The 259,926-nt window shown below is 38.7% G+C and overlaps 1 protein-coding gene across 2 annotated transcripts; it reads right to left on the reverse strand.

Moving 5' to 3' along the window:
* Nucleotides 1-18,374: 18,374 nt before the first annotated feature.
* Nucleotides 18,375-240,755, reverse strand: slit3 (slit homolog 3 (Drosophila)). Of its 2 annotated transcripts, XM_067366461.1 has the most exons (36): nt 240,117-240,755; nt 230,099-230,170; nt 225,462-225,533; nt 221,906-221,977; nt 130,435-130,506; nt 116,040-116,111; nt 106,776-106,847; nt 103,846-104,009; nt 100,427-100,571; nt 98,150-98,221; nt 91,105-91,176; nt 89,954-90,025; nt 84,847-84,990; nt 84,336-84,499; nt 78,507-78,657; nt 75,230-75,304; nt 74,567-74,710; nt 69,142-69,285; nt 63,448-63,611; nt 60,538-60,673; nt 57,793-57,861; nt 57,095-57,166; nt 56,861-56,932; nt 54,876-54,947; nt 52,800-52,963; nt 51,577-51,701; nt 48,431-48,528; nt 44,067-44,206; nt 41,149-41,242; nt 40,812-40,949; nt 38,647-38,890; nt 36,572-36,702; nt 23,884-24,038; nt 21,792-22,080; nt 21,508-21,713; nt 18,375-19,767 (listed from the first exon to the last, which is right to left on the reverse strand). In XM_067366461.1, the coding sequence occupies exons 1-36, from the start codon at nt 240,284-240,286 to the stop codon at nt 19,526-19,528; spliced, it is 4,560 nt and encodes a 1,519-aa protein (XP_067222562.1). In that variant the 5' UTR covers nt 240,287-240,755; the 3' UTR covers nt 18,375-19,525. The 2 variants fall into 2 exon arrangements, with proteins under 2 accessions (XP_067222562.1, XP_067222571.1); XM_067366470.1 differs by lacking the exon at nt 116,040-116,111.
* Nucleotides 240,756-259,926: the final 19,171 nt, after the last annotated feature.

Genomic DNA, 259,926 nt, shown 5'->3' on the forward strand with positions numbered 1-259,926 from the left:
CAATTCAGTGGGTTAAAACAGCCCAATTCGCTGGGTTAAAACAGCCCAATTCGCTGGGTTGAAACAACCCAATTCGCGGGGTTAAAACAACCCATCACTGGGTTAAAACAACCCAATTCGCTGGGTTAAAATAGCCCAATCCTCTGGGTTAAAACAACCCAATTCGCTGGGTTAAAACTACCCAATTTGCTGGGTTAAAACAGCCAGTTCGCTGGGTTAAAACAACCCAATCTGCTGGGTTAAAACAACCCAATTCTCTGGGTTAAAACAACCCAATCCTCTGGGTTAAAACAACCCAATTCGCTGGGTTAAAACTACCCAATCCTCTGGGTTAAAACAACCCAATTCGCTGGGTTAAAACTACCCAATTTGCTGGGTTAAAACAGCCAGTTCGCTGGGTTAAAACAACCCAATCTGCTGGGTTAAAACAACCCAATTCTCTGGGTTAAAACAACCCAATCCGCTGGGTTAAAACGACCCAATTCGCTGGGTTAAAACTACCCAGTTCGCTGGGTTAAAACAACCCAATTGCGGTGGGTTAAAATGACCCAATTCGCTGGGTTAAAACTACCCAATTCGCTGGGTTAAAACAGCCCATCACTGGGTTAAAACTACCCAATTGCGGTGGGTTAAAATGACCTAATTCACTGGGTTAAAACTATATGTTACTTTATTCAGGTGCGACTTTTGTTCCTGAGTGTCAGTTTGGCGCCAGGTACAATGCATGCTTTTAGAACTTACAATTAACATTTGTGGTTACTTAGTTGTTATTTTTCAGCAAAATGCAGAATTAGACAATTTTATAACCTTTTAATTATAACTTAATTATAACTTTCTATAACAGAAGTTCACTGAAGACGAGTTGAACTGAACCCATGTGCAGTTTACTGAAAATGTGAACAGACACAAAATACACAGAAGACTTGACAAAACAGTTCAGTTTGAATAAGCTTATTCACAAGGTTATTGGCAAGATCACATGAGGAGCAAGGGAGTCACATGACAACAGGAAGCACATGGCAAACAAACAAACATAGCAATGAAACATGAAGTATTAACATCAAAATAAAACATGAACCAAAACAACCAAGACATGACACTTACATAATTAAATTCCTTCAACCAACAGTGACGCTCCCATTTTCAAGTTACTCCACCTACATGCCTACAAACATCAATCAAATTATTAATGCCACACTCAGGTGTGAACAGAGGTCGGAAACAACTTGCCAAGAATCATGCCAACATAAAGAGAAATTAAAGAATAGCTCACTCAAAAATGACAATTCTGTCATCATTTACTAACCATCATATTATGACAAAAAAACAAAAAAAAAAACAAGTTGGGTTTCCATATGCATTTTTATATATTCAAAAAAACACCACTTAGTATGATTTATAAGCTGTTTTCCTCATAGGACCAAAAGATGTCCTCACAAGTACTGTACAAGGATTTCAGACATTGCTCCACAAAGATGGAGACATTTTTTGGTATACCTGAACCACAATTCTTCAGAATGCCTTTTTTTCCACAGAAGAAAGAAAGTGATGCATTCTGGAATGACAAGCGTGAGTAAATGATGACATAACTTTTGGGTGAACTATCCCTTTAAGAGACTTCTTTCGGGCAGGGCAGACAATCTTCAAGCTTATGTCACATACAGGTTACAAAAATCTGTTGGAAAGAATCTGGGTAGAATTTTCTTAAGCAATATTCTTGGAGAGCTGGTTATAAAGCAGGGATCCTGAGGGCAGAATGACAAGTCTGGTTTTGTCAGTTATAAATGCTTGAACACGGGTATTGTAAGGTTAATGTTCGTGCATTAATTTCCTCAAATATTTTTCCATAACTGACATTTACAACTGTATTTTAGAAAGCATGCAACTGTCATATGAGAACTGACAGCTTAGTCCTCAGATTGATTTATCATACTGTGAGTGGCTCATGATCATCAAATGTAAATGCACACAAAACTACAAGCATCTGTACAAGCAACAGATTACCCTGCTGTTAGTCTATGCTTCATATTGCACACTTGATAGGTGTTAAAACAGGTCTCCTCTCTCTGCCAAGTACCTGAGAGAAAAAAATGGAAGCAGGTCAACAAATCAAACCGAGCAGAGCCCTGCGGAGGTCACGTGATCCTGACAGACCAAATTGTGTTTCAGATGTTCAGACTGTCTGGTAATGCTTTGCATAGAAAAGTCAATCACTTAATGGCAGTCCTAAGATTTCTAATAAATCTATTAGATAATAAATAATCTATTTGATAGTAAATCATCATATTAGAATGATTTCTGAAGGATAATGTGACACTGAAGACTGGAGTAATTCAGCTTTGATCACAGGAATAAATTATATTTTAAAGTATATTAAAATAGAAAACCATTATTTTAAATTGTAATAATATTTCACCTTTTTTTCTGTATTTTTGACCAAATTAATGCAGGCTTGATGAGCAGAAGAGACTTCTGTCAAAAACATTAAAAATAGTATTCCAAACTTTTGACTGGTACTGTATATTTGAATATTAATGTATATGCATTCATATTTAAAGTATACATATACATTAATATATATGACAGCATTGGTTAAAGTTATTCAATCAGTTATGTATGTTTAAAATTGATTTGAATATAAATCTCAAATAAAATAGCTTAATTTAATTTTTTTTTTTTTGGTCACATAACATGCACAAATATGTTGATGTGTCCTGAAGAAAAACGTCTGAACCAAAGTTTAGCTTCAAGTGAAAATCAAGGAAGTGTGTGAGCAATTCTGCTTCTCTCTCCACTGAGAAAAATGTCTTTATTTGCCTACAATGATCCGTGACAAGCTCTTTCCTCGCTCTTTGAGAGCAGCTGGATGGAAGGCAGGCGGCCAGCTGAAGGGATTAGATGATCAATCAGGAAGACGATGAGCGGTAACAGATCATCAGCGAAGGGGATATGTACCTATAGGTCATGCACAAAGAGAGGGCATTGTGTCCTTGAGGAAGGGTCGAACCTGTTGCCCAACTCTCACACAGCATCAGATCTCCTCCTCATGCTGACAGCCAGCACCCCGTGGTTCAGGCGAGATGAAAATGTCAGTAAAAGGTCACAAAGGGTTGAAGAACTCTCATTAGAGGAAATGAGACACCCTTTTTTCCACACAAACATGTTTCAAAAATACATTTTTAAGCAGAAAAACAGGTTCTTACACTTGTACAGTCTGTCCAAGACTAAGGACCAAAACAAAATCCTTTATATGAGGTATTCAGAGCCAGTCATCGGTGGAAAAAACAAACGTGTGATGAATGAGAAGAGACAGAAGAGGAAGATGAAAGGGAGAGGTATGATGTGGAGGGACCCTGGGAGCAATATTAGAACTTCAATTATAGTTAAAAGTCATAAAATCATCTAGAATTGCCTGCTGACGCCCATGAGTGGTGAACTGTGGCGATATTGATAGGAATGAGTCAGATCTCCACTGTGCAGTTGCCATTGAGACAAACGTATATAATCAAGAACCTCAACTCCTGTAATTGGACGCTTTATGACATGAGTCATGTGACATGACTCTAAGCGCTCCGTGACTTTATAGGGGACCTCTTATGCTCCTTTTCCAACATGTCCTCCAACCAATACGCCCATATAGGTCGTTTGTCACTTCCCTGAAATACGACCCATAGGAGCGTTTACTAAAGTTGCACCACTGTCGACAACAGGACACTTTCATTTTAATGCATTCTACCCTTTTATCTGTCATATTTCGGGTTTCGTGTGGCTCAATTGGTGAAGCATTGCAGTATACAACAATATGCAATCATGCGATCGTGGGTTTGATCCCAGGGAACGCATGTGCTCATAAAGAGTACATGCACAATAAATCACTAAGGGTAGGTTTAGGGTTGGGGTAGGTTTAGTTTAGTCATTAATAAAAAAAAAATGAGTTTTGGAAATAGGACAAATGGTGGGTAAGGGACCGTGTAAAAAGTCCACACATTGCATTTAAATGAACACGCATTTTGATTGGTAACGATGGTTATACGTCATTTCATGACGTTACAGACATAACACGACACTTTCATTATTTTTACGCCAGCTAGAGGGTGCATGACTTTAAAATGTAAATATAGCTCTTAATAAGGTGCTTGAAGGAGGACAGTCTCCCCTCTTCACAAGATGTAATATAAGTCTCTGGTGTCCCCAGAATGTGTCTGTGAAGTTTCAGCTCAAAATCCCCCACAGATCATTTATTATAGCTCAAATTTGCCCCTATTTGGGTGTGAGCAAAAACACACTGTTTTTGTGATTGTCCCTTTAAATGCAAATGAGCTGCCACTTTCCAGAAGAGGGCGGAGCTTTGACAGCTCAACAACAACAAAGCTGGAGAATCTCACGCAGCCAAAATCACGAAAGTGTTCAGCCTTACATTGTTCAAACCGGAGTCGACACTGATGGAGAGACTCAGGAAGAAGTCTGAATGCAATGATATGATGTCCTACCTGCCTATGAACATATCTCCACACACCCTGCTTTCACAGACATCACACGTCATCAGCGCGTTTCATGAGGCTATGCAGAGTTGTAGACAGACAGTCACTGAGCGCCACAAACAAACAGCAGCCGCATTTTACAGTTCCAAAACAACAGGCTTATGTTGCGTTCACACTACGAGATGGAAACCCATGACGTTCTACCCGGAGCTGTTAACATCCTCAGACTTGTATTTATGTGTTTCTGTATCAACACTATCAACTCCGAAATGAATCTGCAGCAGTCAGGTGGTACAACTAGAGCTCTGTAAGTTGTTTACGTTCATTATAATTGTAATGTTATGTGCTTTATGAAGTTACACCGTCTCTGGAGATGCTTTGCAGACTCTGCTCTTTTTTTCAAAAGCCTCGCAACTTCTTGGATAAACCTGGGGCAGTATTCACAAAACATTTTATCTTACCATTAAGAGTTCTCCTAAATAGCAGTAAAAGTTCTTAGCTAAGAGTTTTCTCTTAAAACATATTCATAAAGCTGCTGAGACAAACTTTTACTAAGGAATAGACTGAAGTCTTAAGCTAAGAATAAGGGCGGGGTTGACCTCGTTGCTATGGAGTATCCACACAGTGATTGGCTGATGGGGGAGGAGTCAGCGATTTAATCATAGAAATATTGTAGAATGGTGTCATGTTTCCACATTAAAATAAAGGTTTTAAAATACAAATGTCGCCCTATTCAAACAAATATTTTTTTATAAAAATGTTGCCATATTCAAAATAAAATGTTGCCATATTGTTGCCATAAAGGTTTTAAAATGTAGACTGTCACTAATTAAACTAGTATATACAGTTACTAAATAAATAAATAAATATATAAAAAAATGTGAACTCATAAAAATCACTGGCACAGGTCATCAGACAATATATATTATATGTATACATTTTATATTTTATATTATATATATATATACATATACATATACATATACATATACATATACATATATATATATATATATATATAATTTTATTTTATTTTTTTATTTTTTTATTCTGTCACAGATAATCAGACAATATATATATATATATATATATATATATATATATATATATATATGTTTATTTATTTATTTTTTTTACTCTATTAAATCATTTGTAAATGTGAACTGGCACAGGTAATCAGACAATATTTATTTGTTTGTTATTTTTTTTTGTCTCATCGTAGATTCAAATCTATAAATCAACATGTATTGCATTTATGAAGGAAAGGTTTAGCACCCAAGGCTCTATTGCTCAGTGTCTTTGGGTGGATTAGGACTGTTTGTGATTTGGTCTTAGTGATTTAGGAGTCCTCTTGACTACTCCTAGCGTTTCACAGATTTAGGAGCTAGATTTAGTGCTAAAATGCTTTGTGAAATACTCTTAGAGCAAAAATGTAGGACTCCTAAAATTAGGACTGACACGCCCATTACTTTTAAGAGTTTCTCCTAAATCGGCAAGTTAGGAGCTACTTTTAGCCTTAAGATGTTTTGTGAATACGGCCCCGACTTAATATAGATCAGTGGACTCGTCAGTATGGCGACATTTAGAGACCAGTTTTAGCTACTTTGAACTGAAAGCAATTGGCAACACTTCTTTTAACATGGTGTCTCTGTGGTGTTGAAAAATCATGCGTGTGGCCTATGAATATTCACAACGAAGCATGTGATTTCTGCACATCTTTCACTCACAACTAGACAGTTCATTGAGCTAGTGAATGACAAGAGAGTTATTTTTCAGTCAGCAAACAGCATTAGGACATCCTCAGCCTGTTGGGAATATATGTGTGTTCACAGGGCAGGAACAGACAGGTGTTGTGGTGACGTATGAGCGCCTAATGTTGATAAATAGGTCTGCTTGGCATTGTATGAATGAGTTTCTATATTTGGACATATATTTTAAAGCCTCATGCCTTGAAATATGTCTTTTGTGTTACAGATGACCATACAAACAAATATGTAGGTCAAGCTATAAATGAGTTTTTACAGCATAACAAAGTCAGTGTGAACCTGAAGTTGCAACTGATTTTACTTTTCCTTATAACAGAGTTGAACTATTGAGCTTTACAAGACCAATAGAAATGCAAACACATAAGTAGCCATGAAGAGAATGTTATGTTTATGTTCACTGTGACTAATTTCAATATCGTGATAATTACTAATATAATTAGTGGCTTAAGTCATCAGGAACACACATAGCAAACAATAAAACATTTCCAGAGAATGATGCATCAATCTGTGAATTGTCAAGCTCTTAGAACAAATTCATTCTGCAAATGTTTATGGGGGAAAAAAAGCTAATTTTGTGGCTGGTGTGCACAGAAGAAAGACTTTGCCCAGACCTGCTGGTGCTTTTCCCCCATAGTTCATTACAGGTTGTGAGAAGGACTGGCTGTTTGCAGTGCCATCAAAAGACCCCATAGACCACATGCTCAAATTGTCTATTATATCACTGTGGGATTTCCTCCTTTAACAAAGCATTCTCCCCATGACCTCTCAGTGCCTTTGAACACCAACTCAAGTGTTTCATCTCTGACAGGGAGCTGTGAATGAATGATGAATTGCTCCAGAACAAAGCGCCGTCGTCCAACACAATCAGACTGTTGAAAAGTACTCTCTGCCGACATGTTTACTTTACAGTCAAGGACGTTGCCTCTTCCCAGACCCAAATCTGCAGATAAATGAAGCTTGCAGCGAGATGCCCAGGCGTTGTGTGCTGGACTGTGAGATTGACGGGCAGCGGGTGGGTGGGTGACTGAAGAGCAGAAATGGGCAGATGGTGGTCTGTTGGGACGTGATTAGGTGTCTTCACAGTAAACTGTCTGCAGGCAGGTGAGTTTAACCCCGCTGGGACTCTCAGTCTCACTTGGCTGTTTCAATTAGAAAAGTTTGAAGCCACTTTATGTCCATCAGGGCAACTCAGTACAAAACACTTATGGCTGTTTACAGCAGGGGTCTTCAAGCTTTTTGAGGCCAAGAACCCCTTTGTGGACACAAAGAGCAGTTCAAATATTGAATATTTATGCCAAGTCTATAATAACAGGCATATAGTAGTTGCACATGCTTGCAGCTAAACAGCTTCATTATAATGGGAGTGATCTAGTTGTTATGCCACTCACTTGTTGTGCAGATTGGGTGTTAAAGGGTTAGTTCACCCAAAAATGAAAACTCTGACATTAATTACTCACCCTCATGTCATTCCAAACCGACTATCTTTGGAACACAAATGTAAGTTGTTGTTTTTTTGAAGAAAAAATCTGAAGAAATGTCTGTCCCTCCATAGACTGCTACACAACTGACACCTTGATGCTTAAGGAGATCGTAAAACTAATTGAGCATTTTAGTTCAAATTTTCTGAAGAGACTCGATCACTTTATATGATGAACAGATTGAATTTAGGCTTTAATTCACATATAAACATTCATCAACTCACACATCACACTCCAGTTGAGCTTCCGCAAGATCCAATGAGGTTCATTCTCGTGTTACGCAGCACGTTTGAGCTTCAGCAAAGACCAATGAGGTTCATTCTCGTGTTATGCAGCACGTTTGAGCTTCAGCAAGATCCAATGAGGTTCATTCTCGTGTTACGCATCACGTTTGAGCTTCAGCAAAGACCAATGAGGTTCATTCTCGTGTTACGCAGCACGTTTGAGCTTCAGCAAGATCCAATGAGGTTCATTCTCGTGTTACGCAGCACGTTTGAGCTTCAGCAAAGACCAATGAGGTTCATTCTCGTGTTATGCAGCACGTTTGAGCTTCAGCAAGATCCAATGAGGTTCATTCTCGTGTTACGCATCACGTTTGAGCTTCAGCAAAGACCAATGAGGTTCATTCTCGTGTTACGCAGCACGTTTGAGCTTCAGCAAGATCCAATGAGGTTCATTCTCGTGTTACGCAGCACGTTTGAGCTTCAGCAAGAACCAATGAGGTTCATTCTCGTGTTACGCAGCACGTTTGAGCTTCAGCAAAGACCAATGAGGTTCATTCTCGTGTTATGCAGCACATTTGAGCTTCAGCAAAGACCAATGAGGTTCATTCTCGTGTTACGCAGCACGTTTGAGCTTCAGCAAGATCCATTGAGGTTCATTCTCGTGTTATGCAGCACGTTTGAGCTTCAGCAAGAACCAATGAGGTTCATTCTCGTGTTACGCAGCACGTTTGAGCTTCAGCAAGATCCAATGAGGTTCATTCTCATGTTATGCAGCATGTTTGAGCTTCAGCAAGATCCAATGAGGTTCATTCTCGTGTTACGCAGCACGTTTGAGCTTCAGCAAGATCCAATGAGGTTCATTCTCATGTTATGCAGCATGTTTGAGCTTCAGCAAGATCCAATGAGGTTCATTCTCGTGTTACGCAGCACGTTTGAGCTTCAGCAAGATCCAATGAGGTTCATTCTCGTGTTACGCAGCACGTTTGAGCTTCAGCAAAGACCAATGAGGTTCATTCTCGTGTTATGCAGCACGTTTGAGCTTCAGCAAAGACCAATGAGGTTCATTCTCGTGTTATGCAGCACGTTTGAGCTTCAGCAAGATCCAATGAGGTTCATTCTCGTGTTACGCAGCACGTTTGAGCTTCAGCAAGATCCAATGAGGTTCATTCTCGTGTTATGCAGCACGTTTGAGCTTCAGCAAGATCCAATGAGGTTCATTCTCGTGTTACGCAGCACGTTTGAGCTTCAGCAAGATCCAATGAGGTTCATTCTCGTGTTATGCAGCACGTTTGAGCTTCAGCAAGATCCATTGAGGTTCATTCTCGTGTTACGCAGCACGTTTGAGCTTCAGCAAAGACCAATGAGGTTCATTCTCGTGTTACGCAGCACGTTTGAGCTTCAGCAAGATCCAATGAGGTTCATTCTCGTGTTACGCAGCACGTTTGAGCTTCAGCAAGAACCAATGAGGTTCATTCTCGTGTTACGCAGCACGTTTGAGCTTCAGCAAAGACCAATGAGGTTCATTCTCGTGTTATGCAGCACGTTTGAGCTTCAGCAAAGACCAATGAGGTTCATTCTCGTGTTACGCAGCACGTTTGAGCTTCAGCAAGATCCAATGAGGTTCATTCTCGTGTTACGCAGCACGTTTGAGCTTCAGCAAGATCCAATGAGGTTCATTCTCGTGTTATGCAGCACGTTTGAGCTTCAGCAAGATCCAATGAGGTTCATTCTCGTGTTACGCAGCACGTTTGAGCTTCAGCAAGATCCAATGAGGTTAATTCTCATGTTATGCAGCATGTTTGAGCTTCAGCAAGATCCAATGAGGTTCATTCTTGTGTTACGCAGCACATTTGAGCTTCAGCAAGATCCAATGAGGTTCATTCTCGTGTTATGCAGCATGTTTGAGCTTCAGCAAGATCCAATGAGGTTCATTCTTGTGTTACGCAGCACGTTTGAGCTTCAGCAAGAACCAATGAGGTTCATTCTCGTGTTACGCAGCACGTTTGAGCTTCAGCAAGAACCAATGAGGTTCATTCTCGTGTTACGCAGCACGTTTGAGCTTCAGCAAGAACCAATGAGGTTCATTCTCGTGTTATGCAGCACGTTTGAGCTTCAGCAAGATCCAATGAGGTTCATTCTCGTGTTACGCAGCACGTTTGAGCTTCAGCAAAGACCAATGAGGTTCATTCTCGTGTTATGCAGCACGTTTGAGCTTCAGCAAGATCCAATGAGGTTCATTCTCGTGTTACGCAGCACGTTTGAGCTTCAGCAAGAACCAATGAGGTTCATTCTCGTGTTACGCAGCACGTTTGAGCTTCAGCAAGATCCAATGAGGTTCATTCTCGTGTTACGCAGCACGTTTGAGCTTCAGCAAAGACCAATGAGGTTCATTCTCGTGTTACGCAGCACGTTTGAGCTTCAGCAAGATCCAATGAGGTTCATTCTCGTGTTATGCAGCACGTTTGAGCTTCAGCAAAGACCAATGAGGTTCATTCTCGTGTTATGCAGCACGTTTGAGCTTCAGCAAGATCCAATGAGGTTCATTCTCGTGTTACGCAGCACGTTTGAGCTTCAGCAAGATCCAATGAGGTTCATTCTCGTGTTATGCAGCACGTTTGAGCTTCAGCAAGATCCAATGAGGTTCATTCTCGTGTTACGCAGCACGTTTGAGCTTCAGCAAGATCCAATGAGGTTCATTCTCGTGTTACGCAGCACGTTTGAGCTTCAGCAAGAACCAATGAGGTTCATTCTCGTGTTACGCAGCACCTTTGTGCTTCTACAAGAGTTTGTTCTTGCGCTTCAAGCAAGATCTGCTCATCATACAAAGAAATTTTGAAGCATCAAAGTGTCAATTGCGTAGCTGTCTATGGAGGGACAGAAAGCTCTCAGATTTAATCAAAAAGATCTTAATTTGTGTTCCGAAGATGAAAGAAAAAGTGTTAAAGGTGTGGAACGACATGAGGGTGAGTAAATAATGACAAAATTTTCATTTTTGGGTGAACTAACCCTTTAAAGGCTAAACAGTTTAAATGATTTCAATTGACTTTTTTTGCTCTGTGATAGCCAGGTAAACATGTACACTGCATGTTTTAGTTGTTGATGGAAGACTGCTGAAAGATGGCAACTCAACCCATGTTATCTGTTTTTTTGTTCCATACTGGAAGGATTTATTGGACTGGAAAGCGCACAGCTGTCAATGATCTGAGGGCAGAGCAGCAGTTAGTCTCGCACCCATGCCAGGACAGGCCACCCCTCCACCGTCACACTCTTAGAAGCACTCAAATACCAAATGTCTCCGGTGTCCACCAAACAACCAGTCATTGACTAGTAAATGACAAATGAATCTAATCCAGGAGTTTTCTTTTCTGTTTATTTTTTATGTATTATCCAGTTTGGCATTTTTCACCATTCTCAAAACATTAATTTAATCTTGCTAAATTAATTTTCTAAAAAGGACCCAGGAAAGTGTCCTTAGCAAAACAGACTTCATTTGTTCTAAGGTTTTGCGGCTTACTTTATAGTCTGCTCATTAACCCCAGTAAATGAAGTGCCCTCAGTGGTGGTCGTAAATAAAACCACAAACATCCTGAAAACATGCTGTCAAAAGACCTTAAGGTGCAGACATTTTTTCCAAAACAAAATTCTTCTTAGAAACGGACATTAGCAAACACTAAATGTATTGTTCTATTTATTAAATTGAATTTGAATCCGAGATTCAACAACATGCTTTACCAAAAAAATAAATAGAAATAAAATAGAAACCAGAAGCTTTTTAATCTGTGATGACATGATTCAACAATGTTCATTTATGTAATGCACTGAATGATGGGAATAAAGCATTGCAGTCAAGTTGAAATAATGTCCTATTACCTGTGGCAGTTGTTGGTCACTTGAATTCTGCAATCTCTTCTTCCCTATAAGTTGGGCAAGAAGTAACAGCTGTTCTTGCATCCAGTTTGTTTTTATGTTTGCACACCATCTTAATATCAGCCATGTTTACTCTAGTTAATTGAAAGGCTGCTTATATGCAAATCAGCTAATTGTTTACGAGATGCAGACATGTAAGAGAGACAATTAGCTGAACATATACTTGTTTAATTAGTGACACTTAGCCTACATTTTAAAATCTTTATTTGAATATGGCAACATGATACCTCGTTCTACAATATTTTTATGATTAAATCACTAACAGAGACCCATCCCCTTTCAGCCAATCACTGTGTGCATAGTTAATAAGCTTGTTGACATCATGCATAGCAACGAGGTCAACCACGCCCTTTCTCCTAGCTCCTAGCCCTTTCTCCTAGCTTAGTAAAGGCACACTATGTAATTTTCGCCACTAGAGGTTGCTTATTCAAAACAAAGGCGTAGCTTGATGACACCTGAGATTGAGCACAGAATCATGGGAGGTGTTGTCTTCACATCTACAGCCGGTGGAAATAAACAGGGATGGGACTAGATGCATAGATGCATTTGTGTGTTGAAAGTTGTTATAGTGCTACTCAGCGTTCACTCAGCGGCTGCTATAAGACATTAGGTCAATATTAGGCATGGTAAAACATGGTACTCGCTGTAAACCAAGAAAACGAGATTTAAACAATAAGACTTACTGTGTTGAGCTACATAACATGATTAGTTTTCTTTCGATGAATATATCCAAACAATTGTTCACCTTTCTAATAAAACACATAATATATGAAAGCATCTTTGGTGTTTTTTCTACAAAATAAAACCGGAAATCGAGGGTAACATGGGTATGATGTCACTAATAGGTGATGCACGGACATTAAAATGACTTATTTCTCTGGATTTAAACATTCTTGGAAACATTTGAGATACTGTAAGCACACAAGTCAGCAAAATATATAGTGGTTTTTGGATATTTCAATCCACAAATTTTAAGCGGAAACACTTACCTAAGAAATGTTACTGCCATTTAGGAGAGATCTTAATGGTAACTGATAAGATAAAATATTTTGTGAGTACGTCCCCAGATTTAGACTTTTCTGAAGAAATAATGGAAAACTCGGCTGGACAAGAATGATACATTTCCTGACCTTTCAAAATAAAGCAATAGGTACAAAAACGAATTGCGTCTCAAATATGTTTGTTTGACATATTGCACAACATTCTGGTGTGTGGCTGCCCTGCCAGTTGGGCACCATCTGTTTGCCATCTCAGCCTGATTATAACCAGCTGTGTGGTGGGAACTTTCTTTCACACAGAGTCATGCTCTCTGTCAATGCCATATTTCACTATCACATCTAATATTGTCAAGATATCTTCTCCTTATGAATCATTGCCGAATGTCACCTCAGAAAACTGATAGAGGTTTTATGGATATTTGAAATTTAACTCAACAATCCAACTTGTGAATGATGGAATATCAAAAATGAACTGGTAGTCCAATATGATTAACTGGTCATAGAGTTCAAAAGAAATATACTGATATTTAATTCATGAGTGAGTTGAATCTACTCAATGAATCGGTTCATCTGGTTCACTGGAAATACTAAATCATATGGAGCACTTTTGGGGCTTTTTAAAAAAAAATGTTAAGCTTAAAAGCTCCATTCACCGTGATGACAGGATTGTCATTTTTGGCTGAACTAAAAGTATTTCCATTCATTTCCTGCATCTGTGTTTGATCTCTGTGGCAATTTCCTCTCATCTTCTTCCTCAGAAGCATTTTGCACATGATCACAATGTGTGGCTAATTCTGAGGAATTGCAAGTATTATAGTGCCTCAATAACTTGACATGCCCCAACAGTTTTACCTCTCCATCTTCTCTGGCAGGAGGAAGAGCCACATGTTAGGGAACCAGGGTTAAGAGGCAAGCTACTGAACATAATGACTGAGCACTTGAAAGGATTTGAATGGCATGAAAGAAGCGCAGATCCGTCCTTTTGTAAACACAGATTCTCACGGGGACTAGACTTATGGAGAGATTAGCCCCTTCAATAAACAAGTGGATGTATCACGCTGCAAACCTGGTGCAGCTGGGTATTACTGCGCCATTGTTCCGGGTAATCTGGGATGCTTGCCATGTAATCTGAATGCTACTAAAATCTCTCTTTTCCCGTGGATTACTAAAAGAGATAATAGAGCTAGTAGGTCATCCTGACCTTCACATTAACTGCGAATCCTCTAGTACTGCACTGAATGTCTTGCAGTTTTCACATTTTTCAGAAGTACATGAAATCAAATTTGGAGTTGATGGCTTTTATTAGCTCTGAGGTCATCGATATGCTTGTGCTGCAAAAGCTGACAAAAATTACTTTAAGCAGATATACGAATTTAAAATCTTTCTCTACCAGTCCAAAAATATTGATCACAAAAATGTTGTTAGTATCATAACTGGACTGTTTTGTTTCCTTGGTCTCTGTTCTCAGGATTTCACACAGTTTAAAGGGTTAGTTCACCCAAAAATGAAAATTCTGTCATTAATTACTCACCCTTATGCCATTGCAAACCCGTAAGACTTTCGTTGCTTCCTGTCCCTCCATAGACAGCTACACAACTGACATTTTAATGCTTCAAAAAAGTTCATAAAGAGATCTGTGACAAGCAGGGAGGGGCGAGAGCCGTGAGGAAACGGTGTGAAGCCAGTGGCATGATTGCTAATGAGCGTCACCTGCGCTTGGCACCGGTCTCGTATCTCTCACGGAGGAGCTCTGGAAGCCTAAAAGGAGGAGCGACGACAGTGAAGGACGAGAGAGGACCAGACCTGGACTTTATGTTATGTGAAAGGTCACTACCGTCTTTAGGAGTATTTATTGTTTCATCAGGTCATGTCTCAAACTCATGACCTTGCCCTAGCTCAGGGGTAGGCAAGAGATCCGCTGTCCTGCAGAGTTTAGCTCCAACCCTGAAAAAAAAAAACTTTCAGCTGCCTATAGCCTTAGTAATCCTGAAGAGCTTGATTAGCTTGTTCTGGTGTGTTTGATTAAGGTTGGAGCTAAACTCTGCAGGATAGCGGCTCTCTAGGACCGAACTTGCCTACCCCTGCCCTAGCTAGTCATACTTTACCTTTTGAGCTACAGGAATTCAACATCAAATTAAGTCTTGCATAATCATGCATCATCCTATAGGTCATGTTTAATAGTTAAAGTCTTTATTACATGTCACTTTAATGAGCCACACCTTGAAAAGTAAATATGCCACATGACATGAATAACTACAATTATTGTAATGGTAGAAAAATGCCCTCTCATGTTCATTATGTACTACTCATTACATGTTTTCCTGAAACTACTGTTGTTCAGCCACTACTGAACAGCACATGGTATGGAAGTTTATTGACAAAAATCATTCCAAACACAGATTATAATATAAGTCTCTGGTGTCTCCAGAATGTGTCTGTGAAGTTTCAGCTCAGAATCCCCCACAGATCATTTATTATAGCTTGTCAAATTTGCCCCTATTTGAGTGTGAGCAAAAACACACAATTTTTGTGTGTGTCCCTTTAAATGCAAATGAGCTTTCCAGAAGAGGGCGGAGCTTTAACAGCTCACGCTTCGGTTGCTCAACAACAAAGCTGGAGAATCTCACGCAGCCAAAATGAGGATTGTCAGTAACGGTGTTCAGCCTTACATTGTTCAAACACTGATGGAGAGACTCAGGAAGAAGTTACAACTTTTAGATGTTTCTGAATGGTAAGTGGATACATTTTTCAACAAACAGTTGCTGTGGAGTTGATTCAACTCATCCACTAGCATGTGCCGTCATGTTCATCTTTTGTGTGAATTGACCCTCGTTTGTGAAGCAGTCCGGCGTAAAATGACGGCATGACAACAACACTCTACTACAACAACTCTTCCTCTTCTCTAAAGCAGCCCAACATGGCCCCGCCCCCTTTGTTGTGTGTTCTCGGGGGCGGGGTTTATGTAAATGTTAGGGATAGTGATGTCACTAACCCGGGAAGAAGCTCGATGTAGTCCCTGCAAGCCGTTTGCCGTCTGCAAGCGAATCTCAACATAACACAGACTGTTACATAACAGTTAAAAAAATGGCAGATGGAGCGATAATAACTGACATGATCCACGATATCATGATATTTTTAGTGATATTTGTAAATTGTCTTTCTAAATGTTTCGTTAGTATGTTGCTAATGTACTGTTAAATGTGGTTAAAGTTACCATCGTTTCTTACTGTATTCACGGAGACAAGAGCCATCGCTATTTTCATTTTTAAACACTTGCAGTCTGTATAATTCATAAACACAACTTCATTCTTTATACATCTCTCCAACAGCGTGTAATGTTAGCTTTAGCCACGGAGCACTATCAAACTCATTCAGAATCAAACGTAAACATCCAAATAAACACTGTACTTATGCGATTAGATATACTGCATGACGAACACTTTGTAAAGATCCCTTTTGAGGGTTATATTAGCAGTTTGAACTTTTTTTTATGTTGTTTAAGGCAAGCGTGAGCTCTTGGGGCATGGAGTACGAGATTTAAAGGGCCACACACCCTGAATCGGCTCATTTCTAATTATGCCCCAAAATAGGCAGTTAAAAAAATGAATTAAAAAAAATCTATGGGGTATTTTGAGCTGAAACTTCACAGACACATTCAGGGGACACCTTAGACTTATATTACATATTTTTAAAAAAAAGTTCTAGGGCACCTTTAATGAATGAATCATGTTTTTCAACACGTCAGTTGAATGAGTGATTCAAATAAGACTGAACAAAGACAATAACTTACTGAGTGCACCCTTAAGGAAAAAAAAAAGGATCCAGTAATTCAAAGACTACAGGTCACACAGGTTTTCTTGTCTACACACTGCAGGAAAAACACATCAAAGTTCAAGTAAAAATATCAGAGTTCACTGACTAATTGGAAATAAAACAGCCTTATGGAACATTCTGCCTATTGTAGGTCAAGAACACGGCTGTAATCAGAGTCTTCCTTTGAGTCCAGATTAGTGAAGGCCAAATCCTCCAAACTGCAATCAAAATGATCAACTGTATTCAGCCACTAACCGCCTCAATGCCTGAGAGAGACATTCAGACTCGCTGCAAATTGGTGTATACCTCCATCTAGTGGACACAACTCCTAAATACACCTTCTGTTCCTGTGTGCCCAATGGTCAAAAACAGTAGTTCTCCTGATCTAAAATGCTATACGTTAGAATTCTCAATCATCTTAATGGAAATTGAAATATGCAAAACATATTAGAATTACCTAAATACATATAGGCCTATGGGAAACATGGACAGGCATGGACTCCTCTTGACCCCTGAAGGTGTGCTGTGTTGTCTGACACCAAGATGTTAGCAGCAGACCCTTAAGTTGTCCTGTAAGTTGTGAGGTGGATCCTCCATGGATCGGACTTGTTTGTTCAGCACATCCCACAGATGCTCGATTGGATTGAGATCTGGGGAATTTAGAGGCCAAGTCAACACCTGAAACTTGTTGTGCTCCTCAAACCATTCCTGAACCATTTTTACTTTGTGTCAGGAGCATTATCCTGCTGAAAGAGCCACAGCCACCAGGGAATACCTTTCCATGAAAGGGTGAACATGGTCTCAACAATGCTTAGGTAGGTGGTGCATGTCAAATTAACATCCACATGGATGGCAGGACCCAATGTTTCCCAGCAGAACATTCCCAAAGCATCACACTGCCTCCACCGGCTTGACTTCTTCCCATAGTGCATCCTGGTGCCATGTGTTCCCCAGGTAAGAGACGCACACGCACCCGACCATCCACATGATGTAAAAGAAAACGTGATTCATCAGACCAGGCCACCTTCTTCCATTGCTCCGTGGTCCAGTTCTGATGATCACGTGCCCACAGTTGGCACTTTCAGCAGGTCAGCATGGGCACCCTGACCGGTCTGCAGCTCCATACTTATGTATTCTGACACCTTTCTATCAGAACCAGCATTAACTTCTTGAGCACTTTGAGCTACAGTAGCTCATCTGTTGGATCGGACCACACAGGTCAGCCTTCGCTGAGTCTTGTCCGCCCATGAGCCTGTCTCCGGTTCACCACTGTTCCTTCCTTGGAGCACTTTTGATAGATACTGACCGCTGCAGACCGGGAACACCCCACAAGAGCTGCAGTTTTGGAGATGCTCTGATCCAGTCGTCTAGCCATTACAATTTGGTCCTTGTCAAACTCACTCAAATCCTTACACTTGCCCATTTTTCCTGCTTCTAACACATCAACTTTGAGGTCAAAATGTTCACTTGCTGCCTAATATATCCACCCACTAACATGTGCCGTGATGAAGAGATGATCAGTGTTATTCACTTCACCTCTCAGAGCTCATAATGCTATGCCTGATTGGTCATGTTTATGAGGAAAACAACATTGACTTATCTAATAATCTTTAAAAAAACAAACAAAAAAAAGAATCACAAAAAGTCCAACCCTGTATTTCATTACAAGTTTAATTCAACATTCATTGTAAGTTAATCATCACTCTCTAATTCATATTTAACAAAACATTATTAGAAAATGCACCGTATAAACACCAGTCTTCTGATTAGTGGTGCTAACATGACACTTCTTGCACATCGTTCACTGGAGATTCCTAAATCTGCTTGTACCTTTATTCAACAGTATGTGACGAGCGGGGCCGAATATTCATTAACACTGCTTAGCTTTTCCTTTGGAAAATCTATAGACCTCGCTCTCTCTGAGTAAGAAATCTAACAACAAACAAACAAAAACGGTACACATGAAACAATACAGTAGTAATGGGTGTAATATATTTGCATTTAATATTTTAGTAAAGGACGGTTATGACGGAATACTACGTCAGTATGAAGTGCTCTGCACCAGAGATGCGGTCACCTGTATCACCTGTCGATGCATGTGGAGTTCAACTGTACAAGTAAAGAGCAGGCACTATCATAGTTACTACAATAGCTTTACTGCCTGACCGCAGTGTGTCACGAGTTCACATTTAACTTTTCCATGCAGTCATGCAAACGATTCACTCCGATGAGTTGCAGCTTGTAAACCAGAGCCACGGCGATGAGCTTTCCTCGTCTCTCTCTGATGGACCAAAGCAAAAAACAAAACAAAAAAACACCCAAAGTTCAAAATATCAGCCATTCCCACTGGAAGCTCTGTCCTTGAAATCTGCAGGTGAGTTCTCTGAGGTCCGTTAGGAAGCAGTTGCTTTGTTGCCACCAGAGCACAGGAAGTTGGCTCACCACTTCCTGCGATAGAGAGTCTAGACAGTCCTCCCCTGATTGGCTACACAGGCTCGTGTCAGCCCTGTCGCCACCTGATCCTCTATCAAAATGTCTCTCCGCGCTCACACTTCACAACAGACATGCAATACACAGACCAAATTAATTCTTAAGGTTAGATTGTACATTTATATAGATTTATACATATTTATATAATTCATATATTTTCAGGAATGTTAATCTGTGTTTTTCTTTGACGATACAAAATTACTTTTCATCTGACACATAAAAGCAACATCATAAAAACAGTCTCTTTCTTTTTTTAAAAAAAAACATCCCTTAATAAAAATAAGTTCTATTTGTGTTTTGTTTATTTTACAATATATTTTCTTTGCCGCTCCATCTTCTGCTCTATTATTACAATGGGCACTTTGTGCAGCCGCACTCCACGGTGGTCTCCATCTCCTCGGAAAAGGACGATCCGTCGGAGCATTTGAAGCTGACCTTCCGTCTCCGGCTCTTGGTGGGGGCGCAGCACAGGCCCGAGTGGCAGGCGTGAGGACACTCCACCCGCGGGATTTTACTGGTGGAGGTGCAGTTTTTATGACCCATGTGACGCTTGAGCAGCTCGCGAACCATCTCTCCTTGGCACGTCAGCTCTGTGTGGAGGAGGGGACAGAGGACGGGCCATCAGATTACATTTATGTAATATATTAATAAACATAAGGACCTTCAGGTCACATATTGACTCGTTGCTTCACTCTTCTGGATTCAGTACTGCATGGTAATGAAACAGCATTTAAATGCATATTTTCTGCTCACCAAGGCTGCATTTACTTGATCTCGAATACTGTAAAAACAGTAATATTGTGAAATATTATTACAGTTTCAAATAACTGTTTTCTATTTGAATACATTTAAAAATTTAATGTATTCCTGTGATGCAAAGCTGAATTTTCAACCTCATTACTTCAGTCTTCAGTGTCACATGATCCTTCAGAAATCATTCTAATATGATGATTTGCTGCTCAAGAAACATTTCTGATTATTATCAATGTTGAAAACAGTTGCTTCTTAATGTTTTTTGTGGGAATCGTGATACATTTTTTTGTTGATTCTTTGAATAGAAAGTTCAAGAACAACATTTATTTAAAATATTGAAATATTTTGTAATAGTGTATGTCTTAATTGGCACTTTTGATGCATTCTTCTTGAATAAAAGTGGTAATTTAGTTTATTTTTTAAATCATACTGACTCCAAACTTTTGAACAGTAGTGTAGCATTTATTTACTTATTTTTGGAATAAATGTAAATGTTTTGGAGTAAACATATCTTATGGAGATCTTATGGAGAAAATGAAAGGCCACTGAAAAAAATTGGTGGTTATTGATGTTGCGCTCTGTTGAAACGAGATATTAATGAATGTGATGTTATTGTATTATTCTTCACCACCCAATAAAGTGTGGATGAAAACATCTGAAAAGCAGAGTACATTATTAAATTCATTAGATTATGAGAACAGCAACAGAAATAAAGAATTTCAATGTGGATCGTCATCTTATTAAGCAACAATTGGTAAATGGATCTACAGACCTTAAGAATATAACAAAAGAAAAGACAGATCACACAACCGTGTTGGAAGATTATGAATTTTTTTGATGAATTGTGCACAGTAGGATCAGACACATTTATTACGAAAATAAAAAGGGTTGTTTTTTTATTTTGCTTTAAAAAGGCATCTGAAATAATAAACTGAAAATAGATAAAAAATATCTATTTTCAATACATATCGATACTGGTGCTTCCAATACTCATTTTCCACATAATAGATACACAGTCTCAGCTGCACTTTCTCGTTCTCTCATCTCTCCTCACTCATTTCATTTGCTCCAGGTGAATATTGGTGAATTTTGGCATGGGATTTGGCAAAGTTTTACTCATTCCCGCAGATTTTCCACTCACACCAAAGTGTGCACATAAACCGCCTCTCAGTACTAAGCTGTTTATTGCGCTTAAACAGTCAAATACACACAAAATAATTTCAAAATGCCGGTCTTGGTGAGTATTCACATAAACACAGTCAGTTATGTTTTAAGTTAATGTAAAAACTTAAGAAAGAAAAACCATGTGTAACAGTATAATGGATCCGTGCATCAGGTCTTAAAGTGACAGCAGAATTATGAGATAATATTAAAAATATCTATATGGCAGTTTTCCCCATGGTATCGGTCAAAATTGTGGCCAGTGAAAATGCTGAAGCACTAGTAACTTTGGAAAACCACTAGCCACAGTGGCCGATAAGCAAAAAAGCCCTGGGTATAAGTAATAAAAACATCTATTTAAAGTGTTTAAATTCTGATCAAGAATAACGCATATGTTTGGCAGAGCTGTGTCTCACCTATTTCACAGGTCGGCCCGCTGTACCCAGGCTGGCAGTGGCAAACCGGCTCTCCGGTCTCCGTCGCTCTGCACTCTCCGTGCACACAGTGCTGCCCCCTGCATGCGGCGGACTCATCCCGCCTGTCACAGTACTGGCCAGAGTATCCATCTGCACATGAGCAGCTGTACGAGGAGCCTGTAGGCACACACACACCATGCACACACCTGCACAGGAAGAGAGAGGGTATTACTGCCTGATACAAGCACAACCGTGAGTGTTTGTGTACACGCGTGTTTGTGTACCTGCTGCTGTGACAGGGGCTCTGGGAGGTCATCTGTTCACACAGTGGGCCGCTGTGGCCGGTGGGACACTCGCAGGTCACGCCTGCCTCTCCTCTCTGTCTGCAGGCCCCCTGAGCGCAAACGCCACAGGAGTGACAGCCCGGCAGGACGCCCTTCAGCCCTGCCAGTCCACCGCTGAGGTCTTGGAGTTCCCCGTTGAGCCGTACGTCATGAATACAGCCGTTAAAGGACTGGAATGGGCGGTCTGGACCCGGTCGCAGGCCTACCGTGTCAATCAGAGAGGGAACACCTACAATATGAACAACAGGCAAATATTAGGACACTAGCACAAATTTTAGAGGCACTGCAAATCAGTGTCGGGTCCAAGACTTAAAGGTGCCGTAGAACGTGTTTTCAAAAGATGTAATATAAGTCTACGGTGTCCCCTGAATGTGTCTGTGAAGTTTCAGTTCAAAATACCCCATTTTTTAACTGCCTATTTTGAGGCATCATTAAATAAGCGCCAATTCAGGCTGCGGCCCCTTTAAATTCTCGTGCTCCCGGCCCCCAAGCTCGTGACTGTCTTAAACAGCATAAACAAAGTTCACACAGCTAATATAAGCCTCAAAATGGATCTTTACAAAGTGTTCGTCATGCAGCATGTCTAATCGCGTAAGTATAGTATTTATTGGATCTTTACATTTGATTTTGAATGAGTTTGAGGAAGTTGTGTTTATGAATTATACAGACTGCAAGTGTTTAAAAATGAAAACAGCGACAGCTCTTGTCTCTGTGAATACAGTAAGAAACAATGGTAACTTTAACCACATTTAACAGTACATTAGCAACATGCTAACGAAACATTTAGAAAGACAATTTACAAATATCACTAAAAATATCATGATATCATGGATCATGTCAGTTATTATTGCTCCATCTGCCATTTTTCACTATTGTCCTTGTTTGCTTACCTAGTCTGATGATTCAGCTGTGCACAGATCCAGACGTTAATACTGGCTGCCCTTGTGTAATGCCTTGAACATGGGCTGGCATATGCAAATATTGGGGGTGTGCATATTAATGATCCCGACTGTTACGTAACAGTCGGTGTTATGTTGAGATTCGCCTGTTCTTCGGAGGTCTTTTAAACAAATGAGATTTATTTAAGAAGGAGGAAGCAATGGTGTTTGAGACTCACTGTATGTCATTTCCATGTACTGAACTCTTGTTATTCAACTATGCCAAGATAAATTCAATTTTCCATTCTATGGCACCTTTAAGCAAATCTTTGTTAGACCCCTGTCAATGCATTCATAAAAACCCCAAAATGACCCCCAACCCCTTAATCTGTTCTCTCAGAGCAGTTTTACTGTCAACAAACAACGAGTTGAAACAGTCAGTAATAACATAAAAATAAAATTACAATCAATATGACAAATACAATAGAAAAAAGATACAAATGAAATAAACAATTTAGCCTACTAATAATAATAGTATTCAAATGTAAAAAATAAAACTTGATAGTCTTCATAATATGAATTAAATACACATTAGTTATTCATTAAAGAGCAGTGAACGATTCTCGTTTTCTTTTGTTGTTTGATTAAATGACATAGACAACAGGTTTATTAGGCTGCTGTCACTTTAAGGCTAAATGCACAGATCTAATATACTGACATTCGATTACTTTCCCAACTGTTTATGTACACTTAAGACATAACCAACTGCGTTTAAGTGAAAACTCGCCAAGACAGGCATTTTGACATATTTATGTGTGTATTTGTCTGTTTAAGCACACACGCAAAGCCCAAAGTAGCCTATAACCCACTGGTCCGTGTTTGGCTCCGTCTCAGACTGATCGCACAGAAAGTCGCCTGGGGAACGACTCTTTTTTAATATCAAGCAAGTCCAGCAGGAGACTGAATATTATGATTTGTTGTAAGCCAAAATCAAAACTGAAACTATCACATCCCTAGTCATTAAATCATCTTTGAGAGCAAAGGGTCCCCTGATGGTTCGGGGGCCAAACGCAACTTGCATTCTTTGTGTAAAGGGAGGAACAGCTCTGCCCCAAATGCTTTTTGATGAACACTGAGGTGTCTTTGACTCTTACCGCCTATATAGAGATGTGTGTTGTGGTCCACTGCAGGAGGGCGGGGCAGTTTGCCCAGGCTTTTTGGTGCCCCTTTATCCACCACCAAACTCAGGGTCTGATTCTGGATCAGCACCTCCACCATGTGGAAAAGACCATCATTCACGGACTCCACACTGCCAGAAAGCAGAAGACAGACAAAAATATAAATCTGTTACATTTCTAATATACACATTTATAATTACATTAATACATTTATAATTTAATATATTAAAATATGTATATCTGAACTGACCTCAAATTACTACGGTCCCTCAGTTGTAGCATTTCTACCATGACTGCTTATTTTGCTACAAATGCGATTTTATTTTTGTTTTGTTTTTTTAAACCAAGAAGGCAGTGAAGAGTAAACTTAAATATTAAATATGATACATGTGTGAAGAAAAATAAACATGTTTTTGAAAGAAGCTCACCAAGACTGGAGTTATTTGATTATAAATACAGTAAAAGCAGTAATATGTTAAATGTTAGTACAATTTAAAACATCCTTTTTCTATTTTAATATATTTTAAAATTGCAAATCTGAATTTTCAGCAGCCATTACTCTAGCGTCACATGATCCTTTAAGAAACATTTCTTCTTATCATCACACACTCAAAAAAATAACTCTTTGAACATAAAAAAATCATGGAAAGGATTTCCACATGATTAAGTTGCTTTATTTCAGCATTATGCAATTCTGTTATTCCATTTTTTATTACTTACGTTGGGTCAACTTAATTTATTAAGCTTGATTCAACTTATTATGGTTGGGCAGAGCTTAATTTAATAGTGTAATAACTTAAGTTCATTGGTGGCAATGGTTTTATAATCAACATAGGATTACAATGCTTTTGATAAATGCAACCCAGAGCACTACCACAGTGATAACTTTCTTATTAAGGTAATTTGAAAGTTTGCTAGCAGGTCCTCAACCCAAGCACAAGTGCAACAATTCACCACAATGGTAACCTTAAATTAAATTAATTAACATAATAGAACAGTAAACATTAAAAAGTCTTTCCATTTTCTCATCTTCCTAAAAACTACTTAAAATAACACTTTATTTCAGCATTTACACTCCTAGTTCAGCCCCTTTGCAAAGCATGATGGGAAGTGAAAATCCTGTTTGATTGAGTCCTGGATGGGTTTAATTAATTGAAACATGTTATTTTAATATAGAAACATCAAGTTAAGTAAAAAAGAAATTGTTTCAACTTAATTTAACATGAAGCAATTGAATTTGAACCAGAAACCTAATACAATGGTGCTGAATCAAAATAAGTTGTTTAAATAAAGTGAACAGCATCAAAAAATCATTTTTTTCAGTGCAGTTGAAAACGGTTGTTGTGCTTAATATGTTTGTGGAAACCTATCATACATTACAGTCTACTGTCACTTTAATATGCATCCTTGCTGAATAAAAGTATTAATTTATCTGAAACCCTAAACTTTTCAATAGTAAAAAAAAAAAAAAGAAAAGAAAGAAATGATCACCTGTGAGCAAAATATTCATATTTTTTGCATCATTTCCCATCAAGCTTATCAAATTGTGCAAAAACAGCACTTAAATGTGTGTATTTAGGATACACAAATTGCTAGCTATTAAATTAGCCTTAACAGCAGTTTAAACTGTCCGTATCATGTCACCACTGGGGTAAATTAACTTTTTAAAGTATCGTTTTAAGCCCAAATGAAAAGCCTGAATATGCAATACAGAATATCTCCCCACTGTCTGAAAATGCTATGGTTTCCACATTACACTCCGTCAGGTGTATTTCCAGTGAATTTGGCGCTGACATGGGGAGAGCTTATGTTGTGGGAAAAGGAGAGCTTGTGTTGGCCATGAGTTCACTCTTTCTTTGAGTTAGCACGCTCAAATAACATCCTGCTGAGTTTGGCACTGTGACTGCGTGAACTCCTGAGAGTGATTCTGTTTCACACGGTCATTTTTAAACCATTGAAGAGTGCCGTTTGTTCCCCGGCTCCATGAAACCTCCGTGAAACATCTCATAGACCATGACAGCGTGCTCTGACCAGCACAGCTGGATGATTTTTTGCCTGTTTCTTCCGCTGCAGTGACTGTAGCGCACTGTTTGGCCCAGATTCTGCTGACTTCTAGGATTGTGTTTTGTTTAAAGGTGAGATTTAAGGTTATGAACTTATCACTGTCCTTTAAACTAACTCCAGATCATGAGAACACAGTCTGCTCAGGCTGTAGAAACCCTGGTTCTGTATTGTAGTAGTTATTGCTGGATGGAGCACAAGCAGTTACAGACAGCTAGAGACAGTGGTTTGGCATAGAAGCCCAGAGACCAACAGAGAGAGGAGAAGGGGGTAAAAGAAATGATATTGTGGTGAGTACAGTATATCTTAATCTCCCCCTGAGCCTAAAACAAGGTTTTCCTCTTTTTCTGTCTTTGGGGGGAAAATAAATGAATGATAAATAGATATTTATAAACAAATAAATGCATTTATTTGTATTTAATTATATACGTACTACACAGTAAAACACCTAAAACAACAAAGCATTGCCAGCAAATACATTAAGCAAACAAAGGCTAGCATTAAAATGAACAGATTTTTGCTTTGTGGGCAGGCAGCTAGTATTTGCACTGGCTTGCAATGTAATTTTCCTTTGCTGAAATGCTGAGGCCATAGGTACGGATAGAGATCAGTGTCCCCAGATATAGCAGGATACAGTTCACGGAGGTCTTGGCTGAACAAAGACCCAACACAGACGCACGTGTGGTTTGCATTACAGGCCCATAATTCAATTCCTGTTTCAAAACAGGCTTTTGCAACAAACACTACTGTCTGCCGACTGAGACCCCCCCAAACATCTCAAACCCGTCCATTTGATACATCAGTACCACCAAAGATGAACGACTTTATTATAATATAAGGACATTTTCATCCACTGTCTCTGGTTTTGACAGCCGTCTTTCATTAAGTCGGTCTGAGGGCCTGCATGCTGGCTGGGAAGGAAATCGGAAGAGTATTTTGTGGAAAAGCTGGTGAACGTAAGGGAACAAAGAGGATGGTTCTATTATGAGAATGAAATCAGACTTAATCAGAACATCTCACTAACAGAGACAGAAGCCTTCATCTGGACCTGATAGAATGTATGTAGTGAAGATCTAGCACCACTAGGGGGCGCTAGAGATCAACTCCTCAAGATGTAGCAAAGCGCTTGCAACTATTGGCCTTTTGTTCATATTCTGACAGACAGAAAATATCCTGAGGCCATAATATTTTTAGAATGGGGGGTTGAGAAGGTGGAGTGTCTTTGATGTGCGGCTAGCCTGCATATTAGCTTCAAGCAGCCCAATATGGAACTCAATAAAAACAAACAGAAACCTGTGGAAGATTTCAGCAACCTCATGTCACCCCTCTCACACGAGGGGAAGTCAATTTCCTGTCAGATGAAAATAAAACACTATTTTTTCTTGAGCAAAACCGCATTATAAATGACACATACACATAGTTAGGAACCATTTCCGACTCCTTCATCTTGGAGAGTTATCTAGATCAGCAAACCTGTAGAGACATATTTACATTTTCCAGATTCAATTATGCGGCACTATCATTTGCTTACACTAGCTAAGAGTAACAGACTGCAGATGTGAAGTCAATTGTGCCATTTTGGAACGTGAATCGCTAAACAAGGTTATGCAGCGTTTAAGGTATCAAGGGGTGTAACCGATTACAGATCGAATGAAGTAATCCACTAACATCAAAACATTTGTAAGTATGAAAGCAAGAAATGATGTACCTCGAATGCAACGCAAGTCTTAGCCAAATGCGTAAACGTAAACGATGTATGCTATTGCTATAGATAACAGGGAAGTATAATAACGCTAACACTGCGCCCGAAATTGAATAGTTCCCTACTATATAGTATGCAAAAAACAGTACGGCAACATAGTAGTATCTCCAAATACGTAGTATTCGAAAAAACAGTAGGCAAAAAGTCCTACTACTTTTGGCGAGATTCTGAAGTACACATTCGATGGACACTTTATTATCCCGTAAGGCCTCGGGAGAGGATTTATGAATAGAGGTGAAGCGACACAACTGATGCTGGTAGGTGACATGATAATGACAACATGGCAGATGTAGTACGTTCGGATTACATTTATACTACACACATATAGAACATACTTTTTTAACAGTCGCAAAGTAAGTTCAAATTCAAATGTAGTACCTACTCAGTACTCAGTAGTCTTTTAACTAGTTGCTTATTAGCATGCATATTAACCCTTAAATGCATACCTCGGGTCTTTAGTGACCAGGGACGTCATTCGCTACCCTCCTCCTCGTTCATTTTTTTAAGATAGACATCAACCTTCATGGTATTCTTCAATCAATTCATTTTAAAGAATATAACAAGAAAAAAATCATAAAATTATAAAAGACTGCCTATTTTTGTATTCATTTTTTGTAAAAATTGTATAGGGTCGCTAACGACCCGAGGTGTGTGTGAGTGTACGTATTTTTTCTGCACAACAATAATTGAATCTTAGATGATGGAATAAGTGCAATTCACCTTTATTCCACAAGGGGGCAATGTCTGATACACAATGCTGAAGTGATGACTCATTCAGACAGAAAACGAAATAATAAGAAAAACATGAAATAGCTCAGCGATTTATTGCAGAGCAAGTCAAATATGACTGTAACTGTTACTGGATTGATCTGGTGAAGCTGTTAGTGATTTTGAAGATGTTGAAAATTATATAGTTTTGAGAATACGTTTGAGATCGCGAATGTGCTCATATTCGTGACCTCAAACATAAAACTAGCCCATTATTTGCTGAATTTACTGGGAAATGAGCTCTGACGAGGACAGTGATGATGGCATAAAACATCTGCTCAAACCAAGCCCTTTCAAGCTCCAACAGGTAACAAAATACGATTTATTTTATTCTTCTGTAATTGTTACTCTAATATCAGAGGAGTTTTATATTATTGCGAGAGGTAGAGATCCTTCCGTGTTAGATATAGATCCGGGTCGATAAAGACCCGAATATGTAAGAATGATTGGCGAAACAGTCATGCATTTAAGGGTTAATAGAATATTGTCTATTTATTAGTACTTATTAAGCACATATTAACGCTTTATTCTGCATTCTTAATCCTACCCAAATACCTAAACTTAACTATAACTATTAATAAACAGTAAATTAGGAGTTCACTGAGGGAAAAGAGGTTGTTAATAGTTTATATGTGTTCCCTATACTAAAGCGTTACCCATTGTATTAGCATTGTCGCTCATAGCCAAACTGTTCAACTCCACAACCATTTGGAAACATCTTACATTAGTCCAGTCTCAGGCTGAATTACCACTACTTTCCCTCCATTTAGACATTCTGCTCACACAGGAACTTAGGGCTAATCTCGGGTGAAACGAAAACAGGCCTTAAAAACATACGCTGACCCTTCCCCATTCATCCTAGCACTGTTCAGCGTTAAACTCAGTTGACATGCCAAACATTAGCTGCTTTTGGAGAGCTGCGGTTAGGCGTGGTGCAGGATGGCGAGCTCACGCTGAGAAGCTGGGGGCAGGGAACACTGCAATTCTAACGCTCTCATTCAATTTCCTGCAATGTTTCCACAAACCGCTGTTTCTACTGAGGAATTGCCCACGCCGCTGCTTAAACTAATACTCAGATTAGCGTGACATTTAGTAAAGGGCAGCGCATTAACACGCTGCATGGACCTAAGCATTCATCTCATGGTAATGAGGCATTACTGCTAGTTAAGAGCCTCCTTCGCTCTCCTCCCCAGTGCATATATCAGTCTCTCCATCCATCCCTCCCCTCACCCACACCTTCCGTCAAGGCAGGATCACATTGCAGAGATAAGTGTCCTTCACTCTTCATTGGCTCTCAGTCACTCTCTCTGGGGTCTGATCTGTCTTCTTTCCCACCACCCAGAACCTCCCTTTCGCTCTCACCTTTTCCATTTTCTTCTTCATAGTTCCTTGTTTTTCCTGTCAGGGATCTCTTCTCTTGCTGAAGTTCAGCAGGGACAAGGTGTAAGAAGAGCTGAGTGGGACCTGTAGATGGTGTGGGAATCTTGCAAGTTTTCCCCTCTGATCTTTGCCCCACAGAGTCTTTATGACCCAGTTCCACATTTGAAGTCAAGCACCCGCAGAGAGCCACTGAACCAGACTAGGCTCAGGAATGCTCCAACCACAGCCTCAAAACTGCAGCTTCCATGGTGGGAAAACCAAAGCAAGGGAGCTGCCCAAACGCTGCACCCACGTCCAAGCATTGTGGCGTAGGACAGGGTACAAATTGAGCAGCTGCGCTCTTCAGGGGCTCTGTTAGCTCTGGTTCCACACTGTTAGCACTAACTATGACCTCAGCATGTTTGCCAGACCGGGGTGTGCCGTGCAGTGCCATGGCCAAATCAGCTAATTTAAGATATAATTTCTCTCCTTGCACTTCCTCTCCTCACATGTGAACCTCGATCTTTACCCCAAGACAATGGGGTATGGACATGCCAAAGCCACACATCATAATGTCACTTGGGGAAAAACAAGATAATTAAAGAGTGAGCATGGATCTATGATTAACTGAGGGTGTCAGGATACATCTTGGATTTAGTAAGGTCTACAAACAGCCTGGCTTCAAAATTTACTTCACCCAAAAATGTAAATTCTGTCATTAATTACTCACCCTCATGTTGTTCCAAACTCATAAGACTTTCATTCATCTTCGGAACACAAATGAAGATATTTTTGATGAAATCTGAGAGCTTTCTGTCTTTCTGTATTGACTGCTACGTAACTACCACTTTCAAGGTCCAGGAAGTTGGTAAAGACATTGTTAAAGTAATCCATGTGCAACCTGGTCTCATGACGAAGACGTACCCGTGGGCACGTTTTCGCGAGTCGCGAAAGTTTCACTGCGAAATGTCCACTGAGCGGCGCTAAAAGCGTTTTTTTGCTGGAGCAGATAATAGGGTGAATGCGGTACGTTTTGATGACGTTGCTTTTTAGACGAATCACTGCGGTTCTCGATTTGACATTTTGTGCTCCGTTTCGTTTTAAAATAACGTCCTACCGACGCTACGCTTAAACCTACCCGATGGAGTTAACAAAAGCAAACGTGACGTAAGAAGCGTCCGTGATCGTGTACCATTTTTCAGCTCGTTTAGATCTCTTTTTTTGCCCCAGTCAGTTGCCTTTCACGGGATTCGTAGCCAGGCAGGGAATCGACTCCTCGTCGTAAGTCCAACTCCGTATCAGCTGAGCTACCGAGCAAGCTTGGTTACGGTCAAAAAGCAAAACGCGTAGAGCCGGAAAGTCCAAAGTACGTTCGTTTACAAATCGGGTGCTCCGGTAAGAAGCGTTTTGAAGTCATGACATGACATTGCGCAAGGAGATGTCAAAACGAGTCTTTACGAATCCATAATCTGACCACGGCCGTTGTCGAAACTGAGTGTGTGAAAATGAGCCAAAGCGCACGTTGACGTTTACCGTTCATTTCTGTCAGAAACTGCAGCCAGACATACACGCCGGTACGTAATTTTGTGTCTCGCGAAAATGTGCCCACGGGTATGTCTCTCCCATGAGACCAGGTTGTCCATGTGGCATGTAATCTCCAACACGTTCACACAACAACGTCTGCTCTTGCATCAGCTCTTCACACATGTGTCGTGGTGCTCTCATGAACATACTTTGGAGATTAATATTTTGCGTTGCTACATAAAATTGAGGTTAAACCACTGGAGTCACATGGATTACTTTTATTGTGATGTCTTTGCTGCCTTTTTTGGGCTTGAAAATTGTAGTTGGTTGTCAATGGAGGGACAGAAAGTCAAGTCAAGTCATCTTCATTTATATAGCACTTTTCTCAATACATATTGTTTCAAAGAAGCTTCACATTGACAATAGGAAAATTAATTGACAGATTGTTTTGGATTTACAGCAGCATTAAGAACAAAAAAATTATCGAGCTAAAGTTGTTTTTTGATTGAATCACTTCCGTTGTAAAAATTGTTAATTATTACTTTAGGGACCGCTTAAATGACACCTTTCCTACTGAGAACCGAATGTAGGTTTGCATAGGTTTGAGTGTGTATGTGCGCAGAAGCTTGTTTTTTTTGTTTTTTTTTTTAAAGTGTTATTGCCAAATTACTTGTCTGGTCTGCAAAATACATTAAAAAAAAATAGTTGTGTTCGCGGATCTATGCGAACCAGATTTCATTAAAAAGATATGAATGCTCTAGCGTAAGTTCTGCCAGGAAGACTCAATGTTACGTCACCAATTAGTTTAGAGCTAACAAATCATTATCTTACACTTGGAGTATAAAAGATTGCTGACACATGTTTGAGTCCGCAGATGCTGATGCAAACCTTCACCTCCATCCTCCCCACCACAACCAGGATGGGCCCTTACCATACCTCCCAGGGGGTCGGCTACACCCCTGCCTTCATCTTCAGGCAGGAAATGCAGAATCCGCAACCCTTTAGGATCTGAGCTATGGACGGGGCCTATGCCAAAGAACTTTCTTACAACATTTTGCTTGCTGATTGTTAATAAATATGGTTGTCATGTTATCTTACCTCCCTGAGTCTTTCTGGTAGAACTTAATTTGTGTTCTGAAGATGAACGAAAGTCTTACGGATGTGAAACTACATGAGGGTGAGTAAATAATGGGTGAACTAGCCCTTTAATTCAGTCAGATCTCTGCATACTAATTTAACTGTTCAAGTGCACAATAGAGACCTAGTCTAGCTGTTAGTACATGTGCTATGACACATTAAGCCAGGGATGACCAGTCCTGCTCCTGGATAGCCAGTATCCAGCTGAATTTAGATCCAACCCCAATCAAATACACCTCAACCTGCTAATCAAGGACTGAAAATTCAAGGCAGGTGTATTGGGGCAACTTGGAGATAAACTTGATAAAGTTGTTGGCCCTCAAGGAGCAAGTCCCTGTTGAAAAATGTTTGTTGTTTTGAAGCATGGAATCTTGGTTTGAGCTGGTTTGAGCTGGTTTGAGCTGGTCAAGTGCTGGTCCTAAGCAACTAACTCCAGCTCAGGACCAGCTTAAACCAGTTCATGAGCAGCAAAGGACCAGCATAAACCAGCTCAAACAAGCTTCCATTCTTAAAAACGTACCTAACCAGCATATGCTGTTTTTTTGCAGAGTTAACCAACCTGCCTTAAAGGACATCTAACAACTTAAAATCTGGATTGTGGCAATGGCAAGGCTTTAAAAAAGCCAAGTTGTTGGAGTCATAATTTAGTGGTTTGCACTAATGCTTCTGACATTTTGAGCTATGATGTAGGTTCAGTCTGTTCCTCCTCTCTTTATTTTTCTCTAAATAAAATGTCAAAACAAACAAACAATGTGCAAGTGCTCTAAAAACATGGAGTTGATTCTGGTGTTTCTAGTTTTAATTGTATGCATCCTCAGTCTGCAAAGACAAGGAATCTGGCTGAAATGTTATTTTCCATGCTGAGACTCCCTCATGCAGCGATCGATTCAGCCCTTGCTGCAGACAGAAGGGAAGAATGGCCAGGATCCAGGCGCTGGATCAATACAAAGTCATCAAGCAGGTCGGCAGGGCCTGAGCACCCAGCTCACCGCTGATCACGTATACTGCCTGCTAAAACAGCTGCCAGTCACAAATGTTCACTTCTGCAGACGTAGATGAAAAAGATGCCGGAGACTCTGATTTATCCCACATACCCATTCTTAACAGACAAAGACAAGGACACAGATTTGTATCTAGAAATGATTTGAAACTGTAGGCTGTCAATGTTTGTGTGAAGTCTGGATTTAAAAGCTTGAATCTGGGCTCTTGAAACCCATTACAGAGCCTGTGCAAGCTTAATGACATCCGCAGTGACCCACTAGGCTGGAGTCAGGCACCATCTGCACCAGACTCAACAAGCCAGTTGTCTGCTGAAAGGGCAGAAGGTGAGGGCTAAGAGCTCTGTGTTTATGGGGGCTCCAATGAGCATAGAAATCATGGCGGCTGCAACACAGAAGCGTTCACATGGGAACCGGCCAGAGAAGCAAGCTCTTGCCTGAGGCGGATTCAAGCAGTCATGTAAACCTGGGGCTGCTATATGGTTTTATGATGTGCCATGAGCTTACAGGGATTAAACCTCCCTGAGAACAGGGAGCAAACGTTCCCACAAACAATTAAAAAAATATTCTGAATGAGAGCAGGGTGCCTCCTTTGAAAATCAATCATTTTTATGGAAGATGAATGAGTGTGTATGTTTGATGTATGGAAAAAATTTAGAGTGGTACATGTCTGTTTAGATTATGGTGCAGCAAAAAGGCTAGCTGTATGGGTTTATTTATTGTGCAGAAGAGAAGTGTGATTGTGTCTGCTACAAAACCTAGTGAGCTACACAGGCAGCAGCCTGGGAAAACCAAATGGAACTGACACTGGAGATCTGCAACTGATCTGCCATAAGCATGTTACTAAGCTAACAATGCAATACTCTAATAAACGTGTATACATAGTACACATTTTGCTTAAAACAGACCGTTTAAAATTAAAATATTGTTATTCATACTTTTCAGTATTGAATTAAATTGAAGTCAATTTTCAACATTTTCCTCAACACATCCATCATCTTGGAGTTTGGCATAGTACATTCTGGGATTGCCTTTTCTTCTAAGGGATACATAAAATGCTCAAAATGAAGAACATAATTATGGTACCTACTATGTAGATTAGTACAAGAAAAACTGCAAAGATTGGATTTTCAGCCAGCTTTTTATTGTTACAATTTCGGTAGTATATGTAAAGAAACAATGTGTACTGTTTCTTTGTTACCTCCACTGAGATATATTGTTTATTTGTCAACAAATGTCAGTTGGATGACGCACAGTAAAACATGAAAACTACAGATCATACTATCCTGCAGTACCCTTAAAGGCACAACTTTATACCTTATTTACCCTTAAATGTGCTTATTAGTACTATTAAAGGTACTACTATGAATCTTTTAAGTGTAAATAAGTGTACAAAGTTGCCCATTTAAAGGGTTAGTTCACCCAAAAATGAAAATTATGTCATTAATGACTCACCCTCATGTCGTTCCAAACCCGTAAGACCTCAGTTCATCTTCAGAACACAGTTTAAGATATTTTAGATTTAGTCCCAGAGCCGTGGTTGTTTTTGGCGATTAGGACATCTGTGACATGCACACTTATGCACCATTTTAAAAAATATAGCAATACCAAAATACAAACAATGTACAAAAGCTTGAATACAGCGTGCGTCTCCCTCAGACTGTAAACGAAGCTCGGGCGCACCAGATAACACGTCAGCAGCGTCTTACATCAGTCGTGAACCACTCTCCGGAGCAGAAGAGGGCGGTAATGCACCAATAAGCTGGATGCCAACCGCCGTAAAACAGGAAAGAAGAAGAAGAAGCGGAGTCGTGAACGCGGATTGACAACAGACCCGGAAGAGAATACAATGCTGAATGAAGTCGTAGTTTTTGTTATTTTTGGACCAAAATGTATCTTCAATGCTTCAAAATATCGTGGATGTCCTAATCGCCAAAAACAACCACGGCGACGTAAAAGTGCATTACCAACGCCGACAGATGAAAGGATTCAATGGAATCAGTTCAATGGAATGGATTCCGGAAGAGAAGACAATGCTGAATAAAGTCATAGTTTTTGTTATTTTTGGACCAAAATGTATTTTCGATGCTTCAACAAATTCTAACTAACCCACTGATGTCACATGGACTACTTTGATGATGTTTTTATTACCTTTCTGGACATGGACAGTATACCGTACATACATTTTCAATGGAGGGACAGAAAGCTCTCGGACTACATCTAAAATATCTTAAACTGTGTTCTGAAGATGAATGAAGGTCTTACAGGTGTGGAACGACATGAGGGTGAGTCATTAATGACAGAATTTTCATTTTTGGGTGAACTAACCCTTTAAGGCAAAGCTGTAATCTTGAACATTAAGGGGGACCAATTTTTTATAAAGCAGAACAAAGGTGGTCTAATTCTAGTAGGGAAATAGTCAAATTTGAACTATTTGCAAATAATATTTGCATTAAAATTTGCACACGTACTTTTATTTGTATGCCTAATATGTCGAAAAAGTCTCGTCACGTAATCACGTAAATGCATATTTTCAATTCAGAACGGCCAAATTTGAGAAAAAAATCGAGTAGTTTGCATCACTGGATGTTACTGTCGGACGTTTAATATTTCTACTGGAAAAAAGTTATATATTAAATGTTTTGCTATTTAAATCTTATCTCACTTTCTTTCAATGTGAAACTGACGTTTCGCACTGGAATTCACGCTCTGCTTCTGTAAACAGTAAACCCCGCCTACTTGGATTTGATTGGCCATCTCAATCATTTTGACAGTGACGAGCGCTGTTAGACCGCTAAGGCAGACCAGACCAAAAATGTAACTTTTTTTGTCATCCTAACAACATACAGAATTTCAAATATTGGGGGGAGGTGAGAATTTGTCCACTTCTAATTATTGGGGGACTATATCTATGTATTGTCTTTGGTGGTTATGGCCGTGCTTTGAGGGTACTTCCCCTAAAAGTATTGTGCCCCTAATTATCGCTATACTTCCTGAGAGTGTAGGATGCCTTAAAATATTGCCTACAGAGTGTGTGTGTGTAATGTATCCTCACCTGTACACTGTGGTTGGGGGGTACTTGGCAACATCATAGATCAAACGAATGTGTCCCTGGTACAGCTCTAGGGCGAGTGGGTCATGGTCCTCTTTATACAAAAGAATGCCATTGTCCTTATCTGTGGCCACCTACAAAGACAGAGAGGCGGAAAATGGCAGAGACAGCAAAAGATCAGTGAAGGAGAATGGCAGGAAGACTTCTGAAGATTGAGGTGGAAGCGTAAAAGAAGGATGTACAAAACAATCAAGAGCGCGCGATAAGCACACTATTTCAACACAACATGCACACGGAGAGAGAAGCGCCGCAGGCCTGTGGCACTTAACTCCCTGTTTAGTCGAGGGCATCGAACGATACGCCTCCGAGCAAGCTGTGATGGAAAACAGCTCACGTTTATATATAAGCAGTAGGACGGGAGGACAAGAGGAAAGAAAATAGCAGTTGATGGCTTATGGAGTGTGGAAGCCTCTCTACACATCAGCTGAGATCGAGTGGACTGCTTACACTCAGAGCCTGGAGGCATATGAGCAGTTAATGTGTCCCTGTATTCGGTTTCTGTCAGTGGATATGTCACAGGAGGACCAAGTCATTAACGCTGTTTAGCACAGTTTTACTAAGAACACTGGAAATAAAAAAGCAACCTAATTTGATTGCTTTTCTATATTTACTGCTCCCAAGTGCCCAGCCTCTGCGTGTTGCCTTTTAGGGCCTGTTCACACTCAGTCTGATGTGACGGAACCGAGGGAACGTGTAACAAAGTCCAAAGATGAAATAATGTCAGATTTGACTTAAAGGATTAGTTCACTTTCAAATAAAATTTCCCTGATAATTTACTCATCCCCATGTCATCCAAGATGTTCATGACTTTCTTTCATCAGTCGAAAAGAAATTAAGGTTTTTGATGAAAACATTCCAAGATTATTCTCCTTATAGTGGACTTCAATGGGCACCAAACAGTTGAAGGTCAAAATTACAGTTTCAGTGCAGCTTCAAAGAGCTTTAAACGATACCAGACGAGGAATGAGGGTCTTACCTAGCGAAATGATCAGTGATTTTCGAATTTTTTTTTAAATGTATATGCTTTATATAAACAAATTATCGCCTTGCAAGTGGTTCCGCCAAAACCACACTTTTGTATTCTTCAAAAAGCTTATGCTGTACTTCTTACGCCTTCCCTATTCTACTTACGAACAAACAAAGCGCCAGTTCCATTTTTTCCATAAGTAGAATAGGTAGAATAAGTAGAATTCTTTTCGACTGAAGAAAGAAGGACAAGGACATCTTGGATGACATGGGGGTGAGTAAATTATCAGTTTGTTGCATATGAGGCTGCAGACCAGTCAGGGTGCCGAGGCTGACCCCTGTCCACCGCTGAAAGCGCCAACAGTGGGCATGTGAACATCAGAACTGGACCACGGAGCAATGGAGCTAACTTCCCATAGTGCATCCTGGAGCCATGTGTTCCCCAGGTAAGCGATGCACAAATCAGACCAGGTCACCTTCTTCCATTGCTCTGTGGTTCAGTTCTGATGCTCACATGACTTGGTTTAGAAAGCAACACTGAGTACTATTACTTAACTCACAAAGGTTACTCGATATGCAAATGTGCTTAGAGATACTGAAACTGAGAAATGCTGACATCCACGAGGAGATAAACATCTTCTGAGCTCTTTTTAATTTCTCCTACTTTAATTAACATTAGTGTGCCCTCCCGACAGTGAGAAGACAGGCTCATTTGTAGCCGATCTAGCGGTTATGCAGTGCCCCTGATTGCAACGGATAACAGCCCAGCTCAACCTCTATTACCATAATATATGTCCTCAGGAGAGGAATTATTCACGCAGGTGGACAAGAGGTGATATTCGCATAATGTCAGAAAAGCCAAAGCTGGCTTAGACCATGCACTGCGGATAAAAAAAGAACTAGAATAGACGTCAGAGAGAAAGAACGCTTCTCAAAGATGCAGTTTGGGTGATATGCTGACTGTCCTGAGGCTAGTGATATGTGAAGTATATATTACAGAAACTGATCTTGGACCTATTGTTAAGCATTACAGGAAGTGGTTACAGGTGTACCTGAAGGGATATGTGCATGGGTGGTCGGATCTTGGTGCCGGAGAGCTCTACGTAGGTGTCTTTGCCGAGGAAGTGCACTGTGACCATTTTATGGCACTTGATGCCGAAGAAGCCAGGTAGACAACGACACATGGGCTCTCCCTCCATGACCAAACACTGGGCTCCGTTTTGACAGTCAGATTGATCACATGGACTCGTCTTTTGGAGCAATACCATTGGTGGAGAATTCTCACAGAACAACCCGCTAAGGAAAGAGAGAGATAAATAAGGAATTTACACCAATGTTGTGGTAACAAGTGTGGCTACAAGTAACGTGAATTATGTAATCAGATTACTTTTTTTCAAGTAACTTGTAAAGTAACACATTACTTTTAAATTTACAATAACATATCTGAGTTACTTTTTCAAATAAGTAATGCAAGTTACTTTATTTTCCCATTTTTTGACTGACACTTCTTTAATTCAAACCAGCAATAATTAAATATGTTAAATAACACAAATATACCACATGTATTTAATCTCACTTTATTAAACAATGTCTCAAACAATTCAACCATACTAATAGGCAAAAAAAACCCCATCACATTTGTGTTGCTTTTTTTCTGAACTAAAAGTGTTGAACTTTCTTGCATCCTATTCTTCTGCGATCCAGAATGGCAGCATGGCTGAAAGGTTTATTTGAGCTGCGCCCTCTACTGTACAGGTGTGAATTTGCATCTACTTCAGCCTAAGGCTTATTTATTTCACTTTTGGTGGTAAAGGGCCTTTACATTTGCCAAAAACAGCTACAAATATATATTGTTTGTTATAAAAACCAAAGCAAGCAAGCTCAGTCCAGATGAGAAAAAGTAATGCAAAAGTAACGCAATGCATGTTTTCTATAAAAACTAAGTAACACAATTAGTTACTTTTTTTAGGGAGTAACGCAATATTGTAATGCTTTAATTAAAAGTAACTTTCCCCAACACTTATTTACACTACTAATCACATCTATGTAATAATTAAGATTTATCTTTTATGTCTTTAAGTCTTCTATGCTCACCAAGGCTGCTCTTATTTGATCAAAATACAGTAAAAACAGTAATAATTTGAAATAACTCTATTTGAATATATTTAACAATGTAATTTCTTCCTGTGATCAAAGCTGAATTTTCAGCAGCCATTACTCCAGTCTTCAGTGACACACGATCCTTCAGAAATCATTATTGTATATTTTGAACAATTTTTAAAGCACTTTTAAGTGAACTTTCTTTCTTTCTTAAATCTAATTCACCCACAAGAAAAGAAAGTGGTGTTAGAATATTGATAGAGTGTCAGGATGGATGGTATGCCAGATTAATGCTGGGCTCAAGACACCATCAGGCCCTTAATTAGTATCTGTGGTGGAGTGAGGGATGCTGGGGAGAGAGCTATTGTTCTGCCACACATGCACACACAGTGTTATAATTAGGCACATGGATATTCATCTTCTGTGCACCACAGATTTAATGATACACTATCATATAACAAATCACCAACAGAAGCTTGGTGTGTGTATGTTTGCACCATTTATCAAGACTTATAATGAACACAGGTGTGCAAGTTTCCTAGTGTTTGTGAATGTGTGTCTTTCCCCCGTGCAAGTACATGTTTTGTCAAGTCACCTTTATTTATATAGCACTTTTTACAATGTAGATTGCGTCAAAGCAGCTTTACATTGATAACTGGTACATAATTTTTCTTAAAGAATAGTGTCAATGCAGGCAGATCAAAGCACTGTTGAATATCAAATGTCAAGTCAAATGTCAAGTGTCCCCAACTAAGCAAGCCAAAGGCGACAGCGGCAAGGAACCCAAACTCCAAGAGGTGACATCAGGTGGCAAAAAAGTGGCAAATAGGTGAGAGAAACCAGGCTTAGTCGGAGGGCCAGTTCTCCTCTGGCGAACAGTGCTTTGTTATGACTCAGTTTGCTATCATAAGTCCGATAGGATCTCAACATTAAAGTATTATGTGAATGTACATGTATGCGATTTCTGGCCTAGTTATACTTTTGTGGACAAAATTGCAACGAGGAAAAAAAAAACAAGGCAGGGTCAGTATTTATCTATAATGTTTATATTTGAATTGTATTAAAATATTTATAACACTTTACAATAAGGTTTTATTAGTTAACATTTGTGTCTCACCTGAACCCCTCCCTGCACACACACGTGTATCCATTGATGGCGTCGACACACTCCGCCCCATGCTGGCATTTGTTCTCCAGACAGTCATTGTAATCCTGCTCACATTGCTGGCCAACATATCCTGGCAAACATTCACATCTGAAAAAGAAAACAATAACAACAGTTTAGATGCTAGAGATGACTAGAAAAAAAGGCAGCTCTGCACTCGGCAGTGATAATAACACTTCTGGCTACAACTCGCTGACCATTACAGGCAGCACAGGCAGGTCATGTTGTCTTTCTTCTGAAGTTCTGACCTATATTCTGCTCCATTTCCCAGAGGAGCTCACCAACTCACCTGTAGCCCTTACTGAGGGGAACACACTTGGAGTCGTGTTGGCAGGGGTCAAACCCAGGCAGACAGGGGTCAACCACCTCCTCACACAGATCACCTAAAAGACACACAAAGAAAAGGAACAAATCAGTCTAACATGCTGAAACACTCAGTTGTGTGGCTAAAGGAGCTCTTTGACTGAACATTCATGCGTGTCATGACCCTCCTCGAGATGTTTTCGCCCCTCACACCATCTGCCAGCATTTAGACTGTGAGGCTTTTCTCCACCAGACTCAACTGAAAACACATCTTTGTGTGATGGCAAAGTCTTTCTAGAGCACTCAGCTCAGCAGGGTCCAATTGAAGGCACTAAATCACTGCCAACCAGAACCGTCAATACATTCCCTGTTCCCGTCCACCTGCTGTAGGACGTCCAGCTTTGCGACAGGCTGCACTAGGTCTGATCCAAACTCCACATCCATGCACTCATTCACCCAGATTCCTAGCATTTCCTGTCCAGGACACTTGCGTTGGTGTTGCTAGCTGTATGGCACAGAAGCCGCTCAGAAACAGATGTACCCTCTCTGTGCTCCGGCCCTCGAGACAGGGTTTAGGTGGTCTGCTGCCAGGCCAATTTCCTCTAGACCCTTTCTGCAGCGACTGTGTGTGTTCTTCGGGGAATCAGTGCAGTCGGTGTCTGCAGTTCACACACGACTGCCTATGTTTCCTGCATGCACCTCACAGGCTGCAATCTGGCAAACAGCTCAGGCTGTAGGGTTTTAAATTAAATCTGAATGTTGGTGGTAAAACTAGTACTGACTGACATTAATGTAAGATTTTTACTTTAATAAAGCATAAAAATACCCCGATATGTTCGTAGATATTTAGGAAACATGCTACTTGTTTCTCAGAAAAACAATGCTACAGCCAGATATTCTACTGTGAAAATATGCGTTCCGTGTTGGAATGTCTGTTTTTGTTTTGGTCTGTGTGAAACATGTGCTGCCAGTTTATCCAATAGTATTTCGAAATCGCAGGTTGCCAGTTGGCGGAAAACGCTGCGTATTGTAGCCATGGAAACCAGCAAACAAACTGGTCAGAGAGTCGCAGATTCTACCCGACCTAAAAGCCTCTGCATCCATTTAAATATCTCTATGAACAACAGCATATTAAAACAGATAAATCAACTCCTCAGCTTTCATTGTGGATTGCGCTCCCTATTGTTGCTGGCAACCGCGTCTTTGAACGAGGGGGTGGGCCAAACAATACTTTGAATTTGGACTGCAGTACCTATTTATTATTACATAGAGGCCCTTTAATACAGAACAATCTTCAGTAGAATTTACAACAGCTGGTAAAATACATACAGAGATGACAGTGGAGAAGGAATGAATGTTTAAATGGGATATATCATGAAAATCGGACTTAAGTGCTATGATTGAGTCTCCGGTGCATCTAGCAACCCAGAAAACATGAAAAAGGACAATCCAGTAACTGTGTTTTGGCAAGCCTTTCTCTGCAAGCATGTGAAAAAACAAGCCACTCAGATTTCACTCCCCTTGTGATGTAGGAAGGGGATCTTATTATAATATTACCACCCCTTAATCTGCATGTTTCCACCCACGGTGACGCCATTTTGTTTTCGCAAGGGACAACGGTGTACCAGTTCTAAAGCAATGGCAAAAGTTCGAGTAAAGCATGCTAACTGTTCTGTCGTTGGTTGCACAGACGAGCACTGAACACTATTTAGAGTCTCGTTAGCTTGGATAGACTGCAAGCTCAATTGCTAAAAAAAGGAGAGTTTCTGTAAGAGCGAAATTTTGGATAAAATATTAGACCATTCACAGCATTTGATAGCAATCATAAACATTAGCCTGGCAAACAGGTAATCTAAGTACAGTGGGCGTCCATACGGGTTTTGTGCAAAAGATTAACATGACGGCACATGCTAGTGGATGAGTTGAATCAACTCCACAGCATCTACATACATTTATCCACTAACCATTCTGAAATGTCCTAAAAGTTGTAACTTCTTCCTGAGTCTCTCCATCAGTGTTTGAACAATGTAAGGCTGAACACCGTTACTGGCAATCCTCATTTTGGCTGCGTGAGATTCTCCAGCTTTGTTGTTGTTGAGCTGTTAAAGCTCCGCCCTCTTCTGGAAAGGGGGCGGGAGCAGCAGCTCATTTGCATTTAAAGGGACACACACAAAAACGGCGTGTTTTTGCTCTCACCCAAATAGAGGCAAATTTGACAAGCTATAATAAATGATCTGATAAATGAGCTGAAACTTCACTGACACATTCTGGAGACACCAGAGACTTATATTGCATCTTGTGAAAAGGGGCATAAAACTCAGTTTAAGGCTGTGCCCTTTAAGCAGACCGCTGTGTGTGCCCTACAAGCTTATGGATGTGGCCAGGCTTGTACCGCAGCAAGTACACACACTCTCTTGTCTACACCAACTGTACCCGCTCCAAGGGAGGTGGCAAAGAGGAATGCCGTTTTAATGACAGGGCCCGTTAGGAGCAGTTGCACTTCCTATTTTGAGGAAGGAGAAGAGTGGAGGCCAGAAAAGAAGAGAGGACAAGAGCAGCGGTGGCACTGCTCAGCACTTGGCAGATCACAAGTGGAAATGAACAGACAGTTTTAACAACAGCTGAACTCTAAATCCGCTGAGTCAGGATGTCTGTCAAGAACTGGTTTGTTTAGTAAAAATGCCCACTACCAATCTTAACATGTATATTATTTTGGTTTCCTAATGTTTTCTTAGCCACCTCAGTTGTGGCTGGAGGATATAAATGCAATTGGCACAGCCTGGCCAGCGAAATGGCCTCATTGCGGTACGACTGAGACAGACAAAGAGGGAAATATGACTAAGAACATTGTATCAAAGAGTCTGAATGTATTTATAGGCTGGTTCAATGAGGTTGAACTGGTACCTCTGTAGTTAGGGGGGCAGACACAGGTGTAGTTGTTGATGCCGTCCACACAGGTGGAGTTATTCTCACAGTCGTTGTCTTCACAGTCATCAGGATTCAGCTCACACTGCTGGCCCTCATACCCAGGTGGACACACACAGCTACAGGAATGGTAAGTCGTAAGACAATGATCAATACTTCAAATGTTAGAACAAAATGAATCACATGGGTTTTAGTGATTTAGCTCTGTTGGGTGACACCCTGATACCGCCAGACTGATATTCATAACAGAGTCATTTGTTGCTATTCATGTCTCATTGTTTGGTCTCTAAAGCTGTATCTTGTTTCAAGGCTGCATCACATTTGTCGGCCGCATATGACATAAAGGATGTCTTATTTCAGAACAGTAATTCCTAGTGGAGTGTATATTGTTGTCATTTCTTAATGACTTTGGAATGTAGGGGTCAGTTTACTGAAATGAAGCAGCTTTAATGACGTATGCGGCTGACAAATGCGACCTCTGGAGGACGCAGCCTTGGAAATGAGACACAGCTTGAATGTCAACCCAACATCCTTCATTAGTGCATCGCTCACAGCCAACAAGAACACAGAGTTCTGCTTTTAACATGTACTCAACACATTACAGGGGTAGTTCAGCAAAAAAAAAATATAACTTATGTTGCAGAATCAAAACATTTCTTTTGAACACTCTTTAAGTTGAGAATGCATCATAATTGATTTTTTGATTTTGGCTTCCAACGGTTATGAAAACAAGGTAATCAGCTTAATGTGCCACTGCCACAATCCGTCCAGCTTTTGTTCCTCTCTAAGCCAAATCAGCTGAATAAGTGAGTGTTGTAAAATGCAGTCTACTGTTGCTAAACTGCAGATTGTGTTTGATATTAAACAGTGTTATTAAAAGCGAATTAAGCCACAAAAGAGATACTGTTCCTTAGGCGGCGTTCTGTGTGCACGCTCCGAGGTTGATCCGAACTTGCATAAGCAAAGTGTACTGGCTTCGGATTCGTGCATAATGGTCAAAATGCCGAAATTTTGTTTTGCAGAGTATCCTTGTAAACATAATCGGTTATGTCTTAAGTGAACGTAAACAGTTGAGAAAGAAAATGCATGTGTAACAGTATATTGGATCCGTGCAGCTCTTAAAGTGACAGCAGCCTAATAAATCTGCTGCAGTCATTGATGTTAATCAAACAACAAAAGACAAAGATTAAATCACTCACTGCTCTTGAATGAATAAACTTTGTATTTTTAATAAGTATTCCTCTATATTATTGTATATAGCATTGTTATTTTACATTTGATTACTTTATTCAATTTCTATTGTCTATTAAAACCACTGTTAGTACATCTTCCGGTAACACTTTACAATAACAGTACATGAATAACCATGAACTAATACCTAAATTAATAGTTACTTCAACATGAACTCATGATTAGTTAAGATATGAACTAATGAAGAGTGATCCTTAACTACGACAGGAGTCATAAAGATTCATGCATGAAAACAGCAGCCTTAACTACACGTTAATACATGTTTGATAATTAATGCATTAATTAACATTTAGGGGTAAATTAAATAAATCAGCCTCCATAAGAGTAAACAAGAAGTACTCTGAATTTGAATTAAACGTGATTTAATACTGTCATAATTTACACTGTAATATCATAATCTGCCATCTGCAGCTTTGTGACAAATAATTGCAATGGCACATGATTATTTAGCCATTAATTACATAGATCTGTCTAATCAAATGTGGAGAATAGACTAACTACCACTAATAAATTTAATTTGATCTAAACTGTTTTCTGATTTTTACAGTTCATTTTTATTTAGTCATAGCTAAATAGTCATAGTTGATTCCCGGAACTAAAGTATGTAGGGTTTGTTTCTGGCGGGACACTCATTAGTGGCGCACGCTAGGTGTTCTCTTGCCGCGTTTGTTGTGTTGCTGGCATTTTAAACTAATAAATGTTGACTGCTTTGGTAAGCCGAATTAATAATTAAAGACATATTTACATGTATGTTTTATTGGGGTTTTCAGGAGGTTATGTGCAGTTATTAACTGTATTTGTATTGTATTTTTGTCGTTTAAATGTATATGCTTTGATTAGCATTAGCTTGTGGACGCGCGCTATTTTAGATGTAAATGTGCCTTATGTGTGTCTTTACAGGTATGTTTATGGCTTGCTTTCAAGTCCATATATGTTTAATTATATAAATAAAAATAAAATACAAATACTTTTTATTTTAGTTTTTTTGTACCGGGTTGTAAAGGAATAAGGATGGCACTCTATAGTATTTATTCATATATTAGTTAATGATGTGTGATATGTGCATCATGTCATGACTTTACTTGAGGGGGCACAATCATAATTAATTCACTGTTAACTACTTACCAAATTCAGTTCATGATTATCATTAACTTACTATCAAATACACATGTACTAACACAACTATATAAGTAATCAGCCCAGTTAAGTGATGTTGTGTGACTTTTCATAAAGTCAGAGAATGGAGGTACAGTATATGATCAGGGCCTGCATCTGGATGGAGAGTGAACTTCTGAATCTGATCCCAGCAAACGCTCCCTGACCTTAGTTCATGTTTCCTGTTTGGTTATTTTTTTGGGAACCGATTCCTCAGGAACTGTTGTAAGTCACAGTAGTTTAGTTTGACAGGAAAGAATATCACACAACAGATTAAGACCTTTTAAGATAAATAGTATATTTAGTATTTTATATGTTTGATAAGGACGATAAGTGAGAATAATGGCAAAAATCATGTGCCTTTCAGTGATGTTTATAATGAAGCTGCTGATGTCAGTAGTTTAAATTCTGACAATAATAAATTGTTTAAATTTATTTCAAAGTCCAAATATGTATTATTCCTTCTTATAGAGACTGTTTGATTTAGTTTACCCTAAATGTTATTTAATGCATTAATTATCAAACATGTATTAACGCATAGTTAAAGCTTCTGTTTTCATGCATGAATCCTTATGACTCCTGTCGTAGTTAAGGATCACTCTTCATTAGTTCATATCTTAACTAATCTTGAGTTCATGTTGAAGTAACTATTAGCTCAGGTATTAGTTCATGGTTATTCATGTACTGTTATTGTAAAGTGTTACCCATCTTCCTGAAAACCTAAAGCACTGTTTATTAAATTAGTATTTTTGTTCTGTTGTATTTATTTGTCGGCTTTGTCTTTAATTCATTCCTTTGTTGTTATTGTATTGCTGACTGTTTTGAGGACATTTTACTTACATTAGTTAACCTAGTACTAGTTTTTGCTGAAGTATGGAAAATTGTGAAATTTCACTCATATTTAAATTACTCATATCATGAAATAAGACTGATCATATCACCCATCAATAATCGTATTAAATAATAATTTCAATGTTGACCAAAATAATCATGATTATGATTTTTGCCATAAGCAGCCCTCAATACTTTAGTTTAGGTCCAGTTCTCACTATTAACTAGCTTCTTTTAGCATGCATAATACTAGGATATTGGCTGCCTTATTCTGCATGATTATATTCTACATCCCTTAATCCTACCTTAATCCTAAACTTAACAACTACCTTACTAACTATTAATAAGCAGTAATTAGGGGTTCATTGAGGCAAAAGTCATAGTTAATAGTTCATAGCGAGAACTGGACCCTAATCTGAAGTGTGACCATATTTATTTTTCTCTGTTGTTTCGTCTTTCATTCGCTATCCGTAAGTCTTGAAGGTCTGATCCATCAGTGGCTGAGGCTCAGTGTTTGATAAACCTCCATCTCCATGGTGACTTGCTGAGCTCTAGCAGTAAAACTTATCTCAGTGTTTAGCAGAACCCACACCCGTTTGTACCCTTCCACCCAGTCCCTGCCCTCTGGCTGCCAACTCTCAGGGGCTACGCCAGAAACTGATATATTCCACCCACAGACACTTAAAAACACACAAACCTCTGGACTCATTTGCTGGATATTTTTTGTAAAGTCGTTGTGCAATTCTGTTTTCTGCTGGACGTGAAACGCCTGCCCAAATTGCCTAATATGACATTACCAAAGTTGCCGGGTGATTTATAGGACACAGAGGACATATATTGTGCCATTACAACAATCTGCCTGTCTCTTGCTTCTTTCAAATGTCCAGGGGTATTACAAGTGTTGAATTTTTAATGCACAGATTTTGTCCAGATGTGCATTTTAACACAGGATTTCAAAATTAAACTATTTCAGTTTTTAAATCTTATTTATAACCTTTTGACACTATTCATAGCGATAATGGAAACACTGTGCAGGCTACATTCTGACGTATGTTATCAGTATAACTCAACATGTCAAAATATAATCTGTACAGGTCGGGATGTACCTGTACTGTCCGTCCAGTCCAGGTGTGAGGTGACACGTGCCTCCATTAACACACGGCAGGCTGATGCAGGCGTTAATGGGAATCTCACAGTTACGACCCTGAGGAAAGAAAAGGACAGTGAGCATGGATTAACCCTTGTGCATCAATTAAAAAAAAGTTACACATACATCCATAGTGGACAAAAATGTCAAGCTTGGGAGCACAGACTTAAGTTTGGTCTCATTTTAAAGAAGATCCTTGACAGAGTATTGTTAAAGTAAAAAAGTGAAACCAAAAAAGTTTATGAAAATGATCTATGCACATCATTTTATATAAAATATATATTTTATGAAACATGTTGAATTGTAAAACTTCTAGAAAATCAAAGCCACAAATCTAAACAAGCTGTGTTCCAAATTTGAGGTTGATATCTCAAAAAATGAGCTTTCAGTAAGATTTTGTTTGGGTGCAGTACCAAATTTTTCCCATTAGATGCCAGCAAAGCTCCACTGAAACACACAGTGGTTGGATTTGTGATATGCAGTAGAGATTTGCTTTTAGGCCAAAACATGAGAAAATGGCACCATCTGGTAAAAAATATTCAAAAATTAAATTTTGAAGCCTTGCCAACAGAATGAAAGCCTATTAACTAAGACCGCATCATTTTATAGTTAAATGGCCCTGAGATTAACAATTGTAGTTTTATTGGGGACATTTTTGTCCTTAAGGTCCTGAGTGTAACTATTTTGTGTACCGAGTGTAAAATAGATTTATTAGGAAATGGGGTAAAATAGTAAAATTCCAGTAAAAATAAACACATATGTCAAAATTTATGTAGTTGGTACGGAAGAGGATTAGGGCCAAGCAATAATAAAAAAAAAATAAAACCATCTTGAGATTAAAGTTGTTAAATTTCGAGAAAAAACTAGTTAAATTTCAAAAAAAGTCGAAATAAAATGTTGAGATTAAACTCATTGAATTATGAGAAAAAACTCGTTAAATTATTAGAAAAAACACGTTAAATTTCGAGAAAAAAGTCGAGATAAAATGTTGAGAATAAACACGTTAAATTACGAGACAAAACTCGTTAAATTACGAGAACAAATTCGTTAAATTATGAGAAAAATGTTAAATTTTTAAGAAAAAAGTCAAGATGAAATGTTGAGAATAAACTCGTTAAATCACGAGAAAAAACTTGTTAAATTACGAGAACAAATTCGTTAAATTATGAGAAAAATTACGTAAAATTTCGAGAAAAAAGTTGAGATAAAATTTTGAGAATAAACTCATTAAATTACGAGAAAAAACTTGTTAAATTTCGAGAAAAAAGTCAAGATAAAATGTTGAGAATAAACTCGTTAAATCACGAGAAAAAACTTGTTAAATTGCGAGAACAAATTTGTTAAATTATGAGAAAAATGTCGTTAAATTTCGAGAAAAAAGTCAAGATAAAATGTTGAGAATAAACTCATTAAATTTTGAGAATAAAGTCATTAAATTACGAGAAAAAAGTTGTTAAATTATGAGAACAAATTAACGAATTTGTTCTCATAATTCAGCGACTTTTTTCTCATAATTTAATGACTTTATTCTCAACATTTTATCTCGACTTTTTTCTCGAAATGTAATGAGTTTTTTCTCTAAAGTTAACAACTTTAATCTCGAGATGGTTTTAGTTTTTTATTATTGCTTGGGCCTAATCCTCTTCCGTAAGTTGGCATTAACAAAGGCAACATGATAAAAGAAAAAGAAGACAAAAATCTCCATAAGGTCACACACGAGTTAAGAAAGAAACATGTCTGACCCTTAGATACTTTCAAAGGTGAAGAGGTGAAAGGAATAAAAGCCATTATCTACAATATAACATAATGAGTTCTGAGTAAAATGTCAACTTAAATGTTAACTGCAATTTACCGTTTAAACTGGGTTAAGGAGCGGACATTAAGGGCAGTGACTCGTATAGTTATTATTGTTGCTCATACTTATAATTAGGAATCTGTCTCTTCACCCTAAATAGTAAACTACCACCCAGAACACCCTAGCAACCACACAGCAAAATAATATAAACATTTAGAGCATATGAGCAACTAGGATTGTAGTTTTGAGCACCACTCACATTTCCTTCAGAAAATACATAAATCTTATTTGTTTACTAGCTCTATATTCAGGCCCAGTCTCAGGTTTAGTTTAATATCATGGTATACTGAAGATGTATGTCGTGCCCTGATCCTTTTACACTGTGGGGCTGTAACTCCGTGACTAACATTCTCCGTTTCAATTTCAGACAAAGGCTTTTGCCACTGATATGCCTGTTTCCTCTGCTCTTCTCAAAGGGCCCGTATTATGCCTCTGTTTTCTCTCTCTCTGTCTCTCTGTTTCTTCTCTTTCTTCCTCCTATGTTTGATTTAATTCCGTATTCTTGAACATTCTAATTAATCTTCACTTACTTTGAGGACAGACACACACCTGCAGCTGACCTTGAGAGCTGTGGTTTTAATTAAAAGACAGCCCATTGGTTCTGTCTTGTAGAGGGCGAAGGGTTAAGCTCTTATCTGTTCTTCAACAGAACAACACTGACAGGAATCCCATAACCAAACAAAAGGGTAATGATTTCACACTGCAGTCAGAACACACACACATTCTCAAAGCGCTTTTTGTGTGAAACCGAGTGTGTTTGATGTCAGACTTTGGTTCGTTTGGTTTTTTAAAGCTGTTTAAAGGTGGCTGTTTAAATCTGCTTGAAAAGGTAGTCTAAAATTCGAGTTCATGTGTACTATGGTACGTTTATCTGTTTTAACTTGATGCCATAAAATTAGCATTTCTGTACGCTCCACTTATCATTTCTCATAGCTTCTTGTCTCGAAATAAATTGCTTTTGAAAAGCAGCCCACATTCTTTACATCTCTTGCAATGCATTTGCCAACTTCACCCCCAAGGTCACACGGCGCCTGCTGAGAATGAGTCTACACAAACATCGCCTCACAAACGCTGCCCGGGCACAATAGGAACTAATCAAGAAATTCAGATACAGTAAGTTGAGCTCGGGAAGATGGATGATGAGGCTCTCTTGCATGTAATGATGCACATAACTCAAAGGAATATTCTGTATATTCTGAACACGTGCGCAGGAGGACAGGATGTATGTGGGCCGTTGGCTGTTCGCTCACCTTGTAGCCAAAAGGGCAGGTGCAGTGGTATGAGCCTGTGACATCACTCACACATGTACCGTTGTTCTGACAGGGAGCCGCCAGACAGGGGGCGCACTTGGACATCAGATTCAAATCTGCTGGACCTGAAAGACAACACAAATTATGAAGAATAAATATGTTTTTATGTTCTTTTATCAAACAGATTGTATTTTTAAGTATATTTGATGTTGTAATATTGGTTACAATTCTGTATTAATAAAGCATTAATAAAACAAATAACTAAAAATAAACCCACATAAATAAAATTCCATAAAAAATAAAGAAATAAATGGGGGTGACATGAAAAACTCTATTTACTTGTTAAACAATTTATCTGTGCATGTTATTTCTAGAAAAAAAAGTATTTTATTAAAATGTAAAATCAACTCTGACTCAATTTAGTATTATTAATAGAATATTATAGTATTATATATTATTACAGTGTTTATTAATATTTCAAATTAGTTTGTATATTTATATTTCCATTTTTATTTTAATTTTAGTTAATAATTATTGTAAATAAATGTTAATAATTTTGATTATGTGCTTTTGTCATTTTTAACATTAAATATTTCTATTTAACTTTTTTGTTATAAACTTATTTTATTTTGTTAGTTGCCCAGGCAACATATCTAATTTTCATTTTTAAAGTTTAAGTTTTCCATCTAATATTTATATTTTATTTCAGCTTTATTTCATTTAACAAATACTTTATTTTACAAATTTATAATACTTTTAGTGAATGATTAAAAAATGCTCAAAAATGACTTTTCTTTTTGGATAACATCACATCTTACTTTTCAACCATTTCCCGTTCTCATACAGTATGTTCTTCCACTTTTCATAATCCAATCAATTCTGATTGGATAACACTAAGTCCCACCTTTCCTCCTCAGATATCATTCTGAAATATGATTTATTACATAGACAATGTCATTGCATATGCTGCTTCGTGTTTCCGACTTTAAGAGGCTCGACGTTGTTACTCTCACACTTTCTTTTTTGAAACTTTGTACTCATAGAAACAACGGAGAAGGGACAGATTATTATTTAGGGAGAGAGAAAGAGAGAGAGGAACTGGATCAGGAAATGACGCAGACCAAATTCGAATCTGCATTTCCCATACAAGCACCATGGCTCAATGTGTCTGGAGCAAATTAACCAGCATTAGAGAAGAAAGACAAGACAGAAACGAGACTCACCTTTGCACTGGAAGCGATTGAGGGGGGTGGTAAGCAGCAGTCGGTCCGCCATGTCGGGTGGTCCAGTGCAGCGGGCGATGCCAGGCTCTTTAAACCCAGCCTTCACCCACTGAGACAACCAGCGCAGCTCGCAGTCACAGTATAGGGGGTTCGCACCTAGAGCCCTGCGTGAGAGGAGACCAGTGTTTGAAAGTTTGATTCGTTTCTCTAGTGCAATGGTCTCTGTAGACCTCAGTTCCATCCCACCATCCCTGTCAGTTCCAACACATCTTCCTGTAATTTTTAAGTATCCCTGAACACCTTGATTAGCTGCTTCAGGTGTGTTTGATTGAGGTTGGAGCTGAACTCTTCAGGATGGTAGCTCTCGTGGAGCAGAGTTGGACAGAATTTCCCAAAAGCATCGTAAGATTGCAGAAGCATTGCCACCAATGTTCTCAAGATCAACGTACCTCATGATGCTTTTGAAAAATGCAGACCTGGTCTAGTGGAAATGCTTTTGTTTTTTCCTTATGAATAGTGGTGCGTTCAAGTCACTTTAATCAGAGAAAGATGGCGGTGTACTTTCTCTTAAAGGGATAGTTCACCCAAAAATGAAAATTCTGTCATCATTTACTCACCCTTAAGTTGTTCCAAACCTGTATAAACCCAAGCAGATCTCAGTAGTTAAAGGTGCTAAAGAGGATGTTTTGTTTTATACATTTTTGCAATATTACTTGAAACTGTCTTTACTAACTGATAAAAGACTATTTATTAGGTGCACTGAAAGGAATAATATTAGTACACATCATCTGTGCACGAGGTAGGGCCTTAAAAACATCAGCCAATCGTTTACGCGATCATCGCGCAAACGATTGGCCCTCTGGCTTGTCAATCACTGCCGTGACGTTCCTTGTGAGAGACGTGCGCGGCTGCGCTCTCCAGTAACTTTCCACACTCCTCAGGCGCCGCATGCAATGTTTTTGTCAGGAGACAGGAGTAACAACTGCAGATTATGAGTTACCTGCAGTGAGTCCGACATAATGAATCCACGAACACGACACAGCGAATGCCGGTGGTAAACACTCGTGTTCCAATACTCGTGCACGAGTTTTGGGAGGCGTTCCCTCAAAATGAGCTGTGAAAGAGGGGGGTTGTTCTTACGCATGCGCTCATTCCAAAAACTCACTAACAGTCTTTGGTTTCTCAGTCGACGAAAAGATCCTCTTTAGCACCTTTAATCTGTTTGGTCACAAACATTCTTCCAAATTTCTTCTTTTGTGTTCAGCAGAACAAATACATATATACAGGTTTGGAACAACTTGAGGGTGAGTAAATGATGACAAAATGTTCATTTTTGAGCTGTTCCTTTAATTAACTACACAAAAATACAGCAAAGGTTTTTAAACTCTACAGTACTTGAGAATATGAAGAATTAAGTACAATATGTGTTTGCTTTTTTATGTTTTCAATTAATTTACCATCAATTAGAGATATGGTAGATGAGTAGAAGCACGTTTTCTCACTTCCACACATCCCTAACGCAGAATTACAGAAATAAAGTTTTTAATTCGTAACTTTGCGTCATTCATGCGCATTCAACTCATAAATACGATTTTTCCGACATGACTTGAATGCACCATACTACACTACAGTACATCACAAAGCCAACATCTTCATTTACTACAGACATCCCAATTGCAAGTCCATCAATTCAACAGGGTCTTTATTCCTCAATGGTGATTTTTTTTCCCTGACAGTTCTTTTCAATGAGGAAACAAGGAGCTACAGTAGCTCCACTCCAAACCGGCAACAGAAACTACAGCCAGAGAGGAAAAAAACAACATGGCCATAAGCCTTCATAATAGATGCCTTTTAGCTGTAATAAAATTTACAAAGATTTCCTGTGGGGCTCGGTCTCCGAGCGCGGAGCACAAGGCTGCACTCTCTCTAGGTTGCACCCGATAATGAGGTAAAACTTACATTGAGTCTAAAGACCTGAGTTGGTCTCTAAGGTTGAGACTGGGAGAACATCATTAATAGAGGCAGAGAATGTTCTCACACTGGCACACACACACACACACACACACACGCACTTACAGATGAGACAGAGATGTCAAGTGGCTGAAGGCTCCCTCCGGAATAGTTGAAAGGTCATTTCCGTGGAGGGTTCTGAAAGAGAAGAATGAAAAGAAAATGAAAAAAAGCATTGAGCTCTGGGAGTTGGTTTCATTGTTTTCCACACTATAAACGATGAAAGAAAGAAAGAGGGAGAGATAGAGAAAGAAAGGGCCAGTCATTCAAGGCATTTAGCACGGATTATAGAAAATCTCTGCCGTTTTTGTGAGACACCAGTGGGAACGGCAGATTTGCATTGAGATTTCATTGTATGCTGTGTCAGTTCTGTTTAATAATTTCTCGCTCTGCCCACACATACACACTCAGACCGCAACCCGAGAGCATGATTGGACAGCTACGGACCCATGAGGCCACGTCAACGGTGGCCCTGGGGCATTCTGGGAAATTAAAAAGTGACAATGATGACTGGCTGGCAGACTAAACATGAGGAGGCCGGAATAAGGTGGGCGTCCTTTGACGTGTTTAACATTTCTGTGCACACAGGGTGTTGATAACCTGTCCTGCCCAGAGACACAAAATACACCACCCAGTTCAATGCTGAGAGGTTGTTTCTTCAACTTTATTACTATGGTTTGTTTATTTGCAATTGCAAGAGTGAATATACAAGTATCTCAGGAAAATTGTCATTTTCATATCAATTTTAAGTCGTGCCATGCCAAATCACCATTAAATCTGTGGTAATAATTATATTTTAAAACTATATACTCAGACTTTGTCCTACTAATTTTATATCTAATACTGTATGCATCACACATGCATAATATTTACCACTTTTTACATAAGACAAACTGGTCCCACTTTATATTAAGTGGCCTTAACTACTGTGTACTTACATTTAAATGAATGATTTGATACAATGCACTTATTGTGTACATACATGTTTTTACATTGTACTTATATTTGAAAAACACCTGCATGTAATTACATCTGTACTTAATTTCTGTAATTACATTGATAATTACACTGTTGACCCATCCCTTACACCTTACCCCTACCCTTAAACCACCAAAGCTTTCCCTAACCTTACCCGTATCCCAATTCAATAGCAGCAAAAGTGTTTTGCAATTCAATATGAACCCAATAAGTACATTATACTTATTTTTTGATGTAAGTACATCATAGTTAAGGCCACTTAATATAAAGTGGGACTGACAAACTTAATTACAGCTCTATAAAAATGTTTTGTTCACAAGTGATATTTACCTTGAATAAGGACAGGCATAATTTGAGTCACATACACTACTGTACCGTTCATTAATTAAATGCTTTTATTCGATTGATCATAAGTGACAGTAAAAATGTTGATAATGTTACAAAAGATATCAATTTCAAATAAATAAAGCTTTCCATTCATCAACGAATGCTAAAAAGTGTCGGTTTACACACACACTCACAAAAAAAATAAAAAATAAAATAATAATAATAATAATAACAATAAATTTTGGAATTAATTCTGTTTATTTTACTGTTTTTATACTTTTAAATTATCATAGCAATAATTAATATTTTATAATGGCATTTCATAGTTTAAGATTAAAAGTTTGAGTCTGGGATAAGTGTAAAGTAGCAAAAAATAAATTATGAAGGCATGGTTAAAAGTTTCCAAGACCATTTCAAAGTCATATAACAAAAAAGAAAGAAAGAAAAAATCAGTTAGTTTTGATAAAAAAGTTAACCCATGGGACTTAAAAGTGCTCTTAAAATCTATTGCTTTGTTCCTTCAGAAGTTGCTGATGCTGTGAACGTGTTGTTCTTAAGCTGCTTTGTTCAGGCACTGTAATCTCCTGAAGTTAAGTTCATAAGGCAGGTTATTGGGATCTCAGAGAGGTGTTGTGGTGCATGGGGAGTTTATGTGTGTGTGTGTGTGTGTGAGAGAGAGAGAGAGATTGATGTGGCTGTGCAGCAGATCACTGGTTCACCAGGTACAAAACAAAAGGGAGTCTTACAGCAGGCGGAGAGAGCGCAAGCCATCAAATGCGTGAACCGGGACACAGCGAATCTGATTATAGCTCAGGATACTGCAGAGAAAGAGAGAGAATATGAGTGAGATGACAAAACAGTCATTTAATGTCAACATTTGTCAACAAAAATTTTTTAGTCAGTATGTTCACATGACAGCACTGACAAATACATGTCGACATAGAAACTGTGTGTGATTGTTGGATTATGGTGTTACTTACAGGGTGGCGAGCTGCGTCATGTTGCTGAAGGTGAGAGGGGCAAGAAGACTAATGCTGTTATTACTGAGGTCTCTGCAGAGGAAACACACACAAACACACAGCAGATTCAATTACACACCCTCTACAACATACCTTCACAATCCTGGCCAGTTTACTCTTAGAAAAGACATTTAATGTCAGATAGTTTTAAATAGAGGTGACAAAAAATAAATAATAAAAATTATACATATATATATATATATATATATATGTGTGTGTGGGATATTATATTATATTATGGGATGGCATATTGGTGACTATATTTTAGATAAAACTTGGCCAATGCTCATATATAGATTCTAAAATAATGCAAAAAAACATGAACTGAAAACATAAAATGTTACACAAAACATTATTGACAACAAAAATGAGCAGAAACCTATTAATTTAAATAAAATATAATAATACTGGTATGTGATGTGTCAAGCAGAGATTTCTGAGAATGTTGTTTCACTTTATTTCACCGTAAACTATATGACTATTCATAGCATTCACTTGAAAAAGCCATACGTTTGTTGGTAAGGTAACTTTTTTACAGTGTATGATTTGTACTGTATAGAGGTGCTTCATATTTCCTAAAGACTTCAGGAATATAAATGGGAATGCTTAAAATACACATGCAAATAAATACATTCAATAAAAAGAGGAGAAATACATACAGCAGAGTCAGTTGTTTCAGATTAGGAAGCTCTTTGGGCACGGACGTGAGGAGGTTTCCTTCCAAGTATCTGAAACGGTAAGAAAAATCCTGTTAACAGACAAGTTTACAATACTCAGACAAGCTACAAAACAAAAACAGATTTCATTTTAAATTTCATTTCATGCTTATAAATCAATTCTAAATAAAAAAAATACACTTATTACCACAAAGTGGCTCTAAATGCAGAGAAATTGCAGTGAGCCGCCTTGCTGTTCCTGTTCAGATCAGAGCTAAAGATTGGCGCTGAAGTGTAGCTGCTTGCATTGCTTATCTACAAAATTCATTCTTTCATCCTTATTTTGCCACTTTTTGATGTGCTAAAAGGCTGTTCTCAGCTGAGAATGTCAGCAGACCAGACCACTGCGAAATGAGAGGACACAGATAGATGGGGTTTGATAAGGACTTCAGGTGCTGCTATCAAAGCGAGCTGATAATGGGGTCTGTCATTGAACAAGAGTACCGTCTTCAAAACTACAACACAGGAGACGAGGTCAGTCCTTCTGGAGTCTTCCTGTACAATCCAAGAACAATTACTGTCCTTCTGCTGAAAAACCAACAGCAACAAGGCAAGATTTTTCTGCTCACGACACTCGGTCTCTCTTTGTCACTTATTTGCTATCTTGTGATTTCGCTTCTCCTCTTAGTCTCTTTCATCTTGTTCTGTTGCTTCCCTCTCTCCATCTATCGCTCTCACTCTCTGTTTTAGTGTGTCAGCAGTTCTGTGAAGGCACTGTACTCTCTCTTCATCTGACTTGTCCATTAGATGATGACGGACACCGTTACACTGTGCAGCAACTCACTGACCCTCATACAGTCTGAGCTGGATCACGGCCTGCACGTCACACGACATGGGCTTTTTTATTCTCTAAAAATGGGTATGTTCAGAAACTGTATTGCTCATGGCAGGCTGATTTACATGAAGACTCTTGAGTAATGGAGGTCAATACCTGCCACTGTCAAAGATGTCAATAAATCCAATGATAGCTTGAAACTCAGGGTTGTGTGATGCAGTGTATAAAGCCATGAGATATTACCACTGTGTCCTTGACACACCTCTTACAAGACAGATTGCTGCTGTAATACATTCACAACATCATTCACTCACAACTTTAAAGTTAACTTGTTAGCTATCCTTTTGGATTCTGTAATAGAAAGACACCCCAGTCTGCAGGAAGTGCCAATCAACAGTAAGTTTTTTTTATGCTTTTGTAGTTATACAAAAGCATAACTACAACCTACGTTTATATTTTGAGTGTGATTCACTGGCCAAAAAAGAGAAAACACAAAAAATAAAGTTAAATTTGACTGATAGTATTATTTATATATTTTTTCTAAGGGCCTGTTTACACTACACTGTTTGCAACTAAAAACGGAAAACTTTTTATGCATTTGGCCGTTCATTTACATGACAACATTGAAACCGCAAACTTTTGAAAACGGGTTTGAAAGTGCAAGTTTTTAAAAACAATATTATTTCTGTGTATCTTTGTATGTCTCTGTATTACATGTTCAGTCATTGGGCCCTATTTTAAAGATCTAAGCGCATGGCGCAGGTACACTTAGAGCGTGTCCGAATTTTTGCTAGTTTAACGATGGAAAAAATGGACGCCGCGCCAGGTGCATGCTCCAAAAAGTGTTGTCCCAAGTCTCTTAATGAGTAATGAGTGTGTTTTGGGAGTAACGTGCAATAAACCAATCAGAGTTTCATCTCCCATTCCCTTTAAAATCAGGTGCGCTTGCGCCATGGTGGATTCGCTATTTACATGGCGGAATATAATCACCCTCAACCTGAGGTTTAAATACATGTGTGTATTGACAGGATTGGTCAAATAATTAGCCAATTTCATTCGTCATTACTGCAAATAGGTAATTCTAATACATGCAATGACTCTCACATTATGGTACTGTAGGCGTTTTTATCTTTATGTACACATTAGTAATCTTTTACATTGTAATCCTTTTTTTTTTTTTAATATTCGGCATATTTGTGTGCTGCTGCACGTCCCTGTGCGTGTAACATAGGGCTGTACGATTTATTGCCAATTTATTGCACACGATTTGGCAAAGGCTGCAATTATTTTATGCGCAGCTTGTCAGAGCTGTACAGCTCTGTGATCAGTAGTAAATGCTTCTCCATCTGAAAACCAGAGGGCGCTCTCGTGCAGAAACTGCAAATATGCCCTGCTGCTGAAGTAGAACACGTGTCATTCCAGGAAATCCCATACTATCGCTGTAACTGAATAAACAGAAGATTGAAATGTTTTGATTGATTAAACATGACTAATAAACACACGACTGCCTTATTCTGTGTAAGAAGCCACATCATCTGACAGAAGGATGCTCAACTGTCATTATGAAGTGAGTTTGGAGTAAAAACATTATTAAATGTTGTCTTTTGTTGGACAAGATGTTAATAAATGCTTCTCATGTCTGGAAAGATGTTTGACGCGTGTTGCTCTTTCTAATGTACATTATAAGCAACTCAAACTCAAAGTGCTTTCAGATGGATTAGCAAACACATAGTTTGTGAATCTTTTGTGAACTAAATCTATCACTCCCATCAATCAATTTGTCCAACATTGGATCGAATCTCCATCTCGATTAATTTTTTAATTAACTAAACTGAGGAGACAAAATTCACCAGTCCAGTATGGTCCTAAAGTGAATAAGATAAAAATAAAGGGAGTTAGAAGAAGAAACTCACAGTTCGGTTGTATCTTTAGGGATGCCCTTAGGCAGGGAACGCAGCCCTCGGTTACTACAGCGCACCACTGTGTCCGAGCATGTGCAGGAATCCGGACAGCGAGGGGCCGATGGCAGACAGATATTCTCTTCCGTACCTGAGAGAGAAAGACATGCATTTTTTATGCTCCTTTACATCATGCCAGAGAAAAATTTAATATGTGTTGCTAACAGATCTAATATAGAAACTCATCAATTCTTTAAAAGGGAGAAATGGAGGACGGAAAAAAGGGGGAAAATGGATGAAAGAGCACAGGTGCTGTGTGCACCGAACTGCATTGCACCCTCTCTGAAAATAGCCCTTTCTTCACTGTGTTCTCCAAACATGGGGATCATTATTACAGCGCACGCTCACTCATAATAAGTGATACAGTGCACAGGAGTTTAAAATCAGCAGCTAAATATTGCTTTTGGCCTCGCTTGCTCCACATTTCCTGCAAGTAATACTTGTAGCCTCCTCCCGAGTTGCTTTCATCCAAGCTCTGTAAGATGCTATCTGTAAAATGCTGAATTACCCTGCAGATTAAAAAGAAACAGTGAATTAAGCCATTAATGAGAGGTAATGGAGACTGAGAAATGCTCCAAGAATAACTCACAGACCGAGTCTGGAAGGGGGAACACTGGACCTGGATGTGCCTGCAAACGCAGAAGAGCCAAGGGGGCTTGTTTTACAATGACTGGACTACTTCAAACAAGCAAAAATATCTTCCCGTAAATCAATTTAGCTTGAGTTTGTTACTCTAACTCTAATTGCAGAGCACTGAAATAGCTAGATGTTGTGGTGGTGAGTTTTTTGGAGCTGAAGTGACGGCGCTCTACACAAGGAGGAAGAACGAACGGAATAACAACACATGAGCCCTGACAGACAGCCTCTTCTAACTAATGGACCTCGAGGAAGGGCGATTTCTCTCACTCTGAACCTCTTTATTTCAAAGTGCTTCATCGTCTACAGCTGAGCAGGCTCTCTTAACACTATATTCCCTTAAGTCCTGGAGCAGCAAAAGAGCTGTTTCTACACTAGCTTTGACAGGGAGGCCTTCTGAAACACAGGATCCCGTCCAGACAGAAGCCAAACCGCAGTTTCTTTTTCTCCATTAAACTTTATGTCAGTCTCGAGAGGTTCTGTTTTCCCTCGTCTTTATGGACACGAGTTCTTCCCTATAAAAACCAGAGTGGGAGAAGATAATGTTTAGGCCTCCACGCTCAGCATTTAATTTGTCCTCGTGGTGCCCTCTCGGTGCGGCCTTGTGGGAAGTTGGCCGTGTGTGATTCAGCCTGTCGCTGGGAAGCAGGGAGACGGGGATGAAGGTGTGGGAAATCCGAGGAGATGGAGCGTAGAGCAAGCCTCGGTCTGGAATGGTGTCTGGAAGGAGCTGATTCAGTGGCCTGATCTAAGCAGTGTGATTTCATGGGAACTGGAGATGGATGTGGTGTGGATGGCACAGGCTACAGAGCAAATAGTAGCTGAGGTTTGCAAACCCTTATTCAATATCCTGACAACGTGCCTCTGGTTCATGATGAACAGCTTAAAAGGGTGTGTATAACCTCTAAACAGGGCAGTGTGGACACAGAGGAGTAGAAAAAGAGTATAAAAGAGATTCAACACTGTATAGATGGAGACATGGGAGCATAGATTTACATTTGCAGTACATTTGCATTTTGCATTAGCCATGTTCAATGTAGTTGTGAAAAAAGTGATAAACCTCTTTTAGAGAGTAATTAACTTCATATATACACTGTATATTGTATAGGACATTAACAACCGCCAAATACGAGTGGATTTCAGCAGTGGCGTGTAACGCAGTCACTCCTATAGCCACTTTGGCAGGTTGAATTTTATATATAATATATACATTTTTCAATTGTAGGCGTCTGAAATAATAAACTAAATGCAATGTAGTGTTGTCAAAAATAGCGATTTTTCAACACATATCGATACTGAAATATCTGAAACACTTCTAATACTCATTTTCCACAGAATAGATACACGATACCAGCTGCTCTTTATATCATTGGTGTTACAGGGCTTGAATTTCAGCATGGAATTGCGCATAATTTTACTAATTCCTGCAGATTTTGTTCTCACACCCAAAGTGCGGCACATAAAGCCGCCTCTTAGTACTAAATTGAGTTCTTTTTCACTGATTATTGCACTTAAACAGTCAAATACACATACAATAATGTCAAAATGCCGGCCTACAGGTAGGTGAGTATTCACGTAAACACAGTCAGTTCTGTTTTAAGTGAATGTAAACAGCTGAGAAAGAAAACGCATGTGTAACAGTATAATGGATCTGTGCGTCAGCTCTTAAAGTGACAGCAGCCTAATATACCTGCTGCCAAATTATCAGATAATATGAAAAATATCTATATGTCAGTTTTCCCCATAGTATCAATGTAAAAATTGAGTGGCTAGTAACTTTGGAAAACCACTAGTCACAGAGTCTGGTTAATGCAAAAAAAGTTAATGTCAAGCCGTGATTGTAGAAATGGAGTTCATTACCCTATAACTTTGGGTTTTATTGTACGTTAGTCTATATATTAATCCCCAGTGAGATATATTTCAATTATATCATAAACGTAATATAATATATTATAAATCATTATATTATTATAATAAAAGTCAATACATTCAACTATTAATGATAATAAATCACTTGTGAGGTGTGGTCAAAGTTAATTTTGGACCCTGTTTACAGTGATCGCACCACAGTTAATGGAGTCAGGCTATTCATGTTCCTTTACTATGGTAAAATCACAGTAATGCACGACTTGTTGTGGTTTATTGCGTTAATACACTCTTTGATGCATCCATCAACAGAACAAGCAGCACATATTGTGCAAGAGGAAATGTCCCAAAAGAGAGTTATACCGTCACAGGAGAAATCAGGCATGGCTACATCCTGTATAGGGATCTCCTTCAGAAAGGCAGGTTTCTGGCAGCGTGGGTTTCCACTAACCACCCTGGTCTTCTTAAGCCACAGTCCCAGCCAGGCTAAGTGACAGTCACACACGTAGGGATTAGATAGCAGGTTACTGTACACAAACAGAAAGAAAACACAATCCTCATTACTATATAATTACAATGGAAAGCAATCAGCAGGGTTAAATTACCACATAAACAACCAAACTTCAGCCCATTTAACACAGCAGGAGAACTGCATGGGTGAATTTGCATTTAAATAGCAATTCAATTCAATATTATGACTGTGATGCGACCTGCAATGCTGACAATGTTCGACAGCAACTTTTTGCATTAGTTCACGTGTTATTACACTGCTATAAAACTGTTATAACAGCCACTAAAAAAACAAAGTGCTTTAAAAACAAAGAAGAAGGCTTAGACACATTTTGGACCCTTCAACCAATGGCTATTGGGATTCGAGGCTTCAGAATCAACTTATTGAGCCATTTTTCATTCATTCTCACTGAGTTCTGAAAATTCAGCTGGTGGCACACAGACCTAAATCATAAAATTGTAGCCTTGAGTTGAAAGCATCACTGGCAATGACTCTAGAGGGCCCACCAGGGAACCGGTTGATGGCCCATTCAGATGGCCGTCTAACTGATGCATTGCTGAAACACACGGGCAGGAGCAGCAGCGCTAGTACAGGCACAGAGGAACTCTTCAATACAGTAGGAAATAGAGTAGCTGAGAGTGTCTGCTACACTACAGCCTGCGGGATAAATTAATCGAGTGTGCTGACCTTCCGTTGCTTTGCCAATAGATGCTTTGCAGCTTAACACGATCCTATATCCCTCACCAGAAATGTGTTTGCCTTTAATTATTCCTACATTACTTTCTGTACATGAGGGTACACTATTAAAAATAAATGCAATTTTACAGGTAAAATTTATTTATTTATTTATTTTTTTTTACAAAATGTTCCAGTTTTGTCATTATACAATAAAATACCTGTTGTTTTACAGATATTTTCTGTTATTTAAATTTAACAGTCAACTATTACATTTACATAGAATTGCTTGTATTTTGGCTTCAAATTTTCTGTATTTTTACAGAACACTGTGTAATTTTACATTAAATGTTAATATTTTACAGATTTTTTTTTTAAACTACATTATAACTACAGAAATCTGCAGTCATTCAACATGTTTTTCTTAGCATTTAAGTGTGTTGATTAAAATGAGGTTTTTCTTTTAAGGTTAAATATATTGTATATATACTGATTTTAATGGTAAAATACATACAGTATTACAGTACTGTTAATTCGTTAACAGAAAGTTTCCATACTATATATGGTGAATAACTGTAATAAATTACATTTAATGTAATTTAACAGTAAAAGACTGTAAAATTTACAGTTTTTTTGAAGTAAAAAAAGAACAAGTCATTGTTTAATATACAGTGAAAAACTGTAAATTGACATTTCCAGAATTCCCTGTCACTTTACATTTGATGTATTTTCGTTGAAATAACTCTGTTTCGTCATCAGTTATGTGCATTAGTGTTTTATGTTATGTCTAATGATGTTAAATTAATGTTTATTGCATTTTTTGTCATGTCATGTGTGTTACCATGATGGTGTTTATTGTTTGTGTGAATGACACTGTATATATATTATATATTGGTACTAAAGGAAAAGCTGCTTGTGATTCGTCATGTGACTTTCACATTACTGTTTGTTATAGGTGGTTGTCAGTGTATTACAAAGGTACAAAACAGATGCTAGTACTTCATTAGGTTGGTAAATTAACATTATATCAGTTAATGAAATATGTTTGTTTGTTTAAAAGTAAATTTAAATTAAATCTGTAAAACCTAAAATGTTATTGTATTTTCATGGTAAACTTCTGGCAACCACAGCCCTTTTTTTTTTTTACATTGTGTGTTTTAGAGATGTATGACTGTATTCTAAAAATTAATGTATTTTAAAAGAGTTTATGGAATTATAAGGAGATTTTGTGTAGAATTACAATTATAAACAGTAATTATAGGATAAGAAAGTAGACATGTTCTGCGCACCTGCTGCCAGAAAATTTCCTCTTTTTTTTTACAGTGTCGGGCAAAGAAACACGAGACAGGTTGAGAGAGAGAACATTTGCTTTGGGAATGATATCACAAACTAGATATTAAAGACTACTTATCCTGCTAAATTTAATAAATGGGACATAGCTGACAAAACACATGGCTATTTTTACTGTGATAATCACAAATGTGAGCACACAAAAGTAACCTCTGTCCTGACTGCTCACTTTAGCCCTGCAAACTCTCCTACCGGAAACACTCTCCCGCTCTGCTCTAATTTTGGCAGAGGTGGAGGGATGAATGATGGAGTGAGAGAGAAGAAGGAGGGAAGTGTGCCCAACATGCCTGCTGCACTACTGTGGGAAGAGAATAGCTGGGGAGGCCTTACTCTCTCTCTCTCTCTCTCTCTCTGTCTCTCTCTTTCTATAGATATTTTTAGCTGCCCTGTCCTGAAATGGACATGGCTGTGTCAGCCGCTGGGTAATTAGAGAGCTGGCAAAGCAAAGAGAGAATGAAAAATAAAGATTCTGAAAGAAAAAAAAGCACGACCGACTAGCCTTATGGCATAAGAAGTGAGAAAGATTTGAATGTGTTGTGCAGTTTCCAGTAATACAGGTTTCAGTAAAACTTTACTTAAAGCCTTTATAATGTTTTATAAAGGTATTCATAATGTACTTTATAATATATGCATATATTTTCATACATAACTGTAACCAAAGTTAATTAAAGCATTATACTATTTACAGATCCCTTGTTACATCTGAAAATGGTTGTTTTTCATGTGTTTTAATGCATTATACTTTCTAAAGGTGTGTTTAATGACTACATAAGTATTATAACGTATTATAATTATTCATGAGACCATTATAAGGCATACTTCATTAATTAAACATATTTCTAATGCATTATACTGTATATACAGGCTTTAAGTAAAGTGTTACCCAGGTTTTTTTTTAAGTCCAGTTTAAGTTTGGGTCAAAAATGGACAAACCCAACCTTGGGGTTAAATTTTTAAATGCATTTTTTAACCCAACGGTTGGGTTTGTCCATATTTGACCCAAATTTGGGTTGAAACAACCCAGCATTTTTTAGAGTGATATATATATATATATATATATATATATATATATATATATATATATATATATATATATATATATAAATATAAATAACAAAATGAAACAAGAAGCGAAACAAAAAGCAAAACACAAAGCAGAGCAAAAAACAAAATTTGTAATAATTACAAATAATTATAAAATAATATAAGTAAATAAAACACAAAACAAAACAAAAATAAAAAAAAAAACAAAGAAAAATGAAAGCAGAGAAAAAAAAACAATGTGATACAAAAAGCACACAAAGCAAAGCAAAAAACAAAACAAAAAAAACACAACACAACACAAAAAAAAAAAAAAAAAAAAAACACTGTACAAAAATTATTGTGATTTTAACGGTAAAAGACTAAAAATGCTATGATGTAAAACTATATCCGTACTATATACGGTGAATAACTGTAGTAGACTGTACATTTAATGTAATTTGTCAGTAAAATACTTTTAAATTTACAGTTTTTGGAAGTTAAAAATAACAAGTCATTGTATAATTTACAGTGAAAAACCATAAATTGACATGAAGTGACACTTCACATTTGATGTTTTTTCGTTGAAATATTTCTCTTTCTTCTTAGTTTTTTCTAATCAGTTATGTAAATTAGTGTTTTAAGTTACATCTAATTTTGTTAAATAAATGTTTATTGCATTTTTGAAAACATCATGTGTGTTACCATGATGGTGTTTACTGTTTGTGTGAATGACACTGCTCCTTCTATATAAAAGTATTAATCATCTCAGCTTGTGGAAAAGCTGCTTGTGATGAGCTTTGATTCATCATGTGACTCTCATCACCACTGTGTTTGGTGGTTGTCAGTGTATTACAAAGGTACAAAACAGATATTAGTACTGTTTATCAATAGGTTGGTAAATCAACATTATATCAGTTAATAAAATATGTTTTTTACTGTAAATTTATGTTAATTCTATGAATCCTAAAATGTTGCTACCGCATATTTTACAGTAAATTTCTGGCAACCACAGCTAAATTCATTTTTTTTACCATGAATTTAACTGATTTTATGTGTGTAAAATAAACAGTTATGAACTGTAATTATTACAATATAAACCATTAAATTATATGGTTTTGAACTGTAAAATAGACAGTAAATGAAGTGCAATCCTGTAAAAACCTAAAATGTTGCAACTGTATTTTCACAGTAAATTTCTGGCAAGCACAGCTGCTGTTTTTTTACCGTAAATTTTACGAGTTTTTTTTTTTTTTTTTTTTACAGTGTAGCTGTGCTATAGTGGTAAGCTACAAAAAGCACTTGTAGGGTTTGAGTTGTTTATGCCCTTGACAGAAAAGATGTACATTACTCTGATTGGATGACTTCATTGTGTAAATTCTTCCTGTTGTTTATGCATGCTAAACTTGATTAGATGTTCAGAAAGGAAGGAATGACACTTCATGCAAATCAGAACAGTCTGAGAGTCTCTGCTCACATATTTCAGTTAGTAGGCCAGGTTCACCCAATGAAAAAGAGAACCATGTGTATTGTTGCACGACGTAATGTGTGCCAGGAATACAGCCTGATATGATAATTCAAATGGTTACAGATGCTCGCTGTGTTGGCAGTCATCCTTTCCATTTTTTTTTCTTCGAAATTATGATTCCACCAGAAGTTATTTTGAATGCTTAACAGCATCTGTTTACCTACGAACATCTGTGAGATCTCTTTCAGTTTTCCGCGTTGATCTTTCTCTTTCTTGTCGTTCCCTCAGGGCTGTGACACACTAGAGTTCATTTTTTTGTTTATCAGTTCTTTGTTTACACCCCCCGCAAAAAGCTACGCAGATATTAATCTATATTAAAAATGTACCGCACATCATTTTCTCCAGCTGTTCCCAATTCTTCTACAGCATACAATCAAAAGCAAAAACGACATGGCAGAAGAATTAATTCCTTACATTTGCCTTTGTAAGGACATCCTCATTGCATAAAATTTTAGTCCATTTTTAGACAGCAGAGCAATTTTCCTTTTTAGCCATTTTTGAATAATTCACCCTGCCCCGGGGGGCAAGCCAAAATGTTTTCATCTGAGGTTCAAGAACAACCGTTTTCAACCGAGACAAGAAAACATAACCTCATAATTTTGAAAAACATCTGCAAACAATAAGATTTTTTTGCCTGAACCACATCCTCATCCGCTTTGCATATGAAGATATAATAGGCACTTGATTGGTGGTGGTGCGTGACCCGATAGACTGTGTTTGACTTCCTGCGTCTTTGTGAATTTTTGAACAAACTCGTTCGTGGGTTTGGTACGGACACAGCAACTTCAATGAATAGTTTTATTAGGCAGTAGAGATAGTTTTTCGCTTTAAATTCCTAATTCTTAGATATTATTATTTCAATTTTTTTAGCAGTTGATTATGAATGCATAACTGATAGCGTGAACTCATGACACAGACGGGAATGTGTGAGTGTATGTGTGTGTGTGTGTGTGTGTGAGGGTGGAGGACTCACATGGTGGAGAGGGAATGCAGGGTGTTGAAAGCTCCAGGGGCGATAGTGGAGATCCGGTTATCATAGAGGGAAAGCAGGCGCACGGAGCTCAGGCCAGTGAAGGTGGCGTTATCCACACAGCTGATCTGATTACTCCTCAGCATCCTGATGGGAACACAGAGGCAGGTTGGATCACACTGACTTTGACAGACAGCAGCACACAGCTCACGTTTGTGAGACGCTATGGCTGCTGTAATGCATTAAGTCAGTGGTGGTTTTATGGTATGATTGCTCACATGTCAATTTGGGAACATTAAAGGTGCCATCGAATGGAAAATTGAATTTAACTTGGCATAGTTGAATAACAAGAGTTCAGTTCATGGAAATGACATACAGTGAGTCTCAAACTCCATTGCTTCCTCCTTTTTATATAAATCTCATTTGTTTAAAAGATCTCCGAAGAACAGGCGAATCTCAACATAACACCGACTGTTATGTAACAGTCGGGATCATTAATATGTACGCCCCCAATATTTGCATATGCCAGCCCATGATCAAGGCATTAGACAAGGGCAGCCAGTATTAATGTCTGGATCTGTGCACAGCTGAATCATCAGACTAGGTAAGCAAGTAAGAACAATAGCGAAAAATGGCAGATGGAGCAATAATAACTGACATGATCCATGATATCATGATATTTTTAGTGATATTTGTAAATTATCTTTCTAAATGTTTCGTTAGTATGTTGCTAATGTACTGTTAAATGTGGTTAAAGTTACCATAATTTCTTACTGTATTCACGGAGACAAGAGCCGTCGCTATTTACATTTTTAAACACTTGCAGTCTGTATAATTCATAAACACAACTTCATTCTTTATAAATCTCTCCAACAGTGTGTAATGTTAGCTTTAGCCACGGAGCACCATCAAACTCATTCAGAATCAAATGTAAACATCCAAATAAATACAATACTCACATGATCTGATGCATGCATGACGAACATTTTGTGAAGATCCATTTTGCGGGTTATATTAGCAGTGTGAACTGTGTTTATGCTGTTTAAGGCAAGCGCGAGCTCTGGGGGCGGTGAGCGTGAGGAATTAAAGGGGCCGCAGCCTGAATCGGCTCATAGTTAATGATGACCCAAAATAGGCAGTTAAAAAAATTAATTAAAAAAAAGTACTTCAGAGTACTTCACAGACACTTTCAGGGGACACCTTAGACTTATATTACATCTTGTAAAGCACACGGAAGTGTTTAAATTTGAAAGCGGGAGCAGGAGCATTTGAAAGCAGGCGTCTATCAGTGGGCGGTCCGCGATAGACGCCTTTTATCAAACACTCCCGTGTGTATCTGTGTAAGCACTCGTTGAAGAGCATCATTGATGTCTATTCACAATGTTTTTGAAGCATTGATCATTGTAGCCAATCACAGACATATCTGATGAGTGAGTGAATACAATGGCCAATCAGAGGTGTTTACGAATCCGCTCAACATAGCTCAAAGCATCACATTTTTCAAATTTCGACTGAAGTTGGTACTTTTGACAACTCTATTGTAAACATTTAAAAATGATGTGTATATGTGTATTATATATATATATATATATATATATATATATATATATATATATATATATATATATATAGACAATAAAACATTATTTATAATATATATATATATATATATATATATATATATATATATATATATATATATATATATATATATATATATTATAAATAATGTTTTATTGTCTACATTATGATTAGGACGACAATTATATATTATCATAAAATATACAAAACCTTTTTTATACTAGTACACCCTATATAGGCTAAATTTGAATTTTAACTCTAATTTTAAAAAGCATTATATTTTATTATATTACATTATATTATATTATATTATATTATATTATATTATATTATATTATATTATATTATATTATATTATATTATATTATATTATATTATATTATATTATATTATATTATTTTACATTATTTTACATTATATTATATTATACTATATTACATTATATTATTTTACATTATATTATGTTATATTATACTATATTACATTACATAATGTTATAATATATTATATGATATTATATTATATGTAACACTTTACCATAAGGTTTCATTAGTTAACTACTTTAGTTATTAAATTAACCTTATTGTAAAGTGTTACCATATTATTACATTATATTATACTATATTACATTATATTATGTTATATTACACTATATTATGTTATATTATATTATATTATAATATATTATGTTATTATATGATATTATATTATATGTAACACTTTACCATAAGGTTTCATTAGTTAACTACTTTAGTTACCAAATTAACCTTATTGTAATGTGTTACCATATTATTATTTAATATTATATTATATTATATTAATTTAATTTAATTTAATTTAATTTAATTTAATTTAATTTAATTTTATTATATTTATTATATTATATTATATTATATTATATTATATTATATTATATTATATTATATTATATTATATTATATTATATTATATTATATTATATTATATTATATTATATTATTTTACATTATTTTACATTATATTATATTATACTATATTACATTATATTATTTTACATTATATTATGTTATATTATACTATATTACATTACATAATGTTATAATATATTATATGATATTATATTATATGTAACACTTTACCATAAGGTTTCATTAGTTAACTACTTTAGTTATTAAATTAACCTTATTGTAAAGTGTTACCATATTATTACATTATATTATACTATATTACATTATATTATGTTATATTACACTATATTATGTTATATTATATTATATTATAATATATTATGTTATTATATGATATTATATTATATGTAACACTTTACCATAAGGTTTCATTAGTTAACTACTTTAGTTACCAAATTAACCTTATTGTAATGTGTTACCATATTATTATTTAATATTATATTATATTAATTTAATTTAATTTAATTTAATTTAATTTAATTTAATTTTATTATATTTATTATATTATATTATATTATATTATATTATATTATATTATATTATATTATATTATATTATATTATATTATATTATATTATATTATATTATATTATATTATATTATTTTACATTATTTTACATTATATTATATTATACTATATTACATTATATTATTTTACATTATATTATGTTATATTATACTATATTACATTACATAATGTTATAATATATTATATGATATTATATTATATGTAACACTTTACCATAAGGTTTCATTAGTTAACTACTTTAGTTATTAAATTAACCTTATTGTAAAGTGTTACCATATTATTACATTATATTATACTATATTACATTATATTATGTTATATTACACTATATTATGTTATATTATATTATATTATAATATATTATGTTATTATATGATATTATATTATATGTAACACTTTACCATAAGGTTTCATTAGTTAACTACTTTAGTTACCAAATTAACCTTATTGTAATGTGTTACCATATTATTATTTAATATTATATTATATTAATTTAATTTAATTTAATTTAATTTAATTTAATTTAATTTTATTATATTTATTATATTATATTATATTATATTATATTATATTATATTATATTATATTATATTATATTATATTATATTATATTATATTATATTATATTATATTATATTATATTATATTATATTATATTATATTATATTATATTATATTGACTATACAAAAAAACAATCATAATTTTGCTGGCCCTGGATCTAATAATGCAAAAACAGATTAGTTTAAGCTGTAGATTTTAGTGCATGCTAATTATAATCAGCTTTAATTAAACAACATAAGTCCTGGTTGAGTCTAGTTGGTGAGATTGCAGTAAACAAGTCAGTGTGTGACGATGATCTCGGAGCGATCTCGGCCTGTGCTGTAACCATGTGCGTCTGCTCTCTGAGATTCTGCCTGTGCAGCAGACGCGACCCGCTGAGGCAGCTCACTGCTTGACGAGATAAGATGAGTTTGTGTGCGTGTGGATGGGGAGAGGCGAGGTGCCCAAAACAATCAGGGTCTCCTAAAGGCCTTCAGCAGCACAAACAGGCTAAATGCAAACCAGAGTCTGCCGTGATGAAAACCTGAAAGCAGCAAATTCGGCATTAAACTCTGACAAACAGGGATCTGAGACGAGCAAACTCAATTTGGACACATACTCCTGGGATTTGAAAGCCACTAAATCCAATATTGCAGGACCATGATTCCATTCATTTGCTCCTATGCACTCCTCTCTCTCCAATTAAGCTAATTAGAGCGGCAGCAGACCTTAGGAAGGCTTTTTCTAACCACCAGGCTTCAGAATATGCATTGTATTAGCATCTTTGTTCCCGGTAGCAGACCAGCATAGGGGACGGCTATGCCTGTTCATTTCTTAGAATAACTTCATGCGGTCGACATCTTGATTAAACTTGACGATCACAGTTTGGTTTTTGCTGAGAGTAGGCAATTTTTCTTGAAAATTTGTTTCTAAATAAGCCTATAAGAGCAATTCCTTAGAGCACATTTCCAATGCCGTAAATAGTGTTTGTGCATTTATATTCAGAGTTGAGTGAATATATGAATGTGAACGTGGCTTGGAGACTTGTCTTCATTTTAATGAGCAGGATAACAGGAAAAGCAGGGTTGGTTTTTGAAAAATGAGCTTAAAGGCATAGTTCATCCAAAAATGAAGGTTTTGTCATCATTTACTCACCCTCATGTTGTTCCAAACCTTACTTCTATTCAAAAAGAAAAGATTTTTTGAGGAAAACATTCCAGGATTTTTATCCATATAGTGGACTTCACTGGGGTTCAATGGGTTGAAGGTCCAAATGTCAGTTTCAGTGCAGCTTCAAAGAGCTCTACATGATCCCAGACGAGGAATAAGAGTCTTATCTAGAGAAACGATTGGTCATTTTCTAGAAAAAATAAAAATTACATATACTTGGCGAGTGCAAGATGAGCATTTGTAATTAAAAAGTATATAATTTTTATTTTTTCTAGAAAATGACTGATTGTTTCACTTAATAAGACTTATTCCTCGTCTGGGATCATGTAGAGCTCTTTGAAGCTGCACTGAAACTGACATTTGGACCTTCAACCCGTTGAACCCCAGTGAAGTCCACTATATGGAGAAAAATCCTGGAATGTTTTCCTCAAAAACCTTCATTTCTTTTCCACTGAAGAAAGAAAGACATGAACATCTTGGATGACATGGGGGTGAGGAAATTATCAGGAAATTTTAATTCTGAAGTGAACAAATCCTTCAAAATAAAGAAGAAAGAAACTCATACAGTTTTCAAACAACTTGAGGGTGAGTAAATGATTACAAAATTAAAATTTTTTGGGTGAACTATCCCTTTAAATGTGAACCGGTGGCGATACTCACAGTGTTTTGAGGCCGCTCAAACCCTTGAACATCCGTCCGCTCACTGTTTGCAGCTTGTTTCCAGTCAACAGGAGCTCCAAAACACCTCCGGCTCCATCAAATGCCCCCTCACGGATGTCCCGGAGTTTATTATTACTCAAGTTTCTGCAAACGCAGAATTCAAGAAAGCATCAACTCCTCTGCGCTCTGACGCACATGCACTTTTAATGTGTCTCAAATGCACTATTTATTACTTTGACAAATGGCAGAAAGCACAGGTTGCAATGGTACAGTGGAAATTTCTTTGTTTCATCATATAAATAGGTTGTGGTTGTATCCTAAACACACGTTTATGATGATTCACAGCTTAATTTTAAACCATGCTACAGTAAATTGTAAGGTCGGTCTTTTAGATCTGCCCAATTTATAACTGTGCTAGATAGTAAGCAATTTCATGCATGATAAATCACCGGTCTTCTTCCTGAGCGAATACTGCTTTTTTTTCAATTTTGGAGTGAGCTGCAAATATTGCCTGCCTGTAAATCACTGCATGCTTTTGCCCATTAGAATAGAATATTCCAGAAGCTTTCGCTGTGTTCATACAAAGCTGAATTTCCCAAAAACGCCAATGTCATTGAGCAGCCAAACCCTTCAAACGAAAAGAAGAAATAAACCCGTTCGTACATCTTGCGCAGGTTTGGGAGCTTCTTGAAGGCTCCTGTAGCCTCTAGGATGGGGATTTCATTGTCGTTCAGCCGTCTGGAGTAGAAAGACATCGAGAGACAGAGGTTAATAGTTCAAGAGTAAGTAGAGTCCTCACAAGGTATAATAATAGGATTAAGTCTAACAGCAAAAAGCACAAGTAAACCTCACTGGAGCATGTAGGAGTGAGATGGGGACAAAAGAGCTAAGGATGATGGAAAAAGATGATTATCATTCAGACCCTGTCTCTGTTTCACTCTTCAAGTCTCTTATGTGGGAGACGCTGTATAATTAGGACTGTGATGTCATCGTAATGAAAAATCAGTATCGCTCTCTCTGGTGTGGATATGTGACTCTCATCCACATTCATCTGTCCCTCATCACCGGTGATCTCAATATGAAGGACGTACTCAGACACTTCTGCAAATAATAACCGTGGATGTGGAAGACAGGCTAATGGGCAGATGGCGTATTTTGGAATGACATGATACCAAGGGGTTTAAAAATAAAACAAAATAAAATAAAATAAAATAAAAATAAAATAAAATAAAATAAAATAAAATAAAATAAAATAAAATAAAATAAAATAAAATAAAATAAAATAAAATAAAATAAAATAAAATAAAATAAATAATAAAATAAAATAAAATAAAAAAATAAAATAAAATAAAATAAAATAAAATAAAATTAAAATAAATCTGAAATATAAAATAATAAAATAATAAAAATGTACAAAATTAACATTACCATTTAATTGTGCTTTATATTTATATTGAGATAAATTCTAGAGGTGTGGTCACATTGATCATCGTTCAGCTATTTTCCAAATGCTAATTCCAGTAATTTCAACAGGAATTTACACGATCAGGAATTTAGCGCGAGGCAGAAAATGCTACATATATCACTGCACTTTTTTGTCTGCAAAATTTCACCAACGTGACAGCACCTTAACAGGAAAACAAAATTCTATTGTAAATAATTTCTGATTTTTTTTTTACAGTTTAATTGGATATTTATTCATGAAAATATCAAAAAGTTTTAAAAACACTATTTACTATATATTTTCTCTATAACTGCAGTTCACAGTTAAACATCTGCCAAAATTGGTGCAAGTCATGTTGACAAGAACGTATTTGTGAGTTGAACACACAAAGTTGTAATTACGTGTGGGAAACTCAAAATTTTCCCTGAATTCCCAAGTTGGGAACATGTCAGTGAAAAAACAGGCCAGATGCAATCATAGACTGTAAAAAAAGATGGACAGCGTGTTTGTGGTTCCTTCCAATTTAGAAAAATGAAGCCAAAATATCCCAGAAATGGTCATTGCCGATTACTTAATTTGGAGCCTGAGTCTGTGCAGTAGTGATCCTGAGGTTGAGTTAAAGCTGCAGTCCGTAACTTTTTTTGGTTAAAAATGATCCAAAATCAATTTTTGAGCAAGTACATAACCAGCCAGTGTTCAAAACTATCTCATTAGCTCAATTCACAATGGTAAGGTTTTAATAATGTTTTATAATAAGAGCAACATGGTGGATTTCCGCAGGAAATTTGAGCATGCAGCAGTTCATCTGTGCGTCATTACGTCATGTCCGTAAACAGAAAGGAAGGAGTCCAGGCTAATCGGTTTTATCACGTGAGGACGCAATCCAGAAAGATCCAAGTAACAATCATCAGTGACAACTGGAGATTCACCCATAGTCAAAAAGCAAAAGACTTTGGACTGTGGAGTGGCTACAGAAATTGAAATCTACAGGTAACGCTAATATACACATAGTCATAGCAATGCTGATGTTGTTAACATTAATGATTTGAGAACAAAGTATAACAGTAATAATCATTTGCACGGTTTGGCGTGATCTGAACTAAGCGATCGTTAGATTTAATCATCACTGGCAGCGCGATTTATTGTAGGACTAATACTTTTTTCCTCAGTTGGTCAGAACAAAAGTGGCAGACATGTTACTTGTTCAGATGACATTTTCCAGTACAGCAAGCATTAGATTCATCCACGCTGACGAGCTGTGCCGAGGCACAACGCACGTACAGATATTTATTCCACCTATGACTGCAATTGCAGGTTTTAAACAAAAGATGGCGACAAAGAGGAAAAATCGCGAACTGCAGCTTTAAGGTCCCACTCATCCTGCAGATCCAATCGCAAACACAGCTGTCAATCATCACATTACACCCAGCTTTTATAACATCAAATCACTAACTAAAACCAAACTTACGTCTATGTGATGAAAACTTCCTAAAACGACAGAAACCATGTTTGGGAAAAAAATATTTGAAGTGTAATTGGTTTTGTTTGGTTCGCGTCACATTCAATTACATGGAGAGGGCGGGGTTTATGACCAACATTACAGCCAACCACCAGGGGGCGATCGAAATATGTGGGCTTCACTTTTAGGACGCGTATGTGACACACTTGGATGCAATGAATGCAGAATCTGTATATTAATTTTAATTTTATGTAGGAAATCATGCTCTGACAAATGTAATTTGGATGCAGCTGACATAATTATGACTTCCCAGCTTATAAATACGAACTTCCCAAGAGGACATGAGTATAAGCAGGAAATGATAAAGAGTAGACAGCAGTATATACTGCACTGCCAACTGCATGACTCCCATTCCAAACACAGACAGGTGCAAAGAAGGTCTAGACAAGGTTGAGAGAGACTTTCCAAACATTAGTAAGAGTAGAGTCTAGTAAATGCACCATGGCTGTCTTTTTGTTTCCCCCAGGGCTGGTTTCCCTAGTGGAGCCTGCCATGGGAAAGCACATCAGACATAAAGTGCTGGTTCCTGGTTGCAAGCATTCCCGCAAGAGCTCTATAAATAAGCAGCTGTGCTAGCGGGTGCAAGCTGTAGTCACTGAGCCGCAGAAAGACCGAGAGAGAGAGAGAGATGGAGAGAGTGTGACAGATGACTCGAGTTGATGGGACTGCAGAGGGAAAACCCTGATGTGTCCTCTACACATGAACACAAGGGCAAACGCATTGTCACCCCGTCTAGCTCTGCCCAGGGAAAACGCAGCTGAGTGGTTAATGGCCTGGGAGAGGCCTCGGACATTCATTCACCACAACTCAGCCGGGCACAAGACCCCGTAATCAGAGGACAAGAGAGAGGGATGAGGCCTCTGGGACAGAGCGACACCGAAAGAATTAGTGAGGTGAGATCGTAAACGCTGAATGTTCTGGAGAGTGATTGATGGGGTCGCTGGGTGCGTTTGTAAGCTGAAATGCGTGTCTCTTACAGGTCAGTGGTGTGCTCAGGCAGGTGAGGGGGTATCTTGGTGAGTTTGAGGTTCGAGCAGTCCACCACCGTTCCTTCACAACGACAGCGCTCGGGACAAACCAGGTCCTGGAAACACTCGCCGCTGAGACGACTGCGGTAGTCCTCCGCACCTAACAAACACACAAGACACAAACGGAGAAAGACGGACATTCAAACAGCTTATTCCACTCGTCATGTACACGGTTAAATCTCAGTCACATGTCCAGATCACCAAACAATAAAAAAAAAAAAAAAAGATATATATATATATATATATATATATATATATATATATACTTTTTTTTTGCAAAAAGGTTTCATATATATATATATATATATATATATATATATATATATATATATATATATATATATATATATATATATATATATATATATATATATATATACACACACAGAGTATATGCATAAAAATTTAAATAATTTTGCACCAAAATTATTTTCATGACATTGTAGCACCCCTCTCATTCACATATTGTAATGTAAAATAAATAAATAAATGGTACAATATTTATACATCATGATTTTTTACTGTACTGACTTTATACTTACATTTTAAATAAGTGAATTTTATAGTAATATAATAAAAAAATAACTGTAATAGCTCATATTTCAAAAGGGAATTGAGATTAAAAAAGTCTTGAATAATACATCTGAAATGTGTGTGAAACTGGGACAAATTAGCTTAATTGTCTTAATAATGACTGTAATCTTTATGCAAAATATATACACGTTTGCATAAATTTAAATTTGTATATATAATGCAGCTATTTATATAAAAAAGAAAAAAAATCTCTTAGCAAAATGTCTGAAATCTATTACAGTAATAAGAATTTGGGGGAAATGTGCTTAAATGTATTAATAATGGCTTTGTAATCTTTATAAAAAATATGACCAAATATATGACCACAATTTTACATAATTGTACATAGCATGCACAATTTAACATTTAATATTGTTCAAATTTCAAATAATGGTACTTACAAAAAAAAAAAAAAAAAAAAAAAATCTCCAATAAAGTACATGAAATGTATTACAGTAATGAGAAATTGGAGGGAATTAGCTTAATTGTCTTAATAATGATCTTTATAAAAAAACATTTTTGAATTATCTTTATGAAAATATGCATAACATATGAGCACATTTTTGCATATTTGTCTATATAAAATATGCTACTGTGTATATATCATACAGATATCTATATATAAAAAAGAGCTGTAAAATAGCTCATATTTCAAATAGGAATTAAGATAAAAATGTAGGTGAAATTGGGACAATTGTCTTAATAATGACTGTAATCTTTAAAAATTATGCAAAATATATAAACATTTTTGCATAAATTTAAATTTGTATATATAATGCAGCTATTTATATAAAAAAGAAAAAATCTCTTAGCAAAATGTCTGAAATTTACAGTAATAAGAATTTGGGGGAAATGTGCTTAATTGTACTAATAATGGCTTTGTAATCTTTATAAAAAATATGACCAAATATATGACCACAATTTTACATAATTGTACATAGCATGCACAGTTTAACATTTAATATTGTTCAAATTTCAAATAATTGGACTTGCAAAAAAAAAAACAACAAAAAAAACTCCAATAAAATACATGAAATGTATTACAGTAATGAGAAATTGGAGGAAATTAGCTTAATTGTCTTAATAATATTGGTCAATATGAAATATGCCAATGTGTATATATCATACAGATATCTATATATAAAAAAGAGCTGTAAATATATTTTGAAATAATGGGACCTGAATAATGAACTTGACATGTTTTAGTGAGATTCACTCACATAATAAATATTTGGATTTCACACAAGTCTTTGTTCTTTACACCTACAAAAACGCCCACAAACAGGCAAAGGCACGTCTGTATTTCTTTAAAGATAACGGCGTCATCGAGCGAGAGGTCAGGTATTGGAGGTCTGGCGCTAAGAAGTGTTTTGACAGGAAAACACACGAGGTTCTGGCCGCCCGCGATAAGTCTGCTTCCCATCAGCCATCACTCGCCTGCCACCGCTTATCTTATTCCCACCATCTCTGTTCGGCTGCCCTGATGCTTCTAGCCAAAGCCCAATGTCTACAAGAGCGAACTTAAAAACGCCCTTTGAAATGCAGACGGAGAACGTAGCTAGAGCTCTTCACAAGCCATCCGTTGTTCCCGGGTTAAAGAACGCCACCTTCACTCCTCATGGTGGCAAAGAGAGGTGCCACCGCACATATCCCAGAATGCCATGCTGTGTGCGAGTGTGTCCAGCGGTCCCTGGTGCTTGACGGAACCATGTGAGGCTTGTGTAGGCGGCGGCACATGGTTAGATCAAGCACAAGAGACAGCTGCACCAGAGGCCAGAGTGGAGGAGCGGAGCGGGACGGAGAGGCGGGGAGGAGGAGGAGGAGGAGGGAGCAGCCAGGACACAGCAGCCAGGAAGCCGCCCAGAACTCTGGGCCACCATGCACAAGGGCGGACGGGCCGGCCCCTTTCCCTCGTCCCAGCACGGTCACTGGGACATTAGCCCACTGGGAATACAAGGCCCGAAAAGACAGACAGAGAGACAGACAGACAGACAGAGAGACAGACAGACAGACAGACAGACAGACAGGGACTAGAAAGACACACACATAAAGACATCACACAGGAGAAAGGAGTGGAGCAAAGCCCTCTGCCAACACACAGACACACACATAAAACACAGATTTTCATGTGCAAACACTTGTAACGCCTGTGGAAACACACACTAGGGGCCTGCTGTTGCACTTGTTATTGTGCTGCTGATGTACTGACAGAACTTTAATGAGAAAAACCTGTGGCTTAATATCAAAGCAAACAACGGCTGCACTTCTCCCACCAAATTATTTCCCTCAGGGGCCCCTGCTTTTGGCTGCGTGTGGGGGCCAGTTCCGACTCGTAAAGCATCTTCTAACAAGGCATCTTCATTCTGCTTCAGAACAGCCAGCATTGTCCTATTAGCACTCTGAAACCTGGCAGTGTGTGAGAAGAACTGCTCCAGGCCAGAGTATGCCACACACACACACACACACACACACACACACACACACATAAGAAAAGGAAAGGGACGTTGTTCAATGTGAGGAGTCTCAGTGTGAAGTATGTGAGCAGAAATTGGTGGGCCAGAACTCCAAGCCATCAACAAGTCACTGCATCAGCACAGCCTAGTGGACTCGCTGCGGGTGAGACGGGTGGGCGGCAGTGGCTGAATTCTGTGTCATTCACTTAATCGACTGTCTTATAATGTGAGTCAAGGTATCTTGGATGAAAAACAACCATAATTTAGTGGGCCATTTTGCACCCTCTCACTAAACTTAAGCTTTTTTGATTAATGTAACACTGAAAGACCTTTACAAAACAAAGAAAAATCAATTTCTTTTGAACTTTCTATTCATCAAAGAAACCTGTAAGAATGTTTCAGAGTTTCCTCAAAAAACATTAAGCTGCACAATTGTTTCCAACATTGGTAATAATAAGAAATGTTTCTTGAGCAGCAAATTAGCATATTAGAATAATTTCTGAAGGATCATGTGACACTGAAAACTGGGGTAATGATGCTGAAAATTAAGCTTTATCATCATCACAGGAATTAAATACATTTTAAAATATAACAAAATATAGTATATATTTTAAATTGTAAGAACAGTTCACGGTATTACTGTTTATACTGTATAAATGCAGCCTTGGTGAGCAGAGGAGTACGGAAGAGGATTAGGGCAAAACAATAATAAAAAAATAAAACCATCTCGAGATTAAAGTCCTTAAATTACGAGAAAAAAAAAAATTAAATTACGAGAAAAAAACTTGTTAAATTTCTAGAAAAAAGTCTAGATAAAATGTTGAGAATAAACTCGTTAAATTACAAGAAAAAAACTCATTAAATTTCGAGAAAAAAATGTGTTAAATTTCGAGAAAAAAGTCGAGATAAAATGTTGAGAATAAACTCGTTAAATTACAAGAAAAAAACTCATTAAATTTCGAGAAAAAAATGTGTTAAATTTCGAGAAAAAAGTCGAGATAAAATGTTGAGAATAAACTCGTTAAATTACGAGAAAACACTCGTTAAATTTCAAGAAAAAAATTGTTAAATTTCAAGAAAAAAGTCAAGATAAATGTTGAGAATAAAGACATTAAATTACGAGAAAAAAAAATGTTAAATTTCGAGAAAAAAAACTTGCTAAATTTTGAAGAAAAAAGTCAAGATAAAATGTTGAAAATAAACTCGTTAAATTACGAGAAAAAAACTTGTTAAATTTCAAGAAAAAAGTCAAGATAAATGTTGAGAATAAAGTCATTAAATTATGAGAAAAAAAATCATTAAATTACAAATTTGTTCTCATAATTTAATGACTTTTTTCTCGTAATTTAATTACTTTATTCTCATAATTTAATGCGTTTATTATCAACATTTTATCTAGACTTTTTTTCTCGAAATTTAACAATATTTTTCTCATAATTTAAGGAATTTGTTCTCATAATTTAACGACTTTTTTCTCATAATTTAACAACTTTAATCTCGAGATGGTTTTATTTTTTTATTATTGCTTGGCCCTAATCCTCTTCCGTAGAGGAGACTTCAATCAAAAATATTTTAAAACAAACTTTTGAATGGTAGTGTATTTTGACATCTGCTGAATATACTGAATGTAAACGTGGGCAATCATTTTATGATGTCACAACATTTCGATTTCTGAACGGCCAATTTTTGCATCTTAGACTGAAAAAATGTTATGAGTGGACTAATGAAGGAGTTAATTTGTTAAAGTATGTCTGTATATTAGTGGTGTAACGGTACACAAACATGATGGTTTGGTACGTACCTCAATATTAAAGTCACAGTTCGGTAAGGGTTCGGTACAGCAGGGGAGAAAACTAAACATAAAAGTTTTTTTTTTTTTTTAAACAGCTGTTTATTGAACAAAATGTGTCTCTCTCTTTAAATAAAATCAAATATAATTAAAATTTTCTTATGGATAAAAAAAAATCTTTATCAGGTAATGCTGTAAACTATATACAGGGAGCCCCTGCAAATTACTATAATATTAAAGGTTACAGTTAACAACAGAGCCCAAACTATTCAATTCAGTTGATATTTATTTTTATAAATATAATAATCAACACTCAAAAAATGCACATCAGTAAGGTTTTGCATTAATTTCTAAATCCAATTATAAAATTATTTTTCAATTATTTTTCAACTCCAATTCATTTTTGAAATATAATCATTTGCACAGTTACTGTCATATAATGTTATTTAAACATATAGTAAATAATTAAGACATTACTGACAGGTAAATATAATGAATATATAAGCTAATATAGTGCATATATTTAATGAAATGCTTCATTTCTCTAGTGAACTAACATGCTGTGGACACTAAATGACTTGCCTGAGGTGAATGTAATGCTGCGTGAGATATTATTCTCAAGCTGTTTTATTGATGCCTTTCAGCGGTTGAAACACTGGTTACACGTAAACATATCTATGCATAGATCGTTTGTTCTTCTTCTTCTGCACCTGATCCTGTTGTGGTGGTTAGTAGACAGCGTTGCATTACCGCACACGCCCCCTTCTGGATTGGAGTGTGGATCACCTGTGACTGACTGTATTCATCGTCTGACTGTATGCACCGAACCATGATGGTTTGGGACAAATACATGTACCGCTACACCCCTACTTTTACAGATCTGTAGTATATTGTTCCATTTAGCTCAAAATACCAAGGTTTTACATAAAAAGTAATCTTTAAACAGTGTGTGTGTAACTCTACCTGTGCAGCGGAACTTCTTGCCCTTGACCTGGCTGATGCGTTTGTTGGCGAGGCGGCGCGGGTGGCTGCATCGAGCTCCGCTGGTCTCGATTGGATTGTCAAACAGGTAGTCGGCCAGCCACTTCAGATGGCAGTCACACATGAAGGGATTCTGAGCGAGGTGTCTGTGGAGGGCGAACATAACAATAACTCAAAACGCTTAATTAGAGTCAAGGGAGGCTGTGCAATCAAACAGTAATATCCTGCGATAACAATACGATTGCTATGCATTCATAAACATGAACTGCTATTTTCAGTGTAAGGTTTTCATTTGTTTAGTTCACATTTATCTTGCTGCTGTTAATGGTGTTGTTGTTTTGCCGTCTACTTGGAGCTAATTAATTGCAGGGTGAATGCAGTGCCGCTCAACAGTTGCTTAGAGACTGGAGTCTCCTGGACTGAGTGTGGGTGTGAAGGATGGAGAGTTTGTGTGTGTGTGTGTGTGTGTGTGTGTGTGTGTGTGTTAACTCACAGTGTTTTGATGGCACGCAGAGGGGTGAACAGGCCTTTGCTGATGGTCTGAAGCTTGTTGTCGTAGAGAGACAGCAGGTTGAGGTTCTGCAGGTCTTTGAAAGTGTTCACCCGAAGACAGTTGATCTTGTTGGCGTTCAGGAGTCTGGACATGTAAACAGAAGTTTCATTAAAATGACAAGCTTTTATCATCTGTATAAACTCTGATTAAGCAAGTGGAAAAAACTAAACATTTTATTAAGCTTCATGTTTAAATTTACAGTCTTAACAGACACTTTCTACAGTACAATGCACATATTGTTTAAGTGACATAAAACCCTCACACATATTGTGAAATTAATACTGACCCTGTTAAAATTGTGAATTCATAAAACACAAAAATAAAAGTACACATATAAATTGAATTAAATAAATTCAATTAAAAATGTACAAACTAACCAAAAAAGCTTAATGTCCCCCTGTGTTGAAAATCAAGTTTTTAAAGTTGTGCCAATTCGTAAGTCAACACCATTGCTGAGTATTTTGTTTTTAAAACTGCAGTGATCTAAAGACAGTCTCAAACTCGTAGTTTGAAATCGCTGGTGTTTCTGATGTCACAAACTATCTTGTAACCAATCACGTCAACCTGTCAGCGGGCTTTAGCATATCATTAACTGACCGTGCAAGGAAGTCGCAAAAGAAGGTTATCCCAGTATATATTTTTCTGTTGATATGAAAAATCGTGTAGATGGGTGTATGATGTATATTACGAAGTTATGATGAAAAATTATGCATTTCTCCACTGCATTCTGAGTTGTTCAAAGCATTTCTAAGGATACTGATTGTTAGAAGGAAGCTGTCTGACTCGTAAATGTGAACATGTTTGTGTGACATTATCAACACATTATAAGCTGTTTGATAACATAGTCAAGCAAAACTCTAATTAATTACCGTTATGTGTCCGACGTTGTAAAAATCGATACCATTGTGCAGTGTTTACCTCAGTATTTTGACCGAGTGGATCTCTGAGCTTGTGTGAGTGAGTGGAGGTGGGGCTAATTATCATATTCATAGAGCCATGCATATTAAATGAGGTAAGGGTGTAGAGTTACATTCATGCTATTTTAAGGCATTAAGAATTTTTTTCACAGGAAAAAACATTTAAATATATAATTTTGATAACCAAAGATGAGTTTTAAGGGATAAAATTATTTACTATAGAGGGACTTTAACAAAAGAACAAAAAAAAAAACAAGGGAATGAAGCAAAGCAAAAGAAAACAAGAAACAATATGCAAATCAAACAAAGCAATGAAAGCAAAACAAAAGAACAAAAAGGCTAAACAAAAGAAAAGCAAAGCAAAAAAAGCAAAAAAGCAAAGCAAAATAAAACTAAAGGAAACATAATGCAAAACAAAACATAAGCAAAAAAGCAAAGCAAATGAAAACAAAACAAAAAGCAAAGCATAAACAAAACAAAACAAATGAAAGCAAAACAAAATGCAAAGCAAAAAACAAAACAAATCAATGCAAAAAAGCAAAACAAAAATCGAAATACCTAAGTTGCTGTAAATTTGTCGTGTTATGTACGCTGTTCTTGGCGACTCACATAAAATATCGTAAAGTTCTTAAATCAAGAAGCATTTTCTTGACAAGTAAAAATTATTTTCTTGTTTTCAGGAAAAAATAAGTCAAAATTAAGTAAGTTTTTCCTTAAAACAAGCAAAATAATCTGCCAGTGGGGTAAGCAAAATAATCTTATTTCAAACCAAGAATAAACTATATAATCTTGCTTTCAGTTTGGACTAAGATTATTTTGCTTACCCCATTGGCAGATTATTTTGCTTGTTTTATAGAAAAATATGCTTAATTTTGATTTATTTTTCCTGAAAACAAGAAAATAATTTGTACTTGTCAACAAAATGCTTCTTGATTTAAGAACTTTAAGATATTTTGACTAAAAACAAGACAAAAATTCTAAGTAAGAACAGCATTTTTTGCTGTGTTGCATATTACAGAATGCTGTGATGTAAACTGTAAAGTGTCGATGGACTCGGCTGAGCATGCATGGATGTTACACTGGCCTCAGTCACCATATAAACCCTCTTTCAGTGCAGTCCCCGAGTCCAAGTGCATGTTTCCTACAGGTATTTCACGAAAGAGACAATAAAGACTTTTTATTTTCACTTTGCCTGACTGAGCAGAAAGTGTTGCTCATGGTTCTGCTTCAGAGCCTCTAGCGGAGAGCATGATGGTTACAGTAAATTCAGTAATCTGCCCTGCATCACTCGAGCAGTGTGTAGATTTCACTGTGCCGCAACAGGAATAACAATCACGGTGTGGGATCCATAAAGTGCTCAAAGCTGCGTGACTCGATGTAAGTATCAGAAACATGTTCAAATCTATAGTTGTAATTTACTTGGTTCACAGATCGCAAATTTGAGCAAAACCGCAGTGAACGTATTGTCAATGAATTGCTGGAGTTGCAACCATCACTCCTGTCATGTCACGCGCTCCTCGCCGACTTCCAGCCGTCTTTACGTCTTTCCTGTTCAGGCCGCCTGACAATTGACTAACGCAGTCATGTGCTTAATTACTGAAAGCCATTGTAATGAGGTTTTGTCTTGGAGCAAACGCATGCATCGTTAGTCGACTCACAGGGTGAACTAATTAGGTTTGAGTATCTCAAAAACGAAAGAAAATAAAAAAGCTTGAATAAAACCATATACAACAGAAAAAGGCACAGGAACACCAAAATAGCAAAATAGCTGGAATGCCCTGAGGTGTTCCTTTGAAAGGGTCTTATTAAGAAAATCCATTAAGGATGAAGAACTCTAATTGCTGAAAACACAGATAATTTGTGTCATTATGGTAGTTCACAGTGAAAACATGGGTCGGGCCGCTCCAGTAAATCTATGGCGTTTCAGAAGCATAATAACAGGTGATGTGAGCTTATTTTTGTGCCTGCGGCAGCAGTGTGTACATTAAGAAAAGCAGAAGCCATCAGAATTTTCCCCAAATCATTAGAATAAGCTGAAACAGGCCCATTAGAGCCAACAGATTCACCTCAATTTGGACCATTAAATGCGGGAATTATGTCTGAGCAATGTTTCCATGTCTACACAAATATAAGTAGGTGTGAGGGACATGTTTAGCAATCAAGTCCAATTTACATACTAATGATGTCGAGAGTGTTCCCCCATGAGGACGTGAGAATAAAACTTGATGCTCCTTTCAGCCAAAACAGTACATGCTCTCCTCTCTTCTTTTACTACTTTACTTTCTTTTATGAGGAAATGGAAGGAAATGTTCTGCCTCCAATAAACCAATGAGTCCAAATGCTTCACTAAACGTATTGTAAAGCATGATGTAAAATGAATAAGAAATATTGATCACACTTTAGATTAGGTTAACAACGACTTTTGCCTTAATAAACTCCCAATTACTGCTAATTAGTAGTTAGTAAGGTAGTTGTTATGTTTAGGTATTGGGTAGATTAAGGGATGCAGAATATGATCATGCAGAATAAGGCTGTGCTTTATTAGTACTAATAAACAGCCAATATCCTAGTAATATGCATGCTAATAAGTAACTAGTTTATAGTGGGAATTGGACCATAAACTTAAGTGTTACCAAAATATTTAATATTCTGTATTACTTCTATGTCACTATTCAAACGTTCTCAAATCATGAAGAACTCAAACTATTTTCTATTTGAATATGTTTTAAAATGTAATGTATTTCTGTGATCAAAGCTGAATTTTCAGCATCATTACTCCAGTCTTCAGTGTCACATGATCCTTCAGAAATCATTCTAATATACTGATTTGACACTCAAGAAACATTTCTGATTATTATCAACGTTGAAAACAGTTTATTTCTGGATTCTTTGATGATTTTTTGATGAAAGTCCTTAAAGGATTAGTTCACTTCAGAATTAAAATTTCCTGATAATTTACTCACTCCCATGTCATCCAAGATGTTTATGTCTTTCTTTCTTCAGTTGAAAAGAAATGAAGGTTTTTGAGGAAAATATTCCAGGATTTTTCTCCATATAGTGGACTTCACTGGGGTTCAACGGGTTGAAGGTCCAAATGTCAGTTTCAATGCAGCTTCAAAGAGCTCTACATGATCCCAGACGAGGAATAAGAGTCTTATCTAGAGAAACCATTGACCATTTTCTAAAAAAATAATGCTCATCTTGCACTAGCGATGCACCACGCATTATGTAATCATGTCAGAAAGGTCACGCGTAACGTAGCCGAAAGTACCGCGGTAGGGTAAAACAACTCCATCTCATTTTCTCCTCCAACTTCAAAATCATCCGACATCATTGTTTTACCTTTTTTTTTTTTGTAAAGGATGTTTGACTTAGTCTTTAAACGTCTACGTCATGTGTGACCTTTCGTGGCGCATCACAGATCAGTGCAAGACGAGCATTTGTGGTTAAAAAGTGTTTAAATTTTATTTATTTATTTTTTAGAAAATGACCGATGGTTTCTCTAGATAAGACCCTTATTCCTCGTCTGGGATCATGTAGAGCTCTTTGAAGCTGCACTGAAACTGACATTTGGACCTTCAACCTGTTGAACCCCAGTGAAGTCCACTATATGGAGAAAAATCCTGGAATATTTTCCTCAAAAACCTTCCATTCTTTTCGACTGAAGAAAGAAAGACATAAAAATCTTGGATGACATGGGGGTGAGTAAATTTTCAGGACATTTTAATTCAGAAGTGAACTAATCCTTTAAGAGCATTTATTGGAAATATAAATCTTTTGTAACAATGTAAAAGATTTTACTTTCACTTTTGATTAATTTAATGCACCCTTGCTGTACATTAATTTCTCTACACTTGGCGAGTAAAGCTCATTCTGATTCCGATTCAGATTTTTTTATGGGGACTTTCCACAGACATAGTGATTTTTATTCAGTACAAACTGTATAGTATATCCCGTAACCCTAAAACAAAAAAAACACATAAGGTCCAAAAAGACGGGTATTATTATCCTTGTAGAGACATTTTGTCCCCGTAACGCAAGGTTTACCAGGACCACACACACACACACACACACACAGGATATTATCTTCTTGACATTGAAGGTTATTGAGCCACAAATGCAGCACTCACAGCAGTTGGAGGGAGACCAGGCCATCAAACAGTCCCTTTGGGATCTCTGTGATTTTATTTCCATACAGGACCCTATAGACAAACACAGTTACAATGCAAACAGAGAACAATGAATCAACCCACAGTGTCTCGATATGTGTAACCCATGTGCAACTCATCAATCATGCATGTGTCTTTCATAGAGGGGCTTTCATGTTTTAAAAATTGAAAAGAAAAAAAAAAAATCATCAAATGTGGTTCATAAAACTCAACCTCAAAGTCTTATAGCTGTACGTGAGAAACAGACTGAAATTTTACTGTCAGAAAATCTCTGGTAATGTTCACCTTATAGTATGTGACTTGAGTTTATCAGTCTAATTGAGAAACAAATCACTCAGATTGATTTTGTGAACCACTGATTAAGAAAAAAAACATATTTAATTATTAAATTATTTCAAAAATCACATATTAATACTTATCATCATGCCATGCAGATGTCAACATTTTCAGCCAAATTTTGGTCTGTTCCTGACACAAAGCATGAATCATAAAGAACATTTATATGATAATTTATGGTGTTTCTGTGTCCTTTTGAAGTTTGTAATTATATTTTGTGTTTCACAGAACAAAGAATGAGTTGAGTGCATATAAGCTCTGAAGGACGTTCACTTTTGGCTGAACTATTTCTCTAATTTCCAAGCAAATGTGTGGTTGTGTGTTTATGACATCCTCTTCGCTTTATTCCTATTCCCTGAGAGACTGCAGCCCATCTTCCTCCCCTCAGCGTCTCTTTAATCACGCGGCATGTGTAAATGAGCTCTGTCTCGTGTACAGCTGTGTGGGCCGGACGCAGGGAAATAGATCTGACCAAATTAATATGCGCACGCTGAGTCTTCTGTCTCTTTCTGACTTGTTGAGGTGATTTAAATGAAAGTCCTCCCTTGTGTTCATGCTGCTGCAGATGTCAGTAAACACACACACACACACACACACACACGCAGACAGACAGTGGGCTGTCTCGTCTCCGCTCTGTCAGCTGATTTATTCGACACCTGTCCTTTCACCTGACTGTCTACATTTACACACGCCTATTATCTATGTAAATGTATTGCTATGCAGCTCAGCTGTATGAATTTTAATATGTTGTGTCATTTCGTGTGAGAAACACTTACAGTGAAGTGAGCGAGCGCAGGCCACTAAACGCATCTTCTGCAATCTCGGATATCTGATTCTTGCTCAGGTCTCTGTAATAACATAAAACACACAAATAGAGATAATACAGTTGACTGTTAGAACAACAAAGGGATGGTTTGCACATTTGTCTGACAGGATGTCGATACTCTATAAATACCCAGCAAACTCGATACTGAGGGGAAAAGAACATTAGAAACTATCTGGTGGCCATCATTAGCATTTTAAAATTGAAAACCATTTACTTCTTCTCACATATAAAGCTATTACATGACTTGAAATACAGCAATTTAGCTGTGTGGACCAGTTACAATGACATGAGGGTGATTAACTAATGATTTGTCTTCTGTCATGTATACTAGATATCAGTGTTTCTCAATTTTGGGTTGTTGAGGTAGAAATTACAGTAACTCCACAATGATTCCGAGAGAAGTGGTTGTCAAAAACTGTACTCAAAATACTGAGCTCTTCATGTCAAGGGATGACTGCAAAAGCAGAGGTGAGAAGTTCTCATTAAATATCTGAATTTGTGTCTAAAATATAGATTTTCTTGAGCAGGATGACATCCCTCTGGAAACTGCTGTGCATGTTATGATCCCTTCTACTATTTTTTATAAGTGGCTGACAGGAGATCACTTGCAGCAAGTATAGAGTTCATTTATAGGGTGAAAAAGTATAAAAAGACAAAGTGTGTATATCTCTAGATCTGTCAAAAGAAGAAATGTTTAGCTGATTTTAAAGTGGTTTTTAGATGTACGCTATCATTCAAAAGTTTAGGGTCGGTAAGATTTAAAAAAAAAAAAAAAATGTTTTTGAAAAAAGTCTCACCAAGGCTGCATTTATTTATTCATAAATACAGTAAAGAACAGTAATATTGTGAAATAGTAATACCATTTAAAATAACCATTTTCTATTTGAATATAATTTAAAATGTAATTAAGAAATATTTCTGATTATTCTCAATGTTAAAAACAGCTGCTTAATATTTTTGTGGATACATTCATTTACAGGATTTTTTGATGCATTTCAAAAGAACGTCATTTATTTGAAATAGAAATCTTTTGTAAGATTATAAATGATTTACTGTCACTTTTGAAAAAGTATTCATTTATTGTTACAAATCTAGTGTAAATGGTACAATAATTTCTTTCATGACAACTGTCGGAGTGTTTGGCATGGATATAATGGATATGACAATGTTGATATGTTTGGTCTTGGTGGAATAGATCTGCTACACTGCTGATGCTGCTGCTGTTATTACTACTCCTGCTGCTGATGTTATTATTGCTGTTGCTGCTGATGTTATTACTGCTGCTGTTATTACTGCTGCTGATGTTATTACTGCTGCTGCTGTTATTACTACTCCTGCTGCTGATGTTATTATTGCTGTTGCTGCTATTATTGCTCTTGCTGCTGCTGCTGATAATGTTATTACTGCTGCTGCTGTTATTACTGCTGTTGCTGTTATTATTGCTCTTGCTGCTGCTGCTGCTGCTGTTATTACTGCTGCTGCTGTTATTATTGCTGTTGCTGTTATTATTGCTCTTGCTGCTGCTGCTGCTGCTGTTATTACTGCTGCTGCTGTTATTACTGCTGCTGCTGTTATTACTGCTGTTGCTGTTATTATTGCTGTTGCTGTTATTATTGCTCTTGCTGTTATTATTGCTCTTGCTGCTGCTGCTGCTGCTGTTATTACTGCTGCTGCTGTTATTACTGCTGTTGCTGTTATTACTGCTGTTGCTGTTATTATTGCTCTTGCTGTTATTATTGCTCTTGCTGCTGCTGCTGCTGCTGTTATTACTGCTGCTGCTGTTATTACTGCTGCTGCTGTTATTACTGCTGTTGCTGTTATTACTGCTGTTGCTGTTATTACTGCTGTTGCTGTTATTATTGCTCTTGCTGCTGCTGCTGCTGTTATTACTGCTGCTGCTGTTATTACTGCTGTTGCTGTTATTATTGCTGTTGCTGTTATTATTGCTCTTGCTGCTGCTGCTGCTGTTATTACTGCTGCTGCTGTTATTATTGCTGTTGCTGTTATTACTGCTGCTGCTGTTATTATTGCTGTTGCTGTTATTATTGCTGTTGCTGCTGCTATTATTGCTCTTGCTGCTGCTGCTGATAATGTTATTACTGCTGCTGTTATTATTGCTCTTGCTGCTGCTGCTGCTATTATTACTGCTGTTGCTGTTATTATTGCACTTGCTGCTGCTGCTGATAATGTTATTACTGCTGCTGCTATTATTACTGCTGCTGCTGTTATTATTGCTGCTGTTATTATTGCTGTTGCTGTTATTATTGCTGTTGCTGCTGCTATTATTGCTCTTGCTGCTGTTATTATTGCTCTTGCTGCTGTTATTATTGCTGCTGCTGCTGATAATGTTATTACTGCTGCTGCTATTATTACTGCTGCTGCTGTTATTATTGCTCTTGCTGCTGCTGCTGATAATGTTATTACTGCTGCTGCTATTATTACTGTTGCTGCTATTATTGCTGCTGTTATTATTGCTGTTGCTGTTATTATTACTGCTGCTGCTGTTATTATTGCTCTTGCTGCTGCTGCTGATAATGCTATTACTGCTGCTGCTATTATTACTGCTGCTGCTGTTATTATTGCTCTTGCTGCTGATAATGTTATTACTGCTGCTGCTATTATTACTGCTGCTGCTGTTATTATTGCTCTTGCTGCTGATAATGTTATTACTGCTGCTGCTATTATTACTGCTGCTGCTGTTATTATTGCTCTTGCTGCTGATAATGTTATTACTGCTGCTGCTATTATTACTGCTGCTGCTGTTATTATTGCTCTTGCTGCTGATAATGTTATTACTGCTGCTGCTATTATTACTGCTGCTGCTGTTATTATTGCTCTTGCTGCTGCTGCTGCTATTATTACTGCTGTTGCTGTTATTATTGCTCTTGCTGCTGCTGCTGTTATTACTGCTGCTGATGTTATTATTGCTGCTGCTGTTATTATTACTGCTGTTGCTGTTATTATTGCTCTTGCTGCTGCTGCTGTTATTACTGCTGCTGCTGTTATTGCTGCTGCTGTTATTATTGCTGCTGCTGCTGTTATTACTGCTGCTGATGTTATTATTGCTGCTGCTGTTATTATTACTGCTGTTGCTGTTATTATTGCTCTTGCTGCTGCTGCTGTTATTACTGCTGCTGCTGTTATTGCTGCTGCTGTTATTATTGCTGCTGCTGCTGTTATTACTGCTGCTGCTGTTATTATTGCTGCTGCTGTTATTATTGCTGCTGCTGCTATTATTACTACTGCTGTTACTGTTACTGCTGCTGTTATTACTGCTGCTGCTGTTATTATTGCTGCTGCCGTTATTATTGCTGCTGCTGCTATTATTACAACTGCTGTTACTGTTACTGCTGCTGTTATTACTGCTGCTGCTGCTATTATTGCTGCTGTTGCTGCTATTATTGCTGCTGTTATTACTGCTGCTGCTGCTATTATTGCTGCTGTTGCTGCTATTATTGCTGCTGTTATTACTGCTACTGCTGCTGCTATTATTGCTGCTGTTATTACTGCTGCTGCTGCTGTTATTATTGCTGCTGCTGCTGTTATTACTGCTGCTACTGTTATTATTGCTGCTGCTGTTATTATTGCTGCTGCTGCTATTATTGCTGCTGCTGTTTTTACTGCTGCTGTTATTACTGCTGCTGCTGTTATTATTGCTCTTGCTGCTGCTGCTGCTATTATTACTGCTGTTGCTGTTATTATTGCTCTTGCTGCTGCTGCTGCTGTTATTACTGCTGCTGCTGTTATTATTGCTCTTGCTGCTGCTGCTGCTGCTGTTATTACTGCTGCTGCTGTTATTATTGCTCTTGCTGCTGCTGCTGCTATTATTACTGCTGTTGCTGTTATTATTGCTCTTGCTGCTGCTGCTGATAATGTTATTACTGCTGCTGCTATTATTACTGCTGCTGCTGTTATTATTGCTCTTGCTGCTGCTGCTGATAATGTTATTACTGCTGCTGCTATTATTACTGCTGCTGCTGTTATTACTGCTGTTGCTGTTATTATTGCTCTTGCTGCTGCTGCTGCTATTATTACTGCTGTTGCTGTTATTATTGCTCTTGCTGCTGCTGCTGATGCTGTTATTACTGCTGCTGCTGTTATTATTGCTGCTGCTGTTATTATTACTGCTGTTGCTGTTATTATTGCTCTTGCTGCTGCTGCTGTTATTACTGCTGCTGCTGTTATTATTGCTGCTGCTGTTATTATTGCTGCTGCTGTTATTATTGCTGCTGCTGCTATTATTACTACTGCTGTTACTGTTACTGCTGCTGTTATTACTGCTGCTGCTGTTATTATTGCTGCTGCTGTTATTACTGCTGCTGCTGTTATTACTGCTGCTGTTATTATTGCTGCTGCTGTTATTACTGCTGCTGCTGTTATTATTGCTGCTGCTGTTATTATTGCTGCTGCTGTTATTATTGCTGCTGCTGTTATTACTGCTGCTGCTGTTATTATTGCTGCTGCTGTTATTATTGCTGCTGCTGCTATTATTACAACTGCTGTTACTGTTACTGCTGCTGTTATTACTGCTGCTGCTGCTATTATTGCTGCTGTTGCTGCTATTATTGCTGCTGTTATTACTGCTGCTGCTGCTATTATTGCTGCTGTTGCTGCTGCTGTTATTATTGCTGCTGCTGTTATTATTGCTGCTGCTGCTATTATTACTACTGCTGTTACTGTTACTGCTGCTGTTATTACTGCTGCTGCTGCTATTATTGCTGCTGTTATTACTGCTGCTGCTGTTATTACTGCTGCTGATGTTATTATTGCTGCTGCTGTTATTATTGCTGCTGCTGCTATTATTACTACTGCTGTTACTGTTACTGCTGCTGTTATTACTGCTGCTGCTGCTATTATTGCTGCTGTTATTACTGCTGCTGCTGCTGCTATTATTGCTGCTGTTATAACTGCTGCTGCTGCTATTATTGCTGCTGTTATTACTGCTACTGCTGCTGCTATTATTGCTGCTGTTATTACTGCTGCTGCTGCTATTATTGCTGCTGTTGCTGCTATTATTGCTGCTGTTATTACTGCTGCTGCTGCTATTATTGCTGCTGTTATTACTGCTGCTGCTGCTATTATTGCTGCTGTTGCTGCTATTATTGCTGCTGCTATTATTGCTGCTGTTGCTGCTATTATTGCTGCTGTTATTACTGCTGCTGCTGCTATTATTGCTGCTGTTATTACTGCTACTGCTGCTGCTATTATTGCTGCTGTTATTACTGCTGCTGCTGCTATTATTGCTGCTGTTGCTGCTATTATTGCTGCTGTTATTACTGCTGCTGCTGCTTTTATTGCTGCTGTTGCTGCTATTATTGCTGCTGTTATTACTGCTGCTGCTGTTATTATTGCTGCTGTTATTACTGCTACTGCTGCTGCTATTATTGCTGCTGTTATTACTGCTGCTGCTGCTATTATTGCTGCTGTTGCTGCTATTATTGCTGCTGTTATTACTGCTGCTGCTGCTATTATTGCTGCTGTTGCTGCTATTATTGCTGCTGTTATTACTGCTACTGGCGCTGTTATTATTGCTGCTGCTGCTGTTATTATTGCTGCTGCTGTTATTATTGCTGCTGCTGCTGCTATTATTGCTGCTGCTGTTACTGTTACTGCTGCTGTTATTACTGCTGCTGATGCTATTATTGCTGCTGTTATTACTGTTACTGCTGCTGCTATTATTGCTGCTGTTGCTGCTATTATTGCTGCTGTTATTACTGCTACTGCTGCTGTTATTATTGCTGCTGCTGCTGTTATTACTGCTGCTGCTGTTATTATTGCTGCTGCTGTTATTATAACTGCTGCTATTATTGCTGCTGCTGTTACTGTTACTGCTGCTGTTATTACTGCTGCTGATGCTATTATTGCTGCTGTTATTACTGCTGCTGCTGCTGCTATTATTGCTGCTGTTATTACTGCTGCTGATGCTATTATTGCTGCTGTTATTACTGCTGCTGATGCTATTATTGCTGCTGTTATTACTGCTGCTGCTGCTGCTATTATTGCTGCTGTTATTACTGCTGCTGCTGCTGCTGCTATTATTGCTGCTGTTATTACTGCTGCTGCTATTATTGCTGCTGTTATTACTGCTGCTGATGCTATTATTGCTGCTGTTATTACTGCTGCTGATGCTATTATTGCTGCTGTTATTACTGCTGCTGCTGCTGCTATTATTGCTGCTGTTATTACTGTTACTGCTGCTGCTATTATTGCTGCTGCTGTTACTGTTACTGCTGCTGCTATTATTGCTGATGCTGTTATTACTGCTGCTGCTGCTGTTGCTGCTATTATTACTGCTGTTATTACTGCTGCTGCTGTTACTGCTGCTGTTGTTATTGCTGCTGTTATTACTGTTACTGCTGCTGCTGCTATTACTGCTGCTGCTATTATTGCTGTTGCTGCTGCTGATGCTGTTATTGCTGTTGCTGCTGCTGCTGCTGTTATTGCTGTTGCTGCTGTTTTTGCTGCTGTTGCTTTTATTACTGCTGCTGCTGCTGCTGTTATTGCTGTTATTGCTGCTGTTTTTACTGCTGCTGCTGTTATTGCTGCTACTGTTATTCCGGTTGCAAATGTTATTGCTGCTAATGCTGCTGCTATTATTACTGCTGCTGCTGTTATTGCTACTACTGCAGAGCAAGTACAGGACTTGCTATTGCCAATTCATACATTACATGCTGCTGTGAACAAGTAAGACATGCTGCTGCTGTAAAATAGCATACATGATTTACCCATAGCAGATCTATACAGGTGGAGCTGGGGAAGGAGGAGGGTTTCTGAAAGCATGCTGCACTGCTAAGGCAAATGCTAACCAAGTATTTGAAGGTTGAGCAGCAAGCTCATTGACTACTGTTACAGCATGAACCAATCAGCTGTGCCCTATAGAGAATGATGTGATTGCATGCAGGTTGAGTTAAAGTCCTAAAGATCAACCTGCGCCATCTAGAGTTTCATGACAGAACTTTGTATTTGTTTGTGTTGTTGTGTGAGGAAGATCTTACATTCTCTTTAGCTTCTTGTATGTGGAGAACGCTCCTGCTGGGATGCTCTTGATCATGTTCTGCTCCAGACGGCTACACAGGAACAGATGGATACATTTTGTTATACAACACTGACTTTTCCATTACACTAGAAATTGTAAATATTACAATTACAAAACAAATATGGCAATGCACAGAAAAGACAACAATGTTATATTCCTGTAGGTGTTTCACAAATGTACATGTACATATTACATTTATTCCTCTCAACACAGATCTGTTGGTAATTCATTTGTCAGAGTCTGAAAGCATAGGTGTGTCCCACTTTTAAAAATTAAACATTCCAATTAAAATAAAAAAGCCTGATTTTAGGTTCAACAAATAACTTTAGTTCATGTAACCATCTTTATGCTCATGCTATAAAAAACATAACCAGATCTGAACAACCTAATGCATTTTTATTTAGAATAATTTCATTTATCTACTATCTATCATTTCTGCTTTTATTATTTTAAATCGCTCAAGAAGCACAGAGCAAGAACCCGATTCAGTGAAAATTGTTTTTGCTTTGTTGAACCTAAAGTGCCTTAAAGGAGTCTTTCATTGAAGAACCTTTCATTTTTGAGAGTCTTGCTGGTGCTTAATGCTTCTTCAGGAGGTCTACAGAGAAAGCTATCTAATGCTTTATGGCAGCCTGTACATTAAGTGTTCAATTTGTGTTTTGGATCATTGGGATAAGAGTGCACTGAAAACAAGTCCCTGAGAAATAAGCGCAGCTCTACTGCATGCTCCAGGTTATACATCATTTCATTAGCCCAATTTGTTTTTGGCCATGGGCTCGTTTGGGCTAATGTGTCCTAGCCTGCATATCCATTTATTATGCAAAGGTCATACACTATTGACATAACAACAACGGCGAGGAACAGCACATATCAGGGCAATTACCTACCTGTCCTTTAGTGCAAACAAGGATCTCTGAATCAATATGGATACCAAATACCCTGACCAAGACAATATGGACATTGTCCAAAGCACGAGAACATTCAAACAGCCTGAGGTAAGACAGCCAAAGCACATTGAAAAACTTGTGTTTTCTTTGTAACATTATGCATATGTGTGAGCAATCTGCTGCATTGCTATATGGTCATTAAACACAACATCCCAGCCTATTCGCACAATGGAAACGTCGGCCTTGCAAATTTCCCATGCACAACCAAAACCTTTTTGGAGGACACCGCAAAACCTCTTTTAGATGTTCTCTTGTATTTGAAGGACACTGAATACAGAAGTAGCTGGAACAACAACAAGGTCAGATGTTTTAAATGGCAGTACTGTATGAATTACATTAATTTGATTGCTTTTTACTCAGAAAGCTAAGATTAATATGCTAACATTAACATTACACAAGCCAACATAGACGGCGCAATACTGCAAAGGTCATATAAAAAAATTAATAGGCAGAAAAATTGACAATAACATTAATCTAATAGCTGCTTTAAAAAGTAACCAAATCACATCAAAAGCCACAGTCATCAAAGACAACGAAGGCTTTAGAGAATATCCTTCTAAATGAGGTCAAAATGAACATTCGGAAGAGAGTTTCCTTGCGAGACTGTGTAGAAATGTCCATATTTGGGGTACTAAAATAAGTTTTTTCTACAGTATTGGCAGTACTGAGAACCAACTCAATTCCAGGTCTTGATTAAAACACACATCTTGGTGAGGTATAAATGTAAATGTAATGTGAAACAGATTTATGCAGTGTAAATGCAACCTAATAGACTGTTCCCAGCTTGTTCTTTATTTTATTTCTAACCATTTACTTGAATAGTAACTTGTAACAGCTAATAACGGGGTGCACTCATTAGCATACTGGCTTTTGCTGTTGTGAAATGTCATATCAACTACGAAAGTCTTGGTGTAAGATTAATTATGAAGTACATACTTAGTATATACAAGCACTGCTTGAATCTGCTACTAAGACACTCGGCTTTCCTGGACGTTAGATCAAACTCAGTATAACTTGCCTCATTTTGATCCTTAACTGGTTATCTACAGTACTTGCCTAAACCCAGCAGACAGGCTGGTAGACCTCCAGTAGCACTGAGCAAGATCTATCTGCAACTGCGGCACAGCGTTAACGTACTCGCTAATGAGGCAGCTACACCGCACTGCTAATGGCCTTTGTTATATGACAAGAGGAAGAAGGCAGATCACTGCACAGACAACACCAGCGGTACTTATCACCCTGGCACATTTTACACAAATACAGAAGGGAAAATAGAGTGGAATCCATACATTTCCACAATTCCTTCAGGCAGGTTGGCAGGAATCTCCGTCAGGCCTTTTCTACGGCAGTCTACGATGTTGTTGTTGCAGGTGCAGTCGGCAGGGCAGACGGACACCTGGGGAGCACATGACCTTGGCTCCGACTGAGTAGGACCTGAGGTGGAGAAAAAGATGGAAAAATAACATATCAGGAGGAAAATTGAAGGCAACAAGGTTTAATGACACAAGAAAAGAAATGTAGATCACAGGGAACATTAACACCACTTTGGGTCAAACATGAATAGAAACACATGCTTTCTGATAGTAGTTATAACTGTCATGTAGCTTCCATTCAGGACTATGAAATTTAGCATTAGTTCAGATAACAGCATGAGTCGAGACGGGTGAAAATAGCTTTTAATACAGTACATAATCAGCAAGAACGGGCTCCCTGTTGTTTTATTGTCTTCCTTTGCAGCTTAATTAAGCAACGCTTTTTCTTGCAGCGTGTTTTGTGTTTGTGTTGGAGTATATTCATCAGTTGATTAATCAGAGGGGGAGGAAAAGGGGGCTTAATTAACAAGAGCTGAACGTGAACTTTTTCACCAATGAAACCCAAAGGTCCATTAAGATACAGAATGTATTGAGTGGCTTTATAAAACAACACAATGAAAAGGCCCTCAGTGGTTACTTGTAATAAATAGACAATATTTGCACATTAATTATTATTAGTTTTTTTTTTTTTTTTTTTTGTATAGAAAATGAACCCTATTTAAAGACCATTAAGATTTAGGGCCCTATTTTAACGATCTAAATGCAAAGTGTAAAGCGCACGGCGCAGGTGCACTCAGGGCGTGTCCAAATCCACTTTTGCTAATTTAACGACGGAAAAACGGTCTGTGCGCCGGGGCGCATTTTTGAAATGGGTTGTCCCTATTCTCTTAATGAGTAATGGGCGTAACGTTCAATAAACCAATAAGAGTGTCATCTCCCATTCCCTTTAAGAGCGAGATGTGCTCGCACCATGGTGGATTGCTATTTACATGGCAGAAAAGCTGAATGCTTTTCAAGTGAAGAAACCGATCATCTACGGGACAAGCAGGAATCCACCAAAGCTTCCCGGGGTGAAGCTTTCTTGTCATCCAAAACTGGATGACAAGAAATTTCTTATTATTAAATTCAGAAAAAAACTGATATCCTAATCTTTGGACCAAAAACTTCCTCACGAAAAAACCTTGAATACTCTCTAACACTTGACGGGTGCTCCATTAAACCTTCGTCCTCAGTTAGGAACCTGGGTGTGCTCTTTGATACCAATCTTTCATTTGAAAGTCATGTTTCTAGTATCTGTAAAACCGCCTTCTTCCATCTAAAAAATATATCTAAATTACGACATATGCTCTCAATGACAAATGCGGAACAGTTGGTTCATGCATTCATGATCTCAAGACTAGATTACTGTAACGCTCTACTGGGTGGTTGTTCTGCTCGGCTTTTAAACAGACTACAGTTGGTCCAAAATGCGGCAGCTAGAGTTCTTACTAGAACCAGAAAGTATGACCATATTAGCCCAGTTCTGTCAACATTACATTGGCTCCCTATTAAACATCGTATAGATTTTAAAATCTTGCTACTTACTTATAAAGCTCTAAATGGTTTAGCTCCCCAGTACCTAAGTGAGCTCTTAATGCATTATAGTCCTTCATGTCTATTGCGATCTCAGAATTTAGGCCAGTTGATAATACCCAGAATATCAAAATCAACTGAAGGCGGCAGATCCTTTTCCTATTTAGCACCTAAACTCTGGAACAATCTTCCTAGCATTGTTCGGGAAGCAGACACACTCTGTCAGTTTAAATCTAGACTAAAAACACATCTCTTTGCTCTTGCATACACATAACACATTATCAATACATTAACATTTTTCAAATCCGTTAAAGGATTGTTACGCTGCAATAATTAGATCGGCCGGAACCGAGAACATTTCCTATAACACTAGATATACCTGTACATCAGAATAAGAATGGCATCTACGCTAATATCTGTCTCTCTGCTTATCCTGAGGTTTGCCGGGTGCTGGATCCAGGCCGTATCCAGATCAGATGGAGAACCTGCGTCTGGACCTGACTACAACGTAGCCCAGGAGACAATGGGCCTAAAGATCCAATTCTGGCTGCATCTATAATTCAGATTTGTAATCCCCGTATCCGCTTACATATATTTATATATAATCTATTTTTAATCTCTATAATAAAAATGTATAATTCAGATTTTGATCTCCATATCCATTTACATATATTATATATATCTTCCAAGGGGTTTTTTCCCTCCTAGGACTTTTTTCCCAGTGCTAGCACGCTGGGTTTTTATCCTAGGGGGGTTTTTCCACCCCTGGAAGTCAGCCGACATTGGCTTAATGTAGCACCATCTTGTATATGTTACATATTACCACGCTTGTTTGTACAGTTTATTTTTAACCACTTCCCTTTTTTCTGTGCTTCTAATATGTAAAGCTGCTTTGAAACAATTACCAATTGTAAAAGCGCTATATAAATAAATTTGACTTGACTTGACTTGACTGAAGAAGGCGTGGGATGAATTAGCAGTGATTGTGTCCGTAATAAGTAGTAATAGGCTGAATTGAAAATAGGTAGCCTAATTCTAATACACGCAATGACTATTCATCATTACATTTTTATATATATGTAGCCTACATAATAATATTCTTTGACACTTTAATCCTTTTGTTTTTAATATTTGGCATGTTTGTGTGATGCGCACCCCTGTGTGTAATAAGCAAAGTCAACGCACACTGTGGACGTGCCCAGAGGCGCAGTTTCTACCAACACGCTCAAACAAAATATATTGCGGCATTGACTTTAGACTTTAGACCAGGTTTGAGTCGGTCTATGGCGCAGTCTATTTTCAGCTCCTTAAAATAGCAATGCGCCTGAACACGCCCATGGGTGCACTAACTGGTGCAAATGCATTTACTAATTTAAGGACGTGCCGCTGAACAGGAAAACGCGAACGGCGCCGGACGCAAACTAGCAAACACACTTGTGTTGCGCTTTGCGATGCATTGCGCCAGGTGTATTATAGGGCCCTTATTATTTATTTAGCTAAAATTATTCTCACAACACTTCTCCTATTACTGTCAGTACTATAATGTAAAAAAAAAAAAAAAGTATGTCAGAGGAATATATGTCATGAAAGAAAAATTTGAAAAAAAAAAAAAAAATCCTGGACTGAATGCACAAAATGCAAAACACAAAAATATGGTCCTTAATTTTCTAGCAAGATATGATAAATATAGTCTATAATAATATAAATATAATCATAAAATTTCTCTCTTTTTTTGTAGTTATAAGATTTACCCAGACAGATGTGGAAACTGACATTAGAGTTAGGAGTCAAAAGAAGGACATTCTGAAAGAGTAAGTAAATACCTGTGCACACAAATTCTCTCTTTTGAACATCAGGGACATTGAGACCTCTCATATGGGCGGGGGCCATGCACTGTGTGAAAGGGGCCAGCCCCCTTCTCTGCCGCAGCCAATCAGAGAGCCAGGACAGGTGGCAGTCGCAGTGCAGGTTGTTGGAGTGCAGGCGACTGGAGAGAGAGAGAGAGAGAGAGAGAGAGAGAGAATAATGAGGGACAGATAGTAAGACAGTATCGGATAAAGGTCAGAGGAGGTTTGTACGTTTAGCATGAATACTGGAGTGGATGATTCCTGAGAATTGTCAGGAAATAGCTCTTTGAAGACAAAAACAGAAGAGAAATGTTTACCACACACTTCGTGTCATATTCCATCTGTGATATGGCATTTAAATGCAAAAGAGGAAGGAAATAGCTGCTGAGATCAAGTAAGTATTCATAGGGAGAATCTCTATAAAGTTTCAGTAATGCAGACTCGGAATAACACATCAGAATTAAAGTGACACGGGTATTTCTATTGTACAGATGATAGTGCCATCTCCACCGAGACCACAGGAAACCACTCGCAAATCCCCAGAGCATGCACCCTAATTTTATCAAGGTCTTTGACGATATGGCACAATTCCCAATAACATCTTTCACATCTTAATATAAATCTCTCAAGGGCCATTACACAAAGGGGACGAGAGACACAGTTCAAAGAAAAAGTGGTGTCAGCAAATCAAAAGGCGCAGCTATATCGGTCACCACTGTCTGTAAATGAAATAACAAGCTGAATCCAGTTAGGGGGACAAAAACCTGCTCATTGACAATTTCAGCATGGGGGCGACGGTTTTAATAGAGCTTTTCCCATTACAAATCCAGTATCTGGCCCCCTGTCTTTGCGGATTAATTACAGATGAGTGGGATTACAGAGATGGATGACATGGGGAGAAGGAGCTACGCATGGGATGAGCCGAGGACGGACACAATGGGCAGCTCTACATTCACACACACCCTATCGACCGTGATACACGGAAAATGACTACTTGCCTCGCGGTGGGAGTGCTTTTCATTTGTCTGAGTTATTGAATGGCAAGCATCATGCGGTGATATCATTTGATCTAATTGAATGCACAAAGATAGTACGTCTGTAGAAGGGGATGCGAAGTGGAGGTGGTGGGGGAAAGGTGAGGTGAACTGGACTATTTCATCAGAAACCTGGAGCCAAACCACCATCCTACTAAATGGATTACCAGCATCTCTAAACATTTGATTTAATAAGTTGTTTTTACGAGCAACAAATTCAATACAGATATATCAGGGATATTAGAGACAGAAAATTCAATCCAAAGGAACTGGGTAGCAACCAAAGCCTCGCTGTGGATAATTCAATACTGCCCAGGGAGCAACGCGCCTGGCCATCCGAGCATCAGCAAATTCAATCCCGCATGAGGGGGCTGGCCTGTCTGATGGGCTGACTGATGGGAGGGAGGCCAGACTGCTCGGCTGTGGAGCTCGAGCTATGGATGACTCCAGGGAGAACGCTCGGCGGCCATGACGGAGGAAGGAGGAGATATATATAGAAAAAGAAATGACTGATCGAAGGAGGAATCTCCGAACATATGTGCCAGGGTCACAATAACCCTAAAACCTGGTATTTCAGACCAAGATTCAAGCTCCTAGAAGCCCCAAAATGAAACTAGTGCTTACTCTTGACATATTTCTTTATTTATCTCTCTACTAGACCCAAAGTTCAGAGAAGAATGACCACACTCGAATAACAACAAAAGCATCTCTGAGTCGCGTTAATATCTTAGGTCGGCCACAGCAGGAAATTATTTATCTGAGATTTGGGGACTGTGTAATTATTTATATCAATTGTGGTTTGGGTCCGACAGTGCAACACAGGCATCTGTGTATTATAGCCATCTCAAAATGTTCAACCAAGACAATGTCTGCTGCACAAACAGACCCCCGCTCTGATAACTGGCACGGCGTCACCACAGAGCCTGGAGAGGGGCTCCAGTCAAGCAGCCAATCCTCAAAAAAAGAGTTAAGATTTAGTATTAACGTCAATAAATGTAGACAGTATATAAATGTCTGATGGTGTAGCATTCATAGTAATCAGGGCTCAACATTACATTTGTCAAATGCGGGTGGATTTCACCACTGGCGTGTAATGCAGTCACTCCTACTGTATAGCCATATAGGCAGGTTGGATTTAATATATATTATATACATTTTTCAATTGTAGTCTTTTAAAAAGGCATCTGAAATAATAAAGTAAGTTCAACGTCGTTTTGTCATAAATATAGTTTTTTCAATGCATATTTTAAACAGATGCTCATTTACCAGCTGCTCTTTCTCTCTCTTTCATCTCTCCAACAGCGAATCGACACACAAACCCGCCTCCCCTCACTCACTTGTTTCATTTGCTCTGGATGAATATTGCTGGTGTCACAGGGCTTGAATTTCACTGTGGGATTGTGCATATTGTGCAAAATTTTACTAATTCCCGCAGATTTTTTGCTCACACCCAAAGTGCGCACATAAAGCCGCCTCTCAGTACTAAAAGGAGTTCTTTTTCGCTACTTATTGCGCTTAAACAGTCAAATACACACAAAATAACGTCAAAATGCTGGTCTTGGTGAGTGTTCACGTAAACACAGTCAGTTATGTTGTAAGTGAACGTAACCAGTTGAGAAAGAAAACACAACAGGATATAATGGATCCGTGCATCTGGTCTTAAAGTGACAGCAGCCTAATATACCTGCTGCCAAATTATGAGATAATATTAAAAATACCTTTATGGCAGTTTTTGCCCATGGTATCGATGTCAAATGAAAATGCTGAGTAACTTTGGAAAACCACTAGCCACAGAGGTTGGTGAGCAAAAAAGTTAATGTCAAGCCCTGGTAGTAATGCCATGAAGTGGACAAGAAGCTTCTCAGTACTCACAGTGTCCGCAGCTTGGGCATGTGGTTGAAGCTTGACAGTGGGATGAGGGTGATGTTGTTGTTGTTGAGAGTGCTAGAAAGAAAAAAGAGAGGGAACAAATGTTAGAAAAAGGCATTTACTTCATTTCAAAGAGTAAGTAAAAAGACTAGCAAGTGACTCCAGATAACATTTGACAATAAAGACCAGGTCATGTGCCTTAGAGTAAAAAATAAAAAGAGAATTACTTAGATACATTTTAAAATAAGAAAGTCACATTGTGAGTAGTGTGTGTTCACATAAGCGTGTAATGGGCTGCAAAAGCATGATATCATCGATGATGTGCACACTTGTAATTATGGACAGCAGACCTCTCTGTTTCCTGTCATACCAGCCACAGTTCTGATTAGCGCTACTTAGCTGACCTAATCTTGTAATCAATCCATCCCACCCCATAACCCCCAAACCTATCACACACATGCAGAACACACAAGCCTCCTGTACCTCCACCTCTTGGAAAATGGTCTGGAATTTCTCAATTTAGGATTTTAATGGTTCCTGCTTGGTGGGGAGAAACTGCAGAATCCCGCCGACTACGCCAACTCAGTTTACAGCTCGGGTTTGGGGTCTGAGTGTTCCTTCTAATGAAAGATTTAATGACAGCCAGTTTTTGGAGTGAATTCTCTAAAGGCCCCCCTTGAGTTTACAGTGAATCCATGATTTTCATAGTACATTTATGCATTTGGCAAAAGCTTTTATCTAAAGTGACTTCTATTGCATGCATTCAATTTATGCATTACCTGGAAATTGAACCCATGAACTATTTGCTAGCGCCATGCTCTACTGTCTGAGCTACTTGAAAACAAATAATCCCAATGATTTTGGCTTTGATTTCATTGCCTGTTAACTTATCAGAGCAGCTGCTGGTCTTGCTTTTTATTCAAGGCCAGGTAGTTCGTTCTAAACACTGCGGTGAACAAACAAGCTATTTACATTATTTACCATTTGAGAGATCAGACTTACAATTTCGACCAACGGAAATTTCCCAGCCCGTGTCCAATTTTTTGAAAGTGGGTACTATAAAACTGCACAAATAAGAGGAAAACTAATCCCTCTAAAATATAACATTCTTGTGGGACTTTAAATGATATCTGAATATTGATTTTGGCTCTGATCTGTGGTGGAACACTTTATTATGAGTGAGGGAAAGAAGAAAACTAACTAAATGGAATGGAAAATTATTGTTATTCTACACAGACACACAGAAAATTCCACACAAATTACACACAGGGTGAAGGAATCACCCTCGTGAGGAGTTGACCAAATCCGCACCAGAAAGCGATCCTCTTGTCAAGGCCACTGAGGTTTCATCGCTGTTCTCTGCTGCTCTATAGAGATGTAAATAGAAGAAGCTCTGGGCAAGCCTAAGGGAGGAACGCCCTGGTAAAAGCCTGTAATACTAAACCATCACCAAGGGAAAATGCAATTTGCCCAGGAAGGACTCAGTCCTATCTGTAAAACCTTCACTCTCTTTTGGGAGCATCCTCCAAAGTTAGGTGATGTAAGAAAGGAACAAAAAATGAAGACAACACTGAGAACTGAAGGAGGACTGTTAAAGAGGGAAGAGGATCCACAGAGAGCGCCGAACAGCTTGTGCTTGCTGTGGTAGTGCTCGCTGGCTCATTCATATTTCAGCCATCCGGTTTCCAGGATTAGAAGCCCTGAGTAAAAATAATCTCATATAGATTTCATTCATGCAATCGTAATTTGAAAAAGCTGGAGCAGGACTGGGCATGGTAGTCATGTTAAGTCGGCTTAAACCTGACGTGTTCCATGCTCCAGAGCGATGACCTTCTCTGACTGGCTCGAGTTAAGCTTTACTACAAAAAACAATGAACACTAGACCAAGGGCCTTAAAGTAGAGCCCACTGTAGAAATAGAAGACTGTCAGTCTTCCCTTTATCCAGCCCTCTGCACTGCAGAGGGCCACTCACTGCTGCAGCGTGGGATCTCAGCAAATAACAGCGCAGCATGAGCGACTCTCGCTAAAGCCACTTGTGATAATTGAAGATCACCTTGAGTCTTTAAAATTCCTTTGTCTTCAATATTAAGTCATTCCTCCTGTGTCGCCTTGTAGTTGACCATAAATCAAAAATGTGTTAAGCAAAATCAACGTGCTGCAGGGGGAAGTACCGCATCCACAGTGACTCCTGAGAAAATGCATCCAAGCTGAAATTAAATGAAATCAATGCGGGATCTGACAACTACCAAACTCTACAGCTTGACTATGAAACTTTATGATTTTATTTAAAGCTCTATTGATGCTGGCGTCAACAGAACCAGGCAGCTGTTAACTGCTCACAACGCTTAGTCTCCAGACCCTCTCAGAGGGGCACGTTTTCTTTTTGCTTCTCTTTTCTATATCAAGAAAGCTTTCCCACAGTTGCAAAAAGCTTGACAGTGGGGTCTTAAGTGCTCTTAGGCTTTCTTCAGGCGTTCATTAGAGGGACTTGGAGAGGGTCTCTGGATACTTCACTCCCAAAAGACAGCAGCATTTTTCAGCCAGGACATTTTGAAATAAGAAAAAAAGAGGGAGGTTGTTTTGGCGGATGCAGGGAAATAACTGAAGTGCTCCCGGCATCTGACTTAGTGCCATTCACTTGCAAAACTGAGAAATCAGGGGTCAAAGACACGTTATTTGACATGACAGGTTTGAGGAAAGGCAATACTCTTCCTGTGAGTGTGTACTACTCAGAAAGTAACTGTCCTGTTAACTGATGCTTGTTCCAAATCACATTCTTGAGATAAATGGGACAAATTATGGTGTTTTGCTAAACTTTTTTTATCTTCTCATTCCATATTTTCTTTCACGTGGCATGAAGTCGATCGCATTTGAAGAGGAGCTACTTTTAGAAAGTGCATAGAGTCGGGAATACACAACTTCTATATACGACTACCGTTCACTTACTCTCTTGGAAACTAGATGTGAGCCAACATGTCTGTGATGTTGTCATGGTTCCACGGGAAACTATTATCAGTACTGCAGCACAATTGTGAGTTTGCAATGCAAGCGTCCATCCGAGCAACCATTTACAGGGCATCCTTGCGTCAGGCCCTTGAGTCAAAACAAATGATTAAAGTGCCTCCAGATGGAGCGTAATTTCATTATGGGCGCTTAGGCTCCACTTGTTGCAGTGTGACGGAATTCATGTGCATACTGAAGGATGGAAATTTTTGCCATTGTTTAGCTTAGTACTGTAAGTTCAGCTACAGCACAAAGCCGCAATCAGATGTTATTCCTCTAATTCAAATAAACTCAGTGAGGATAAACAGAGAAATAACATGATCTCGGCTCATAATCCCATCCATGTGGTTTATGCCCAAGTGTATAAAAAAAAAAAAAAAAACATGTAACAAAAAAAAGGCACTCCATCTCTCAATGGAGCAGAGGATGGTAGGAGAGGCAAAAAGAACAGGTACTACACCGAAAACAGACACGATTCCCCTGCCATTGATGAGGCCATTATAGCGCAAATGAGGACAGATTGAATCTAAGCTGTTCCGTCGGCCTCCCTCCTCGCTCTGGCCATCCAGGAGCGAATGATTAATTGTGGGCAAGGGTCCGACTGCTGAAACGCACGATTTCCAGCCCGCCCCCTCCTCATCTCCCCGAGCTTTGGCGTAGACCACACGAAGATAACGCAATGGGGCCATGTCTGGTGGCAAGGCAATTTCCTGTGCTTGAAAGTGCTGTTTGTGAGCTAATGACAGCTCTCTCCCCCTCCACTCCCCTAATCCATCCTCTCATTTAGCCATCAGCTTGCCCTTTCTCCCTCCGCCTGCCTGTTGTCTGTCACATAAAGACTCATCTATTGACTAAAGACAACCTTTCAATCAGGCCTAGCAGAAGTAAGACTGATTTGTCCAGAGGGAGGCGAACCCGTGTTAGAAATTAAAGATGCATGGAATATCTGATTCAAGGGAATCTGCTCTCCCAATTTCCCAAAGTGGGACTAACTGCACCAGCTAGAGGACATTTGTTAAATCTGAAAAGAGCTAATGTTTTTTACGGGAGCACAGGGGTTAGAAATGATTAGGATAAGGGGCGGCAGGGGCCGAAAAGAGCAAAGCTCAGTGTTATCGTTGCCAAGAGGAACATTCAAAAGGTCTTGCTTTGAGAAAATTACATTATGAAGGTAGGAAACTGCCAAACCATAAGCCCTAACCATAAGAAAATTATATTTCTCAAACCTTCCATATGAAATACATGATTTTTCATTCGTAATATATTTAGGTTTCGATCAGACGCCCACTTGCCTCTCTCCAAAACAATCCTGGGACGTCAACGTAACCACAGAAATGCAATAGCCTCTCCAAATCAGCATATTTCCAAGTTCTTGATCCTGACGGAATGCCATTTTGTACCCAGGATTAATAATCCGCCTCCCTTACACAATCTGACAACACACTGCAAATACTCAGAAGGTTTACCCTGGTTGGTATTGCATGGCATGCATAGTACTACAAGCTAGTCTCTTTAAATAAAAATGTGAAACCCTCATTAAAACGGCACTCGTGATTAGGAACACATCTGTGGATTTAAAGGCAGAGGATGGCTTTGGCGAGGCCATAGTAAGGAGTGGTGAGCTGTAAAGTCGTCCCTTTGGGGCACGGTGCCCATGCTATCATGCTAAACTCACTTTAGTTCGACCAGCAAGGTCCATGCCAAGCTGTCGAGAAGAATGTGCCGTGCACACATTGACAAATGACAGCATTTGGCAGGAGGAAAGGACAGTGGTAATGTGAAAATTTGGGCCTTCTTATCAATGCATAGGAAGGAAAGTCACCTTCAGGAGATGGCACGGAAATGTCTCGGCACTTTCCTGCTCATAAAAAAATGACACAGCGGGGCAAAAAATTTCACATGATTTGACATTTGATTCAGAGCCAGAATTTTCTGTACAAAAGTGGTTATAAAATATGCAGAGGCTCCAGCGCTTGTGAGAGTGCAGTATGTGTGTAGACAAAACTGAGTGGGGTATATGGGGAGATTCCAAAAACCTCTTTCTCACAATACTAAAAATTCCCTTCTCACATTTAAACCACATTTCACAAAATAGCTCTGAAGGATGATAATAAAATATTTGGAAAGATTCCACAAAAGAGCCAAGTGTTTAAAGGCAAAAAAAAAAAAAAAAAAAAAAAAAAAAACATAAAGCGCATACATATTGCTCTAAGCATAATTTGAAACAGATTACATGAGGCGTTCTCATCTTGTTCTTAACACAATAAGAACATATATCAGAACAAAATATGCTCATCATAACCCTGCTAGAAATGAATCAGCTTGAATACTTGACCAATTAAACAATCTTTTTTGGCTTATGCAGCATAACTGGCCATACTTATGTTGAATATACATATTTTAAATTATACACTCTAAAAAATGCTGGGTTAAAAACAACCCAAGTTGGGTTGAAAATGGACAAACCGAGCGATCGGGTTAACTATTGTTTAAAAATGACTTGCTTAAATTGAACCCAAAATATGTTGGAAATTAACATTTATAAATAAGTCAAATTAATAATAATTAAACAATAAACATTTATTAAATTGCTTATTACCTTTTGATTATTATTGTTGCCGCCAGTAATTGTGTAATTTTGGGTTAATTTTAAGCCAGCCATATAGTCATTTTTAAACAATAGTTGGGTTAAATAAAACTACCCAACCGCTGGGTTAAAACAACCCAATCGCAACTTAGGTTGTTTTTAACACAGCATTTTTTTGTCAAATTTTATCTTTTTTAAGTTATATGTTGTTGTTCTACTTAAGAAAGGTTTAAAGTCTATTTAACACTCAGATCATGCCTTCGGTCATTATTTTTAAACAGCGAATGTTCATTTCACTTGAATTACTTGGCTTTTTAACTATTTTTGATCTCCCTTAACCAAATTAAAAAAAAAAAATGTTCTGTATATTTGACCATGGTGTACATGAAAATTGAGTTTGAGGCATATACCCATGAAAAATATTCAGTTATTCTTACGCCACATGAAACCTCATTTATATTATATTTAAAATTTTATTTGATTTGTCTGTGGAAATTAGAAATATGAAACTACCAATGTTCTTAGTTATGCACCAACTACAATTTCACAAATCTAATAAAACTTAGATAAGGTGGACAGCTTATAATGCACAGCCCATCTAACCTACAGATTTAAAGCGAGAATGTAAATATAAAATGGCTTCATTAGGTGTATATATTTATAGTGATCAGAAGAAAGATTGAGAGCAAGAGCAAGCAGTACCTAAGTATTAAATGGAAAATAATGCTTCTTAAAGGCAGGTCTAGGTGCTCTGCAGATGGAGAACACATCAATGTGCCGCCTACCGCACTTCCTTCAGCTCATTGGGATGCAAGTCACGTCCTATGTGAGAAAATGTCCGAGATAGCTTTGAAGTCATTAGTTCAGTCATTAGCGCAGTTATGTTAAATATAAATTACAATTCATCAGCAGAAAGGGCCGATCATTAATTCTGTGTAGTTTGGCAGGCGTTAAATCACTGGCAGTCATTTAGTTGTGGAGGAGGGTTAGCCACGAACTGCTCTGTCTAATCTCCACTCTGATCACCATCTCCAAAACCGATGGAAGTGTTTAAATAGCTCCCTGCTTTGCGATTTTTTTTAGTCACTGTTTATAGTGATCACCAAAATTCTACAGTGATCACGGAACCCAACAGCTAATGACGGGACGCTCGAATCTCTCAATTATGTCGCAGTGCACCATCTATTTTAATAGGTCTTTAACGATCATTGAGATTAAAAGATTCGGTTGGCCTCTGGAGTTATGCTTAACACAACACACTCAAACAATGCATTTAATATGACCCTTAAATTACACCTCAAGTGTGTTCTGAATTGCAAAAACACACATTAACATCATATTTTTTAAATGTTTATTATTCGTTCTTTCATTTATATCTCCAGATGTCACTAATCTACATTAAAACAAACACACACAGGCTTGCCCTGAATTCCCATAATCCAACAGTGTTTTAAACATAAAACTGCTGTGCTGGAACATGTGACATCTACAACCCCAGGACATTTCTTAAAGCATAAATGAACACTGGGTTGGTTCACCCAAAAATGAAATTTCTGTAATTACTCACCCTCATGTCGTTCCACACCCGTAAGACCTTCGTTCATCTTCGGAACACAAATTGAGATATTTTGATGAAATCTGAGCGTTTTTCTATCTCCCATGGAAAGCAAAGAAATTACCACATTCAAGGTCCAGAAAACTAGTAAGATATTGTTAAAACAGTCATGTGACTGCAGTGGTTCAACCTTAATGTTATGAAGCGACGAGAATACTTCTTGTACGCCAAAACAAAACAAAAATAATGACTTTATTCAACAATTTCTTCTCTTGCCTGTCATTCTCCTACACTGTTTATGTTCAGCGCTTCCAGGTTCTACGTCAAAACGCCGACTTATTATTGGCCAACGCTGTTCACATGAGCAGCACGACGCATGCTAATAAGGAGTCGCCGTTCGGACGTAGAACCTGAACATAAACAGTGTAGGAGAATGAAATTGTAGAATAAAGTCATTATTTTTGTTTCGTTTGGTGCACAAAATTTATTCTCATCACTTCATAATATTAAGGTTAATCCATTGTAGTCATGTTGACTATTTTAACAATGTCTTTACTACTTTTCTGGACCTTGAATGACGGTAATTATTTTGCTTTCTATAGGGGATAAAAAAAAACCCTCTTGGATTTCATCAAAAATATCTTAATTTGTGTTCTTACGGGTGTGGAACGACATGAGGGTGAGTAATTAATGACAGAAATGTCATTTTTGGGTGAACTAACCCTTTAAAACTCCACCACAAACCTATAAATAAACATCACAATAATCTCATTCATCACACTTTGGTGATACAAGACATGGCTCTCAATCAGCTGTGCTGCTATTCAGAAAGATCAGGCGTAAGACAAAGGTTAGTCTGGGTTGTAATATATCTCACGCTGGAAATCATTATCCTCACATTGAGACTCAAAGCATTATCACTTGCGGCTAAATCACTGCACAGCACAAGCCAACACTTAATTTTCCCATCAATTACCTAGAGGTGTCAAATTCTTACAAACTGGCCCTATAGCATACCCGTAATGGTCAGTTAGCAGAATGTTGAATCTGCTACTGGAGAACACGGATGTAAGGTTGAGCTTGATTACTGCGCATGGGGTTATTTAGCCATGATACAGTGTCATTTGCAGTCCTGTGTGTTGCAGCCTCTCCAGAGGGGTGGAGAGATGGCTCAATCAGCAGGAAAGTGATGTGTATTCATGTACCACTGCTCTCCTTGGCTTGCCGAGGTCCCGAAGGTCTTTGGCAGAATCTAGGGAGGTTCTGTATTATTAATGAAAATTGATTCCCGACTTACTCACACTTTCCTGCTCTCGGGCTCCTGTTTTATAAGGTCATTTTCTGCTCTGGTCATGAGGACACTGGACAAAAAATGAAAGATCTTTTTCCTTCTTTGATTCTCCTTTCACCTTGCTAACACTGCCGGAAAAAACCTGTCTAACAATGATGTAACCGCCATGTCCTCTGGAGCCAGGAATTAATGGAGGGGGTGGTTTGGCTCCGGGTCCCCAGTGAGCGGCGCTCATTTGGAGGATGAGGTTGGCACTTAGCGCCCTGCCAATTGGCTTGATGGAGATGCGCCGGTTAGACCCCCTCCCGCTTCCTGCCTCACATCCTCTCCGGGACGATCCGGGGGATACCCAAGGAATAAAAATAAACTCACTTAACAAACACATCAAATGTGTGCTATCAAGGCATTTGCTATGAACTCTGACTAAACCTGCTCTTGTGAGTGATGAAGGTGAACGCAACCGAGATTTGAGCGTCAAAGTGAGTCTAGCGCACAGTTTAAAGTAGGAAACACAATTCCACAGACATTCTAGACCAAAAACACACGGCACACCGGTGGTTTTAACGTGCACCCAGAAAAAGTCAGAACACTTTTTCTGGTGGCAACGATGCAGCACAATGACAAAGGAGCAACTTTAGCTGTCGCACGGGCGGTTGCATGCTAAACGCCACGGTGTCGGACCGGACCAGACTATGCGCCACAGGTCCACAACGCAACACAGTTTGTCCTTCAAGAACAATCAAGAAACACACAGACAGAGTTAGTGGAAAGGAGAGCAGAGGTGAGGAGAGAAGAGAGAACCCCGCAGAGGAGGCGGGAGGGGGACTCACAGTATCTCCAAATCGCGCAGGGCTCGGAAGGCTCCATCTTCGATGCAGCTGATGTGGTTGCTGTCCAGTTGCCTGCAGATGAGAGACAGAAGTCAGCGGCAGGTCTGCAGACGAGCGGGTGGGGGCTGAGGGGAGGGAGGGAGGAGGAGGAGAGGTGGGGGCTGCGGGAGGGAGGTAGACACACACACACACGGGCATCTCATATCTACTCTGCTCTCCTCACCGCAGTCGGGATAAAGGACCAGCTGGCTAAAAGTGGCCTGTCTGGCTATAACCTCCTCCTATCTCGTCCTCTCTCTCTCTCTCTCTCTCTCTCTCTCTCTCGTCACACTGCTGAGTGTGGGGGCAAAGAGAGGTAAGAGAGAGAAAGAGAATGAGAGGCTGGCTATAGTGCACAGCCCACCCCGTCTGTCAGTTCTCTGTAAATATTAATTGCATTTTCTCCCCCCAGCCCGCTCGTCTGCCCCCTCTTCTTCTTTTTTTAAAGTCAGAATGGGAGTAATTTCATTACATTAGAGCAGCCAATCCATTACAAGCTTTTACCGGCTCTGTCAAAGAAACAATTTCATTAAAGGAAGGGGTTCGTAAATCAGCCGGGGTCACGGAGCTGGACGAGCAGACGCGAGGGGCACTTCTTCCTATTCGCTTCTTTTTCCTTTTACTTTAATTTGCAGACTTTGCTATCCACCCCTCCTTCTGCCTATTTACCCCTCCCTCTTTGCGTTCTTAAAAGAGATGGATCTGAAAGAGGCTCGAATAAAACACAAGGAATATAAGCGCTCTTCTTAAATCGTTTGTTCAGCAAACGGGGCTGCTGTGACATGTGACCCATGACAGACACTGTGACTTTGCGTCTTTAGAGATGGGTAATAAAGAAGAACGGAGCATCTCTGGTGTTTCTTTCATTCATCCCTCCTTTCTAAAAGACAGGCATCTGTCTCCATAATTGCTGATGGGACAGACTGTATGGCATCCAACCACTGCAGATGCATTATAATCACTGTGAAAACCTTTATATGCAAAAGTCAAATGTTTGTCTTTTACAATGTCTATTTTTCACCCAAATATATTACGACTTTAAAGAAACACTTCCCTTGAGAATAAAACTGTGAATGCATTACATTTGTAGTGAAATCACTAGACGTGTTTCCATTACAGATTTGCTCAAAACTTTCGATATCGATAAAAAACTATTGCGAAATTACAGCGTTTTTATTAACCGATGTTATGGGACTAAAACGTCTTTTTAAAACGCCATTCCAAAGATCATTGATGTTGGTAGGTTTACGTGTATCCCAGCCACTGCACTAGCCATTATTTTTAATCAAAGGAGACGTAGGCATGTTATCCAAGGAAAGCCCCTTTATGGCAAGGAAATCCCTTTATACTTGGGAGAGGCCGTGGATGAGGTGTATTTGGGTGTTTCTCCCTCCTATCTGCTTCGAGGTTTTGATAAATTTGATAAATTGTTGTTTGGAACCCAGTAGTCCCGTAATACTTTTGTCTTTTACAAATTTAATGAAGAACTTGTGTTCTGTCCAAAAATACCACACCCTCTTTAAAGAATGAGACACGTTTTTGCAAAATTTCCAATGGGCGTATTTTCAATTTGCAATTTCAATTTCAGCCTCTGGTGGCTTACTGATTTAAAAAAAAAGGCAGTAACAGCTTGAACAACAATTATATTATATACTGTAAATTTTATGTGTACACACATATATAGGATATTAATTTTTTACAAAAACAAAAAACATAAAGCAAATGTATATCTATTATGACACCTTGTAATGACAATCAGTTTGTAATGATGTTGAGACAAAACTTGCTTCATTTTGATATTGAAAATAACTAGATCATTAAGAGAGTCAGAGGTTGATTTATTAACTACTCTGATCAATTCAATACAGTGAAGGATTTCTTAAACTAATTCAAACCACTTAACTCAACTTTTTGATCAATTCATTAAAAGTATTGGTTCATCTGTTCAAGAATTAGGCTACACTAAAAAGAAGTGGTTCATAACAGTCATGTGTTCATAAATCAGGGTACACTGGTCTGATTATTTTTGTGTACAGCCCAGAGCCGTAACATGTCTTGAACATTGGTGGGAAAAATAAATCATAAAGAAACAGAACAGTGAAGGAAATTCTAAGTCTAATTCTAGTTGAGAAATAATCATTTTTAACTATTTGCAAATAATATTTGCAAATTTATTAAAAATCACTATTTAAGTAAATTTCACTTGATTTTATAAAAGTGGCTGTTTAAAATAAACTTGCATAAGTAAGCAGAACATTTTAGACATGTACCCTACTATTACCTGATATTAAAATCGTCTTTGCAGGTTCTGTGATTTGACTCTATTAATTAATTATTTTTTTTTTTTCATCTGTTATTGAAATTAATTGAAAGCATACTTTTGAAACATATGACTGGTGCACAAACGATAGTTCAGGGAGGTCTAAAAACACATGAAGAGAAGCGTTAGGATTATACAACATCAGCAATCACAGACATTAACATTAGACTGGATTAGATTTCTCAGACCACTGTGGAGTTTGAGAAAATAACAGTTTATAATTTGCTCTGGAATTTTTATGGAGGTTGTCTGAGAAAAACATAGACATGGCAGATTAGAATGATATTCTGCACTCATTTGAAATTGACTTATGATATTTTATGACATGAAATTCATCTAAATTCATCAAAATCTTATGAATGTGGTTGTTGTGGTTTGTGATCAAATGGGCACCAGCTGCTGCAGTAAATGTGGTGTATTCAAATAACTATGACATAGTCCTTTTAGGTTTACCCCTTTTAAATGCCTCTTGCCCGCTGTGAACAGTTGCCCTGAAGCCACCGGGTTGGCGGTGCAACCGGGTTTGGGCCTGCCATCACTGCTTGCAGCTATATTTTTAGTTGAGAAATAAACATTTTTTTAACTATTCGCAAATAATATTTACATTAATTGGCATTAAAATGTGCACACATGTAGCCTACTTTTATTGTATGTCTAATATGTTGAAAATGTAAAACGTATCTTGTCTCATCACACTCACTTAGGAATGACATCAATCACGTAAATGCATATTTTCAATTCAAAATGGTCATATTTGAGAAAAAAGTCAAGTAGTTTGCATTACTGTCGGTTGTTTAACATTTCTATAGCAAAACAGTTGACGTGTATTAAATGTTACCTCACTCTCTTTCAACATTAAAGGAATAGTTCACCCAAAAATGAAAATTTGATGTTTATCTGCTTACCCCCAGGGCATCCAAGATGTAGATGACTTTTTTTCTTCAGTCGAACGCAAATTATGATTTTTAACTGCAACCGCTGCCATCTGTCAGTCAAATAATAGCAGTGATTGGGAACTTGAACAATAAGAGTCGAAAAAACGTATATATATCATTTTTTACCTCTAATACACCAGTATGTCCAACTTCGTTCAGCTTCCTGTTAGTGAGGTCTGATCGCGCTCTGACAACGGAAGTGATGTCTCGCGCTCATTGAAGTATATGGGCGAGACATCACTTCCGTCTTCAGAACGCGTTTTTTGACCTCACTAACAGGAAGATGAACGAAGTTGGACATAGTGGTGTATTAGAGGTAAAAATTATATAAATAATGTTCGGTTTCTCGCACAAACCGATCGTTTCGTGTCTTAGGACATTAATGTGTCGTCACGAGCCGCAGGTTTTAATTTTGATTTGTCTAAGCAAGTTTTATTTACTGTTATAGTTGAAGTTCCCATCTACTGCTATTATTTGACTGACAGACGGCAGCGGTTGCAGTTAAAAATCATAATTTGCGTTCGACTGAAGAAAAAAAGTCACCTACATCTTGGATGCACTGGGGGGTAAGCAGATAAACATCAAATTTTCAGTTTTGGGTGAACTATCCCTTTAAACTGACACTTCAAGCTGAAATTCACACTCTGCTTCTGTAAACGGTAAATCCCGCCAACTTTGATTTGATTGGCCATCTCAATCATTTTGATATTGACGAGCGCTGTTAGACCGCTGAGGCAGACCAGACTAAAAATATAACTTTTAAACCTTTTTATCATCCTAACAACATACAGAGTGCTGTGTAATTGACTGCAGCAAAGCAGTGCAAGCATTTCAAATACTGGACGACAACTCAGAGGACAACTAAGCAGAGTTTGTCATTATTTCAAGCAGTTGTTTTTTTTTGCACAAGGCACATATTTTGATAAAACAAAAAGCTTTAAAAGAAAGGCTTTTTAGCATTCATATTACAAGAAGTGCCTTGGACTATAATTTTTCTATACTCAGTGATTGAAACCTTCTGGATTTTCTACAATAGAACGATGAAAAGCACTCCAAAAACAAAAAGCTACTTCTTCACAGTTAATTATAATAATCAGAACATAGAAAATTCCACTGGCAATTAATACATTGAACTAGTGATATTGTGAATACTTGGCACAGAACTCAAACATAGCTCATCCAATCAGATTTCAGAGCTTCAGAGTTGTGTCTGTATTATCTGAACATGTGGAATTGACCTCTAGAGGAAGTCATTGTTATCGTGTGCAAGAGACGTTCAACAATGAAAATACTGAGTATAGTCAAGGGCGAATAGCTCTCTTGAATGTACATATTCAAGCGTATGTGTGAATATCTGCGTGTTTGGTGATTGTTTGGAGAGGTGGGACACGGTAGTGGTGGGTAATGAAAGTCCCAGTTTTAATTTCCCTGCTCTAATTACATTGGCCTTTAATCATCTCCGTCATGAGCCGTATTGGCACTTTAGAGCTCTCGTCCTGCCAGTGTCCCATCTGGAGTGAACGGGAGAAAGAAACAGATATGGGTCTTCCTTCCCTTGACTAGACTATTAATCTGTCAGAGTCTGTGACGCTAACCAGCAGCCGCACGACCGTATTTCATTCACGCTCGATAGCTAACACAGCAAATGACTCAGAACTGACCGTCAGTACGGCCAGGATGATGCTTGATCAGAGCTTCGAAATATGAATCTCATACTCAGTCCACAGTGGTAACAGATATAAAGTACGTGACCTTTCATGGCCACCAAATCAAGTGTGGTTTGAGGATTTGTGTCTGCTGATGCCTTGCATCTTCTTGTCTCTACTGGTTTTGTTTCATTTGGTCTCATCTCGTCTCGTCTCGTCTCATCCAGCCTTGTCTCTCTTCCTCACTTCTCTTCCAGTCCTGCCTCACCTTGTTGAGTCTCTTTTGTCTCATGTCTTCTCTCATATCACTTTCTTCAGTGGATCTTATTTGTATGTCCTCATCTCTGCTCATCCTTTTATCATTTCATCTCATCATTTCTTGACTTATCTTACTTTCTCTCATCATATTTAACCTTGTCCCCCAGTCTAATGTTCTTCCTCTTTTCCATCACATCTCATCTAATTTAGTCTCTTTATTTCTCTTCCTGTTTTACTTCACCTTACCTAATTTCATCTTCTCTCTTCTTCTCAATTCATCTCACCTAATCTTATATTTTCATCAGAGTCTCATTTCGTCAGGTCTCATTTTGTCTCATTTCTCCTTGTCTCATTTTGTCAGGTCTCATTTTGTCTCATTTCATCAGGTCTCATTTTGTCTCATTTCATCAGGTCTCACTTTGTCTCATTTCATCTTGTCTCATTTCGTCAGGTCTCATTTTGTCTCATTTCATCAGGTCTCATTTTGTCTAATTTCATTTTGTCTTATTTCATCAGGTCTCATTTTGTCTCATTTCTTCTTGTCTTATTTTGTCTCATTTCATCAGGTCTCATTTTGTCTCATTTCATCTTGTCTCATTTCATCAGGTCTCATTTTGTCTCATTTCATTTTGTCTCATTTTGTCAGGTCTCATTTTGTCTCATTTCATTAGGTCTCATTTCATTAGGTCTCATTTCATCAGGTCTCATTTTGTCTCATTTCATCAGGTCTCATTTTGTCTCATTTCATCTTGTCTCATTTCATCAGGTCTCATTTTGTCTCATTTCATTTTGTCTTATTTCATCAGGTCTCATTTTGTCTCATTTCTTCTTGTCTTATTTTGTCTCATTTCATCAGGTCTCATTTTGTCTCATTTCATCTTGTCTCATTTCATCAGGTCTCATTTTGTCTCATTTCATTTTGTCTCATTTTGTCAGGTCTCATTTTGTCTCATTTCATTAGGTCTCATTTCATTAGGTCTCATTTCATCAGGTCTCATTTTGTCTCATTTCATCAGGTCTCATTTTGTCTCATTTCATCTTGTCTCATTTCATCAGGTCTCATTTTGTCTCATTTCATTTTGTCTCATTTTGTCAGGTCTCATTTTGTCTCATTTCATTAGGTCTCATTTCATCAGGTCTCATTTCATCAGGTCTCATTTTGTCTCATTTCGTCAGGTCTCATTTTGTCTCATTTCGTCAGGTCTCATTTTGTCTCATTTCGTCTCATTTCATCATGTCTCATATCATTTAATTTAATCTTGTCTCATATAGTCTCATATTGTCTAATTTCATATGGTCTCATATTATCTAATTTTGTCTGGTCTAATATTTCATCTTATATCATATCATTTTATATAGTTTATTTAATCTGGTCTTTTATTGTCTACTTTCATCTGGTCTCATATATTTTCAAATTGTTTTATTTCATCCGGTCTCAATTCACCTCACATTGTTTAATTTCGTATCGTCTTATTGTCTCATTTCATCAGGTCTCATATTGTTTAATTTCATCTGGTCTCATTTTGTCTCTCATTCTCTCATTTCACCTGGTCTCAATTTGTCTCATATTGTTTCATTTTGCATTGGCTCATTTCGGGAGGCCTCATATTGTTTCATTTAGTCTTGTCTCATATTTGTCATTTCATCTGGTCTCGTTTTGTCTCATATTCTCTCATGTCATTTGGTCTCATGTGTTCTCACATTGTCTATTTCATCTGGTCTCATATTGATTCATTCCATATTGTCTCATTTCATCTGGTCTCAATGTATACATTTATCTGGTCTTATCTTCTCTAGTCTTTTGTCCTAGTTGAACAGAAGGGCAGCTTCAGTGTGGAGGGGTGTACTGAGAAAGTGATTCCCAGAGCTGGCAAACTTTTGATAGTCTATCCTGGGATCAGTGTCATTCACACCACATCATGCACCGATCGCCTGTATGTGTTTCAGCACCAGCAGTGCACATCAAAAGCCAAGATCTGCTGTCTGCAGAGTCCCGTCTGCTGGGCGCAGAAGCTTGTAAAGCAGGCAGCGACTGCACCTCGCCCTCTCGGCCATAATTCAAACCCACGCACAGTCAAAGTGACATTCTGGGTACAGGAGCATGAAGTAGAAAGGCTTTTATTAGCACACAGATGAGAGGGGTAAAAATCAGAGCGTCCACATATCTGATGCCGGCTTACCGAACAGGACTCTTTCAATTATATGTCAGCTTCAGGTAATGAAGTATTGTGTACCCTGCATGTGCAGATGCCGTTCAGCCTATCTATCTGCAGTGAATAACAAATGTCAATGGAATGAATGTGTGTAAGCCATTTCCCATGAATCCACTGTTCATACAAGCACCTGTTCTAATGGGATCCATGCCCCGCTGACAGAATCACGTCATGTTGATATAGAGTTCATCAGGCATGTTTTCGCCAAAGGACTCGCAGTGCATATGATGAGGGAATCAACATCAGCCACACTTGATGCTTCTCGAGGTTAACATGACTGCCGCAGCATGTCTGGTGAACAGTATGAGGGCACGGCTAAAGCCATAAAGGCAGACGGAGATATTGTGTCTGGTTTAATAAGGTGCAACATAGACTCTCATTAGCTGGAGGAACCATCTTGACCATATTATCCAGATGGCCCCTCTATAAAAGGTGGAGGATACTGGTTGAAGGCAAATGCTGACTCCAGCATGCTGCAGCCTGTAAAACTGTGTAGATGCGAGAACTATATAAGAGACAGAAATTCAACCTGCCCTCAAAGCATGCATAGCCATTTTGAAACAGAGGACGTTAAGGTAGAAAAGCATACGAGAAAATCAATTCATTCCTGGAACGCTGCCTGTCCGTTTTTTTTTTCTCCTCCTTCCCGTTAAAAAACCGAGGGCTGGATGATTTCAGCAATTAAATCAAGAGTCACCTTGCCACGCGTTGCAGAGGCAGGTCGGTGGGAGAGAAACGCGCTGCTGACGTACAAATCCATCCTTCTCCCTCAATCCTTGTTAGCTCTTTTTTCCTCTAAAAATCCCTACCTGAAGAAATGAATGTTGCCTACCTGTACCTATCATTCATCCATCAGAGTGTGACGGTGCACATGACAGTGATGTGATGAGCACTCAAACACTGTCTAACATCATGGACATCACTGTAAGAACGTCAGGGGGAAACACGCTTCACAAAAATGCTGTATGTGTGTCAGGGAAGTGAAAGCTCAAGTTTGTACGCAGTGTTCGGGAATGTTGCATTACAAAATCGTCCGTGAAACAGAACTAATAACATTACATTGCTACTTTGTATGAAAAGTAATTTATTTTGTGCTTTTTTTAATGCGACAAAAGTACGCAAAATGTATCATGCATCCAACTGAAACATTTTTTTGTCATTAAAATTTCAATGAATACACAAATAATAATTATTTACATGTTATGGCTGATTACAATAAACGGCAGATATTGAATTCATCACAACATTATTATTTGTACAGTATATGTATTCAAGTTAGGACATTGCTATTATATTATTACTGTTACAAATTATTATTAAGATAAAATAGATAGAAAATAATAGAAAAAATATATATAACATTGGTCACTACAGTATCCATATTGACAGTAAAAGTCTACTTTTTTATTTGACAAGTATTATTACAAATAAATATTTTTTTTTTTTTTTTGGGGGGGGGGGGGGGTGTAAATAAAAATATTATATTATATAGATATTATAGTGTCAAATTTACAAGTAACGTTACCATCAAGATGACATTATTTGTATTAAATTTCTGCTCAAAAGTTTACATAAAATCTTAGATAGCTTCTGAGGGGCAGATTTTAAACAAAATAAAAATAAAAAAAGGTACATTTTTGAACTGGTTATTTTGTGTAAATTCAGTTACTGTGTCTTGGCGATTATACACTGTAAAAAATGCTGGGTTAAAAAACAACCCAAGTTGGGTTGAAAATGGACAAAGCCAGCGGTTGGGTTAAATGTTTGACCAACCTGTTGGGTAGTTTTATTTAACATAGTCATTTTGAAACAATAGTTGGGTTAAATAAAACTGCCCAGCATGTTGGGCAAACATTTAACCCAACCGCTGGGTTAAAACAATCCAATCACTGTCCATTTTCAACCCAACTTGGGTTGTTTTTAACCCAGCATTTTTTAGAGTGTATTATTAGTATCTTGCATAATTCTGTAAGACATATGTAAACTTAAGAGCAGAACCGTATATGCCGATGCTTTGCAGAGAGCCATTGATCTGTGCAGATGAGTGACGACACTCCTGCAGCCTGGGACTCATTTAACAGGGGTCAATGAGTTCAGAGTTAGTATTGACAATCAGTTAACTCAATCTGACCAGGACGGGTGGGAGTCAACATTCATGCACAAATGAGTGTCACTCAGAAATACAGTGATCCAAAAGACCACCCTGAATAAAAATTAAACACTGAAAATGATACTGATGAGGTGTGACACAGTGGTTGAATATATACTGTAGGTTTGTAATTTAAAGGAGAGTTCAATCCCTTGAGCTTTCACCTTTGCGTTGTTAAATCCCATTGTAAATGTTCTGTAAGTCTGTTAAATGACTACTCATTCACTTACTAGTGAACTATGGCTATACTGTATATACCACTCTCCCACCACTTTTTCCTTTCTTCTTCTTTCTCTTCAGCTGAAAAGCATGACTATGTCTTCAAACAAAAGCCAACTATATTTCCACACCTCTCAGAGATATATAGAATGATGTGACCCGTGGTTTTCAGCCCACGGTGGGAAAGACTTTATCTGAAAACGGTCTTTGTAACAAAGCCGGTATCAGATACTGCGAAGAAAACCTCCCAGAACTTCACTGAGCGCTCGAGCCTGGGAATGCAGACGAACACTACGGCCGCATACCATCTCTGACTACAAGCAAAGTGCCCCATTAATGACGACCTCAACTCTGCATCCCTCATTCATTACAGGGAATTATCGGAACGCTGCTCCTGGGACTGGCTTTGAAGTAAAGCTGCAGAAGGCAATGTTTATTGTTGTAGTCGTGTTAGAGACTACCAGCTCCCTGCGCTTCCTCTGTTCTAGACCAGGATATTGGGTGATGTTTCAGATTTGTAGGGCCTTGATTGCGCTTTTTTGTCACTTAAAAAAAATCATATTTATTCATTAAAATCACTATAATTAAAGGGAAAGTTCACTCAAAATGAAAATTCTGTCATTAATTCCTCACCCTCGTGTCATTCCAAACCTGGAAGACTTTCTTTCATCTTCGGAACACAAATAATATTTTTGATGAAATCTGAGAGCTTTCTCTCCTTCCATAGACAGCTACGCAACTGACACTTTGACACGTTTTGACACTTTGATACATCGTAAAACTAATTCATATGAATTGAGCGGTTCAGTCCAATTTTTCGGAAGAGACTCGATCACTTTATATGATTCATATATAAACATTCATCGTTTGATCTTCCTCAAGAACCAATGAGGTTCATTCTCGTGTTAGGCAGCACGTTTGAGCTTCAGCAAGAACCAATGAGGTTCATTCTCGTGTTAGGCAGCACGTTTGAGCTTCAGCAAAGACCAATGAGGTTCATTCTCGTGTTACGCAGCATGTTTGAGCTTCAGCAAAGACCAATGAGGTTCATTCTCGTGTTACGCAGCACGTTTGAGCTTCCTCAAGAACCAATGAGGTTCATTCTCGTGTTAGGCAGCACGTTTGAGCTTCAGCAAAGACCAATGAGGTTCATTCTCGTGTTACGCAGCATGTTTGAGCTTCAGCAAAGACCAATGAGGTTCATTCTCGTGTTAGGCAGCACGTTTGAGCTTCAGCAAAGACCAATGAGGTTCATTCTCGTGTTACGCAGCATGTTTGAGCTTCAGCAAAGACCAATGAGGTTCATTCTCGTGTTACGCAGCACGTTTGAGCTTCAGCAAGAACCAATGAGGTTCATTCTCGTGTTACGCAGCACGTTTGAGCTTCAGCTAGAACCAATGAGGTTCATTCTCGTGTTACGCAGCACGTTTGAGCTTCCTCAAGAACCAATGAGGTTCATTCTCGTGTTATGCAGCACGTTTGAGCTTCAGCAAAGACCAATGAGGTTCATTCTCGTGTTACGCAGCACGTTTGAGCTTCAGCAAAGACCAATGAGGTTCATTCTCGTGTTACGCAGCACGTTTGAGCTTCAGCAAAGACCAATGAGGTTCATTCTCGTGTTAGGCAGCACGTTTGAGCTTCAGCAAAGACCAATGAGGTTCATTCTCGTGTTACGCAGCATGTTTGAGCTTCAGCAAAGACCAATGAGGTTCATTCTCGTGTTACGCAGCACGTTTGAGCTTCAGCAAGAACCAATGAGGTTCATTCTCGTGTTACGCAGCACGTTTGAGCTTCAGCTAGAACCAATGAGGTTCATTCTCGTGTTACGCAGCACGTTTGAGCTTCCTCAAGAACCAATGAGGTTCATTCTCGTGTTATGCAGCACGTTTGAGCTTCAGCAAAGACCAATGAGGTTCATTCTCGTGTTACGCAGCACGTTTGAGCTTCAGCAAAGACCAATGAGGTTCATTCTCGTGTTACGCAGCACGTTTGAGCTTCTGCGAGAACCAATGATGTTCATTCTTGTGTTACGCAGCATGTTTGAGCTTCCTCAAGAACCAATGAGGTTCATTCTCGTGTTAGGCAGCACGTTTGAGCTTCAGCAAAGACCAATGAGGTTCATTCTCGTGTTACGCAGCATGTTTGAGCTTCAGCAAAGACCAATGAGGTTCATTCTCGTGTTATGCAGCACGTTTGAGCTTCAGCAAGAACCAATGAGGTTCATTCTCGTGTTACGCAGCACGTTTGAGCTTCAGCAATAACCAATGAGGTTCATTCTCGTGTTACGCAGCACGTTTGAGCTTCCTCAAGAACCAATGAGGTTCATTCTCGTGTTACGCAGCACGTTTGAGCTTCCTCAAGAACCAATGAGGTTCATTCTCGTGTTACGCAGCACGTTTGAGCTTCCTCAAGAACCAATGAGGTTCATTCTCGTGTTACGCAGCACGTTTGAGCTTCAGCAAAGACCAATGAGGTTCATTCTCGTGTTACGCAGCACGTTTGAGCTTCAGCAAGAACCAATGAGGTTCATTCTCGTGTTATGCAGCACGTTTGAGCTTCAGCAAAGACCAATGAGGTTCATTCTCGTGTTACGCAGCACGTTTGAGCTTCCTCAAGAACCAATGAGGTTCATTCTCGTGTTACGCAGCACGTTTGAGCTTCCTCAAGAACCAATGAGGCTCATTCTCGTGTTACGCAGCACGTTTGAGCTTCAGCAAGAACCAATGAGGTTCATTCTCGTGTTACGCAGCACGTTTGAGCTTCAGCAAGAACCAATGAGGTTCATTCTCGTGTTATGCAGCACGTTTGAGCTTCAGCAAGAACCAATGAGGTTCATTCTCGTGTTACGCAGCACGTTTGAGCTTCAGCAAGATCCAATGAGGTTCATTCTCGTGTTACGCAGCACGTTTGGGCTTCCTCAAGAACCAATGAGGTTCATTCTCGTGTTACGCAGCACGTTTGAGCTTCCTCAAGAACCAATGAGGTTCATTCTCGTGTTACGCAGCACGTTTGAGCTTCAGCAAGAACCAATGAGGTTCATTCTCGTATTACGCAGCACGTTTGAGCTTCAGCAAGAACCAATGAGGTTCATTCTCGTGTTACGCAGCACGTTTGAGCTTCCTCAAGAACCAATGAGGTTCATTCTCGTGTTACGCAGCACGTTTGAGCTTCCTCAAGAACCAATGAGGTTCATTCTCGTATTACGCAGCACGTTTGAGCTTCCTCAAGAACCAATGAGGTTCATTCTCGTGTTACGCAGCACGTTTGAGCTTCCTCAAGAACCAATGAGGTTAATTCTCGTGTTACGCAGCACGTTTGAGCTTCCTCAAGAACCAATGAGGTTCATTCTCGTGTTACGCAGCACGTTTGAGCTTCCTCAAGAACCAATGAGGTTCATTCTCGTGTTACGCAGCACGTTTGGGCTTCCTCAAGAACCAATGAGGTTCATTCTCATGTTACGCAGCACGTTTGAGCTTCAGCAAGAACCAATGAGGTTCATTCTCGTGTTACGCAGCACGTTTGAGCTTCCTCAAGAACCAATGAGGTTCATTCTTGTGTTACGCAGCACGTTTGAGCTTCAACAAGAACCAATGAGGTTCATTCTCATGTTACGCAGCACGTTTGGGCTTCCTCAAGAACCAATGAGGTTCATTCTCATGTTACGCAGCACGTTTGAGCTTCAGCAAGAACCAACGAGGTTCATTCTCGTGTTACGCAGCACGTTTGAAGTCTTTTCAGAAAATTTGGACTGAACTGCTCAATTCTTATGGATTAGTTTCAAAGTTTCTGTTGTGTAACTGTCTATGGAGGGACAAAAAGATCTTCATTGTGCTCCGGAGAAGGTTTGGAACAACATGAAGGTGAATAAATTATGACAGAATTTTCATTTTTGTGTGAAATATCCCTTCTACACTTAAAGTTTTTTGCATCTATGTTTCAATGAAAAAACGTTAACACCCATGAAAGCTTTCCATTTAACATTAGGTTCTTTATAGTGGAAAAAGGAATTTTTGGATTATTCTTTAGCTGGTTCTGGTTCTTTTAAGAACACTTTACTAAAAGGTTCTTTGGGGAACCCAAAACGGCTCTTCTATGTCATCGCTGTGAAAACCCCCTCTTGGAACCTTTATTTTTAAGGGTGTAGACCACAGTAGCGAGATCGGCTCCTGAAACTGTTACAGAGATTTATCAGAAGCCATTACTGTAATTGCAAATGGCTGTGGAACATTACTCACTGGCAATATCCTGAAGATATCCATCTTATTGAACCATACTGATTAATTGAATTTTCATCAGTGCTAAGCTTATTAACTGTTATGACAAATGATTCAAGGGGCATACATGTAGGCCACCTAGCACATTGCTTTTGAACATTTTCTTCTTCCAGCGAGAGAGATTATTATCTTTCATTTCAGTTATCTGTCTTTGAAATAAAGCGCAAGACTCGTTAAACGCAGCGGATGACTGTCTCGTTTGAGGTGGAGAGTATCACACCTTGGCTTGCTGCTTAAGGGGAAAGGAGAGTTTACCAAAGGCTTTTTTTGCCTTGTAAAATCCTGCAAACAAATGTCACGGCGGCGAATGGTTGCCAGGGGAGATGAGGGAGGAACACTTACAGGTTCTTGACGGTGGTGATCCCTCGGAAAGCCTTACGTGGAATAGCCTGAATCTGATTCTCACTCAGGTCCCTGGAGAGAGAGATGAGAAAGAGAAAGAGAAAGACAGAGATATTAGGATTTGTTTGAAGCCACTTCACATTTCGGGCGAAAGCGTCTCGAGGAAGATGGACGGTTCCTTTGGAACGATACGCCGCAGCTTTGAAGTCTGAGGCCATATTGTTCTACTGACCATAAATGTCACATCCTCCTTTATTCGTCTGGCCTTTTATCACACCGTCTCTCTCTATGTGTGTGTGTCTAATGAAAAACATTTCTAAAGCAGTACTTTGTAATGAAAGGCCTCATAGCGGTATGCCTTTACAATCTTGCTTCATTTCTGTAGAAAATAAAGCAATCATATGCACTTTGAGTAACCCGAGAAATCAAATACACAAAAGTAGCTCTACACCAAAATTAATGCCTGGCATTTTTTTTCTTAAAGCTCGCTTATGAGCCAAATGATTTTTGACATGTCACAATGGTTGTGCTTAACTTTATTAAGCTTGTTTGTTTGTAGACTCACGCTGGCAAAACATAATTTGAAAACCAGAATGCAATTACTGGCCAAGAAGGAAACAAATGAGATATGGAATATCTGCCCGTCTAATCAAAGCGTCTGCTTTGGAGTCATGCCTACTACACATAACACGAACAGACCACCACGTGGGTTAACCCACCTGACCTTGCTACAACCAATTTCACTGATAAACAATCAGGCGTGGATCCAAACACAGCGAGGAATTTTGCCAGAGCTTGTGCGTGGGACATAATGATGTATCAAGTACAGGACTGCCAGCAATTTCCTCTTAGGAGCATTAAAAACTGTAGTTATTGGGCTCCTTCAGCCCCCCCCTGCCAGAACTGGATACGTGTGTTTTTTTTTTTTTGTTTTCTTTCCTCGAACCAATCAAGTTTTATTATGGCAAAAATCTTAATAACTATGTTATGCTTTGCAATAAGGGGCTATGGTATTTCATCTAACTGTTCTTGATGGTTTTTGACATGTTCCACAATCCTGCGTTTCTTTATTTCTTCACAGCACTCTTGGCTGGCTTGATGTGAACATCATGTTCCTTTGTGTATCCTTCATGTCGAACTACACAGTGCATGCACAGAGGAGAACAAACATTTGCAGAGTAAAAACTCATAACATCCCATGTTTGTATGCCACAGAGTGGGAAAATAGGAGCGCTGTTTATACCATCATCACGCTGGGCATGAGCGAATCCCTGTCGCCTTTGATGGTCTAAATGCAAAACAGATAAAGTGCAGAGATGGTGAGGAGCACAGAGGAAACTTCTCTTTGGCTAGGCTTTTTAATTCTTCATGAATGGCGAAGCACCAACCTCGCACGTCCTCGGCGAGCCGAGAAGCGCAGCGTAGTACTTTACAGCACTTCCACTGCTAATAAATGTTTTATTGCTTTGTTTACTCAGTGGAACCTTTTTCATTATTTCTACAAAAAGGCAAATCGTCCCAGCCAAATAAAGGCACTTATGAAACACAATCAGTCTCAGCAGTGGTCTCGCTGAGGAGCGACAGAGTCCATGTCAGAAGAAAAAAAAAAAAGCAGCCGCACAGGATTTGGGTTGAATTAGATGATTTCTAATGAAGAATTACGAGCAACTATAAAGAGATAATAGAAGTTTATGAGATATGAGAATTATACTGGCCGGGAAAATGTAGCAATGCACATATTTCATCTGCTTTGACACTATATTAATTACGCATGGATAATGAAACAATCTTCAGAATGAATACAAGTTCTCCAAAGAATATTTAAATAACAGGTTAATTTGTCAATTTAGTAGATAATTTCCCTAATTATTATTTTGTCAAAATTGCATATAGTCCTTTTAATAAATAGACTTCTTATTCAGTAAATAGACTTTTTTTTTTTTAACCCCGTTGGCAAACATAATTAGAAATAGCGTAACACTTTTAAATACTGGTGATTTTTTATTTTCTTTTAGGAAATAATAAATTGAGCTCACAGTACTATCATTAGCGTCAAATTGGCCATCTTAACAGAAGCTTGAATTAATGCTTTAAGTTAAAGTTAAAGATACCGATTCAAACCAGACATGAACCAAACAGTGTTTTTTAAAGGGCAGAGATGCACTGGTCCCCCTCCTCTAGCAATCTGCTTGCAAATTTCATTAATTTCATTTGGCTTTGGCCCTGCTCTCTCCGACTGTCAGGATGCCTGCCATAAATCTCCCTTTGATTCCATTACAGCTCCCATGTCCAGACAACCTGGCAACGCCAAAACATATTACAGATAAACGCTCAGCAACACGCAAGGATATGAGAGCCGAGCTGCAAGGAGGATCTATCCTTACAAACACACACATACACACACGCACAGAGACAAAGGTTAGACAGAATGAAACGCTACCATACTACCTGAAATGCCGCTGTCTTGACACTCAGCACACATCATGTTTCAGTCGGATGCACACAGGAATCAACTATAAATGGTTAAATATATGCAAGGAGGAGAAGACCGATAATAGTTCAATATACAGCTCAGTGTTCTGTCAATGTAAATCAATTGGAGATTTTCAAACTCTTTAACCATTTCAATGGTATACCTTAGGTTCAAATTAACCACAAAAAAAAGTTTGAAAGTTTGGGCTGAATTCTCCAACAAAGAACAAATCCTAAGCAGAGTCCATCCATCCATTTTCCAGAAAGCGTGTTTCATGTCCTAAGCAGAATGCTTGAGGAATATCAATATGCTGCCGCCTTACAAAACACAGTAAAACGCATTGAGAGCATGTCGTTCAATTCTCTTTCTTATCACGCTTTACGAACGTCACTCTTATCTCTTCACTGAAAAATGGAATGGTGTGCTTTTACAAGAAGGTTATTTGCTTCACTTTTGTTGTTTTCTCACTCTGTTTAAAGCACAAAGGAAAAGAGTGAATGTGTAAGGAAGTCAAGGAAACATCACTGTACAGTGGGAACTCAAAAAAACGCAGAATTGCTGAGAGAAGTAAGTCTCATTCAATAAATACACACACACGTTTCTCAGGTGCATATATGCACAATATCCTTCTTACCCTTCATCTTCACTGTAAAGAAAAAAAATGTTTAAACATCAGTTAAATATCTCGGTTTAACAAAGAAAGTAACCTGGTTGCCTTGAAATTTTGAGTTCATTGAAATGAAAAAAAATTGAGAAACGCAAATTATTATGTTATCTGAACCACATTAATTTATTAAGTTGATTTGACACAGGCATCTCCAAATAAGAGCCTTCTGCACAAGCATAAAAATAAATCTTTTATAGGCCTACATTTTCATGCAGAAACTATAAAATAAAATAACTATTAAATAATGGCTTACCTAATAATTAAATTAGTTTAAATTCAGTTTTATACTACAACTACAACTAATAATAACAGCAACATTACTGTTTTGTTACTTTAATACAAAACTGTAATAATATCAAATTTGAAATAACTATTTCTATTTTTTATTTATTTTTTAACATTTAAGTCTGTGATAAGAAAGCTGAATTTTCAGCATCCTTACTCTTTAGTATCACATGATCTGTCAGAAATCATTCTAATATACTGATTCGGTAGAAATATTTCCTATTATTATCACAGCTGAAAACATTAAATATTTTTTCATTATTCTTTGATGAATAGAAAGTTGCTTGCTGAATAAAAGTTCATTTCCCTTTCAAATAAACTCTTAGACCCCAAATATTTTAACAGTAGTGTATATTAACATTGTCAGTACATTGAGAAAAAAAAAAAAAAAAAAAATTATATATATATATATATATATATATATATATATATATATATATATATATATATATATATATATATATATATATGACACTAATATATATATACACACACACAGAGAAACAAACAATTATTCAGACACCAGATATAATTATTTGATATATTTTTATTAGTGGGTGCAGGGCACTATAGTTCATTTATGTAAGTGAGGATAGCAAAATAAAGTAAACTGTGACATATTATACCCCAAAATTAAAGTACCATTAAAACTAATACAATTTTCAGACACTTTGACCTGACCATGTTTTGCTTAATTGTTTTTATTTAATTGCTAATGCGACCTTTTTAAACCACAGAATGAACAAAATTAAGCATTGCTTGGTAATTAGTTGACCTAAACTATAGCGAAAAACAGTGATAATGTGTGAAATGTTGAAGGTATCTGAATAGATAGACTGTATATGTAAGTGAAACTTATCAATTCTACATAAAAGCATTTGCACAAAGGTTTTATGGACAAATATCACTCGTCCACACAGTCACACACGAGAGAGGCAGGACCGATTTTCCCTGAGGAGGTCAGGTAAATTTGTGTTTCACAGTACTTTGTGATGTTAATCTCTTTTAAAATCAAACATGGCTATGTTTTTTCCTCTCTGTATAAATTACAGAGCAAACTACTTACTATGTTTCGGCTAACTCAGCCCTTGGAGAAATCTAATCCTCGTCTGGATAGGACTGCTTGTTGATACAGAATATTACACAAGTCTAATTTCAGTGGTTCTCATGATGCCCGGATCCAGAGCACACAGGCTTTTCTTTCCTTCTTTCTTTCTTGTAAAGTCAAAACAGACATCTGTCTCCTTCCATCTAGCTTATCAAGCGCAAACCGCAGCCCAGCTGGGTGACTGGACCGTTGATACGTCTCCCACCATGCCCATGCCTCTCTCATTATCTATCAAGCGCTGTCTTACGTTCACTCTTGCTCTTGGCAGGGCTGTTATCTGCATGCCAAATTGAATCTAGAGTCCGAGATTCTCGCAGAGGCCCAGATTCCTGTCAGTGGGTTCCTACACGCTTCTGTTAAGTCCTGCCAGCAACGACAGATCGCCCCGAACGTTCTCATACGATCACACACATCTGAGCGAACACACCTGATCACATAGAGTAAGGTGAAAGGTTATTAAAACCCTCCAGCTGCTCTCGCCAGATATATTACATTACATTATTCATTTAGCACTCATAACCGGGGCCAACCGCGTCACTGTCATATCACATCTGACCCGACTGCTTCAGGGACGACCAGTTAAAAGTGCGTCTACATGTGAGTGTGTGTGCGCTAGGGGTCACATCCAAATCGCTGTTAAGACTGTTCTGAAGTGAAACCAGCCCTACAAGAAAAGAAAGAGTATTACAACACTCCCTTAGCCTTAGGATTCGGAGTCTGGAGGCATATTTGTTTTTCATCTTGGTGTCAGGAGGAATCAGGCCGTAACTGTGACTCCCTGAACTGACAGGTTAAGACAGCGATGCCGTTTGCACAGGTTATGAGATGCACATTTCTGATTTCTTTCATTAAAGACACCGCTAGAAATAAGGAGAAAGAAGACGACCCCCTCTGGCAATCCATAAGCATTTTGTTTTATGAAACCCGAGACGTCTTCAGTCCATATCTATTTGAGTGGCAGTTTCACATGACGAGCTGCATCTACTGTAAAGCGTGCATCGGCCAAGCCTTTTCCCACTGGAACGGCAATTCATGTAACACTTATTCGATAAAGATATATAGAAATGTGAATAATAAATAGTGACCCCGTTGCAGCCTCGTAATTCACTCTTTTACAGCTCCAGTTATGGTCGTGATGGGCGGCCCTCTCTCGCTGCTGGCTGGAGTCTCCACTTTGCTTTATGGCCACTTTTAAAAATGGAGGCAAATTAAAACACTATGGATTTCTGGCCCTGAAAGACTGTATAGTATAATTGGCCTTAAGGATGACAGTAGTTCTTAATTACATTGAGTATAGGAGCTTTTTCATTGGACCCAGGCCGCTCGCTCTATCTCTCTCCTGTCTCATTCTGAGTGAATCACCAGCCAGCAGATCTTCTTCTTCCCTTCAGTTATTAGAAGTTATTATTCCAGTCTCTCCACTGAAATCTTTCTCTTAAATGGAATAGAGCAGATGTAAATATTACGTTCTGGCAGGCGGCACAGAACCAACGACGAATCACACGCTGGCTGCGAATGTGAAAGTGCGCCGGATCGTTCAATCACATTACTGATGTTTAGATGGAAGTTTCACCTGCAGCGCTGCATATAGGATGATGAAGGCAAAGTTGTGAAGGTTAATACACGCCTGCCAGTTAAATCAATTAAAGCATTCCTGTCTGAAGTAGGCTTTTACTACCCTTCAATGATGTGTAACGGGCCTTTTTTTCCCCAAAGGGCCTTAATTATAATAAAAAACAAAGATGTGACATCCAAAGTATGTAAGGTAGTACAACTAGATCTCTTTTATTGAACCCTAAAGGTTTTAATTATATTTTGATACATATAAAGGTATTTTAAAGATTTTGAAGTGTCATTCAGTTTAACCGTTAAAAAGCTAATACAGCCATTTCCTTTGTGATTAAAATTTGATAAATGTATTTTTTTTTTTTTTTCTGGCGTGATTTTATAACATCATATATCAACATAGTGCAACATGGTATTAAAATTATGTGTAGAAGCAGTTGCTTTGTTATGAGAAAGAATGTCTGGAAAAATGTATTTCATTGATGTCATTTGGAGTAACCGATATAAAGGGACCGTTTTGGAACAAGTCATGCGGTCAGTATCAGGTGACAGGATGTGACATCATTCAGACACCTGCAAAGGACCACATGCTCATGAAGTAAAGTAACTAACTCTCTCTTAACTATTTGATAAATTCATGTTTTCACTTGCTCATACGCATGTCCCGAAACATCAGGTCATTTGGTGCAACCGCTATAAAACATGGAAAATATTGTAATATTTTAAAAACTTGTACTAAATATAAAATGTTTGATTGTCCTTTTGCTAGATATCAGCCTGTTAGCATTGTTTGAAAATTCATTATAACCAAAAGTGTCATTCGGTAAAACTAAAATTTTGGTTAAACCGAATGACTATTTTGGTGACAAATTTTGTATATCTTGTAAAAAAAAGGACAAAAGCAGTGTTACTTGATTATAAAAAACACATAATCTCATTATTAAAACACTTAATAAAACTTCAAAATTAATTATATCTCCATTATGTTTTTTACACTTTTGAAACCTTTTTTGGTCAATGACCCATTTATGAAATGAGTTGACATGAAATATGTTGATAACAGGTCTGTTCCCGTTGTTGTTTTTTTTGTTGTTTTATATATATATTGTATATCTTTTTTTGGGAGGAAAAAATTAAATAAATTCTAAGTTAATGTATTGTTAATGTAAAAATTATGAAATGTAATTCTACTATATGATATCATAAATTACTAAGGTGATCCTTTAGCTTCACTTTAAAACCATCATATATTATTTATGTTGTTTTAAGATATAAATATGATAGTTAGGGTTAGGGTTTTTTTCCTTAAATATGTGTATGGCACAAGGACTGAAATATGGACAAAAAATACACTACAGTTCAAAAGTTTGGTGTCAGTAATTTTTTCTCACTCCATAATAACAGTAATATTGTGAAATATTACTTGTTTTTCTATTTTAATATATTTTAAAATTTAATATTTTAATATTTAATATTTCAAAATGTAATTTATTCCTCTGATTTAAAGTTGAATTTTCAGCATAATTTCAGCAGTCTTCAGTCACATGAGAAATCATTCTAATATGCCGTTTTGCTATTATCAATGTTGGAAGCAGTTGTGGTGCTTAATATTTTTGTTTAAGCCATGATGTGCTTTTTTCAGGATCCTTTGATGAATAGAAAGTTCAAAAGAACAGTGTTTATTTGAAGCAGGGATCTTTATAAATGTCTTTATTGATCAATTGACTGCATCCTTGCTGAATAACATTGTGTACAAAAAGAGAAAAAATGTCAGGGTCTGAAGGGGTTCTAAACTTTAACCTTATTGTTTCAGATGTTGCAGCTCTAACTTGCAATGAAACTGGCATAACACTCAATGTACTGTACACAAGCGACACATGAAAATGTAAACATCAGATGTACTGTACAGTGCAATGTAGACATCTCAGTGATTTTAATGGAATAGGATCATCAAAATATCACAAAAGTATTTTTTTTCATAAACGTTCAGCTGTATTGTTTTATGCACCAACAGGATGGTGAAACGCATAGGAAGATTCACTGATCTGAAACCCATTGCAGTCTTATTAAACTCTTTTGTGACAGCAGTAAGTTAGTGAACACCAGGATGTCGCTAAAGTCAGACTTGTTTGAAGGACGTGTGTATGGAAATGAAATGAACGTAGAGCTCTTGTTCACTGATCAGTATCCGGCTGCGTCAGCTTTGTATTCCTCTCCAGTCGTTTAACTGCCCTTGCTTATGTCTTACATGTAGCCCAAAGACTCCTTGATTTAATTAACTCAGTGCTTTATGAATAAAAATATTTCACTATTGATCATCCCAAGAGCTGACGCAGGCTAAACCGGGACAGCGCTCGCTTCATTACGCTGTCCTTACTTGCTTTTTTTCCCTTTCTGATGGCGAGGGAGGAGGTGAGGGTCGGAGTCACTATGGAGGGAGGTGAAGGCAGCTTCTAAATCAAAGAAAATGAGCTCAAACGCTCCCTTGGGTGTCTGCTAAAGCTTCTACATTCCTCCGCTGCCTCCAAGTAAGAGTCCGTGCATGGATATTATAAATAGAAAATGTCCCCCCCCCTGCCTTAGTATCTATTATGTTTTGTCAATGCTTTAATTAAATTGGATCGCTTAATGTGATTTATCCTGATCCATACACTTTATGCCTCTAAAAGCCTTTTTGGCTCACGGCCCAAAAGACGTCAAACAGATTTAGATGAGTTAGTGAAGAAAAAAGGGGAGAGGCTGGGCGCGGGGGGTGATTTGTTATTGGTTAATTCACTTTTATTCTTCGTGTGCCATTTGGTTTAATTTTCTTTCTTCTGCGCCGTCTTGCCCTGGACCGAGTCTGAGATGCACAACAAGCTTTTAGGATCATTTATAGTCGCAATAAAACGTCAGTTATGAGAGATGAGGAGAGTGCATGTCTGATTTCAAGATGGGACGGCTTTTGGACAGAGAACAACACCGCAACGTCCTTTTCCCAGTCCTCGCAAAAGGCTTGAGAGCAAAGCGGTCCAAAAAAAAAGTGGAGATGTTGAAGAAAGGATGAGGCTGCTAATCAGACAATAGGATTTAAGAGCTTTTAAAGTGAGTGGGTCGGAGGGAACAGCTGAGTCGCGCTCCGTCCACGGTGAGGGGCCTCTCGGCACTCATAAATAAAACTAGGAGATTAGGAGATTGGCTGGGGGTGGGAGTGGTTCTGGGGGGTTCAGGCAGAAGTTTCCATCCATCTTGCAGCAGGTCACAGTTGCCACGGAGACCAGGAGCCATGCTGTCCAATTAACTCCAGAGCCAGTGGTGCAGGTGGCTTGGTGGTGTTGGTGGTAGTGGTGAGAGAGTGGCGTAGAGAGCGAGGCTTTGTGTGTTTGTGTCTACATGAAAACACACTCCACACAAAAGAAGCACCTTCAGTGACCAAATATAAGTCACTCTCGGGGTGAACGGATGAAAAGAGGCAGTGTAATTACCAAACTGCAATACACCACTGACCACTGAGATGAAGAGACAGGTGTGTGTGTGTGTGTGTGTGTGTGTGTGTGTGTGTATATAGGTGTGTGTGAATGAGTGTGAAACATTCTATAAAATTATGTTATATTATATAATCCATATTCCAATCCATCCATCATCCACTTCTCTACCTTCTATCCATCTACCTACTGATTCTTCCATCCACCCCATCCACCCATAGACCATATCCATCCATCCATCCATCCATCCATCCATCCATCCATCCATCCATCCATCCATCCATAAGCTCTATCAATCCATCCACCCATATGCCCTTTCCATCCATCCATCCATCCATACATCTACCTTCTATCCATCTACCTACCCATCCATCCATCCATCCATCCATCCATCCATCCATCCATCCATCCATCCACCTATCAACCTTCTATCCATCTACCTATCCATTCTTCCATCCACCCCATCCATCCATAGACCCTATCCATACATCCATCCATCCATCCATCCATCTGCCCTATAAATCCATCCATCCATATGCCTTTTCCATCCACCCATCCATCCATCCATCCATCCATCCATCCATCCATCCATCCATCCATCCATCCATCCATCCATCCATCCATCGACCTACCCATTCTTCCATCCACCCCATCCATCCATTCATATGCCCCATCCATCCATCCATCCATCCATCCATCCATCCATCCATCCATCCATCCATCCATCCATCCATCCATCCATCCATCCATCCATCCATCCATCCATCCATCCATATGTCATTTCCATCCATCTATCCATACTCCCTATCAATCCATCCATCCATATGCCCTTTCCATCCCATCCATCCATCCATCCATACGCCCTAACAATCCATCCATCCATCCATCCATCCATCCATCCATCCATCTATCCATACTCCCTATCAATCCATCCATCCATATGCCCTTTCCATCCCATCCATCCATCCGCCATTTTCATCCATCCATCCATCCGCCATTTTCATCCATCCATCCATCCATACTCCCTATCAATCCATCCATCCATATGCCCTTTCCATCCATCCATTCATCCATCCATCCATACTCCCTATCAATCCATCCATCCATATGCCCTTTCCATCCATCCATCCATCCATCCATCCATCCATCCATCCATCCATCCATCCATATGCCCTTTCCATCCATCCATACATATGCCCTATCAATCCATCCATCCATCCATCCATCCATCCATACGCCCTAACAATCCATCCATCCATCCATCCATCCATCCATCCATCCATCGACCTACCCATTCTTCCATCCACCCCATCCATCCATTCATATGCCCCATCCATCCATCCATCCATCCATCCATCCATCCATCCATCCATCCATCCATCCATCCATCCATCCAGCCAGCCAGCCAGCCAGCCAGCCATCCATCCATCCATCCATCCATCCATCCATCCATACTCCCTATCAATCCATCCATCCATATGCCCTTTCCATCCATCCATTCATCCATCCATCCATCCATCCATCCATCCATCCATCCATCCATCCATCCGCCCTTTTCATCCACCCATCCATCCATCCATCCATCCATACTCCCTATCAATCCATCCATCCATATGCCCTTTCCATCCATCCATCCATCCATCCATCCATCCATCCATCCATCCATCCATCCATCCATATGCCCTTTCCATCCATCCATACATATGCCCTATCAATCCATCCATCCATCCATCCATTAATATGCCCTAACAATCCATCCATCCATATGCCCTTTCCATCCATCCATCCATCCATCCATCCATCCATCCATCCATCCATATGCCCTATCAATCCATCCATCCATCCATCCATCCATATGCCCTATCAATCCATCCATATGCCCTTTCCATCCATCCATCCATCCATCCATCCATCCATCCATCCATCCATCCATCCATCCATCCATCCATCCATCCATCCATCCATATGCCCTATCAATCCATCCATATGCCCTTTCCATCCATCCATCCATCCATCCATCCATCCATCCATCCATCCATCCATATGCCCTATCAATCCATCCATATGCCCTTTCCATCCATCCATCCATCCATCCATCCATCCATCCATCCATCCATCCATCCATCCATCCATCCATCCATCCATATGCCCTATCAATCCATCCATATGCCCTATCAATCCATCCATCCATCCATCCATCCATCCATATGCCCTATCAATCCATCCATATGCCCTTTCCATCTATCCATCCATCCATCCATCCATCCATCCATCCATCCATCTGTTGGGGGATAATGCAGTATTCTTCAAAGACAAGAAGAACCACAGCACAGCAAACAAACAAAAATACAAACTCTAATCCACAAGCACAAATCCTCTTTATGTCAACTCAAAACAACGGAATCAGATCAGATTTGTTTGTCAGGTTCTTAGAATGCATTAGATAGGAAGCTGCATAGAAAGCAGGGGTGGCTGCTTGCTTTCGGCCAGCTAATAACCCTAAGCTCTTTAAAATGAGAGTAATCCAGTTAGCGTGGGTGAATGGCTAATGTCCAGCTAATCGAATTACAGGCAAAACTGGTTTAGTCGGCCATATCTGGCAAACCTCAACCTGCCATCCTCTGCATTGTCCACAAAAACCGATGATGAATGCAAGACCTCGTTGCCGTTCAATTCCTACAGCTGATTGGTGGATCTGGGGCTCTTGATCATGAGGCGTGACCGTGCACCTGTGACATACCGAGGGCTGAGTCAATATATATAGAAGGATGACATTCAGCAGTATTCAATTACAGAAATGCACAGAATATGCATACGCAATAACACAACAACACAAATCATGTGCCCAGCCAATTGTAGCTGCAGGCTGGACTGAATGATTATGTGGTATAAATGGGGGCTGTTAAGTCTATTGGGCCCAGGAGGTTTTATACTAAATCTAATAATGGGAAACGTGGAAGTGGAAAAGGGTGGAATATTTTGAGAGGTTACGGGGGCAAGCAGGAGACCATGGGTGCCATGCAAAAACCTTCATGTTTTACAGAAATCTGGACACAGATCTGTGAAGGAAAAAAGCGGAGCGCCATTGTCAAAATAGGTTTCCATGCTCTGTAATTACTCAACATATGAGTCTAAAAAGGTCAACATAGCACGCTAATTAACATGTAACCCAACCTGAGAAAAGTGTAATTGCGTCCATAGAGAGGAATAGAGGTAGAGAGAACAACTTGGAGTCAGCACACGAGGCCGGGCCCCGCGGGGCCCCAATCAGCATGAGTTTCTTTTAACATGTTGTAAAATATTGTTCTGCTTTCCAACAATGGCCACCCAGCAGAGAAGGATAAACAAACGTTTCCATTTTTGAATAATCACCTAAGTGGCTGAAAAAAGCCAGATCGTGACTTAAGTGCTTAGTTAACATGCTAAATACTAGAGAAGAAATTTATTTCCAGTTTTTTTTTTCTTCTTAAAGGTTTAATTTCACACATGGAGCATGTCAAAGTTACATTTGTCTTGATCTCACAGTATCTCCAAATGTATTTTCTTTTATTACTCTCCGGCTTATTTATGGTAACATGAGAATGTGTGTGTGAGAGAGAACAATAAAAGACAGAGAAAAGGGGGGAAGGCTTGTGAGACAGATAGAAAGAGAGAGAGAGAAAGAGAGAGAGAGAGAGAGAGAGAGAGAGAACAAAAGATGCAGATGCTTCCCTGACCACAAGATGGAGCCCCCAGGCTTCTCTCCACCATTGAACCAACCAATCAATAAATTAATCTCTGGTGGAGGGATGTAGGAGGCCGTATAGGTCTGGTGCTCAGGAAGCCATCGCCTTTATCCACAAACTTAGATGTGACCACATTAACACACTGAAGGTTCAGCCAGACAGTGGCAGTTGGTATCAGCAGGCAGAGGCGATGGGAATGTTTGCTTAACCACAGTAGCTAGGAAAAATCAGGATATGCAGCACTGGCTGCAGCAGACAGAAAAAAAAACGAAGGATGCATCAACTGGAATTATGTTGAAAGTCGGTAATTATGTTCATGCTACAGTCAATAACCAATAAATAGACAAATGAATATAGAATTTTAATAGTATCTAAATAAATTAAAAAGAAAACACTAAAAGATTTTTGAGATTTTGATTGATTATATTAAACTGTGTTATAAATTATCAGTATTAAATTTAAGTGAGCAGAAGAAGATGGCAAAGGTCATCTAAACGTATAAATAGGGGAAATGAGCATGAACTTGAATTAAATATCCAATATTGATCAATACTGATAAATACAAGGAAATCAAATGTTTGTCAATATATTGAGCATCCCTAGCAAATTTCCACATGGGAAATGACCACACTGACATGAAATCAACTGAAGAGATGGACAGGTATGCAGATGATGCAGTTTTATTCAGTATTTACATTTGTTACTCAACTTACTGTGCTTCATTTGGTTGTGCATGAAGTATTCCCAATCATTTTCTGACCAATTTGCCCATGAACATATATGAACTATGTGGCCACTAAAAACAAGAATCCAGCGGGAGTGAGCATATTGCTGCCCACCTACAGTACACAGCGATGCCTATGTGAGACGCCAAGGACCATTATAAGACACAGGCATTTCATAAAAGAGCCAACCCTCTCATTTGAGTCACAGCAGGACAAATGTGCATTGGGGGAATGAGTGACAGAAATGGCTTCTGTCAATAGTGTTGCCATTACGGGGACAGCGAGTCTAGCCTCAGTCGCCCGGCCGCTGTGTGTAAACTGCTTTCTGAGATTAGTGTCGAAACTCAGTTTATCCGACTTCCTAATCAAATCAGCCACACTGCCACATGCTGGCCAAACAGTCTTCTCGTAGCTGTCTGCTCTGTGACAACAAACATCTCACCTCCCTCATCCACATGCGGAACCCTTTGCTGCCCTTCACGAGGGCATTAAATCCAATTCACCCGTAGTCATGGAATTCTCTGGCTATTCACTCCCTGCCACTGTCTGTTTGAGCTTGAAATATGACCCTATGAGTTGTGCATATGTACACTGCTAGACAAAAATCGATCGATCAATCAATCAATCAATCAATCAATCAATCAATCAATCAATCAATCAATCAATCATCTATCTATCTATCTATCTATCTATCTATCTATCTATCTATCTATCTATCTATCTATCTATCTATCTATCTATCTATCTATCTATCTATCTATCTATCTATCTATCTATCTATCTATCTATCTATCTATCATAAATCACAAGTTATGCAATAATTGGAATATTGAAATAATATGCATAATATGCATTAATATGCATTAACTGCAACATGCAATAATTACAACTAACTTAAACCCAAAAACAAAAACAAAAAAATCTCAGGTGTCCCCAGAATGTGTCTGAGGTTTCAGCTTAAAATACCCCATGGATTTTTTATTATACCATGTTTTAACTGCATGCTTTTGGGGCAGTTGCAGAGACTAAATGGCGGTGCCGTGGGTGGAAATGTGCAGATTAAGGGGCAGTAATATTATAATAAGATCCCCTTCCTACGTCACAAAGTGAGCGAAATCTGAACGGCTCGTTTTCACACGCTTGCAGAGAAAGGCTTAACAAAACAAAGTTACTAAGTTGTCCCTTTACACATTTTCTGGGTTGGTTGATGCACCGGGGACCCGATTATAGCACTTAAACATGGAAAAAATCAGATTTTCATGACATGTCCCCATTAAAGGGACAACTTTGTACCTAATATATGTACTAAAATGCACATTTAGAGCTAGATAACGCACTAAGGTGTATTTTTGAGGGTACTGTGTCAGTGATAATTAAACTGCACTGCCCATATTCCCTGTACTCTAACTGCTATCCTGAAGAGTCTTGCCATTACTACCCCCTAATTTAGCTAAAACACCTTCTGCATAAACACAACATTTCCTGTGCTGCCATGCCAGCTTCCTCTTTTATCGGCTGTTAGCTCTTGTCTTTCCAATCCTGGAGATACGCTATCATCCGTCGCTCATTGGTAATTGTTTGTTTTCTAAGCGTCACTCAAGGGCCAACGCTATCACTTTTAAATGCTACACATTCCAACAATAACCAGTCGGCTTTGGTTTCTGTCTCTCTGTGAGCCAAGAATGTGAAGTCTAAAGGATGGTTAGATCCTACCCATGAGCCTTCCAGCTGCTAAATGTATAAACCATAAGAAATTACACATGAAACCTTGGGCCCTTTAGCGTTGATCAAATATAAGGCTGTGCGATGATTATTTCCCTTGTGAATCTTGAGCTTCAGCCAGAGCCTCAGACATTGAGGCCCAGTTCCTCTCGTCCTCCTTCCATTACAGCTCTGATGAGCAAGAAATTGAGCTCTAATTATTCGGAGAAAAATAAATGGTCATTTAGAGTGGAAAAACAACTGATGAAAACTCTTTGTTTCGTGCTTTGGAAAGTGGAAATCGTTGGACTATAAACTAAACACGAAGTTAAGAATGCTTTGTTGTGCCTACTGGGAACACGTTGGCACAATGAGGTAATGCGCAGCCTTGCCACATATCGTGTGCCCTTCCATCCACAATGGCTGATTAATATGACATTTGACTGCGGCGGTTAATTTTTCCCCATTATCCGGTTTGATCAGTGTGTGTGGCTCCCCAGGGCCGTAAGTCAAGCCCCCCTGTGCTTCAGGCGGTGGAATGTTCCATAGATGGGGAATTTCACCTCTACAGGGGATGATCTCACTGATTATGACATCATGAAGGCAGGTTGATTTATTAAGGCCCACTGATGAGGCCGTATTTAAATAAACATCAGCATCCTTTCCAGAGTTAAAGATATGGTTCCCCCGAGGGTCTACACATGGGCTGGCTGGGGGGCTTAGGGTTAAGGAGGAAGTTGAGTCGATTCGTTTGAGCGTGAATGAGTCGATGACTTTAGCACTTTGCCCCGTTCGAACTTACACGCCCCGTGACAATCTCGACCAGGTGCGAGTGGACGCGCGGGGAGACTCTCGAATCGCCTATGCAGATTACTGCAAGAACAACAGCCCGTGGTGGTGTTAAACCTCTGCTAAATAGCTTGTCTACCCTTGTTAACACCCAGGCCCGGGCTGAAATTGAGTTCAGCTGTGGCGTGGCATTACTGAGCATTTTATGTGCTGGATCATAAATCAGGGCCTCTCACACCGGCTGCAGCCCCTCAGGCCACATTTCCACCTTCCTCAGACCCCATTAGCTCCTACATATTCTGCTTTCCGGGGCAGGGGGACTGAGCAACAGGGACGGACCGTAGGAACGCTACAACAAGTGTCCCTAACGCCGCCGCATTCACGAGAGCGCTGCATTTTATAGCAGTTCCATTTTTCCGAAGGACATCTGGTCATGCTGTGGGTAGTTCTCGCTGATGGGGGCTGCTTTGACCGGTACGAGCGTGCGCTTTTATATAAGCTTTCTCACGGTGAGCGAATATGGGAATTAAGTTAATCATAGCTTCAGGGCCAGACATTTACAGAGGTGGGTGCAAGGGCCAGAGATTACACCGCTCAGGGAATTGAGCAGTGAGCACTTAGGGAATGGACTTGCTCACCTGCGATCGAGCTGCAGAAGGCCGCTATTGTATTTGAATAATGAACCTGAGGGGAATATGGTGTGTTTGTGAGTGTGTGTATGTGGATAAATAATGACAGAGGTGGGAGGAGTGTTTGTGTGTGTGCATAATGAAAGGGCAGAGGGAATATGTGAGCATGTGTGTGTGTGCATTAGGGTAAATGGCATATGCTTGTGTTTTTATTCATGGAAACACAAGCATGAGATCAAAGACCAGGTTTATTGAAAAGTGTTTGTGCAATGACTGTTATATTCAGAAGGGTGTTGTAGTGAATGAAAAGATGAAGACAAAAACTACACTACATGCTGGGTTGTTTCAACACAATTTTGGGTCAAATATTGACTAACCCAACAATTTAATTTTAAAATTTAACCCAATGGTTGGGTTTGTCCATAATTGACACAAATTTGGGTTGAAACAAGAGTGTAGGAGAGAAAAATATTTTCAATAAAATAAACAAATAATATAAAACCCTGGAGCAAATGAAGCTAAACCATATACTCTAAAAAAATGTTGGGATAAAAACAACCCAAGTTGGGTTGAAAATGGACAAACCCAGCGGTTGGGTTAAATGTTTGCCTAACATGCTGGGCGGTTTTATGTAACCCAACTGTTGTTTAAAAATTAATATATGTATGGCTTAAAATGAACCCAAAATAGGTTGAAAATTAAGAATCAGACATAATTACTAGAGGCAACAATAATAATCAAAAGGTGAACATTCATTAATAAGCAATTTAATAAATGTTTATTGTTTACTTATTTTTCATTAAACTTAGTAATAAATGTTCATTTATTAAACATAGTAATAATAATTTCCAACATATTTTGGGTTTATTTTAAGCAAGTTATACAATTAAATAAAACCACCCAGCAGGTTGGGCAAACATTTAACCCATTCGCTGGGTTAAAACAACCCAATTACAGAGTTTGTCCATTTTCAACCCAACTTGGGTTGTTTTTAACCCAGCATTTTTTAGAGTGGTTAAATTCTGAGCACTTTGGCCAGACCCCTCAAGCGTCATTTGGGTTATGCAGCAGATGGAAAAATTAGACTTGCTCTTAACACTCTTGGTGGCTAAAGTCAAAAGTCAAGGTTATCCATGATCACGACACCAGCATCCACCCTCCTGCTGTTTTCATAGGTCAAAGCCTTGCTCTTCCTGCTGAAGACTTCCAGGGCCCCACCTGGCCATCCATGAACTTCCTTGCAAGTAACCCATGAGGTTAACAACGCTTCACTGACACAACTACTATAATCATTCCTTTCTGCATGTGGCTGAATTTAAATTTCCCACTTGTATGTGTCAAATGGCACACATGTTCTGACACATGCAAGTTTTTGATCGCATTCTCATCATCTCTTTTCATTGTTAATTTCTTGGCTTTTCTCTATTACTACAGTCAATGAAAATTATGAAAGAGCAAAAATAAATAAATAAAACAGTTCAGCTGAGGACATGAAAACACAAATCTGCTCTCTCTACAACGATAACGAGACATTGACTTAGATATTTTCCACGTTGAGTATGATCATAAGCCAGTTCCTGAGACTTTACAAGTTTTCTTTAGTGTACAAGTACAGAGATTTGAGTTTCCCTGAATCTCCACTGAGGCAGTGGGGCAAACCTCCTCAGTACTGCCTCCAGGGTCTGCTGCCCTTTGCCAGATGGCTCTGCAGAGTTTTGCTAACAAAGTCATTAAAACGCCTCATTTAATTTAAGTTTCATCCAAGACAAATCTCCCAGCAGTCCAAACCTAGCACACATACAACTGCCCACACCCCCCCATACAATCTGAGAGTACTAACCGTTGAAGAGAGGACCCTTGCAGATTCCTTGCAATCAACATTGCTGTCTTGGTCCTTTTTTGGAAGCCAAACATGGATCTGTTTGCACTTAGAGAAATGACAGACGGGCAGAAACCAGAGTGTACCCATGTTTGATGACCAAAGTGAAAATAAAGGGGCTTTTTCCCTCTGTTCCCCCCCTTTCTGGTCCCTTAACCACATCCCTGAAAGCTAATGTCAAGGATTTCTCGTCGCTTGACCAATTCCCCCAACACCCCCAACTTAATAGCTACTGTACTCTTGCACAGTAAGAAAACAAGTCTTACATACGACGAAACATGCACTCTAATATGAACCAACCGTCCCACTCCTTGATCTGAATGACTGATGGAATGTAATTAAACCAATCCTCTGAAAGTTTGTCCAGTTCTTAAATTGCAAGCTTTTGCAACCCTCAAAAACAACAATATATTCAAACGCTTTCATCAAGACCACCAACAAAACAATAAATTGTTAACGTTGGGCAAAGTTTTTAATCATATTGCCACATCAATGAAGTCAAAAGTTAAAAACAAGCGAATGCATAAAACCCCATTGTCTGGTTTGCACTTTCACAATTTTTTGGGGTTTTGTCTATGTAAAGTTATAGTATTTCATTAAAAATATGAAAGAAATATGTTTTTGATTACTATTATTTTTTTAATATATATAAGGCCAATTATTGGATTGCATTGCATTGCATTCTTTATGATTCTATCTTAAATATCCTGAAAAGGTCTGTAAACATCAGTATTACGTAGTGACTAAATAAATCATTTAAAAAGCCCAGCCGAGTATAAACGCAAAGCAGCAAGATATTGGCACGCCATCGCACCATTTCAAGAACAACAACCCTGCATGTGACACTCTCACAATCAGAAACACAATCAGGAAGTCTGCTTTAGTCAGGCAATAGCATTCTGGTTGGTCATGTTTTTGTAGTGCTCTCACACCACAAAATTTGTTAAGAACACTTTCCAGCAAGTTAACTGTGGCAGATCTGAAACAGACACCGAGAACACTGAGATCCTCTTTTCGATTGTCTTCTAAAGGATCCCAGTGCTCCACCCAGAAAAAAAGTCTGTTTTGAATTTCTGATACTCATGTGTTCCCGCCAATCAATTTAGGAAATGTGAAGCAGCTGATGCTTATAAATAAAAGAACAAAACTTGCAGTTTGATATAATTTTCATAGAGCGTCTCGTTTTCCTTTGAGTCTATTTCGGTTCTCATTTATAATTCACGTGCATAAATACGTTTGTTATTTTATGACCGCGCTAACCGTTAGATGGAGGCTCTGATTCACCAGCGATAATTGAACTGATGATATAAATAAACTCCAGGTCTGCTCTCTACCCTCCCGGTTGGTGCCTTATTGCTGCCGAGCCAACCTGCGCATGAGTGCATGTGGGATTTTGTTTGGCAGCCAATAATTACAATATCAGCTGCTTAACTCTGCGGTAATTGAGGTCGCCGGATCATTTAACTCCGCTCCCACTTGGCGGCAGGATTGGGCCGGAGGCGTAATTTTTCAAACACCTTTGAAATGATAATGAAACGTACAAGATGTATGGAGGGATTATGCACTGCGGTGGTTCATTGATGTGGTCAATGAGAGAGATCATTTTCTTGTTGCTGGAGACAAACAGTAATGCATAAGCCTGCCCAAACATCAATGCTAACCATTAGGACTTACAAGAATCATAATAGTCCAAAATGACTCTTGTTTTTCCTCAGAAGACTGGACATATTTATAGGAAATTATAGGTTAGCTTGCTAATAAATCTGTGAAGTAAGCATAGGAAAAGACACATTCGCTTGTTTGAGCTAAAGCTGCATAGCTGGTATAATGAAGTCGAGACATGTAAGTTGCGCTTTGCCGCCCCTAGGCCATGTGTTCCTCATCACCAATGGATAAAACTCTTATGGGAACAATAGGTGCTGTTTAAACAGCAATCTTTTGAGTTTCTAACCCTCGGTTTTGCTAGCTCTTTTATCCCCGGCTGATGTACAAGGGCATACAAGATAACAGAGACCACGGTGGCGCAAATAAAACTGCAGATCACTGCAAGATGTGGGAGGCTCCATGGGAGCGGTGAAATCTCAAATGTTTTTGACACCCTTAATCGGTTAAAGATAGTGCCGTAAGGGAATCGCACCCATAATGGCCCCCCAAACCAGAGCTCTGCCTGATGCATTTAGCCTCCAACTTTATCACAATAGCACAGAATCCTTTAATCCCGATGCGCTTCGCTAACTGGGGTCATAGAGGCTTTAAGAGCATTATAATAGTTTCCTCCATCTTTCTTTCCAGTTGAGAGGTGTGCTGCCATGCTGAAGACCTGATCACAGTGCTCTTTATCGTGCTGGATCTCCTCAAGGCAGCCATTATGCCAGCCCAACCCTCTTAGTACCTATAATACCACTACTTTGAAATTACCCTTCCAGCTCCCCCTCGTTCCTTTCCTCATCCCCATCACATGGTTGCACTTTTCCAAGATATGGATTTTGGCCATCTGCTTAGTGTTAAGGAACTCCTTCCCTTATGCAAACCCAGCAGGGTGCACCTCTTCCGGCCTTCTGATGAGCTCCATATCCTAAAAATACCTATAAACCCTCAATTTATTTCCAATAATTTCTGAAGGCTATCTTGGATATCCGAGAGGATAAAATAGGGGATTCTTGGGATGAACAGAAATCTCAGACGTCCTCACAAGACTTAAGGATGTTTGACAAAACCAGAATGATAAATTCTTTTGATATGTCTGAATTGATGAGCTGCTGAACACTCGAAGCGTCTACATGTCTATTCTTTTGACAAGTGTCGTGAGTTCAGCATGATAAGCTTTCATCAGCTGCTCTAATAGTGGTATTGTGATTATTTAATTGGTTTTGCTTCAACGAGCACTGATTTTCTATGTGAGTATATGCAAGTGTATGAGTGTGTGTGTCGGTGTTACAGTCGGGTAAAAGACTGAGACCACATTAACTTTTGAAATTCATGTGCATTTTTCATTTTTTTTTTCACTTAAACTGTTATAGCAGTAATAGAATATGCAATTAACATTTTGTATTAAACTTAAAAAATGCAAAAAAAGAAGCATTTTTTTAGAAGTGGACCCCACTGTACATGAGCATGCAAAGGTCGGTTTGAATTAGCAGGGCTAACGGACTGAGAGTTGACTAAGAAACTCTTTCTGCACTATAAATAATAGCCACCTTTAAATCACAATGAGTTGAAACTGGATGAAGGAGACCTTCCCACAGCTCAGCCATCTGACAGACAGATGTACAAAACAGCCTCCACTATCATTGCTCATTTTAAGATCTGTGAAAACCATGATCCAGTTAGGTTCTCATCAGATTAAGAAAGTTATTTAAAAAACTGCACATTAGTTCAAAGTTTAGGTTGGACTGAAACCCAGGAACCAAAATTTGGTTCAACAACAAAACACAACATACAAGAATGGGACCAAAATGTGAGTGCTAGTATAGAGAAATGCTGGGTTAAAAACAACCCAATTTGGGTTGAAAATGGACAAACCCAGCGAGTGTGTTGTTTTAACCCAGTGGTTGGGTTAAATGTTTGGCCAACATGCTGGGCAGTTGGGGTATTGTTTAAAAATGACTATATGGCTGACTTAAAATGAACCCAAAATTGGTTGTAAATTAAAAATCAGACACACAATTACTAGAGGAAACAATAATAACCAAAAGGTGAACATTTATTAATAATAATTATTTAATTATTATTCATTAAACTTATTAATACATGTTCATTTATTAAACATATTAATAAATGTTAATTTCCAACATATTTTGGGTTCATTTTACAGTCATTTTTAAACAATAGTTGAGTTAAATAAAACTACCCAGCAGGTTGAGCAAACATTTAACCCAACAGCTGGGTTAAAACAACCCAGTTACTGGGTTTATCAATTTTCAACCCAACTTGGGTTGTTTTAAACCCAGCATTTTATAGAGTGTAGGTTTAGGGGTTAGTATTTGTGAAGGCAATCAGCATTGGGAATGACACGACCAATCAAATCTTTAGAATCGTCTACGGTGCAGGGTTTATGCTTAATTGGTCTGTGAAAAAACAAATCATACCGAGTACACTTCCAAAAAACAGGGTATTAGTGGATGTGAATTGTAAATCTAGATCCATTCACAGAACTCAGTTCTGACTGAAAGGCAGGAGATGATGTGTAATGACTCCTAGCGGTGCCACAGAGACTGCAGATTTGGCCATACCAAAGGATTAACACTGCTAATTCCTTAAAAGAGTGAATCTCTTCCAAAGAACCGTCTGTCTTGGCTGGATTTGACTGGAGCCATCTCAGTCATTTCCATTCATGCAGCACCTCAGATGCCTCCACAGGACTGTTCTGGATCTGAATCAACTTAAAGGTGGCTAGTACAAGATTTATACAGGATATTTCAGAACATGATCAGCACACATACCGTGTGTGTGTCTCCTGGAGGTCTGTTTGTGCTATGTATAACATGACATATAGCATGTGGTGGCATAAAGCAAAGCTTTCCTTCTGTGCTTAATGCGCAACAGTCCTGCAGACACTCTGCAGCATGAGGTTGAGGTTTATTAAACAACCTCCAGACCATTAAATCAACTTGAGTCTTTGTGCTCCTTGCAAACCAGTTGCCAAAACACAATGATGCATTTTCAAATGTTTAGAAGTCGTCAGTTCACTGGGCTAAAAATGAAAATCCCAAATATACAAACATTATTAGACGCCGCTCCCTAAATCAAAGCTCCTTCCGTTAAGAAGCGACGTCCTGATACTTGACAGCTTGTTTAGATCGCTTATGATGGAAAGACCTCCTTTGGCCCTTGTGTTTCTCTATTGCCACAGACTGCACTAATAAGGCCATGTCTGAATATGGCTGAAGTGGACAATGTGCTGATTATAGCTGCCTTATGCTTACGGCCGTATCAATTATGAAAGTGTGCCTGTTTTTTTGTTGGGGACATTATATTCAAGGAGAAATGAAGCATGACAGGATGTGATTAAAATACCAGCATGCTAACAGGCTCGCTGTTGGCCTGTCCCTGGAAGGCAGTGCAGCTCTTTCACATTACTGTCCTCTCGCTCTCTCTCCTCTCCCTCCGAGCAGACATAATGAGAGTCTGTGCCAAGGAAACACTCGGCTCATTTTCAGAGGCTTTCCAGGCCATTGGAAAATTGAGCCATTCTGCCCTGTCTCATTAGGAGCGAGATTAGAGTCAGTGGGTCTCCAATGATTGGGATGATTTGTGCTCTAAGGTGCCTTCTGTTTGACACATTTGTATGTGTGTTTGTGTGTGTGCACGTTCTTAAGTATGCATAGTACCTACCTAGCATTTTCTGGTGCAGTATGTGTGCAAAACTCATCAACGTACTACAGTTTCTACTGTTTATGCAGCAATTTCCCTACCGATAACACCAAAGACACGCTTTTGTGCCCAAACTGATTTAACATCCTGCTTCCATGGCTGATTGTGAGGTCACCTCTGCCCTTGAGCTACACATTAGCCAAATTACAGCCCCTGACAGTGGGACGATTATTTTATGGAGCAGAACAAGCTAAGAAAAATACGGGTTGGGTGTGGGCGTGGGGGGTCAGCGGCCGCCTGTGGCGCAGCCATTATCCTGTTGTGCCGAGTCTCTCAACACCTCCCGGCCACAGATGAAACCTCAAGCAAACCACCGCCTCCATTGTCCAGTTCTCTCCACCCCATCAATCACACACCCCGTCAGTCTGTCCACACGCTTCTCCTAGAATAGACATCCACAGGTCGTTCCTTCTCCAGATGATGAGTAATCAGGCCTGGACACAGACCTGAGAGCTGGGGTGCCAACCAAAACATCATAAAAGGCTTTTACTGGAAATCGAAATAAATAAATCTGTGCTCTGTTAGTTGAAATTCCACCTCTCCAGCTGTGCCTGGGGGCCGCAGAAGTCCAGTCGGTTCTGCATGGCTGCTGCGTGGCACGAGGCAACAGGTTTCCAGCGGTGGGTGGTTCAGTTTGGTGGCGTGTGCAGGTGCTGAGGGTTGTGTCCGTGTAGGGGTTTCCCATTACGGGAATGGGTAAAGGATTTATAGCGTCTTCTAAAAGCAGCATATGAGACTCTGCCCATGGCCAGTGTTTAAGGATTAGTTCACTTTCAAATGAAAATTACCCCATTTTACTCACCCTCAAGCCGTCCTATGACTTTCTTCATTCTGATGAACACAACCGGAGTTAGATTAATAAATATCCTGACGCATCCAAGCTTTATAATGGTAAATTCAGATTTTGAATTTGAATTCAGATTCAGATTCAGATTTTGATCTCCATATCCATTTACATATATTATATATATCTTCCAAGGGTTTTTTTTTCCCTCCTAGGACTTTTTTCCCAGTGCTAGCACGCTGGGTTTTTCTCCTAGGGGGTTTTTTCCACCCCTGGGAGTCAGCCGACATTGGCTTAATGTAGCACCATCTTGTATATGTTACATATTACCACGCTTGGTTGTACAGCTTATTTTTAACCACTTCCCTTTTTCTGTGCTTCTAATATGTAAAGCTGCTTTGAAACAATTACCAATTGTAAAAGCGCTATATAAATAAATTTGACTTGACTAAATAAAATAAATAATTATAAAACTCTCGCAGTTCAAAACGCTTAAGCTACTTCCTAGACCTTCCGTTTTCAACTTACGGTTGGCGTAACATCAGTTACGCTTTTTTCCGTAAGTTGAATACGGAAGACGATCTGGTAGAAGCTAGATATTTCACTTTATAACTTGTTAAATATGGATATTTTTCTTGCACAAGTGCATCGCTTCACTTCAGAAGGCCTTTATTAACCAACTGGAGCCGTGTGGAGTACGTTTATGATGATGGATGTCGATGGAGACACTTTCTTCAGCTCATACTCGTTGGTCCCGTTCACTGCCATTATAAAGCTTGGATAGTCAGGATATTTATTAATATATCTCCGATTGTGTTCATCAGAAAGAAAAAAGTCATATACACCTAGGATGGATTAAAGGGTGGAGTAATTTTCATTTTAAAGTGAACTAGTCCTTTAATCTCAATAATATAAAGTGCTGACAAAAATGGTCATTTTCAGTATTTTGATTTTGACAATGATAACGAAGACAAAAAAGTACATCATGTAACAATATTATTAAAAAAATCTCAAAAAGTCAATGTTACAGCTCTAAACAATATTACACAAAATGATGCAAATGCAATCAAGCTAGTCAGAATGATTCAGTCACAATGTAAATATGCTTTTTCAGTGAAAACGTGTTAACACATTGTACTAATTTGTTCTGCCGTGGCCACAATTTAACTAAATTAAAATGAAGGAACAAAACAGTATAATGTGGTCATAATTTATCTATAACAAGGGAAATGCATTAGTAAGTCGGGAAAAAGAATTCTTAAGTTGTAGGCACGTTTAAATTAATAAGTGAATTATTTAAAAAAATTTATTTAATTTTACACTTTCTTGTCAACAAAAATATGAATTTTAATAATTTAAAGGATGGTTTTATTCCAAAACTTTGACTAAAACAAAAAGCTGTGTAAAGATTAACACTACCCACAGGTCACCGCAGAGCCTGCTGGTACCGGTGACCTCGGCCAGGTCAACACTTTGGCACAGGACTGCTTGAATGCAAAAGCAGGTTTTTTTTGTGGCTCCTCCACCACTGGGCAGAGGAAAGCACCCCTGCTAGGAACTCCACACAAACAATTTAATGACCTCAGGCATGTGTGTGTGTAAAACAGAGACCTCAAGTGAACGTGTTAAATGTTACTCTCACTCTAGCAGTGGTCTGTGGCGACACTTCCACTTAACCTGTTCAGCAAAAGTCGGTCAGACCTCTGCAAAGTGCCTTTTAAGCCATTAGAGCCCTAAATTCCAAGGGCTTCCCCATGAGCACTAAGACCTGAAGCCCCAGTCAGAGTTTCTGCTCCTGTCATTTAGCCTTTCCCAGGGACCCTGCAGTCCCAGAGTAATGTGGAGAGCAATAAGCCAAAAGCTGCCAAGCCATTTGATGGATGACACCGGTAAGAATAGCACAGCATTCCACGAGGCAACATCCCCAGTGGATATGACTTTGGTAAATGATGGCGATTGTACATAAAGGCCTGGTCATTAGTCTTTCTCTGGACACATTAAAGGGTTGAGGAAAGAGAAGTGGCAGAATGAGAGGGTGCTACCACAACATTTTCAAGATGCGCAAAGGGTTGAGGCAAGGAAGTTGCTATTAAAGCTGGAGCAGCTCCAAATGATGCTATCAGTGCCTGGGACTGAAACAAAACACCTCACACAACAAAACCAGTGGCTGCATTTCGGATACAAAGGGACGCTTCAGCTTTCAGTTTCAGCCCCTGTTTCCCCCAGCAAACACCAGTCAAGGTGTTTACATTCCAGACAGCTGGAAGGTTGTTCTGTGGTTGCGTCTGGTGGAGATGGTGGCGCCCTGGTCTTCTGCCTATAGGCACGTAGTCTGGACCCTGTTGCGGTCCCAACTCTTATCCTAACAACTTCTATCTCTCTTAATGGACAGTAAAAGCTGGTTCAACTTAACAGGGGTGGAAGGTGGGGTTAGTGTAGCATGAAGCTATCTGTGATCCTGACCCGCAGGGACTGCAGGCATCCGGGAATCGATAGCTGGGGTTAGTGAGCCATGCGAGGGTGTGAAATCAGGGAGTGGGGGTAACCTCTGGCCCCTGACAACCGGAGAGCTGATCGAGACCTGTAGTTATGTGCTAACTCAGGCCTTGGGTCTAGACATCAACATAATTAAACTGGTTAACGGCACTCAAGCACATCCAATGATTTAAGTCTCTCAGGACATTGTCAGAAAGACAGAGCACTCGGTGTAATTCCTCAGATTCACAGAACAAAAGCTGCTTACAATGTGCAAAAAGCTTCCCTCGGGCAGTAAGACACCCACAAAGAAACACATGAGCGCTCTGAACCCATGGTTACGCATGGAGTCAGATCTGGGCCCACTTCTTCATAGCTCAGACCCTGCAGGTAAGGATATCATGGCACAGCTGTAATGAAATCCAGAGATCTTGATTAATCTGCAGCGTCAAATGGACTAGAATACTGTGTATCTAGAACAAAACTTTATTAAACACTTTCTCATATTCTTTGAAAAAATGAACCTTAACAGACACACTGAGAGGGAAAGGAGTCAGTGCACTCATATAAAAATGAAAGGGAGAAATTGTAACACTTAATATGGAAGCTAAAGTGCCGACTTTCAGTTAAAAGCGTCAATCACATTTTTCACATGGTTCCACCTTTCCAGTTAAATTTATGCTACAGCTGTTCTTCGATTTTTATTCCTGATTTCAAATAAGTTATCATAACCAAATCTTGACATTTTTTTTTTTTTTTTGAGATTTTGACTACACACACTCTATTGCCTTAAAAGGGACCAGACTCAGTTACAGTCTAAATAGCAGACTTTGTCATTCCAAAAGGAGCCACTGTCTCCTTTATTTCCATAGGTGATATTTGTGTATAACACAGCTGCTCGGCGTAACACACATAAACACATCCTGTGATCATTTTCCTACGTTCCTGTTTGAAGTTTACAGGAAAGCTCCCAGCCACTGTGGTTAGGCTGACGCACAAGACAGTGGGTGTGAGAGACTCTGAACTCTGTTATCCTTCATCGACCTTTATATATATACTGTATATTAGTGGTGTAACAGTACACAAACATTATGGTTCGGTACTTTGATATTGAAGTAATGGTTCGGTACAGGTTCGGTACAGCAGGGGGAGAAAACTAAAGATAAAATTGCTTCTTTTTTCTTCTTTTTTATTAAACAATGGTATATTGAACAATTTGTGTCTCTCTCTTTAAATAAATTCAATTAAAATTTAAATTTTCTTAAGGATGAAAAAAATCTTTCTCAGCTAATGCTGTAAACTATATACAGGGAGCCCTTTCTTGCACATTACTGTAATATTACAGGTTTAAATTTAGTTGCTATTTATTTTCAGATATAATAATCAACACTCACACACACACATACACAAAAGTAAATTGCACAAAAGGCAGGTTTTGCATTCACTTCTAAATCTAATTATAAAATTATTTTTTCTACTTTTGATGATCATTTACACAGTTACTGTCATAACTTATGAAATTTATGAAACAATTAAGACATTACTAACAGGTAAAGTAAATATAATGAATATATAAGCTAATATAGTGGATATATTTAGTGAAAGGCTTCATTTCTCTAGCGAACTAACATGCTGTGGACACTAAACGACTTGCCTGAGGTAAATGTAATGCTGCGTGAGATATTATTCTCAAGCTGTTTTATTGATGTCTTTCCATGATTGAAACACTGGTTGAGAGATTACACGTAAACATATCTATGCATAGATCGTCTGTTCTTGTTCTTATGTCCTTTTTCCTGTTGTGGCGGTTAGTAAACAGTGTTGCATTACCGCACACGCCCCCTTCTGGATTGGATTGGAATGTGCATTGCCTGTGACTGAGTGTATTCATTGTCTGACTGTATGCACCGAACCGAGACACACACACACACACACACACACACACATATATTATATATATATATATATATATATATATATATATATATATATATATATATATATATATATATATATATATATATATATATATATATATATACATACAAGCCCACTCTTTCTTATTTACACACACAGGAGGAATATATTTAAATGACAAAGTCAGCAACAGAGCAGACTATGATAACATATGACTTAAATTACCCATTATACAGTGTCTGTCAGTAAAATTCAGTGTTCATGGATATTACGCCTAATTTCTGCACATTACACACCAACACCTGATTGAAATCCAGACATCTGCCAGCCGTATGTCCGATGCATCTACTTTTCTACATGACACCGTGTGTGATGGGATCAGTCTCGCTGTGAAAGCTAACACTGCTGATTGAGACTCAGAGCAGATGATAATACGAATGCTTGACAGGATGCCATAGTCTGAGCTCAGCGGGGCTCCCAAGGCCAGAAAAGGCTTAGACGCCTAAAATAGTGTTGCTCTTGTCAGACGTCATCCAAAGCTGTGTTCAGTTCAGGCTGGCTGAAAAGAGCTTTTTCAAACACTTCTGGCAACGCTGCATCTCAACTCACAGCATCTTTATTATGTGTGATTTTGAAAGCCTTCTGTGATGTGTTCTGTTGAACTCTGGGCCCATGAAAATGCCCACTTTATGACAAAGGATATTAAAAAGAGATTGTTTCTGGCTATTGTTCGGAACGAGAGACGAGATATTTTTTAATTAGCAACTGTTAATGGGGGTGGCACTGCCAGTACCTACTAGCCTGTTTACGCCTCAGATTAAAAAATAAATAAATAATTATAAAGTCATAATTAGCTAAATAAAGTCGCAGTTGTCAGACATATTTACAATTACAAGACACAGAGATGTAATAAAGAAATAAAATAAAATTGTCAGATATGAAGTCACAATTATGAAACTAAACTAAACTAAAGGAAATGAAACAAAAGGAAAGGAAAGGAAATTAAATTAAACAAAACAAAATGAAAGGAAACTAAACTAAACTAAACTAAATTAAATTAAACAAAAGGAAATGAAAGGAAACAAAATGAAACAAAGCTAAAGAAAACTAAATGAAAAGAAAACCAAACAAAATAAAACAAAATGAAAGGAAAGGAAATTAAACGAAAGGAAACAAAACAAAGCAAAATGAAATGAAAGGAAATTAAACGAACGGAAACAAAAGGAAACAAAACTAAACTAAATGTAAGTAAACGAAAGGAAACAAAACAAAACAAAACAAAAAATAAAATGTTTGGTCTGGTTTTGACCTGAGGCATCATAGGTTGGCTTTCTTGTCTTTCCAGAAACAGATAGTGTGCAATAGGAAACGAAAGGAAAAGAAAGGAAACTAAATGAAAGGAAATCAAACAAAAGGTAACAAAAAGAAACGAAAGCAAACAAAATTAAACAAAATGAAAGGAAAGGAAATGAAAGGAAAGGAAACAAAACTAAACAAAACAAAACATAAAATGTTTGGTTTTGACCTGAGGCATTACAGGTTGGCTTTTTTGTCTCTGTCAAAACTGATAGTGTGCAAAAGAGACCTTATAACAGTTTATTTATATTAATCACTTTTAAACATGGTAATTTGAGATGTCATGCATCTGCAGCAATGAAGAGTTGTGACTTTCACCTTATGAGACCAATTTGTGGAGCGGCTTTGCAAGGGCAAACAATATTTTGGCAATGGGGAAAAAGAAAGTGGCCTGCCTTTGCCGGCAGATTTACTACTGCAGAGATGCTTTTATACTCTCACAAGGGAAAAGAAAAAGGACATACATACTAGATTAGGGGGAGGTTCTGCCCAGTTTAATATCAGCTCCACCATCTGTGACTGGACAATTTCATATTGATTCAATCAGCATGCCTTGCTTTAAACATTTAATATAAAAAAGGGATCCACGGTGTGCTTCTAAGGGCATGACGGAAAGCTGCAGTATCCCTGGCCTCTAGTTCTGAGGATATGCTTTTCTCAGAGGTCCTTAGATAGGAATGATTGAAGCCTTATAACAAAAAGAGATGAAAAAATATCGTCGGGCTTGCAAAGGCATCTGCAACAAAATATGAAATTCATGAGAGACAGTTTTCAATGTCAAGCCGGACGTACTGTAATTTGCCATGCATTTTGAAGAAACATGGCTTAAAAAAGTAGACGGAGGTAGGGGTAAAGAAATGAAAAGACAGCTTGAGAGCCACAAATATGTTGCAAAGATGTATTCAACAATTACCAAACCAAATAAGCCTTTCTGAACATGCTTTGTGAGGCACGCTGGGTCTGTATAACATTAAACATGCAGCTTCAGCAGGCCTTTGGCTGTATTGCACAAGCACATTTGCTTAATTAACTGTTGTGGTATTAGTCTACTGCATTATTTTTCATCTTTGTTGCTGCTCTAGGGGTCCATATTACCCAGATTTAGGAGGCACATTCATTTTTTTGGCGCCAGAAAAAAAAAGAAAAAGTGAGCTTCGATGCAGTTATTTTAGTATTGTTTCTTGTCAACAGATCAGCAGCAACTGCATGAGGCAAGACTCCCTGCCCTCCACATGATTAACTTAGAATTAGATATTGAGCAGACATTAAAGTTTCATGCAGCTCATGTGAAATAAGATCTGCTGACAATACAGTACGAATATCCAGAAAAGCACATTCACTAAAGATCTAGCACAAGACACCTCGTCTCTAAATGCAGAAGTAATGCCCCATCCCGCTCTAGTTTATTTCCCAGATGTGCACCCTGTGCCCTGTGTGTGAGTGCCCTTGTGGCCTTGACATGCAGGATGAAAATGTTTGTCTGAAGCCACCTGGTTCTCATCAGTACTGGTGTCCCAGTGGAGCTTCTCATCCTGACCTGTCCAACACCTTCCCGCAGGACCCCGACCCACACGCAGAGATGCAGAAAGAGCAGTGTGAGGAAATGATGTCAACTGACATAAAGTGATGCACTTTGAATTACATAATAGCTACCTACGAATATATGAACATGCACCATATCAAATGAAAGAACAGAGCCTCTGCTTAAGAAGAAAACACCTGAATGTGGGGGAAAGTTTCTGAACAAAAAGCTGAGAAAATCATGTTTTTTGTCAAAGTTTATGTCCAGATCAGATTCAGAATGAATATCAAAACATAGTTGGAGTAGATTAAGTCCATAAACACCCCCAAATCCTGAACAGTCGTGACCTTCCTGGGTCACCATTTCAACACTTCTATCGCTTGTTTCTGCTTCTTCGCCAGAGATTTTGTACTCTTTCAGAAGATGCGTAACAGCGCCCCCCATCATATAACAGAGAAAATACAGATTGCGGGAAAATTCCGAAAATACCAGGAAAGTGTTGTGTCATAAATTATGGAAAATTCCGTCCATGGCAGGGAGAGAATTTACATAATTTTTCGTCAAATTCAATCAAATTATTACAAGATGTATTAAAAAATCCAATTTATGCATGTAACAACTTGAGTGCATTCATGTTTTTAATTTCAGAATTACATTTCTTTTTAAGGGGCATCAAGTAAAAATGTCAGGATGATACAACTGTTGATCATAATGAAGAAAGATAATTTGAAAAAAAAAAGCAATTTAATTTTACTATAATATTTTGTAGTTTTACTACAGTAAAATTTTACACAATATGACATTTTAGGGTAATTAAATACAAACTTTACCTGAAAAATAGTGTCAGATTTTTTCTTGGACACTTTTAATTGTCCTTGACCTTCATAATAACAAAAACAAATATTACAATATATACTCAGTGCATACTCAGGCTGTTTCAAATCCCTCACTGCAGTACACTGAGATGTTTTGTGGGAAAAAAGTTCAGCAAACGTCTTCCAGTTCTCAAACATTGTGTTCTTTTGTTTAGCCATTGTTTGTAAAAATCCCTTTTAGCTTGACTAAGAGGCCAGGGGTTATGTACAGCTTTCTGTTTGAAATAACATTTCATCAACAATTATCCTCACTAAGCTTTTCGCTGCCAAATTAGAACCAAAGATTACTGATTACAATAAGACTGAGGATTTGCAATTGTGCACGCTACGTGTACCCTGTGTAACAGGATGCTTTGGGATCTGCCAATTAGACACTAGGGGTAGGAATGAGTTCCTACTACTGCTCTTTATGAGAGGAAACAAGCCTAGCCTCACTAAATCAGCAATTTGCCAATCACCTCCATTTTTCAGCCCTCATTCACAGACTCTTCTGGGCTACAAGACTCTCAAGTAATTCCACACTGATAAACTAACAAAATGTACAAATGTAACCATATAGCTTGGCCATTTTTCCAGATCACATTGCTCTGTAATATTTAGGGAGAAACCGTCATATGCTCTTGAGCTTTGCCAGAGACACACTCAATGAAGACCAAAGACCAATCTGAGAGCAAGACGACTGGAAAAACTGAAAAACTATATGAGAATAGCAGTAGGCTATTACAACCGCCTTGGCTTCTTCTGTTAATTAGAGAGACTGACGAGCTTCAAAAATGGTAAAGAAATGCAGATATCTTTCTGCTAATACACTTTGACGTTCCGAAGGATATGACCCCCTGGTGTCCGGACGGAATCATTGTAATTGGCGGGGCTCTTCGGAGGTTTAGCATAAGGACTTTAACTGGAGTTCTCTAAAGCTCTGAACCATGACCAGTGGTCTTTGCTAACAGGCTCTCTGAGGAACTTCTACTGTTTTTTATTGTATGATCTTAATAAAATGGCTGAGACAAGTGAAGCATCAGCCTCCTTATGGGAAAGAAGCACCTGACAGTAATATTATTGAAAAACCTGTAGGATGATGGGAAAGCCATTCCCGATAGTAAAATATGTTTTATATCCATCTCATTTTTTTCCCCAAACATGGTAGCTTTGAACTGGACAGGGCGTAAGGTGAAATAAATCATAGCACTATGGCTCATCCTTTGTAATTTGGCACCACAGCATATTAAAAAGCATCCCACACCGAGCAAGCCCAGTAAGGCGGACTAGGCTTTATGTTCAACTCATCAAAATGTCCTGTGTGAGTTATAGTTCCCAAACACAAAGAAACGCAGCAAGTGTTTCTGCTTTTTCTCAGACTATGACGAGAAGCCATGTTTCAGTCAAGTTTGTTTTCAATAACATCAACAACATGGCTGCCTTGTGGCACTGACAACACCTCTTCTGATGTGTCAGACTTGCTTTCCACTTGCCAGCACATCAAAAGCATTGGAACAGGATCATGCGTTAATACTTACATCTTTACATAGCCTTGAGTCCCTGCTCCCCTTTGGAAAACTGCTGGTCGTCAATAGGCAGAGAATGTATATCTTGATATAATTGAAGCTCCTCACCATATGTTTGCTCTCCTTTCAAGAAAGGGACAGTCTTTGGTGTCAACTGGGGCCCGTGCAACATCTGTGAGCCATTATATCCGCCCAATCCAGCAGGCAGGTTAATTAAGATGCGACAGGTAATCAAGCTGCCGGAAGCCAATTAAAGTTGCCTGATCTGGGCCGTTGTCTATGCTCACACTACTAGGCCTCCTTCTTTCAAAGAGATCAATTGTTTGCTCAAGGTCAGGTAATGAATGGCACCTCATGTGTGCACACCACTGGATTGGCTTCACACCAAGTGTAAATAGTGATATTATGGGATGGGATGTTGCAGGTGGGAAGCTGGAGGTGGGAAGATGGCAGAACGGTGGCAGAGGGAAGGCTTCCCCTGCGGCCACTTGGCTCGCTAACAATCAAAATTCTGAAGAGAAATTCAATGGCATCTGCGCCTATGGTCCCGAAAGATTTATGCTGACAGCACATTTGAATACGCATTGACCCAGAGACATGCAGGTGACTGAAATGGGTCCGATTAGCAGGCGAGGAGAGGGGTGCATGGGAGGATGGGAGGTAACGTGGATGTCAAATGCAGGAATTCTCAATGCCATTCAAAATGCTGTTGGGAAAATATGAAACAAAACATTAAGTTACAGGAGCAGCTAATTATTTGACCACCAAAAATGTAATAATACTGTTCTCCAGTGCAGCTATTTGGTGGCAGAACACTAACAGATCTGAAACCAAAAGGATCTATTTTGGAGACGGGAACAAAATAGCAAAATGCTTTGTCTGAACAGCCATTATTTATTGTGAGGGATGTGTGCACTTGTGATCCGTCATCCTATTTGCTCATTTTACACCAATATCAGTTTGAAGTCTGGGTAGACTTTATCAGGCTAAGATTAAACAGGAGAAACCGGTTGTTGAACAGGTATACCTGTGGACTGAACAAAGCAAAGTACATTTGAGACATTGCTTTGACAAAACGGACTGGAAATAGTTTTTTAATGCATGTGACAATATTCATGACACTATCACGTTTTATTTCATTTTTTTTTGTGAGAGCAATTGTGTTCAAACCAAAACAGTATATACCCAAAATAATAAGAAGTGGCTCATAAAGATCTTAAAATATACCTATTTCAAAGAAGACTGCAATTACGTTTATGTGCTATATTTTATATTATTAGAAATTATTAGTTTGCCTTAGTATATTATACTTTAATATGTAAAAAAAAAAAAAAAAATGTAAAAGGTGAGGTCAATAGCAAATTAATTTCTGCTTATGATAATGAATATTGTGAAATATTACTGGTATTGGTACCGACTATTCAAACTTTGGTATTGTGACAACACTAGTTCAAACACATGCAATAACCAAAAATCCACAGCTCTGATAATAATGACCATAATAACCAAACAAACAAACGAAAACACAAAAGGGAGGGCGATGGGGGAGAAATTGGGAGATGTTGGGCTGTTGGTCTTTAAGCACTTTGATCCTAAAGAATTGGATGAGGCTGGAGGGATTTGTGTAGTCTTTAGTGCACTGGATTACAAGGAGCTATCTGCAGGAGCCCTTGACATGATAGTGGGTGGCCAACAGAGCAACAGCCTGTGGTGTAGTATGTACCTTGGCACCCTGCCCTGCTCTCCACTAACGGCACAGAGGTCCTGGATTAGATTTACTCAAGTAATCTTTATACATTTGACAGAAGTGAAGAGATTACGCCAGCCTCCCCCAACCCTCGTATTTCAGAAAGGCTCAGACACCAAGTCTCAATCTCTTCTCTCAGAGGACTACCTGGCGGAGGTCTGGCACCGTTCCTCAGCTCGTGGCAGTCACCCCAGGGGGCAGAAAACTGAGTAGCAAAACAAGCTGTCCAATCCAAACGAAGTACTCTGTAAGCACCTGGGAGCGTGGGAGCACGCTAGTCAAGGCTCATTAAAGGAATACATTAGTCCTTTCAGTACACAACTTTGCAAGGCAAAGCCTGTCAATCTGGAGGAGTCTGAAGATAAAATAAATCTTTGATTGGTCTGATTTCAGTGTGAGAGAGTAACGGAAGTACGGTGTTTCTTAGCAAATTAGAGCCTGGAGAGGCAGGCAGACACGGAGGTCTAGCACATGAATCACATCAATTGACGACTTCTCCTTCCTGGATATTTTCCTATGCTACTACATTCAGTGGAACCTCCAATGCCATGCTTTTTAATGCCGGAAGGATGTGATGAACTGGCAGGACTGTCTCTTTGGCATACAGCACTGTGAGCGGTCTGGCAATTAAGACTGCGCACTGAGACCATAAACTAAATGAACAAGGCGGTTAAGTTCAGTAACCACACTGAGGATATTGTATTTACAAGCTTGCATAATGTTTGGTTGATATGGAGCAAGATGTATGCAACTGTGAACTAACCAATATGGTGACTACAACCATCTGCAAGGAAAAGTGTGTGAAACGTGATCATTTGAAATTTCCATTCCAAACAAGCCAAAGTGGCAAGACTTTAAGATACTATCATCAAAGAGCCACATTTTTGCACAATCTGATGCACATAGTACAGTATTAATGACCTGTAAATTATGCAAACATGGTAACAAACAAATGGAGAGCCTCATTAGCACAGCTAATTGTCCCAAATGGAAATTTCCATGCCTTCACTCCACAAGTCTTTGAGTAAGGAGTAGAAGTGGAGCGTCAGATTGCATTTTTTCATCACAAACATTCCTTTGATGCCGCAACTAGGGATTTATCTGAAAATGTACAATGGATTTAAAAGTTTTAGTTAAATCTGAGCAGTGAAGTGCAAATCAACTTCAAGTTTTTCCTCACGCTGAACTGAACTCCTGTTGAGACTTTCACTGAACTCCCTTCAGGAGCGTGTGGCTGCTTTCCCTACCTTCCATGCTGTTTGAATTAGAGCTGACGTCAGCACTTCTCTGGGCTCTCCTCCTGCTCATTAGGCCAGTGCTAAAGGTAAATACATCCATTTATAAGAGGAAGGTGCCTTCAGTTCATCATCCAAAGTCTAAATACACCCTACGAGTATTCAGAGCCAACCCAAGTCTTGCCACCCAATCAAGCAAAACGTGTTCAGCAATTACTCAAACAAGCACAATAATATGTTGCCTCAATGATAATGGAGCACAAGCTCACAGAATCGTTATTTTTTCATCCTGATATTGTTTTTTTCATTTGTTTAGAGCTCTCTCTACAGGGTTCAGCACCTGCTTTGCGTTTGAGAACTGAAGATTAGGAATGTTCTACCACTGGGGAACTCATCAGAGGTAACAAATCACTGATCTGCTGTATGATTGTCTTACAGACCAGAACGGGAGTTTTTCATAAAGCTGGAAGTGTCAGAGGAAGAAGTGGAAAAGCCCCTGTGACAGCTGACGGAAACACTGTCAGTGGATGGCGACTGGTTTTGATGAGCGTCCCTCTGGGCTTCGAAACCACAGCTAGGAATTGGGCGAACAGGAAGTGACAGGCAAATTCAAGAGATCAACATGCGAATGATGTGATCCAGTGTTTTAAACCTCTGCGTTTACCTTCTTCCTTTGAGGGAATGTCAGGGCTGTATTTGAATGATGGGAGTGCACAATGTTTTGTTGACATATGCATGACATGAATATCACTGCTTGTTCCACAACCCGCAGAAACACTCACCTAAAATGTACCACACAAAGGCTTCTGTAAACACAGCAGGATATGTGAAATTTCACCAGGACAGTAAATCAGTTCTGACAGAGTTCTGCACTGGCAATCTAGCGTTTCCGTCAAGAGGAATCTGAAATGCAACGAGAGTTGAGGGGCTTGTAATAGCAGGGTTTGAATGAACAGTCCGTTATTAATTTAAAGCTGTTTACACAGAGCCACTTGATGTTTGCACAAGGCCTATCTAGCAATTAATAAATCAGATTCAGGGCTTTCAGAAGGGAGGGGGTGGGCGGTAGAGAGATTGGCAGGGAGTACAGTAGTTTGTTAGCTGATGAATAGTAATTAGCCCAAGCCTTTAAAGTCCACTGATAATTACCTCTTAGAAAAACTCCTAAACACCAGGCCTGTCAGTTGCTATGTTTCAATGGCCCGTCTGCCTAAGCAGTCTATCGTTATCAAGGTTCTGTTTTGTTGTCTTGAAAAGTTCAACTAACCCAACCAGATACTACACTATGTGAACTTGCTGTACATTAAATAGTAGGTCGTTAAGGCCCTGATATACTTCAAGTAAACTCGAAGAATGAACTGTGATGCCATTTTGAACAAAATCAGGCTAAAACTTTGTTTTGGGAGTCCAAAAAAGTGAAAAGTTCTGGAAAAGTTAATTCTGGCTGGTAAACACTTTCGAACTACTACTGATTCGTGGTATTTACATAATAGGTAGGTGTGTGCTGTGGCTCCTCCTCCTTTCATGTGGAAAATGTTTTACGGTTAATTTCTTCTGTTCAGTCCATCAAGGTCAGATGTCTGAGTAAAAACATGACTACACTGGAGAGGCGCTTTATGGTAGAAAATGAAGTTGTACTTCTGATTAAATAAGACACTGATGCTGTTTTTCATGTTTAATACTGTAAAGATGCTTGCTTTTAAGCAGTGCATTTTATAAATAAACGTGATGTGACTGAACAGATCAGATCCTTTTCTTTTGCTTTATTATAAATTACTTGCTGTTTTCTAAATTTTGTTGTGTGTTTAATTTGTTATTGAGAGGAAAGTGCAGCAGATATTACATATTCATCTAAATGCCACTCTCAGCAGCATAACACTGTTCAAATAACTTTTACTCCTAAGCGAAGAACAAAAAAGAACTTCACCGTGAGTATATCAGGGCCTTTATGCTGATACACTCAGGCCCTTGTCATGTCTTTGGCTCCATTCAGTTTGTAAGACTGCTTTGATATAGATTATATGGTAAAGAGAGTGCGTATTGTGCAAACATAGGGGTCTCCAGCCCATAAATCACTTTAACAGGCTTCCATCATGTACTCAGAGCTACAGTGTTAGGCTCTATGTTTTGTCAAGTTGCTCCCAGACACCTGCTCCTAATCACCATCAAAAGAATAACTTAGACGTGGCGACGTGTTAAAATTTTAGTTATACAGCACTTCCCCGCACTGCAGAAATATTACTATGGTTGGGAAATAAGGTACGTGAGGGATGTTGATGATGAATTTGTCATTTTACAGAGTGAAAGCAGAGAACCGTTCTCACTGAAGGCCATTCTCAAACCTTCATTCTTTGATCCCTCTTATAGTGAGACGGACAGGCCAGTCAGGAAGCATTGTAGCAGACTGTGAAAAAGAAGACCAGTGGCGTGATTCAGATCGAAAAACAACCAGGAAAGCAATTTAGATTGGTGAATGGTGAGGTTTGCATCAAAACCATCAAAATAATTGCAAGAAGGGATAAATTAAGGCATGTGGAGGAATATGCAAATTTATAAACCCACCACTCAGTGCAGCACTTTGAACTATTGCAACCCTAAACTGAATGAAATGCATTAAGAGTTCTTTCTCTCTTTCGGATATCTAGCGATACACTATTTCTAATCCCAACTGAACATGGTTGGACAGACCACCAAAGCAGGATTTACTTCTTTGTAGCACACTGAAAAACTTCATTAAAAAGTGAGAGGGCACTGCACAATAACAAATGCTCTGAAGGAAACAGATCAGGGTCTCCACCCTATCATATCAAAGTCTTTGTAGAGCTTTTCCACTGAGAGGTTCATAACGAATCGGCGTCATTGTTTCTAAACTGCTCAATGTTTCCATAAGACCTCAATGTGTCCGAAATCTGTTATCTTTTTTAATTCCATGCGTCACATGCTATTGTTTAATCATGATTATGTTCAAGAGGCAAAACAGAGATTAAACGAAAGGGTGGTGGTCTTGGCGGGAGGGAAGGAGGGCTGGTGGAGGATTAGTTTGGGGGGTGTTTCAGTGTGCTTCAACCTAGTCCACAGATGTTCTGTATTGTAAAAGAAATGAGAACCACCTGCTCAATACAAATGCATGAATGCTTTGCTTTTCAATACCCCCTTGAAATATTTGGATAATTTCTTTTATGTCTGAAATAAAGCAGAGAGAAAACACATCACTTTCTGATGGTTCTTGAAGTACGTCTCTTTTAGTCAAGAAATGAATTGCTGATCAACCTGGTCTGCATTAGTTCCAGTCATTTTGAAACGATCCCAGTACATTATCCATGCCAGACTACCTCTGATGAGCGTCACAGAATCAGAAAGGGAGTATCCGTGTAGAAAGCAGCAGTCAGCGTCCATGCAGTCCAACCCAACACCTACAAACCAATTCAGCATGAAGTTGGACTAATCAGGGATTGATTGTTTTTTAACCCTGTTGAAAAAAACAGCATATGCTGTTAGGTATGTTTTGAAGCATGGCAGCTGGTTTATGCTGATCCTTAGCTGGTCATGAGATGGTTTAAGCTGGTCAAGTACTGGTCCTAAGCTCAGGAACAGCTTATATGCTGCTCAGGACCAGCTTAAACCAGCTCATGACCAACTAACGACCAGCATAAACCAGCTCAAACCAGCCGCCATGCTTCAGCATTTGCTGTTTTTTTTTTTTTCAACAGGAAAGTGCGACAAACAACGACAGAATTAATTTGCCCTGTATCAAGGTACCCATAGGGAAGATTAAAGGGGAATGGATAGATGCAGGATGCTGCCCTCCGTTAAAAATAGGACTGATAGGACCTGTCATACACATTTAGCTAGGGAACATCTGGACCCCAGCTGTCGGAGACCATTTATGGGTCCTACTGAGTGTGCCTACACCAAAGAACACCCCCTGAGGTAGAGAAAGAGAGATGGGCAAGGCTGCAGAGTCTGAGATTGGCCAGCTTGAGTTATCAGAAGTGACAAGGCCAGCAAACCTCCAAGCTCTCTCAATTAAGCATGAGGCGGGATCCAAGCTCTCAGTTTCTCACTCTGGGCACCGGATCAAGGAGATAAGACTGTACAGTAGCCAGTGTAATAGACTATGGAAAAGAGACAGAGACAGAAGACTCAATTGAACAACAGACATTTACTATAACACTTAATTTAGAAGTCTCAAGTATAACTAATTGTATTTCGTCAAGTGAAGCGAACATTGACAGATATCCCCTGCCCTGTGAATTGGAATGCAGCATGTGAAAAGTCCCTCTTCCTGAATGTTAGGATGATAAATGATAAAGTTAGTGAAAAGCACTGTAACTGCTCTCTTAAAAACGTAGTACTAGAGGGTGAAAAGGAAATACAGAACATTGTGAGGTAACAAAACTGTGAACAGAGGCGTCAGTTTACCCCCTTCATCGCAGTCCCTTTAACGTGACCCTTGGGGCACCACATAGTTTGGGAACGTGTTGTTTTAGGCAGAGCTCCCAAACACATGTTACTCACTATATATGTGAGGTGCCTTAAAGTTTTCTATTAAGGGGTAACAAAGATCTTCTCATGCACTAAAGCTATCTGCACACATAATCTATAATCCATGGCCTTGTGTGAAACACAACAGTTAAGAGCTCTGGGTGAGGAAAGGACAACTGACCCATGGGGAATGCATGTGCAAGCATAATGCTTAAGGGAGTGAAGATCCTGCAGGACAGATATTTCAACTGCAATTCATTTCAAATACACATCTAGTAGAATTTCACAACCACCGAAGAAATAGTATGTATGGTTTCTTTCAACACGTCCTGTATAATGCAGCTGTTTCCAATAAAATCAACACCTAAGCGTTTGGTTAAGCATTAGGTCCTTTCCTTTGGATTAACCTTCGCAGTAATGGGTGTCAGAAATTTCACTATATGAAAAAATGATACATTTAAACAGAAAAATGAATGAGAGCAGCTAATCTGAGTCTTTAGCGATAGTCGAGCTGCTTGGAAGAATAGCTCTTTTATGGCAATTCCAAAATCGTAAAATCAAAGTAATACTCATTCTTTTGATGTCCGCCACACAGATGCAGACAGTAAACACCACCATATGCGTCAACTGCAAATAGTGTCGTAAACATCACTCATATTTTTCATATTTTTGTGCCTTCTTTGAAATCTCGTCAACCAGACTTGATGGCTACATTGAAGCAGGCGCTTATAAAAAGCAAATAAAATTCAAAGAGGCTGAAGCTCCCCGGCGTCCCACAGCTCCTACTGTTGTGTGAATAAGTGAGGATCCCGGACGAGCCCCTGCTTTTAACACAACACTTTCAGATCAAAGGCCACAGCAGAGCAGCTGTGAGTTTCCTTAACCCTGAGTGCTCAAGTCTGACACATCTACACTGACAAGTGGCTCGTCTATCCGATCTGGGAATGAGATGCCTCCTGGAAGAGCATCTAAAACCTTCACCCTTCAGGTCAAGGGTCAACGGCACTTTGAAGCAATCGACGACAGTCTCCGTTTGTGGGAGTCTCGCTTTGGCATGTTCAATCAAGCCTGTCTGGATGGAATTAGGTGGCATGGGATTGCAGGAAACACGGTGGGGTTTGTGTCCAGATCGATTAAACGGGGGTCAGAGGAGGTGTTTGACAAGACAAAGTGGCTCGATCTGTACTCTACGATCTAACCAGCTAAACTACCTTCTTCATACAGGTGGGGAGCTACCTCTGGGTGGTCTTTTACTTCACCCAAATTCCATCGCTGTTGCCTCAGGTGGTATAGTGAGTTATTTTAGTAAGAAATGCCAGATATTAGCACCCAGCTCCCACTATTTTGTAAATTATTACCCCATAAAAGTAGGTACCCAGTGACAGCTGAATGCGAACATTTGTTTTCGACTACGTTTTAGGAGCCATATGTTTCTCATTCGTTGATACACACTCAAGAGCATTTCAACATTAAAAAAAAAGTCCCAACACAAATATTTCATCATGAACCTGGCATGTTTTGCAACAGACCTGGAACAGTGACTAATGTCAGCATACCAGAGAAAACCTCACAAAACAAAGAAGTGAAAAAAATTGAAAGAAAGAAAAATGGAACCATCCGTTGAAAATTTTGAATTACATATTCATTTTACAATAAGTGGTCCCGCTAGGCTTACCGGAGGGCCATTCAGACCAGTGTCATTTCTGGCAAAGCAGAGAATGGGGCTCTGTATCGCTCACGGAAATGGGCTGTCTCTGTCTTTACTCTCACACCTAACAAATCAACCGCTCCTGGAGGTTTCTCTTCTGACCGCTGTTCAGATGTGGCGTCGTGGGCAGGATTTAGAGAGGTCAGACACTCAGCCACAGCACGGTGTGAACAAGCGGCAGCTGCTGCAATGTGAGTGATGCTGGGAGCTTCTGGACAAGGTGTTTAGGACTCGATGTCGCCTACTTGCACACACAACGGCTCTGAATGAAACATTAAGCCACATGCTGCCATTCTCCTTCGCTGAAAGGGGATTTCAGGACTTTGAGTAAGGTGGACACTGTCTCCATTTGATACACAAATGAACTTCACAGACTGACATACAAATAGGTTCACTCTGGTGTGTGGGAAAGACTCAGCCGATTCCCCTTTAAGAAACAGGAAAAATAGCTGGCATGTTTACAGGAATGGAAATAAACACCACATAATTGAGCAACCATAGTTTATGTGTCAAAACAGGTCACAGATTTTGTTCATTTTTACAATATCATTTCCTTGGTATGTGCAGCAGAGAGAAAGTGGAACAGGAATTTGGGTTGTTCTTGCTTCTTCCTTTCTGCTGAATGACCTCTACAAAGATCAATGTTTAAAGGGATCGTTCACCCAAAAACGAATGACTATCTTCTCTCAGACAAACACAATCTAAGTCATATTAAAAAATGCAAGCTTTATAATGGGAGTGAATGGTGCTCATGATATTGTCGAGTCAGATGTTACGCTTCCGCTGTAAGTCGGCTTGTGTACGCAAAGCTGGTGATTATAGTTTATAAAGTTGTAAATATGAATATTTTTCATACAAAAACCCATCGCTTCACTTCAGAAGGCCTTTATTAACCCACTATAGTCATATGGATTACTTTTAATGTGCTTTTTTGGACTTCAAAATCATGAGCGCCATTCATTACCAATATAAAGCTTTGTGTTCGATTGTGTTCGTCTGAAAGATTTGATTTGAGGCTTGAGGGTGAGTAAATCATAGGATAATTTTCATTTTTGGGTGAACTATCCCTTTTATTACAAATTAAAATAAATAAATATATAAATAAAAAAGCAGAGGAAAGAGCTGTTGGCTTTTTTTCCCTTGTACCAACACCTGGCAAATAAATTCGCTAGTATCTTTTATTAAATTACTCTTGGGATTCGTCTCTGTCTCATTAAAGTCTGGCTGGGGTAAAAGCGGGTACTGATCTATTAAAAGCCCACTCACCATGCAGAATAAAAGTGGCAAGTGGCACATCCAAGTAATTATCACAGCAATAATAATCTGCTCAATACTACACACAGTGAAAGGAGATGAATCAATTTCCATGTCTTATCTTCTTATTAAGAGATAAAAGATGCAGGAAGCATTAGCCATGTAGAGGCTGGGCCGGAGTGATTAGGAGGGAAGCCGGGAAGAGTAAGAGAACCACATACTTCCAAGAACAACTGATTAAGGTCATTAAAATTCTAATTAAGAGGAGGATGTAGCCACACAGGATGATTCCGGTTGATTCTCTTTAGACCGTGCTTTGATGGGTTCACCAAGCTGTGGTGTGTTGGGCGACACAGGGAAGACAACCCTAAAAAAAGCCCTTCCCATTCTCCTGCATCTGGAAACCTAATTATTTAAACCTAGCTGTCATTAAAAGCATGTTTTCTTGTCAGAAACTGGTGATCACCAAACCCCTGTGGTGCACGAACACATAGAGACAGACAGAACCTCTGCTACTGTAATCGAGTTGGCTGTAAGTTCGCTCAGACATCTAATAGGTGGGCACCTGGAGAAGTAAGCAGCAGAAACAGAGGAGGTGGGTAGTAAATTGTTGTTCCAGAGGCAAAACGAGGGGACCGGATATAACCGAGGTCGCTGATGGGATGTGGCTGTTAACTGTCAGCCAGTCGGCAGCTGGTATGTGGTGGAATCCACAAACTATCTAAGCTGTATGTGTCACCACAATGTCAAACAATTTCAACACATCTCATAATCTGTCTGCCTGCACGAGTGTCAGAGGCAGACGACAGAGCGCGCTCAATTTATCAGCCCATAAAGCTGTAATGCTACAGCTACAACAACCATATAAGCAGCTCGCAACAGAGCTCCAGCAAGTACTTTTTTTAAATCGGATTTTCTGTCGCATTGAACAAACTACAGCAGAAATATACCTCTTTTATTTATCTATAGAGGTCATTATACAAAATATATAACATATTTGATCAGAATAAAATATTCTAAAGAACTATACCAAGAACTGACCAACTATGTTTGATCTCATGGGTGCAAATACCAGAGGGGGTCGCTAGTGACAGGTCGCCCGGTGACGCTCAGCTATGCCTGCGTTTGGGCTGAGAGGTCAAAGGTCACTCAGCTCACTCACAGGGGCTCGTCAGGCAGCCGTCAGCACTGCTTCAAAGCTCCTCCTGCCCTATTATCTCCCTGTGTCATTCAAGTGTCAGTTTCAACAGTTCTCATTAAGCCAAGAAGCTGATTTACTCATGATATCACAACAGAGAAACCAATTTATCTCTGCTTATAGCCTGACCTCATGCTGGGCGCTCTAACACAGATACGAGCCTGCTGGAAAAACAAAAGGAAACTCCAAAATCAACGTCATATCATAGTGAACTCATTCAAGTATTTTAATTTAAAGGGGTGGTTGATTATGATTTCACTTTTTTAACTTTAGTTAGTGTGTAATGTTGCTGTTTGAGCATAAACAACATCTGCAAAGTTACGACGCTCAAAGTTTTATGCAAAGGGAGATATTTTCTTTTTAAAAATTCACTGTTTAAAGGTGCCCTAGAACTTCTTTTTAAAAGATGTAATATAAGTCTAAGGTGTCCCCTGAATGTGTCTGAAGTTTCAGCTCAAAATACCCCATAGATTTTTTTTTATTCATTTTTTTAACTGCCTATTTTGGGGCATCATTAACTATGCACCGATATATAGGTTGCGGCCGCTTTAATTCTCGTGCTCCCCCTCCCCCGGAGCTCGCGCTTGCCTTGAACAACATAAACACAGTTCACACAGCTATTATAACCCTCAAAATGGATCTTTACAAGATGTTCGTCATGCATGCTGCTTGCATACATCGTATCATGTGAGTATAGTTTTTATTTGGATGTATTACATTTGATTCTGAATGAGTTTGAGGCTATGCTGTGTGGCTAAAGCTAACATTACACACTGTTGGAGAGATTTATAAAGAATGAAGTTGTGTTTATGAATTATACAGACTGCAAGTGTTTAAAAATGAAAATAACGACGGCTCTTGTCTCCTTGAATACAGTAAGAAACTATGGTAACTTTAACCACATTTAACAGTACATTAGCAACATGCTAACAAAACATTTAGAAAGACAGTTTACAAATATCATTAAAAATATCATGTAATCATGGATCATGTCAGTTATTATTGCTCCATCTGCCATTTTTCGCAATTGTTCTTGCTTGCTTACCTAGTCTGATGATTCAGCTGTGCACAGATCTAGACTTTCTGCCCTTGTCTAATGCCTTGAACATGAGCTGGCATATGCAAATATTGGGGGCGTACATATTAATGATCCCGACTGTTACGTAACAGTCAGTGTTATGTTGACATTTGCCTGTTCTTCAGAGGTCTTTTAAACAAATGAGATTTATATAAGAAGGAGGAAACAATGGAGTTCGAAAAAAAGTGTATGCCTTTTCCATGTACTGAACTCTTGTTATTTATCTATGCCAATATAAATGCAATATTTAATTCTAGGGCACCTTTAAGGACTACAATGAGCTTCTTCTCGGGTTAGTGACCTCACTAACCCTAAAATTTACATAAACCCCGCCCCAACAACACACAACAAATCAAGCTATTAAAGCTCTGCCCTCTTTTGGAAAGCGGGCCGGGATTTAAAGGGACACACACAAAAAAAAATGTAAATAAAAAAATTAAGCTTTTATTTAAATCAGCATAATTAACAGCAATAAAACAAACATATATATTATATATATATATATATATATATATATATATATATATATATATATATATATATATATATAGCTTTTTGGCAATGATCCAAAACAAACATCAAAACCAACACAAAAATGGGTCACTGAACACAAAACCATGCTTCTGCCAAGGCCGTCCCAGTCCCCTGACCTGAACCCTAAAGAAAATGAGTGGAATGAACTGAAGAGAAGAAGCACCAACATGGAGCTGGGAATCTGAAGGATCTGGAGAGAATCTGCATGAAGGAATGGTCTCTGATCTCTTGTCAGGTGTTCTCCAAACTCATCAGGCGTTATAGGTGAAGACTCAGAGCTGTTATCTTGGGAAAAGGAGGTTGCAAAAAGTATTGAATAAAAGGGTATGATTAATTGTGAGCAGTGTGTATTAGAGAAAAACATTTATTTCATAATGAGATTTCCCCCCCATTTAAAATTATTATTCTCCAATGAAAGGTTGGATTTTAGTAGATTTTTAAAATAAAAGATCAAAATGATTAACGATGCAGATTTATTTTCACAGTCTTCTTTGGTCATATTTACTAAGGGTATAAATAATCTTTAGCACAACTGTCTATATTATACAAAATACCAATTTGTATTATTATATTTAATATAAAAATATTTTTTATGTTTAAATAGTAATAATAATAGATTTAAAATATATATTTTGTATTGGGGGTGGAGGGAGCGAAACGTGATTAATTATAAAAAAATATCATAATGAATATAATTTTTAGAAACATAGGAATAACATTTCCCTTTTCTCTCTTTTAACTTTGACCTGATCATGTTCTTGAAACTTAACGTGGAATCTGCCCACTAACAGATTACATAATTCAATGCAAAAAACTCATATCTATTATAAATCTCACACATCCTTCAGATTGTTAAACATATAGGAACCTAAGCTTGTGCATTTCATTTATCTTTTGTTATTTGCCAATGGAGATATTCGATGTAATCTTTCCTGACCCTGAATCAAGGCCAACATATCCGGTCTGTCAGTGTAATCAGTGTGGAAAAGAAGTTATCAGCTAGGTGTTGATACGAAAAGGATCTAGTGTACGCATGCTGACACCTAAACAAAGAACAATCCCAGCAATCCTTCACACTCATGCATTTGTGCACACAAAGCCTCTGTGGACTTCACAGCGAAACTACATTACACAAAACCATGCAGCATGAGCCCGGGAGACATAATTCTATCAAAAAGCTTTAATAATTGTTTAAAGACATGCATTGTCTGGGAAACACAGCCTGTTGTCAAACTACGCAACCTCTGACATTCTCTTTTGACTGAATCAGCTGTCTTTTACTGGTAATAAAGCATGCTGGATACGAGAAAAGTCTTCTCATCAGCCAAGTTTTATACACAAGGGTTTTACAGCATCCCTTGGAGAATTGTAGATCTTATCTCTGAAGATATCAGTCGATTCTTACAGATCAGAGTAACATCTGCACTCTATTGGGAAGTTCAAAAGACTGACACTCATACATGCTTTATGTCCTTAATAAAGCCCAAAGATAATACAGAGAGCTAATGATTGACTGCTAACCCTGGTTAACAGCAGGAATCCAACATCTCCTAAAACCAAACCTCCAGAAGAATAACACGTGGAAGTTCTGCACTATTTTTCTCATCGTATTGGCTCCCTTTAAAGGTTTTTCCGGGCAAATCAAACATTTCTCACATTTATTTATCACTTATTTATTCCAGATGGAGATATTATCACATCTCTCTGATTTAGAGCGCTGATGTAATTAAGTGATATATTTATACTGTGTCCCTGCATGACTAAAGTGCCGTGGAAACGTGCCGAATCAGTGAAAAAGACAATCTGTTGAGACAGACAATGTGAATACACACTTGTGTTTGTGAAAGAGACCGTAAAAAACCCTGAAACTCCGTTTAGTGTCCTGAGATAAGGAAACACATTTGGAATAGATATTTATGCCAGGGTGTTGATGTGACTCACACTGGCTCTCTCCAAATTTGGAGTAAATATGACCACTTGACCACGGCCCAGCATACTTCTGTGAAGGAGTTACATCTGTGCATCTAGTCTCAGCAAGAGTGTAGAAAAACCTTCCAGCACAGACACTTGACTGCTATCTCGCCACAGAGGAAAATAAAAGCGAGACAAGCCAAGAAATCTGAGACTAGCCAAGAAATTAATATAGACAATGAGGGTGAATAACAACAAATGCTGATGATATTCTGGCATTCACAGCGACACCTGAATTTTACGAAAAGTTAAAGGGACATTACAATAAAAATTCTGTCATTATTTACTCACTTATTCTAACTCCATATGCTGTTAAATTCAGTATAGAATCTGAACGTGATTACGAATGAGATTTCAGCAGAGGGGAACGATTATCACTAAAAAAAGGTTTAATTTTGTTCTGTTCCTCACACTAACCTACTGCATGACTTTAGAAAACTTCAGAATTAAAGGGTTAGTTCACCCAAAAATGAAAATTTGATGTTTATCTGCTTACCCCCAGCGCATTCAAGATGTAGGTGACTTTGTTTCTTCAGTAGAAGTTTGCGCGAGAAACCGAACAATATTTATATAATTTTTACCTCTAATGCACCATTATGTCCAACTGCGTTCAGCACTTGATTAGTGAGGACTGATCACGCTCTGATAACGGCAGTGATGTCTAGCACTCATTGAAGTATAGGCGTGAGACAACACTCCCGTTGTCAGAGCGTAATCAGACATCACTAAGCGAATGCTGAACGCAGTTGGATATAGTGGTGTATTAGAGGTAAAAAATTATATAAATACTGTTTCTCGCACAAACCGATCGTTTCGTGTCTTAGGACATCAATGTGTCGTCATGAGCCGCAGGGTTTAATTTGGATTTGTCTAAGCAAGTTTTATTTACTCTTATAAAAGAAGTTTCCATTGACCCACATTATAAGACTGACAGACGGCAACGTTTGGAGTTAAAAATCATCATTTGTGTTCTACTGAAGAAACAAAGTCACCCACATCTTGGATGCCCTGGGGGTAAGCAGATAAACATCAAATTTTCATTTTCAAAACTACCCTTTAAGCCATCCTAGGTGTATATGACTTTCTTCTTACAGATGAACACAATCAGAGTTAAATTAAAAAAAAAAAAAAAAAAAAAAAATTATGGCTCTTCCAAGCTTTATAATGGTAGTGAATAGTAACCAAGAGTTTGAAGCCCACAAAAGTGCATCCATCCATCATAAAAGTAGTCCATACATCAATACATCATGTGTTGGGCCACAGTTCACTCTTTTGTCGGAATCGACTCGGAAGTAATGAATCTAGTTTATAAAGTTATAAATATGAATATTTTTCTTATGGATTACTTTTATGATTGGTGGATACACATTTTTGGGCTTTAAAATATTGGTTACTATTCACTCCCATTATAAAACTTGGAAGAACCAGAATATTTTTTCTTTGACTGAAAGAAGAAAGTCATATACACCTAGGATGGATTGAGGATGAGTAAGAATTTTCATTTTTATGTGAACTATCCCTTTAAGAATATATATAGCTAGTTAAATGACAAAACAGATAATTAAATATACAATATTTTTATAATATATTTTACAAAAGCACTCTGGCTTTTTTAGGGAGAAATAAATAATGACAATTTGTTTAAGGTTATATGCTCCTTTTTAACATACAGATTGCCTTGGCTGTATAAAACAAAATAATAAAATTATTATTTTTATTATTATTACACAGAAAATTGGACAAAAGCTTAGGTTACAGGTTCAAACCATATCACAACCATGCCCTTGGGCATGGTCAAATCCCAGTGACACCAGCGTTAAGTATAAAAAAAAAAAAAAAAAAAAAAATATATTATCCTTACGGGTACAAAATTCAATGACACTTTTATGGGTTTCACTTGCATTCAATAAAATCTTACGCAGTGATCCGTTCAAGCCAGAGTCTCATGCTCGTCCTCCCACCCCTGAAGTAATGAAAAACTCTCGTGGCATTTTTGTTCCCATTCCTTCGACTGCCAGCGCTCTTTACTCAGGACCATTCACCGTAGCAACACCACACAGTGTTTGTTTTCTCACAGGAAAATAAACCATCGGCGAAAATATTTGTGTCTTTGCAGAGCCGCCCATCTCTGCCATCAACAGGGGGCCTATCTCTCCACGATCCTATTTGTTTTTGCCCAAAGCTAATATTTAAATGAATTCCTCAGAGAAATAAGCAGGGATGTACATCATGCGGTTATATCTCTTACATACCTCGCATAAATACATTCTCATTGTAAATGTTTAGATTTCCACCAAAACAAGATGATCTGGCAATGCAGTGCTGCGGTTTCTTGTGACTGATCTGTCAGCCCTCCTCGCTGGAGGCAAAAACATTTTTTACACAGTCCAACTGTCAGTTTTTACGATGCCACATCTGCTTTGAGAGACCGAGCGAGGTCTATTTATTATTTATGGTCGTCCTCAAGATCGTGAATGTGTTTCACAAATATGTGATGGTTTATTCATTAACTTAATGAATGTGTGGCTGTTTTCGTTCCTTTCAACTACATCACTGCTTTTTCCACAACAATGGGGAATTGAGGCAGAAAGGCTGTAAAGTGTGGCATAACCCACATTGCTTGCATTCCTTTGAGCTCTTTTGTTGTTCGAGGTGAGGTGTTTTGGTGTCACAGCAGGTAATCTAACTGCTCGGGGCTAATTCTAACAAGGCTTCCTTCAATACATCAGCGCTTAAGTACGAGACAAAGAGATGTGGGACAGCGCCGGTTCAAGTGGAAGTCAAACTACTCAAAGTGAAACAGTCAAGCGCAAATATGCCACCGTTACAGACGTGACCTGCATTCTAAAAGCATTCGAATAATTTCTGTTCTGTTATTAGCGCATAGGTTTAAGCAAATCAGACGTGTAGAAGTGGAGATTTACGATCAGGTGCCATCACACATGGACAAGCACAACCCTGGGCTGAAGACTTCTGACCTTTGAGGGAACTGGGTAGAGGAAGTGAAAAATGGCTGTGGACGATTAGGTCACAGGCTAATCCAACGCCAGAGATATTGTGGCAGTTAATCTAATATGCCTCGAATGGTTTAGGAGAAGAGTGAATGTTCTTGAGGGAAAATGTTCTCTTTGGAAACATTGCAGCCTATAATTCACAAGAGGACACCTGGACAGACCAATACATAAATCAACTGGGTTCATGACCTACTGACCTTATTATCAGAGGCAGAGTCACAAAACATTCTTAAGAATAAAAATCTTCTTTACCACTACTATCTTTTAATTTGACTTAATCAAAATGTTGTTTTTTTTTATCTTTTTGTCCTTAAAGGGGACCTACAAGTCTCTGGTGTCCCCAGAATGTGTGTGTGAAGTTTCAGCTCAAAATCCCCCACAGATCATTTATTATAGCTTGTCAAATTTTGCACCTATTTGGGTGTGAGCAAAAACACGCCGTTTTTGTGTGTGTCCCTTTAAATGTTAATGAGCTGCTGCGCCCCGCCCCCTTTCCAGAAGAGGGCGGAGCTTCAACAGCTCAACAACAACAAAGCTGGAGAATCTCACGCAGCCAAAATGAGGATTGTCAGTAACGGTGTTCAGCCTTACATTGTTCAAACCGGAGTCGACACTGATGGAGAGACTCAGGAAGAAGTTACAACTTTTGGGCGTTTCTGAATGGTTAGTGGAGTTGAAGACTAGCATGTGCCGTCATGTTAATCTTTTGTGCAAATCCAGCGTTGAATTGAATGATATCACATTAGTAGTATAAGCTGTTTTGTGGGTGAGTCATAAGTAACACCGATACATTTCTGTCAAACTCAACTTCTGTTTGTGCTAGCATACAGTAATAGAGTGTATGGAGGCTAAGGGAAACACACGGACAGTGGATCTGCCTGAACAGAAATAACACATTGCATTACTTAAAATTCTTACATTTTCTTCATCTGCAGCTTTGCTTTGCTTGTGTGGCAGCACCATGGGTGGAAACGTGCAGATTAAGGGGTGGTAATATTATAATAAGATCCCCTTCCTGCGTCACAAGGGAAGCGAAATCTGAGGGGCTTGTTTTTTCACATGCTTCCAGAGAAAGGCTTGCCAAAACAAAATTACTGGGTTGTCCTTTTTCACGTTTTCTGGGTTGGTAGATGCACTGGGGACCAGATTATAGCTTACGACTAATATAATTCCTACTCTGTGTCCAGTTACAAATTAGCAAAATGGTTACCAGTAAATAAATTATCCTGCTAAAGTTGATAACCTGACAGATCTCACACACATACGTTCAAAATTTACACACTTTCTACTGACAAAAAAGGATAGACTAATCATTAAGATGAAACAGTTCATAGAGAATTAAAAAATTATACAAGAATTATACTTGGCATTCTTATAAAACTCCTTTTAAATTTACCTTAAAAACTTTCCTTAATAGTTTCATTAGATGACTTTTGTGAAAGCAGCACCAGAAGCTTTGCTAAGGTTTCCACTCCACTTAGATATGATCATTTTCTCTTCCACAGTAACTTCCTTCCCTGGCAAAAATAGCAAATCTATTTGGACAAACTCTATACGGACTACTCAGAGATGAGCAGATACACACTGAATGCTGAAAACCTACACCTGTTTCCACTTGATTTGTTTTGGAAACAGTTTGAAACGTATCTTCCAGCACACAGGCCAATAATCTACAGTCAGTCAGGGTGAGTTGGGGGCTTCAGCGAGGTTCGGCATCACAGAAGAGCCCCTTTGTCCCCTCCCCATCTCAGGAATGCTGAGCTGATGGGAATCTCTCAGCGTGAGGCCACATTCCAGTCAACTCGTCCCCGGCACACCTGTAGGGCACCTGGGGTCAGCTGCCTTCACCATGCATCACTGGACACAGGAACTGGGATCCACACAAGCACTACCTCCAAATCCTCCAGCTCCACTGATCCCAGAGTCTATCAATCTCACAACAGCAGCGTGAAAGAATTTCAGACTGTGTTTTGAACTTCTTGGTGTCCGTATATACCTCAATCAATAATATCATCCTAGATGATTCCTAGATATGCATTTCAAATTTAACTATCATTGACTTTGTCATGTAGAATTGCTAAGCAGATCAATATCTAACTACAGTTTATTAAATCCTTTAGGACTTTAAGCAGTCTTCATGGGCTGGGGTGCACCAGCATGTTAACCTGTATCATTACTCATGACCTGGCTAATATTTTTCCATGACAGTGCATCTGCTCAATATGATCCAAAGTGTGACAGGACAGAGAAACCACATTGTCAGGTTTTCTCATCACATCCTGGTCTTTAAGACATACTATACTCACCCTTTAAAACTTTAAACCAGGAGTCGGCAACCTTTTTGATATGAAGTGTCTCTTTTAATTTATTTTTGGAAATATCTGTGTCATACTATATTAAAATAAAATCTTTTTCCTAACAAAGTGCTGTTTTGACAGCAAAAAGCAGACTCTAATGCGTCACCACTGCAAAAATGCTGTGAGTGTGAGTTAGACTGTGCTTCCCAACTGAACCACTAAGTACAACCAACTGGATCCATCTGATCTATTTGGATTTTTCCTCATGTTTTTTTTTTTTTTTTTTTACTTTAATGGCTTAACATACAGAATATTCCACATACAGTATGTGTGTTGTTATCTGAAGCAAATGGGGTATATTTTCAGCAGTCATTCCTCCAGTTTTCAATGTCACACGATCCATTAGAAATCATTCTAATATGCTGATTTGATGCTTAAAGGTGCTCTATGTAAGTTTTTAACTGTACTAAAGCGTGAAATACCATAATATGTTTGCAGATATTTATTAAACATGCTGAGTTCACATACTCGTTTCTCTGAGAAAAAAAAAAAAAAAACATTGCTACAGCCAGTTATCTTACTTTGAAATTTGCTTTCCATGTCAGAATTTCTGTTTTTGTTTAGGTCTGTGCAAGACCACACCTTACCAATTTACCCAATAGTATTTTGCCACCCCGGGTTGCCATTGGCGGAAAACACATGCAGCCATGTGAACAAACTGGGTCAGAGATCGCAGATTCTACCCGACCTAAAAAGACTAAGCATCCATCTAAAAATCTCTATGAACACGATATCAACTCATCATCAACATCATCATAAATTAACTAATTACCTTACTGTGTGTAAGTCTCTTTGCCTTCCAATGTCAATTGAGCATCGAGTCTAAGAAGGAGGGGGCGGGGCAAACAATATTTTGAATTTAGACTGCAGTACCCATTTCAACCACTAGCTGTCATTCTTACATAAAGCACCTTTAAGAAACAATCTTGTGAGCAGCACTCCGATATAGTGCAAAAAGCACTTTGGGAAACTCTAGTTATGGAGAGTGATAATTTTGGACCCTGACTAAAGCATTTCTAAAATAAACAATTAAAACTGAAACTGCAATAACAATATTCCTTTCCCGATATTTTCACTTGTGCCGATGTCCACCCTTGTCTTAGGCTACCAACCTCTGCATTAAAAGGGATAGTTCACCCAAAAATGAAAATGATCCCATGATTTACTCACCCCCAAGCCGTCCTAGGTGTATATGACTTTCTTCTTTCAGTCAAACACAATCTGAGTTATAATAAAAAAGTATCCTGGCTCTTCCAAGCTTTATAATGGCAGTGAATGACGCTCATGATTTTGAAGCCCAAAAGGGTGCATCCATCTATCGTAAAAGTAATCCATACAGCTCCAGGGGGTTAATAAAGACCTTCTGATGCGAAGCAATGGGATTTTGTAAGAAAAATATACATACGGTAATTAAAACGTTACAGACTATAATAAACCAGCGTCCAACAAACATCCATTCACAAGTTGACTTATGGAGGAAGCGTAACATTTGACGCAATATAAGAGTAGGTGAGAGTAGACGCCTCTCACATTTAAAAAAAATAAATAAATAGGGCTGTGCAACAAACTCAAGCTCCTCTTCTCTTATATTGAAATCCTCCAACATTTCCATTTACAAATTCTCGTTTTAGACTTCTAACTCGTGACCGGTGTTTTGCTTTGCTCTATCCTCTTCCGTGTTCGTCAATTCGTCATGAAGTGTACTTGCGTACAGATGTTTTACGGAAACTGGTTAGTATAGTTTATAGTTGTAAATAAGGATATTTGTCTTACAAAAACCCATCGCTTAGCTTTAGAAGGCCTTTATTAACCCCCTGGATCTGTACGGATTACTTACTTATGATGGATGGATGTACTTTTTTGGGCTTCAATATCATGGGAGTGTCATTCACTGCCATTATAAAGCTTGGAAAAGCCAGGATATTTTTTAATATAACTCAGATTGTGTTTGTCTAAAAGAAAACGTCATATACACCTATGGCTTGAGGGTGAGTAAATCATGGTATAATTTTCATTTTTGGGTGAACTATCCCTTTAACAGCTAACAGCGATGATCCTTGGATACTTCCTTAAAGACCTCCATGTGACGTGACAGCCTGAGTGAAAGTAAATGACTGCTGAAACATGAAGATGGCTGCCCTTATTTTCCTTCCCACATTAGGACGTACAAAAGTGAGGGTGTAGTGCACAGTAATGCACTACACACTGAAGAGATCATGTGTCAGATGAGCGCTTCGTGCCATCGTCTCTCACACGAGCCACTCCGTTTTTGTGACCTAACCGCACTAAGCAACATGTTTTTGTAGAAAGCAAAACCATACTAGCGCAGAACAACAGGCTCTTACTGCAAAGGCTTACGGCACAATGAACGCACCTGGACTGTCCTGCTCCAAAACAATCAGTATTTATGACAGCCACTGTTGAAACATGCCCACCCAAATGAGGCTTAACAGTTTGGTGGCCCAGCAAACAAGGGTGTGCTATCTCTCTGTCACTCTTTCCCGCCCCTGGAAAATCATTTGGTGGAGGAAGTTTGCTCACATATTGAAAACCGCCAGCCATTGAGAGCTCCATGCTTTCAGAGCAAACAGGAACAATGGACATTTTTGCAGGGGTTGACCAGCAAGGTGAACAAATCTCCTTCTTCTACACAGAAACAGCCTCCTTTCCTGCTCATTAGAGTTGGGAAAACTGAAACAGCCCTGCCAGGGCCTCTACAGCCCCAGAGCCCAAAAACAAACAAGCAGCGAGAAAAGAAAAAGAAAAAAGCCACTCAGTCGTTTGACAAGCAGTTTGTTTTCCCTCTGTAGAGGAGGCAGAAGTCCCAATCAGCTCTTAGTGCGGACACAGCTGCAAAGATGTGCGAGCTCTGCTGTTGTGTGTGGATTTGTTCTCTAGCTGCGTATCTAGCGCCCTACTGGCATGGGAGGGGTTCAAACAAAAGGGTTTTAAGGGCAAAGTTAAATTGAACGCCTTTGTAAGGATCCAATAACTCTGCCTCGCAGCATGAAAGGTGGTGTTATTGGCTGCTCGCATGCTGATCTCTCAGGCTCTTTAGCATTGCATACGAACTGCAGGACCCAGGTAAAACCCAAACGGGTATTAACATTCCTGCCATGGGTTTGGAAGCAAGAACCGCTGGTTTTATAACCCTCATCACCTCCCAAAACAAAACAGTCTCACTTTCCGTTCTCTGGAGCGGATGAGGCTGATTTTTCAGTTTTTGTTTTTTGTCTGACATAGAACGAGTGCATCTGTTAAACTCCCATGGCCTAAGACATCGGATGGCCACTTTCTAATAGTTTTCACTGATTGGGACCAGGTGGTGGTGATGCAGTCATACTGACCAATTTAAAACCCAGCTGGGTGAATCACAAGTAGACCTGTCCAAGTTACCATGGCAGCTCACGGCGCACACGTGACAGTCCGGTACGGCTTTGCCTCTTCCAAATGCACACATAAAAAGAGACAGAATTAGATTGCTGGTGCTTAAGTAAAATCAAGAGACCTCATTCTCCACACAAACACATTCTGACACACTACACTACTCGGTTAATGTGCATTAGTGATGATTTCAGAGTAATGCACTGTAATGTACTCATTTATACCAATTTCTGCCCTCACAAAGTGCCTTTATATAAACTCTCTGTGGTGATTTCTGGTAATCATTAATGTCTGGAAGGATTGATTTCGAGTTAAGGCCCACTCAGCAATCACTCTGTGACTACTTTTTTCCTCTTGTTTGGTTGTTGTCTGTTTTCTCAGAGATAGTATACCAAAGAGAAGATATGGCACCAAACCCTTAACTAGTAGCTATCCTGTGACTTCAGTGACTTCAAAATCAGCAGATATACACTACTGTGCAAAAGTTTTAGGCATGTCAGTATTTTCACCTCCCAAAAAATGGTTTTAAGCAAGTTATTTATATATTTTGTTGAAGTGTGTCAGTAGGAAATATCAGTTTCCAAACATTTCCAAACATTCATTTTGCCATTAATTGTAATAATCCAGTGAGATTTCTGAATGCACAAGAAGTCTGATAACAGCCGGTGCTCCACATGGTGATCTGATCTCACCATCATCAAATCCATCTGTGATTACATGAAGTAACAGATGAAGAGACAAACTAAATCCAGACGAACTGTAACCGTGACTCCAAGACGCTTGAAGAAACCGACATGCAGTACTGTGAAGTTTAAGGCACTTTAGTGATACTGTCAAAAATACTTCATAAATAGATTTTATTTATCAATTAACTTCTATTGACCAGATCAAATCAATATTTGGTGTGACCACCCTTTGCATTTAAAACAGCTTTTGTCCAGGTACACTTTTCAGGTAGCTTTGCATGTCGGTTTCTTCAAGCGTCTTGGAGACACGGCCACAGTTCTCCTGGATTTAGTTTGTCTCAGTTTCATCTGTTTCTTCATGTAATCACAAACAGATTCGATGATGGTGAGATCAGATCTCAGCGTGGAGCACCGGCTGTTGTCAGACTCATTGTGCATTCAAAAATCTCACTGGATTATTACAATGAATGGCAATTAATGGATATTTCCTACTGACACACTACAGCAAAATATATAAATAACTGGCTTAAAACCTTTGGGGGTGAAAACAATGACGTGCCTAAGACTTACACAGTACTGTACATTTAAAGATATACATAGATGTACAAAAATAATACATACACATGCACATATGCATGTACACATATATGAAGACATATATTCCCCTATATATTCCATTCAGCAAGAATGCATTAAATTGATCAAAAGCAAATATAAAGACATTTATATTGTTACAAAAGATTTATATTGATTTTGATTCATCAAAGAATCCTGAAAAAAATATCACGAGTTCCTCAAAAAAATATGAATTAGCACAACTGTTTTCAAAATGGATAATAATCAGAAATGTTTCTTGAGCATCAAATCAGCATGTTACAATGATTTCTAAAGGATCATGTGACACTGAAAAATGGAGTAATGATGCTGAAAATTCAGCTTTGGTATCATAGGTATAAAAAACATTTCAAAATATATATAAAAAAAAAAAAATAGAAAATGGTTATTTTAAACGGCAATCACATCTCACAATATTACTGTGTATACTGTATTTTTGATCAAATAAATACAGCCATGAAATATTGAGCCTTGTCCAGTCTTACCAACTTTATTTTACAGTCCTGTTCTGCATGTGCATACTATCCACTTATAATAGTAATTACTAGAACTGGGCAATAACTAGGTACTAACCTACCTAAACCTAACTTTAACCCATGTAGTTACTCAGTACTTTCTTAGGTAAGTACACTGTAACATACTGTATAATTGCACATCCTGTAAAATAAAGTGAAATCATGCTACATTTGTATTAATATTACAATAACCAATAAAAACTTTGTTTATTTGACTTAATAAGCCATGTGTGTTTGTGAACTCTCATTGGGTCTGGTTGACGATGTGTCTCTGCCAGGGCTTGAGTTTGTGTTTAGATGCATATGGAGCTTGCAGGACTAAGTGAGCATTACGAGGCCAGCTGAGGAGTCCAGCGAGGGAACCACAGGCTTGCGTGCTCTCTCCCAACCCTTCCATTTAGCCCTGCGCAGAGCTGTGATTACTGCAAGAGAGGGGGAGCAGAAATGAGCCAAGGAGGATGTGCTGGCAAACACAGACAGCTGTTTAAAGCCTGAGAGGAGAGCCCAGACTTCAGTGGGTTAACTAACGCTCTCTATGTGGGCCAGTGGAGCAGCCAGCACACGTACACACACACCACTCGCATACATGTTCTCTGAGATTAAATTAATAATGGCTGTGTACTTTATGCAATATAGTACCGAATCGACTCGGGTTCTTTCTATGAATCATGATTAAATCCATTTGCACAGTTTCATATGCAATTTAGGGTTCGAGTTCACACAAGCAGAGCCAAACAAGGACAGATGGCGGTGTCTTGGTGGTAAACACGCAGCGTTCTCGTCTGGAGCTTCCAGACAGGGACTTTGTCTCTCTTCAAAGCCACAAGACTCCATATTTCAGCGGCTAGAGCTTGCTGGGCTGTCAGCCACCCTGAAGCCCACACGCTGATTGTGAAATGGGGAGGAGAGAGGCAGGCCTCCTACCAAGCCTTGTTTAGCGCCTCAGGTCTTTGTCCTCCTCTGGACCGCCGCCACCTCATGCCCTCAGAGGCCAAAAACATAACAAGACCCTGTTCTTCAGGCTCAATAACAAAACAAGGACACAATCGACATGAGATTCGGCTCTTTCAAGACAAGGCTGGCCTTTCTGGCGGACATTTGTGGAAACAACCTGTGGCACTTAAAGTGAGCAATGATGTCTCCAAAATGCTGAAAAACACAACAACAAAAATACATGTTTTTTAAGCCCAGGCTCATTAGAAAAACGTACCTGGGAACATTTCTGCAAAATGAAAATACATAGCGCCTTGAAATGTCCACCGTTTTTTTCCGAAAATGATGAACGTGAATATGTACGTTTTTATTACGTTGGGTTTATACGAGTCATTTTTGCAAGCACCTTATTACGATGTATATTTATGTTTTAATAAATATGCTGGCATAAAAATAACGACAATGTCATGTTACATCTGTCATCATGACATCATGACATATAACCGTCATAACCAATCAAAATGCGTGTTCATTTAAATGCAATGTGTGGACTGTTTACACGGTCCTTTTAGCAAAACTCATTGACGTTTATGCATTTGACAAACCCATTGGAAAGTGATTTATAGTGCATATACCCTTCATGAGAATGTGTATTCCTTGGGATCGAACACACGAGCTACACGAAACCCGAATTATGCCGCAAATAACAGGGTACAATGCATTCAAATGAATGGTGTCGACAGTGGTGCAACTTTAGTAAACGCTCCTATAAGTAGTCTTTCAGGGAAGTGACAAACAAAACGTCCGAATTGGTTGGAGGACATGCAGTTTTATACATTTCACCGCAGTTCTGATTTGAAATGTCCGTAAGCTTAATGCTCCATTACGTTTTAAAATAACGTACCACCAACACTACACCTAAACCTACCCGATAGTCTTAACAAAAGCAAATGTGACATAAAAACCAATCATATCATGAGCACGATCCTAAGTACAATTCTGTACCAGCTGAGCTACCAAGCAAGCTTGTTTGGTCAGAAAAGCGTAACATATGGAGCTAATTAAGCGATGCAAAAGTCCAAAATGTATTTGTTTACAAATCATGCACTTTGATAAAAAGTGTTTTGAGATCATAACATAAAATTGTGCAAGGAGACGTGAAAACAAGTCTTTATTAATCGGACCTTGTTATCATAACTGTGTATGAAAACGATTAAAAGCGCTTGCTGTTTTACTGCCTCTAGTGTTCATTACTGTTGGAAACTGCAGTGATACAGTATGTACATATTGGTACGTATTTTGCATTTTTCAAAAATGTTCCCACAGGTGTGTTTTCCCATGAGATCAGGTTGGTTTTTTTGGCTTACAACATCTCCAAGGAGCATCAGATTAATTGTTAGTTACACTCCAGGAGATAATCGACCAGGAGAAATTGAATAGGTTAGATTTCATTTGATTTATATTCAAACTAAATCATGAGCTTGGCCCACAAGTTCTGATTGAATTAAAGATATATTTCTCTGTGATATGAATTGGTGAAAATGTCAAAGTGGTACCAGGCAAAAGAATTTCCAAGAATGATTAGTTCAAAAGAACTCAAATAGACTTCAATTGGAAACTGTATCCCAAATCTAACAAAGCACATCCGTCTACACGACTCCTCTGGGATTGTGTTTGTGGTTTGAAAGGCGTAATTGGAGGACAATAATGTCACTTGTTAAAAGAGGTACAAAGCAAAGGAGAGGACCAGAGGAATGCCCTTCAACTGCAATAACTCAGGCTTAGAGTTGAGTAAATTGGTTACCAGAGGCTGGTGTAGGGTATGGTTCAGCTTTAAGCCAGTGCCTCAGAGTGAGGGGAGTACGGCTCAAAGGTTAACTCTATTATTGCAGGTTTTTGAACTGGAAAAAAAGGGGAATTGGAGTTTTGATTGGAAACAAATGTCAGGAGAGATGGGTTTGGCGAGGAATTGGTTGAGTTCTCTTGCAAACAGAGACACTATCTAAAAAAATAAATGAGAGTGTATCTTTGTTAGACACACCTCTGTGAGGTGTTTATTGGGAAATTAACTTAATAAATAAGCATACAATATTGGAACTTATCTTCTACAAAGCAGTCAACGAAAAATAAAGTGGTTTCTTTCACAAACACCCACAGGTAGCCTCTTTTTCTACTTAACACTCACAGACAAATGTCTCCACAGGTCACCTCAGGCAGAGAGCTTGATGGGGCTCTTATTTTACTTCCTGTCAAATCCCCCACCACCCGTGCTTGACCTCTCTCCTAAAACAGCAGTCAAGCTTTTCCGCATGGCTGACCCGCAGGGCCCTCGCTTTCCTAAAAACTCCACCTCCTCGGACTGTTTCAGAAGCTCTTGTTGTTACTTTTGAGAAAAGGACGTCTGAAAGGTAAAGGAGACTCAGAGTTTGTCACCTGGTTCTCTATTTCCCGGCTTTCAATGCTGCCAGATTGTCAGCCAGTTTGGCGGAACGGTCATGCTTCTAGTGAGAGAGGAAGAGATGTTTTGTCATCCCTGTGTTGAGTAATGCCAAGTTTACACTACAGGATTTTAAGCCCGATTTGCAAGTTAACGAGCTCGCCGACAAGTCAGGCTGTGATCAGGGGGAAATCAGCGGGTGATCTGCACTCGCCAATCTTTATGTGTGAACTACTCAATGACACCTCGCAGATGCCAGACAAATATCTAGCATGCTAAATATGCTGGTGTCACGTGTCGCGACGCAACAGCCAATGAAATATACACTGATGTCTATGGAAGCAATAACAATCCATTCAATTATAATTTGCCGACGTTTATTCATATCAGAAACACATTGTGTAAGTAACTATAAAGCTCACTCTATTCTTCTCCCAGTTCACCGGCCACATGTATTTCAGTACAAATGGAAGAATTCACGTGGTGTAGCCTATAAATCCAACTGTCAGGACTCTCTGAACTAAAGCACAAACAAACAAGGCGGCACCTATCTCGCATTATACACTGCCCTCCAAAAGTTTGGAAACGCCCTAGAAAAGTGGGGTTTTGGACAATATTGGCATGAATCCTTTGTAATCTGTGATCATTTTGCACTGATAAGGGACAACACAAACTACGAAAACATGTTTTATTACATAAACAGTTTATACATAGAAAAATAAATTTTCGATTCATCAAAATATCCAGCATTAGCAGATATCTGACCTAAACTGGGTTCTGATTGGTTCATTGTATTCTAAACTTAATTGGCAATCAATTGTTGAAGTTATTAAGGTGTGTTGACATAAACATCTTTCACAAACCTGGGCCAAGTTTAAACCAGCATCACAGCTGGCAAAGGGGCATGTCTGACTTTGACATGTATATATTGCCATTATTATGTAATCAAAATGAAAATTATCATTGCTGGTCTTCAATGATAATGTGAAGTTACTTTAATGTATTTGCAGCAAAAAAGTATAAGGATTTATGCTGATATCGTCTAAAACCACACTTTGCCAGGGGTGTTTCCAAACTTTTGGAGGGCTGTATAGATTAAGATCAACAAAACACTCACTTGCAAATATATGAGAATCGAAATATCAGATAGTTGATGACATGGTGAGAAAAGCAATACATCTGTAATGCAGTGTGGCCGCAGTATGTCATGTGACAATCATGACGCGCCATCATGGAAACAATAAAGGAAACACTCTAATGGTGGCCTTAACTCTGGGAGGTCAGCCAGAATATTTTAAACTTATGTGTGAAAGGGTTCATCTAATTTTAATTAAATTTAATTCAAAATTGAATGCAATCTTCCCAATGTCCATTTTCAAATAAAGTCGTTGGGTGACAGAGTTGTCATCAGCTCGTGTAGTGTGTAACCCCCTGTTGCGGATCATTTACGTAGTGTCACGTAGTGTAAACACCACCACGACTTCAAGACTCCACAGCAAATCATGTAGTCTGAACAGCACAGCGATCTGCCAACATTTAAAGTCCTGTAGTGTAAACCTGGCATAACATATCAAGAGCAGGGCTCAGCATCTCTCCGTCGGAGACACAGCTTAATGCATCTAATGTTAAATCACTTATGTGTGTTCTTTGAGGCAGAAACCAGTGTGAGTGAATGACTCAAACTGTGCGTTCACATGTAGCTTTCTTCGATGAATTTTCGTGGGCAAAATCCAGTAATTTCAATAGGAATCCTTGCGATTGTCAATCTCGCATGAGGGAAAAAGATTTCCCCACATCAGGGGGTCATTTTCTTTTGGTCAAATTCACCATGTTGACCAAAAGAAACCTACTTGGTCTTGGTCTTGGTCTTTTATCGAATATTTCTTCATCTAAAGTACTAAAAGAATTGTTAATGGAATAATTAAGGAACAGAATCATTAAAAGGATTTTAAATTAAATTATTTACGATTTCCATGCCTTTAGCCATTAGAAACCTACGCAGCTCTAGTAATGATCAAATCAGATGTTTGAGGTAAAAGCCACTAACAGTGTTGTGATCTCAGCTAATAGTTATTAACACATAACGCTTCAGAGCAACTAAAAGGTGAGAGTTAGCCTCATACCGCTGAAGTCTGGAGTGAGTTTCCTTCCTGACAGTCTCTTCGGAGTGTGTATTATTACTCACACATTTGTATGACATTAGGCACTGCTGGTCTACTGAGAATAAACTGCAGTACCTGCCAAACAGCACGAGGACACGCAAAGCGTACGTTGACCTTTTTGGTAAAATTCTCACATTAGAGTGTCTCGGTGTAAAGAAAAGTGTTCATGAATTGTGCATGGCGTGAAGAGGGAGCCGTCAGTGAGTTTCAAAACACATCAGGGTATTTTGCGTCTCTCATTAAATGAATAAATAATAAATAAACAAAATTAGCATTGCAGCAGCTGGTCCCGTATGCCGCTTAACGACTGTAGCAACTGTCACGACAACAAACTGTGATTTGGATAATTAGGTTTCCAGGATAATCCGCCTTTCTGATTATAGGATTTATTTATAACCAAATGCAATGACTGCCTTTTAAACCTCACACTGCTAGTCCAAAGTGAGACTCTTATGTAGTGTTTGTTCTTCAAACTTACACAGTATCAAGTCTGCATAAGACTGCATTGGATGAACAGGATTTACAGTATAATGAAAGCATAATATATAACCCTGACCTTTCTCTGAAGGGGCTTGTTTTGAGATAATCAGTGGACTGTACATTATCTTGCTTATTACACAGAAAATTGAACTAAAATGAACAAATAAATGGATGTGAAATATTGAATTGAGTTGATATTAATTATGCAAGAAGATAAAAAATATATATATATTTTACCAGCTTAAGCTGGTCTTCATGTTTTAGCTGGTCAGACTGGTTTTAACCCTATGGTGCTGTTGGGTTGTTTTTGGCCAAAAAAAAAAAGATTTTTTTTATTTATTATTTATTTATTTTTATTTCATTGGAATGGTACGCAACTTGGTAAAGGTTTTGGCACTTGTTGTGTAAACAAACACATGAAAAAAAGTCATGGATATGATTTGAAAAGGTTAAATGGTCCTGAAAAAATAGTCACACTTGTATTGTTCGAGATCAAAAATAGGCACATTGGAGATGAATGGAAGACTAATTTCATCTACTGGAAACATTTGGTACTGCGCACAAACAAATTCTTGCTGAAAGCTCATTATTTGAGATATCAACCTCAAATTTGGAACACAGCTTGTTTATATGTTTAGCTTTGATTTTAGAGTAAAATGTGTTTTTGAAAATATATAATTCATAAAAAAACTGAAAATTGCATTTTTGCTCATTTTTCATAACACTAAATGTAAATTTTTAAAAATTAAAAAAAAAAAAGAGACCAAACTTAACTTTAATTTTCAGGTCCATGCTCAAAAAGTGAATAAATGGATCATAACAACTGCATAAATATAATTTAGTACCATAAATCCCCTAAAAATACAAAACATTAAATAAAAAACATTATTAAACTAAAATATACTACAATCATTTTAATGAAATAAAAAATGTGGTCATTTTTGACCAACACGCAAACAACATCAGGGGGTATTGGGCACTTTACAGCTGTTCAGGCTGAGATAACAGCTGGCCGTTTAAGCCTATCCAGATTCTAGATTTGGAGACCATCTTAAACCAAACTGAGGCTGGCTTAAGCATGTTTTTTTAATAGATGTTGGAATGATAAGAGTGACATGTAACCAGCTTGTCTCTGTACAGTAATGTTTGTTAATTATAGTTTAGCAGACATCATGAACACATATTTGACTGCAGAATGCTGTGATAGACTAAACAGAATCAAGTACTCAAGAATGGCATGCAACAGTCAAGCATAATCTCCTGTGATACAAGGCCTAAAATATAAATATTAGACAAAATATCATCGTAAGCCATTTTTTAGAGAGTGACAAAACAAGCAGATCTACTTTTTTCCCCAGTCTATTTGGAAGACAGGAATTGGATTACTGTTTAATGAATGTGTGTGCGCTGTTCCTCTGAGGATGGGAGGAAGTGTTGTCAGGGCTCCAGTTCCGTGACCTTGGGCCAGGAGCGAGTGTAACCAGGTGAGGGCCTGGCGGGGCCCAGCCAGGCGGCTCAGTTTTCACTCAGCAAATTTCATTAATACGGGCTCCCCAAAGAGCCTTTCATCTCCACAGTCAAAAGCTCTTCCGGACTAAGCGAGCTCATTTATTGAGAAGCAGGGCTGTGCTACTTAAAGATGGTGCTTGGTTATTACTGGAACCCAAGGCATTTTTTCGGGTGATTAATGTGTGTGTGTGTGTGTGTGTGTGACTGTGGGAGCAAGTGACTGCATCAGAGAGTATAATTCTCGGAAATAAGTACTTATAGCTGCAGTCAGTCTATGTAAGCTAATGTGCTCTGAAAGTGAGGAACTGTTCCTGCTCTGATGGGATAGTTTAAGTGCTATGATGTGCAATGTGTCTTGTGTGAGAGGACACCGCAGGTCAGGACACTCTCAAGGCTAATTGAAGGCAATGAGGCCTTGCTGCTTGAAACAAGGGTTGCCACTTTAAAAACAAACGGGGCTATGTTACAGAGCTAACCGTTTACATATAGAAAGCAGGCATGCCAATCAAACAGCCATACACCATGCTTTATCTCATTATCAGAAACCCTCTAGGGACAAATATGTAAAGTACTCCCTTCAAAGCTGTGAAAACATCCAACGTTACAATAACACGGCACAGACTCCTTGAACTTTCGCACCCTAAGTATTAAATCATTCAAACAAATGACAGAATAATACTTCAGGCTAAGATAAACATATACTGGATCTAAATGTCGAAACCACTCAAATATGAAAATTGCGTTACGTATCTTCATGTTATGACATACCAAAACTGTGAGACTTTCTTTATTTGTTTCTTTAATGGAAGAAGGACTTTTGAGGAATGTTCTGTACATAAGAATAACATAAGAAGTGATTGAGGACTGAGGCTGTCTTTTCAATTAATCGGTTGTTGCTGTACACAAAACTGGTCTGAATGTTTTGTTCATGAATCAGACTGACTTAAAGGGGTCATGAATTGAGAAATCAACTTTTCCTTGAGCTTTTGAAATAAAAGAGGTCATCGTACTATAAGAATATCCTGTATGTTTTAGAAATGAAAACTCCTTGTTAGTCCAATAAAAGCTTTTATTGACACCAGACCCAGCAGATGACTCGTCCTAGAATATGCCTAGAAAGGTGAAACGCCGCCTCCACAGAAGAAATCAACATCTACTTCATCATTGCAGCATTAGCCCCGCCCACTGGTGTGTTAGAGAGATGAAGGAGAGAAGAGCGATACAGGACTAAAATAACATTACCTTTCAAGAGATCCTAATGCTAGGAATATAGTTATTTATTTTTAACAATGTGAGCTTTCTTTGTTTATATTCAGTACATTTCACTGTGGATTCTTTGGTAAATCAATCACATTTCAGCATAGGCTTTGAAAACAGACTTTTACAATATGGACTTGACAGTAATGCAACAACATGTCAGTAACTGTGTTCATTCTAATGCCTGATCTGATATTAATGATTCATGTACAGCCAGATGTTATTTGTCTATGTGTCTGTAAATCAAACTAATGACTAAACGCTCAACTTCACCTTGTTTCTCTTAGTAGGATGAAAATAATCTGTTATTTAAACGGTGATTAAATTATATATAGAAAGCAATCAAAGAACGCTCCCTTTACCATCGCTGGACCTGTCAATCAAACAGTGAGAGTTTATCAGCGATATTTTTTTTTTCAACTAATCTCTTAGTTACAATGCATTTTCACTGTTAGTTTTGATGAAAGCATTCGTTAGTGTGCAGAAACGGAGTTGCAATGACGAGATCAATGGTTTCATGCGCTCAACAACATGTCTGTGATCGGCTACAATCTTCATCACTGCAACCTTTCATGCCACAATCTAAATATAATGCTGTAGATCTAAATGTAATGCAACACTTTTCATGATTAGTAAACGTTGAGAACTGTAATAGTACGTTGTGAGAGAGTAATACTTAGATACTTCATATATAATGATGTTAGCCAATCACAGCAGTGGGTGTTTACACTGAACTCTCACAGCAGACACGGCCCTTCAAACAAAGCGTTCAAATAAGAGGTAGGAAAAATGCCTTTTATTTGTAATTAATGACAATTGCTGATGTAAAAAGCATACTAACATCATAAGTGCAACCCAGGAAACATTATAAAACAATAAAACAATGTAGTTCATAGAAACCTTCGACTCGATGATGCAGTACTAGCAGTGATCAGAAGGCTTTAGAAGATTTGATAACACTGAAAGCTTCAGTCCCTCTTCATTGTTACAGAATGGAAAAGACTGACCAGTATTTTTCCAAATTTCTCTTTTTGCATTCCACAGAAAAATAAATGGAAGTTAGTTTGAAATGACATGAGGGTGAAAAAATTAACAGTTTTTTTTGGGGGGGGGCTGAACTAATCTAAAGCAGAGCTTGTTCTCAAGTCATTTTATAAAAGTTCCCTCAAAGACGGGAATGCCACACATTGAATCTTCCTGGAGCCACATGTCTTCCACAGCAAATCATCAAACATGTGAATCATCAAAAAAAAGGCGACAGTTTTGCCACCAGAGCCAATGTCAAGCATTCAGCAGTGTTTCCTTAGCAACTGCCTTTGGGAATCCTGGAGCCAAAGGAGGTTCTTAAGGGATTGAGTTTGGTGTGATAGATTTACAGTGATGATAAAAAAAATCCTCTTGAGATTTATGAAACTGTTTTTGTTTTTGTTCTAGACAATGGTTTTGTCACAAAGCATGGGGGGTAATTACATGAGGGTTGTTAGAGAACATAATGTCTGTGCAAATTCAGGACGATTAACGCAATTAGCTGAAAATAGACTAGTACCACTTGGAACCCTTGGAAGTTTGCAGTTTATTACATACAATGAATCACAGAAAAAAGATGAGCTGATTTTTTCCAGTAAGATCTGTTCCAAATCATATGATTTAAAAATATATATACACTACTAATGGAGACTGTCTCTAAATGCCATTTAATAACCAATGACATTGACTGAGTAATGATTCTGCAGGAACCACACTAGTCTACCAAGACTGGGCTCCCCATTCCAGACTAGCCCACTGAATTAAAGCAGCTTTGGGGGGCTGTGTCAGGATTAAAGCCCTTGTTCCAGGAATCCTGGCGTTAATGAATGTCATAATTAGAATCAGAGAGCCTTTGCTCAGTGAAGTTCACAATCCCAGGCATTACACCATGTAATTTGACTTGTTTATCCCGAAGACGCCTGGCAGCTGCCCATAGTGGCTTCCACTCCAGTGAGTCAACGGTGAGGGACGCCTCCTGCCTTTGCGACTATCGCTGCCATGACATCACAATGCCACATTTCTGTCTCCGTTATTCCTGCTATTCAGGAGGTGCTTGGCACAGGGAAGGAGATGGGATCTCTGAGTATGGCTTTGGCAGCCCTGAGCCAGACCTATCTGCACTCTTCCCACAGGAATCCAGCTAGAAAATAAGCAGGATTAAATAATCCAGGATTAGAAATGTACGTTTGATTTTCAAGGGAGAGAATGGAAGCCCCAAACCACAGGTCTGTCAACTGCTCCGTTGACACGTCGTAAAAAAACAGCGTCTGCCACTTCACGCTGGCCTCAGTTTGGAAGCCATAACTCTCTCCCGTCATATTAAAAAGTGGGCCAGTCTGGAAGCGAATCAGACGCACGTGCATTAGCGGTCTCTCAGGCGCCTTGATTAGGCTTCATTAAAAGAGCCGTATAGGTGGAACATGGGCTCAATTAGCGTGTCGAGAATCTTGGGGGTTAATTGTTGGGGCGACAGGAAACGCCGAAGACTTTAGTGTTACTACGTGTGTTGAGATAAGCTCGAGGCCCGGCCCGGTCTCGAAGCACAAAACATCCACAAATGGCTCACGGCTTGTGCTAATCACCCGCAATTACAAAGCCTTACAGAAACAAACGCATGAAGCCTAATGAGACGTTGAGATTTGTTTCTCTACAGATAGAAGAGGTCAGCTGAACCACATGAAGAAAAACACTTTGCCGGTCAGGGTCAGTGGTGATTACTGAGCCTGCGGCCTAGACATGTACCCTCTCTAAGGACCATTAACGCCACATGGACTGTTCTCTCCTGGCTCCTTATATTTCTGAGAAGTCTTCACACACACACACACATCCACCAACATGACAGTGCCCAGACACCTTTCATAAAACAGTATGACCATATGAGGGAGAGACTTCGCAGCACCTTGTGTGCAGTGGCTGTCAGGGCCACAAACGGAACTTAATTAATCTCACATGCTTTTAAATGTGAAGACTGGGAAAAAATGGGAGAAATGCAAAATATGCTCTCTGAGGTCATCACGTACACACCAGATGACTGCAAAGCACTCAAGTCATGTCCACCCCTAGCTAACGCTCTTGGATAGAGGTGTCGAGAACTAACGGATATTAAGATTACCTCCATGTCTGTCTCACATTGTAAATATGTAGGTGGATCTGCCTAGTGACACACATGATGTTAAATCAAAGGACACTCTATCAGCAGAACAGCCCCAACTAAAACTTCCCAATGCCTCCTCAGCCAACAGCTAATCAACATAAGGACACACCTAATAAAAGCCTGACATATATGTACTCCTCAGGGTGGAAAAGGTCTTAAGAGGGAGATAAGATCGACGTGGCTGTAATCTGTGCCGTATACTACAATTTCTCTTCAATTGCAAGTTGTCACTTTTGTTTTTCTTGCCCCATTTCTCTCATGTGCCCTTGAGAAAATTCTTGACTATGACGAAAAATTTCATAGAAATTTCTTTATTAAAATCAAGATGAAATGATATCATGAAAAATAATTGCAACTGATTTAAACTTCCATTGAAATTGTTCAATGTTGAAAATGGTTGCACTACTTAAGGTTACATTTTATTTCGATGGTCCACTACAACTATAAGTAACTACATGTCAACTATCTCTCATTAGAGTATCAGTAAACTGGGTAGCACTTTATTTTACAGTCCTGTTCTACATTTGCATACTATGTACTTATTATAGTAATTGCAATAACTGGGTAATAACTAGGTACTAACCCTGAACCTACCCTTAACCTGTGTAGTTACCTTATATTACCCAGTACTCTATTAGGTAAGTACACTGCAAGTATAGAACTATAGAACAAAGTGCAACCATAAACTGTTAGTAGACTGTTAGATTAGGGTTAAGTTTAAGGGTTTGGGTTAGTAGACGCTGACATGTTTTTTGCAAAGTTACTTATTATAATGTCTGTTGAGGAGCATCAAAATAAAATGTTAGCAGATATTAAGCTGGAAGTTTATTAATACTCTAATGAGAGTTTGTTTACATGTAGTTGCACATTTACTTGTAGTTACCTTGCTGAAAAACAATTAATTTCGGTAACACTTTAGAATACTGATCCTTCATTAATGAATAACTACACAGGAACAAATGAATAATGCATTATTAACACTCTAGTAACTACTATTAACTAACAAGTAACTCTGATGAATGAATTAGTAAGTAATAGTGCTCAGTTAAAGGTGGTAGTTCACTATTAACTAATCAGTAACTACTGTTTTTTTTCATACCTCCCAGAGAACTACTAAGAACTACTATATACAGGTTCATAATTAATGTGAATAATGAATAATGTATAATTAATTCTAGAGTAAAGGCTTTGGTAAACCACTAGTATTGAGTGAAGTATTACTAAATACCTAAGAAGGAATTACTAATTATTTGGATCAGTATTCTAAAGTGAAAAGCATGATAACTCTATAGTAACTACTGAAGTCATTGTAAACTTTTGAGGTGTTTGTAAAGAATTGGATAGTAATAACTCAAGAGTTACTATATAACTCTAAAGTAACTACTTTAACTACTTCTTTTTTGGGTCATTATTCTAAAGTGAAGATCATAGTAACCCACAAGTAATTACTTAAGTGTTACCAAATATATCATAAGGAATTACTGTACAAAAACATACAAAAACATCAAAAGTTTACAGTGACTTCAGTAGTTACTATAGAGTTATCATGCTTTTCACTTCCAAATAATTAGTAATTCTTTTTTAAGTATTTAGTAATACTTCAGTCAATACTAGTGGTTTACCAAGGCCTTTACTTTAGAATTAATTATACATTATGCATCATTCAAGTTAATTATGAACCTGTAGTAGTTCTTAGTAGTTCTCTTAGAGGTATGAAAAAACAGTAGTTACTGATTAGTTAATAGTGAACTACCACCTACAACTGAGCACTATTACTTACTAATTCATTAATCAGAGTTTATTGTTAGTTAATAGTAGTTACTAGAGTGTTAATAATGCATTATTCATTTGTTCCTGTGTAGTTATTCATTAATGAAGGATCAGTATTCTAAAGTGTTACCTTAATTTCTTTAAAAACAAACAAATAAACAACAACTACAAAACACTTGATGACACCAAGATTTGAAATGGTAGTGTATGTGAAAATAAATATTATAAGCAATTTCCTGTTTTATTTTAGATTTTTAAAGAAGTTGCTGCTTAATTTCTTATTGCCTCAACATGTCAAGACTCTTAAGTGTAGTATACAGAAAATAGAGGAAATGTGTAATAAAAATGTTTAAATTGAATACCTCTGTAAGCAATAACACTTTATTATTACCACATCATTGATATAATTAGTTCCATGCATTATCAAACATGGTGAGTAATAATTATTTTTTAGAGCATCTACTAAAATGATGAAAAGTTCGTCTTCTCAAAAGATTTTGGGCCAGATTTTTGTGACATTTATCTAGACAAGCTCCAGTCAAGCTCCGAAAATGTGAAAAAATTACAATTTTTACAATGATTACAAACTTCCCTTTCCATGTTCCAATTGAAAATCAAAACTTAAAGGATTAGTTCACTTTGAAATGAAAATTACCCCAAGCTTTACTCACCCTCAAGCCATAGGTGTATATGACTTTCTTCTTTCTGACAAACATAATCGCAGAAATATTAATAAATATCCTGACACATTCTGAGCTTTATAATTGCAGAGACAGGGATCAATGTGTATGAGCTGAAGAAAGTGCATCCATCTAAATCCATCCAGAAGGCCTTTATTAACCCTTCGCTTCAGAAGGCCTTTATTAACCCCCCAGAGCCGTGTGGAGCACATATTTTCTAGCTATTTTTCTAACCAGACTCTGGTGCTGTCCCACTCTTTAAAAATGGACTGAGAGTCCAGTGAGCCGCAGTGTTAAGTCACATGACGACTGCGCATCCAATTACCTGCAGTCCTCAGAAAACAAAGTGTCAAATCTGCGGCAGACAGCGCACAGCCAGATACTGTTCTGTGGTTTACAGCAGAACGAAAAAGACTTAAACTTTTATTTTCTTAGGTTTATAACATTGCAACACTGTCATCAAGACCCTGGGAATTAGGGATCTCAGTTTTCGCTTAGCATTACCCTTCTTTCTCCATGATTAATAGGTGCAAGTAAATATATTTTTTATGAAATTGAGAAAACAGATCGAGGCAAAGTAATGTGGTGGTTTGTGCCCAAGTCAAACAAGACACATGTTGTTCTGGAATCATCTCCCTTTGGTTACTCCAAAATCCCCTCGCCCCAGCACACCCTTTGGGTGCAAAAGAATCGCCTCAACCTCCTCTTTAACTTGTGCTTTTCCCATTCCCACTTCAGGATGAAGCCATTTTTATGCTCTTTGTAAATAAGAAATAAAGTTTATTGGACGTGGCGCTGGCGCTGATCACATCGTGTCGTGTTTCGCATTCATCTCTCCCTCCAGCTTCTCGAGGAAACCACTGTCATCTTTTTTCAATGCTGTACGCTTACACAAATGTCTTTGTAAGAAACATAATTTTCCTTCTTTTTTTCGTTCAAGCGTCTGCAGTGGGAAAATGCTACTTCACTGCAGCCTCTATTTATTTTCTTTCTTATTCAGGTTGTTTGTATATTGCACTAAGCCACTGTTGATAACGATTCCCAAGGCTAATAGGGACCCAAGCTTTTCCGGCTCTGTTATTTTCATCTTCGAAAGCTCAGTTAGCCATTTCTGTGACACATGGCATAATGATCTACTTGTGATTACAGACCCTCTTGGGGCACGTGGCTGTCACTTCATAGTGCGTCTTGCATTGTTTGTGAGCCAAGTGTGTAGGAAGGAAGTGAATCACATACATCTCCCTCCAGAGTCCTGATCATAGGAATAAAAACTCTTGTTTTGTTTTTCTAGGCAACATCTGCAGTGTGCTGAAGGTCACTAGAGAAGGCTGGGTGGACAGCTCATTCTCCCACACGCCTTTGGTGTTACTTTACAGTAATGATTTGATTACAAATGAATAGTGTTATCCACCAAAGCATAGTTTTTGTTTTTTTCTTTTGACAAAAGCGCCCTTTAAAGTATCCTTTTAATTTAATCAACATTTCATCATGTCTTGTCATTAAATCAATTTTAACTTAAAATGGCATCTAATTTTAGTTGACAAAAATAGCATTTTATTTGAAGAGAAATAATCAAGAATATTCAAGCATTTTGCATATCCAATATATTACAAAGAAAAATGGCTTCATCGTAAAGGGCTAATGGGAAAAACATACAAACTCAAGTTAAAGAAGAGGTTCAGATGATTCCTTTGGCAAAGTGGTTCTGGGATAACCAGAGGGAAAATATTCCAGAACAACTTCTGTAACGGAAAGAGCGTATTCACAGCGTCACATTCTGATTAGAACGTAACTTTGTTCAGTTTCACTTGTGCATTCTACATCATTTTGTGCAAATAAAGTTGCATTTATGTTGTTTAATCTCATATTTGCATTTACAGTACGTCAGAAGATTCTCACCATTATATGCAATTTTCATTTTGGGCAACACTTTATTTCGATGGTCTAGTTTAGACAATCTACTAACTACAAGTAACTTTGCAACTTCATGTCAACTAGCAATCATTAGAGAATTAGTAGACTATCTGCTTAATATCTGCTCATACTTTATTTTGATGCTCCCCAACAGACATTCTACTGGCTAACTTTGCAACTACATGTCAACTTATTCTACTAATTCTAAAACCTAACCCTAAACTAACAGTCTACTAATAATCTAATGAGAGTTAGTTGACATGTAGTTGACAAGTTACTTATACACTGTAAACCCGAATAAGTTGGCAAAACTCAAAATAAAAATTGAGGCAGTCAGTTGCCTCAAAGTTTTTAAGTTAAGAAATTCAAAGTTTAAGTAAGCAGAACTGGCAGATTTTTATTTTGTACTCAAATTTATACATTTAACTTAAAATTTCCATGAAACCTCAATGTGAACTTTTTCGTTAGTGTAAACTTAGCTAGCCGTAACAAGGTAATTCAGAAAACAATAGCATGGTACATGCTGAATGAGTGCAGCAATACAAAGCATTTAACATACTCGCTCTCAAACCAATCCGCATGCGCTACTTGTCACCATGGTGATAACTCTCCAAAAACCCACATTAACAGAAACTTTTCTAAATTAGCATAACAAGACATTAATCACGACTAAATGTCCCACTTAACATTAATCTTGTGAAAAAAAAACAACAACAAAAAAACATTATATAACACTTAATTTTAGCATGTACTCTCCCTTTCGAGTGCCATGAGCAAAGCAAAGCATGCTGGAAAATAGAAATCAAAGCCCAGTTTCAGTTAAACTTAAGTCCGTCTAAATTAAAGAAATAAGTTCATAAAACTCAAAACAATGAAACAGTTCAGCTTACTTAAAATATATCAGTTCTGTAAACTTGAAAGAAAAAGTACGGAAGAGGATTAGGGCCAAGCAATAATAAAAAAATAAAACCATCTCGAGATTAAAGTTGTTAATTTTCGAGAAAAACATTGAAATAAAATATTTAGAATAAAGTCATTAAATTACGAGAACAAATTCGTTAAATTACAATTTTTTTCTCATAATTTGTTTATTCTCAACATTTTATCTCGACTTTTTTCTCGAAATTTAACGACATTTTTCTCATAATTTAACGAATTTGCTCTCGTAATTTAACGACTTTTTTCTTGTAATTTAATGAGTTTATTCTCAACATTTTATCTCAACTTTTTTCTCAAAATTTAACAACTTTAATCTCGAGATGGTTTTATTTTTTTATTATTGCTTGGCCCTAATCCTCTTCCGTAAAAAAGAAAGTGCTAAATACTCATCATTTGACTGAACTAATTTGTTTCATTTAAGTTTGTCTTACACAAATTAATTATTTTGAGCGTTAGGGTTTTACAGTAGAATGTGGAACATCGAAATAAAGTATAACCTTATTTTGTCTTCATTCACACAAATTCATTTTAAAAAAGTTACACGGACGAAAGATTTTCACAGTTGTTGCATCACGTTCAGTTGATCATGCGGATTCGCCACAATGACCAACACAAAGTGGCTTCTGCGTGAGCTGCGCTTCATACATTGCTACACTACTGTCGATAGACAATGGACCTTTTTTTGCCCATGAAATTTCACCAAAAAGTTTGCACCTTAACACTTACTTAACGTTTTACTTTTCCATCCTGCCAACTTTTCAGATCATCCCCCTGGTACAATATACAGTCTAACATCCTAAATGGTGGCACAGCTGGCCCCTCTGTATCCTGGAGTTCCCCTCTTCCCTTCTTTTTTAAATTAGACAAGTACCTGTCCAGCTATGAGTAAACATTACAACTCATCTCATACACACCCATTCAAAAGCGTCATCCAAACCTGTGCCAGAATCAACACAAAGCAAACCGCACATGCAAACACATACACACGGCAATCTAAGATGAACTCCTTCTGGGGCCCAGTTTATGTTGGCGTGCCGAGTAAAGCGGAGCCAACAGAGACAGAGCGGGGGGGGAAAAAACAACATAATGTAACAATTTATCTGTGCATATTTCCCAGATTTTATGTCCAAACACACAGAGTTCCCAAGTATGTTGGATCTATAGCAATGGGGCATGAATATTCAGCTAGCGGCCTGCCTAAGTGTGCGTTTTGGGTGCGTAATGACCAACCACTCTGCGTTCGAGTTCAGCCAAGTAACTCCTCACAATGCGGTGGCCAGAATGACTAATGGAGGTTTGAATATCTGAACTCGCTTTGTGGAGTCGCACAGGAAGATAAAAGAGAAAAACAACAAGAAAGTTGAGGAGAAGCGTCTGTTTTCACTTAGGTCCCCCGCGCGCCACAAACCTTCCCATTGTTGCCTGAAGGAGGCTGGCTGCGAGCATGGCCTCGGATCATAAAAAAGAAGCTGTAATTAGCTAAGTGACAATTGAGTCTGTAATAAAAGAAGGGCAGCCTGGAAGTGAACCCGAACTGTTAGCTTTCTTTCACTCTCATAAACTGACCAGAGCGTTTTGTTTAGCGTGCCGTTCTCACTGTAAACCGGCCCCGGAGTGTGTGTGTGTGTGTGTGTCTGTGTGTGGGCAAGCCGTACATCCAGTTCCGGATGGCCGAGTCGGTGACTAAATCGCCCTGAATTGGCTGTTCTCCCAACTCCGTTTCTACTAGCACATCTGCCATGCTGACTGTGCCGTTTTGTGCCATCTCAGGCATGTCAAAAAAAGCTCTGACATTTGACCAGAGCGATTTCGTTGGGATTTCGAACATCTTGACATCCGCAAGACAAGTGCGTCTATGCGAGAGCCAAGCACAGAAGCTAGGCTTGACTTGCTGTTGATTCAGATGTTCTTGTAAACACAGCAGTGCGGCGCAAAAAAGTGCTGGCATGTCAGAATTCTTTCCTTGCCTTTTGTGAAGGGCACTAGCACTGCTGCCAGTGGGAGGAATCCAGTCAGGATGAGCTCTGCTGCATTAATGGGGCTTTGTTTGTTGTTTTACTCACCCTGGCTTTTCTGAGATGCACACTTCTGGACGAAAAACATTCCTTGGACTCATTTTGTGCTTTGTTCACACTTGCAAAAACAAACGGCATGGTTAATCCTTCCAGTAACATGGGTATCAAGATGGGTTCAACAGTTTAACAACCCTGAGGAAACTCTAAACCTAAATAAAACCATGACATCTAATGTACACATTTACTCTAATGGCTGTAAATGTGGCGAGATGCACAATACGGGGCATAGCATTGGTTTAAAGGATCTGTTCACTTCAGAATTAAAATTTCCTGATCATTTAAATTCAAACATTTTAATTCAAAGAGCTCTACATGATCTAATAATAATAATAATATAATAATAACGAGGAATCTTATCTAGCGAAATGATCGGTCACTTTCTAAAAAAAGTAGGCGGAAGTACTGTGGTAAGGCGAAAAAAACTAATTTTCTCTTCCAAACTTCAAAATCATCCATCCTCGTTGATTTACCTTTTTTTGTAAAGGGCGTTTGACTTCACGTTCTCTTTGTAAACACTGGATCAGTACTTCCGCCTTCGTCACGCATGTGATTACGTAATGCATTGCACATCGCAGGGCAGTGCAAGACGAGCATTTGTGGTTAAAAAGTATATATTATATATATATATATATTTAAATATATATATATTACACCACCATTCAAAGGTTTGGGATCGGTATGATTTTTTATGTCTTTAAAAGAAGTTTCGTCAGCTCACCAAGGCTGCATTTATTTAATTAAAAATACAGTAAAATCAGTAATATTGTGAAATATTATTACAATTTAAAATAAAATGTTTTCTATTTGAAAATATTTGTAAATGAAAATGTGCATCGTTACTCCAGTCTTCGGTGTCACATGATCCTTCAGAAATCATTCTAATATGCTGATTTGCTGTTCAAGGAACATTTATTGTGTACAGATGTACAAAATATTTGTGTACAATATTTTTTTATGAATAAAAAGTTCAAAAGAACAGCATTTATTTGAAATATAATCTTTTGTTACATTTTAAATGTCTTTACTGCCACTTTTGATCGATTTAATGCATCCTTGCTGAAAAAAATATTAATTTCTTTAAATTCTTATAAAAAAATAAAAATTCTTACTGACCCCAAACTTTTGAACAAGCTTTGTATTTCAGATAAATGCTGTTCTTTTGAACTTTCTATTCATCAAAGAATACTGAAAAAAAAAATAGTGTACACAAATATTTTGTACATCTGTACACAATAAATGTTTCTTGAGCAGTAAATCATCAAATTAGATTTCTGAAAGATCATGTGACACTGAAGACTGGAGTAATGATGCTGAAAATTCAATACATTTTATATTATATTCCAATAGAAAATTGTTATTTTAAATTGTAATAATATTTCACAATAGTACTGTTTTTACTGTATTTTTAATTAAATAAATGCAATCTTGGTGAGCAGACAAAACTTCTTTTAAAAATAATAAAAATCTTACCGATCCCAAACTTTTGAACGGTAGTATATATTTTTTTTATTATTATTATTTTTTTTAAAATGACAATCGTTTCTCTTGATAAGACTCTTATTCCTTGTCTTGGATCATGTAGAGCCTTTTGAAGCTGCACTGAAACTGACATTTGGACCTTCAACCCGTTGGTAGTCGTTGAAGTCCACTATTTATATACAGTATATATATATATATATATATATATATATATATATATATATATATATATATATATATATATATATATATATATATATATATATATATATATTAATGGTAGTATATATACATTTCTTTATTAAGTTCTTTTTACAACATTTTATTTATTTTTTCTTTACAAAAAAGAAAGTTTTCAGCAAGCACAGTAAGTGTCAGGTCTATATGAATGGTTAATGGTACACACACACACACATGGTCACACTCACACACAAATCATGTAGCTCTAACCCTGGGCTCTTAATAAGTGGTGTAGCATTAGTGATCTTTACCAAACAGATAAAATCTACACAGTCAAAGTGTGCTGGTTTGCGTCTGGGTGATGTTAATGGGACTATAGTGATGATAGAGCGGCAGCTCTTTAATTTTTCAGACTCAGGGAGAGGCTAGGTTCAAACTCAGGAAGGTTCATTTGGAGGCTGCGCTGCTAAAGAAGGAAACTCAGAGTTTGTGGTCACTGCAGTGCATTCGTTCATGCTCTTTCAAACATGTGCAAGCAGTTCTGCCCATTTAAATCCAATTACCATCTCAACCGGTCGTCATGGGAACCACCTGTGATAAACACCCCAGCACATAATGGCCCCAAACTATTTCCCAAATTACAGGCGCCCTCAATCAACACAACGAATTAGTTCTTTTCCCTTCTCTCCGCTTCTGTAGAGCAGGATACTCTATCGGAGCGCTCTTTCTCCTGAGACGCATCTTGGCTGAGTCCAGAATGCAGATCTCTGTGAACACTTGAATGAAGGACCAATGCATACATTTTGCATGTTAGCATTTATAGGTCTAGTGAACTAAAACGCATATTGAGTATTTGAACAGAATTTCGTCCATTGCCGTCACAAAATATTTCTCCACTTTGGCCTGCAGCTATTTTGTTTTATAAAATCAACATGAAATTACATTAGCAACTCATTTTACTTTCATTATTTGGAATATTTTGGAATATAATGGATTGGAAATTCGCAGTTCAGCTCTACCGGAATGGAGTAAATGGTAGGTTAAAAAAAAAGATGTCTTGGTGAAGTCAGATGAAAAGGAAAGTCCTTTCAGAGGTGGCGCAGGTTATGACACTTTGTATTGCAAAGATAAACAAATAAACAACTTTGTATTAACTTACAGCATAGCAATGAAACATGCTTTAAAAGATCAGGAACATTTACTAAAAATTAATCCGTCTGTTTGACACGCATGCGTTCATTGAAGTCTGTGAAGTTTAACAAGACGCTTGTTGTCAGAATATGCAAAATGGAAATACTCGTGGGACTTTCTAACATTTACAGATAAGGACATAACCATAAAATGTAAGTTATGCACTAACGAAAACACATGTCAGAGGCACACGCATCTGTCAAAGCACGAGAAGGGAAGACACGGTAAACGCTTATGCTTTAGTTTGAAGCACTTAAATATAAAGCATTCTCATGTTTCAGAAAACTCATGTACATTTCCCAGAGCAGCTCGCTCTGTCCTCTGCTATTTTTCATATGCGTTTTGTCCATAGAAGGTTATTCACTACACTCTAAAAAATGCTGGGTTAAAAACAACCAAATTTGGGTTGAAAATGACCAAACCCAGCAATTGGGTTGTTTTAACCCACCTGTTGGGTTAAATGTTTGCCTAACCTGCTGGGCAGTTTATTTAACCCAACTGTAGTTTAAAAATTACTGTACTTCTTGCTTAAAATGAACCCATTCATTAATATTTATTAATAAGGCTAATGAATAATAATTAAACAGTAAACATTTATTAAATTGCTTATTAATAAATGTTCATCTTTTGATTATTATTGTTGCCTCTAGTAATTATGTGTCTACATTTTTAATTTTGGGTTCATTTTAAGCCAGTCATATAGTCATTTTTAAACAATAGCTGGGTTAAATAAGACTGCCCAGCACGTTGGACAAACATTTAACACAATCGCTGGCTTTGTCCATTTTCAAACCAACTTGGGATGTTTTTAACCCAGCATTTTTTAGTGTACTGTAAAGTGACATGACTGGCTGATGGTTTCCTGGGCACAGCACGCAGACAATAATCGGATTCGTTGTCAATTATTTTCATTATCGATAATAATCGATTTTATCGATTAGTTGTTGCAGCCCTACTAAAATCTAAACAGGTCAAAAATGTTGACTTCAGTGTATCTCTGAGCATTTTAGATGTTACTGTGCATCGTCATTACAATTTCCCTGCAGATTTTCTCAACATCATTTACACAGAGTAACATGAAATCAATAATGAAATAATGCTAATAATTAATGCTGCCTCTAGCTAAGCTTATTAATAGAGTTATGAGGATTCAGCATCAGATAATCAATGAAACTGCAGTGAAGAGGCGAAGAAGTCAGAACACAAACACAGCAGAACAAAACCTACTCTGAAACAATCTCTGTGGAGTGCAGATTTATCTTATACTCAATACTGAAAACATCTGGCAATACTGAAAAAAGCAGGCTTTTCTAAAACGATTTGAATCAATAGTTTACTCTACACTAGTCAGTGACCTATGATGGGCGTACGGAGGCGTGCGTGAGCGACACAGGGCTGCTCTACACCAATAGCATAAGACGCTAGCAGAATCCCCACAGTCACAGCAGTGCAGCTTTAGGAACACTGGGTGGCTCTGTGGGCCCCACACCACGCAGGAGATTTACTCACACTACAGACCTGCCACATCTCCCCCATAAATACAGCAAACTGTGTTCCCACAGGCCACCATTTCTCTGAGTCAACCTGTCATCCAGACCACCAGATCTCAAGCATCTGAACGAGGCACAAACAGTGTCCAGGGAGAGGATACGATTCCACAACATGCTGTGAAAGTGGAGAATGTATAACGAGACTATAAGTCAACAGCCTTCGGTGAAAACGCAATGACTTTTTTACCTCTCGGATTCAGCAATCTGACCATAAATTTCTACGGTTTCACAACTGCAAACATACTGCCACTGGATTTTGCATGGTCTTCACAGATTGTACCTTTTATAAACCACAGAGGAAACTAAACAAACTTATTTCGCATAATCTTGTGCCAACAATGTGAAAAGGAGGCCTTAAGTGTATCTAAATTTACTAACTAACCATTCCCCCTATCGTGCATATTTTCCTTTATTTGGATGCTAAATTGCTTACACATGTAATGGGATATTTCGGTGCACACAACATACATATAAACCTCTTGTCCAATAAAATATACTGCCAGCAGATTTTGAGATTTTGCCTACAGCTGCAAACTACACATTGTGGTGTAGGAGAGAATCTGGCTGCTGACTGAACCTGAACATCTGCATTCAGAAGATATTCATGCTCACATCTTTCGATAGTTCAAAAAAAAGTTTACTTACTGGTTGCAATTTATAGGCAGGTATGTATTTGATCCTGAAGTTGTGTGCTTTCATACTGTATTTGAACAGTTACATGTCAGCAACAGGGCACATTTCTGACCTACATTTAAATACAAGCCACGTTCCAGATGAAAACAAACATCTTAAATCACACAAATATGGACAAACCCAGCCATTGGGTTAAATCTTTTAAGGAATGGTTGGGTTTGTAATTATTTGACCCAAATTTGGGTTGAAACAACCCAGCATTTTGTAGAGTGCAGCCTAAGCAGGTTTGCTGGTCTCCCAGCCAGGTCAGTCCAGTTTGATGGTTAGTTTTAGAGGGGATTTGGGAACTTTCAGCTGGTCAGGCTGAGAGACCTGCTTAAACCAGCTAAGACCAGCAAATGAGCTTAGGTTGGTTTGTCTTTTTGTCAGCTTACACATGTGACTAGTGCTGGCAAAATGAGTCGCAATGAGCTTTTTTTTTTTTGAGTTACTGTTATTCTAAATATTCAAAATATCTAATATCTAAATATTCTTATTCTTAAAAAATTAAAAATGATGTAGATTTGTTGGAATCTAACAAAAAAATGACTGAGCTACACCTGTTTGAAGTCGATAGAGTCAATTTTGAGACTTTAAAATCCCTGTTAATACCACCAAATTTGGCACAAACCATGTCAAAACCAAATATCTATAGGAAAAATATATATATTCAACTTTTTTCCATGATTCCACAATTGTTTGATTAACATTAATAAAACAGACAGCCTATATATTAAGACCTACTGTATCACACGGATCTAATATAATGTTACACATCAGATGTTTTTCCACAACAGTTAACCAAATGTTCACTTAAGACATAACAGATAATGTTTGCGTGAATACTTGCCATGACAGATTTTTTGAAATATTGTAATTCTGTGTATAAGTGTATATCGGGATCACGCACTGAGGCGTCTTTGTGTGCGCGCTTCGGCTCTGTCAGTCAGCTTGAGTAAGATCGCTTTGTTTACATCAGCATGAGTTTGAAAATCACATTTCATTTGTTCAGACTCATGCCATCGAGAATTCGCTATGAATATTCAGAAAGTTGGAATGCTGCGCTTTAAAATGATGCCAAACTTGTGCCTAGAGGAAGTGCTAGTCGTCGAGAAGCAAGCAGAAAGGTACTCCTCTCAGAAAACATACAAACAAAGACACTTTTAGATGTTTAATTATTATTTGGAGCATTGGGATCACTAGACGAGGGCTTAATGAACTCATTTTCGTGAAAACCTCAATTTCGACCAAAACTGACACTTTTCACTTGTTTTGCTTATAGTTTGAAATTAGCCAGTGCACATTCTGACTCATTTTCCAGCACAGGTCACATTATAGTGTGTATGTGTATATATATATATATATATATATATATATATATATATACAGTATATATATTCAAAGCAATTTAATGATCGTCTAACTGTTTATTTCATACTTTCAGTACCTGGCATTCTCTCAGACAGCAGTTTTACGAAACAAAGCTATGCAGCTTAATTCCTTCACCAAAACAGTGTAAACAGGTTTATTTATTCATTCCTCCTGTCAGCAGAAACAGAAAGTGCTGCGTGGGCAGTGACTCAGGCAGATGTCCGCTTTGGTTTTTGTCTGACCCACATGTACGTGGTTTCCTCGAGGCTGACAAGGTTAAGAAGCTACCGGCAAATGCCACTGCCTTCATCTAAGAACTGCACAGCAGGTCATTAACATTTCTCTGGTAGGAACTTAGTGGAGAATATTAGCTTCCTCTGATTGACCTGCCTTTGGGGGGTTAGCGCACCCATATCCCACTACCAGGTCAAAACTGTGAATTTCAAAGTCCCCGGTGTACATCAATCCGCTCACGACCCTGGGAAACCAGCGTAATTCAAGAAAAAAAGTTAAGCTTTCTGTATATAGTTGGCTTTCTGTCAGGACTCCAAAGTCTTTGTAGCTTGTATTTATCTAAATATGTCTTTGGAGTAAATCACAAAGCTGTCTAGCTTTTTGAAACCGGCTGAGCACAGCCCTATTTTGGAAGACGCTTGGCTGGATTCAGAGAGGGTTCATTTCTCTGAAAACAATCAGTAGGCCACTTCTGAAAGACCTGAGCCAGAGCTCTATGGTTTATGTGCTTGGGGCATGTTGAATTATTAGCCAGCTATTGTGGGTAGACAAAGCTTGCATCGCTTTACACAGCAATATAATGACATAGAGTTACAGTATTATCCCTTATTACTTGATAATCACCCTTTATACAGCAGCAGAAACCAACTGCTTGTTTTTATTATAGCTTTTCCGAACCCAAATATTTTAAGGAAAAGTTCACCCAAAAATGAAAATTCTGTCATTATTTACACACCCTCATGTCAGTCCTGGCCAGTCATAATAATGAAAGCGAATGAGGGCTGGGACTGTCAAGCTCCAAAATGACAAAAAAAAAAAAAAAGCACAGTAAAAGTAGTTCATATGAATCATGCACTATATTTCCAGTTTTCTGATGACATTATGAAGAGAACTCCATCCTAGCTCTCTATTCATGAGCATTCATGAGAGAAATAGTGATTTAAGCACTTCTTTTTTTGATTCAAATCTTTTCAAAGAATCAGTTCCAGTTCCAACAACCAGTCAGTGAGTTTGAATCAGTCAGAACTGATTTAATTTCATTTCATTTCAAGTCTCAACAGTTAACAGCCCACTGGAAAGGAAGAAGTGAAAATATACTTCAATTTCAATTGGTTTGTGACACAAAGCTGACTTCGGCAGTGTTTTAATCTAGCACATAAGTCATATCAACTGCTTTTATGGTACTCTTATGCCATTTCGCTGACTTTTTATGATTTAAAAGCTTCAGTCTCATTCTTTATAAAGTGCAACCAGCGTGTTCTACTAAAATTCTCCTTTTGTGATGCACAAAAGAAAGAAAATCATAGAGGTTTAGAATGATGTTCCAAGAGTCAACCAATCACTTAACTGTGCCGTAAGATGTCATTACAAGACTTTAACAGCACTGTACACAGTAATTGTGTATGGAGAGCTCATTAAGGGAAGCAATGAGCTAAATGGCTTCAGAGAGGTTGCAGACTTCTGGAGTCAAGTTTGAGATTCAGTCTGGAGATGGTTTATGTTTGCAAGGCTGAGAAAGCCAGAAAATTTGATGTGTGGGAGAGCGATTTGTTTCTGATAAATAAAAGAAAACAACCGCTCAAAAGGAACATAAACTTGTCAGGGAAAGGAGAGAAACAAAAGACGTACTTCATGACGCAAAAACTATGGAGGGTACAATCCTCAAACTCAATCAATCTATGCAGTTATGAAAGGCTATCGCCGCTGTTCCGTGGTCATTTCATGCTGGCTAACTGCTCGCCTCTGCCGGGATAATTGCACCCGGAAGATTAAAGAGGGAAAGTTTAAAATTGGCTGAGGGGAAGGGGACATAAGACAAGATGATGCATTCTGCTTTCCTATTCCTCTTAATGCACCAATCACATGCAACCTGAGCTTGGGGTAATGGCAGGGAGTGACTGGGTCTCATGGGTATCACTGACCGAAATATCCTACATTACCAGCGCAGAGGCCTGTCTCCGAACAGGAACTGAAGTTAATATAGGGGCCCATTTAGCTACACACTGTTAATAAATAGGAGCAGGCATGTCCAGGACTGCCTTCTAATTCATCATTCGCTTTTCATTATTCGGTTTCAACGACTAGACAGAAGGATCTAGCCTTCTAGGAACAGGGCAGGGGTGGGGGAACATCTAGAAACCTGACCAAACCCCTGGCTAAAGACTGTATAAGTACGCTTGCATTGAGTATGAGGTGCATTTCTGAGCCTACACAGTGAAATCTGTAACTGTAACCGCAGTCTTTCCAGGCTGCAAAGAGTACTGACCACAAATGGCCTCCGGCAGTCGTTACCGCACACGTCTCTGCAGGGCTTCTCCCCCACGACCCACAGACCTGTCTTTCTTGGTCTCCGTTGGCCAACGGCTACCATCCTCTCTCTTTCCTTCATTATTCATCCACAACGCCCTCTGCTCCCATTTCATTCCACTCCGTCCTCAGTCTTACTCAGCGTTAAAGCGTGCTCCTTACCTTTCCCTGACCCCTGTCAGTGTTTCCAATCCTGCCGGCCACGGTCGATCCGCCTAACCCTTCCTGCGTGCGACACGGTCGGCTTGCTTTCCCCAGCTGGCCGGGCTTGAGGTTTTTAATGGGAAGGTTACGGGTGAGGCCGTTCATATTGCACTAACGTCAACCAGCGTAACGAACCCTGACAAGGCAAGGTTACAAGTCCTGCCATAAACCTCTCCCGCCCTGGACAACCTTCATGAGGCGTACTCCAGTTTACATTTAGCAAATGTTAAAATGAGAGGGAACAAACATGAAGTAATTTGCTGTCGGAAAGGAAATGAATATGACCTCAGTATCAAATTAATATTTGTACTATGTTAATGCTTCAATTAATGTTTTCATGAAAGTAAGGAGGTGGGTCTAACAATGGGATAGTATTCAGGTAAGAAACACTACAGAAATTAAATAAAGTAATTAAATGTAAAAAATAACACTGGATAGTCTTCATTGTAAAAATTAAAAACAGATTAATGTTTACAATTAAAGTTACAAGAACAGTGAGTGATTTTATTTTCGTCTTTTGACAGACAGCAGGAGGTTTATTAGGCTGCTGTCACTTTAAGAGTTTATGCGCAGATCCATACATACGGTTACACAAACCTTCTTTCTCAACTATTTACATTACCACACTGACTGTTTACCTGAATACTCGCCAAGACGAGCATTTCAACATAATGCTGAGTGTATCTGACCATTTAAAGGTGCAATGTGTAAAATTTGTGACGATCTATTGACAGAAATGCGATTTAATATACATAACTATGTTTTCAGTGGTGTATAAAAGACCTTACATAATGAACCGTTATGTTTTTATTACCTCAGAATGAGCCATTTCGATGTACATACACCACGGGTCCCCTTACATGTTAAGTCGCCATTATGCACCAGCATGTTTCTACAGTAGCCCTAAATGGACAACATGCTCTACAGAGCTTGTTTATTCACTATGTTGTTCTTCTAAATTGTTTGTGTTTTTAGAGGCAGCTTGAATCGCCACTACGTTGAATATGCACAAAGATGAAGTAGTAGTAGTAGTCGTTTGGTTTATTAGAAGCAGAGACCATACTTTGTTAGAAGAAGAAACCTCATTGCTTTATTGGCTAACGTACTCTCTGCTGTTTCAGACGATGACATCTTTGTCTTGTATCGACCAGACGACCACCGTAGCTTCTCTATTATGCTTTGAAAGGGAGGAGTGAGCACCATTGGTTGCAGTTCGCAACCTCACTGCTAGATGCCGCTAATATTTACACACTGCACCTTTAAGCACAATACACCACAAAAAAAAAACGACTCAATTTGGATTTACAAGCTGTTTGAGATGCGGCTTTATGTGTGCTCGCCACTTATATAGATCAGTGTTGCACAGGCTTTTGGTATGAGTGCGAAACCTGTGGGAATGAGTAAAATTATGCACAATTTAAGCACTATCCAACCAAAGTAAATGAGATGAGTGAGTGACAGGAGGCGGGTATGTGCCAAACTGTACATTCGCCATCGGAGAGAAAAGAGAGCGAAAACACACAGCTGGTATCGGTGTATCGATACTACAGAAAAGGATTATTGGAACCGTTTCGGATATTTCTGTATCGATGCAGCATCCGGCGCATCCATGCATGAAACTTCAGGAATTGGTTTGGAAATGAGACTGTCAAAAAGTCATGACCAAACATGTGTCATACAGTATATCAGCAATTTTAGTAGCTTGTGAATGATGAGCAAAGACACTCATGTGTAGTAATATTTTAAACTATTACATAAAAAAGCTTCAAATGCCAGTATCAGGGCCAACCAGTCGCTGCCTCATGGAAACATTTTAAAAACACAAAGCTGCTTGCAGAACTTAATGGTGCTCTAGAGTGACTACCGTGTCACAATCGGCTTCAAATAAACACTTGTAAAGCTTAACCTTTGCTCCAGCACGGGCCTGACCTGAACACGCTAGTTTCATTGACGATTGTAAATTCATAAATGAAGTATTCCCCGACTGGTGAGCCAAAAAATGTCCCTGATTCAAAGCAGAGCAGGAAAATATTCAGAATAAGAATGTCGTTTATCCAAGAAAAATATTCCCTCCAGCACACCTTCTCCTCCCCATCAAGAGCACGGGGAGAGGTTGTGTCACATTAAGCATGGCTCAGACCCCCGGTCCATCTAAAAGAATCACATCTGGATGAGCTAAAGGAATAACACAGAATATCCCTGCACTGACAGCGTCCTTTAAACAGTGTTTGGGAAAGTCAAATATTTAAGCAAGATCCTTTCCAGTACAATGATCAAAATTCAAACAGTGGGAAGTTCGACCGCAAGCTTTTCCAGGCACGGATATCAAAGGAAAGCGATGACTTACAGGCGGCCCAACTTGGGTGTGGATTGGAACAGCAGCTCCGGCAGGACCTGCAGCCGGTTCCGGTTCAGGCGGCTGTGAGGAAGAGAGGACAGGGAAAGGGCAAGAGTTAGCGTGGTCAAAACTTCAGGAGGGAAGAAATGAAACGTAAGATGTTGTGAGAATGACCTTATGCGGAGCACAGATCAGTGGGTATGTGTTTGTGTAGTTAGACTATCCGAGGCAGAAAGAGAGAGTGAAAACCAGGGAAACAAAGACGGAAAGGTTGTTTGACTTGCACATCGATATGCGGGCAACTGAATAACTAGATGGATGAGACAACAAGGCAAACACAAACGACACACGGACAGACCAATCCATCTTTCTGATTAAAGAAACAAGTCGGGGCAGCATTGCTATCAGGATCAGCAGCATCACGACAGGCCAATAGCTACATCCTGAGGTCAGGAGTCACATCTGTGCAGGGACTGATGGGAAATAAATTTACTTCCTCTGAAGATGGCCTAGGTTATCTCCAGTAGTGCTCTTTAAAGGCTATTATCACTCACATGAGCCTGGCCAGACGAACTGTGGGATTTGGTAGGATGACCCTTATCACGGGAGTATGGGTTTTGATGATAGGATGCAGGGTCATGGAGCAGACCAAAGGTATGTGGAGGAGGAACATTACTTTTTTGGAGAATCTACAACCTTTTTGGCTCCTTGCTGCAGCCTTCAAGTAGACTCTTCAAGTAGAAGAGTTGGCTTTCTTATAGTGAGACTTCAACTACAGACATGAGGCTAGACAAATTTACCATGACCATCATTTTGTCTGACTTGGAATCTTGCAATCAGTGCATGTAACCTAGATTATCAGATTCCAAAAAATGAAGTACTTGTAATTAGATTGAATTATGTTTTAAAAGTAACCTAAAAGTAATCAAAAAGAAGTCATATTATAGTACATAGTAGGGGTGTGACGAGACTACATAGTAGTAGGTATCTCACAGGAGAGACGAGACTCGAGATTGAGTTCACGAATACGAGACGAGACGAGACGAGATTTTTACACACTATTTTTAAGAAATCCTCAATGGCGAAAAAAACATGATTAGAAAAAATATCCTGCAGGTGTATTTGAAATGTTTTAACTAATCATCTTAGTAATGAATGTCATTTCAGTTCTACTTTCTGAGTATGAATATTCAAAGTGCAAATAAGACCAAATTTTTCTTTGATACAGAGCTGAGAGATGGTTACAACTACACTGCCCAGTCTAAAATAGCTTTCATATTGGAAGATATCAGCATGCATCAGGGAGCCGCTTTCAAAATGCGGGGTATTGAGATCGCGTTTAAATGCGCGCTCGCGTTTACTTTCACTTTTGCACGTACTCTGTAATTATAGAGCGGCGGCGAACGTTATCCAACTGAATTAAATGTGTTTTATTTAAATACAAAGCAAAACGACAGTGGAGGCGTAATGTAAACGTAGCGGTGGCATATTCTTTCCTAATCATCCTAAACACTCTGTCATGGCAACATCACGAGACTACTTTTCGCCTCAACGAGAAATCCCGTCACATTTTAGTCTTGCGAGATCTCGTGACACACCCCTAGTACAAGTAATCTACCCAGCACTGCTTATAATTGTGCTAGACAAATCTGTGGGTTTATTTAGAATTTATTTAGAAATACATTAAAAGGGAATTACTTTAAAATACAAATTGTATGATGAGCATGTCTGTACTTTTTTAATTAATTGTATATTGACATTTTTTTATCAAATAAATGCAGCCTTGGTTGGTGAGCATAAGAAACTTTCAAACACACACACACACATATATATATATATATAAATATAAATATAAAGGGATGCACTGATAAGAACATTTTGGCAGATAACGATAACTGATAATTCTCCATATTTGAAAGCCGATAACCGATATATTGGCCTATAAATCAAAATCTAAAATTTTATATAATTTTTGAGAGCCTGATTACAAAAACAAAAGTCTCACCATTAAAACCCATGTCCCAAGCACACAATTATAATGTTCTCATCATAATATTATGTAGCCTATATGACTATTGTGCTGTACATTGCACTGTATTTTCCTTTTTAAAGTGATTTCAATCATATTTCAAGCAATTCAAAATCATAATGACAAACAGTGCGCATCTGAAGTGTCTCGGCTGAAGGAAATTATCCATTATTTATAGGCTTTAATGTATCGGAGAAATTTTCTTATCGGGCCGATAATGATAACATTAGAAAAAAATTATATCGGCCAATACCGATATGGTGGCCGATATATCGGGCATTCCTAATTATATGAAGGGAGGATATCGGTTATTTATTAGTACTTATAAAGCACATTAATCCTACCCAATACCTAAACTTAACAATTACCTTACTAACTATTAATAAGTAGTAATTAGAAGTTTATTGAGGCAAAAGTCATAATTAATGGTTATATAATAGTGAGAAATGGACTCTAATCTGGACCCTAAGTGTGATAAAAAACGTAAAAAAAATTTTAAACCATATGAAACAAACATCAACTACAAATAGTACATTACTTTTCTTTGCCGTGGATACTCTTATTTGTCATTATTGAGTTTAGTTCAGATACTTTGATGTGTACCTCAAAACTTGACCATTGTTGAACCATGTTTTATAAACTAGGCCATCTATTTTTTAGCACCATGTAAAGTCAGAACATGCAGCATGAAAAGCTTTCTGTTCTTTCTGTTTCTGTATCATTAATTCTAAAGCACTTGCTCTCATAGAGGGGTCAAGCTATTTATATGTCTGCTGGGTTACAACAACAACAACAACAAAAAGTCACACTCGAGTGTCAGATGGAGGTAATGCATGTGGACACATTGGCTGTCTCGCGGCCGAGAGTGGGTCATTGAGTTAAATGCTGTGAAATTCCAAATCCGAGTGATACATTGAGGAATGTAGATCTTAAGACCCAGATAAACCAGACCCAAACCCACCACAGAGACAGATTCTTCAGAGGTGGTAAACAGACTGACAATCTTCGGTTCTCTTCGTGATGGCTGCTGATTTTGATGTACGTTCATCGCTAACACGTGACGGCAGCTGCCGACAGAACCGTGCAAACATTTACGAGGAATGAAATGCACTGAGACATTAACACATAAACAAACTCAAGGATGCTAGCACAGGCCAACCACAGTCCAGACATTCTTTGACCTTGTCCAACTGCAGTAATAGCTAGCATGTTTGGTCTGACCCAATGGTCAATTTCACTGGGAAGTGTTAAGATTCTCACCAGAAAAGAGCAAATGGCTGCACTCCAGATGTCAGGGGGCAAACAAGCACATAAACCCACTGGACTTAAAAAAGGAAAGTTATGGAGGTCACCTCAAAAATTCTCAAAGTTCCTTTCGCTTTTGTGAAGATGTTTCAGATTAAAGCCGACAAGGTCAATGTGTTGCTCATAAACAGCTACAAATTCTTGTCCAAAACTCACATACAGAAACATGTGGAATATGTATCATGACAGCACACAGCACACTTCAATCATTTCTTCTATTTTAATACTTACATTCTCTCAAGCTGTCTGAGTTCCTGAAACGCTCCTCTTTCGATCACACTTATTTGATTGTTCTCCAGATGTCTGTGGGGGAAAAAAAGAACTTCATTATCCAATCAACTCCAGCGATTCAGCTTCATCTGACATTGATCAGCCTCTCTGAGTGATTGAAATGACAGTTGAAAGAGGACTAGAGGACCTCATGACTTCGCTTTGTCACAACAGTGACTGATAAGCAAACAGCCTTTTTCTCATGAAAACCAGAACAGATTTCTCTCTGATTTTATGAAGTGTGCGGTTGCCTCAGCAGACCCTCATTCGTGTCCAGCATGCCTGTGACGGCGTTCCGGAGGGTATTTTCAGAGCTCTCCTCTACTCTGAAGACTTTGTCATATTTCAGGGCCCTTAAAATTTTCCAGATGCTTTACAAAGACAGCACATCTCCATGGCTATTTCTTGTTTATATTTGAGTCTCTTTGAATTAGAACAACACGCAGACACACGCATAGAACGCACACAGCCACTAAATTATATTCGGCACCGGATAATACAAGCAATCCTCCAAAAAGAGAGTCAATCCTGAAGCGAAAGACATCCTAAAGTGCCTCTAAAGTGGACTTCCGCTTTCTGGGGTTATAAATGATGTTTTTAAAGCAAATGTTTAGACACGCAGTTGTTTTTACAGCTACAATCCATGTTTTGTCATATCATTCTGTCAGGAAGAGATGAGACACTTGGCTACGCTTATGAATACGATCCAGCATGGTGAGGCAGCGATCAGGAGGAGGCTGAATTGATTTCTTTGAAATAATGGCATTCTTTGCTGATATCAAACATATCATATAGTCTGCATCTAACATAAATTTAAGTCTGAATAACTATCTGGCTCATTCTTACAAATGGGGGATCAACCCCACCGTGGTTTATGTATTTGCATTAAACATAATCCCTTTCGATCCTGAACAGATGGGTTTTGGTGTGTGCTGAAGAATAATAACAGATCTTTTTCTTCATTTTTCAGCATCTCTCCTTCTTTCTGTTCTTTGTCTTTCTCATCATTACTGAAATGTTTTGAAGTTTTGCATAGAAACACATGGGACACAGGCAAACACCTATGCTTTCACAGGGCCTGACAAGGAGAGGAGAAGACCTCTCAATTGAAAGGGTGAAGCAAGACACATGGTATTGCTGGAATAGTCTTTGTTATTCTTGCCTTAAGCGTTAACCAAGTGCTGGTTTATAGGCAGGACTCAGGTCAGTGCAGATGGCGCTTCCCTGAGGACCTTAGAATGGGAACAATCTATGACCCAAGGTAAGGTCATTCTTTAATTTCAATACGAAATGATTGTTCAATTATTAAGAAAAAAAATAATAATGTAATATTATATAATGTAAAAATACAAAACTACTCATTGCTTGTGAATGTTGAAAAACATTTGTCCCCCAAATAAAGTCACATGGTGCAACCAACATGTATAAATAATTTATCCATCCACATATTTAAAAAAAAAAAAAAAATTGAAATCTTTGAATCAAAATAACTTCCCCTCCCTCTTGCAGTGACATCTCATCTGTTCTCTGACGACGCGTTTACTGGCGTGAGGGCAGGGCAACCTGTCGCAGCAACAGCAAACTACAACAATCAAATCAATTCCCAATGAACAAAGTCCCACCCTACATTTTTCTTGTTTGAGAAGCTGGTTATTACAAACTTCTGAAACTCCTCTCGATCACCATCCTCACCTGAATAAGTTTCCCTCAATTTGCTAAATCGCGCGCACAATTTACTATTTTGTTCCCTGGATTTGCTAAATCGTGTGCACTATTTACTATTTTGTTCCCTCTGTTTGCTAAAGAATGCGCACAATTTACTATTTCATTCCCTTGGTTTGCTAAATCGCGTGCACAATTTACTATTTTGTTCACTGGTTTTGCTAAAACGTGCACACTTTTTACTATTTCATTCCCTCGTTTTGCTAAATCGTGTGCACAATTTACTATTTTGTTCTCTGGATTTGCTAAATTGTGTGCACAATTTACTATTTCATTCCCCGGATTTGCTAAATCGCATGCACAATTTACTAATTCATTCCCCGGATTTGCTAAATCGTGTGCACTATTTACTATTTTGTTCCCTCCGTTTGCTAAAGCATGTGCACGATTTACTATTTCGTTCCCTCATTTTGCTAAATCGTATGCACAATTTACTATTTTGTTCCCTGGATTTGCTAAATCGTGTGCACTATTTACTATTTCGTTCTCTTGTTTTGCTAAAGAATGCACTCGATTTACTATTTTGATCCCTCATTTTGCTAAATCGCATGCACAATTTACTAATTCATTCACTCGGTTTGCTAAAGAATGCACTCGATTTACTATTTTGATCCCTCATTTTGCTAAATCGCATGCACAATTTACTAATTCATTCCCCGGATTTGCTAAATCGCATGCACAATTTACTAATTCATTCCCCGGATTTGCTAAATCTTGTGCACTATTTACTATTTCGTTCCCTTGTTTTACTAAATTGTGTGCACGATTTACTATTTCGTTCCCTGGATTTGCTAAATCGTGTGCACAATTTACTATTTCGTTCCCTCGTTTTGCTAAATCGTATGCACAATTTACTATTTCGTTCCCTGGATTTGCTAAATCGTGTGCACAATTTACTATTTCATTCCCTCCGTTTGCTAAAGCATGTGCACGATTTACTATTTCGTTCCCTCGTTTTGCTAAATCGTATGCACAATTTACTATTTTGTTCGCTGGATTTGCTAAATCATGTGCACAATTTACTATTTCGTTCCCTGGATTTGCTAAATCGTGTGCACAAATTACTATTTCATTCCCTCCGTTTGCTAAAGCATGTGCACGATTTACTATTTCATTCCCACGTTTTGCTAAATCGTGTGCACAATTTACTATTTTGTCCTCTGGATTTGCTAAATCATGCACACAATTTACTATTTCGTTCCCTGGATTTGCTAAATCGTGTGCACAATTTACTATTTCATTCCCTCCGTTTGCTAAAGCATGTGCACAATTTACTATTTCGTTCCCTTGTTTTGCTAAATCGCATGCACAATTTACTATTTCATTCCCTCGGTTTGCTAAAGAATGCACACGATTTACTATTTTGATCCCTCATTTTGCTAAATCGCATGCACAATTTACTAATTCATTCCTCGGATTTGCTAAATCTTGTGCACAATTTACTATTTTTTTCCCTGGAATTGCTAAATCGTTCACACGATTTACTATTTCGTTCCCTGGATTTGCTAAATCGTGTGCACAATTTACTATTTCATTCCCTCTGTTTGCTAAAGCATGTGCACGATTTACTATTTCGTTCCCTCGTTTTGTTAAATCGCGTGCATAATTTTATATTTTGTTCCCTGGATTTACTAAATCGTGCGCATGATTTACTATTTTGTTCCCTCATTTTGCTAAATCTTGCACACGATTTAGCCTAATATTTTTTCCTGCATGTCATGTGCAGGGCTCCGTTTATTTGTCCATTCATGAGGCAGCTTTCTGTGTGCACACCGGACTGAATTGAGCCCTCCTTCATGTCGTCTTGCTTTTTCCACATTTATCCATATGTCTGCTCATCTCTTTCTCCCAGATGTTAACATTTTTAATGTTTTACGAGACATGCAGCAAGTGTATGCCAACTTATGTCCCGCTGGGTAGATCAGCATGTTACAATTCATTCAAATGTGCACATCTACCACGACTGGATCTCTTCCCAAATCGTCCCTCGCTAACATTTTCGTCTCGTTTTTATTAGTTGATGAAAATGTCAGTAGATTATTTTCATCATAGTTTTTGTCATTCAAAATTGGTTTTTATTTAGTTAATGTCTCATTTTTGTCAGTGGAAAAAATGATTCATCAACAAAATGAACAGGATGAAGCTTGTGCATGGAGAGTGCATAGCTGAGATTGGAAGCTTGTCTTGCACAATCAGACAGAGCAAGTCTTCCAGAGAGATAAAGGGGTGCCAAAGCTGTTCACAGGTCCCAGGGAGAGGCTGCTTTTGGTGCATGCCATGACCGTTAATCACAAACCACCTTAAACAGCCTCGGTGCTGCCCGCCAGCCACTGCCTCTGCTTACAACTGCTCTCTTGGGCGTTTATTTTACTCCTCTTTTTTTCACTTGTTTATTTTTATATCCATTCCTCTCTTTTTACGGCTCTCATTCAGGAAGAAAACAGCACGGAGAAATACATGATTACAGTCATTAAGCTGCAAGAACACTTTCTCTAGAGGAACCCAACTCGCTGGATCACGGCTGCCCTGCGCCTCTCCAAGGAGCCCTCCGTCATTTTCTTATTTTAAAAGTTCACGTTTCTGGTATGGAACATATTGTTACATATTCTTCAAACTCAAGAACAAGTTTAAAGATTGACTGCATCTAAGGCAATGACTTCATGCAAGGTTCAGTCAAAGGGTCATGTTAAACGTGTCGGATTTACTCAGCTTAAATGTCAGTTTGTTTTATTATGACTTGTGCCGTAATCCTCCCGGCTTTCAGCCTCGAACCCTTTGATAGCTTTGACTGTAAAGACAACACGGAAGAGGAAGGGCACTTGGGAGTTAAAGGAAGGATTAACCATAAGAGCGAGAGATACAGAGTGACATCTTACAGCACGCGTAGGTTCTTGAGGCCAGTGAAGTCCACTTTGGTGATCCGGGTGATGTTATTCCTGTCCAGATCCCTGGAAAGAAAAGGGAGAGGGGATGGAGAAAGAAGTTAAAAGCTTTTCATTTCACTTATGCTTTCAAACATGATTTTTCAAGTCTTCGAGTCTGTAAACAGAGAATTTAAATGCAGAGGCTCCCTGGCAGTGCCTCGACGGCCCCGACTCGCACCAGATGCCCGCGGGGTAACGCTGTTCAAAGCTGGCGTCTGCCAGGGAGAATTACTGCCATGCTGCAAGTTACCGAGTCTGAGAGGCCGACTTCAGCTCTGCCACTCTCACATTCACTGCGCTGGAGGCGACTCACTTTCAACATGCAGCTATTGAACTGCCTCGACTCTAAACGTTCACATACACACATACTCGACACACACACACACGTCTCGGGGTCACGTCAGCGTACACCTGCCCTGTTTTGTCTATACAATGACTGTATACAATGCAATCTCCTTTTTCTTTTCCGTACAAAAAAAAAAGACAGCTAAAGGCTCATATTTTGTCCTGTATGTAAGCAAAGCGAATGAGATGTGGGAAGAAACTGCTTGAGAGAGACGGATTGCATGGAAACATTTTTGTTTGGAAAACGTCTCTTCTTGCAACTGAGTGAATTATATATTACCAAACTAAGTATTTTTCCACTCTAAGCAATATCTTATCCTTTTCCCAGACTGTTATTTTATCAGTTGTTTTAAGCGTGTCTAAAACTGTATACATTCACTGAAATGAGTATACAGGCCTATGGATACGAACGGACTTCCTCTGTGGGCGCTGTTTACTGGAGCTCCGCCACACTGAAAAGATTAACGTTGAGAAATATACAGTGACATATAATGACACACGCATACACTTACACACTGACGTGGGGCCGTCTCAGTGTGTTTCTCATAATATACATAAACATTTATAAATCTGATTTAAAGCCATATTGGATTTCAAAAGATTTCCGCAGAACCACAAAACGCACATCAAGCAGACTAATATGAGCCATATAGGAAACATATTACAGGGGACAGGCCGTTTACAGACCCTGGATTCCATAACATGATCCTCTTTTAGATGGCGGCAGCATTTTTGTGAATCAAATGTGTGTAGATAAAAGCTGTCTAGGTAGGCAGCACACTCGGTTTAGAGACACAGCCCTCATCTGCTTTGAAATCCGAACATGACATGATTTTTCACACCCAATTTTCAGCATAAAGATAAAGAAATGTGAATTATCTAAAAAATAATTAAAAAAAATATACTGTATATATATATATATATATATATATATATATTCCTAAAAACACTGTCCCAACTGGCCTAGAATTTTCTGAACAACTGTTAATTAAGCATGTTAAGAGTTTGAGAGTTCCCAGCATGAATACATTATGTAATTACTTAGTTATAAGATTATTGCTGACTTTATGTATCCTGGCGCGTTTTGCTGTGTTGTAAAGAACTCATTTCACTTAACACGGTTGAAGTTTTTGAGGTAGATTAGTATGATTTTCTTCTTAAAGAAATTAATATTTATTTAGCAAGGACATTGAGCAAACATCACTGTAAATACATTTATATTGTTTCATATGATTCTTTTTTTTTTTTTCAAAAAAGTGATGTTTTTTTTTATTTTTTATACATCAAAGAATCCTGAAAAAATATATATCAGAGTTTCCACACAAAAAATTAAGCAGCAGAACAATAAGAAATGCATATTAGAATGATTTCTGAAGGATCATGTGACACTGAAGACTGGAGTAATGATGCTGAAAATTCAGCTTTGATCACAGGAATAAATTACATTTTACAATATATTCAAATGGAAAACTATTATTTTGAATTGTAATAATATTTCACAATTTTTACTGTATTTTTCATTAAATAAATGCAGCCTTGGTGAGCAGAAGAGACTTTCAAAAACATTTTAGAATCTTGCCGAATGATAGTGTATTTGATTTAAGTGTTGAGGTCTATTTGCATGTGAAGTTATTGTATAAAAAGACTTATTTGCAAATTTTAGTTTCCATTCCTTTTAATTGCATAAAAACGATCTTTGCATTATTCAAAGAGTTCAAAATCTTAATGCATCATTGATTTTTTTAACTTCTCAATAATTCTACACACAACGTTATCACAAAATCCCACTCTCCCAGTCTCTTCACGTCACTCTCTTTCCGTTTTCACATGTCCTAATCTCTCGTCTGTAGTTTTCTCATCTCGTATCCTCTCACCTGCTTGCAATGTAATCCCTCTAATAACATTTCCTCCTCTCTCTATCCTTCTCTTCAATCCTCACCGTGTCAGTTTTTTTACAGTATGTGTTAACAGCCTGGGGAACTAACTAAGTCCTACTTCCTCCAGAAACTCAATCAAACCTCCGGTCACACTGACAAGGTGGAGTTCACAGATATGCCAGCCCCCTACTGGCTTTTGTTTGTTTTAATTTGTTGAGGGGATAAGGTGCCCATTCAAACGGCAGGTGTTCTGCGCTAACAATGCGCCCCCTCGGGGTCCACCCCACCCACGCACGCCGTTAGACCACTCAACCCGACTCGTCCGGGTCATAAGCCGGCAGACCACTCTGGAAAATGTGCTTTTCAGAACGACACCGGGCAAAGAGAAGAATCTTTGCGATTTCGTCTGGAGGTTATTTTGACTGTGTCGTGCTGCAATTGCAACACACCAGGAGACCAAAGTACACTAAGACCTCAAAGCTGTGAGAGAAAAATGAGCATGAAAACAAAAGAGTTGTTTTTTTTTTCTGTTCCCATATGATACCATGCCTCTCAATGCATATCCTGTCGTAATCTTCTGCTATTTTCCTCAAAGCCACGCTAGTCTAGTCCTCCAAAGCTGATAGGTATGCTCCATTTCCTCTTGAAAGCTTCCCATCGCCGTTTGGAATCTTAAATGAGATCTTCCTTTTGGACCTCTGGTTTGGATGGCTGTTTTTCATTTACTTGAATCCCACTTAACAATACTAACACATTAATATTCTCCTCATAAGATGCACAAGTTATCAGAACAGATAGATGATACATCAACGAGAACAAATTATGTTTCTCATGTCTATTGATTAATTACAACTAAACGCCTCTGAGATAAAGCATTGTACTTGTCCCGTGCATTTGAATTAACAAGTTCGCCATCATAACTGTCAACGGAAGAACATTGTAATTTCTGCCACCTATTATCTCTTCATTAAATGACTGTATTAATTAACATTTCTCCTTCACTGAGGTAATTCACAAAGGCATCCATGTGCCACTGAAAATTATAAAGCAGATGCTAAAGGCTAGACACAGATAGGGATATTGTAATAACTTTCATGTAATTATTTAGTGCATTTCAAACGGATAGATGCCTCATTGCCTCCTCCTCACTCTCCCATAACAGAGCCCTTTCCTTTTCCCAGTTTCTCTGGAAGTTCTTCGGCAATACGCTTATTCGTTTGCACTTGTGCGAGATCAAATTGGGGGGGGTTTATTACCGCTCTTTCATCTCACATGAGCCATGCAGTCAGCAGCCATGTGGCTACCACACATCTCCACTGGACACATGCAGACCTATCCCAGAAATCCTGAGCTGTACCTCCTGACATATTACTACCACCTCAAATGCTCTTAACAATTCCATGTTCCTCAAAATCGTCACAGGGTTCCATATACAACTTTTTTTAAATTTTTTTTTTTATTGGCAAACTGCATGTTAGTAACCAAAACCACAAAAAAGTCTTCTCTTATTCTTGATCGCCATGGCTAGTGATGATTGTTTATTGTCTTTAATAAATGGCATTTTTGATAAAAAAAAAAATAAAAATAAATAAATAGTCTGATTTAAAGGCCCACTGAAGTGTCTTGGAACATGCAAAATTATTTAAATGTGTTGATGTCATTTCCACTGAAACAAGAAGACAGGGCGGAACTTATTGAATGGCTCCTCCCCCTTTTTAAAATAGCCAATAGCATTTTGTTTATATCACAGCTCGGCTAGAGCCATTGTGCTTGTTAAAGCCGCAGTTTCGTCCTCATCTCTTAAGTGTTTCTCCTTCTAATCTACTCCATATCGCTTTAAAATTCTGTGCTGAATTCAAACGGGTATATATATATATATATATATATATATATATATATATATATATATATATATATATATATATATATATATATATATATATAAAATAAAAAAAATATATATATACATATATATATATATATATATATAATAAAATATATATATATATATATATACACACACATGTCTCACGCATATGGTCCACTCTGCATTGAGGCGGTTCATGTGAAACTAAAGTGAACCCAGACTTCATTCACCCCAATGGAAAGCATATTTACACTGTCTGAATTGTTCCATTCACCATCTAGAAAATAGTAAATGTGTGAACAAGTGACCTATACCAGCCGCAGCTTCAGCGTCTGTTTATAATGTAGGGGGCGGGATGCTTTAGATTCTAGAGTGCATTTGATTGGACAGAAAATCTGATGAGATGCTGAAGTGCAGAGTGATCAAAATCATTGATCCATATTGGCGGAAGTTAGACTTTTGAATGCTTATATCTTCTAAATGCAATTTTTGGAGCACACTAGCTTATAGATAGCAGTAAGCCTAATATATTCATACTAAAAGCTTTAACTGTTAGGACAGGTTGGATTTTAGGGTTGGACTGGCATTGCATTGGGATAATTTCAGTGAAAATGAAGCCATCAGTGCATCTTTCAATTCCTCTTCATTGTTTATGAGCAATGTTGGCAGTTTCCATCTCAGGGAGAGTTTCATTTAGTAAATATTTTCATTACGGCCATGTCTGGATTCATTCTCCACTGAAGGACTCGCTTCACACTAAGCAGAGCAGACAAAAATGAATTAATTTCATTTTTCTTTTTTTGAGCGTTTACCCCCTGGATGGTTTATTTTCAAACAGACACAGTTAATAGCACAGACGACCTGGTGTTCTTGCACAGTATATGACTTCTTAAATTACTAGAGTAACGCTTGGCTGAGAGGTGACAAGGGCAACTTCAACACTTCAGTGTGAAAGTCAATATGACAGCCAGGCTACAAAAGGCTCATCAATAACACAAGTCCCCCCTCATCTTTCCAAAGACGCCATTACCAGGAAGAGCAGTCAAACATGAGAGTCCTGACGCGTGTCCCCATATCAAACAAAACTCTCTGTGCCAGGCCACCATGGGTTTATTTATTTGGCTTTATTTGGCTCTATTTCCAGTAGTTTTTCCTGTATGCATTTCTCCAAAGAAGGCTGATGTTTTCTTGTATCATAACTGATGTTAAGCAGGGGATAATTTACTTTGAAGTTATTACTAGTTAGCTACACTACAAGCCACAAATGAAATATAGCAAACTACTGTGAATCTATTTAAGGAGATAATATCTTTTTGATACATAATCGATAATATATCTGGAAGCATTAAACAGCATTTAAACATAAGCTAAATACAACCAATTAAACTAGAAAAATCATCATTTATATACATGAATGACCAGCAGCATTTAAAGGGTACCTACAATGCACCTTTTCACAAGATATAATATAAGTCTCTGGTGTCCCCAGAATGTGTCTGTGAAGTTTCAGCTCAAAATCCCCCACAGATCATTTATTATAGCTTGTCAAATTTGCCCCTATTTGGGTGAGAGCAAAAACACGCCGTTTTTGTGTGTGTCCCTTTAAATGTTAATGAGCTGCTGCTCCCGCCCCCTTTCCAGAAGAGGGTGGAGCTTTAACAGCTCAACAACAACAAAGCTGGAGAATCTCACGCAGCCAAAATGATGACAGTGTTCAGCCTTACATTGTTCTAACCGGAGTCGACACTGATGGAGAGACTCAGGAAGAAGTTACAACTTTTAGATGTTTCTGAATGGTTAGTGGATAAATGTATGTAGTTGCTGTGGAGTTGATTCAACTCATCCACTAGCATGTGCTCGTCTGTGCAGCCAATGACAGAACATTTAGCACGCTTTGCTCAAACTTTTGCCATGGCGTTAGAACTGGTATACCGTTTTTGCTTGCGAAAACAAAATGGCAGCACCATGGGTGTAAACGTGCAGATTAAGGGGTGGTAATATTATAATAAGATCCCCTTCCTACGTCACAAGGGGAGCAAAATCTGAGCGGCTCCTTTTGTTCACATGCTTGCAGAGAAAGGCTTGCCAAAACAGTTACTGGGTTGTCCTTTTCCATGTTTTCTGGGTTGGTTGATACACCGTGGACCCGATTATAGCACTTAAACATGGAAAAAAAAAAAATCAGATTTTCATGACATGTCTCCTTTAATTAAATAGTGCCTGGAGCAAACAGGGGGACTCAAATAAATCACTGAATAGTTTTTAAAACATTTACATGATCCATCTGAACAGAATGATTCACTAAATGAATCAAGCATCCCAATAAATATAAGAAAGTGAACAGTTTAAGAGAGCACATTTGATTACTGCTTTTATTACTCATTTTGCATGGCTGAAAAACAGATGTACTGTAGCGTTTTGTCACACTACATCACTGTTTGTCTGAGCTTGTTACTACAAAAGTTGTCGCACTTCTGAAAATTCAGTTAACGGCATAACTACTTTGACTCCCCAACACTTCATTAGAGTCACATCCGCTTTCTTTCTGCGTACCAAAAGCCTAGTAAAATCCTGATCAAATCATTTAGAAATCCTGGTTTGATTCTTTTGTTTACTGGTTGCTAGCTGCAACCCAGTGTTTGCGTCCGTGATACAGACATCACAGTAACGAAATCATAAAACCACACACAGTTTTATTCATATTTGTTAGCTTAGGATAAACATTGTCACTTCTAGCTGCACTAAGCTATAACTAACAAGATGTGCTGATGAGAATAACGAAGCCCTTGATGTGTTGCTTTGGAGACAAAGCCCACAAAACAAGAGCCCTCGTAAACCTGAAATGGCCCGGAGGCATGCATATTATCAAATCCAGCCTTCCATGACACAAGCTTGGAAGATTCACAGACTTCTGGGTAACTGACATTCGGAGTGACCTCTTCGAGACGTTTGTGACAAGAGGTCTGCTGGCTCTCCCAGACTCGCAGACGCAGCTTTGATGCACTGCCTGAAATGAGGCACATTAAATATTTTCCGTACATGAAAACATGAAGGTTGGGTGGCGAATTGTTCCCTGAAGTCTTTGCCCACAATCCGTGCCAGCAGCTGTCTGGCAGGCTGCAGTGTGTGAACGAACGCTCACTGAGCGAGAGACTTCACATATGCTCCTCATATGCCCACTGAGGTCAGCAGGGCACCGGAGACCACAAACCCACCTCCTGACTCGCTCCAACACCAACACAACAAACACACACACTATCCCGCTGACTGACTCTCTGCCATAATAAAAAGCTGACATGCAGCATAAGCAAATGCTGATAAGCGATCTAGGGTGGAGCTACCCGTTGGGAAAGCAGGAGTTGGCGGTTTCACACCGAAACTTCATTAAGACAGTGTGATGAGAGGAAGGGAACGCTGCCATTCTCTCTCCTGATCCAGCAGACCAAACACGCTACGGCAGCCACAAAGTGCCACATTGTTCCTGAAGTGTTAACTGCGAGAGGGCCTAAGCACTGCGAAGACTCCGGCGGAGGGAATTTGCTATTAAACGCTACAAAGTGTGTGCGTAACTGCTGCAAATTAGAGCGTGAGAGATGAAAGAGCCAGAGCGTGAGTGAATGAAAGGGGATATTACAGTTGCGACAGGAGCTACTAATGAGCGCAAAATCATACGAGCTGTCAAAGAAAGAAAAGCCTTTCAAATAACTGCACATTTATTAGAGGGAAATGTGCCTGAACTCTGGAATTGTGGGTAACTAGGCCTTGCTTAGGGCAGAGGTGCAGTCATTACAGTTAAATCAACACTCCAGGGTGCTCTGGGAAACCCAGTGGCGTGTTAATCGTACCCAGGAGACATGGAGACGTCCTGAAAACTGCGGTTACAGATAGCTTGGTGCATGTTTTGAACGATTTGCCTGGTTTTCAATTAATAAAATTATGCTATAAGAACATGCAAAGTCATTAAACAAATACTCTGCACACCACACCTGCTCTAGTTTCAACAAGACTCAACCTGACGTGGTATATTTGCAAACAAATTCAATATTCTGCAAGTCATGACCCTTATTTATTTTTCTCTCCACATGAAAAATTCCACTGAAAAGCCCTTTTGAGGTTAAAGGTTGGAAGGTTCAACCAGACCTCTGGCCATTGAACAGACTGGATGCCTTTCCTATCAAATCCAGAAGAAAAAAAAAAAAAAAACGTATATTATAACAGATGGTTCTGATATTTAAAGAACCGTCATGGCTTATCAGGACAGAAGTGCCGCAGGTGGAAACAGGGAAATTAAAGATATGTTCGCAGTCAAATTCAGCAGTGGTTTGAAGTAATCTGAACGCATAAGAGAGTCGGTCTTCAGCTGCAGTGCGCCCCTCAACGGACTTGTGGTTCCCCAACTTCCCCAACTAATACAGCCAAGATACATACACACACTCACACCATATGGCCATTAATCATGTTAATGTTTGTGTAAACTCATTATACCGGATGAAAGAATCAGCTGCAGTGCTGTTCAACATTCAGATGTGGACACGTATGAAGAGCAGTTAATATCTCAACGCTCATTTACAACAATCTGAATCTAATCAATGAAATGTGATTTTACTCGACTCCAACCTCCAACACTGAACTCATGCATTTGACAGTTTATAAGATGTATTGAATTACTGCAAAATTAAACAAAACAGTACTTAAAATTGATGTATATCCTCTACAGAAAAACATGACACCAAGTTAAAATAAATATTTCTACAAATTTTGACCCCTGCTTTGGATCTATATTTGACTCTAAGAACTAAACCGACCTGCTATTGTAATAACAGGATACCAACTGTCTGATCAACTGAGTAAAGATGACATAAAAAAAAAAAAAAATTTGTTTTATCAACTTCACATTTCTAAATAAGAAAAATTAATTTTACAATCGTGCCCATATTACATTTAATCTTACTAGTAACATCAAACCTCCAGTGTTAAATGAACACTGTTAGTGTTAAATTAACATTGCAAGTGTTTATATAATCCGGTGTGGACTGACACTGGAAGTGTTAATTTAACACTGGATGTTTTGCTGTTACTTAAGAATCTGTGAGTCACTGACGTGTTTGAGTTGTCAAGTATATATACAGTTCAGTTCAGTCTTGATTTCATGTGAACATTTTTTACATGGCTGGTGTAACAAGTCACATGACCAGAGCTTTTTCATTCCCTTTTGTCCATCTTTTGTCCATCCAGGGCCTATTATTGATGCATTATTAAACTGATGCACTGATTTGATTGCATTTCAAAGTATAATTGCAAGTAAATTTATACATTTATTCTTGAATTGGCATTCTATTTTCTGCAGTTGCTTTAAAAAAAATATCCTTACAACTGAGAAAAATTGTTGCAGAAACAATTTTCACTCAGAAATTGCTAGTAAATGTCACAATTAATTACAAAACACAAATTTTGACGTAAAAGACTGAAATGGTATTTTCGTGTGAACTGTATATTACAATAATCTTTGTTTTATTTACAACTTAATGTTTTTTTGCAGTGCACTGGTTACAACTGTGATCAGGTGGTTAAAAAAATCGTGAAACCTTTTAGTAAAAGACATGCAGTTTGTTTCACTGGTCTCCAGGGGGTAAGAATAGGTATAATTATAACTGCAAAACAACTTGCAATTATTATTTTTTGCTTGTTAATTAATGTTTAATCATAGTACCATTCAATATGTGTAAAATTTACACTGTTACAAGTCAATAGCTATTAAAAAAATGCATCTCCCGCTCACAGAACATGAAAGCACAACGTTTTCACTTGTCTATGAGGAGAGGTACGCGCCGCTGTCATTACATTATCCGTGTTCAAATAACGCGATAATGTGCGTACTTACAGCCTCTCGGCGTTCCTCGGGATTCCCCTGGGCACCGTCCTGAAGCCTTGACCCTGACAATCCACATGAGAGCCCGAACAACTGCACTTATGCGGGCATCCATTCACAGCACAGCACAGCAGCCCGCACAGCACAGCCACTGTCCCCCAATACTTCACCCACCGCATCATATATCCTCTGAGGCTGAAGCAGCCTAATAACAATAGGAAAAACTCAAAAAACAATGAAACTAATCAAATAAACTAATGCGTAGGCTATATGAAAAAAAAAAAAAAATGTATCCGCGTCTTGTCCAGAGCCAATTAAGTCCCGCGCACAAAATAAAAAAACTACAAAGAGAACGAGGGAAAACTTAACGATTACCTACAATACCGTAAAATAGTTCCAACTTTAAAAACTTCTCGAAATACATCAGAAAAAGCGTTCCTCATTTAAACGCAAAGTTGCATCTGTCTCTCCACACCATTGAAACACACAGATGCGCATCAAAAGTTAGAAAAGCACATCGCTGACTAGAAAAAGCCCATAAAAAAGGTTGAAAAATCATTCAGAATGTCCAAAGTGATTCCTTCTCATTCTTCACCAATTCCGCTTTATTAGGTCCAGCATGCAAATCCTCATTGATAGTGATTGAGGAACTTCAGCGGAGCTCGTACCTATCTGATTTCCAGCCCCCAAACTCTGCGCTCCACACTCCTACTGGCTAATCTACGTGATGTCATTCAGGGATATTTGGGGTCTCGACTCGAGAACTTGTTGGGACTGCTTCAAATAACACCAAATGCTCGTGGTGTTAGGGAAGAACACAAAGTTATGAATTAGTAACCGCAGCTGGCACTCTTTTCAGCTACACTTTGAAATGACAAAGCTATAGAAATCTTCATACAACAAGACATGGAAACAAGACTTTATACTGCCTATATAAGGCTATTCACCACCAGGGAAGGTTTAAGGTGAGAGTTACTGGACAGTGATTAGTGAAGTGGTTATTAAAAATAAACAAAATGATAATGATTTAATAAACCAATAAACAATTGTTTTAAATGAGAAAATTACTTATAATTGCACTGTATTCAACTATACCATGCATGCACTGATACAGAGATTTAGATGTTACAGAAATATCCTCAACATGTTATCTATTTTTGTACAGATAATTTGAGTCCTGTCTCTTGAGATAGTTTTACATGACTTTTTTCCCTCATGAATTTTGGTGCCCATTTTGCAGTCCTAGTGCCCCCATCTGGTGAGAAACTTCATCTAACTAAATCTAAATTCATTCCTCACTATGAGAAGCCACTGGTTTTACCATATTGAGAAGTTTAATTGGCTCAAATATGGTTTACACTGTCAGAAAAAAAAAAGGTACGGCGCTGTCACTGGGGCCGGGGGTGCAAAAGTGCATCTTTGTACCTTACTTACCCCTAAATAAGTGGTCTCAAACTCAATTCCTGGAGGGCCAGTTTTGCTCCAACCCTAATCATACACATCTGATCCAGCTAATCAAGGTCTTCAGGAATTATTAGAAACTTCCAAGCAGGTGTGAGTTGGAAATGGTGCGAGATAAACTGTGGACCTCCAGGAATTGAGTTTGAGACCACTGCCCTAAATAGTACAATAAAGATGCATATTTAAAAAATAGTACCTTTTCACTTTTGTACCTTAGGATACTGCCCCAGTGACAAGCATCATACCTTTTTTCTGACAGTGTATCATTCAATCAACAAAAAAGAAAGACAAAACAAATGAAGAACATTCAAGTAAAAGACATTAGTTTGACAGGGCTAGTTACTTTTAATAAAGGATAAAAGAGGAGTGCTAGACAGAAAGATTTCCCTCCAGTCAGTAAAAGACAACAGATGTCTAGATAGGTTAAAGCTTCCCTCAATAATTTAATCGTTTAAACGCTGTGCTTAAAGAGTACTTACCTGTTTAACATGTATAAAGAATACTTGTTTAACACACGAATCAACTCCCATATGCCATATTAGTTTACCTAAATGATTCCTCCTGAATGCAAAGTGAGGTGCATTAAGCATTTGCTGGAAGGCTGCAGGTACGTGTGTGAAGTTAAACTGCAAAACATGTGCTTTACACTTCCTTTAATGCACACACATGGCCGTGAGTCCATAAATCTATGATTTGTGTCAATAAGGGTGATGTGCCAGATTTACAGACTGCTTTATTCTATTCGCTTGTTCACGTCAGGAGTGAGGAATGTCCAGAGAGCTTCCACCTGTGGAGCACTGTGGAGAATGAGCGTGATGCTCTACATGTGTCTGAGCTGTCTATCAGCTCCTCTAGGGTCAGACCTTCAAGTAAAAAAACCCACACGGTGACCCCCCAAAAAAGCCGTGTTGCACACTTGAGCACGATCAGACTCTACGGCAGCAGAAGCGTTTCTGTCTTACGTACTCACATGTATGTCTTCATTAAGGAAGGGTATTATGTCATTTTCTTTTTAGTTCTCTGTGGTTATGACGAGTGAGGAACTGGACTGCAAGCAGGACGCTTGTGCGCTTTGAGAGCTTGGGAAAAATAACAGCTGCCCTTAGGCTGAACATTTTCAGAAAAACATACAGCGTTTAAAAACTGAGCACATGGCATTACAAATAAGACGAAGTGAATAAGAAAATAGATTGTGACTTATATTTTAATCATAGCTTGGCTGTGCTGAAATAAGTTAAAAGGTTAGTCATCAAATTGAATTGACCTGCGTTTTCACTGAACTACACATAGCAATGAAAAATGCTCTATAAATGTCAAAACAAAGGATCTTATTTGTAAAATGATACAAGTTTTGTGAGTTGAGGCCGGACAGTTGACATTAAACTGACCTTTGCAGTTTATGTATTGCACCCAATGGAAAGTGAGTGGCCAGATTATGGAAAATCTTGGCATGGATGGTGTAGAGACCAGCACTTCTGGCAGGGAAGAGAAAGGGCTAGCCAAAGACCTGTCTGAGGAAAAAAGCCATTAGCATACCATGAGACATGAGACTGCTTTTAAATGGAACACTTGAACATAAAAAGAAATCCAAACTTTTCAGCAATTACGTAAATCTCTCAGCCTATCCGTTTGCCTTGGGTGAGGGGAAAATCTCATATAGATCTTCTTTCACTTCATACATTCCCTTTCTTTGTCAGTTTGTATGCATTTTACATCATCATCCTGTTCTGTAGCTTTGTAACCGAGAAGAGCAGAGAAGGATTTCTCATCTTCCTGGGTGGAAATTTCCTTCCTTTAGCTCACAGAGAACTGAGAAGCAGTCAAACATTTAATTCCACAGCAAAATTTACTTTATGGCTCATAGATTTCCGCCTTTGTCCCATTTGTATCCCAGCCAACAACTGTTAACCCATATTATGGATCTTAATTCCTTTCACACAAGTGACTGGCAAACGGGACATGAATGGGAAGTTGCTTATTTCTCTCAGGCATCGGTTTGCATTGTTGTCTGGCACCTCTGTGAACTGCTGCTGGGTGATAATTGGAAAGACAGCCTCCCTCTGTAGAACCTGCTGTCTGAACAGTGGCCATTTCAACCAGAGGCCCAAGGTTCCTGTGTGCGAGTCTCCAGAGCCAACTCTGCGTGTGCCCATGAGGCAGCAAGACATCAGCTTCTGCCACATAGAACTGCTAATTACATGCACATTGTCCTAGCTTGTATGAACAGGGGCGGGCGGGCGGGCCGCGGGAGGCGGAGAGGGGAGAGTATCGGGAGGTGGAGAGTTGTGACAGAGGCCTGCCAGGAACAACAGCCTGGGGTCCCCCGGACACACACGCTGTCAGGAGCTGGGCCCCCGTGAGCTTCAGACAGCCAGAAACGCTCGGCTCAAGTTGTGGACTAATCCACAGAACGGTAAAAGAGCTTTAGCGGTGTATACACTCTTTTTGATTGTTGTCCTTCAGTTTTAGCAAACAAACACATGGGGAAAAACTATGGCCAGATGTTGCCACAGTCCTTGTAGAATGATTTGTTTGTAATTCTAAAAGCTCACATTCCATGGGAACTGCTAAAGCCCTGCAGACATCATTGGTTATGCCAAACCTGAGGTGTTTTTTTAAACCGAGGTGATCTTTGACCTGGCTCTGATGTCAGAATTTGCAACATTTGATGTTGAGCCCTGGGACACAAGCATTCCTACAGAATTTCTCACTCGCTCCTTTTCAATTACTCACGGCTGGCAGGCAAAACAATGTTTAAAGCTACAGTATATGTGTGCCCTACGTCATGGACCAGGAACAATGGGAATGAAAGTGAATGGAGAAACTCCAACAACAGCAACAACATCCAAGCTTTTTATTTCAGGGGGTAGGAAGTGGACAATTGGATTGGCTCAGTTCTGAAATCAGAAAGGTTTTATAATGTGGAAGTGGTTAATACGCTTGATCTTTTTCAGAGAATGGGATGAGGACTGGATGGGTGGGAGGTGGGATCTATCTGGTGCCCTTCCGCTCCTCGTGCCTCTATCAGGATTAGCCTATAAACAGTTCCATATGTGAGGCTAACCCTGACGCTACAATGTAAGACTTTTTCCATCAGTATGACTGGAAGATTGATGGTCCAATTTACTAGGGGAGTTATCATGGACCAGAATACTCAAAAAAGCTAAGAGGAGCGGCCAGCTGTTGGCTCTTCTGCCTCGATTTTTCCTTCGGCCGGAATTTCATCTGCATACAGGGAGATGGAGAAGTAATGTTCATGTGGTCAGATGCAAGTCTCTCAGTGCAGTTGATAAACTTTACACTCCTCCCGTGACTGTTCCCAGAGACTCACTCAGGGGCTAGACCAATATCCATCCAAGGGAATAAGGTTTTTTGTGATTGGATGATTATAGGGTACTTGCGTAGAGGTCTTAGCAAGAGTCTAATGTTCTCACTCAACTCAGTGTCCTTTAATCTAATCAAACAAGAAACCAAAAACAACACTCATCAAAAACAAAAATCAAATTTTCACCTTGACATCTCCAACAGTGACCTCATAGACAGTCTCAAACACACTGCAAAGCCGTCACTCATTATTAAGATTCGCCCCGGCCAAACGGTCCTGCCCGGACTGCATTTGCGGTTCAGTAATAATCTGTAATTAACACCAACCTTTGAGATCGGCGTCCTGATTGAGTCCAGCATATGCCGGCCACATGCACTGACCTCCACCTCCTTCAGCCTGCTACTCAAGAGCTGTTTACATAGTGACGTCCTACCAGCATTCATCAGACTCTCTGTAGGGAGGCTTTAGGAAATTTTGGACTGAACTTGTACTTTTTAGCTAGGAGCGACCGTTAGTGATTGGCCATTGGAGAGCTATTTGTAGACATCACAGCCAGGACTGTAGACACTGCAGCCTTCGTCTTTATGTGACTGCGGCTGACAGAGCTGACCTTCTGCTGGCCAGCATCCATCTCTCACAGCACTGAGATTGCCTGACGGTCTGTTTTTTATTCTCTCTTGAAATTCTGTCTGACCAGAAATTGTTATTAATTATCAAATCTTTGCTAAGACTATCACTTTCCTGCTTGGCTGGCCACATGGTTTTCCCCCACTGGCTTTTTTTGTTTTGTTTTTCAGGGAACAGAAATGATGCCAAATGCAACAACAAAGGGGTTTTGAGGGTTTCAAGCATTTAAATCAAAGAAACAAAGTTTTGGGGGGAACAGGACAGGGGTGTGTAGGAAAAGCCATTGAAAAAAAAGCAAGATTTGAAATCCCAAGCAAGGCATTTTAATTAACCCGACTTGAAAAAGTGATTTTTGTTTCGTGAGAGAATGGTAACAGGACTGAGGGCTAAGGGGTCTCTGTTGGTAGCAGCGAGAGGTTGGTTAAGAAAGACTCACAGTTCAGAGAGGGTGAAGTCACACAAAGACTCAACAAGGCTGAACAATGACCTCCTTTTCTCACTCAGACTTTTGTCAACATGAGAAAATTAGAAATGCCGCGCATTATTAAGAGAACCCTGGAAGGAAGAGGTCGAATGCCAACCACTTTTTCATTGACAGGAGAGTTTAGCAGCTGTGTTGCTGTTTACTTTGAATGGGCTGGAAATGCCTTGAGTGGACTGGGCCCAAAGAAAACAATGTTCAGCGCTGAACTGGCAGTGGGAACTCAAACCCTCAGCAAGCAAGCGGGCTGCAGTCTGACATGGGCACCGAGGCTCTGGCTATATCAGCCTGATATTATGTTTACAGCGGCTCCACTGCACAAAGGAAGAGAAAAGAGATGAGAGAAAAGGGCTGAGCTGAGCAAACGCAACACTGTGTGGTGACTAAAATGACTAGGGATGGACTCCAGTCCATAAACCGCAATTGTGCGCCATTGAAGCAAGAGTCTTGAGGCTGATTGAACCAGATCAGTTGGCCTACTTCTCGACACTGTGTGGGGATAACAGTGCTTTTGCAACTTTCTTTGGAAACTTCGACGGTGATTACCACCAAATGCAGCGCTTTAACAATGGCACTAGTGTTGCGAGGCATATGTGGAAACAGGAATTTGACAGGATTCCATAGGATGTTAAATGTGCCAATTCGCTGTTGGTGCTTTAAGTGTGGCTTATAAAAGGAGCCCCATTGGTCTGAATGGGCTATATGCTTTTGATTATTGTTGGTGTGATCTACAGGACTGATTTCATTAATTTATGCCACCTGCCTAAATATGTGCAGTAAGCTGTGTGCTGCTACTGCTTTGGTCCAATGCAATGGTTTTGCCTTTCTCTCTTGCTCTCGAGTGAGGGCTCGTGTGGATTCAGGATGTGGTGGTGAGGTGAAGGAAGTGATTATCAACGGCAGCCTCAGCTTGTCAGGATGTGTTATAGCTGGATTTAAACTATATCACCACTTTGTATCATCACTTTGAGAGGGGACGCCCTCCCTGCCTTGCCATGCCCGGCCTAGGCTTTGACTAATCCGAAGAGACTATAAATAACCACTCGTAACTGACAGGATGATTCATAATAAAAATAAATAATCTTAAAATTCTTGGACTGGTTTTGTTTAACTTGGATTGGCAAGTGATAATAGGAACAGGATCAGATTTGAAGGGCCAGAATTTAAACATGACAACCATGGATTGCATGTCTTATCATCTGTCTATCTAGATCTCTGCCACATCTATTTAGCATAAAGGGACGACAGTGAATGATAGGGGAAAAGGAGAAATGGGATCAGGAAATGTTGCAGGCCAGATCTGAACATGCACCACCTGTGTAAGCACTACACTTCAATGTGTCGGAGCATGGGCACTAACTTCCAATTCCTAGCTGTCTTTGATCCCTTTTTCAAAGTAGAGAGGGAAATAGTCACAGTAAAAACGGAGGCCTTACAAACACATTTCCACATGTCACTTTGTCCAAGTTGAAAGAGGGGCCAGCACAAAATTGTTCTTTCCTTGTTTGAACTGCCAGTTCCACTCAGGTTCTCTGAAGACTGATGGGAGAACCACAGAGGGATATGAAGCTTCCAGAGACCCTTGTGTAAAGCTTACCTGTCATTTACTAGGCCCTGAAATAACAGTGTCCTACCTTTTCAGCAGAGTGGCTCTAAAATCTATGCTATACCCAAAAGCATTGCTTTGAGTGATGAATGTGACTGGATTTTGGATGTTCACTGGGTGCAAAGAGAGGAAAAAGTATTAGTCTAGTTTACGGCCATGTACAAAAAAAATTCTCAGAACTTATGTAAAAGCTCCAACAAAAAAATGAGTGAAATCTATGACAGACCGAGGTGATGTGCTTCATAGTTCCAGTCAAAGTGTTGATGAGTGCAGCGTATCAAGTCCATGGTCATTTAATACTAAAGAGTCACAGCTGCATATTGACCTCAAATGCAGGATGGAAAAGGATTCCAGGAGTTGCTGTCGCAAGGCTCTACGTTACCAAGCACTTTGCTCTAAACCTCCTACAAAGGTGGTCAGAATTATTGGCACCCTTGGTAAATATGATCAAAAATGACTGTAAAAATAAATCTGAATTGTTTATCCTTTTGATCTTTAACTCATAAAATTAGCAAAAATCTAACATTTCATTGAAGGAAAAGAATTTAAAGTGGGGGGAAAATCAAATTATGAAATAAATGTTTTTCTCCAAAACACTTTGGCCACAATTATTGGCACCCCTAGAATATTTTATGAGTAAAATATCTCTGAAGTATATTCCCATTCATATTTACATTTTTTAGCACACCAGGGTGATCATGAACATGAAATTGTCCAGCCGAGACTTACTGTTCCACGGGAGTGTAAACATGAGGAAACACAAAGGCCAAATTCCCTTAATCATTCATCACAATGAGTAAAACCAAAGCATATAGTTCTGATGTGCAGCAAAAGATTGTTGAGCTTCACAAAATAGAAAGTGGCTGTAAAAAAAAATAGCTAAAGCACTGAAAATCCCCATTTCCACGATCAGGGCAATAATTGAGAAGTTCCAATTAACTAAAGATGTTAAAAATCTCCCTGGAAGAGGACAAGTGTCTAAATCGTAGTAATGCATGGTGAGGAGGAAAGTTTGAGTGGCCAAAGACTCTACAAGGATCACAGCTGGAGAATTGCAAAGATTAGTTGAGTCTTGAGTCTCAGAAAGCCTAAAAAAAATGATCAAACAGCACCTACATCCCCACAAGATGTTCAGGAGGGTTCCAAGAAAAATCCTCTGCTCTCATCCAGAAACAATCTCCAGCATATTCAGTTGTCAGTCAAGACTGGAAATTCAAACGGGACGAGCTTCTGTGGTCAGATGAAACTAAAAAAAGAGCTTTTTGGCAGCAAACTCACCAGATGGGTTTGGTACACACATGGATAAAAAGTGCCCCATGCCCACGGTTAAATATACTGCTGGATCTTTAATGTTGTGGGCCTATTTTTCTGCTGGAGGTCCTGGACATCTTGTTCAGATACATGGTATCATGGATTCTATCAAATACCAACAGATAAAAATTAAAAACCTGACCACTTCTGCTAGAAATCTAACAATAGGCCATGGTTGGATCTTCCATTAGGGACAATGATCCAAAACAAACATCAAAACCAACACAAAAATGTGTCACTGAGCCCAAAATGAAGCTTCTGCCATGGCCATCCCAGTCCCCTGACCTGAACCCTAAAGAAAATGAGTGGAGTGAACTGAAGAGAAGAAGCACTAACACAGAGCTGGGAATCTGAAGGATCTGGAGGGATTCTGCATGAAGGAATGGTCTCTGATCTCTTGTCAGGTGTTCTCCAAACTCATCAGGCATTATAGAAGAAGAGTGAGAGCTGTTTTCTTGGCAAAAGGAGGTTGCAAAAATTATTGAATAAAAGGGTGCCAATAATTGTGGCCAACGTGTTTTGTATATAAACATTTATTTCATAATGTAACTTTCCCCCCACTTTCAATTCTTTTTCTTCAATGAAAGGTTAGACTTTTGCTAATTTTATGAATTAAAGATCAAAAGGATAAACAATGCAGATTTATTTCTACAGTCATCTTTGATCATATTTACCAAGGGTGCCAATAATTAAATAATTCTGTTATAGCTGTAGGACTACAGCTATAACACACATATTAAAGAGTGAAACTAGCCCACCTACTCTTAATTGCTGACAAACCACAGCAATTAGACAACCACACTTATCACAGAAACACAAGCCACAATGGTGGCACCACAAACAGGTCTGGTGACAAGATTTAGTTAGCAACGGTGATGAATGACAGCTCGGCTCCTTGTCTAGGACAAGCTAGGCTGTGGGTAAACAGTAAACAGTGGGTAAACAGTGGTCAAAAATCTGTTAACAAACATATTTTGTGATTTGAATGCCAGTGACCCCAACAGGCTTCTTAAAAAGCTTAATAAGCAAACTTGGTGAACTACTGTACCCAACTGTGCTGGTACTCCAATGTGACCAGCACAAAGCAAGCATTACAATCTTAAATTAGCATGGAAATTCATGATCTAAGCTTGTCTTTTTTTACCAGGTAAACCCAAGACACTGCCATTAGAATTCAATGACGCAATGTCTTATATCAAGTTAAAAGATATCAGATGTCTAGTGGTCGATTTTCTAGCAATATAATCAAGAGACACAGCTGTTCAGTACATCTATCAGCACAATACAAACATATAAAAGCTGTTTTTATGTCCTCATTCTCCTAACTGCCTTTCTTTGCATGGCTACAAGATATTTTATCACCCTCCACCATCCTCTGCTCCACCTATTGTCTGACAACTCTTGGCCTCTAATTTTGTTCCCTGTGGTTAACTTGCACTCACAGGGATTGCAGTCTGGACATCTGTTCAATTTATCTTCTATGTTATTACTGCACCTTTTTTAACACATTAATTATATTTATAATGTTGTAAGTTTCTTAAAGTAAAATGGACCTGTTCTGTTACCCGTAGAGATTTGCACTCTGAGAATGGCTGCATGATTGGCAGGAAGTTTGCTTAAAAGACTATATCATTAATGCCACCATAATTCATCCTATTTATTTAAAGAAAGTGGTCCGACTGAATTAATGAAACAGCCTTCAGTATCATGTACAGTCAAACTTAAAACACCTCAGGGAACCATCCTACATATTTAAGTGGAATTTACCCTTTGTAATCCACTGAATAATACCCCAAATTCTAAACGTACGCTGTAAGAATATCCTGTTAAATTTACGGTTAAAAAAAGATTTCCAAATTGGTGCCTGTATATTTTACAACAGTGGGTGTCAATGGTCAACGTTTTGCATGGTCATTATTAAGCCACGGCCCAAATTTTTAGGAATTTGAACCAAGCAAATTTATTTCTCAAAATGGCTGACAAATACAAGTACCACCCTGTTTACTTAACACAAAACACCCTAATTACTAATAACAAAAATTAATATAAAATTATTTATATTAAATATAGGCTAATCATATGTGGTGAGCCATGCATTGACTTCTAGAAATTACCTTTTACTGTTTTTCATGATGTTTTTAGTTGCTAAAAAAATAAAAAATTTGACAGTATTTTACAGTAAAATTATGTATAATGACATATATGCTAAGGTAACTTACCGTTAACCAATTAACAGGTTTTTACAGTGTCATTTTTACAGTTTCTGTAAAAATTACAAACATATATATTTATAATTTATTTTACAGTGTAGAGAGCTACAATACATTATATGACTCTTTAACTGTTCAGGAGCTCTTGGCCATCACAGCTCAATCTTCTATTACATACTGGATCCTCCACATGATGACATCAGTGATTTAATGTTGCAGCCTGGTCAAGGTTACAGTCATGTTAATTGCACTTGGCTCAACCACTGTGAGTGTGGTCTGTAAATGGGATACTGCCCATAAAATCATAAAATAGAGTCAGAGGCAATGACTGTTTCTGGGGTCCACCATCACTCCAAATCCTGTAAATGATAAATCAGTGACCAATCCAGAGACAGCTGCACAGCAAGACAGCGTAGCCTACTTAATGTACAAAGTCTGAATACATATTCTGAAAATGTCTTGCTGCAGAATGCCATGATGACCAATGGTCTTCAAATGATTGAGGCTAATTGTGAACCAGCTATTTAGTTTCTCAACTATGCAAGTCAACACTCCTCTGTTTATGCAAAAGTTTAATAGATGTAGTTTTGTGAGGTGCTGTAAACAGAAAAGATGTGGAAAGGTGTCAGATGGCCAGAGTTTGATTGGATACACGTGGCATTATATGACTTTGGCAAGACTTCGGAAACATTAATAAAGAAAAAAAGTTCAATTATTGCATTGCTTCATAATAACATAAACTAAATATTTTACATTCAGACTTTTTTATATAAAACGTAAATTCATTCAATTATTTAAGTTAATTTGAAAAAAATAATCATAGGAAAAAAAATGATAATGGAATGTTTACAACTCAGAGTTACAAATAATGATTATTTGCAAACCAACCTCTGCTTGTAAAGTTTGCCCGAACACAGGCCGTGCACTAAAACTTTCTCTTTCATTTTCACACGTACTAATTCTTTCCCTCTAGAATAAAATGGAAGTCCATAAGTAAATCCCTATTTCCCATCAGCTTAGGTACGTATTGACATTTTGAATTGAGGTTATGAATGTCTGTGACTTTTATCCTATTGAATACATGTGCAATTATTATATTGTTATTATAATAAATATCCTAAAACCCCCACATTATTTAGGGTCCACCTCATAATACCTGTCTGAAGAAAAGAAAACGCTGGGATTAAGAGGCCAAGTTCCTTTTGATTAGTGTGGCAGATCTAAAGGCAGGAGCAGAGACTTGGCAAGAGTGAATGGATAGAGGTCAGTGGCTAATAGCAAACACTCCCCACTGGGGCTGAGCAGGGGGCCAACGAGAGGGGCTCAGTGGGTGTCTGAACTAGGTTTTCTGCAAGGTCTCTGCCAGACCTCCACTGAGCCAATGAGTCTTCCCGGTCTTCCTGCTTTCACTGTGCATCTCACAAGCTTCTTGATCACTGCTGAGCTCATTCAAAGCTCCTGCTTCTCTGTATTTCCTCTCCTTTATCTCAATCTACAGTTCTTACTAAAGACTTCCCCGGCCAGCAAGCTCAGGTGATTTTCATTATGTGGCTTTGAAGTGGGAGTGGCGTGAAAGAGTAGATGGTGGGTCGATGATAAGCCTCCATTCTTCAGCCATGGACCTATTCCCAATGATCCCCATTACTGGTGTGGCCCAGAGTGGGGAGTGGGACAGGGGGTGGGGGCACAAGGCCATGCTGATGGATAGAAGATCTACACAGTATGAAAATGCATCTGTCGAACAATGGCAAATTGGTACCTTATCAATTATGAATAAAGCAGTAGATATGGTGGCCATGTGGAAGATCTCAAAAAAAGGTTGAGCGAGTTCGGTACTGATGCTCTAGGAAGCAAACGTTCCTGCTCGAGATTATAGGGCAACATGGGTCTGGAAAGGCCATTCAAATGGATGGTTCCTCAATCAGTAATTTAGTCATAAGGTACGGTCTTCTCATTTAAGGCCTGTTCACACAAAGAACGTTAACTATAAAGATAACGATAAAGTTTTAAAAATCATTCTAAATATAGAAGAATAGCACTGTCCACCTCACAGCTATAACGATAACAATATAGAGTTGGGATCACTTTCAAAATGATTTTTTTCCAGCTGTTGAATGATAAAACACTGACAGCCAATCAGAATCCATTCTAATTTAATTAAAATGTCAGATGTCATTGTGGAGAAGTTAATCGCCGAGGTCCAGAAAAAGCCACCACTGTTTGACAAGTTTTCAAGGATACTTTAAAGAAAATGGATATATGGAAAACAATCGGTCATACCCTCAGAATAAATTATGAGAAGTATTAATGATGAGATCATTATGCCAGGCTAGCAAACAGACAGTGTAACATAAAATTACCTCAGGTAAGTTATCCAGCACTAGTTTCGACAACATTGTCTTGCTTCCTTTGAAGTTGCAGTGAAAAAAAATAGACACAGTTTTTTGTCACGGATGGCACAGAGACAAAGAAGATAAGATCCAAATGCAGCATTAATGGGGTAATCCAAAGTCGTAATCCAGACAGGCAAGGGTCAAACTCCACAGAACAGTCCATACAAAACCAAAGAAAACAGAAACAAAAGCCAGTGACCAGAAACGAAACCTCAATAACAAAAGCAGAAACAAACAGGGTATAAATAGACAGACACTAATGATAAAACACAAAACAGCTGAGTGCAATGATGGGACAATGAATCCAGGAAGTGGGTTATGGGAATTGAAGTCCAAGTGAGGTGAGACAATAGTCCATGTTGGAGTGCCCTCTAGTGGCTAACCAGGGCACTCCAACTGGTGATCATGACAGTTTTTATTCCACTATATTGACTTCGTCAGGTAAATTCACTGTTAGATTACGCTAACTAGCTAAAAACAGCATGCTGAGGACATCTGCTGGTTAAAGCCATCTAAATGCAACAAAAACAGCAAAACCATGTTGTATACACTTTGAAACCGCAGCATGTGGGCTTAGACTAAACAGATTGTTATTGTTTGTTGTTGTGGATGCAAATATAGTTATCGTTATAGCTATCTTTGTAGTTTTTGTTCTTGGTGTGAGCGGGCCTTTAGGCAGTTGTAGCATAATGGTTAGAGACTCAGACTGGTAACTCGAAGGTTGCGGGTTCGATTCTCAACACCTGCAGGAAATCCAAGGAAATCCAATCCCCTTGTGCAAGGCACCTAACCAATATGGCTGCCCACTGCTCTAGGTGTGTGTTTACTACTCACTACTCTTAATGTGTGTGCACTAACTTGGTGGGTTAAATGCAGAGGACAAATTCCGAGTATGGGTTACCATACTTGGCCTTCGCATGTCACTTATTTACATCTGGGGTTTGGAAACAGCACATGGTCGATCTAGGGAGCAGAGACAAAGGCACAAAAAAACATAGTCAGTGAAGCTGAAATGGTCCCAGTCGAGGGTATTACAGGCATTTAGCGCTGCCAGGGAAAGTATTTGTTTGAAGCCTCTACGTTTTGGTTTGCTGCTCTTTATATCCGGCACGATTTATCGTTGTTTTGATTGCCCTTTCTGTTATCGGACCGGCAGTGTTTTCACTGGCCGTGAGGAATGTGAGCAGGAATGTGTTGATGTTACTGTAAAGCCCAACACGCATCTCCTACTCAGCACCTCCATCTCAGACCGATAACAGCCTCTATCAGATTGGAAAGAATGTAACTGGCACAACCCGCCAGATGTCTTGCTGTAGCCCACGAGACTTAGGGGGGCCCTAATACACACGCTCAAACATTGGAGACAAACCTTTTGAGTGATACAGAAACTCAAGTAAATCAAACGGGCATCAAATGGGTCCTTGTACCAAATTCAAGGCTGTAGGGAATGATGAGAAATTCATGTGGACTCTAATGCACCATGTCAAGTAAGCTTTAAAACACTTAACTGACTGGACTGATATTGAACATGTGATGTTGGCTGGGATTGAGTGCGGTGCACCTGCAATAGCCTCGGCCCCAACAGCGCTGTATTTATGAAAGCGAAGGTTATCTATAAAGAGTTGCTGGATCACTATCATGCGATGGTTCAGGCTTTTAACTCCCTCGCATATCCACACATGCATACAGGTTCCTTGTTGATGAAGCACAAAATACAAGTTGAACAGGTGAACTCATCTCCGCAGTCCACAAGACCTCATCTCTGCAGTCCTACATCTGAGAGCATATCGTCTTATTTCGAATGCATCCAGACTCAAGAAGAGAAATGACATTCCAATTCCTCTGCAGGTTATTTGTCATGCTGCCACCTCTGCCTGCTGGCATCATAAATCAAGGCCTGCCACTGGGTGATCTCCATTCAGGTCCCTTTAATCCTCAGCGCCTTTTATCAAATGAAACCGTCCCTTTCCGTGACAGCGAAGAGTCCCTGCACTGGGCTACTGCATCTCACCACCTGCTTCAAGTTACAGCAGACGTCTGGCCACTGAGAGAACTTCTAACTCGCCGACTGGGGAAACCGAGGCTAGTTTCGGGTGTCTCAGCTCCAGGTGTGATGTTCTTTTATTGGGGCCTCCTCCTTTCTTCTCTCTCAAATGTTCTCTCCTTCCCTCTCTCTAAAGATGTGGTGCCTCAGGAGTGGTGTTTGTCTTGAGGTCACAGTACAAGCTGTTGTCTCCAAATGAGGCCGTAAAACACATGATGTAAAACATTCATCCTGCGTATCGCTCTGTCTCTACTCCTGCCAAGGCTGGGTGAGCTGTACCATAAAACTTCAATGCTGTTGTCTGACTCATAGCCGCATAAGGCCATGGAGGAAGCACACACACACACACGTGATCACAGCCATATGTGTCTGTGTGTTACCGAAAACACATCCGACAATTATACACACGCCATCTTAAAAGGTTGATAAATGATGCTGCATTTGAAGAACAGGAAACTTTGACCAAGTTTATAAGATTGCACTAAAGTTACATTAAGCAGGGAACTGTTAGTGTAAAATTATATGTTCAAATGTACAGTTAGCAGAATTTGTGTGACATGGAGAGAGAAAATACATTTATCTTGATTTTACAAAGTCAAAGTAGTCATTTTGAATATAAATCTATGTAATTATCCAGTCGCTCGGGTAGAGCGTAAACTAAATTGCCGGTTGTAATACAATGCTTGACTTGAGCTGATAGCTGGGGAGGCTAAGAAGCAAGTTTTTCTGTGGTGGCTCTTAATACTAGTTTTGTACTTAATTTTAAGGTTTTAATTAGGATGCTTTGCACAGCAATTTCAAGCCAGTTTATCGAATCATAATCCGAGTGGTATGTAACACATGGGGATGTTAAAAACCCATTTATACCTTCATAATGTTTCGGTTTTCATGACCTGTCATAGATTTCCTTTCCCAGGATAATAATAATAATAAGGAAATGGAACAAGCTTGTAAAAAAGATATGTGGTGGGATAACCAGGATCAGTCCCGTGATTAATCCTGCTTTGACTAACTCCGCCGGGAATTCCATCAAAAGGCCAGCGATTGTTTAATTGCCATCCCTGTTTTTCCCAATGCTTTACCTCCCTCCTTTCTGCCAGTGAGGGGGTCCTGCTGGAATCTGGCAGCCCCCACACACAGACCTAGAATTGCTTTCAGATGTGAATATCAGGTTTGAGAGAGGGGGATGCCAGTGTATCTAGCGTGGTTTAGGACCGGGCGAGTGCTCTTCAGAGCGCCTGGGTTCAAGAGCCATGCCAAGGGCTAGAGAATGTGAACATATTGGTCCTGGGGAGAAGACCTTTGCATGCATCCCCATGTCCCACTGCTCCTTCAGTCTGATCAAAGGGGCAATGAGAACTGCAGATAAGACGTACGGATTTGATTTCAGCTTTTCTTCAAACGGTGGGCTTTATCACGAGTCCCAAAGCCATCAGACTAAACCCCTCGCAGTGCTTCACCTCATTCATCTGGTCTGCGTTACAGATAAAGTAAATTTTAGGGCCATTCTACCCACTTTATTACTGATGGATCCACTGGGGGTGGGGAGCTGGATAACATCTTTTGCTGATATTTGTAAACAGTCTTTCAGTGGCACTGCAACTGATGTGGGAGTCTGAAACCCACTGACATCAAACTACAGAAAACTGAAAGAATATCTCATCATTCCCACACCCCACCCCCCACATAGAGATATCCATCTTGCTCTACCCTTTTCCAGATATCAAAGTGGGAAAAACTACATAGTGGATGAAAGGCCGCTACCATGTTGCCATAGATTGGGTGTTAGTGCAAACCCTATCCAAAGATTGCCAATAGAGAAATAATCAACAGCTGGTGCGGTGGTGGAGGTTAATCTGACTAATCCTTTTTTCCCCCTTTTTCATTTTTATAAACATTACTACACTCATGATTGGGTAACATTACAAAGTGGCTAATAAAAAAGATAATATAACAGATAAATATCAAACAACTAAGAGTCCAAACATCTGTGACTAAAACTATGTTAAATTGCTTCATAGAGCACCTCTTGTGGAGGACAACTGCAGAAAGTCAATGTAAGATCTGGAAAGTGAAGGAGTATTAACAGCATGTTAGCTGAAACAGCTATGGCGGCGTATGGTATGATTCTTGTTATCCAAAACTGGGGTGTCAGATAATAATCAGCAACACACCTGCTGAGCTTTCCCAAAAGCCCCTCTGCATGGGGCCAACATTAAATCCATCTAATAGTCAGTTTTCAAGTGAGACTGGAAGCAATTTCAGCTTCTGATAAATCGAAGAATTCCTACTGGATGCATTTTTTAACGATTATTTAACAAGCATACATTAAGTAACAGGCTTTTAATCTGCTGGGCTCTTTGAAGAAATTGTTTACAATTAAAAAGAGCTCAGAATAGAAGCTTCGGGTACAGGTTTATTTGTTTACTGTTGTTTAACAGGAATTCAAGCAGTCGATATTCTCTCCTCTAGCTGTTTGCACTCACAACAGCCCAAAAATGATTCCTTTACACATTTTACTGCCAAATAGTGTTAAAGGCAATCAGTTTGCCAAAACACATTTGGCAGTGCAAAACACACACTCTAAGATGACAATAAATTTTTTTTAAGATGCTCCTGAGGACCATTTTAGACTTCCCTTCCTCTAGTATCCACAAGTGCCAGCTCTTTGGGTCCAAAGGGCAATAACAAACCCCACAAAAAGGCTTTTTGGCTTCGGATTCGGGCTGGTTTGAGTTAGGAAGTAGCAGCGTGAAAAACAAACGCATGCTGCTTCCTCACGCAATTAAACAGGCGTGGATGCCACAATGCTTATGGCCTGAAGGAAACACTTCTCTTCTCCAGTGACCTTCTGCTAATTTTGATATTAAACAAATGCACCAACTTATGAGTTCCTTGCAGTGAGCAAAGAGCTGCATGCTTTAAGCCAAATTTCTATATTTTTATATTTGCTGTAATTATTTAGATTTGTCATTAGGTTTACAAATTACAAAAGTTCTTAAAACTGTTCTTAAATAACTGTTTTTTATTTTTCCTTTGTACATTTTGCTTTTTTAACAAAAAGCAATCCTTGTGGCAAGCTGGAAATTATACACATATCATGTATTTCCATATGCATAAACAATTTATTTGGAAAGTGATGACATGCAAAGCATAACATTGCTGACTGGTCTGTAGTTTAACATTTCTATGAATGCTTTCAAAATTAACACAAGATATCCCTGCAAAACCTCATCCAAGTTAACCAGGTAGATAATGTTACCATGGAAACAAATCACCAGAATTGGCAACAAAAATCATATAATACATCACAGAAAACCAAACACTTAAGTTTGCAAGTTATAAAAAATGGATATACAAGATGACTGAATGCAAAATATTCAGTGGAAAGGCAGCACTGGCCCAGAAGAGCCAGTGACAGTTCTGTTAAAGGATTCGTTCACTTCAGGATGAAAATCTCCTGATAATTTACTCACTCCCATGTCATCCAAGATGTTTATATCTTTCTTTCTTCAGTCGAAAAGAAATTAAGGTTTTTGAGGAAAACATTCCAGGATTTTTCTCCGTATTTCAATGGCTGCCAAGAGGTTGAAATTGCAGTTTCAGTCCAGCTTCACAATCCCAGATGAGGAATAAGGGTCTTAGAGAAACAATCGGTCATACGCATTACGTAATCACGTTGGAAAGGTCACATGTGATCAAGTCTCTTCAGAAAATTTGGACTAAACTGCTCAATTCATATGGATTATTTTTACAATCTTTTTTTTTTTTTTTTACTTTTTGAATCGTCAAAGTGTCAGTCGTGTGGTCTGTCAATAGATGGACAGAAATCTCTCACATTACATATTTAAAAGATCTTCATTTATATTTTGAAGATGAACAAAAGTCTTACAGGTTTGATATGAGGGTGAGTAACTGATGATCTTTTTTTTTTTTTTTTTTTTTTTTTTTTAATTTCTGGGTAATCTCTGGGGTAACTCTTTATGAATGTCTTTCTGTGTGCTCACCATTAGTTGAACCAATAACCGTGAGTAAGAAAGGTAAGTTACCCTACTTTCAAGAATCCCTACAGTACTTTTATACTGATTTAACAAATAGCCCCCCTCATGTTGTAATTTTGTTATGTTCAACGGTTTTTGCAAACATTTTCTGATTAATCTATAATTACAGTAGGCTATTAGTGTTATTGGATGGTGGTTGAAACCTAGCGCTCGTTTTCTAAAAAAATAGAAAAATTATTAAATTATTTGCTGCTTTTTTTTTTTTTTTTTTTGCCTGATCTTGAATCAGAGTTTTTCAAACAGCGGAAGAGACAATAAGACAAGACCACAGACAACATCTCTGTTCATGGTATAAACACTCAA

Source organism: Chanodichthys erythropterus, chromosome 1, assembly GCF_024489055.1.
Source record: "Chanodichthys erythropterus isolate Z2021 chromosome 1, ASM2448905v1, whole genome shotgun sequence".
Taxonomy (NCBI): Eukaryota; Metazoa; Chordata; class Actinopteri; order Cypriniformes; family Xenocyprididae; genus Chanodichthys; species Chanodichthys erythropterus.

Excerpts from the sequence above, each read along its gene's own strand:
- slit3 (XM_067366461.1), bottom strand. The coding sequence starts at position 240,286 with ATGATGCGGTGGGTGAAGTATTGGGGGACAGTGGCTGTGCTGTGCGGG. Across the intron at positions 225,534-230,098 it reads CTCAAGAACCTACGCGTGCT|ACATCTGGAGAACAATCAAA; the intron begins GTAAGATGTCAC and ends TTTCCCCCACAG. Across the intron at positions 41,243-44,066 it reads CTGCCCCCCTAACTACAGAG|GTGATCTGTGTGAGGAGGTG; the intron begins GTACCAGTTCAA and ends TGTGTCTTTTAG.